Below are 287,549 nucleotides of genomic sequence, written 5' to 3' on the forward strand. Positions count from 1 at the left end.
CCGCCAAAGTAAGTAATAGGAGTCATCAGGCATGCCCATATGCAACCTGCATTGTACTGAGGGGAGAAGGTTTCCAAGACTGTGGGAAAGTGTGCAACAGACTTTAGATGCAGCCCCTTCCTCCTCTCCCATTTATTTTTAAATGTGCTCAGGTTTTTCCATTCCTCTTTTATAAGAAGCTTGAAACGAAAGAGGAAGCTCACAGCAGTGTGACCTCCCTGCTTCTGCCGTCCTTCTTCTCTGTAGAGAGGGTTCATCTGGAACTGCACATAAGAGCGCAAAGGCTGCCATTTTGCTTCATAGTCTTTGATGGAATCGGAGGAGGGGAGGGGGTCAGGGCTTTCAAATAAAACCATAATTGGGTGTAATGGAGCTTTCCACACAGCCAAGGCAAGAAAGTGTGCCTGCTGCTGCATTTCTCAATGCTGAAATGTTGTCACTTCACATCCAGATATTTCCTGTCATCTAACCTCAGCTTTATCTTCCCCATTTTCAGCTTCCTCTTGTAAAGAGGAGAGGCCCCTTCAAAACAAGCCCAAGCTTTCCTTGGCCGGACTCCACTGCTCCTCTCGAGTTGTGCGCCGGGTGTGATCTGAAGCAGGGGAAGTGTGCATGTCTGCCTAGCTTGTGAGTGCGCAGGGACAGGTATGATATCCTACCTCCACTTCTTCTCCTGGGCTCAGCTGTTTGCCCTTTTCATGTGATGTTCGTAAAGGTAAAAGGTCTAGAGCAGGTCTATAGTCTGCTATCTGTAGGTGAGAGAGTAAGAAGAGGCCAGGAGGAGGAATTGCTGTCTTTGGTCCCCTCTCATCTCTGGCTAAATGGGTCTCTGGAAAGATGAAAAGCCCAGCCGGCCCCAGGGCATTCACCTCTTTCAAACTGCACTGGATTCCAGATGAACAGCCACGGCTGTTTATGGGATAGGGGGTGTTCGCTCGCTCATTCTGGCCCCCGGTCAACAGGTTTCATAAGGGTTTGTGTCATTTCTGAAAGCTTGCAATCTTTGTTTGACCAGGACTCACCAAATAAACCTGCGAGTGCAGCAAGAGAAGTGTAGTTCTTTCAAACAACCTCTGTCTTCATTGAAAACTTAGGAGATCTGGAGACCCATCCAATGGGCAAGTAGTCCTACTGTGATTACTTGAGGTCTACTACGATTCTGCCCCCCTTTCTCCACCGAGACTCTGGAGTCTTTAACCCAAGAGACAGAAGCTCTGCAACGGACGCCTTTCCGCATCTCCATGGCATGCGGCTTTTGGTCTGTCCTGCAGAGGCTACAGGTACGGGAGCTTTGGCACAAAAAAGGCTGGTGGCCCCATCAGTGAAGAGCAGCTGCTGCATGTCCAAGTCTTTCTCTCAACTCTCCCCAAAGTAATCTTCCTCTCTTCTCTGCTTCTATTGTGCCCTTGCAGTTCTGGCCAGTGTCAGACTTAAAACTCCCCAGATGTATTTTAATTTGTATGTCATACGTTGTAACTGGTATTTTGAAGATTCTGGAAAGGCAGCATACAGATTCTGTAAATTAATCGGTCAATTATTAGTTGCTTCCCCACTACCCAACCTAAGGGATGGGGCAGCCCAGAAGGACGATCTATTAAAAATCTGTAGGCAACAGATTGTTACAGTCTGGAATCCATTCTGCTAATTGTCCCTTTTGGAATGCTTAAAAGTAAACATCCCATCTTAAAATGTTGCCCCTCTCTGAAATGCATTTCCTTTCTTGGAAACTGCTTAAATTTGAAATTTAGCAAAAATGTCACAGAAAATTCTGAATTTGGATTTTGAAATTCAACTTTAAGAACCAGAGTGAGAGAGAGAGAGAGAGAGAGAGAGAGAGAGAGGTGAGGATGAGAATTTGGTATTAAGTTGCCAAATTCAGTGCAGTATTTTTAAAAACTCTTGAGTTCAACAGAATCTATAGCTGTGTTAGACAAAAAATCATATATGGAGAATATAAAATACAGTTCTTGAAATACATTATTATAAGCAAGTGGTACATTGAGTACTATATTGCTGTGATTTATGAGTCCTTGTCATGTATTTGTGTGGTGCGTTCATTTGTATGCACATGTGAAACAGAGAGGTAAAATGCACTTTTTTTCAGATTTGTTTTTTAACCTCCTTTTAATAACAAATGGGTTTTGTAGAACCATAGCGCAGCATGGAGCACTCCAGCTTCATGCTTGTGCCACACAGTTAGTGTAAGCAGATGCAGAAGCCAGGATTCATAGGCCTTCAGTGGGAGCTGAACAAATAAGAGTCCTGCGCACAGTTTAAAGGGAAAAAGAACCCACAGTGTAGGCTTTTCAAGAATTCTCTTAATATGGTTAAGAAAAATTGTTTGCAGTTGCATCAGCTAATATCCTTGTTCACTTTTGCTGTCGCGGTAAACATCTGCATTGGATTTACAGCCATCAGTTTCAATGATCTGGGGATGGTGAAGAAGACAGCTTGTACTCAAGTCTTATCAGATTCCCCCTGGGTCAGTACTGCTGGATCCTGCAAAAATAGATGCTTCATAGCCCTTCATTAGCTTCATAAGAGAGAGAAATTAATGGATGCAGCTTTTCCCATCCTACACTCTGTGTCAGGATCTGTCAAGATTCCCTGTCCTACAAGTAGCGAGAGACAGTGAACAAAACGTGCAGTCAAGTCATGCAGATGCCTGACTTTGAATCCAGGTAAGTCTTTGCATTTCAGTGCAGGCCACTTGGCAGTATTTTAAACATGTATTACTTAAGGATGAAGCCTTACTCCTCCGTTCTCGGCACCTTTCTTAGAAGTAAATTCCACAGATTTCAGTAGAATGTAGTGAGGAGCAGAATGTTAGTGAGATGTTTTTAAATGTACCAATTTTCTCTTGGTTTGAGCCACATCAAATTTCAACCAAATGAGGAAAGGAAAAGGAAAGGGGGAGGCAAGATGAATAGGAATAGATGCAATTAATGTTTACTTCTTGCTCATAAAAATGCTTGCTGGGAATTGCTTGCAGCCTACATATCCCACCACAACTCCAGCACACAACAAGCGGCACAAGGGTGATGCATGCATCTCTGTATTCTCATATGCGCTGTTCCTGCAAGCTTTCACACTTTTTGGAAGACATAGGCCTGTGGGAATTGGCATCAATGCTTGTGGAGGCAAGCATGTACTCCACACCTCACAATACTTTCTCTGTGCTGCGAGGCCGTGCGGCTGCTACTGCAGAGGCATGGAAGGCTGAGGTGGTGAAACGGGTGGAGTGTCGAAACAGAGCCAGGAGAGCTGGGTTCTAAAGCCCAGCTCTGAAGCAAAGGGAGACATTGGGCTCATACTCTGCCTGACCTGCTCAGGGGGGACAGAGTTGTTGTTAGAACTGTACACTGCCCCCTGAGCTCCGGAGGGGGATGCTGCAGTTAATGGTACAGAATGTCCAAAGCATTTCTTAAAAACCAAAGCCAAATTTCTGTTCCCGAATGCAGGCTTGGAGGAAGACCATTTTTGACATATGAACATTTGAACCTGCCTTCCACAAAGTCAGACTGCTGCCCTCTCTCCAGCCTCTTCACCTGCTGTGCCCACAACAGCTCAAAGGTCTCAGACAGGAGTCCCAGTGCCTCCCTTTAAGGAGAGGAGCTGAGAGCTGAGCCTGGGATCTTCCGTTTGCCAAAGCGCATGGCTCTGTTTCATCCATTATATCATAATCACATGCCGTAGCTGCTCAGCACTCTTGTACATCCTGCACAGTAATCACCCTATCAGATGTGCCATCTGGGGCCAAAATAACCAGGGCTTTTTTTCAGTGGGAACGCGGTGGAACGGAGTTCCAGAACCTCTTGAAAATGGTCACATGGTGGCCCCGCCCCCTGATCTCCAGACAGAGGAGAGCGGCGCGGAGGGCAATCTCAACTCCCCTCTGTCTGGAGATCAGGGGGTGGGGCCACCAGCCATGTGACCATTTTCTCCAAGGGCAACCCACTGAGTTCCACCACCTCTTTTCCCAGAAAAAAAGCCCTGAAAATAACATTTCCCAAGATTCAAAACCAAATCAACTGACCTGCATTTCAAGTGTTTGGGAAATCATGTTTCCCTGCAACAGAAATTCTGTTTTAGGGAAGAGAGGAGAAATGAATATTGTGCAGCCGTGGAACAGCCACAGCTCAACCAAACGTTAAAAATCTTGCGCCTGTCCTAGCAGAGTTTCCTGCCAGGCTGCACTTCTGTTGGAAGAATGCACTGAGAAGTGGCCGGCTATACAACTTTGTCCCTGTAGGACATTGCGAGCTGTGCGGTATAAACAAAGTCCCCAGGCAGCTAACACTTACAGTTTGCTCTCTATAAAGAAACAAACAAAAAGCACCAAGAATAAAAAAAACACCCAAGAAGCTTATGCATTTTGCCATTGGAGTACTTTTTTTTACCCCAAGCCCAGGTAATGACCCTGACCTAGATAGCCTAGGTGAGCCTGATCTAGTCAGATCTTGGAAGCTAAGCAGGGTTGGCTTTGGTTAGTAATGGATGGGAGACCTCCGACAAAGACCAGGGTTGCAGAGGCAGGCAATGGCAAACCATGGGGGGGGGGGGTGTCACAATATATCAGCTATGACTTGAGGGCACTCTCCACCACCACCACTTAATGTATTAGGGTTAAAAATGCCCCATGAGTTTATTTTAAAAAGACTGATCTAGGGAGCAATTTTTAAGCATTCCGGAGAGATACAGCCCTTCATTATAACCTCATGACCAGGAGAATAATTGCCTCACCATAGAGAGGTATGTTACTGGGGTAGAAAAACATCCAAAAATACAACAACAAAAAAAGAAAAAAATTAGAAATTTTTAATTTGGCATGTTTCTAGGTATTTTCCTTTAAAATTTATGAAAGTTTATGTTAGTTTTCTAATGGATTAGGTTCAAAACATAGTGTTCATTTTTTCAGGGTGTTTTTTTTTTAAAAAATCAGCTTTGTAAAGGAACCTTACTAGTGTGAATTATTCAATATGCAAAAGGGGAGGGGGAATCTATGCAACAGAAACATTCTGCCTCCCGTCAAGATGTGTTTTTAAGGTCTGGATCTTTGGCTACTACAAAACACAATGATTTCTCCCCCTGCAAAGAATTTTTTTTGTGGGACATTTTTTCACCTCAAGATACATTAGGAATTTGGTTGAGGGTAGAAGTATACCCCTAATGCAACGTGTGATTTTATTTACAGGTTTGCTTTAAATATTCTTCTGCTCATTATGTCCAGGTGGCTTAAGTGCATTTCTATTTGGGACTGTAGCCCTTGTAAGTGCCCCCTAGCCCCTCCTAAAAAGCAACTCTCTGTTTACTCAGTCCAGTTGTGGGATAGTCTATCCTGGGTGCTGTCCCAGGGTTGTCATATGCTTGTGGTGGCTTCCAGCAGTGATACTTTCAAATGTAAGAATATTTGTAGGCTGCTTGTATCTTTAAAAGTACCCCAAGGCCCTCAACTAAAATCCATGCACCAATCGAATCTCCCCCCAGAAGCAGCAAGGAAGTTAGCCAAAGCAAGGGGGGGCGGGATGTGAGTCACAAGCCACCTGATGAGAAACAGAGAGTCAGCCATTGTCCTTGGCCACCCCACTCCTCTGTACCTACTTCTGGAGTTCTCCTTTCTTGCAGGTCAAGCTCAAAGTCAGCTTCCCAGGCCAAAGAAACAGGCTTCCCTGAACTAACTGCCTTCTGATTTGCAGTCTGTCCGCTGGCTTGCCGAAGGTGCCACCAGCCACGTGCCACAGATTCCTGCAGTGCTGCTCTCCGTGTATTTGACGAGCTGAGTTCGACACTCAATGTGGCAGTGTCAGTTTGTCAAATATACAAAGTGCGGCATTTGCCTTGCAACGCTGAGCAGCCGCCAAGAAATTGTCCACAAACTCAGGAAGCCGCTTTGCGTTTCACTCCAGCTGGTGGCAACAAAAGAAGACTGAAGTCAGCTTTGTGAGAAATGCTGCGTTCCTTCTTTTATCAGATGGCTAGCAGTTGACCGCGCACACACGCACTCACACACTTTAGCGCTTTTACAGTTGGTGTCATCCGTAGGGTTCTTTCTGCCGCCTCGTCATCCGCCAGAGCGACTCCAGTAAGGAAGGACAGATGCTTTCCACACAGGAACCGGATCGTGTGGTTTCCCTGGTGCTGCTGCAGCTACCAAGGCAGCATCGTGGCCGTGGGGGTTCCATCCGGCAAGTTTCCCACCAGTTTCTCTATCCTGATCCCGCAGCAGGAGTTATCCTCCCCCGCTTGCACCACCGGGGCCTTTTCACTTTTTTTAAATTCAGCAATTGAAGATCCTTATATTGATATAATGTTAAAAAATGTGTATACCAGGGCCGATTCCAGACGGCCCTCCCCATGCCGAAACGTCGCGCATCGTCGCGCGGAAAACGTGAAATATCGCGTTTTCTCGTGCGAGTTTTGCACGACGTCGCGTGACATTGCGCAAAACTCGCGCGAGAAAACACGATATTTCACGTTTTCCGCGCGACAACGCGCGACGTTTTGGCATGGGGAGGGCCGTCTGGAATCGGCCCAGGTAGACTTGTGCATTTATTTTGTTATTAACTGCAACAATTATGAAAATGGGGTGTTTCATAATTATAGTAAATAATATGAAAATAAAGCAAATTCCATATTTAAGCATCCTATAATGCAAAAAAAACCCCATGATTTTCTTTCATTTTGTTTTAGGGGCTTTCGTTTCTCTCTGACCTGGCCTGTCTCCTCTCACTGCATAAAACTGTGTTCCTTAAAGGGAGGGAGGGAGGGAGGGAGGGAGCCTCTGAGTTGTCTTGATTGATTGCAGACTGTAACCACTAAGATCACATGTATGTATGAGGTAGTCCAATCCTAAAGCACATGGAGTGCAACTTTGAATTAGATAAGAGAGACTGTTTTCAAGGGTTTTTTTGTGCCAAAGTACAGTACAGTTGTTTTATACTATGTTATTTTTTTTACTTCCTTAGCTTTCTTCTTGCATATAAGTTTCTGTTTTGTGTGTGCTGTATTTCTAATTCTTTCTGAAGCATTTTACTGTTTTTACTTGTGATTTGTTCCCCCGTTTCCCTGCTTTATTATTTGGCTTGCCTTCAGTTTTGCTTTCTCCAGCCGCTTTTGGCTCTTTGGAGGCCAATTTTTTATTTAATCCCCCTTCAGCCTTATTTGCTTTGTTAGTTGTTTATTAAGTGTTTCAGTGTGTGATTGGCTAGGTTGCTTGCACACACCTGAGTGTGTCCTACTGAATCCTTTTCATTTTTGATTGTGCCTCCACCCCCCACAGTTAATTTGGGATTCGTCTGATTTGAGTAGCTCAGTCTGTGTTGTAAATCTGGGTGTCCGACTCCCAAGTGTATATTTATTTTACTACACACAGTCCAGTAATAAAATTACATACATTTCGCACAGACATTACAGTATTTTACCTGACATCTGTGCACAAACAGCACATCATGACTGACAGGGGATCTTCTGGTTATGGTGGGAAGAAAGTGCAGCATGGAGGGGGCAGGTCTGGCAGAAGGAGAGGGAGAGGAAGGAGTGATGTTTAAAAAGCAGCCGCCGCCGCCAAAGCAGTAGTAGTCTACCTGGCCCTGGAAGCCCCCCCTGCAAGCTCAAGCTAAGTGGCTGCAGTGCCCATTCATCAAGATGCAACTTTCTCAAGCTACTTTATGTCTTACTATTTCCTATCAATACGCCCGTAAGCTTCAATGTTAAAAAAAGGCACATTTCATTGCCTTTGTCAATCTGATATTTGGCAATGTAGATGTCCCAGTGAAGTATTGCAATCCCACTGAATTTTGTCCAGTTCAAATAGAGAACCAGTGAGGGACAGATCCAAGAAAAGGAGGGGGTGGGTCTTCCATTGAAAGCAATGCAAAATAATAACAAAAGAAAATCATGAAAACGAAATAGCAATAACAAAAGAAAAAACAATGAAACAAAACTATATGAAACAACCTATCCCAACAAGACTTTGCTGCTGAGTTTCTGGCTGCTTTGTCAGATGCCCCCACGTGATTCCTGTTTGTTGCTTGCTGCCCACCCCCCTGCCTTTATGCGGCCGGGATCAGTGGCAGAGGAGGAGGGAATGCCTGCCAGCCCGCCCTCTCCTTTCTAGAGCCCATTGTATTTTTTTCCTCACAATGGGATTTCTTGCTAGTAAATAAATAAAAACAAAGGAGATCCACCAGACAACACCCTCCGCTTGCTTTTGCCTGGTGCAAAAGGCTGGTGAATATTCTGAAGGCCTTCCTTGTTTGGGGCTCTGCAACGTAAGCCCTGGATTTGCCAGGCTGAGGAGTAGCAGCTTGGGAAATTCCTGAAGATTTGGGGGCAGATCCTTGGGAGATGAGGTTTGAGGAGGGGAAGGTGCTCAACGCGGGTGATATCATAGAGTCCACCCTCCAAAACAGTCATTTTCTCCAGAACAGCCGATCTCTGTCATCTGGAGATCAGCTGTAATTCAGGGAGCTCTCCGGTCCCCTCAAAGGCTGACAGCTGTGCTCCACTCCCATCCCCTGGCCTCACCTGCCCAGCTGCATAGTTGTCCTGCTGTGATTTCACCTGGCAGCCAGGCTCTCTTTTTGTCTGGCTCTGTCTTTTGCTCCTGCTTCTCCAGTCTCCTGAAGCAAGGGAGTGTTAACTTAGCCTGGATACAGATCAAGATGGGTAGCTGTGTTAGTCTATCTGTAGCAGTAGAAAGGAGCAAGAGTCCAGTAGCACCTATAAGACTAACAAAACTGGTGGTAGGGTATGAGCTTTCATGAGCCACAGCTTCAGGGCCTTTTTTCAGCGGGAACGCAGTGGAATGGAGTTCCAGAACCTCTTGAAAATGGTCACATGGCTGGTGGCCCCACCCCCTGATCTCCAGACAGAGGGGAGTTTAGATTGCCCTCCGCACTGCAGCACAGAGGGCAATTTAAACTCCCCTCTGTCTGGAGATCAGGGGGTGGGGCCACTAGCCATGTGAACATTTTCTCCGAGGGCAACCCACTGAGTTCTATCACCTCTTTTCCCAGAAAAAAAGCCCTGATCATAAGAAAAGAAAGTATATGACGTTTTCTCAATTTATAAAGGTCACAGAATTCAAAGTCGCATGGTAAGTATATTAATTGCAATTCAGAACTTTCCTTTGTTTCACTCAATCCTCTGTCTTGTATACTTTGGCCCCAATCCAGATGTGTTTAGCAATGACAGCTATACCTACATACTGTTACCCACACCCACCCCTGTGTCAGGCCTGTTTTGTGGAGAGAATCCCGCACACATGAAAACCCTAAAACCCTAAAAAGTGTTCAGGCGCAAGAAGGGGACCTTTGAAGTCTGGTGAATACATGAGCCCAAATCTGGCACAATAAACCCTCAAGAGGAGAAGATGGAAAGGAGACAAGCACTTAACCAAGGAGTAACTTTATTGCCCTGTCCAAGAGACAGGACTAGGAATGGGAAATCAGGAAGACAACACCAGGCAGCGCTCTTGCAGAGCACCCCAGCAGTTTGCATAGGAAAATCCAATAAAAAACGTCTGTGGTTGAACAATCCTAATTTGCGTTGCTGTAACTAAGTGCCCAACTGAAAGCAATTATGGAAAAGACCAGCTACCAGTGAGGTTGGCTGGCCTGGAATTGGGAATGAGGACGCTGAAACCTGGGGGGCGGGTAAAGGGGAGGAAATAAAAACATCGTTTTCTGTCCAGTACACAAAAGGTCTGTCGAGTCAATGGTTCTGAAGATGGCCTGGGAACAGAACTAACAGTAGGGGGGGGGGAGGTGGATCCTGTGGTTTCAGCAATGGCAGAGGGCCTGGCCAGGTACAGCACCAGCTACAAGGTTCAGAAGGCTTGAGCTGCCCTTCTTGAGTCTCTCTACATGTTACTAAGCACCTAGGGAAGCTCAAGTGCAGAACTGTATGTGTCGTTCTCGATTCACGTGCAGGCTGTTCTTGCTCTGTGCACGTGAATGTCGCTTTCATGGAGCTCCCTTTATGCGTCTGCATCTGCAAGTGATTCCGGAGGGCAAAGAACCAATTCTGCTCTGTTTTTGCTGAGAGAACAAGTACTGTGGACTCCTTTGAATTGCCAATCTGCATTTCTCTAAGGTGTGAGAAAGTGTCAAGATTTGCATTTCAATGAATGGAAGTGGGGGAAACTGGGATACTTTTAGCAATTGAGGAGGAACTGGTATGAAACGCATGAATCTACTCATGGGGAACAAACTGAAGTGTGACTGTGCAAGAGAGTGCATGGAAAGTTAGAGCAGGGACACACGAAATGTGGTTCACTTGAGCATCCCTAGGTACTTAGCAATGCGTAGAGAGACTTCTTGTGTACCTGGGCTCCCTACCATTAGCCAAATTTAGTGCAGAAGTTAAGATCTGCAATGGCATTGGAGCAAAAGTGAACCCACCTAGCTTCCTATTGGTGGGTTTGAATACTTGTGAAGGTACTCTAGGGGTGAGTGCAAATCCAAATATGGTCATGCCAGGGAAGTCAACAGGGGACAGCATGTGGGAAGACTGACTGGCAGTGGCTTGATGGCCTTCCTTGGGCCTGCAATGGACTTACTGGCAAAGGCTGCACTGTGAAGGCGGCTCTGGGTCTTCAGCTAGCATGCGCCCTAAAATCCTTGGGACAATAGATGCAGGGGGCCTGGGAAGGGGGCAGCCTTATAGGTAACAGCAGCCCCAGTCAGATGCCTGCCGTAAGCACCAATCAGCTCTCCAGGAGGAACAAGGAAACCGAGGAGACTATCCATGCAGTCCTAAACAGAGCTGGCACTTCTAAGCCCATTGACTATACCTCCACTTGGCATCGCTCCCCCATCCCAAACGAATGATTGGCATCGTTGTGACTAGGGATGTGGATGCGCAGCTCTGGCTTAGTGGGTTGAGCTGGTGCATCATGCTCACGTTCCTCATCCGACTGTGGGCACATGTGCAGAAGCCTGCTTCTGTGCCTGTATGGTGTCGGGCTACATCTGGGCACTAGGTTCTCATCTTCCAGGTACTCATAGATAATCCATTGTTAAGGCAGACAGGGGCTGATTTGGCTTCATGTGCCTGGACAGATGCATGGAACCCGCTCTAATAGAGTTTGAGGGTGAGCCACAAGTAGGACAAGTGAATAGATGCCCCGGAGAGAAGGGCAGCAAAAGAGGCATTTCTCCTCTTGCTGAAAGCTCAAAGTGTCATCATTGGCTTGGCCTCCATGTGACCACACCATCCGTCACTTCATACTCAGACTCCATCTTGTGCACAAGGGTCTCGTACTCATTGTCCATCTTGGTGTTCATTGGCACATAGTCGGCGATCTTGGTGGGTTCCATGGTGTAGTCGTTATTGGCCCTCAGGAGGCCTTGCCCAGATTCACCCCCGCATGCTCCGGCAGCTGCAGGGCTGGTGTCTTCCCTTGCAACAGTCACACGATTATTGCTGAAAAAGAAAGCTGTTAGAATCATGCCCAAGGAGTCATGTTTTAATCTATGCAAGACTAAGGGAAGAAGGTTCACTAGGGCCATTTCCAGACGGCTTACCTGGCTCCGGAACATTGCGCCATCTTGCGGGGAAAACGCGAAATATCATGCGACGTCGCGCAAAACTCGTGCGAGAAAACGTGATATTTCGCATTTTCCCCGCAAGATGGCGCAACGTTCCGGAGCCAGGTAAGCCGCCTGGAAACGGCCCAGATGTTCATTTGTACCGCTGAAACGAAGAGTGGGATTGCCCTTTCTGTAACTGTGGTTCACTTGTACAGTTTGCACTGCATCTCGTGTCCTTCCTTCCTTAGCTGTAGACCTCCGGTCTACATGATGTCAGATCTCTGGCTCCAGTCCAAACTGTCACAAACGGAAGCAGGCTACGATGTAAGCGGTACGAATCTGGTTACTCTTGCCCTCTTCTGCTCCCTGAGCATGCTAGTGAATGCCCTTTTCCTGTCAAAAAACCGATGAGCTCCCAGTCTATGGAGCATGGCTGGTTCCAGGTTTTGGGGGCCCTCGGTAGGGAGTGCTCAGGGCCCCCTCATGCCCACTGCTAGGCTCCCCTTCTGAACCCATCTGCTCCTGCCTGCCTGCCTGCCTGCCTGAGCATCCTTCCTTTGCCCTCTCGCAAGCTCTCCCGCCACTTGCAGTCACAGCTGCCCACACTGCCTGCCTGCCCCTTCCCCAGTGGTGCTGGGCGGTGGGTGCAGCTAGAAGCACCACTGCTGTGGCCACCAGGAATGCCGATGCTTTGTGTACCACCCACATGCCCTTCTCCAGAAGAACTAGGCAGCATGTGCAGCTGGGAGCAGAGGGGACAAAGCACTCACAAGCAGGCAGAGGGAGGGTGTGAGTGCAGGCACCTGAGGAGATGTGTGTGGGCAGGGAATCAGCAGCAGTCGGCCCCACCTCAAGCGGCGGGCCCTGGCAGCTGCCCCACCCTGTTGGCATGCTGTCAAGACATCCCACTTACACCTTGGGGAAAAGGGTTTGCAGGTTTTTGCATAGTTGCAAATACCTGAAAACCTGGTTGATGATAAGGCAGTGGGATGAAAAGAAATACAGAGGAATTCACCTTTCCTGAACCCGTTTTTGGTTTGTCTCCCGCCACAAAGTCCACACACGTACCTCCCCACGGTCTGTTAGTTTTCTTAGCGCAAATGCAGCATTATAACAAGGCACCCACACATCATGTTTCACCCGCATATCTAAAACCAAATATTCTCATACCAAATACAGAGAGCATTTTTAAAGGAAAGACGGTGAAACCATGCAAACAAAGCAGATGAAAAGCAGCCAGATTAAGGTATGAGCAGTTAATGAAACAAAAGGCTGTTTGAACTTAGAAATGAAACCATCTAGAAGAGTAATCTCAAGTAAAATTTTCACACTTGAAGTCACCTGTTAATATTTATTTTGTTTTCCTAATTACGTTCCTTCCCCCACCCCCTGCTGTCCCACTCAAAGATGATATTGGACTGCAGTGTGAAGAAGCTAGGATGAAAAATAGGGTTTCGTTTTGGATTTGACACTTACCATTATTACTTTAAATTTAAGCCTTATGATTTAAATTCTTTTTTAAAAAATGTCCAGAAAATTAGACTTTGTAAAGTAATGTTTGGACATTTTTCAAAATTGGAAGAGTTAAACTTGTTTTATTTCATATGTGCAAAATCTCATCTCAGATGACCAATGTTGTCTGCGTCAGCCAAATATAACACATAATTTGTTTTAAAAGTCAGTTTCATTGAAATGGCTGACGAGAAGCCCTGAGCAGTTCAGAAGCTAGAAAAAACTTCAGCACCAGAGGTCTGTGCTTATTTGGAAAAGTCCTGGCAACGTGAGCTACTCTTTACTCCTGGCAACGTGAGCTACTCAACGTGAGCACTTTTACTGTCCTATCTAGAGGTGGGTGCGAAACGGGAAAATGGTGGTTCATTGAAGTTTGTGATTCGTTGCATTTCACGAACCACTAACCAGCATGAAATTTCTCAGTTTGTGAACCGATTCATTTGGTTCCTGGTTCGTCACTTATGGGGCAGCAGAAGGTCTGCAGAAAGTGCTGCGTGCATGCACCCCAGAGCTGGCGCGGTGACATCACGTCTGGAAATGACGTCGCTGCACTGGTTGGGAGTGCCTGTGGGGCGATCGGTGGACAAGGGGGCAAATCCCACTGATGAACCGAAAAACAAACTGAACCAACCACCCTAAAAGTCGTTGCGGTTCATCAAAAATGTGCCCTGATGAACCGCCAGTTCATGAACCCCAAACCGGCCCGGTTTGTGACAAACTTTGATTCGTATTTTGGTTTGTGCTCATCTCTAGTCCTAACTTTAGTCTGAGAAATATATTGTGGTGGGTTTAGAGTACCTGATGCGTCTGCCCAATAGGCATGGCTTCAAATGGCCAGCCTGGCAGGAGCCAGAGGCTATCACCAAGGGAACTGTCCTGTTTCTGAATTATTGCAGATATATCCTCTAAGGGCCCTAATTGTTAGGACCTGGCTGTGTCCAAGCACCCATCCAGGCTTGACGGAAGTAACCGCCCCTGTCCCCCCCCCCCCGCTGAAAGGAGGGGCAAGTATGTGTTTAGATTCTGGAAGAGAAAGAAAGAGAGGTGGACAGACATGGCAGTGGGTTGGCGGAAGCTCATGTGGGGGTGCAAAATCTCTCTCTCTGGAAACGAAGTAGAGAAGGAGATCTGCTGTCCTGTAGGAGCACCTCTGTGTGTTTGTGAGCAGAGCAATGATCGCAACACACCATGTAGCACCAGCACCAGTGCTAGCTCTAGGACTCCCATTGCCCCAGGGGGGGGGATCAGATTTTACTGCGTCACAAATCTGAGGGGGAGTCCAAAGTACCTCGGTACTTTAGTGCTTTGTTTGGTCTCTGCCGCTGATGCTCTCTCCGCTTTTTGTATTTTTAATCGCTCTTTGTTGCTTCCGGTACTGTCTGAGACCTTTAGCAGAAAGCAGAAGCCCAGCCTGGTTCCGCAGCCTTGTATTCTTTCTGGCACCAGCGGAAGGGAACTGGTGTCTGCATCTCACAGGATGAGTCTTCTGAGTTGGACTGTACTTTTGAAATGGCATGCAACAGGCGTAACATGGGTGGTTCACAGCGGGCTGCTGCTGCAAACGGGGTGCTATTCCGATCTGATCCCACCTGGGATCCGCAGGGCAAGGCCACAGACCCACAAGGGCATATCCAGGGCCCACTTGGCTTGGGCCCAGCCCCCAGCAATGCAGGAACAGGCAACAGGTGGGCCTGTGCTCATCGCCGTTGTCACTGGCCAGGCCTGGGCAGCACCTGTGGCTGAGGGCATTCTGTGGAATGCCTTCTCCGTTGACGGGGAACTGCCAGTCACATGCAGGTTGGGCTGGGTGAAGAGGAGGTTACTTCCTTAGGGTTAAGGGCAGCTGCCCACAGAACAGGAGCTCTGCTTGGCTTACTCCTGGTTGCCAGCCCCACAGGGAACTTCCTGGAAAGCTGAAGTGCCAACCCAGACCTGTGGAATTAGAGCTACTTCTTGGTGGTTTGATGTTATGTCTGCTAAAGAAGACAGCATTCTGTCTAAGAGTCTCTCTACACGAGACATCTTACATTGAGATGCTAAAGTGTAGGGAGATGCAATGTTAGCCGGGAAGCATAGTTTAAAAAGACAGAGCCGAAGACTCTGTCAATTTCACCTCTCTACACAGAGCCTGCAGAGATGGCTCCTCAGAGAGTTTGTTAATTTCATCTTTGCCTCCCCAAAGGGGAGCTGAATTGACAGAGCCTTTGGGGAGGCAAAGATGAAATTAACAAACCCTCTGAGGAGTGATCTCTGCAGGCTCTGTGTAGAGAGGTGAAATTGACAGAGCCTTTGGCTCTGTCTTTTTAAACTATGCTTCCCAGTTAACATTGCATCTCCCTACACCTGAGTGTCCCCATGTAAGATCTCTTGCGTAGAGAGACTCTATGTCATCATAAAGCTGTCTTTAAGTTGCCGTAGTGGTTTGGGGACGCTCAGGCGTCTCAATATATCTGCAGAAGTTCCACCTGTGGCTTTTGGGGTTCTGTTCTTTGTTTTTAGGCTGCATTTACTAGTTTGAAAAGTTCTGGCTCCTGTCCAGTGACCTTCATGCTCAGTAGAGGCCTCTGTGCAAGTTGATCTCCCGACTGAACAACGATTATTCACTTCTCCAGTTAAATACGGTGAGCAAAGGTGTTTCTTTGCTTCCTTCATGCCACACTGTCGGCTTTAGTAGGGCTTATCACCCAATATGGGAGCTGTAGAAAGGGTAGAGCTGATTTTGTGTGTTTTCTCTCTATTTTTTTCCTGTTTGATAATGTCTGCAAACAAGCAGACAATTATGGTTTAATCAGGGGAGCCTTTTAAAATGAGGAAAGATTCTGTATGGCAATCCTGTTTGAGGCTACGCCAAGCACTGAGGCAACCAAGGAGCCCCTTTACTCTTGGAGTTTGCCTGGAGCAGTGAGCAGTCTGGCAACGGTCCTTCAAAAGCTGGGCTCGCTTGCTCGCTTTCCCCACCCGCGACCTCCGGCTGTCAAACACGAGATGCACTGCAGAAATACTCCAGGTTTTTTCCACTCCGACTTTAGCATTCACATTGCCAAGATATTTTAGTCTGCTTTCACTTTGCGCCCCCAAAGCCCCCAAAGCTACTTACTAGGTCACTTCATAGGTGTGATCTGAAAAAGAAACAGCAGAACTTTATGGGGAAATCTTCCTCCCAGATTCATTTTAAAACAGTGAGAAGCATCCATTGAAAAATGTGAAAAGAAAACCTGGGACAGCGGAGAGCAAGCAGGGAGGGCCTTCGCCGTTCAGAATGCAGCAAACCCCCTACCCAGAAGCCGGCTGCGTAGCCCCGTTTCTGCCGTGTGCTCTCTTAAGCAACATGGCGGGACGGAGCTATCCAATCAAACCCAGTTTTGCAGGGTTTTGAATGGATGTCAAATATAAATATCCACAGTCCATTCATGTGCACACCCTGAACAGCGATGGTTCTGTCGTCCTTCAACTTTACTTTAATTGAATTGAATTCTGAAAAGACTTACGGCTTGTTAGAGATTTGCACACCTGGACATAAGCTTTTAAAAAATGAACAGAAAACATCCCATTTGTTGTTACAATTATTATAATGGATCTGAACTGAAAAATGGATCACACCCTGACATAAAGGGAGTGCTGCAGACCGAGGGGAGAGAATGTCAGGGACACCGAGGTAATTCCTTGGAGGAATCTTTGGAGGTTCTTAAAGAGAGGCTCGATGGCCACCTGACAGCAAGGCTGATTCTGCGAACCTGGGCAGATCACGTGAGGGAGGGCAGGAAGGGTCACACCAGTGCTCAGTTCTCGTGGCCCCTTCTTACGTGCCCAGGGTAATGCTGATTGCCACTTTGGGGCCAGGTAGCCATTACCCCCAGGCCAGTTTGGCCGGGGATCCTGGAGGTGTTGTGACTTTCCTGCATTGTGCAGGGGGCAGGGCAGGTGCCAGGGCTTCTAGTTCCTGAGGCAGCTTCAGGGCTGTTGTTCCCCCATGTGTGCACGCTTTGGGTGCGCGCGCACCCAGACTGCATGATGACATCACTGCGTGTGACATCACACACAGGGCATGCCACTGGGACGGCGCACATGCGTCCTCCCAGCCCTCTGGCTCAGTTGCTCCGTGCACTGCCCTGGCCGCCTGCTGTGCCCGGCCCGCAGCTGTGTATTGCCAGTGGCAGCAGCAGCAGCACAGGGCAACTGAGCGGGAGGGCTGGAAGGCTGCAAGCTCAGTTGCCCTGCGCTGCCACCGCCAGCATGCGCTCCTGGCCGGGCGCAGCAGTTGCGAGCCCAGCACGGCAGGTGGCTGGGGCAGCGTGCATGTGTCCTCCCAGCCCTCCGGCTCAGTTGCTCTGTGCGCTGCCCTGGCCGCCTGCTGCGCCTGGCCTGCAGCTGTGTGTTGGCGGAGGCGGCAGCAGCACGGGGCAATTGAGCTACATGGTGCACACCCCCGCCCCCATGCCCAGCGCCCCCTCCAGCACCTTAGCACTTGAGGCAGCTGCCAGCCCAGCCTCAACGGACGCGCTGGCCCTGGCAGGGGGTTGGGCTAGATGACCCTGGAGGTCTCTTCCAACCCTGTGAAGCTATGAGTCTAGGGTTTGGCACCCTTACCTGTGGCTGCTCAGTCTGAGATAGCTAGATGTGCTGCCTCTGCCACACAACCTGCTTTCTTGAGTTCCCAAGTCCCGTCCTGCAGCTGTTTGGCAAGTAAGAATTTTAATTGTCTATAAGACAACTTTCAAATATCTGTCTGAAAGTTGGCAGGGAGAAAATCAGGCTGATCTGTGCTTTGACCAAATGCACCAGGGACATTTTTCCTGGGCAACATTTCTGGATAACGGCATTACATTAATTTTTTTAAAGGAAAATTGACATTCTTTGCTGAGATGAACCTTTAAAAGAAGCTTTGTGGACAGCTTGTTTTCCTTCCACGATAGCTGTGGGTACGGGCACAAAACCTTCTGGACGGGGATTTTTTTCTGGGAAAAGAGGTGGTGAAACTCAGTGAGTTGCCAGTACAGGGAGCAACTCTTGGCAGGAGGTGGTGCCCCGGTACCACATGAGTGCATGCAAAGTGCGTGCATGCTCCCAAGACCAATGACGTCATTTTGGGTCAGCTGGAACAGGGGGAGTTTTTAAATCACCCTCAGCAAAAATGGTCCAGACAGAAGGGAGCAGTGCAGAGGGCAATCTCAACTCCCCTCTGTCTGGAGATCAGGGGGCGGGGCCACCAGCCATGTGACCATTTTCAAGAGGTTCCAGAACTCCGTTCCCCTGTGTTCCAGCTGAAAAAAAGCCCTGCTTCTGGAGTTCCAGAGAGAACATTCCTCTCTGAGCCTAAAAATCCAGGATAACTTTAAGGACATTTTGAAAATGTGAAAACCATTTCATCGCTGGCATCCTTGTCCTTCCACTTTAGCCAAGTCTTGTTCTGTCTACCTGCCAAGATGCGAGTGGTTTGGGAAGGACTCTGGCAGGCAAAAGCCTCAGCTGGTGCACTGCCTCAGGTAAGCTCATCTCCCTGTACCAGGTGCTCACAGGTAGAAGATGGCCTTGTTGTGGGGAGGGAGAGGGGGCTTTGGGTTCCTTTCAACTCTGCAGGCTGCTCTCATAGGGCTTGGAAGTATTCTCTGCATTTACCACTGTACGGACTGGACTCTTCTTTATATATACAGCACATGACTGCAGAAAGGTTTTATACTACGTGAAAGAAATCCACGTTGCACAGAAGTTGCCACCCAGGAGGGAAAAATACCTTGGAACCTTGCAGGAAAATTAAACTTCTGTATGGGGGAAAAAACTGCACATCATAGATTCCAGACCTGCTCTGTGGCATTCCAAGTTTAAGTCTTTGAATCCAAAGGCAAAATTCCAAAGGTGCTCAGCACTACGTACAGCCCAGCAGCCTTATCCAAAGGGTTCTGGGAACCTCCAGGTGTCTCTTGAGAACCACGGTACCCGGTCCAGCACCAGGAGGGGATCCCATCCGAAAAGCCCTTCTCTTTCTAGCAACCCCCAACTCACCAGCCTTGTGCTTCTTTCTGCAGAAGATGACAGTGAAGACTGCAAGAAGTACCATGGCGCAGAGCACAGCAATCAGGACAATGACGTAGAGTGGCAGGGCTGTCCTCCGAGGAGCTGCAGCAAAACGGCAAAGGGGCAGGACTGCCTCAGCACAAAAGGCTGCCTTCAGCTTAGCATGAGATGACTGAACCTCTGCCTCCGCCGCCCACTACTTTATGAAACTGGCGCTCTCTCAGGGTTGCCCTCAGGGCTTTTTTTCAGGGGGAACGCGGTGGAACGGAGTTCCGGAACCTCTTGAAAATGGTCACATGGCCGGTGGCCCCGCCCCCTGATCTCCAGGCAGAGGGGAGTTGAGCTGGCCCTCCGCGCCGCTCAGCAGCACAGAGGGCAATCTCAACTCCCCTCTGTCTGGAGATCAGGGGGCGGGGCCACCAGCCATGTGACCGTTTTCTGCAAGGGCAACCCACTGAGTTCCACCACCTTTTTCCCCAGAAAAAAGCCCTGGTTGCCCTTAATCTCAGTGTCCCATCCATAAAACGAAACTGTTAAAGAGCCGACTTCACAAAACGGAATAAATAATTTGGGCCTGAGTCCTGCCCATCTCAACCCTACTGCCTCTCTCTGCAGTAGGGTTGCCAGGCCTCCTTGCCCTCCTGGCAGGGGGAGGGGGGGGTCCCAGCACTTACCTTTCGTTTCTTTCCACCTGTACATGCTCCCGGCACAGCACAATGATGTCACTTCTGGGACTGACATCATCGTGCAGACCCTGGAAGTGCTCCCGGGCTTCACACCAGTCTGGTTTGGGCCCCCAAACAGGCCAAATCAGCCCTTGCCTGGAGCACTTCTGCGGCCTGTGGGATGACATCTCTCCTGGGAGTGACATTCTCGCGCTGTGCCATGAGTGCTCCTGAGGAGGCCTGTTCCTGGGCCAGGTGAGTGGTGGCGGGGGGAGGAGGCTGGGAGCAAGGGATTGCCGGCCCCCACTGGTGAACAGCAACCCTACGCTGCAGGAGCCCAGCATTTGCCCGCCAAGGTCAGCCAGAGGGATCTCTTAGCACATTCCGGTCTCTTTTAAAAGTTAGGAGGGATGCCCTGTAAGAGATTTCTTGGTGCAAAATCTGGAGCCATCCCAGTAAAAACCATTTAGAGGGGGCCATTGGGCATGGCTAGCCACAAGGTTTTGGTTTCCTGGCCAATACCCTTGGAATGTTCCTCTGTCTTTTTATAGGTTATGTTTGCAGTCTATTTTGTGAACTACCTGAAGCTTCATTAATGGAATTAGATCTTGAAATAACTAATATTGAGCACATCTGCACATTAAGGTTGAGAACTTAAGCACACTTTCTTGGAAGAAAGTCCATTAGCATCCACTCTCTTCATCCATTCTTAAGGAGGGTATTAAACATCCCACCAAAGTGATGAATGATAACACAGCTATGAAAAAGAGCAGCCGCGTGAGGGATTCAAGGCCCGCCCCCAGCCCCAGCGGAGCTGTTGCCCCTGGAGGCGTTCTGTGCATTCTTTGGGGCAGGGGAGGCAGCCAAAGGACTCCAAAAGCACGCAGAGCTCTAGAGCACCAGCGTGACTGTGGGGCGGCTCCACTTGCCCCTTCTCCATACCTGAATTGCCAGCCTGGTGCTCTGAAATCCTCCCATCCTCCCAAGGCGCTAGTGAAGTGGCAACCAGATCTGTAAATAAAGCCAAATGTCAAGAGCTGATAGAAAAGAACAAGCTGGCATCTGTGAGGCAACTGTGGAAGGAGAGCCCCGTCCAGCCATCTCCTAGGTAGGATCGTAGGTTCCTAGAGATAAATAAGGGCTCAAAGGAAGGACTTTACACACTACTGCGCATGTGTGTTTGCACAAACAAGGGTAGGGGGACTATACCACCAATCTGTAGCAACCTGCAAGGCATCTGTCTTGTTGGTAGGAGAGCCAGAAAACTGGTGGCTCTTGTGGGGGGGGGGTGTCTTCAGCCCTACGTTACCCAGAGGGGACGGGAGGCAGTTGCCCACCCTACCCCCTCCAGGAGGAGGCCTTTGGGGGCAGCTACGAAGTCACATGGCTCCGTGGCAGTTTTTGAAGATGTTTAAGTGATCCAATCCCCTCCCTTTAACTGTACTTGAAAATGGCAGCTTTGAGGGCAATGAGGAGAAGGCCCTGGGGGAGCTTTGCCAGCAAGGTTCAATCGGCTCCCTCCTCGCGTCACCTGAAGTGTTACCCATGCAAGCCTTTAAGAAAGAACCGACCTTAGCATGCTGCCATCTAGTGGGGGAAGGAAAAGATTTGCAGAGTCTCCAGGGAAAGGACAGGTGGGGGTCTGGTTGGCCCCCTCTTGAGTGGAGGGGAAGAGCAGAAGGCATGTGGGGAGGCAGCTGAAAGGGGTCTGCTGAGGGGCTGCCTTTTGACTTGGAAAGAGAGTGCAGAAGATACAATATGCACATATATAAAAGCATTCATATGAATGTTAAGCTGAAATCTGTGGATATACTATAACCTATCCCACTCTGACTGGGATGTGGCCATTTAGGGTCTCAGGCCAACATGTCTTTTCAGCATCTGCATCCTGAGAGACTTTCACTGGAGGAGGTGCCGGGGACTGAACCTGAGGCCTTCCTTGTGCAGAGCGTGGGCTCTGTGGAGAGCTGTTTGTCACGGGAATATTTGGCATCCGTTAGTCGTGACCTTGTGGAAGGAGCCGGAGTTTCTGAGTCTGAGCCCGCCGTGACCTTCTTTTTTTATATTATGACTAACTGTTCTGTGGTGTATCACTGGGAAATCGAGGCTAAAATGTGCAGCGGGAGAACTATGACGTGCTGGATAAAAAGCGCAAGAAGAAAGAGGACTTTGGAGATCTCTGTGGAGGGAGTCAGGAGGGAACTGGATCATGCTTGAAGTGCTTTCTGGGACCCAACTGATTATGGTGCAGAACACACTCTTTGGGCAGCATCTCTCCTTCTGGCTGGCTGTATCTATGCAGCATGATCAGGTAACTGAGACGTTGCTGGGGCAGGGCTCTTCGTTCTGACTGCTGCTCCCCCCCCCCTCTGCTCCTCCCCCTGAGGAGTTGGGATCACACATGTGGAGAAGCTGTTGGCGGGCATTCCCGCATTCCCACTAGGGATGCCAATCTCCAGGTGAAGCATGGTGCTCTCCTGGAATTAAAACTGATCTCCAGATGACAAAGATCAGTTCCTCTGGGGAAAAAATGGCTGCTTTGGAGGGTGGACTCTATGGCATTATACCACATGGAGGTCCTCCCCAAATCCTGCCCACCAAAATCCTGCCACTCCTAAATCTCCAGGAATTTCCCAACCTAGTATTGGCAACCCTATTCCCAAACCCTCACTGCTGGGCAAGGAGACTGAGGACCCCCATACACACTTCAAACCAGCAGCCATTCTGCTTGACCCCAGAAGGAGAAAGCCCCTCTCCCTTGAAACTGGGGCCTTATGACGTGTCTCCAAACGGCAGATGTACTTCAAGCACATTTGGCACTGAAGGCTCTAGGCTGAAAGGGGCATGATGTGCAGGCCTCATCCTGCCAAGAGGGGCAAGAAGCAGACGCCACAATGGTTAGGTACTTCTAGGCCACCCAGGGCACAGAAGGGTGTGCGGCCCAAGGAAGCCGGATCAGTAGAGAAGGTCCACTACTGGACTGATCCTGATCAAGGGCTGGGACCACTAAGAATTCAGTGCCTTGAGTCCAAGGTGATATGGCAGGACAGAAAGGTTTTAAAAATAAACAAACAGAGGCTCAAAATACACTTCTGTGGTAATTTCTAGCAGACACTCTATAGCTCCCATCTTTCTGAACTGCTGTGGCAACCCATATTAGACACTTCGCTCCAAGGCCTCAGTGGGTCCCACCTGCTTTCCCTGAAGGCCTCGAGCAACAGGGAGGCTACGTCTTTCCTCACCTTTCGTAGAGGTGGTCCTTGTGGGGCTGACAGGGTCGGCTTTGGTTCTTGCCCTGCCCTTCCACTTTGCTGTCATTGTTCCTGCAACAAGGTTGAGCAGGTGTCAGAAAAGAAGCTCCCTGGGAAGGGGGAGGGTTCAATCTAAAAAGCGAAGGAGGTGCACAGGTGAGGGTGGCTGAACACCCCCCCCCTCTGTCTATAAGCTCACCTCACATGCCTTCTACCGAATCAGAGCCTTGGTCCAGCTACTTAGACAGGCAGTGGCTCCCAAGGACCCCAGGCAGAGGTCTTTCACATCACCACCAGCTAATCCTTGCCCTGACCTGGATAGCCCAGGTGAGCCTGATCTCGTCAGCTCTCAGAAACTAAGCAGGGTCAGCCTTGGTTAGTAATTGGATGGGAGACCTCCAATAAAGACCATGCTTGCAGAGGCAGGCAATGGCCAACCACCTCTGTTAGCCTCTTGCCATGGAAACCCCACCAGGGGTCGCCATAAGTTAGCTGGGACTTGAGGGCACTCTCCACTACCTGTACTCATATATGTAAACTGGATAGCCTGGGTGAGCCTGATCTCGTCAGATCTCGGAAGCTAAGCAGGGTTGGCCTTGGTTAGTGATTGGATGGGAGACCTCCGGCGAAGACCAGGGTTGCAGAGGCAGGCAATGGCCAACTACCTCTGTTAGCCTCTTGCCATGGAAACCCCACCAAGAGTCACCATAAGTTAACTCTGGCTTGAGGGCACCACACACACACACACACACACACACACACACACACACACACACACACACACCACCTAATCCTTACAGCTGGAGATGCCTGGGATTGATTGAACTGGGCACCTTCTGCATGCCAAGCAGATTCTTGACCACTGAGCTAGACCCCTCCTTGTAAGACCAGACGCCCATCAACGTCCCTTGACCTGCTTGCCACTAACAGGAGGGGCTCAGAGAAAAGCACCTCATGGGAGGGGCTTTGGGGAGGTAAGAGGCAAGTAATCGGTGCCCCTCCCCACGACCCCGTCTCGCACTTTGTATTGGATCTAGTCCTGCTCGATATGTTCCTGTGGCAGCGCTGCATTCAAAGTCTGCCACTCACACTCCCACTTTGGCCCCTGATGTAGAAGTGCGGACTGCTGTGCTTCAGTTTTATAATCTCTTATCCAAAAGGCTCATTCAGTTTGGCCTGGAGCTTGGAGGGTGTCGCAATGAAAAAATTGCAGCCAAGGCAGGACAAGAGGCAGGGGCGGCACTGGTCTTCTACCCTTTTCTCCCAAACTTGACATGCTTCAGGTGCCCTGGAGGTGAGGAATACTTCTCCCTCCAAGTCTATGAGCCATGTTGCATCCTCTCTCACCCCAGCCCGTCTCTTATTTCTTTAGAGGAGGGAAATGGTTGAAAACATAGCAATGTTTCCCAGATATCTGCCCTGAACTGCCTTTTCCTTATTTCCAAAGCAGCTCCTGAAGTAGTGCACGGGTAACGAGGGTTCCACAAAGCAACTTATATTCTGCACTTTCCTCGCTTGCATTTCCAACCTTCCATTACGCATGGTCCCAATTCAACTCCACTTGTTCCTCGTTTGTGTGTTTGTTTGCATAAGCCGTAGCAATATATTTGTATGCTACAATAAATGAACATATGCTACAATAAAGTTGGTTAGTCTTAAAGGTGCTACTGGACTCTTTTTGATTTTGCTACTACAGACTAACACGGCTAACTCCTCTGCATCTATTTGTATGTTGTTACCCAAGGCAATAGTCCCTCTTTCCCACTTGGTATACATATCTAGTAAGAGATTTGTTTCCTTGGTTGTTGTGGATTTTCCAGGCTGTATCGCCGTGGTCTTGGCATTGTAGTTCCTGATGTTTCGCCAGCAGCTGTGGCTGGTATCTTCAGAGGTGTAGCACCAAAAGACAGAGTTTCCCAGGGTGTGGAATGCTAATGGAGGGAGGCTTCACTGTATCCTGAGGAGGTTCTTTTGCATATGGATTGGTGCTTGATATGCTAATCTTATCTGCAGGGCTATTGTAAGATGTAGAGTATTTTGTTAGCCTGGTGTTTTTCAGGACTGGAAACCATGCTCTATTCATTCTTAAAGTCTCTACTTTCCTGTTGAAGTTGTGCTTATGCTTGTGAATTTCAATGGCTTTTTCCCTGTGCAGTCTGACAAAGTAATTGGAAGTGTTGTCCAGTATTTTAGTGTCCTGGGATAAGATACTGTGTCCTGTTTGAGTTAGGCTATGTTCAGTCGCTGCTGCTTTTTCAGGTTGGCCCAAGTCTGCAGTGTGTTTCATGTTCTTTTATTCTTGTCTGGATGCTACACTGTGTGGTCCCTTTGTAAACTTGTCAACAGCTGCAGAGTATGCTCTATACTCCTTAGCATTCCATTAGCATTCCACACCCTGGGAAAGTCTTACAGGATGACGCAACCCAAACCCACCTTCCTGAGTAGATATAAATGACCTGCCAACATCTTTTCCACACTGTGACACCGAGAGATCTCTGTCTTTTGGTGCTACACCTCTGAAGATGCCAGTCACAGCTGCTGGCGAAACGTCAGGAACTACAATGCCAAGACCACGGCAATACAGCCTGGAAAATCTACAACAACTAACGTTCTCTGGCTGTGAAAGCCTTTGACAATATATCGATTTGTTTCCTTCTTTCCCATCGGGGAAAATTTGATTATATTGGCTGGGGATCTTTTTGAATACCAGAAAATATCTGGAGAGATGTGCTTATTGAAGACTGCAAAAGATCGTGGCCAATCACAAGACAATCTTCTTGCTCGTGTGGGAGGCAGTGCTTGTCCTCTTGCAAAACACACTTCAACGGTGTGTTTTTTTAGAAAGCAGGCAACAGAATTTTTTAACCAATTGTAGATGCACACAGAAGTAGGGCAGGGTCTCTCACAAGAAGTGGAGGTGCTCAATCATAAACCATGTAACATTAAATAAACTGGTACAAACATTGATAAAAAGGAAAATAGCCCCCAAACAAAATAAAGGCCTGGACCCTGGGAACTGGGATTGTCTCCAACATCTCCTCCTCCCACCCAGGGCTTTTTTTCAGCTGGAACGCAGTGGAACGGAGTTCCGGAACCTCTGGAAAATGGTCACATGGCTGGCTTGGCGGCGCGGAGGGCAATCTCAACTCCCCTCTATCTGGAGATCAGGGGGCGGGGCCACCAGCCATGTGACCATTTTCTCTGAGGGCAACCCACTGAGTTCCGCCACCTCTTTTCCCAGAAAAAAAGCCCTGCTCCCACCCAACACTTTCAGAGCCTGGGACAGTTTATTGGCAGGGTGGAGGGACAGAGAGGCCCCTCCCCAGCTTGGGAAGCTGTACTGGGGCGGGGAAAAGAGAGAAGCTTGTCATTTCTGCCTCTTGTGTCAGTGGAGCTCCACCTTCAGCACAGAAGGAAAGGAGGGGCTTTGCCCTGTTCCCACTACAGCTGCCTGACCTGGGCGCCTCTTCCTGCCAGTGAGTCACTGAAGTCTAGCTATAAATGTTCCTGGTTTCAGAAAGGCCTTGCGGGGTGTGTGTGTGTGTGTGTGTGTGCACGTGCATGCGTGTGTGGGACCTTTGTGTGGGTGCAATATGAGTTTCGACTCCATGCATACAAGGAATTTCAATGGTTGGCATGATATGGCATTGTATATCACAAGTGTGCAAATTTTCTTTAAAAATAAGTTTAAAAACTAAACAAGGGGCAGGACTGTTGAAATTGGCACAGACTTTGCATAAAGGGGAAAAATGGCGATGATGCATATTTGGGAAAAACAGAAGCACAAGCAAGATTTGAGAAACTGCAGGGGGGAAACTGGGACAGCCAGGATTATGAAACAAAGCTGTGCGGAAACTAAGAAATTGCAGTATTCAGCCAGCGATCCAAACCGCTCCACTAACTCCACCTGCCTCCTCCTTGTGACCTGAAGTTGCCTTCAGAAGCAGAGCTGCTTCCCCCCCCCCAGGAAAGGAGGGCCATCAGCTTTCTGCCCCCTGTCACCATATGCTGTCCAAGAGCTCTGTCTGTTCATCCGCAGCCAGGTTCTGGTTTATTGGTCTCACACCAGCACACTGGCACTGAATAAAGAGGTCGATTGTGGCGTGAGGGGTTGTGCCTCCACCGGCCTCTCGAGGAATCCTTAACTTCTTCCCCCCCCCTCCCCCTCAGCACATCACAGAATACAAGTCCACTGCCAGGTGCCAACCCCACTGGAGAGTCACAGTGCAGAAAAAGACAGGAGGTGACTGAGGTCATTGCCACGCCCAAGAAGACACCTGCTCCAGCAGGCTGAAGGCCAACAGCCAACCAAATTGCAACCCCCCCCCGGGAAGCCCCACCTCAGCTCCACCCCCTGCATCCCACTCATATCCCAACACACCCAAACACACAGCAGCGGCATCCTGTCCGCATCTCGCAGCCGTTCAGCATCCCGTTCGAAAGGACTCACCTGTTTCAGCAATGGTGGTGCCGACAGTCCCAAAGCTCGGTCTCAGAGTAGGGACTTCAGATGGATCTACAAGGAGAAAGCAGCAGGCATTATGCTTCGCCGCATCCTCCCTTAGTAACAGAACCTTTGGTAGCCAGCTGGAAAGGTCACATGATGCTAAGGTGAGGGGCACTCAGCAGCAGCAGCTTCCCCTCAAATGTTGAGAAAACCTGAATAGGAAGGGCATGCTAAAAATAATGCACAGCTGAGGAAATGCCTGGTTTCTTGTGCATATATAAAGCTGTGTCCTGAGCCAGACTATGGCTGATTCCGCACACGTTGGATAATGCACTTTAAATGCACTTTATCAATCATTTGAGGTGGATTTTTTTGTTCCGCACACAAAAAAATTCGTTCCCAATGATCTATAAAGAGGATTGGAAGTGCATTATCCAACCTGTGCAGAATCACTCAATGTATCTCAGTACTGTTTGAGCGGCAGCAGCTCTCCAGCATAACAAGTAGAGAAAGTTCTTCCCCAACAGCAGCTTGGACCAGGGGGGTTCTGCATATCAAGTATGAGCTCCACCACTGGACCAGGGCCCCTCCTCTTGCTAGAATAGTGGTCTTTATTCTGTGGCTCGCAGAGACCCACATTTGCAATTACCATCAACCCCGAAAGCCACAGTGACTTCCATCCTTCCCTTCCCTTTTATTTCCTTAGAAGCTCATTGATTAAATCTTGAGCAGCAGAAAATACTTATTCCTTATCTTTTTTGGCTGCAAGGGCTAAAAGGACTGAGACATATTTTGCAAGTGCTAAGGTAAATTTAGGATCCTTATCACGAAGCAAAAGAGCCAAGTTTTTTGGAGTATAGGGGGACAGTTTGTTAATTAAGGGCTTAATATAATAATCCCTTATATTTTCAAAGAACCTACATTCAAGCAGGGCATAAAAGGATGTATCAATCCTATTAAAGCCACAAGGGCAAATTCTGTTGGAATAGAGCCTATACAAAACTCTCCCCTGTTAAAACCATTGTGGGTATAATATTCAGTTTTGCACACAAGAAAGCTCTGCACTATCATGGGATGGTAAGATACCTAGAGGGGGTATTGATTTTGGGAAAGAAAGACCAAACGACGGGGATGAACAAACTCCATGGGCTCTCAAAATCCAGCTGCTAGGGTCAATTTCTAGGACACATTTTTACATCAAAGGAAATGCTTTGGATTTGCCCATCTCAAGAATATCATCAATCAACATTCCAGCTGTCATCAGTTTCTCATCCAGGGCTTTCATCCAAGTCGATTGGCAAGTATCCCGATTAAAAGTGTCTAACAAACCACCTTCACCGTCCTCCCATCCCTGGCGTGATGCCTGCGCTTCAGGGAGGCTGGCAGCTTATCCATTCTTTGGCAGGGGATGTTTCAGTTTGGAAGCCACTGGCCGAACACAAGCCCCACCGGGTGAGGGGCTGGCCCGCTTTCCTGAGGCATGGGGCTGGTACCCCACTGTGGAAAAGTGGCTCAGAAGAGCCACAGATGGCACGTCACATGTGATTCCCGAGCCACTATAACTGAGTTAGACGTCTGTTTATGGGCAAACTCTCCAAGGGAGTCCTGTTTGGCCCAGCAATGTGTACCATCAGGACCAAAAATCCGTAAGAGTCATTCATTGCACTTTAAATTCATTGTTTTCATTTCAAAATCTGATCCACTGTAGCTCTTCAGAATGACAAGTAGGCAAGTGGCTCTGCCTGCCTACCACTGAAATGTAGAGGGAGCGTGTGTGCAATTCTATGAATTTGCAGGAGAAAATAAATGGAGGGAAATGGCATAGATTAATAATGACTACTGGTTCACTGAACATCAAGTCCATCCATTTGGGATGAAGGAACACTGGAACTCTGAGATCAATGCGAGTGGAGTGGAGGAAAACTGCTTTGGATTGCACTGTTAATCTAGAAGCAAGACTATTGAAAATTGCTTTATTGAAAAGGGTGTTTCTTAAAACTCTTCCTCTGTCTGCCGCTCCATTATGTGATTTGAAGTCCTCACCTTTCACAGTTAGCTGGAAGGCACTGCTCTGCTGTGCGGCTGGACTGACTTGGTTCCGTACTTCACAGTAGTATGTCCCTGTATCGGATACCTGCAGACCGTCAAAGTGGAGCACGGCAGTCTCACCCACTCGCTCTGCATCTCCTTGTTGCCCTGCCTTGAACCATCGGTATGTGATGGGTGGAGAGCCATTGGCTTGGCAGGTCAGGCTGATGTTCTTCCCTCTGGGCAGGATGGGCGCCACGCCCCTGGCTGTGATGACCGGCTTGGTCACTGCAACTGGACAACAGAAGGAGAATGTGTATCAAGCAATCTGGCACTACGCTAGGGGTGGAGGACAAAAGGGCGCAGGAGGAAAGGGAGGGAGGGGGGTGAAAGGATCGGAGGGGGTGGGGGTAGTGAGAGCAGCAAGTTACGGATCCTCCTCCTCCTCCTCATTGCTTGTGGCAAAGCCACATAAAGATTGAGAACCTGCATCATGAGGGCTCGGTGCAAACTGAGCAAACGTTTGCCCTCCTTTATTTCCGTATTTATTCCCATGCCACACCCGACAGCCCATTTCTGGGTTACCTTTGACAACACTGAGAGTAATTATCCTCTCTTTTGTTCTCCTGCTCTTATTTCTTGCCACCCAGACAACTTCACAGGTGTACTGTCCACGATCGGCTATCTCCAGATCCTCAATTAGGAGGGAAACATCTCCTGGTCGGTCTTTTGGAACATAAATTCTGTTTTTGAAACGCGTCAAGAGCGTCTGATCCCCAGAGTTAGGATCCCGGCGAAAGATGGTTCTAATGCTATGATCCGGCAGAGAGATTTTCCATGACACCACTTCCTGCCTGAAGTCTGCAGAAGGTTCATACACACATGGCAAATTAACGGATGCTTTCCAGGTCCCTTCAGTTTCCTGCATGCCAGTGAGATCCAACAGGGCTGCAAGCAAATCAGTACAGCTATTAGCAGATGACATCTCTAGACAATTAATTCAGCAATCTCGAGATAATTGAACAGCATGCTGGGAAATTAACGCAGGTTCTCTCACACAGAGGTTACCGTCATGCTGTTAAGAATCTGGGCGGAAACAACCTAAAACAGAAACAACTTCAGGCAACCTAGAATGTCCTTCTTTGTTAATAGCCATTTAGTTCTTGCAAATAAAGAAAACCAGTCTTGCACATTTATGTGATACTTTAGGTCTTTTGCTACCAACTATTATTGGACACAAACCACAAAACCTGGCACCTCCTAGTTCTGAATATTGTAAGATGCATCAGGCCTACAGGAGCCTTGAAGCGATACGACCCTTCTATGAAACACACATATAGATAATGGAGGCATGCTTCGCTTGTAGGTGAGATTTCTCTTCGGCATTTGCCTGTGCCCATGTGCTGATTTATTAAGAAAAGTTTTAAGAAAATCAAATGGCACCTTTAAGACATTTATTTTACTTACAGTTATGTTTCACTCTGGCACTGCAAATTCCTCCTTCTATGAATTCAAGGCCAATGCCGAAAGTGAAAGGTAAACAAGACTCAGACTGTTGAAGGTTTCATTTAATAATATAGTAATAATAACGTTTGAATTATATACCACCCTTCAGGACAACTTAATGCCCACTCAGAGTGGTTTACAAAGTACATTATTATTATCCCCACAACAATCACCCTGTGAGGTGGGTGGGGCTGAGAGAACTCCAGAAAGCTGTGACTGAGCCAATGTCACCCAGCTGGCTTCAAGTGGAGGAGAGGGAATCAAACCCGTCTCTCCAGATTGGAGTCTTAACCACTACACGAAACTGGATCTCAAGATTTCAGGTACAGCTTGGCTTGGTCTACAAGATGGCCTCTTTATGAGGGAAGTTTGTGCCTTTAATTTTGCCCATTAGATTAGCCACATTTCAGCTCTGCAGTTGTCAGGGAAGAGAGTATGCCAGTGAAGGTGGAAGCGAAGGGTGTGTCAGTTGGTATTCCCAAACTGAATATATACCCGAAAAATACCTTACTGGTATGATAAAGTTTGACACCTTTTGCACACATGGAAATGCAAGGGTTTTGGGAGAACAGTAATAAGAGAATTTGACCCCAGAAATGTGACAGTCCTGAACTTTGGTTACAACTGCATTCTATAAGCCCCCTAAGACAGACAGACAGACAGACAGTCAGACACACAGGCACTTGCACACAAATTCTATAGATTTTTGTGAACTAACTATCCTACCATGCCAGAAAATCATGCAACTTGGTCAGCCCTTCCACACAAGAGGAAAAAGTTCAGTGTGCTTGCTCAACAAGATGGTGTTGCTACATTCTGAAAATCTGATTCTTCCTACTTCTGTGCAATATGTACAAAACTCTGAATGCTTATATTTTTTCATAAAGTAGCATTTTCTTAAATAAATCAAATGAAACTCCTTTGCTTATATGGTAAATTTCAGCAGCTGAAAAAGAAAAAGTGAATATGGCAGGCTCCTTTGGGTACCTGAAAGACCAATATATTTCTTGCGACCGAAGTATCCGCTCTGTCAAATGGATGAAGGGGTCATTTAAGTAGGTAGGTATGTATTTCACACGCAAGGAGTACAGAAGAAGAAATAAAGGCAAAAACAGAAGTTTTGTTTAGTTTAACCAAAGTCGCACACGAGTTCTGTTACAGCCAATACTACCACAATGCTCCTGGTAAGTGTGAGCACCGTTTCAGGAAAACAGGGTAGTACATAGATTTTCTATGCATGCACAACTTTAATATCCATGTACCTAACCTGCACACAGATAAAAATTGTGTATTACCCTAAACACACAAAATGGCAGCCATGCATAGTCAGAGTAGCATGCACCCATTGGTGGCCCCCAAATATGCATGGTTGTAACGTCTGAAAAGGACTATGGACAAGTGATATATGTGCTGAAGCATAGTCCCCATGGGTAGTTCCCCTTCTCCACCCCCTCAAGCTTTGGCCAAACACACAACAGTGAATGAGGGCATATTTTTGGCGCAGGGGAGAGAAAGGGGAATCTCAGGCAGCATTCCTTCTTCCTCTGCTGTGTTTTGCCTGTAGCACTGCCAGAAGGAGGCTTCCCATTTAACTTTTAAAAATTGACAACTGTGGTGCTTCTGTTAAAATTATATCTAACACATGATTTGCCAGAAGCCTATATTTTAAAACATTGCAATATTCCATGAATAGGCAGCCACGGACGGGTCTGTAATTTTGTAATCCTTCAAGTCCCCTTCCTAAAGTGAATGAAGACAGAAATATTTTCCCACTGAACCAAAGTCCCATAACTTGTTAAAGCTGTCAGCTTCAGAGAGAGCAGCTTCCTTTTGAAAACCAAGTCCAAGCAGAATCCTGGTTTTCTATTTGTTTAGTTGCCAAATGATGCCCCCCCTCCCCAAACATGTATTGTGTGTTCAAATTGTGCTGAGAATCAGCTTAACATTAAATCTGTTTTGCTCAAGTGAAGGGAGTCCCAAACTCTCGTGATGAGAGCAGCTAGAGAGAAGAGCTCATGAGTGAAGAACAATCCATACACTTTGCAACTGAGTGTTAAGAGGCCGCATCCAGATGCACTAAACAAAACTTAGCATTTCACACCAATATGTCTTTTCTTCAGAGAAACCCTCCACCAAAGGAAACCCCACCAGCCAAACAGCCCTGTTAAGATATTTAGAGCAACAAAAACACATTTAACCTTTCTGGTGTTAAAATATGTTTGAGGTATCATTCTATACTAACTTGTGGAGAGGGAATAGACGGCACTCACTTTTCCCACCACAGACCATGGATGCAAGCACTAGTGCCCGTAGCCAGACGGACCTCTCCATTCTCCAGGGAGCTTCAGCCAGGCCTCCTGTGCCCTTCTTCTTCCAGAGAGATCTTGCACTCCTCCAAGACCAGGAGTGAAGTGAGCCCAACTTCCTCCTCTTCTCTCCTCCAAGACCAGGAGTGAAGTGAGCCCAACTTCCTCCTCTTCTCTCCTCCAAGACCAGGAGTGAAGTGAGCCCAACTTCCTCCTCTTCTCTCCTCCAAGACCAGGAGTGAAGTGAGCCCAACTTCCTTTTCTTCTCTTGTTATATTATAAGGGGGTCATGCTGCATTGCTGCTGCTGCCTCTTCCTACACTTGCAAATGGATTAATAAAAGCACAAGATAAAATCTTGTCTTCCTAGAAATAAGCAGCAAGAAGGTGCACTGCAAGGAAGTCCTTGATAGATTCTAGCAATATTTATTCTTTAGTTTTCTTCTTGTCTTATCATAAAAACTTTTGATAGCACTGAATATTTTTCTAGCATGTGTTCTTCCTCTCCTGTTTCTTGCATTCCTTCCCCCTCCCCTCCTCCAATGTCATGCACCAGCTGAATAGTCTCAGGGACCAAAATTCCGACTCGCGATGAAGGGGTGAGAAATTTGCAAGAAGTTCAAGTGCTGGAAGCCATGTTGGTCCCACAGAAGCACAGAATTGGAAAGATGATAGATGCCGTTGAATTAGCCCATAGTTCATAAAGATGTTGCTGGTGAGCAACTGTGTGAAAAGAAAGCACAGCTGAGATGCTGGAAGAGCTAGGAGAAGAACGGGCGTGGGTGGGCTGCAACACCTTAGGGGCTCTGGATCCTTCTCTCACTCCAGATATCTCATGCGGGGTAGCGGATTGGCGGCTTTGCAAGAATGCCTCTATTTGCTCCCAGCAGTGTTCTATATGTACATGTATAAATCAAGCCAGATTAAAATGGCAAGTTTTCTTTTGTGAGTCCAACTCCTGAGGTCACATGGATGGATGGGATGGGATGGTGATGTGGGAGGGGCCCTGCCTCTGATTCTGCCCCTTATGGGCACACTGGGCAAAGTGAGAAAGGCAGCAATGTTGGGGCCATGGGCTCTTCACCTGCCTTTCTGATGGCTGTGCCTGCCCCTGCCCCTGCCCTGTCCAGAGCTTGCCTCCTCTGTGGCTGCTCTCGATTCACTCAGGAGTTATCCAAGATGATGCTTGAGTGCCATGGCCCTTTAAAAGTCTAGGAGATGCATGAGTCAGGCTATGGGTGACAGGATATGGTAGACAGGTCTCTGTACCATTGCAACAAGAAGTCCAAGCTCTTGGTTAAATGGTTTTATTCAGAAATCCAATCATTTCCATATATATGTCTATAGAATTACTCAGAAGCAAAAAAGCATCTAAGCAGTACACACTCAATTGACAGGAATAGAAACTTGAAGAAAGCACAGCTCTAAAAACACAATCATTTCCCCCCTCGCACTTAGACCACAGGTTTGCGGGGAAACGGTCTGGGAATTTCTTCCTGGGTTTATACATCAGCCTAGACAGGACAAAAGGCATAAGATTAAACTGTAACATTTCAGACAGTGCAAGATCTCTCCTGGGAGCTTCAAAGGAAGGAGATAAGACAGCTGTATTCTCAGGATGCTTGAAAAACTAAAGTGATGGTCATTTGCCAAATGACATTAAAGTACAGCATTAGCAATACATAGAACAATGACATGGATGTAGGGGTACAGACATGACAGCGTGAGTTGGAATCTGTGATCATCAAGAGGAGTCCTCCCTCCCTCGCTTTCTCTGTTTGCTGGCGGGGGGGGGGCAGAACCTGGTGAACTCCGACAGGAGCAGAGCTAAGAGCAGCCCCTCATGGCCCCTGCGGAGCCCCTATATTACTCGGCCAAGGCCCACCCTGTCTCCTACAGCTCCATAGAAACACGGAGTGGCCAGAGGACAAGTGAGCCCATAACCATAGTTCAGCTGGAATCATCTCCTTGTCTTGAGATCAGAAATGGTGATGTGCAACAGAGGAAACTGTCCCTGGTCCATAGCGTCATCCCATGGTATGAGAGACTCGGCTTTGATAAAGGGATAGGGACTGTATTACTAAGCACGGGCTGTGACCATCATTTAGAGCGTCATGACAAATTGCTTATGTTTTGTTTCAGCATTTCAGGTATCAGATTTCTGCTTGTTTTCAAATTTCTGCACTCCGTTCCCTGCTGCGTTGCCTATTGAATATCCCTGCTGTTAAACATATTGAATTACACTGTGTGATGTGCCTTGAGTCTCAGGGGAAAAAGGCAGACTATCAATAAAAACTCCTTTGGACCCTTGGATCTCTCCAGAATGGAGATGCTAGTCGGGGCTGCCTGGTAGTCACAGAAGCCCCTCCTCCAAACAGTCTCTGATATTTTTTAAAAATAAATTGTGCCACCTCATCATCACAGCAGTATGAAGGCACTTCTCGGTTCTTGAAGGTGGGTGGGTGGGGTCAAAAAATTGTCCCCAGGCAGCCGACTGCAGGTGGCCTTGGATAAGCCTCTCCTCTCAGCCCAAGGCCCCCAGTTCTATTGTGAGGATAATAACAGTGACTTTGTTCACTGCTCTGAGTGGGAACTAATCTGTCCAGAAGGGCAGTATATAAGAACACTGTTGTTGTTGTTGTTGTTGTTGTTGTTGTTGTTTATTCCTTCCAATTCCTTTTCTGAGCACCTTTATGCACAGAAAGGAAAGTGGTGCCAGCAGCATCTCAGTGTGTGCTATGAGGCATAAGCAGTGGGTGGAGAGGGAGGGGTCTCTCCTCCCTGCAAAACAGCAAAGGATCATGTTACGCAAATGAGAGTAAACTTAAAGGGACCTCAACAACAAAAGAGTAAGCGTAACGCACTATTTATTTCCCAACTGGGTAGAACAAGACAGTGGAGCTGGTCTCCTGCTTGGCTGCCGGCCTGCTGCTAACAGCTGCCTGCCGTTTCCTGCCATAGGAGTCGGTGAAAGGAGGAGCTGGCGCCTCCAACACTTGCCTGCTTCAGGGCCCTTTAACTCTGGCCCCTTGTCTGGGCGTGCTGCTAACTCAGTGACTTGATGGTTCAGAGAGAGGACTGTAATCTGTGTGACTTTGGTGCCGTTAAGTGCAATAGCAGCTGACCCAGAGCCTCCAATTGGACCCCGCTCCCCTCACCATTCAAAGGAACAGCCATGGAAACTATGAGAATGAAAGAAAACGAATTCATTTCAAGTCTGACCCAGCAGTGCCCCACCAGAACACTGCCCAATCACGATGAGCATTTGACAGCCACGGATAGGAAGAACAAAAACAGTCTTGCCTGCCCCCACAATAAAAGGAAAACTTAGATCTGTTTGGGCACACAGCAGGAAGGATTCAGTCAACCATTCCGCCAGCCTGCCTGCCTTTGGACCATGGAGATGACGCGCCCTGTTTTGCGGTGGAGCCCTGAGCATCAAAAGGATTTTGATTTGCCCCTCATTGTGAGGACAAAGAACAGGGAAACATGAAAACAACAGGGAACAGCAGAATGCAAAGGAAATAAATTATTGCCACTATAGAAAAAGAAAAGAGTGAACATGAAGCAGGATGGTTTTTTGCACTTATTGCAGCATTCTCCTACTTGGGAACTCCCCCTTGCTGCACCTGCCAACACTTGCTTTCTGTGGGTCCATTGTTGTCGTTGGTGTGGGTGTGGGTGTGAGTTATTGTGCTTGAGGGAAAACTCAGTGGATCAATGGTTTAGACTAGGAGGGGGACTTGATTCTTTTGGGGCTAAAGTGCAAAAACAGCTCTCCCAAAGCCTCATTCCCCCCCCCAAAAAAAGAACAACGTGCATTTGCACACATGCGCACACAATGGCTCGAAATGAAAACAACCCAAAGGATCAGTTCCAAGCCAGGACCAGCTGAACCAAACAAACAAGTAATGGAATGGGATGATTCCAGAACCTCCGGAACCCAAACGGAAACGTTCTCTGTGCACACCCCTACTGATAATCACTTTCTGGGTCACTGCAGGGTTCTGGGGATGATCTAGCCAGCCTTGACATTACAGAGTCATGACTGGTTGAAATAAAACAGGAGTCAATTAATCAGATCCAGAGAAGGGGCCCCATGAACACGACTGGATCTATCCCGCTGTTAGTTTTGTTAGCAAAGGAAGATACCAGATCATTCACTATGGCTATAGCAGAAAGAACTCCTCACTTCTGTTCCGTTGGGTATCTTGCCTTGCATGATGCTCTTTTCGTTAAAATCCTTATTCTGCAAAATCGAAGCAACTAGACTCATGTCTTGGATTAAGCATATTTGATTTAGGCTTCCTGTTCAGGGCTCTTCCTTTTGCTATATTTAGCTCTAGATCTACTGAATACTGACTTGTTTTCCAACTACTCTGGGATACATCAGACTCAACAATGGGGTTAGACGTGCATAACCCACACATTTCACCTTTGCATTAAACCTTTACGTTCCAAATAATTAAAGAGCAATCTTCTGAAGCAATATATTCTGAAGCCATCTCTCTCTCTCATTTATTCCTGAGTCCAGAAGACTGTTTAATGGATCAATCGCTTCAAATATTAATTCCAGATGGACTTCTGATGTACAGTTTTGAGTGAATTGATTAGTCAATGGGATACTGAGAGGGGAGTTTCTAAGGAGCCTCGTACCTCTCTCAGAGCTACTCAATTGCACCATGGAGGGTACAATATTAGATTGCTAAAGGTCTTTCTCAACATTAAGGAACCCCTCATTACCCACATCTGCACCAGTGGGCTTATGTAACCCACTCCTCTTTGGATGGTAACGTATCTATCCATCTGCCTCTTAAAACCCAGAAGAGTGGCCAGAGTTCCCTGTTTATCCACTAATTCAGTATTAATTTTATGTTTAATTACATTTCTCTCTAAAATAATTTTGTAGTCATTTACTGGTTAGTAAACACAGAGTACTCGTAAAATATATACATCAACAGGAGTTTTCTACTGAGGGCACGTAGAGCAGAACCACAAGTGACAAAAGGCACAGGTTGGACACTTGCCAGCTTCCCTCAAGTTTTGATGGGAAATGTGGGCAGCTTGGCGGAATGTTGGACAAGTGACAGTTGAAAAGTCCATTGGACAGCAGTCAGAGAGCGAAGCTGCGAGACCAGGATGTTTGTATTGGCTTTTGGCGAGGGTAGCCCTTTCTTTTCTGTCCACTGACATACTCTGCAGTGATAGCTTTGTAAAAAGGTAAGAACAATGGCCCCTAACCAGGGTTTTTTTTCTGGGAAAAGAGGTGGCGGAACTCTCAAGAGGAAGAAACACACGGGATTCTTTGAAATCATATTATTTTCAAGCACTATTGCCGAGTATTTTCAAGAGGTGCCGGAACTCCATTCCCCCGTGTTCCCCCTGAAAAAAAGCCCTGCCCCTAACCAAGCCTTCTCGGTGGTGGCCCCCACCTAATGGAAGGCCTGCCTGAGTAAGTCAGAAAGGCTCCCATACATCTATCATTTCACAGAATGTGTAAAAGTAGACTGTTCAAGAGGGCTTTTTATAGGGGGATTACGGATGTGATAAAACAGAATTCTGCAGGAGGCACTTGCTATTAAGGTGTTAGCGCACTAATTTTATATGCTTGCTACATTTTTAGGCATTCTTTTCCCTCCCTCTTTATGCTGCATCATTTATTGGATATGTTATACGGTTTTTCCCCATTGTTCTTTAATTGTTTTATATTTTTAAATTTATTTACATTATTTATAATCTGTCTTTCTCACTGAGACTCAAGGCAGATTTTACACGGTGTAAGTCAACATGATTGGCCTGGGACAGTCAATAAACCATTCATTCAATGAACAATACAACAGGCCTTTGAAATAAGCAACAATCCAATACAGAGCTGAGCAAAAGACAGAACGCAAGAGTATCGTCAGCAGCTCATGTCCCTTTCCCAGCGCATCTTCCTGAACTGTTTCCATACAGCACAGTCCAATAATCTGTGTAAAAATCCCTTCAGAATAATTCAGTTTTGCAGAGTTTGCAGAAAGCCAGGAGAGGGGGGGCTTTCCTGGCCTCTTCAGGTAGGCCGTTCCATGAGGTGGAGGCTGGCTACCACAGGGCCGAGCTACAAGTGACGAATGACGCTTGAACGGCAAGCGTATTTCTCCCTGTTCACTTGCCCTCCACGTGATCCACTGGCCGTTCAAGTGTCATTCGTCACTTGTAGCTTGGCCCACAGAGAAAGCACATGCGCGGGCAGCTGTTGATTTAGCCCAGATGCAGGGTGGTATCTGCAGGAGGCCCTGTTCAAATGATCAAAGCTGCCATGGTGGGGCAGAGGCACTCCCATAGATATGAGAGGCCAAGGGCGTGAAGGGCTTCATATGCGATAGCCAAAACCTTGAATTGAATCCAGTAACTAATAAGAAGCCAATGGAGTGATGGCACAATGGGAGTAATATTCATGCTCTTTGTAGCTCCTGATAATAATCTAGCTTGGTATTCTGCACCCTGACCTGGATAGCCCAGATCTCAGAAGCTGAGCAGGGTCGGCCTTGGTTAGTAATCAAATGGGAGACCTCCAAGGAAGACCAGGGTTGCAGACGCAGGCAATGGCAAACCACCTCTGTTAGTCTCTGCCATGAAAACCCCACCAGGGGTTGCCGTAAGTCAGCTATGACTTGAGGGCACTCTCCACCACCATGGTGTTCTGCACCTGCTGGAGTCATCAAGTTGACTTTGCGGGAAGACCTACGTAGAATGCATTACCAGTAGTCTACTCTCTAAGTCACAATGACCTGGATCCAGGTGGCCAGATGGGGTGTGTCAAGGTAGGCGGCCATCTTCCAGGCTAAACTGAATTTGAAGAAGGTGCTTTTTGCAGCTGCATTTACTTGCTTCTCTAGCAGTAATACTGGATCCAGTACAACCCTTAGGCTCTTAACCAAGTCTTCATGGGTCAACAGAACCCCACTAAAAGCAGGGAGCACCATGTCCTTCAATATCCCTGCCTTCCCAACCAGCATCACTTCTGTCTTGCCTGGGTTCAGTTTCAACTTGTTCTTTCTGATACATCGTTAATTGTATATGATACTGGACTTTATAATCCTGTAATTTGCCTTGGTAGAGAGCCCTGTGGTGCAGAGTGGTAAGCGGCAGTACTGCAGCCCAAGTTCTGCTCACGACCTGAGTTCAATCCCAGCGGAAGCCGGGTTCAGATAGACGGCCCAAGGTTGACTCAACCTTCCATCCTTCCAAGGTCGGTAAAAGGAGTACCCAGTTTCCTGGGGGTAAAGTGTAGATGACTGGGGAAGGCAATGGCAAACAACCCCGTAACAAAAGTCTGTCAAGAAAACGTTGTGATGTGACATCCCCCCCATGGGTCAGTAATGACTCGGTGCTTGCGCAGGGGACTACCTTTACCTACCTTAATTTGCCTTGAATCTCAGTGACAAATGCAGATGATAAACGAGGTATGTAAATAAATAAATTATCAAAATATTTGCTGCACTCCTATCCTGCCTTTCTCTCCCACGGAGACCCAAAGCAGCTTGCATCGTTCTGCTTTTCTCCATCTTAATCTCACAACAACCCTGTGAGGAAGGTCAGGTTGAGAGCATGTGACCAGCCCAGGATACCTCGGTGAGCTCCCGTGGCAGAGTAGAGATTCAAACCTGATTCTCCCAGATCTAGTCCAACACTCAAACCACTGGATCTCAAAAATGGTAATTAATAATTAGAAGTTGAAATAGCATTGCAAAAACCAGTCAAAATATTTACTTGTTCCTAAACTAGCTGTTGTATCAAGACATTGTCTAATTTTGCTTGTTTAGATCTCAGATCCTGGCCTAACATCTTTCTTTTTTCTTGAGGAATGATGAGGATGATGATGGGTTTGTCTGACTAACAAACCAATCTTAGGGTAAATGTAGGCTGATTCCGCACACGTTGGATAATGCACTTTCAATGCACTTTATCAATCGTTTGAGGTGGATTTTTTGTTCTGCACTCAAAAAAATCCATTCCATATGATCTATAAAGAGGATTGGAAGTGCATTATCCAACATGTGTGGAATCACCCATCTGCACTCTCCCACAGCAAGCTTCAGGATACAATTCCAGAAAACTTCAGGGAATAAGTTTATTGGGGTGGAGGGGAGGGGACAAACCAGTCCCCCACACCCGTACAAGAAAGAAGAAGCTGAAGGGACACATGCAATCAGCCTAGCTGTTATTTTTTTTCTTCATATGGGCATAGGGTTGTCAGGTGCCCGCCAATTTGCCCCCATGTCTGCTGGTGACTGCTGGGAGATGGCAAGGTGCTCGTCAATCACCCACCACCAGAAGGCAACCAAGGTAAGCATGCAGAGTGCAAGGTCCCAGCAGGGTGTGATGACATCACTTCCAAAGGTGACATTGTCATGCTGGTTGCTGGAGTGTTCCCGTGCTTTGCATGGGGGCAATTTTGGCCCCAAACAGGCCGATTTTCAAAGCATCAGCCCCATGCAAAGCACGGCAGCCCTCCTGCAGCCAGGGCAATGACGTCATTTCCAAAAGTGACGTTCTAGATTAGTTCTAGATTAGTTCAAGGCCTAGAAACTGCTGTGCAAAATGGGGTTGCCAACAAGGGGTTGGGAAATCCTGGGAAATCTGGGGTTAGCTTGGGGAGGAAAGGGGCCTCAGTGGGGTATAATGCCATAGAGTGCACCCTCCAAAGCAGCCGTTTCCTCCCAGGGGAACTGATCTCTGTCATCTGGAGTTCGGTTGTCATTCCAGGAGATCTCCAGACCCAACCTGGAGGGTGGCAACTCTAGTGCAAGACTTTTTGTTGTGCTCTACATTAAAGTTGTTTCAGGCCATTTCTCATTCTCCACTTTTAACACCGTCGCAGTATTTCAGGGCCCACAGAGTGAGGAAAGGCATGCAGTTGGCAGTGGACGTATCAGCCGCTTGCTGGTGGGTGCCTTTCCTGAGGTCTCTCAACACGCTGAAGGTAGCTCTACTGAATTATTTTTTTGCACAAAAGATGCTGACAAGAAAGATACAGGATGCACGAGTTTTTCCAGTGCTGACTCATGTCAGAGTCTCCTTGTCTAAATGTCAGATAGGCCCCAGCATATCTGCCATGTTTCGTGCTTTCTGTTTCATAGTGTTTGGCTTCAGTACCTCTGAGGGAGTGCAGAGAGTTGTGTGAACCGTTTCTCCTTCAGGCAAAGCGTTTCTCCTTCAGGCAGAGGGAACCAGAGTTGTGCTGTTTCTCTTTCAGGCAAAGTGTTTTGATTACTAGTTCCTGCCCGGTCCCTTCTTCCCAGGCAAAGCTCGGCTCAACTCCTGACTTTCTCCCCCCTGCAGGAGGGGACACTGACCTCCAACTGAACGGACTTCCCTGCCTTTAGCCATTCTGGTCAATGACCCTGTTGCCGCATCTTGAAACTGATCTCTTTCCTTAATAAAATCGTCTTTAACTCAAACACTGGAGTGAAGTGACTGGGAAAGTACCTGGCAAGACATGACACGAAGTCACGCCTGTAAAGGTTAAAGAAAGGGCTGTTCCTTGCTTTCCTCCAAAGTTGCAACAGGGTGGCTCTGGAAAGGGAAGTGGAGGCCCTTTTCGGCTCTGAAACTGCTCCTGAGAAAGCGTTGTATGCAGAAAGAGTTTTGAACGGCCTTTGACATAATTGGCAACACCGGAGACCATCAAGGACAGGAGCAACAAACTCAACCCCCCTCTTAAAAAGAGAGGCATTTTCAATCGTCGTATGTATCTTTAAAACATCAGCCTGTGCATTTTTAGTTAAATATCTCTAACTGAATCTGGAATTACTCATCCCCACATGTAGTTGTGGGTGCCGCCCCAAGTTTCAATATCGGCAGACTCGTGGTTGTTGCAGAGTGCGTCTATATTGCACTTTGGGATGACTTCTAATTGTTGTCCCCAGGCAGCCCCCTCTGAAAGGTAGGGTTGTCAGGTCCCCTTACCCTCTGGGTGGGAGGTGGGCGACCTGGCATTCACCTTTGAGATGTCCTTGCGCACGCCCCCGGGCTATGCGATGACATCACTTCACATGCCACCCCAGGAGTGCTCCTGCACTCTGCAGTGGGCCGAATCATGCCCGTTTCGGGTGAAATCCACCTGCTGAAGAACATGGGAACGCTGCCTGGGTGGCGCGATGGGCCTGAGTGCTCCTGTGCTCCACAGCAGGCCAATTTAGCCCGTTTGGGGCCCAAATTGGTCCCCTGCAGCATGCAGGAATGTGCCGTGCCACCTGAGAGTGCCCCGGGAGGCACATTCCCCCCCCCCCGCCAGTCAGGTAAGCAGGGGTAGGGGGTGGGAACGGGGGACTGGCAACCCAACTGACGTGTAAGGGACAGGGGAATGTCAAAGTGGCTCTCTGTGATTCTTCACCTTTCCCCCAGGCATTCCCTCCCACAAGATCCTCGCAAATTTCTGTGTGTAGGCACACACACAATAATAGCATTTTCTCTAGCAAATAATTATTCTTGTCTGTTTTGTTGTAGTTGTCTGGTTATTTTTGCACACTACTGCAAAGTGATAGAACAGTGCAGGAAGTTCTGTAAGCTGCGTATGCACATATTTGGCGCTATTTTAAAACATGCACCACAACCCGTGACCACAATTCCAGGAGGAAGCAGCAAGCATTGCTTGCAAACAAAGAGCAACATGGGAAACACCTCCCCCCCCCTTGCCCCACATGCAAGAAAAGCTTTACTCGCTGATTCCAAGAAAATATAGAGAGCGAACATTGATGCATGGCCCTCAGCCTAAGGGGGAGAACTTGCTCCTTTTCTCAGGCAGCCAGTTCACACAACCAGTGCTAAAGGAGGGGCAGATTCCCGCTGTCAGCTCTGACTAGCGCCAAGGTAGAAGAGAGCAGGTAAGTATTTTACTGGGTGGGTGAGAATGGGGGCAAAGATGCTCAGCTCCTTTAAAGGGCCACCTGCAGGAACAGCAAAACTGGTTCTCTTAGAGATTTGCATTCTTCAATTTTGCTAACAGGTCAAGAGGCTCAAAGGCAGCCCTAGCCGGCCGTGCATGAGCTTATTTAAGGCATTAAACACTTCGTCACCTCTTCCTATCTTTGGTCATACAAGTGCCACTTTAAGTTAATCAAGGGCAAGCTGCAGCACGGTGTGAAACTTTCAAGTCAAAACTCGAAACACCTCAACATTTGGCAGAGCATTCCCTCTGTGTAAGGAGGGGGCTGGCTGCTGCTTGCGAAAAGCAACCAACTCTTAAAGGCAGCACTCTCTTCGGAGAGGAAGGTTTGTGGGGACGGGGGGGGGACAACACAAGACTTCTGAACAACTTCTGCAGAAGTACTTGACGCAACTTGTTTTGGTTCATGGAAATGTGGAATAACCCGTAACAACCTCTCCCCGCCCTGCTTACTCAGCTTTTAAAAGCTGGGTATTTGACGTGCAACCCAGCGTTACATCCTTCTGAACACATTGAAGTCAAGGGTGTAACTCTGTTTAGGATTGCTTAAGACTACATGGTGGATCCACCGTTTCCCCATCTCTAAATTGCACCAGAAGTAATAATGTTGCACCCGTAACTTTATGTCTCATTTAGCAATGTCCTGTAGAAATCTATCCACTCCAGCATATGCCGGTTTTACAGCATTACTGCAAAGCATTATTTTGTGTTTTGCACCACTGAGCGTCCTAGAAACAAAGAGCCCCAGCCCCATCTGGAATAAACCAATGTCCATCTAGTCCTGGCATTCCGAAAACAATTGCTACCCCCAAATTCCTGCTCCTTCCATAGAGCTAGCTATTGAGGTTCATATGATTTCCTCATTCTATCCTACTATATAAAAGGCTGTGTTCCAGACAATACACTTCTTACCTTGGTGCACCTCCAGAGGGCACTGCCATGGAAGGAAGCCCAGAGGCAGCCTGTCCCTCTGAGAGTGTGCCCCAGTGGGAAGCCCAGGCCAAAATCAGGCATGCAGCAATGTGGCAATACCTGCCCCTTGCCCTCACCCAGCTGGGATCAGGAGCGGAGCAGGTAGCAATGCCCCCCCCCCGCAATCATCCAGCTGGGACCAGGAACAGAGCATGAGACAATGGCCGCTTCCCCCTTCACCCAGCTGGGATGAAGCACAGAGCAGGAGGCAATGCCCAGGCCCCCTTCACACGGCTGGTATCAGGCATGGGGCAAGTAGTTGGCAAGGCCTGCCCCCCGCCTTCACCCACCTGGGATCAGGAATGGAGCAGGGGGCAATGCCGGCTGGGATCAGGAATGGAGCAGGTGGCAATACCCACCTCCCTGCCATCACCCAGCTGGGATCAGGCATGGAGCAGGAGGCAATGCCCACACCTCTCTTCACCCAGCTGGGATCAGTAGTGAAGCAAGTGCCAATGCCTGCCTCACCTTCACTTGCCGGAATCAGGCATGGAGGAGGAGGCAACGCCCGCCTGCCCGCCCTCCCCTTCCTAGAGCCTGTTGTATTTTTTCCCACAACAGGCTTTGTTACTAGTCCTTAATGAATTTGCAAAACGCCTTTCCTCAAGGCTTCCAGATGATCAGGATCTCATTTTAAAAGGCGGCCGGGGTGTGTGTGTGGGCTGGTAACTTTTCTGATTCATGCATACCAGTGACTGCTTATGGTTCCAGTTCTCTCCATACAGCCTCTCTCTGCTGCTTCAACTTCTAATCAAAGCAGCTCTTTTTACTGCTGTCACATCATCCTGTGGCAGTGAATTCCACTGCCTGGTGCACAGTTTGTGGCCACTCAAAAAAAGGCAGCCCAACAGCCAGGCACGGTACTTGCCAGGAACACGTCCAGCGTCTGTTGTCGGTTTGGGGTTGCAAGAGCAACGCAGCTGCTCAACTGGATCCAGCCAGATGCCCTGAGAAATTCTCCAGTAGGGCATGAAGGCAACAGGCCTCTCTGCTGGTCTCCAGCATCTCACAGAGAATGCCCACCGAGCAATAATTACTATCAGAGGTCAGCAAGCCCATCCTGTCCACTGGTCTTCTCGATTTCTAAACTTAAACTGTCTAAACTGGTGGCTGCTGCCTGTCTTCTGGAAGTGGCTTCCTTGGGAATGTGTCAAGTGTGAAGAAGTGGCTGCCTCTTGTCTATTCTGAACCTACTGCTTATGAACATAATCTGGAAGATGAACAGAGAGAAAACAAGATGACAAGTAGCAACATAAAACAAGTATCTTTAAGCAAGTGATACAGCAAGATAAGCATTCAACTTTTTGTTAAGAGAGGGTAGTGCTTGCAAGTGGGATTGGTAGCTGCCTTCTTGGTAGAATCTTGCAAACCTGATTGTCCTGCAACAAGCAAGACCTCAAATCACATTGCAGGAAAAGCTCAGTACGAGCTGGGACTGGCCAGGAGGGCTCGCTACAATAAGAAAAACTTCTACAGATACGTGAGAGGCAAACGCAAGGAAAAAGAGGCAATTGGACAGCTGTTGGGAGTGGAAGGAGAAACTCTGATGGAGGACAGAGAAAAAGCAGACAGGCTTAATGACTTTTTTGCCTCTGTTTTCTCCATGAAGAACTCAGGCACATCTAGAGATAGAAAATGTGGCAGGACACCTGAGTGGCTAATTGACATTGACAGACAGGTTGTGGAGAGGCATCTGGCTGCACTGGATGAATACAAATCCCCTGGGCCAGATGGGGTGCACCCAAGAGTAGGGGTGTGCAATTCGGTATTCTGAGCAGGTTAAAAATACTGAATAAAGGCCGTTTCGTTTTTTTTCAGTATTATCGAATTTTTTTCTGAATACCGAAAAATTTCAGTAATACTGAAACAGAGATTGCCGAAATGATTCGGCCATTATTTTCAATGAGAATCTGCTTACAGATTGATCCCTTTAAAATCTGTTCTAATATTTTCCCAGCAACAGAAGTCAGACTGACCAGCCTGTAGTTTCCCGGGTCATCCTTCTTCCCTTTCTTAAAGACAGGTTAATGGCACTACTAAAGTCCCGCCCTCCCAACTGTAAGTTGAATTGCTTTAGCAGATCCACCTAATGCAGCATATCCGCATGCAGAGTGCTTCCATTTAAGACTCAGAAACTTGGAGCAGCCACCGTTGATGGGCCTGTTTCTCTGCACAAGAAGCTTTGCTGATCCTTGAAGGCAACCAGCTGGCGAACTCCACAGGCCTCGAAGGCACCAAAGCTCTGCCAGAACAGTCACCCACACAGGCACCCGCAGGCTGCTCCCGCCCAGCACCAACCCTGGTGCATCAGCATTTGCAACACTGTGCTGAGCACGAGAACCTTAGCAGACTGGAAGCCCGTGCTACTTGCTGAGAGCCAGGCAGACCTTACAAACACAACCGGTCCATGTTTCCTCTACAAAGGACTGGCCTCAGTGGTGAGAGGCTTCACCTATCTTCAGAAAATACAATTCCTCTCCAGACAACAGAGATCAGTTCTCTTGGAGGAAACGGCCGCTTCAGGAGGCAGGCGCTGCAGTATCACGTCCCATGGATCTCCCTCCCCACCCTGGACTCCTCTATACCCGGGCACCACCCCCAAATCGCAAGGAATGTCCCAAGTCACAGCTGGCAACCCTAATGCTGGCACAACATTGGGTCATAGGTCCATCCATGGCCAGGAATATGCCAGGCCTGCAGAAAGTCCAAGGCGCATGCACTGGCATTTCCAGTTGGACCAGGACTCCTAGCATTCAGAGAGGGGTCTCCAAAACCTGAGAGACCCACCCACGGGTTGCAGTAGCCAGTAGTAGGCAAGGTTGACCAGTCATACGACACTCAAAGAAGCTTCACATATACCCCCATAACAGAGGAAGCTCATGGAAGGTTGCCACGATATAGAAAGAGGTCAGTTCTAGTACCAAGAGCCGCTGCCACTTTCCATGACCTCAGCCCAGGGCCTCATCTTTCCAGGACAGCACAGGGCAGCCCACTGCTGCCGTCAACAATGGTGAAGGCTGCCCTCTGCACCCCCCCCCCCCGTGGCTGCTGTAACATCCTGTGCAGTGGGATCAGCGCCCTGACCTGCACCGGAGTGGAAGCCTCAGCACTGACCCCATCAGGGTTTGGGGGCCTTCATTTGAAGAGTGAAACTGAACCATTTGTTGGCCTGGCCATCCAAGAATCTCATGACTTGTGCAACTTCCTCTTGCGAAGCCATTCTGCCCGCATCCGCTGCGCTCTGGTGACAGGAAACTTGCACAAGGGGGACCCTTGCTGGAGATGCCCTTTCAAGCAGAAAGAGGGAAACGGAGCAGAAGGAGCTTCTGGGTCCAGCTCAAGCAAAGTCCTGCATTTTGTCTACACTGAGCAAGTGCCCATTCATTGGAAACCATGGTTTAAAAAAAGTATTTGAATTGGTGGCACTTTGGGGAAAAAGAAGCTCTTAAGCTGGTTCAGCAGAACGTTTTCAGCATCCTTTACAGCTGGCAGAGATTACAAAATCTGGAGCTAATGATGCACTACACAGAAGTAACCAAAGACGGCACCGGAGACTGTGAACTTTCTAAAGTTCCTGCTTTGGAGGAGGAACAGGTTGCTAATCTCTGCTACAAACTTTCACCTTTTCACCCAATACCAAAAAAAATCTGAAATGAAATCCACGCGAGTGCAGTTGGACAAGAAGCCTCAGAGGGGGGAAACGGAAATCTTTCCTTCCCCTGAACAGTCTCCTCAGTGCTCATCTATTTTGCAGCCTCTGGAAAAAAGCTGCCCCTCCCGCACTTCTTGGCATTTATTCTTCATCCTCATTCTGGGTGGTGGAAGCCCCCCCTCTACAAATCCAAGCCTGGCAGAGGCATGCCTGGTCCTGCCAGGAGCTCCAAGTGGCTCTGCCCATCCTGGCTGCTTGCTGGAAAAACATGGCAGGAGGAAAAGCAGCCACTGCCAACGCCCGTTGATAAAGCTCCAGTCCTTGTAAGTGAATTACGCTCAGTGGTAAAGGAATTCAGTGCAAATACACCAGACCTAAAAAAAAAAAGGCTATCTTGAAGGGGGGGGGCGGGGGAGACCAAACCAATAGGCACCCATGAATGGCCTTCTGAACAGCATCTGCCAGAGCTACCCAAAGCCTCAAAGCTTTGGCCCCAGCAGGCAGAGGAAAGGACTCTCTGGGCAGTCACAGGTAGGGGAGACTCAGCCAGGGAACGGCAGGCAGGTATCTTCACTGCGTGCGTGTGCATAGGACAATGTGCACAGAGGGTGAGCAGGATCAAACACAATAACCTGCCATAAAGTGAGCACTGATCAGCCACAGGCATAAACATGGAGGTGGGCAAGTGAAGCTGCCCCACCCAGCAGCTGAAGTGGCCAACAGGACTTCCCCTCTTGGTTCCCAAGGGCCTGGAAACACAGGGTGGCACTGGCAAGCCTTTAGGGAAGGTGTGTTGCTCCTTCCCATCTAGACATAAAGCGGGTGACAGGAGGCAGGGGCAAGAGGAGGGCAGTGGAGGATGCCTTCCCAATCACCTGACCTCATCTTGATACTGAACCAGCATTAAAAATGGGTTTATCCCCAACTGGGCATGTTGGAAAAGCAGGATTCCCCACTGCTGAGATAGAACATACATAGGCACAGCTGCAGTGAGAAGCACGGGGCAAGCATGTTCAATCAATGGGGGGGGGAATGCAACCCTGTCCCCCCTGCTAAAGGTGTAGCATCATGCATGTACTAGTCTTGTGCTGAAATATCGTTTTTCATCTCACCCTCTTGACCTGACCCACCATCCCAGAGCAGCTCCAGCATGAAAAGTGAACGAGAAGCTCTCTTTCTGCATACTTTTATGGATCTGAGTTAAAAATACATTATTTTCCATAGGAAACAGACATTGTTTACGCAGATAAGAAGATGCAAATATAGGAGTGCATAAAACAGGATTCAGCCCAATACAAAATCAGACTATTGTTGATAGCGGGAAAAGGAAGTTTTACAATGAAAAAAAAAACCCTAACCTAGGAACGCTACAGAAATACAAACTGGCAATACAAGGTGTACAAAAAAAAAAGGAGCTGGAAGCAGACTACTATTTTTTTAAAAAATGCAACGCGGCACAGGCTTGGTTGTGGAGCCTGCCTTCCTTGGAACTCTGCTTTGGTGAAGCCAACTCTTTTCATCCAAGTCGAGGACTAGGTTGCAGAAGGAGAGATGTGGCTCTCTTAGACAGGCTCAGGCACGTTCTGGGTATTGCTACAGCTGGGAAGCAGCTTCCAGAAGATCTTTGTCGGGTTCAAGAGGTTTTATTTCGGAGGCCTCTTCTATGAAGTTTGCAACTGGGCTGAGAAGCAAAAGTGGAAAAAGCTTGTATTCCCCGCTCACATCTTCAGGGAGAAGGGGCTGGTCTTGAGGCTCCAGGCCAGGGCTGTCATCAGCTTGGACAGCTGAATCTGGAAACTGCTGAACAGTCTCCTCACTACCAGAGGCAAGAGAAAGGGAAGGTCTGTCCTCCAGCGAAGCCAGGAGAACATCATCGGCATTCTCCATCTTGCACACAACCTCACTCGAAGGGACATCTTCCAATAATGAAAGCAACGGGTTCCCCCTGTATTGTATCAGCTGCATGTCTGTGGAGAAGAAAAAACCCTCCATTAAGAAGGAAAACACCAAGATCCCTGTGCAGTGGTGTTCACACAACTCTCAAGTTAAGGACGGGCTCATCTAGAAAGGCTACAGAACTTTCCCATCTATTCACACATTCTGCTTCCAGTCAACAGAAATCAAAACAGGTATCCACACACTCGTAGGAGGCCCTCTTCAAACCACAGCCAGGGGCATTAAGTAAGCCAGTTTTTAAAGGTGCTCCCTAAATTTCAGGGGGAATTGAACTGAGAAGTGGGTGATGATTTCTAGAAGAAAACAGGAACACTATTTCAAACTGGTTTGTTTGTGAAAAAGGCAGTAAGATTCTCCAGCTAATTCAATCCTACAGTTAAAATCAAGACACAAAACATCAGAACATTTTAAGGACATTTTCCTCCTTTAATAGTCAGCCAAACTAGCCAGATGGTGGCAGTGTTTCCCAAACATTTTTTCATGGAGGAATCTCTAAATTAATTTTTCAGATGTATGTGTATTAGCTGTCAGACTTGTGGCTAGATAACGTTCCTACTCCAGACTACCTCCTGCAATTAGACAACAGTCCATTGTTTCCAAAAGGTTTTTACTGAAGAATAGTTCATTATAGTCCACGAGCCTGAATACAAGACCCAGGATGGTACATATGCATTGTTACCAATGACAGGCAAAGCATGAGGTACAGAGTAACAGATCACAGCAGGCCCAACCTCCCCCCACAGTTCTCAAAACATCCCCTTTGAAGTCAGAAGAGCGAGAAGCTCCCAAGGCCGGTTCTTGGTGGAACGTCGGTAGCCAAAACAATCCTTTTCTGAGAGATAGCTGCCTGGGAACCTTGGCACCTGGAAGAGAGCACTTACACACTGAAAAGATTAAAATGGAGTCGGTTAAGCATAGGCATACAAGAAAGCAGTCTGGACCTGACATTCTGCCCCCTCTAAGACGCCCCCCCTCCAGGTTTCTGTGGGTAGCGGGAGTGGAACGCCTTAACTAATCTAGGGGCATGAACATGTACAGAGTTCACCCATTCATCAAACCCAGAGTCAAAGTCCTTCCACCTGATGAGATAAAATAACTGGTTCCTTTGTATTTTAGAGTCCAGTATTTGTTGAACTTCATAGTGGGTTTGATCATCGATCAGAGTGGGGATTGGAGGTGCACGGGTGTGCCATTGATTAGCAGGAGGGGCTTTTTTCAACAAACTTACATGGAAGGTATCATGTACATGACGAAGATTCTTTGGCAGATTTAAAGCAACAGTCACTTTGTTGATTACTTTGCGAACAGGAAACGGACCTAAAAATTTCAACGCTAGTTTGCGGCTGGTTTGGGTTGTTTTCAAATTCTTCGTGGAAAGGTAGACTAAATCACCCGGCTGTAATTCCCATTCTGCCGCGCGGTGGCGGTCAGCGTATTTTTTGTAATCCTGTTTGGCTTTGATGAGATGTTTCTTAATCTGCGTCCACTGTTGGGCTGCTTCCCCCCACCATTCGGTGACGTCGGTGGAGGCTGTAGTAGGGGGAGGAAGCGCCTCAAATGGGAAGGGCTTGAAGTGGAAGCCATAGACGATTTTGAAGGGAGTTTCTCCCGTAGAAGCGTGCACGCTGTTATTATACGAGAATTCTGCCAAGGGGAGCAAATCAAACCAATTATCTTGTTGGAAATTAATATAACAGCGCAGAAATTGTTCTAATATCTGGTTTGTTTTTTCTGACTGTCCGCCTGTTTCTGGGTGATGGCTTGAACTCAGACCTTGTTCAATACCCAGTAGTTGTAAAAGCTCCCGCCAGAAGTTGGCAACGAACTGTCCGCCGCGATCCGAGATCACCTTGGATGGAAAAGAATGTATTTTTACAATGTTTTTCATAAAGATGTCAGCTAGCTTTCTAGCCGAAGGAATTGTAGTACAGGGTATAAAATGGGCTTGCTTGGAGAATAAATCAACTACGACTAAGATACAATTGTGACCCTTGGAGGGGGGCAAGTCTGTGATAAAATCCATGGAGATTATTTCCCACGGTCGGCTTGGCGTTTCTAGGGGTTGCAGGAGTCCCGGAGGCTTTCCTTTTCGGGATTTGGCGCTGAGACAGATGGGGCAAGACGCCACATATTGTGAAATGTCCTTGCGCATGCCCGGCCACCAAAATTGGCGTTGTACCAAATGAAGTGTTTTTAAATACCCATAATGTCCCGCTGTGGGAGCATCGTGACAGCGTTGCAACACTTCTTTCCTTAAGCTTTTGGGTACATAGAAGCTATCTCCCCAGAGCCATTCCCCCTGATCGGATTGTTGCAGTTTGTTTTTGGGCACCTCTTCCCCCTCCTTTTCCACCTCAGCTTTTAATTTTTCTCTCCATCCCTGGTCGGGTTGAGGAAAGCGGGTGGTGCGGCTGCGTGTTGTCACCACGCCCCCTAATTGCGTAGGTGAGAAGACTGTGTCTATTGTCTCTTCCCTTTTGCTTTTGTGCTGGGGCATGCGCGATAGAGCGTCCGCCAAGAAGTTGGTTTTCCCAGGGAGGAAGTTTAATGTGAAATCAAATTTAGAGAAGAACTCCGCCCATCTTAGTTGTTTGGCGTTTAGCCTGCGAGGGCTGCGCAGGGCTTCTAAATTTTTATGATCCGTCCAGACTTCGAACGGATGGCGGGCTCCTTCTAACCAATGTCTCCAGGTAGCGAGAGCCGCTTTTACAGCAAAGGCTTCTTTCTCCCATACATTCCAATTCCTTTCCGATTCGGAAAATTTTCTGGAAAGAAAGGCGCAGGGTTTGAGCTTGTCATCCGCCCCCCGCTGTAGCAGTACACCCCCAATTGCCGTGTTGCTGGCATCGACCTGTACTATGAACGGGCGACTGTCGTCAGGGTGTTGTAGAATGGGTTCTGATACAAACTGCATTTTAAGGTGATCGAACGCCATTTGGCATTCCACCGTCCAAGCCAGTTTTGCACTTGGTTTTTTGGCTTGGTCCCCCTTATCTTTGGTTTTCAACAGTTCAGTTAGGGGGAGGGTGATTTGGGCGAAGTTTGCAATGAACTCTCTATAGAAGTTGGCAAAGCCCAAGAAGGATTGTAATTCTTTGCGAGTTGTGGGGGTTTGCCAATTTAGTACTGCTTGTATTTTACTTGGATCCATTTTCAAACCCTCCTTAGAAATACAATAGCCTAAGTAAGTGAGTTCCGTTTTGTGAAATTCACATTTGGAGAGTTTAATAGGTAACTGGTTATTCAGGAGGGTGGTTAAGACTCTCTTTACCAGTTCTACGTGGTCCTCTTCAGTTTCTGAATAAATTAACACATCATCCAGATACACCACCACACCTTTATAGAGGAATTCATGCAGAACCTCATTAATCATGGACATGAAAACTGAGGGGGCTCCGGCCAGGCCAAAAGGCATAACTAAGTATTCATATTGGCCGAGTGATGTGTTGAAGGCTGTTTTCCATTCATCCCCCTCTCGAATACGAACGTGAAAGTAAGCATCTTTCAAATCTAATTTCGTAAAGATCTTACCTTGAGCCACGACGTTGAGTAGATCTCTTATGAGTGGAATAGGGTAGGCATTGCTGGAAGAGACTGCATTAAGACCTCGAAAGTCCGTGCATAATCTCAAGCCCCCATCTTTCTTTTTTACAAAAAGTACTGGCGCTGCATGAGGACTGTTAGCTGGCCGAATAAATCCTCTTTGAAGGTTGAGGTCAATGAATTTGCGGAGCTCCTCTCTTTCGTTGGGACTCATCGGGTATAGGCGGCCTTTGGGCAGCGTAGCGCCAGGTAAAATTTCTACAGCACAGTCTGTCCTCCTGTGAGGAGGTAACGAGTTGGCTTCTTCTTCTGTGAAGGCTTGGGTGTACGCCCTGTATTGTTTGGGTATTAGGTTGATTTCTTCCTGGGAGAGGAGAGCCGGTTCGGTTGTGGTCAGATCTTTTCCCCAATTTTGATCCCACCGATGACTTTTGCAGGACTCATGGGTAAATGTGATGCTTCCCTCTGCCCAGTTGATGTAGGGGTTATGATCGCATAACCACCGGCTCCCCAGAATCAAGGGGTACTTAGCTGTGGCACTAATAACGAAAGATCTTTTTTCCCAATGTTGCCCCATGCCGGTGATGATTCGCATGGTTTCTGTAGTTACTGGATTCATGTTAGTGCCATCCATTTGCTCGAAAATGAGCGGTATGTCTAATTCTTTGACAGGGAGTACTAGTCCGTTTACCAAGGCTGGTGCAATAATGTCTCTAGAGCAGCCCGAATCAATGAGGGCTTGTACCCGGATGTGCATCTTTCGGTCAGAATTCACCAAAGTCACTGGTATGAAGAGTATGGACCCATACGGTCGGTTCGGAACCGGAACTGACTGAGGTTTGATCTGCCGTTTGGGTCCTTTCACGACAGATCCATTTCGTTTCCCGAGGAGGGACTTTCTGGATGCTCCCCTCCCGCCATTGCCGTTGGATCATATTCCATAACTTCTTCCAGTTCTAGCCCCCTCTCAGGGGGATTTCTTCTCAGCGCTCCCCTACCTCTCGCCGTTCTGGGGGCTGGGGTAGGGCGTGGTGGCGCCGGGTAGGCAGCGGGGGCTGGGCGTCTGAGCTGGAGCAGAGGTCTTTGCACAGGCCGATAAGGACATTGCGCTGCAAAATGACCACTTTGTCCACACTGCAAACACAATCCTTGTTGCCATCTAGCATCTCTCGCTCCACGGATAGCGTAGCCAGCCCCCCTGCTCCCTCGAGCAGGAGTGGAGGAGCGTCTTTGGCCCGGAGGTTGTTGGTGTTGCTCCACCAAACGAACTTCCATCAGACGGTTTTCTACTTCACAGGTCAATTGTATCCACCCCAATAACGTAGGAGGATTATCTTGCATTAAGGCTCTGTCCAGCAATCTAGGGTTTAAACCCTGTTTAAACATGATAATCTTGGTGGATTCCTCACACCTTGGGCATTTGGCAGCGAGTTGTCGGAATTTTGCGGCATAGTCTCTAGCCGACATGCTGCCTTGCCTAATAGCCTGCAATTCTGTTCGGGCTCTGGTTTCTTCCAGGGGATCCTCATATTGAGCTCTGATTGTGTCTACCAGCCCTTGGAGTGTATCTAACTCAGGGGCCCCCACGTTATACAGTCCTACATACCAGTCAGCTGCTTTGCCTTGAAGACGTGACCCCAGATGTTCGATTTGACTTGCTTCACTTCCGAAAAGATGCCCCCAGCGATTAAAAAATTGCACTACTTGTACCAGAAAAAATCCCAATTTGGAAGGGTCCCCATCGAACGTGGCATCCAACTTGACCCAACCCATTGGAAGGTCTTGCCGAGGGGCCGGCGCCGGCATTGGACAGACATCGAGTGGGCCGAGTTGTAATGGGGGTTGTCGTGGGGCTGGCGGTAGCTGTGGTAGAGGTTGCTGCGGGTGCGGTTGCGGCAGGTGTGGTAGAGGTTGCTGCGGGTGCGGCAGCTGTGGTTGCGGCGGCTGTGGTAGAGGTTGCTGCGGGTGCGGTTGCGGCTGGCGCGGTGGAGGCACTCCCGGACGCGGCTGGGGGAGTCCTCTCGGGATAGGTCGCGTTGGCCGAACAGGGGCTGGTTCCCCTCTAGGGAGCGGCTGATGAGGGGCCGGTCGTAATGGTAGCGGATGGGGAGAAATGGGTTGGAGAGGTACCGTGTCTCCTCGAGGCCCTGGCGTTGGTCCCGTCCCGGGTATGCTTGGCGGTTGGGTCGCTTGCGTTGTAGGTGGAGGGGCTACCGGCTGGTCCGCTTGTGTCGTAGTTGGAGGGAGAAGCGGGGCCGCCGGCTGTTCTTCCCCGCCGTTGGTAGGAGCGGTGGGGCAGGAATCTCCCGGCTGCGGTCCATCACCCCCTCCACTGGTCCCATCGTCCCCTGGTCTAACCGGTTGGTCAGGATGGGCATCATCTGGACACGGGTTATCTGGGCCGGGTCCTTCTCCGGTAATCGAGTCATCATCTCCCGTCTCTGGTGGCTGCTGCGGCCAGGGTTGAATAGGACCCCCCGGCCAAGGTAGAAGCGTTTGAAGGTTGGCCAAACTCTGACTAATGTCTGGTAATCCAGAGGGCCGATCACGACCGCTGTCCCCCGCAACTAGCACTGACAGCAGGTGGACGGCACTAGCCAAGCTTTCTTCCATATTTATGAGTCTGTTTTCCAAAAGCTGCACTCTATCCATAGTTTCTTCTCCCTCAGCAGCTCCAGTAGTCTGCGAGGTTTGCCTAGTTTCAGTCCGCGATCCCGTGGTGAGCATTTGCTGCCAAGGCAAGGGTGTCTCGTCTCCTCGCTCCTCTTGGGACCTCGCGGCTAAAACTCCTTTTGTCAGGCCGGTGATTGCCGAAATCCCTGAGTCAATGGCTATCGTTCTGCTCTGCAGTTGCACCCACTGGTGCTCACTTACTTCTTGTTGCCCCGACCACGGGGCGACTTCCGCATAATCCCAACTCAGGGTACCACGGCGGGACGTGTCCCACTCCGATTGTTCGGTCGACCTATTCCAATATAGCCAAGGTTGATCACCAGCCTGCTCGGGGATGGATTCCAGGCTACGCCGACTATCCAGCTGTAAATGCGTGAACATCGCGCTGGCCCTCCTATCCCTCGTTTCCCTTGGTCTCACACCCCACTGTGTCGGGGTAGGCAGCGACAGCAGCGGGAGAGCTGTGGCCCGAGGCTGCGTATCCGCCCTGCTTGGAGCAAGGGTATAGATTGTTGTAACCGAGGAGTTACTCTCCCTCGGTGCAGGTATTTGAGAGTCCGAGCCTTGAGAGCTGGGGGAGGCATACGGGTCAAACAAAGGATCCCTGACCGGGACATCTTTGGATTCCGTCTGATCCGGCTTAGGCATTGGAAATTGAGATTGGTAACAAAATGTCAGACTTGTGGCTAGATAACGTTCCTACTCCAGACTACCTCCTGCAATTAGACAACAGTCCATTGTTTCCAAAAGGTTTTTACTGAAGAATAGTTCATTATAGTCCACGAGCCTGAATACAAGACCCAGGATGGTACATATGCATTGTTACGAATGACAGGCAAAGCATGAGGTACAGAGTAACAGATCACAGCAGGCCCAACCTCCCCCCACAGTTCTCAAAACATCCCCTTTGAAGTCAGAAGAGCGAGAAGCTCCCAAGGCCGGTTCTTGGTGGAACGTCGGTAGCCAAAACAATCCTTTTCTGAGAGATAGCTGCCTGGGAACCTTGGCACCTGGAAGAGAGCACTTACACACTGAAAAGATTAAAATGGAGTCGGTTAAGCATAGGCATACAAGAAAGCAGTCTGGACCTGACATTAGCTTACATTGTAAGATAATTTTTTTTAAACATCAAAATATCAAACCAAAATAAAAGTTTACTTAAACATCACAAGTGTCACATACAAAGTCAATATAAGGTTTGCTTTCAGTAAACATAACCTTAATAACCACGATATACTGAGGAATATTTGGAATTTTTCATAGTATTTCAATTATTTATTTGTTTATCCCATGATTTCTTGCGGAACCCTTAATTATACCTTCAAAGCCCTACAGCTCCATGGTACCCTCTGTTGGGTAATACTAGACTAATGTGTGCTCATGGAGTAGTCACCCAGGATCTAGCACGCTGTAGGAAGGGATGCTGTCATGTATGCCAGCACACCTGCCAATATTGTGTTATGCATTCTGTGCTGATCATAACTGTTTGCTAAGGTTGTATTCTGTATAAACCATCTGAGTGTGTGTAAACTGCTAACGTACAATGCACTGAGCCAGTGGGGGCTGTCTGTTATCTGTTGCAAGTGTTTACTTTCACTTCTGGAGCAAGTGTCCTTGGACGCAAGCTGCGGACAGTGAGCAATGTATCTTTTCTCAGAGACTGCGATGATTTCATTCTGTACTCTGTCTAGCCTAAACTAATCAGTTCCCATGTAACTCTTTGGGGTTCCATGCCAGAATGTCAACGGACCCAAAGGGCGGGAAGTTTCCCTATAATTAGTGGTGTCCATTTTTAATAGTCACTTCTGCCAACTGCTACCTTTATGTAAACACCTTGAACTGTATGGATCTCTAACAAAGTTGCTTCAACTGGAACACCTGAGTGTTAACTGTGGAGAACTTGAGGAACCGAACTGCCAGGGACTGACAGATGCTCTCCTCCCCAATGGCTTCGCAGCCTCTGGAGCCCACGTTCATGCTTAGTTTTGTCCAATTATTCCAGCTACCCTTGAATCAGAATGCCAAAGCCATTTAGGTTCCCCGCCAGCTCACCATTCTTCCCTGACGTTTCCTGCTCGTCCGTCTCCACAGCGTCTGTATTTTCTGGCAGATGCTCCACCTGGACACAAGTTGGGAGAACTTCTTAGCAGGCTTGTAAGCATTTTTTGGAATGAAACACTGCTATAAAGCTCATTCTAGCCATTACCAAGGGCTTTCAAGTCCTCCACATTTAAGAACATGCTTATGCCTCTACCCCTGAAATCCATGGGACTTTCACTTTGGCTGGATTATGCCAACCAATTATATAAATCATAAAATATAGGACTTACCACCAATGACAAAGAATCTTGTTGCATTGATTTTTGTTATCCTTATTCTGCCTCTGGGCCTCCTACAGAGTTTGTTTCTCCAATAAAAAGGTCCTGCTGGGTCCATCCCCCTTGACTCCAATATTCCTTACCAGTTTGGCCACTGTACTGGCTTTCCTCCTTTCTGTTGCTGGCACCTCACGCTTCAAAGACCCGACACATTTGCAGCTGTTTCTAGGCAACCCTCCTTCTTTCCGATTTAGATAAAGACATTTCTAATAGAGTAGCCCTGGCAATCTGGGATCAAACTGTTCTTAATGGTTCCTGCAATTGTGTATAACAAAGGTGTGGATGTGTTTTAATGTACTTTTCTGTTTTTAAATTTACAGTTTTATCATTTATTGTTCATGTTTCACTTATGTGTTTTATTTGCTTCACAGTGATGGCCTTTGACTGCATGCAATAAAAACTATTCTGATTCTGCTGATTCTGAACTGTTTCTAGGTGTTCCAGATAATGGTTTCTATGCGTGGAGAGGGTGACATTACACTTTTACCTGACCCTTCATCTAGAGAGATCAGAATGGCATGCTTGTCTTCCTCCTTCATTTTACGCTCATAACCCTGCGAGGTAGGTTAGTCCATGAGATGGTAACTGGCCAATGCCACCCAAACGAGTGTCATGGTTGAGCAAGAATTTGAACCTGAATCTCCTTAGCTCAGCCCATTAGATCACCCTGGCTTGTGGGCAAGTCTGTTTCAGGTGACTGAACAGTCCTTCACAAGAGCTTCAAGCTTAATGCGTGGGATCTAATGCAACTCTGAGTCACAATCCACCAACAGGTACATTTCTACAGGTTGATTTTTTTTTTTACTCAGAGTTGTGAGGACTCTGTTCAAAGAGTCAGGACATGAGAGGCATACGGAGCAAAATCTATGCTTCTCCATCAATTAGTTGCACTGCGTTCTGAGCTGGGGGGGGGGCGGAATCTATCCCTCCCCCACCCAAGAGATCATTGGGCCTCTAGCATTCCCCAAACTGACTTCTCCCACAAGGGGGAAAAATAATTTTTCCTTACACATCAGTGGAAACCCCAAGCACAGTTTGTATTGCCCTTCTAATATTTAGAGAGTGTTCTCGTTGCCTCCTCTTAAAGTATTTCCAGGATGGCTTTTCCTTTGACTTGAAAACACAGAATGCAGAGGGAGTTGGTTTCTGTGCCTCTCACAGCAGCTCATCTTCTGCGCCTTCCCTGCCTTGCCCAAGTACCAAAGAACATCTTTACCTCCTTGTAATGATTCCAAGTAAATGGGTGCATGTATCTTTAAATGCTTGGTGTGAGATAGGTGAAGAGGGGGGATGAGTGAGCGATGTGATTGGCTGATGACTGAGAGGGTGGGCGGAGTGAATGCAGTTTAGACTGACAGGGCAGGGAGAAAAGGTTTCAGTCAGAGGAAAGCAGGCTGGCTGTGGGCTGCCTGAGTATACTGAAGTATTCATGAGAGAAATATAACCTGTGTGGGACCTGAACTGAGCCTGTTTGTGAAAGGACACTCAGTCAGGGAAAGAGAGGCTAGTTGTGTGCTGCCTGAGCAGGTTTCATATTTCTGTGAGGGAAATATTGAGTCAGAGAAAGAGGCTAACTGTGTGTGAAGCCTTAGAAGAGATCTATACGAATGAGTTTACAGGAAGTAACTTTAAGAACCGAGAACTACGTTTATGAAACCGATACGCTTCTTGACTAAATAGAAGTTTATTTTGTTTTGTTATATCCCAGTGTAGCTGTCATCGCTATATCCCATTCCTATCCTCAGGGCCACATAGAACCACGAAGGAGCCTGACGCTTAAACACGTTACCAAAGGGGAAACTTAAAGTATCTTGGAATATAATATTCCTGGTGGCAGCAATCTACCCAGAGGGTGTTAAGGGAAAGATTAAAGGTAAAATCTACCCAAGAGAAGTAAAGGGTCATAACCTCAAGACACAAAGGGCCAGAAAAAAGTTTCTTTTAAGGAAAATGGAAGATTTGTATTCACTTACCGTGAAGCTTCCTTTCTCGGTGGTCCTAGAGTGGGACAGTCAGAAAACGCTTGGGTAGCTCCTCCTCCTCCTCTTGCGCAGGGTCGGACAAACTTGCGATCCCAGGGGGAGGGGCTCCCAGGCTCTTCAGTTCCTTTCCAAGCCCCAGAATCCCCTTCTGTCTCAATCACTGTATACTCAACACATATAACTCAAAAAATTGGTAAGAACAACTGTAAAAAACAGTAACCATTCCAAAAAACTATGAAAGCAGAAGCTAACACTTCCCTATATCTCCCTGTCCCTTATTTATTTATCTATTGTACTTTACATAGGGAGGGAATGGACTGTCCCACTCTAGGACCACCGAGAAAGGAAGCTTCACGGTAAGTGAATACAAATCTTCCATTCTCCTGTGGTCCTTGGAGTGGGACAGTCAGAAAACGCTTGGGACATACCTCTAGCAGTGTACCCTTGGGTGGGTATTCTAGATCTTAACTAATCAGGACGTGCCATAGCACTCCCTTCCCAAAGGCTGCTTCAGCCGAAGCTATCTGTTCTACTTCATAATGTTTTGTGAACGTGTGAACAAAAACTTCCCCATCGGTGTTCTACCAGTTTCTTCTTACGACGGGAAGGATCTATATACTACTAAGCAGCTATTCCCCTCAGGAAATGAGTCGTGATTCCGGTTGGCGGAACTAGCTTAGTGTATATGTACCCTAAGCTGATGCATTCCCTAAATCATCTACTTATGGTAGCAGATGTCACCTATCCACCTACCAGAATATATCTTAAGAGAAATAAACATAATCTCCACCTTGTGGGTGTACTTGGTCCGTTCTATGTAGTAGCTCAATGCTCTTCCCACGTCTAACCTATGCCACTGTTCTGCCTTCTCCTGTCTCGGGTTAGTGCAGAAGGAAAAACAGAACTATGTCTTCCCCCCAATGGACAGAGGAGTTGACCTTTGGAATAAGGGTAAGATCTGTCCTTAACACAACTGTGACATGATGGAAGATACAGAATTCCTAATATATTAACAAGGCCCCAAATTTCTGACACCTGTCTCACTGAGGTTAACCCCACTAGTAAGACCATCTAAAGGGCCAACTCTCCAAGGGGGCCTGCAGCCCATGGCTCAAATAGTTCCTCAGTTAGAGCACTAAGAACTATATTTAGGTTACAAGTCAGAAATCTATGTATTTGCTGATGATTAATTAATACAGACCTTCTTAGAAACCCTTTAATGTGAGGCTGCCTGGTAAGGGACGTTCCTCTCTTTAACTCTCTAATAGCTAAAAATGCCACCACCTGTCTGTATAATGTGCAAGTACTAGGTCCCTTTGTCTAGCCCCTCTTGCAGGGACAGGAGGGCCTACCTAAGGATGATGTAAGAGGATCCTTTCCCCTTTTCTTCTTCTTCTTCTTTTTTTTTAATGTTAGCATCATGGCAAACACTCTGATGGAAAACGCAAATCCTAAGTTGGTTGTGCCTTTGCCTTGAGAAGACTTCTGGAGCTCGCCTGTTTAGGCCAGGCGTGAACAAGTCCACTTCTGGTCCACCCAACCTTTGGCATATCAGTGCAAACACCTGCTTGTTCCGCATCCACTCTGCTTTGACTCAGGAATTCTGCCATCGAGTTCTGCCATCCAGCCACATGAACCGCTTGTATAGACTTTAGATTTGTCTCCACCCATTGGAGAATTTCTTCCACCTCCTTGTCCAGAGTCTTTGACTTGCTGCCGCCTTGCTTGTTATATAAGCTTCAGCTGTCACGTTGTCGGTTTGTACCAAGATGGAGTTTCTGTTCAGACAACTTTGTACTTCCCTTGGAACATTCTTTATGGCTCTTAGTCCCAGTAGCCTTATGTTGCAACCCTTCTCTCAGGTGTATCATTCCCCTTGGGCTATTCTGCCCTTCCTATGGGCTCTCTATCTTATCAGACTTGTGTCTGCTGTCGTAGTTATTCTCTGGGAGTCTGAGCGGAAAATCTTTTGCAAATCTGGATGTCTTTGAAGAAAATCTCCGCAATGGTCTCATACGGAATTGTGACCACTGGAGTATATCTTGGAAGGATACCATCATCCATAGTACTTTGGCCAGCTGCCTCACCTCCCCCAGTCTGTTGTTTTGAATCAACTCTAGTAGAGTGTTGATCTTCTACTGTCTCACTAGGGACAAAAAAGACCTTGTCCATGACTGAATCCACTATCACTCCCAAGAGGACTATCTGTGTTGGGGTGAGGACATGCTTTTGGCGACTGTGTATGAAGCCATGCCCCTCTAGGCAACTTTTTGTCCTCTATACTGCCTCCTGAGCTGATCCCAGCAATGGGGCCTTTATCAGAAGTCATCCAGATAGGTCGCCAAAGCTATACCCTGGATTCTGAGGAAGGCTATCAGGGTCCTCAACACTTTGTGAACACCCTGAGCGAAGACTTCAAATCAAACTGATATTGTTCGCCAGTGTAAACAAAACACAGATATCATCTGTATGCTGGTCGTCAAGGGACGTGTAGGTAGGCCTCGGCCAGATCTATGGAGGCTAGAAAGGTCCCCTTGCTAAATGGCTCCCCCTCCTGGATAAACTATAATAAAGAGGCAGTCCCAGGGGAATCCACACAAACAGGCTGTAAAACAGCAAGGAACCTGTATGTTATAAACAATATCCAAATAACAATTTAATAAATATCAGTCAACAGTACTGCAATAACAGTACTGCAGCTTATCATTCTGCACCATAGGGTTTCTTTTATGGTCAAGTGTTTTGTTGTGATGGGTTCTTAAATACCTGGATAAAACACCATTTTGGTATTGTTTCCAGCACCCATGGACCAAAATCAACTATCTCCACTGAACAGCGAAGTTCTGTAGATGATTGCCAATCCTGGTTGACCTTTCTTCTGTCCTTTGGGTAGGGAAGTTGGCTTTAAAGCTAAAGGATCTGTGATCAGCTCTCATTTTGGATTGCCATCTACTTCTGAAAGGTCTTACGGTACTCTGTCTTGAATGCCACTTGTAGACCCGAAAGGAATGTTTTACCTTTTTTACTTCTGGTCCTTTCTCTTAGATGGTAGGACTTTTCTTTTCTCTGCCTGTTCAACTAGATATTTGACCAGGGCTTCACCAAACAATTTTGGAACCCTAAAAGGCACTGACGCCACCTTGTTTCTCAGCCATGTGTCTTACTGTGTCCCATGCTAAGGCAGGCTGGTGCAGTAGAGGGCACAGTTTTCTTGCTTGAGCACATGCACTTGAAGCTGCCTGATACAGAAAGGGACCTTTGATCTAGCAAGGTTATGTGTCTATTCTGGCTGGCAGCACTTCGTCAGCATCGTAGGCAGAAGTCTTGTGCATCAGCTGCTCCCTTCAACTGAAGGTGCTGGAGATTGAACCTGGGACCATCCGCCTGCCAAACAGCTGCTCTTCCACTGAGTCACAGCTGCTCTCCAGTCACGTTAAACCCCATGGGTCCGGGAGACATTCAAAATGCATCCAGCGTCGCATCTGCCACGAAGGTCGCTGCCTGAGCTATTTGCACTCCTCTGGAATTTCTCCACCCGCCACAATTAGGTCCAGAGCCCAGGTGTGGCTGCCCTGACAAATGGAGAGCCAATGGCAACAGACCTCAGCGACTTTGCTGATGCCCCAAAGCTCCTGTGTAATGCCTGCTCTATCTTTGTCAGAGGGATCCTTTGGCTTGCCTTCCACAGCCATAGGTAACAGCAATGGAGTGGCCAGGCTAGTTACTGGATCATCCACAGTGGGCAGTTTAAACTTTGCTGAATCTTCAGGTGTCAGAGTACAATTTTGTTAAACACCGATAATTTGAGCTTCGGCTTAGCAGGACTATCTTATTCTGTTGATTTTTCATGACAAGAGACCAACAGAGGTGGCCTGCCATTGACTGACTCAGCAGTCTTTGCTGGAGATCTCTCCATGAGAATGTCATGAAAGATGGCTGGGCGGAACACCCCAGTCTGCTGGGCCCCAACTATGGAAGTGCCCTATCCAGACCTTGGGGGTGTAGAGTTACTGTCTTGTCTTTGTAAGCAACTTGGAAAAATACTTCTCGTGAGAAAAAGGCCTAGATTACACTTGACCCACTTCAGCCTCTCCCTCATCAGACAGTTCATCTCCCTTTCCAAGATTTGAGAGAGCTAGAAGTTGTGACTGACCCAAGGTCACCCAGCTGACTTCAAGTGGAGGAGTGGGGAACCAACCCAGTTCTCCGGATTAGAGTCCTATGTTCTTAACCACTACACCCAACTAACTTGTACTGCAATGTTACTGAATGCTAATGGGATTCCTTTCTCCATCTTCTCTCTCTCTCTTTTCATTTAATTCTTGGCCTTGTTTGGGCGGCAACTATAGCAGGCCTTTAACTTAGAGCTGTCTGAGTAAACTTCTTCATTTTCAGAGTGCATCTGCCCCTTAGGGTCTCTCATTGCCTCATAAGCCTATTTTAATATCCGTTTGTAGCTCCGCTAAATATATTTGCTTTGGCTACTGGGCCGACAAATCAGGGTCACAACTTCCCAGGGTTTCCCCTTGAGAAGGGCCTGCAGGGCCTGGGAACTCCATACCACAAGGCAGAGACTCAGATACTTTCATTTCTAATGAGCCAGCCTTGGACGCCATTTTAACCATCAAAACCTTCCCGCCCAAAGTGAAAGCGAGTGAGGGCACGTATTAGTTTCAAATCGATGGTCCCCAGGGCTAGGTGTCTATCTGCCCTGTTCAGTGGGAGCATTTGTGGCATTTAGAAAAAAACGAGCAGTCAACAGCCGTCTCTAATGTCCCTTATCTCCCAGCATTTGATTGCCTCTCTGTGAGTTCCAACTCAACCCTCCTTCGCTGAGGCTCCCCCCCCCCCCCCGCTTCCTCGAAGTCAGACTGACTCTCTGCAGGGGTATCACTCTACTCACCGCTTCAGGCGCATACAATGAGGCCTCTGCCGCTTTGGAGCCCAGTAGGTTTTTCCCCTTTGCGGCTGCTGCGATGTGCGCGCGTGTGTGCGCCTCTCTTCTAGCCTCAGCAGTAGCCGGGTCCTAGCAGTCTAGGAGCGTCGGCTCTGCAGCTCGCCTCCGCGGCTTTCGTTCGCTGCTGGAAGGTGATTGGGGGAGGGGGAGGAGGAACACGTCCTTCCTTTTCCCCGGCGAGCCCGCGCCTCCATTTGACTTTCTTTGGCTATTCAGGATCGCTGCTCCATAGAGCAAAAGAGGTCCGTGACTCCTGCTGAGCAGGGCCGGAAAAAACTGAAGAGCCTGGGAGCCCCTCCCCCTGGGATCGCAAGTTTGTCCGACCCTGCGCAAGAGGAGGAGGAGGAGCTACCCAAGCGTTTTCTGACTGTCCCACTCCAAGGACCACAGGAGAAAAAGTGGTTGGAGCCCTTCTCACAAGCTGAAGGCAGCTATGGGTAGGAGTGAAATACACAAAAGGCTTTTAAGAACTGGGCCTTGGGAAGGGGGTTCCTCCCTCTGAAATGAGCAGCAGACGCCCTCCATAATGGTTCGTGAGAATCAAGGAGTTAAACAGATCTAAAATGGAAGGTTGCCGCAGAAGCACTGGCACAACTGAGGAAAAGGGCAGGTTCCCCCCCCCCCGCAGTATTCCTTCCCTGTGAGATCCCAGAGTGGGAAGGTCAGGAGGACTGAGTGCCAGTGGTGGCACAGGGGAGTTAGAGGACCACCTGCCCCACCCACAAGCTGGGCTTACTGGTTCACAAAACAGGGGCACTGGAGCCACAGCGAGCGCAGAACTCCGTAGTGCTGAGCCTGCCCTGCTGGCCTTGGCACAGGAGACCCAGGGTCCAATGTCTGCTTAGTCACAAAGCTCAGTGGGAAGCTTAACTTACCTCACATGGTTGGGACAAGGAGAAGAGAACTCAGTGTTACTCCTGAAACACGAGCCTGAGCTTTGTGGAGGAAGGAGAAATACCCAAACCCACCTCAACCACATTTGCCACAGCTGATGCCAAGAGAGCTGAGCCCGCCAAGAGTCGTGAGAGGCTGGATCTGGTCCTTGCAGAGCTCTACCCTCTCCTAGCTCCCAACCCTGTCTAAGCTTGCTATACAGCCTCAACCCACCAACATGCACGGGAAGCCATTTCCATTCAGGGGAAAGAAAGCTACCCTAGACAACCTGGTGCTACCAGCTGCAGCAGAAAAGGAGGGAAGGGGGGCAGAGTTCAGCCCCAAGGTGACCCAACACCCATAATTTTTTCAGACTTCCACCCCAGACTGACAGGCTCCTGGCAACCCTGCCCCACTTGTGCTGGTCCTCACAACCACATTTAAAAGATGTCTGCATCACTCACGCTGTCCAAATTGGGGGGAACGTCTGTCAAGTTCTCATCCAACACGGTAAGTTCAGAACCAAAGGGCTGAAAGAATAAGTCAAGAATGTGAGATACGACAATGAGCAGGCAAGAAACATTTTGACAAGCTGTTCAGTGGTCAGGAATTAACATTCAGTTGTCTAATTAATTGGGCAACACGTTAATTCAAATGAAACCGTATGAAAAAAAGTCATCCACAAAATAGTATTAATTGAGAAAAGCTTCTTTTATCTATTCCATGCACAAGAAAAGCAGGATCAGATTATCCTGGTGACATTTTGTGTCATCTGATAAGCTATGCACAAAGGGTGTAATGGCATGTTTATGGGCTTGCTTTGTTTCTGCAATTTTTAGTACGTGCGGTTTTAAAAGCAGTGTCAGAGAACAGTGATATTACCCCAAAACAACATTTTAATGAGGTTTTTTTTTAATACAGCTCTTTCCAGTTGCCCCTTTCTGTTTCTAGAAGCTCTATGTAGAAACTCTCCAGCATTGCCCTGAGATTCCACTGCCCCTGGAATTCATCTTTGCCTAGAGGCCGACAAGCACTGCCAGTGAACAGAACCGCCCACTGCCAGTGATGAGGGCGTCAGGAGGAGGCACCAAGCCAGGATCCCTTTAACCATGACGGGTGGGTTCAACTCCTACCAAGGGTATCCTCCCTCCAGATTTCTCTTTATTATTTCAATGTTAACTGCTTCAAAAATGTTCATGGAGGGAAAGCAGTGTAAATACAATTCATCAATCAAACCGGCTCTAAATACAGCCATGGGGACAAAAGGAAACACGTGGGCCACAGTGTTCCCATTATATTCCTGGTAAATTCCTCCAATTTTTGCATATTTCCTTCACTTTGTAAACATCCTCCTTCACAAAGGGAAGCTCCCCAGAGATGCTCATCCTGGCAGTCTCTTTGCACCACCCAGAAACATTCTGGTAAGGGAGACCAAAGTTCTTTGCCCAGGGAGATGCAAAATTCTCCACTCGCTCACTTTGCCAAAGCTGCCAAGTGACAAAATGCTAGTAGTCCAAAGCACTTTCCTATGCACATTTTCTCCCATGCAGCTTGCATATGGCTGCCACATGTGCAACAGAACATGTTCACCCAGGACGGGTGCAGAAACTCTGATCCAATGGACTGTTCCTATCCTCTGAGGCAGCGCAAGCTGAAGGCGAGAGAAAGCCTTTAACTAGCTTCGTCTTAGGATTCTTTTTGTTTCCTCCTTCCAGGTTTCCTTTCTACTGCCTCTAAGCTTTGCTTGGATTTCTGGAAACAATCGTTTCTCCTGTTTGCTTCTCCAAATAAAGTTTTTTCCTCTTCCTTGGAACCAGGGCCTGTTCCACTTAGCATGTTTGCACAACTTACAGACCTTCCATCTACGCAAGGATTCTGAGATGAAGAACAGATCGGTTGAGAAATCCCTCATCTGTTCTCTTCCCAAGGATCTGGAAACAGGGTACTGGCAGCTACCGGCAGCATCGTTCCCTGGCTTTTTCTTCTGGCTGCTTCTGTGCAAGAGCCAGCCAAGGAAGGAAGGAGTGGGGTGGGAGTCATCTTTCATTTCCCCTCAACCTTTCCTATTTTTCTAACATTTCATCAATTTGTTTCTGGACACTGCAAAGAGCTGATTCTTACCCTTAAAGGCCTGAACTGCCTGAGACGAGAGTGCCAGCACTTCAGAATTGCTGCTCTTACCACCCCCCAACCTCTCTGAGGGACAGGTTCTTCTCTGATGGCATTGCTTCATTTCCTGAATCGTGGTAATCAGGTTAAATGCTTTGCTACTGAGATCAGATTCATTTTGATCAGCTGGCAATTCTGTACTGGATTTCTGTAACTGTGTTACACTGCATTATTTAATATGCTATAGGCCACTTCAAATACATGCTGTTTTGTAGACAGAGCAGGAATAGTGTCAAAAACACCCTCTATAGCTACTTAGCCCTGATGCTCCAAAGTTGCAATCACCACTGCTTTGCCCACTACCCCCAGGAAACGTGACATACTTGTCTGGTAATGTTAATGGCTGCTGCTTACACATAAGGAAGCTTTGCAAATCCAAGAAACTATGCAGGCAGGCAGAGGTACTCACATCGGTGAGCATTTCCGAACTATAGTTAAGCTTCTTTCCAGACAACATTGCCTGAAGCTCCTCGAGGCTTGCGTCAATACAGTTCAAGAAGTCTTGCATCTCCTCCCTAGGGAAGAAAGTGGGAAATCTAAAAAGTCAGATGCATCTGACGAAGAGAGCTGTGGTTCTCAAAAGCTTATGCTACAATAAAGTTGTATCGGACAAACAGCTGTGGTGCTCAAAAGCTTATGCTACAATAAAGCTGCATCTGACAAAGAGAGCTGTGGTTCTCGAAAGCTTATGGTTAGTCTTAAAGGTGCTACTGGACTCTCTTCTAATCTAAAAAGCCTCTCTCTAAATGGGCATATTCTACTGCCCTGGTTTGTCCCTGGCTGCATGTCTTAGAAGCCAGCCATACCTCTCCAGCACAGAGCCACTCTGTGCCACCGCCTGGTTTTCATCCAAGATGGAAGCTATCACTGCAGCAGGGTCTTCGGTCGCAGGAGGCTCTGCAGAATGTAGCTCCACAGCATTGCTCTCTTCCCCTCCACCCTCCACTGGGCTGTCCGCAAGCTGAACTGGACAGATGACTTCTGGTGGTTCTAGCCCCAAGGTCTGTAGTGCTTCACAGGGAAGGATGCCTTCTCTAGCGGGCAGCTGGGCATCCCTGAAAAACACACACAATACATATAAAGGGTACAAGGCTGCGGATCTGTGCTTTAGAGGTTTTGGCAGTGTTATGAGACTTTTTCCTAGGAAACTTCTACGACTAATGCACAAAAGCAAAATGGATGTGCTAGAACTGACAGTCCACCTCATTCAATGTGAATAGCCAGATGGCCCTGGTACATTCATGAGCATGCCACCCAGCTCCCCTCGGTCTGCAGCAGTTATGGACTCTAGCAATATGCTGGGCAGACTGAGAAGCCAAAATGGCTCTGGAAAACAGCCCCAATGCTTCAACAGAGTGGAGAGAGAGAAGGAAAAGAGAAATGGTTCACCACAACTCCCACCCACGCACCTTTTGCAGGGCACTCGCTTGTGTAGATGGCAGCTTCCGCCACTCTCCCTAGTACCAGCAGCGGTTCCAGGGTTGAGGTGGCCAGCAGCCCCCCAGGTTATCAGCCCACTCAAGACTTTCCCTGGTAGTGTTAATGGCAAATCCACCCCTGGAGACATGCGATGCAAAAACTTGCATTCCTGGCTATCACAAAGTGAGAGGCTATCTAAGGTCCAACTCTCCATTAATTATTCTCATCCTTTAAAAAAAACGTGTGTGTGGGGGGGGGGGTTAATGGTCATTATCACAACTAATTAACTCACTGAAACAGTTTCAATGAAGCCAGGAGTCCCCAACCTTTTCAAGACCGAAAGCTTCTTTTGAATTCTGGCACAGGGAAGTGGGTGCAACAACAAAATGGTTGCCACAGGAAGTGGGGCCAACTACAAAATGTCAGGGAGGTTAGAGGTAACTCTAATAGTATCTCCTCATTTTCTTCAATATTTTCTTGCACACACACACACACACTAAGGGAGTGAAGATCCCTGTGCTGTAGTGACAGCTGCTGCTGAAGCAGCTTTTAAAAAATCTGCACAGTCAACCAGATTTTCAATGCCCTGCTGGACAAAAGCTCCGCCCATTTCCTAAAGACACTTGGCAGGCACCAGGAAAGGTGATGATGGGCAACACGGCAGCCACAACCACCCATCTGAGGACCCCTTGAATTAAGCCACAGCTCAGTGACAGAGCCCGTACTTTGCATCTGATGACCAAATATCTGCCTGAGCCCTTGAAAACCAGCCAAGGGGAAAAAGCTGGGATGGGCCACCACCTGATTCAGCAGAAGGCCATTCATCTCTCCTCATCCAGGCTCTCCTCCCCTCAGTTAGACCGTCCTAGTCCTTGTTCAGCCCAATTTTCAAAACTACCTTTTATTCCAGGCTTATTACAAACACTGATTCTCTCCCTTCACCCCAGCAAAGCACTGGAATGCCGCTTTCAGCTTTTGGTCTCTTGGGATGCAGCCAGTCGTACATCAAGCACAATACAGGACCAAGAGGGACATACTTCCGCTTGGGCATCCTCACCAATTCCCGCTGCTCACGTGTGCTAGAGCAAGAGGCTTCTCTGGGCAATCCTTCTGGTTGTCGTCGTCGTCGTCCTCCTCCCCCTCATGAACATCAGTGATGTCACGAATTACGAGTCCATCTTCGCAGCCTGGTTTGTGCTCAGAAATAGCTGCCTACAGGACACAAACACAGCAGAACAACATGCACATGCTGTTCTTGCAATGATTATTGTTCTCACAATTGGATTTCTATTACTGAGTTGGGGAAGGAATATCTCCTGGTTGCCTTAAGATGTATCAAAGAGGGTTTAACCTCAGTGGTCAAGAGATCGTGGTGCTCAGCCCCAAAGGAATCAGCAGCAAAGCCACCCAAGAAATAAAAGGACGTACCGTTTCACAATCCTCAACAGGAATGCGAAGATACTGACGGCCGTATTTCGAAGGTGAGGCACCTGAACCATCTGACAGAGATCTAAAGGGAGACAGACACAGATTCTTATTGCATGCTTAATGAGTTAATTCTGCGTGTTCAGAGAGATGGTTGGCATGGGATGATATTCAACAGACATTCCGAAGTTTTCCTACGTAAGACATTTCCTGTGCAGTAAGTTTGCAATACGTTTGTCTCTCTTAGTAATGTGGAAGGCATGCAGATAACAGAGGCCCAGATTAACTAGTCTAAGAGAGCAATCCTACTTAGATTTATTCAACATGGCTTACTCCCAGGAAAGTGATGTCAGTATTGCACTGTATATCTTGAGTCCAGCAGCACCTTAGAGACCAACAAGCTTTCCAGAGTGTAAGACTCAGAGCTCCCTTCTTCAGATATGAGTACAAAGGGAGCTCTCCCTGACTCTCCAAAGCTTGCACTCTGAAAATGTTTTTGATATCTAAGGTGCCAACGGATGAAAATCCTGCTGTTCTACTCCAGACCAACATGGCTACCCAGCTAAAACGGAAACCTTGCTGATCATTTAATCTGGGAAGGAAAAAAACCCCTCCAATTTCTTATTTCCATTTGCAGCATCCAAGATAAAGTGTAAGGCAATGATTCCTCACTCCTTTTAAGTTTGTCGTTTTTACAATAACAGTACAAACTATTTGTGTGGTAATTGAAATTAATCAAGTCCTGAAAGGACCAACCAGCCCCACGCCCCCAAACACATAAATATCCTAATGGAAAGTATTAATGACTAATATGAAAAGTTATTTTTCTAAAATGGGAGGTTGTAAATGAAGTTTTAGTGTGTTTGGTTTGTGATGCTGCCTTGATAAACTACAAACCATTTTCCTGGCTGCTGGTAACAGTAATAACAGTAGCAGGGTGGGGGCGATTTTTAACAATAGTTATGGTTTCCAAATCATCCAAATCAGATTTTTAGATTTACCTGTGAAAATGCTGTACATATTATATTTGATTAATATGCACACAAACTATACATGTGTTTCTGTGTATTACGCGGTTCACAGCAGGTTAAAGAAAAATACTAGACTGTTTTACCCCTGACAGCCAATTAAAAGTAGTAGACAAAAAGCAGATATATTACCTTTTAATTACTAGAAAAAGCTAAATATAACCTGTTTAATCTAACTTTAAGCAACCGCAAAGCTTTGTTAAGTGGTAACTAAGAGTGCCATTGTGCATGATGTCATTGTAAGATTCAGCAAGTCTATCATTATTTACAAAATCATCATGTGATGAAAAATATGAAGTTTCAGCTAAACTGAGAACCAATCATATAGTCACATGTAAGAGCACAAACATCTGAAGATAGCGATGATCACTGACTATAAAAAGATGTCACACAGATAGCTAACCAGGATTTTTGGTGAAGGAATTATCAGGAAGAGGAAGAATTCTGTATTTGGGGGCATATATAGGCTTCTAAGAAATGTCATAGATGGCTAGTTAAAATCTGGTTCCTTTAAATCACTCTTTTCAGTTTTGAGAAATGTGAAGAGATTTGATTTAAATTTAAAACTTGCTTGACTAAAACATTTAAAGCTTATCTCAATAAAGACAAACTCTGAAAGAAGTTCCTATCTGGATTGCGGAAAAACAGTTAAACATTAGAGCCCATTTAAAATGTTTTGTACTGAAAGGGATGTTTCTCTCACAGACCCTTTTTGAGTCTTTGGAAACTGCTCAGTTTAAAGAATAAGTCCTCTGCGCTGAGTGTTTCAAAACTCTTACTGGGCGCAGATCGATTAATTACAATCATACTCAGTCTGTTGGTTTTGAATTTTACTCTCTTTGGCTTTTTGGGATAGGACACCCCCCCGCCCCGAATACATTCCAGAAAGACTTTCAGCACACTCTTGAGGGATGGAGGGGGAGACCACACACCACTTGATAAAGAGCTCCAAAGAGGAATGGTGAGATAAAAATGCAACAGATGCAGAAACAAAAATTGTACAATAACATCTGAAATAACCCTTAGTGTTCACTTGTTCAAGAAATAAATGGAAAGAGATTCTTACATAGAAGGTAACTGCTTCAGAAAATGTGCAAAAGTCGCACATCAATCACAAGTGTGACATCTCTCACTGTGCGCTCTAGCAAAGCACGGCTAGCACCCCCGATCATGTACCTTCCAGGAACAAAGGGGGAAAACCTCGCAACCGTGCCATTACCACACAAGACCATCTGCACGTGACTGTTGCACCTTTCCCTGTCTGAAGCACCCCAAAAACCTCAGACACGAACAGGAATACTCCATGCCAGATGTTTCATGAACCTGGATGGAAGAATGCTAGAAAATGTGAGCCGCGGATTTTAGAAGAGCTTACTTAAGGTAGAAGGTTTATTGTATTCAGCCATAGGCCATTACAAGTCACAAACAACAAACAAAACAGAAACACAAGCTTGAATAAAATTGATGTGACATGGTCAAAAGCATTAAAATTTAAAACTAGATACATGGTCAAAGCATTAAAATTTAAAACTAGATACAACCATTAAACCATTTCCGGTTGTCAAATTCATATAGGACAATAAAAGTATACACATTTAAAACAGTAAAAACAATAAAATTCCCCATGTACAAAGTTAATGTTATCCCTTAAGCACAGCTGTCAGAGTGTCAGTTTGCTAGTCAGTTCTCAAGCAAAAGCTACGCCATGTTCTTGTGTTATAATCTGAGTTGTTTAGTTCTCTCCCTCCAGGCCCAGGTGTTGCCCAAGCCACATATATCCATGGGAGCGAAGAATTCTTATCACCCCGTTCTGGCCGACCTTGATGTCCTCGCCTTCCCAGGCCTTCTAGACAGGACTAAGGGGGGAGGCTGGGAATGGGTGTTTGAAGTGTTGTTACTTTCACTTTCTGTGTCATTCTCAACAAAGCTTTTGTTCAGCCAAGACTTGCCTAGTCCTTGGAATATGGATAACTGTATCCTGAGCATTGTCTTTCAATAAACCTTTTGGAATCAAGAAACTTTGTGCTTCTTGCAGAAGGGGGGAGACGAACTCTAGATAACTGGGATTCCATAGTCTGACATTTTGTTGAGAATCCCTTTTAACTTCCCCGACCCTGCAACTGGGAGAGATGGATACCGGATTACCTGTGACAGACCCATCTGATCCAGGAGCAGAGGGTGAGGGGTCGTTTACACAGCCTGATGGTGGGACCGACCAGGTGCAAGCGAGCAGGGAAGGCGCCAGGCCACGGACCAGCGTGGGACGAGGATTTACCCCTCAGATGTCCGTGCCTACACCCCGGCAGTGGGGCCCACAGCACCAGGATACCAGGGAAAGGCGTGCCGGCACTATGTTTTCCCGCTCTATAATGGACTTAGCTCCAGTGTCGGAGGACCTGGGAGCAACCGGAGGCTCGGTCTGGAAAACCGATAGGAGGTCCACTCTCTCCGCGAGAGAAGCCCGGGCCAGTACTCGACCATGGTATCATTGGGACGAGGCGGCGCAATGCCTGGTGGAAGTGAATCCGCCAGAAGAAACGGGCAGTCTCCCAGATTGGACTACGCCGCGCATGGAGCCCATGAGCTGGGACTATGCGGATGTCGGTTCGGTCGGAACTTGGGAGAGTGTGGTGGAGGTTCCTGAAAGGTAGGGATGTTTGGCCGCCCTACAGGGGCAAGCCCAAGTGCTACAGTATGGAGTTCTAGCAGTGACTGGAATTGCCAAAGGTTGGGTAGCTAGCGCGACTGAGATGTCGGACCCAGTCCCTTCGGGGGCAGCTCCGGCGTCTGGTCCCCAAGCCCAAGTTCAAGGAGCCCAAGCCACGGTGAAGGAGGTGGAGAGAGCCAGTCGCCAACAGAGAGCTTGGCAGGAGAAGTTGCTTCAGCAGCCCGGAGAGGACGAGACGGAGCCCGACCTCAACGTAGAGGAGGTGAACCGCTGCCAAGCCCTGGAAGCGCAAATGGAGGCGATGCGAGCGGATTTAGCGCAAGCCACCTATTTGATTGCGTTGCTGGTCCAGGGAGAGGACAATGTGGGGTGCGCCGGGGCCCAGGCCCCAGCAGGACTACATCAGTTGCTTGAGTTGGCGGCAGCCAGAGGCAACGCAAGACCGGCCACCCCGCCCACACAAGGCCCACCACTCCCGTTGCCACCGCCACCAGGAGTCGTACCCGCCAGAAATGGTGCGCAAGGGGGGGGGTAGCACCCCAAGGACCAGCATCCGGAGTCCCTCCAGCGGGGGCCCCCCCAGCACCTATCGTCAGAGCAACTGCCCCTGCAGGTCCAGGGCCTGCTATTCCTGCGGCAGCCGTGCCTCAACCTCAGAGGCCGCCGCCACCGCCACCAACTACCCAAATTAACATGGTGTGACTTAGGTTAAGTTCTCTTAGCATGACAGATCCCGACACATATCAGGAACCAATTAAAATGATGCAAAACTGGTGTTATCTATTACAGCAAGCACAGTAAACATTCTGGCTGCCATAGTATGAACTAGATGAAATTTCCAGATGATCCTGGGATGGTGTTACAGTAGTCTGGACGGAGGAGAAAGTGTTGCTGTTTGTTCAGAAATAACAACAACATTCCATTTATATACCGCCCTTCAGGATGACTTAACACCCAATCAGAGCAGTGTACAAAGTACGTTATTATTATCCCCACAACAAAACACCCTGTGAGCTGGGTGGGGCTGAGAGAGCTCCAGAGAGCCGTGACTGGCCCAAGGTCACCCAGCTGGCTTCAAGTGGAGGAGTGGGGAATCAAACCTGGTTCTCCAGATTTGAGTCCTGCGCTCTTAACCACTATACCAAACTGGCTCTTCTGAAAGAAAGAAATTTGGTCAGGGAAAGAAGCTGAAAAGGAAACTACTTTCCTGAGTTTGTTTTGGGAGACAAGCAGAAGAGGAGAGAATAATTACCGTTTCCGTTTAAGCCCCACAATGCAGTTTCGCCTCATCAAGTTCAATATAAACTCAAGGATCTAAAGAGGAAGAAGAGAAAACATTAGGAGCACCATTTCTGCCGCATTAGGAAAGAATCAGCCAGGAATTAGTATCAAGTTGTCCCAATAACATTCTGTCTTCCATGCTGGCAACGCCCTTCACCATGAAACTCTCCTCAGGACCATCTCTGGAAGTTCATGCGGCATCAATAGCTCTCAGGGACGATACTGAGGGTACAGTATTAAACCACAAACGCCTGCTCTTTTTGGACCCCTTTCAGAAAGCAACCAGAAGGAGATCCCCCATCTGGTCTGTCACGTGCGCCAAGCAGCCACGTTCGCCTCAGGAAAGCCTGACTAGAGACAAGAGAGGCCTGACAAAAGCATTCACTGCCAATCTCCTCAGCCCCCACCTGACCCCACTAGGCCAATAACCCCCCCCCCAAAAAAAACCATTTAGCTATTTTAGACTATTCAAAGTGCTTCTTCACATGCCTGGGTGGATCCAACCATCCGCCAGTCTAAGAAGTCTTCCTCCAATGTAACCGGCTCTTCCTCCAATGGAAGAGCCACTGAAGTTGGAAGAAGGATCCTGAGGCTGCTCAGTGGAGTGGGAGGATCACCTCACTGAGATGATGTAAACTTAAGCTCTGCAACAATCCTGTACGGGAGGGTGGGGTTATTACCCCCATGATGTGGAGAGAGGGCCAAGTCAGACTTGCCCAAGCCAGCCTAGTCAGTCCTCGGCACAGGCAGGATTCAAAGTGGGGACTTTCTTTCAACCTACCTTAAAAGGTGGTCATATGGAGCACCAAGACAATGTACAGGGAGAGATTTGAACATCAAGAGAAGCACCAGTATTATTTGCATCTGCCAGGGGACCTGATTCCATTACATTTTTAGGCTACTGTTCCTGCAAGGAGCTCGGGGCAGTGGGTGCAACTCTTTTCTCCACTTCATTCTCACAACAGCCCTGTGAAATAGATTTGACGGGTGGAACATGCCTAACCCAAGGCTATATTGCAAGTTTGACAGCCCAGTAGAGTCTGAACTGTCAGATACACCCCAGTATATCTGCCATGTTTGTCTTGTTGCAGATCTGTCATGTTTGCCGCTGAGAATATGCAAAGGGAACATGTTTGCTTGCTTGGCTGCTAGCTCCTTATCTTGCAGGTGTCTGGTTGCTTTTCCCCAGCCAGCTTGAGAACATGGCCTTGAAGTTCCAGGCAGGGCCGCATCACTCTCCCTAAAGGACTGGGATGAGCTCATCCTTTCCCTTCCCCCCTCCTCTCTGAGATCCTGGACCCTTCATGCCAAAACCCTAACGGACTTTTTCACCCAGAGGCGGGAACGTTCTCCTATAATTAACCTTGCTTTGCCACCCTGCATCACTTTTGCCAATGCTACTGTCTGAATATCTTGATACTGGCACATCTCATCAATAAAGTATCTTTAACTCATACACTGAAGTGATGCAGTGAAGCGCTTGGGAATTTACCTGGCAAGACCTGACATGAACCAATCTGAAGTTCTGCACCCTCCGCCATGCCCTGTCAGTATCCAAAGTTCTGTTCTCTCATCCTTGCCTTCCCTTTCAATAGCTCTGCCAAAGATTTGTCCACATTTCCTACAAGCAGCTCAGATTCTACTGGGGTTTTAAGGAGCTCTACTTCCTCTCCAATTACTGAGGATGCATAGCTCTTTCTACTATCATTTTGGCCAAGCTGCACAATACTAACGCAATGCTACAGTAATGTACAGCATGTGACTGACATGGAGATCCAACTGGGATTTGGGAAGGGTCAGACTGAAGCTGCAAGGCCAAAGGGGGAGAGGCTTGTTGAGGGTGGAGGCAGAGCTCAGCTTCACACTGCTATCCGTCACATTTAGCTAGGAACATTTGGGCAACTGTATTGGCATGGTCAGAAATCCGAGGAAAATCCTACTAAATAAAAGGCTAACCAAGTTCCAGACAACTCACTTTCTACCCTGGTGCGCCTCCAGAGGGCGCTGCTGTGATCAAGTGATCAAAAGAGTTCATTGTCTGTAGCCACAGGCCGTCACAATTCACCAAACACTGACTAATAAACAATTAAGTCCCTTATCACAGTTTATAAAAGTTACTAAAATTAATTAAAACAATACAGTACGCCAAACTATCCCAGGGATCACAAAGCAGCCTCATTCAGTACCACCTTAGATCTTATCTTTTTGGCTGCGAGTGCAAACTGAGAGACTCTATGGGACACATGATTATCAGTGTCAGATAACAAAAACACAATCTTCTTGATTTCAGAGTATGTGTTTGTCACTGGTAGGATTCTGGCCAAAAATTTAGCTCTGGGTACACTATATAATGGACAATAAAGTAGATAGTGAGAAAGGTTCTCCACTGTAGGTAATCCACAAATGCAGGTGTGATGTTCCATAGGGGTGTGAGAATAACGCCCTGCCAAAAGAGCTGTCTGCATCATCTGGAAGCGCAGAGCAGTGAAAGACACTCTGAGGTTGTAATGAGAAATACTGGCTAGGTAGGGAGATCTTGAATGGTCAAATTTGATTAGTTTATACCAAGGAGCTGCCTTAGATTTTGATATTGATAGCCGATCCATCACTGCATCTGACTTATAGACTGGGATTCATGCTCTCAGCAAGGTCTGGTACTGGTTCCGCTAGGACATTAACGTTGGCAGTAAAAGACAGTCTCAAGGGACAGTGATCGCTTAATGTTACATCTAAAACCTCAAATTTAAAAACCCGGTTAAATAGGTCAGGGTGCTGCTGTGGAGGAAAGCCCAGACGAGGCAGCTCGTCCCTCCAAGAGTGCGCCACAGTGGGAAGCCTAGGCTGGGATCAGGACGAGGCAAGAGGCATGCCTGCCCCCCACCTTCAGAAGGCAATGCCCGCCCCCGCCTTCACCCAGCTGAGATCAGGAGCGGAGCAGGTGGCAATGCTCACCCACCGTTCACCCAGCTGCGATCAGAAGTGATGCAGGTGGCAATGCCTGCCCCTCCCACCCAGCTGGGACCAGGAACGGAGCAGATGGCAATGCCCATCCGCCGCCTTCATCCAGCTGGGATCAGGTATGGAGCAGGTGGCAATGCCCGCTCCCCCTTCACACAGCTGGGATCAGAAGCAGAGCAGGAGGCAATACCCGCCCACCCTTCACCCAGCTGCAATCAGAAGTGGAGCAGGTGGCAATGCCCACCTACCCCCTTCACCCAGCTGGGATCAGGAGCGGAGCCAGTGGTAATACACACCCTGGCAATACACACCCTCCAACATCACCCAGCCGGGAGCAGGCATGGAGCAAGCACGGCAATGCCCACTCCCCTCTTCACTCAGCCAGGAGCAGGAGCAGAGCAGGTGTTAATGCCTGCTCCCCCTTCAACCCACCGGAATCTGGCGCAGAGCAGGTGGCAATGTCTGCTCCTGTCTTCACCTGGCCGGGATCAGTCACGGAGGAGAGGAGGCCATGCCTGGCCACACTTCACCTTACTGGAATCAAGCATGGAGCAGGTTGCAATGCCTGCCCCCTCTTCACCCAGCTGCGATCAGGCACAGAACAGAAGGCAATGCCCGCCCCCCCCTTCACCCAGCCAGAATCAGGAGCGGAGCAGGAGGCAATGTCTGCCTCCCTCCTCCACCCGGCTGGGATCAATCACAGCGGAGGAGGCAATGCCCATCTGCCAGCTCTCCCCTTTCTAGAGCCCACTGTATTTTTTCCCACAACGGGTTTTGTTGCTTGTCTAATATGAGGCTCAGCATCTAGTTCCCTTTGTCTTTTTTGAAAAAGCAAAGATGCAAACATCCCCTCACAATCAAAGAAATGTACAGAAGCGCTCATGAAGCCTTCTTCATTGAGGCAGAGGATGCATTTGTTCAGTACAGCTGCTGGTCTCCCAAGACCCTCTATTCAATTTGCCAAATGCCTACTCATCCATAATACTAATTTCCACAAGGGCAAACTTTTGCAAAAATTCATGTGAGGCGTAGGGTGAAGTACACCAAATCTACCCGACAGCTGGTTTGCATGCTTCCTCGCTACGGGATTCAGGGGTTGATTTGCCTGAAATATGGACAGTTCCAACATCTTGCAAGCTTCTGATGCAAGTACGTGACTCTTCACAGTGCTACTCAAGTGTTTCTCAATCATCTGTTTTTACTTTTCACAGCCCACTTCTGAGATCTAGCAGAGCCTGAGGAAGACCAAGGAGAGGAAAGTTCGCGGAGGGGCTCTGCTCCCCTCTGCCTCAGACACGCTCGGGAGGCAACAAGAGAACGGAAAAGCTGTGACTGGTACCTTGGAGAGGAGCTGCTGCTGCTGGCTGTGCTTCTGCCTGAGAGATGCCACTTCTTTCCACAGGGCTTGGTTTTCTCTGAATGAAATGGCATTAAAACAGAGAAAAGAATAAGTAAGTTTGCTTTTCACAACAGCCCCCAGAATCACGCCCTTCAGCACAGAACACTAGAATCATTTCATAATTTATGTTCTAACCAATACACCTATGGTGTTTATGGGTGTGCCTAACAACGTGAAGGCCACAAACATTCTTATATAGGTGCCCTCTTCAGGGAATCAGGACTGGACACAACGCCCTGTCAAGGGGACACAGCGGCAAGCTCAGGTGCACTGCAACACCAAGTGCCACGAAGATGGTCCTCCTGCGCTCAGACCCACCAGCACAAGCTACAGCCGGGGAGACCTGGCAAACCCTGCTTGCAGAAGAGGAAGCATCACTGGCCACATTTCTCAGGCATGACTAGGATATGGAAAGGGGACAAGAGTAGGATGCTGCAATCCACTGGCAGAACAGTGAGGGGTGGCCTAATAAGCAGGAGATATCCCGTTTAGGCGGAACATCCTTGCTTATTCTAGAAAGTATCAATGACCAGGATAGCATAAAGGAGAGGAGACAAATTCTGAAGTACGTATTGCAAAAACAAAGTTATGAATTTACATGATGGACTAGACAGCCGGAATTAAAATTCTTGTTTATATGTCTCTTTACACGTGGTGCTCTGCTGAGGAACTAAAAAGTAATGCAAGCGATGAGATGCCCCAGTGACTTCCTCAGACAAGAGTTACAGACGACTGAAACAGGGGTGTGGACAACCAAGCCCCGGGCACGTCACGCCCCAGTTCTTTGGGCATGGCTAAACTTAGCATGTCTGCAGTTCTCAGCGCCTTAATTTCCCCCCCCCCCTTACATTTAAAGAACATAAAGACATGTTACGCTGCCTTCTCTAATCAAGTATTTCCTTGCAAATCACTGTTCCTACTGGAACATAAAATTAATATGGGGTAATTTTAAGATGTTGTTTACTAAGTAAAAATAAACTGAACCATGCTCTATGGAAAATTTCCCAGTCAATTTCACATCACAGTCAATAACCCATTCCCAATAAGGAGGGATTTCCCCTGATTTGACATCCATTATATCAAAGCATGAATGTAGGACCGCGCTTCAGAAGTGTACAAAAGATGGGTCAGCCCCAAGAACACAATCTTGCGCTCTCTCTCCTGCCTCGTCAGTTTCTTCATTTCTTGCCTCTCAATTCTATTCTGTTTTTCTGTTCTCTAGCTTTCTCCAGGCAGATAAGAACTGGTCCACTTGGGGGTTTTTGGAGGGGAGGTGGAACTGTTGAATATTCAACAATTCTAAAATTGTATTATTCAGGCTTAGCACTGGGTGGTGATGATTCAAGAATATTACATATACAACTGTTATATTATGTCTTATGTTAACAACTACACAGATGTTGTCAGTGATGACCACTTTGTGGCTCCATTGCGGTCACTATCTTTCTACAGTACTGTGACTGCTGTAACTTCGAGGCACAATCAACAGATATGAGAGCTGTCCGCACCTTTTCATACTGGCCAGCTTGAGGTCCATGTTGCTCTGCTGCTCTCTCATTTCCTGGACTTCCGACAGCACTTTGTGCAAGTCCTCCTGGCAGACCTTGAGATCCTCCGGCCTCACTGCAGACACCTGTGACAGCAGCAAGGCGCAGGCAGTTTCTATCACAGGTTCATTTTAAAGACACACCATTCTTAGAAGGATCACATACAATCAGAGGACTGATTCTTCTAGGCAGGACCTTGAAGACCAGCCAAGGAACGAAAGTGCGTAACTGCACTGCTATGCACCATAGTAGAAATGCCAGAAATTATGTCAGCTTGGAGGCCACTTAGCATTTACAGTTTCAGAAGGCTGCAAAAGGTGGCAACCAAACAATATTGGTACGCCAAACCAGAGATGCTCATACTTCAATATATTAACTAAATGCTACAAAGGCAACAAAGCAAACAGACGCCCTCAGGTGGGCGGGCCATGTTGGTCTGTAGTAGAAGATTCAAGCCAGTAGCACCTTAAAGACTAATGAGATTTTCCAGGATACAAACTTTCGGGAGTCAAACTTGACTCTTGAATCTTATATACCCTGGAAAATCTCATTGGTCTTTAAGGTGCTACAGAGCCCTCCACCCCCCCCCAAAAAACCTTCTACATAACATCCCAGCACAGCTGCCTAGTCCACTTCCATTTCACTCACTGTATAATCTATGTACTACTATTGCTTTCAGGAGGAAATGGACCAGGAACTGTGTGGGGGCTCTGTTCAATACTCAAGCTCAAAGAAAGAGTGAGCCTCCCTCAGGGATGTGGGGCTTTCCCCATGTGACAGGCTCAGCCCATGCAGATGGATCATTTAAATGTTCTTCATATGCATGAGAATGGCACTCACAACAGTTGCGCACCTGTGGCCAAGAGAAGAACTAAAAGGCAGCTACAAGAGGCCATTTCAATATGTTCTGAAAGGAGAGGGTCACGACGAGTGATAAGTGAATGAGATTCCCACTTAGGACTGAGAGCTGCAGAGAGCCAAGAGTTGCCTGGGAACCAGAAAGTCCCTGACTCAAGTCTCTGCCAAGCCTGGGGACTTGCTAGACAGCCCTTGGGAGATAAGGAGGCTGACAAGGAGACACTTATGATTCAACAGGACAGAAAATCAGAGGTGACTGCTGAAGACCTACTCCAGGACTTGCCCCAGAGGGGCCCCAGAGCTGCCAACTGCCAGCTCCCTGGCTCTTTCCTCTCCAGCAGCAGCAGTGACAAAGCACAGGCCTGCTGATTGCCAACACGTCTTCAAGACTTCATGTACTGCTCATGTACTGGGGGCAGAGTCTTCAAGACTTCATGTACTGCTCAACAAAATGGTCACACTGCTGCCTGGTATACAAAACTGATCAGAAGTCAGGCAAGTGACCAGGGTCTACTGCTACCAGAGGGGCTGGGGCTGGAGGCTTCAACAGGAGATAATTGTGTCATGCTGCTCATTACGTCCACTGACATAGGTACATCTGAAGAGACTACTTGGTCTAGAATGTGCTGCAGCCTGAGGAACTGAGCCTTGGAGGAAGACTCTGGCTCAGAGTCCCTTTTCATCCTTTCTCCCCCCACCACCTCAGGCCATGAAGGATTCCAGACCAGCTTGCACCATAGTGCAGCCATTACTGGTGGGGAAATACAGGCCTCTGAACAGAGAAACATTCCCTTTGCTCTAGAACTACGGAGCTTATCCAACCTCTGTCTGCCATCCACCCCCTAGAATTTTGAAACAAAGGCCACTGAAGATAATCCCCACTAGACACGGGCACGAATTGAAATACGAATCAGGCTGATTCGTGTATTGCGAAAATGCATTTCGTGGGGCCACGTTTGTCACAAAATCCATGGCTTTTGAGGCCAATTCGTTCAATTCGTGATGTCAGACAGGCTGGCGCCAATCCATTGATTCCCTAGAGAACATAGACCCAGAATGTCTGCAGACCTTTTGTTGCCATGGAAACCCCAAATCTTAGCCCATATAACCTTGATAGGCAGCTCTCCCTGCCCACCTGAGAACTCCCATTCTGTTCTATAAGAGCAACAAGCAGGGGGGAGATGGGCCTTCTGAAGTCATGGGAACACCAATCTCATCCCTCCAAATCCTGTTAGGCAGGTCTGTCTGCCAACCAGAGAGCTCCTGTTCTGCTCTGTTTCTCTTATATAAGGCACAGCTCTGTGCCTCCTGCTTTCAGTTCCAGTAGAGAGGGAGAGGGAGGAGCTGTTGCAGCGATTTGGAGTGAGAGAGAATGGATTTGGGAGCTCTGGGTTGAATTTACTGCTGCTTCAAAAGAGACTGAAAAGCCTCTTTCTTATTTTCTGCTGTTGTCCTTGCTGGGAAGGTTGTTGGGTGAGGGTGCCTTTTTTCCTCCACCTCACCCCACCTCAGCCTCAGGGCATTACCTGGCTCTGGGGCATAGCTTGACAGGGGCCACCCCCCAAGCCTGTGGCACCCAGGGGGACAGAAGGAATGTGGTCTCCCGGTCAACATATTGCAACCTTCACCAGACTTGGAGGGTGGCTAGAGGAGAGCCTGCTGAAGTCTTCCTGCGAGTTTGGCATCTCTGGGTAGGAAGGGGGCTGTTGTAGGGCCCCAGGATCTGATGAATCACGAACCTAACAAATTGTCGAAGGCTTTCACGGCCAGAGAATGATGGTTGTTGCGGATTTTCCGGGCTGTATAGCCGTGGTCTTGGCATTGTAGTTCCTGACGTTTCGCCAGCAGCTGTGGCTGGCATCCTCCTGAGTAGATATAAATGACCTGCCAACATCTTTTCCACACTGTGACACTGAGAGATCTCTGTCTTTTGGCGCTACACCTCTGAAGATGCCAGCCACAGCTGCTGGCGAAACGTCAGGAACTACAATGCCAAGACCACAGCTGTACAGCCCTGAAAATCCACAACAACCACTTCCAGAAAGTGATCACCAACCACTTATATTCCTTATTTGTATTTTTGAAACCTTGTGGGGCTGTGGGATATTGAAATTACACGTGATATTTGTCTGGATATTTGCCAGGAATAACGTTCACATGCAAGCATCAAACATACGTAGGCTTCTATAGTGCGGGCAAATTCTAAAATCTCTCCCCGCCCCCAGTCTAACGATCCTCTAAGCTCAGTGGGAAAGCATCTAACCGGGAAAACAGCAGAACTGATGTATGGGATTTTCATAGTCTTGGTGTCTTTGCAGGCACCTCTTCCTAAAATAAAGAGAGAGAGAGAACAGCAGCAACAAACACCTCCCTTGCATAGTTTCACATTGCGGGTCCGACAAACAAGACGAGTAACATTTGTAGTCCAGTCAAAGAACAGCCAGTTTGGTTTAGTGGTTAAGAACACAGGACTCTAATCTGGAGAACTGGGTTTGCTTCCCTACATCTCCATTTGAAGCCAGCTGGGTGACCTTGGGTCAGTCACAGTGTCTAGGAGCTCTCTCAGCCCCACCCACCTCACAGGGGGATTGTTGTGGGGATAATAACATATTGTCGAAGGCTTTCACAGCTGGAGAACGATGGTTGTTGTGGATTTTCTAGGCTGTATAGCTGTGGTCTTGGCATTGTAGTTCCTGACGTTTCGCCAGCAGCTGTGGCTGGCATCCTCCTGAGTAGATATAAATGACCTGCCAACATCTTTTCCACACTGTGACACTGAGAGATCTCTGTCTTTTGGTGCTATACCTCTGAAGATGCCAGCCACAACTGCTGGCGAAACGTCAGGAACTACAATGCCAAGACCATGGCTATACAGCCCAGAAAATCCGCAACAACCATCTAACAAATTGTTTCGCGAAACGGGACAATTTCGTGAATGTTAGTGGAACGCGATGAACCACGAAACTCAGGGTTCTTTTTTCCCCATTTTGTGCCCATCTCTAATCCCCACTCCTGGAGAAGCAAAGACAATATAGGGCAGCAGCTCATAGAGCTATTTACAGTGTGCAAAATGAATTAGATTTCTTGCCACAACACTGTACTGCCAGGCGGGGATTAATGACCTCACATCTCTTGTGCTGTGCCTAATTTCCATGGTCTTATGCCAATTTCTTTCTTTTTTTAAACAGCAGTAACAGCATTAGAAACAAGATCAAGAGCCAGACAAGATGTGTTCATCAAAATGCCTCACTGGCTGCCCAAGATGCACACTGACAACGCAGGCGACAGATCCAGTCACAGCAATCCTACCCCTGGAGGAAGCAGGATGCTGCCTCTGCTAGCGATGTCACCAAAGGCTGGATCCTTCAACATTTCCTAGGATCCTACAGAAGGATAGGAGAGGTCAGGTGACTGACTGCCACGAGAAACTTTATAAGGACATGATGTGATCCCCCGATCCATTCACAGCAGCTTTTAAGAGTATCAGGAGAGGCTTCAACTGTCAGCCTCCAGAATGGCCATGTGGGGTAACAAACACACTCACCAGGTCACTTCATTGCACCAGTGAAGATTTGCCAGGAATACCTTTTTTCCCTCAGGACTGAGGGTTTCTCTTCCATTAATCGTGAGAAATAATGTTCTACAAGCAGTGAGTGTATAAGCAGCGTGAAAGCAATGAGGATGGGATTGGGTAGGTGAGGGAAGAGAGATGGGACTTATGGCTGTCCAAATTGCACACTCTGGTTTCTCCCTTTGTTTAAACCCTAACCACCCACAATCAGTAAGAAGGGAGGGAGACAATATTGGTTTAACCAACTGGTAGTGTGTAAGCTTTGTGTTCCCTGAAGGGCTCTCATTTCAGACCCTACTAGGATAAGGTACTTAACTGTGAGGTAAGGATACATCTTTTCACAGCTATTTTGACTGGACAGAAAATACCCCAATGAAGATGAACAACAAATGTTGATTTACAAAGAAAAGAGGGATGTAACAAAATAAAGGTTTTGTGTGCCTTGACTACCAAACACAAATGCTATGGGGAGAATGGGTTCCTTTGTCTCCAGGCAGGTTCCTCAGCATACAAGGTTCAACTGGAACCTTTTTCCCTCAGCTGAGAGGCTTACCACTCAGGTTTCAGGCCACTCCTTTAACTCATGGAGCTTTTGGACCTGTAAAGGGAAAGCCAGATTGGACAGGCACTTCACAGGGTGCTTGTCTGTTTCCCTAAATCCCTTCCCTGACCCCTAATGCTAGCCCAAGGCCAAAAGCCAAAAGCAAAGGCCTGGCGGAGCTCCACTCTCCTCTCAGCTGCCAAACCCCTGCCTGAGGAGGAAAGTCTCTCTCCCCCTTCCTCAGCTGAGGCTGGCTCAGCCCCTCCCACCCAGCGGAGTTCCAGGGATCGGATTGGCTGGCAGCCTCTGGGGTTTGCAGAAGGCTTAAATCACCAAGATTGGTTCAGAGCCCTGGAGGGTGGGTGGGACTTTGGGTGTGATTGCCACAGCAGCAACTTCAGAAGTGCACATTAGATTGTCCCAAGAAGAGACAAAACAGCCATATTAACAATGAGAGGACAACAGCTGAATAGTAACTTGGCCTCACCCTAAACTTGTGCTCCCTTCTTCAATTCCTCTAAAACTCAAATATGCAAGGATTGCTAGAGTGCAGGTTTTTAAAGGCTTTTGCATTCTAAACTTCTACCAATTATAAAACAGACAACAAAATAACTGGTAGTTTACTTATATGACAGCAAAGTAGGAGGGAAGTTAGATCCCCCACTCACAGTCTGCTCTGCTGACTGTATTAACTCAAAGAAAGAGCAATTAGACGAGAATACACACACAATGGAAACACTACCACTTTTAAAGGAGTCCTCCTTTCAGTAATAGAGAATCCAGAATATGTGAAAAGTCAGTTTATAAATTCAAGCCACACCCTCTCCATTTCTGAACTAATGTTTAAAAGTTCACAAGTATTCTGAAGGGAATATTCAACGGCAGCAAACTGTTAGAAGTCAGTTTAATGGTGGTGGAGGAATTTCCAGAAACTTGTGCATAAACCACAAAAACAGCTTTGCTAAGGACCTTTGATGAACCAACTGCTATCTTAGGATCCAGGTTCAAAGTAAAAATGCATACGCGGCAAATATTCCTGCCAAATTAACTGCTTGGAGAAGAGACCAAAAAATCCCAAGATGAAAATTAGATTTGATAGTATGTACATGTCCAAGAACAGGAAGGGGCACAGAGACGAAGCAGACAGGGTTCAAATCTCACCGTATCTACAGAAAAACTGAATCCACTTTAGCCCGCCAAAGCTAAACACCTTTATGTGGAAAATCCACCAACTTCTGCTTTGACCTCATCTTCCTATAAATTACTTGGAACTCTTTTGAATAATAAATAATAATAATAAAGTGTTTCTCCTATAGTGTTTAAATACAAATACAAAGTTCCCCCCGCCCCAAAAAAATCAGTCGAAAGTTACTCTGAATTGTGTGCAAAAAATATTCTAGAGGGACAAAGTAGTCAGAGAGAGATCAAGGTTTTACTCTCAAGTAGCCTCCAGATGAAAAGTGGGGGAGAGGTACAGCCCCCCACAGCACCTCCCAGCCGCCTTCCCCACTCCCAAGCAGGAACCAGTTACCTGCACCTGGCAGAGAACAGACAGCAACCACCTCCGCTACAGTCCCATTTAATGCTAGGTATGTTCACAGGGGCACAAAGTGCAGAGGGGAGTGCTACCTTGCGTTTGATGTTTGCCAGCAAGCTGAACTTCTCTTGCTTGAAAAACGGGTGCTGGAATTCAATGGCCAAGTTCTTCACTGATGTCATCATGCCATTTTCCAGTGCAATCACCTTTCTGAAGCCATCTGGGAAGGCATTTGGAAACTTAGTATTCTTCTGTGAAATTACAACACGTTGAATTTTTAATCTTTCCTTATGTTTAAGACTACTTTATTGGCACACTAGATCCTGGGCAGGAGTTTTTAAGTGCACGTCTCAATCCACTTTGCCTCTATTTCTGATGCAATAGGTATCATCTTAAGATCTTGCTCCCACAATTCAGTTAGATTCTAAGGAGCACCCCTTTTCAAATTTACCTTTTAATTTTGAGAACCATTATCTAGATGTTTAACAGCAATTTGACAGTTTGCCTAGTTTTTTTAACATATAATAAAATTTTATTGAGTGCATACACAATACAAGTAAAAATAAGCGTATTACAATTAGAAAAATCCCTAGATAGGAATCATAGCTAAACATGAAGGAGCTTGAAATAACAATTAGCAAATTACAAGAAGTAAACATATAAATAACAAAACAGAAGCTAAACTTGTGCAATAACTTATAAAGTTATTAGAGACTGAAAGAGCTTTGAATTAGGTTGGAGATTATACTTATCTATACAGTCGAAAAAAGGGAACCATTTCTCTAAGAAGTTTGTTTTGTTTGGGAGATGTTCAGATTGATATGTTTTATCACGTATTTTCTCTAAGATAAAATGGTCCCAGGTTTTGACAAACCAGATTTCTGAGGTTGGGATTTTTTAAAATTTCCTAAATAAAGCAATTACGCTTTTAGCAGCGGTGAGTAAACTTATTATTAGGATTCTTCTAATTTTAGGGATACTGAAATTTTCCCACAAAGCCAACAAAATTAATTCTGGAGAAAGGGGAATTACATAACCTGTTATCTCTTTAATTATGGCTAAGATATCCTTCCAAAATTTGTCAAGTGGCATTTCCACCAACAGTGGGCAAAGGTGCCCACCTCTCTGCAGCCTTTCCAACACAGTGGGGGCTGTTTCAATGAGATATATGATAACTTTAGAGGAGTCATATACCACCTGTTTACTAATTTAATAGTTTGTAATTTAGTGACTAGTATGTTTGAATTGAGAGCGCTAGATGTCCAAATCTTTTCCCAATGTTCTTCAGAGAGGTCCTTGTTACAGTCTTGTGACCATTTGTTTTGATAGTTTGCAGTTTTCTTTTTGGATAAGGGCATTATGATACTGTAAATTGCAGAGATTAATCCTTTACATTTAAAGGTTGAGGTATCTAAGAGCTGTTCAAAGTCAGATTTCGGGGAGTTTATTGGTTTTTTTAGATTTATATTGACTGCCATGCTTTGAAGTTGGAAATAAACGTACCAGTGAATTGTCTGTTGGGCCTTAATTTCCAAATCTGCTTTTTCTAAGAGGCCTTTGTGGGAAGCAATGTCTATTAGTTTAGTAATTTTAGATTTTCTCCAAAATGATCTAAATTCATTATTATTGCTGGGTAGGAACCACTGTTGAGAGATAAAGGGAGTAAATCTTGAGATGCCAGGAACTAATTTGCTTCTTACTATGTCCCATTCTGTTAGTATCGCATTTAAAAAAATATTATGTTTAATTGTCTGGGGACGAATATTAGGTTTATTCCAGACTAGTTCAGACAGTGTTTTCTGGTTTAAGTGGGGTTGCAAGACTGCCATCCAATTTGATTGATCTGTGTATTTTAGGAATTGCAAAATGTTAACTAATCTTATTGCTGTACGGTAAGTGGAAAAGGTGTGGATAATTGAAGCCCCGTTTATGTGTTTTAATCGTAGTATTTCAAAAGCGATTCTTGGTTTAGAGTTGTGCCATAAAAATTCATTTAGTAGACTTTGCCATTGTCTTAATTGATTATGAGTAATTTTGACTGGGATGGCTCTAAAGATAAATATGAATTTCAGTAGTAAGAAAGATTTGATCAGATGAAATCTATCGTACCAAGAAAGATTTAATTTGTGCCAGTTATTAATATCAGTCTTGATTTGTGTTATATTTTTATGTGGTTTAGCTTGAAAAGGTTATTGAGGTCAGAAGGGATCGTTATGCCTAGGTAGGATATCTGTTTTGGGGACCACTGAAATTTGAATAGTTTGTTGATTTATTTCTCTAGGTTATTATTAATATTAATTGGGAGAATGTAGGATTTGGATTGAATAACTCCTAAGCCTGAGACTAGATCAAATTCCTTTAGTAAATCTTGCAAATGGTATAAAGAGGAAAGCGAGTCCATCAGATATAATAACATATTGTCTGCAAAAAGACTGATCTTAAATGAGAATGTGCTGAGATTAATTCCCTTAATATCATTATTTTCTCTGATTGATACGGCAAAGGGTTCAAGGGCAATTGCAAAAAGGATAAGAGAGAGGGAAAGATGTCCATTTATTTTAATGTTTGCCTGAAGGTTCAGAATATATAGCTCTAATTGCATTCAAAAAGTTGTTGACAAAGCCAATGAATTGCAGTGCTGTGTATAAGTAGTTACTTTCTAAAGTGTCAAAGGCATTTTTTAAATCCAGAGAGAGAAAAACTGATTCTATCTTTTGTGTTTTACAATGTGCAATTAGGTTTAGGGTTTTGTAGATATTTTCCATTACGTCTCGTCCAGGTATAAAGCCAGTTTGATCTATATGAATATAGTTGGTGATAAAAGAGTTTATACGTTTTGCTAGGATTGACGTGAACACTTTGTAGTCCTGATTAAGAAGAGATGCTAGGATTGACATGAATACTTTGTAGTCCTAATTAAGAAGAGAGAGACGGCAGTACAAAGTAGTATTCAGAGGATCACCACCCTGTTTTGGGATTACAATTATATTAGCCATTTTACAAGAAGGGGGCATTTAACCTGTTTTTAAAAGCGAGTTACAGACATCTGTTAATGGATTGGCGAGTATATGTACATATTTTTTGTAAAATATGTACATATTTTTTGTAAAACTCAGATGGATAACCAACAGGACCTGCTGTTTTATTGTTTTTTGAGCATTTTATGGCATCAGTAGTTTCTTATAAGGTTAACAGGTTGTCTAGTAGTTTATAGTGATTTTCTTCTAGTTTTTTAATATTCTTAAGCGATTGAAGAAACTGGGAGTATTCTATTTTGGTCTGGGTCTTTTGAAGAGTAGAGATGGCTGTAAAAGTCTTTAAAGACGTCTAATATTTCAATTGGATTGGAGTGGAGGGTTTTCTTTTGGTCTTTGATAAGATTAACAGTGGTAGCTGATCTTTTTCAATTTACTTTATGCAAAAGCAGACTGAGGTTTTGAGAAGAATTAAACCAATATTTTTGCTTAACATACAGAAGATTTTTTTGGATGTTGTTGACTTCCAGTGATTGCAATAAGTTGCACTGAGTCTGTAATTTGCCATATATCTTATTGCTGCCAGTTTTTTTATGAAGATTTTCTAAGAGTCTAATATTATTTATTAATTCCTGTCACTGGACTTTCTTCTGTTCATTTAACTGTGAAGTCAGGGCGATTATGTGACCTCTAGTGACAACTTTAACAGTATCCCATAGCATATTAGGATTAGTATCAGAGGATATATTTTCAGATATTGCCGTTTCCAGAATTTTTTCTAGCTGTATGGAAGTGGAAGGTTGTGACAGAAGGGTTTTAGGTAGGCACCACTGATTTCTTACTGGTGGTATTACATTGTGTGAAAACTGGATATTAATGCTTTGCCTAGTGAGAAAAGGGGTCTCCCAACGCAATTACAGATAATTAGCCGATAACACAGTTTTCAAGACAGGAAATTATCTTCCCTTCTAGTTCAAAAATATGCAACCTTAACAGAGTACCAAGAGAAAATAGTTGGTGATGGAAATTTATGTCAAACATTGCCCGACCCCCGCCCAGCTCACACAGAGCATTTCTATTTAATACATCAAACATTTACTGATCTCCTCTGGACTTTTTCCTAGTATAACATTCCTAGTGGTATCTTGCATGTGGTGCAAGACTGTCAAAAGCAATGAGGTTTTTCCAGTACAGACTTCAACAGCTATTTGCAGATGAATTAGGAGATTATTCGATTTAACAGAGCCACACAGACAAGAGCAAAGTACAGGAACCAACGATCCTCCCAAGGTAAAATGCTTGCTCACACATGCTCTTTGCTCCATGTAGGTCACAAGTCTATGTGTTTTAAGAAGTGGGAAAGGAACGGCTTTGGCCAGACAGTAGCAGCAAACACAGAGTCCATTGTTGCCATTCACAACAACTTGCAGAGTCTCCTCAATTTATTCCTTGATCAAAAGTCTTCATACCAAGATGAACAATGCACAGAGAACCTCCTTTCCTATGCCTCTTGCATGTATACTCTTTAGTCTAGACACCCATTAATTATCTAGGTAGGAAGCCTATTTATATTGAATGTTGGACTGCCTCGCTTAGAGTGTTGTGATGCAAAAGTCAAGACAGAACCTGCTCTCATCTTAAATCTCAGTAGCAGGATTCCAATGAAGTACTCAGCACAATTTAAGATTAATTGTCATTATCAGAAACAGTAAAATCAAAAATGTGCTTGGCCAAAATCAGACTCTGATAGTCAGTGGTTCATTTGCTGTCAGATTTGTTGCTGGAAACATTTGGGAATATTGAAAAAGCTACAATAAAGCAGTATCTACACAAAACTTTCTAGTGAGAAAGAAAACTTTTTTTACAACAATTACAACCTCTAGAGGTACTCAGTGAACATTTTCATCAGGATATTATTAGATATTTTGCATTACTGTTATTGTGTCTAATATAGTGAAATTCTACTTAAAAATTGAAGTATATTGTATATGTATGTAATGTATGAAGTATGTTGTATCCATATAATAGTACAGTTATTATTATTATTGCATTTTGTTTATGCCTTGACTGCCTTTAAAAAAAAAGTAACAGTAAAGAATATACATGCAATTCCTTTGCATCTGTGCACTGCAGGGAGAGATCAGTAACAGTGGTAAAGCTATAAACGAAAGAAGCAAAGTTCCCACAGAACTCCAGAAAGAGTTTTAAAGCCACAGTCTTAGGAGTTAAAGTTTTGTTAAGTTTATGCCAACTCTCCCCGTGCCATCAATATAATCAGACTGCAACCATTAATAGCTGCTTGCATTGGAAGAAGCATTTGGGAAGGTGTCTTGGCTTTTAGGATGGGCTTTCCCTCAAAGCAGAAGCAACAGTTTGCCAGAAGCACCATCTTGCAACCTGGATACAATCTGGGCATAGAACTCACTATTTGTTGCTAGCAATAAGCTTTCTGTAGCCCACGGATATCTTTTCCACCTTCTATGGGAAAGAAAATGGTAGTACTACACAGAGTCACAGATACTTACAGATGTTGAGCTGACGAATGAAGCTGGACAAGTTGTTGTGTTTGAAGTACTTGGGAAGTAGCTCTTTAGCAAACCTCTGCTCATCCAGAATGCTAAACGTCTGTCCATTCTAGAAAAACGGAGAAAAGGGGAATGAGAGAAATATCACAATAAGGAATTCAAGGTAAGGAATCCTGAGCCACCTGCACAATATCCACACTTCAAGACACATTTTAATTCACCAAATTGTGAACAATTTAACAACAACAACAACAACAACTGCTCTTATATATCGCTCTTCTAGACAGATTAATGCCTCACCCAGAGCGGTGAAGTGATTTGTTTCTTCGAGGAACAGCATAAGCTAGAAGTCAGCATGCAAGAAACCTGAGGTTCAATTTTCCTCTTGTCCAGGAAGCTCATAAAGGTAATTGTGGTGGGCAAGCTCCCATGCTCTTTTGCCTTATGTACCTTAAAGGACCACTGAGAATAAACAAGCACTTCAACACGAACAGAGCTGATTAAAAATAATCACAAAACCAGAGGCAGAGCATCAGAGCAATTCCGCAACAAAGGAATATTGGATAATAAGCTGAGCTCAAAAAAGATTTGGTCAACTGGACAAATATTGCCAATTATGGGCATGTTTTTTATAAATCCAGTCAATTATAAAAACATAGTTAACTGTTACTGTAAAACAAGGCAATTAACTTTTTTTAAAGATTGTAATAATTATCATAACTTTTAGTAACACTGGGCAAGGTCTCTATAAATGTGAACAATCCATGTAACTTTTTTCAGCATTTATCCTGGATCATTGGGAATAGCCCACAATTGAAGGGGGAAAAAACTTCTAAAAAGGAGAGCAGAAATAAAGCCCAAAAACCCAGGAGGTTACAGCTGGTGGACTGCAGGGGAACCCCCACTAGGGATATTCCCCACTTGCTGCAGCAGAAGCAGCCCAGCCCCCACTCCTGCTAAGAAACGACGCCATCATTAAATCATTTATTTATTTATTTTCGATTTATATTCTGCCCTCCCCACAACAGCAGGCTCAGGGCAGATTGCAAACACATACAAATTAAAATGCATAAAACCATTAATATAAGTTAACCATAAAAACATCCAGAATTATACAATTTAAAATACATATAAACATGAACATAGCAGCACAAAAATCCAACTGACTCAGCCGTAATCTCCAGAGCATCTTAGCAATAAAGGAGATTACTAAATGGGGGTATTGGTAGTGGGGAGGGCCTATTTCATCATCAGCTGGCAAGGGGGGCTCCACCTAGCACCGCCCATTTATTGTTAAAATATTTTAAAGTATTTAAGTTAGAATCATGTTTTGGCTGGATCAAGAGCTAGAATGGAATGGAAACTAACAATCACACTTTAGTTTCTGATTTTAGTACCAATCAGGCTCAGCCGCCGCCTGATTCTTTCCTCTGTTAATTACCGGGAGGTTTATTGACTGTTTAACTGCATTGGTGACGTTGGATTCCGCCCCTGGGGAGGTGCGTGTGCGTGAAACAACTGGCAACTGTGGCCCATGTCGTGGGGCGGGGGAGTACACACTCCCATATTTCTCCTCACAGCGCATACGCATGCTGCGGAAAAGAGACTTTTCACTTACTGTGACTTTCCAAAGCTATTTTGACAGATGAACTCACTTGACATTACTCCATGGAATTATCTTCACTGTTTGGACTCTTTTCAGTTTTCAGGAGCGGCACACCTGCACCTTTACGTTTCATTGTTTCATTGCTTTCTAGCCTACTAGCTTGAGCTTATTGCATGACTACTGTGCTTAATATTGCAATTGCATATTTACTGACTTTCATTACATTTCACTTTGTTGTATGATTCTTGGACCTCCAATCGCAGAGTGTTCTGCCTTGTTGTTTCTTTAGTACAAATTTGGCAGTGTGATCATAAGGAGCAAAACAGAGGCACCAAATTCTCACATTTAAAATAATCAAGAGTGACCAAAGGAAGCAACATTGGAATGTAAAGTTCTTGAAATCCTGCTGGGGCGAGCTTTTTGAATAATAATACTGAAGCAACCAGCTGACTACTGAGGAACACAGTCCCATGTCCAGTCCAAGCCTTGGAGCAAAAGCAAAACAATCCTGTGGCCAGAACCCACTTGCCAGCTGGCCTTCTCGAACCATGGAAGGCCCCCTAACTAACGCACAGCAGGGCACGAAGCACCGGGGGGGGGGGAGTCCCTGCAAACACAATGACTGGGTGATAGTCCAGAGGAGTTACGATCTCAAGGCCGCTCACGGGGAATGTGAACCAATGTTGGGCCAGGGGAAATACAAAGAGGCAGCCCTGGAGATCCAGTGGCACCTCTGCAGGAGAACTGCTACACCGGTGCACAGGGCTCATAAAGACACTCAAAACACCAGGAACAACACGGGGACGAAATCATGATTTTCAGAGGAGAGGCCACTCTAGACATGCTATCTAGAAACCGAACCAACTACACAGTATGCGGATTCCAACAGCAACCCGTGCTATTGAAACCACTTGAGGATATACCTTTATAACAGGCTAGCGACATGTCAACAGCCACTGCCTCCGTTGTCTAGAGCAAGAATGGCTTCTTGACAAAGAACATTGTCTAAATCCAAACACAACTGGGTCTTCCTCTTTATTCCGTGCCACCTCCCCGCAAACGAGTAACAAGAATTCAGGTGGACTAATGTGTATTTTTGTGGGTACAAACTTATGTCTTGGCACAATGTTTCTAACTACTGGAAGGGACTTGACTCAGAGCTGTTTGCAAGGCACCCACAGAGCAGATGGGGGCAGAAAGTTATCCAGCAACTAAGCCCTGGACATTTGCACTGCTGCATTTGCCTGAGCGTCTGGCCTTGCACCTGTTCGGACAATACCTGTGTGGCCTGCCCTGATGCCAGTAGCTGCTCCACTGACAGGCAAACATCACAAAATTTACCTACTGTAAGAGACAAGTACATGAGAACCACTGGACAGAAAGGGCAATCACGAAACTAAATCTGTCAGGCATGAAATAAAGGTCTTTTTAAAAGGCACAGCTCCAGGAAGGGCAGTCCCTTTAAGATGGAAAGAAATAATAAGCTGCTATGACGGCAATGCTTTCAGGATATTTTTAAGTACAGGATCCTTTTAGAATCTAAGGAGTTATAATGATGGGAAAAACAGCAACACAACAGCCGGACTCCTGCAACAAGGACATATTTTTCAACAGTGGAACCCCAAATTAAGCACAGAAAGAACCAAATATCATGCCAGAAAGTTGAATACAGACGTGTAACACAGAAGAGAGGAATAACCGAATAGTCAGGTTATGGTGGTTTCAGACAAAGAACTGAAGGATGAAAAAGCCTTACCAGAGAACTAAAAATAGCAGCCCAGCAGCTATTTTTAAAAAGTTCTCTCACTAAGAATGTTTCAGCTGGAAAGCAGCTATACAGTCTGCTTGTTTGGCTTTCACGGCCGGTGCTTTGGAAGCCTTACCTGGAGAATGCTTATTAGTTAAACACGCACAGAGAGCAGAATGACCTTTCGGCAACTACATAGGAAAGTTTCATGGAAAGTGTATGTTTGTAGGCTGCTCATGACTAAGGCAGGCATGCATGGACAGGCAATTCTTTTGAAGAGGCCAGCAAGTAAGTAACTTTTGTGAACTTACCAACGGTGAACTGAAAGGCCAAGGAAGTTGCCCCAAATCACAGCTATTTATTCAATTTCTTTCAGGTTTCTTTTCAAAAGATTCCTGTATTTTTTAGCTGTGACATATAAATCTCTTCTTAAATTGGTCACTGTCCCAGATAACAGGTCGGGGGGGGGGCAGTTGTTGGGGCTGAGAGAGACAACACCATGCCCCCTCCTTCTCAGCCCCCCACAGGATCAAGCCCAGTATCCACCAGGCCCAGTGGGTTGACTGAGGCACCTTATAAAGGGCTGCACCTGAGCCCGCTGATCGATGACAGCAGGGGTAGAAAGCTCCATCCGTGGTGCCAGGAAGGGGAATAACGGGGCAGAAATTGCTCAGGAGGCACTACTGGTCCCTCGCAGGCTAGGCCACATCCCCGTAAGGCTTCTGGGAAGAAGGTGGCCAGGCCTGGCTAGGGCCTTCAGAAGGCTTGAGGGACGAGGTGAAGGAAGTCAGATCAGCTCTGGCGCCCAGCTCAGAAGAGAGTAGAGCTAGGGGAGAGGAGGTGGGTTAGGGTGGTACCCAACCCTCGACTTTCTCTGTCTGAGGTCCGGGGAAGGCACTTCAGCCAAATAAGGCCCTGTTGCATGACAGCTGGGCCCAGGTTTCCTACAGCAGCATGGCTCTGAGTTTCACCAAAGACTCCAGGGATAACCAAGGAAACCACACAGCAACACACCCATTTTCAGTATAGAATCAATTGGAAGAAGTTTCATTCAGGGAACATAAAGCACTTTGGGAAGAATTACAGATTTGGCCATTCTATCATTACTGCAGATTGATGTAACACACCCTTATACCTTGGAAACCAAGCCTCAGAGTACAACAATAAATGAAGAGCACTGTGTGAATGCAGTCCTGGGTCTACTACAATAATTGTATTTTATCACACAATACTACAGCTCTAGATAAAACCTACTAGATACTATCTAGATGTAGGTCTAGATACTACAGCTTCTAGCATAACCAAGGAAACTACATAGCAACACACCCATTTTCAGTACCGAATCAACTGGAAGAAGTTTTATTCAGGGAACACAAAGCACTTTGGGAAGAATTACAGCAGATTTTGTCAAGCCCTGCTCAACCTCACCCTCCTGTTGGCCACAGCATACAGCACCTGGCATTCTTGTGCCTGCAGATACTGAGGACAAACGCGAAGTGGCCATGTAAGGATATTTGAGGGGATTCTGACTGCTGCCCTACAGGTAGCAAGCCAGGCACACAGTACAGCTGATCACAGACAGCAGAGATGCCCCTGCAAAAGCCAAAAACACCAAACTCAAAATGAAGCTTGAAGAATCTTAACAGACCTGTGTATGTAAGAGCATACCTAATTCTATCTAAGGCTTGTATATTTATTCACGTTATTTATAATCCACCTTTCTCACTGCAACTCAAGGCAGATTATATCTCATTGTCACCTACGCTGTTACCTCTGGGCTTTAACAATCCATAGGAAAGAATGGATTCCAAAGAAACAAAGAGCCCCTGGAATCAAGGCAAGGCAAATCAGCCAGCTTGATAGACTCTTGCCTGTCTCTGTTGTGTCTCCCACCTTGTGGAATGGCCCATTTGAAGAGGTCAGGAAGGCTCCCACACTTCTGTTTTACAGTGTGCAGAATGACAAAATTTGTTTAGGAAGCATTTCTATAAAGGTAACAGGGCCATACTACAACAGAATTGTTCAGCCAGACATTTATCAAGTGAAAGGATTGTGAGCTTTACTACTGTGTACAAGATGTATTATCTATGGGTTGTATGCATTACCCTACTGTCACTGAATTATTTTCTACTGATGTAATCCCATTTTCCTGCATTCTGTATCATGTCTATTCTCTATACTTGTTTCAGATTTCTGTAATCTTGATCCTAGGATACTCTTGTTAGATGTCTCATCCTATTGATCACATTAATTTACAGCATGCAAACAGTCTTGAGTTTCAACTAGAATGGTGGACTACAACCATAGTAAATAAAATGTATGAAAAGATGGGCCACTTGGCAATGGAGTTTAGTATTACACAATAATGCACAGGTCCTTACAGGAAAGGAAATCTAAGCATCATTCAGGAATCCATTCCCAGCAAGGAAAAATCTGTGTTGGCTAATAAAAAGCTATTTTCTGAGCTCTTAACATTTTATTGGCGGGAGTTAACCAAAGAAGTATCGTGCAAGTAGCTAAGCTCCTGTTTGCCACAATGAAATGTGCTCCAACTCTAACCCTTGAACTGAATGAGGTATACTTTCGGTATTTAATTAAATAACATTGCTTTTTCTGCTTCTGCATGGCTTGTGGCCTGTGATAAAGACTGAATGGGGTCTCTTAGCACTTAGGAATTCAGCCCAGCAGAAAGCTTGTTCACACACATCAACTCTGCAAGAGGCTTCTCGCCCTCTCAAACCAGAACGTCATTACTATGAATACACGGATGATCCCCACAGAGACACTGAAAGGTACAGAATGGCCAACTGAGGCAGAAAGACAAGCTTGTAGCGTCCCCAGGATGGAGCAGCCTGAACACAAATCTGTGCTTAGGACTGGCTTTAGCTTTCCTGTTAGAAAAACAGAAAGCAAAACCAAGACCAAAACTCCTTCCTGTTTTAACAACACCACGGATTAAAAATGAGATGGGATTACACGTAGAGGAGAGTATTTCCAGCAAAACTTAGGCTGGAAGGGTCAAGCCACAAAATACCTCCTATTATACTTCACTTAGGGAAACAGCAGCAGCAGAACTGTTTCTTCATTAGGCCCAAGTGAAAAAGTCAAAAACCAATGAGAGATAGCTATCACATTTCTTAGAATTCATCTGCAGGAAGGATAAGCAAAAAATGGCATGAGGAGATCAGGAAAGAAGACATTGCTGGTACAGGCACAATGCACAACTGTCAGGCTCTGCCACGGGCGCCGACTGGTGAGACGCCGGCCTGCCTGACCTCCCCCTTGAAGGACCTTCAGGGAATATGTGGGATCCCGCTCTGTGGAAGGAGGGGGGGGGTATACCTCACCCTCACACCCTCTCAGTCCACTCGCAGGTCCCCTCAACCTGACCTTGTCCTGGCAGCCTTCCATGACAGCTGCCCCCATCCAGCTGTCGGCCTTACTCCTCCTCCTCCTCCTCCTCCTCCTCCTCCCCCCTCCCTCCCCCCTCCCCGCTCACTCATTCTCTCTTTCCACCACACTCCTACACAACAACCCACCTCACCCTGTGGGTGGCCTTCCCTTATATCCCCTCCTTCCTGGCTCCACCTCTCAGCCATGGCCCCAGCACCTTAGCCACAGCCTTGGCTGTTGCAGGCAGACACACCTGTGGATGCTTTGCTGACTGCCTTGGCTGCTTCTGCTAAGGGCCTCAGGCAGCTCCACCTGTGGCTGCTTTGCTTTCAGCCCCACCTGGTTCTGGCTGATTCCTTGTAGCCTGCCTGCAGGCTAGGGTGTGGCCCTGTGCTGCCCTTCCTCTACTGCAGGTAAGGTTGCTGACTGTCTTGCTGGCTGTCTCTGTTTCCTGGGTTTTCTCCCTCTAGTCTGATCCCTTCCCAGTTGTCCTCACTCTCCCTGCCTGGGCTCCCAGCCTCCCAGCAGAGGGTGCGGCTGGCTGGTTTCCACCTGCCCCTTCTAGCCCTCTGAGGCTTGGGTGCTTCTTTACCTCCCTCAGATGCTGACAAGTTTGGGACCTGGTCTGTTGGGGCAGCAAAGTAGCTGTCTCCTGGCTGTGCCCCACCCGTTGTTCTTGGCAAGCTCAGGGGCTGAGCCTCAGACCCTGGACAACAACACAACAGTCTTAAAATGGTGATTCAGAGTGCCTTTGTGCTGACTAAGCAAGCTAGTTTGTGCCAAGAGCAAAAGCAATGATTGACAACCTAAGGCCTGTTCACATGTTTCAGGGAATGCATGCACATCTGTTTAAGAACACTTATTCACTTTAAAAATGAAACCATGGATCAGCCCCTGGAGAAATATGAGGTTTAAATCACATATCCAGCTGTAAACATATTGGAATGTACCATGAGAATCAGCCAGCACGTGTATAAAGAAAAATCAAGGGTACACTACATACAAGGAGCCCCATGCGTTCACTGTAACATGCAAACAAGACTAGAGATGCTAACAGTTAGTTCAAGAAGAGAACTGCTACTGGTTTTGAAAAACCTAGTTTTATAAAATAGTACAGTACATCCAGAAAAATCATTTTTGCAGTTTATGACCACTACTGGCATTTTAAGCAGCAAAATTGATGCAGCCAACAGAAAACAGACAAATGGTGAATCACGACTGACGCTTCTGGCCAGCTTTGCCAAACGTGTTAAAAGTTGCCTGCCAAAGTGACTCACTATTCAAGCATTCCATTATGGTAGAGAAATTAAAACTGAGCACCAATAGTGACAGACATACTGGAATACACCGCTGGAAGTCATGGTACTGCGCACAAATGCCTGAGTTAGACTGTCTCAGTTGCGACAGTAACAAGGTCAAAAAGTGAACGGCTCCCACCCCTCAATTCCCATTATTTTCAATGGTTGAGCAATGGCCATGTGTCTAGTTAGAGGAATGCAAATATGCTGCCAAGGAGTCTCCACAGTGCAGTGTGAAATCTACTGCGATAAAGCATATTTTACATTACTATACCCCACAGAAGTAGCAGCTGGCTCCCTTGTTAGCAGAAAGCATACTTGTATGCATAATCCAATGCAAATGTACCTGCTTTCTTTCCCCAGGTGTTATGACTGTGGAATACATGCACAGACAAGCCTGTACATATGCTATATGCAAGCCATATTCTTTTGCACCACACACTGAGCAGTTCAATATACTAATGCGCACACATTTATGTATCCCTCAACAGAAATGCACACTTATCAGTTTGCACCCCATGTTAGAGTGCCCTAAGAAAACAATTAGGATGCTGACAGAACTCAGTTAAATGGGGCTCCTATCCATCCAAAGTGCTCATGTGCAGAGAAGGCCGGCTGCTGCATCTCTGCATGACCCCCAGCCCTGGCATTGCGTTCTTCCAATCAGCCTCCATGGTAGGGGGGAAGAGAGGAAGACAGTTCTGCTGTCTCTCTGCAGGAGATAATCACTTCCAAATGCAGAGATGCAGCAGCTTTCTGCTCTCTGAGGAGGATGAACGTTGCCCCACTGCATGCATCACCGCTCTGGCTTTGCTTCCTTCCCATCAGCTTCCTCCTCTGAGCAAGCAACCCTACTCTTAACTGTAAGGGTTCCCATCATACCCAACACAATCACTACTCTAGCAAGGCTGCTCGCTCTGCCCCTGCGTGACTCAACACCCGGGGCTCGCTTCTCACCAACAAGCCCCCACAGGGAGGGGGGGCAGGAAAGGACTGCGCTTGCTGTTTTCTATGTGAGCTTGTCAAGATCCCTTCGGATGCAACAGAACCACCTGCCTTCGTAAGAGGCTTCCTATCACATCCCGGCATGAGTCCCTGTCCTGAGATGCCCTCCTTCCACCGGGGGGGGGGGGATGATTGCACAGCAAAGCTTTGCCTGTCACGTGCCCCAGGGCAGCCCCTTCTCTCGACCGCAAAAGCGAAGCTAGGAAAACAGAGGGGAGCGTGGCTGCCACTGCGCATGCGCCGGCGGAGCCCCTCACCCGGCTCCAGCAGATCACAGCGTCGCTCCCAGGATCCTCCACGAGCGCCCACAGCTTGGCCAGGAACCCGGGCACGGGCGCGCCACCGCCACAGCCCGCCACGGCCACCGCGGCCTCCGCCTTCTTCATCCCGTACGGCGGCCCGAACTCGACGCGACGCGGCGGAAGGCGCTATCGCCCCGCCCACTTTCGCGTCGCCCGGCCAACATGACGTAAGGCCAGGGGGCAGGACTAGGAGCCCTCGGGCAGCCAATGGGCGGAAGCACATCAGCCCCGCCCGCCAAGAAAGGGTGGGGGCTCGTCGTGCGCCTTCGTGCGGACGTCACTGCCGCACATCCCCTAAGAGAAGCGCGGCAGAATTTCTCTGTCCCGCGAAAGTCTGGAGCGTGGCGCGGAACTTCCTGGCGGCTGCGCGGCTGTTGCGGGCTTGGAGGCTGAAGAAGGCGGGGTTTGGGGAGGGCTGTAAAGCCACAGAGGCCAAAGCGGCCGTTTTCTCTAGGCGAAGCGAGCGCGAGAACCTGGAGAGCAATTGCAGGCCCTGGAGAACTCCAGGCCCCAACTGGGGGTTGGCAACTCTGCTGGCTTTAAGGGGAGGGGGGGTTGCAGTCCCGGCTTGCGGTTCCGTGGGGCTCCTGTTGCAGAGTTTCTGCTCCGCTCCAGAGGACTGGGGACGTGGGGAGACGGTGTTGTGCAGGAACAGCCTTTCTGGAGAGGGAGTGGAGGTGGAGTCTGAACTGCTGGAATTACTCGTGAAATCTTGGTGCAATATTGCATCGACGATATAAGCGCGTTATATTGTTCGTTTCGCCGTCGCTGAAGTGTCGGATCCGGTCTATTGGATTATTATACTGTTTTTAGCCCTCTGTTCTCTGTGTAACTCAGTGGCATTGCATTGTTTATTGTATGTGTTTAATGTTCTTCGGTGCAACGTTTTATACTTTTGCAACCCAACTTGAACCTCTGTGAGAAGGAAGGAGGATAAAGGAAGAGCGTTCTTGACCTGGGTAGCCTGACCTCATCAGATCTTGGAAGCTAAGCAGGGAGATCTTCAAGCAAGACCAGGGTCGCTACGTAGAGGCAGGCAATGGCAAACCACTTCAGTTTGTCTCTTGCCTTGAAAGCCCCAGCAGGAGTCACTGTAAGTCAGCTATGGCTTGAGGGCACTTCCCATCACACAGATCAAGTGAATACAGGCACACACAGGCTGTGTTGTAATGAGGTGCAGCCATCATGAAAGGCTCAACTGGATCCATCCTGTTCCCTTCAAAGCCCACCTCTGTCTTCTGGGCATGGATCTGAAGCCAGAGGCAAGGTACAAATGCAAGACTGAAGCAGAAACCCTGCTTCGTCTGTTGACTCGTGTTTCCCCATTTTTAATTATGGGAGGACTATTTTACACAGGCAATGCAATCCTAAAACCACTTTCCTGGAAGTAAACGCCATTGCATAGACCTGGTCAGGAGTCTAAGTAGACTTGCTTAGGATTGTTCCCATAAACTTGTACATCTGTTTTGGTTTTTGGATATTGGTTGAAAAAGGAAATTTTGTGGGATTAAATAATAGCTGCACGTTCAACGTGTCTTTTTGAGTACTGCAGTGGAGACTTAGAAGATCAATGAGAATCCTGTGTCTGAACCGAACCATTTCACAACAAAAATGTTCTTCTGCACATAAAAAGCAGGGTACAAAATTTGTAGACTGAAACCTTCCTTGGTATTAGCTGAACGCGCCCTGAAAGTTGTGTCAGGATTAGTTTTGTCTGGTATTACCCAACAAGTGGCTCCAGAGGTCTTGATAGCTCGCTGGCTGCTGCAGAGTAGCTCCTGCATCCCCTAGGAGACCCAAAAAGACCATCATCAACATTCTGCTCTTAGCTGCTTCTTTTTAAAAAGGGTTTTTTTAAAAAAAAATTTGTAGGATTGTTCTCTGTACTATGGTGGTTGTGGGTTTTCCGGGCTGTATTGCCGTGGTCTTGGCATTGTAGTTCCTGACGTTTCGCCAGCAGCTGTGGCTGGCATCTTCAGAGGTGTATCACCAAAAGACAGAGATCTCTCAGTGTCTGAAGATGCCAGCCACAGCTGCTGGCGAAACGTCAGGAACTACAATGCCAAGACCACGGCAATACAGCCCGGAAAACCCACAACAACCATCGTTCTCCGGCCGTGAAAGCCTTCAACAATACATCGTTCTCTGTACTGTTTAGCTGATGGCTTCATTTCTGGTGCTCTTTCTAGTCTTAGGTTCTTTTTCTAGGACAGAAGAAAACTTAGAAGCGTGCAAGGAGAGGAAGTAGCTTGAGATTTTTTTATTACTCAGAAATTGATCTCATTAAAGGTTAGTGACTCCAGGATCAGTCAGTCTCAATGTATAAGCATACAGACTCATTTTATCTACATAGATTTGATGCTGCCTATGCTGGTCTCTAAACAGGCTGAGAAAATGTGTGTCTTGTTAGACTATATTGTTGTCATAGCAGCCAAAAAAAGAAGACCAAGCTGATTACCAAAAGTGAAATTACTCTCAGGATTTTAAGTGCTCTCTTACCCCGGTAGTGAGAATTCTATGGGTGTAATTAATCTTGATTTCACAAAGCATTTGACAAAGTTCCCCCTGATATTTTGGTTACAAACTGTTTCAATGGACTTCTTGGGGTGTTCATGAGCACCTTCCTGCACATGACATGGGACTGGAAACACTCCCACTTGCTCTGCCATCCAGATATGAGCGCTTGGAGAAACCGGAGTTCAAGTTCATTTCTTCCCCACAGACCAGGATTCTGAACTGAAATTCAGCCATGGTTTATCATCCCAGGGCCAAGCTACACATGACGAATGACACTTGAACGGCAAGTGTATTTCTCCCTGTTCACTTGCCCTCCACTCAATCCACTTGCCGTTCAAGTGTCATTCGTCATGTGCAGCTTGGCCCTCAGTTTGAGGAGAGCAGCAAGCCCAGTTTGCTGATTCACCCAGATCCAAGCATGGCCATTTGACTGAAGGCTTCTATCAGTTCTAGGGATGGCAGTCCATGGCAGATAGATCCCTAAGCCTCTCACAGCAAGCACTCCAGGGTCTTGGATGAAAAGGTTTTATTATAGAGCTCCGTTAAGTGCACAGGTACATCCAAAGATGAGTAAGTTGGCAGGAATGAGAGTACAAGCATATGCACTTTGATATAAGGATCAGGATTCCCCCTCCCCTGATCCCTGATTTTCACAAGGTGTGAAAATCCCAATTCTCATGAAAATCACAATAGCTTTGTCTGGGCAGAGAAAGCTGGAAGATTACAAGGAATTCAACTCCCTCTGTCTCTTACTAAGAGCTACAGTACAAGGTCAACAAGCAGGCTTCAGAGATAACAGGCTCAGCAATAGCACTTTCGTTTTCAGGCAAGTCAAATATGACATGAATATAATGGTTACAGTATATGAGCATAATATGAGACCATACAGGTATACAGTGTGATCAAACCAATGCACAGAACACAATATATGAATGGCATGGATGAATGGTATGCAGACATGACAGCTTCAGTTGCCCTTCACATGTGTGAGGAGGAGCACGTGAGCATGACAAGAAGCCATCTTCATGCCCATTTTGGACTTGCAGAGGTCTGCTGTGATGCCAGCCTCAGACGTGATGAGCTGAACCAAGTTTACATGCAGCAGAGAGGGGAGGGTTGCAGCCAGTTCTGCCTGGGCAGCCTGGTTGTGAAGAGAAAAGGGTCCCGTTAATCCGGGAGGCACAAAACTCCAAAGTAAACATTTGGTTCAAAGTCCTCAGGTCATCACTCAACAAGCACTTTACATACTTGTCTTGTGAAAGCCACACTTGAAATTGTTCGATAACACACAAGCTTCTTTGGAGTTCCCGAACAAAATAGCTTGTGCAAAAAGGCCCCATCAACCCTTCCTGAAATTCCCAGTCTATAACAACTTTTATCCATCTATCAAATTCACAACCCACCTCTCTCTCTCCAGACCCCACTCAACGTGTAACATTTTGGGACTCAGCATCTCTCCAGCAGCTTAACAGGTCCCCCAAACCCTTGAGCCCTTCATACCTTGGGTCGCATCCCTCCACTTAGGAGCTGCTGATCTCTGGCATTCTCGCCACCAATAACTGAGACACACTTTACACTCCACCATTCCTCCAAGGAGCTCTGAGTGCCAAACATGGCTCTCCTTTCCTCATTTCATCCTCACCAGGGTGGATTTGATTTAAATCAAACTGATTTAAATCACGATTTAAATCACTAGTCAGTAAGGCTTGATTTAAATTATAGTTTTCTACATAAAGACTAATTCTTGCTGGTATAACTTTAATATGCAAGTAGATGCCTGCCTTACTGATAGGTAAAGGAACTTCATTAAAGTATTCCCAAACTGGGTCTCTTTTATGGCCTGCTGCCATTATAGGTTTTTTCCTCCAAGGAAAGAATGTGATAAACCTCAGGTCATACACACAAAAGATCCAAAGACTTGTGCAGTATTGTGCTCAAAAAGTTTCACTTTCATTTTGTACTGCTTGCCCCTCCCTCCTCACACTTAGTTTCTTCTTGTGCAGATCTATTCCACTCCAGACAATCAGAAAATTATTGTTTCTATTCACTGAACTTCTTGAAACTTAGCACTGGAGGGGTTGATTCTGTCTTCATAGGTTTGTAGAACAATAGGATTAAGGTCTTTTTCTCAACTCTGTTCATGTTACAACATTTTTGCTGTGAAGAAGAGGCATGTGATCTCTGCTGAGCTGACACAAATTCAGTTTTGAGAACTGCAAAACCAAGCATCTGTGATAATATCTTGTAGGCAGAGAAACTGCCCAATAATCTTACAAAAACCTCTGGAAGAGCATGACATTGTGAATGGATTAATGGAATTTATTTACCAAAAAAATTAAACATATACAGCCTTATTCTACATAATTAAAAACTAATATTTATTTCATGATGGAATAACCTTTGGATGGTAATATATTTTCCTCAAAAAGCATTTTATTTAAAAAAATCCAATTTAAATCAAAAAAATCCGATTTAAATAAAAAAAATCCAATTTAAATCAAAAAATGATTTTTTTTTGATTTTTTTAAAAAAATCATTGATTTTTATCCACCCTGATCCTCACAACCCTGTGAGGTAGGTTAGGCTGAGAGTGTGCATCTGGCCCAAAATCAGCCACCAAGCTTCCCTGGCAGAGCAGGGAATATGAGCCTAGCCCAATGCTCCACCCATTACACAACACTTCCATGGGATCCTAATGGTTTGCACTTTGTTCTTACTAATATTGTTTCTGGTTATCTTCCCTACCTGAAAGTAATACATGGGCATGAGCACAACACACCCTGTGTGTCCCTTGCCACTGAAACCCGTGATGATAAGCTAATGAAGGGTGATGGGTCTCTGTGCTGGGTGTGATGGTTCCACAACAACAGCCAATCATGCGCTCCCAAGGCATTGCCTGTCCCAGACAGACCAGCTCCCCAGCCCAGGCATCTCCCTCTTTTATGGTCTAGACTTTGCCCCCACTTGGCTTCTGTTGATCCAGAGTATTTCATTGGTGCTTCAGGCACTGGAAGAAAATGCTGGGGGAATATTTTTCAAGCCCTTCGCAATAGTCACCAGATTTCCTCTTCGGCAAAGTAAGAGAGAGGCTTGTTCATTGAATTAATTGAATGTTTCCTGGGCTGGGTTAGCCTGTGGGGGCAGGAATGCTGACCTGTGCAAGTCCCACTGCGGCTTCCTTCTCAGTAAATGTGCAAAGGATCGGGTTATCGATGAGGGGAAGGCCATTGATCAGTGGTACCTCAATGGAGGGAAGGAAGGGAAGGACTTGAGGTATCAGGGTGGGATGTCAGGCTGTTGGAGAGAATGTTTGCAGCTCAAAATATTGTAGCACATGGGAGGGACATGGGTGGATTGTGAAGTTTGTCAGCAGTTCTCCTTGATCAGAAGAGTTGATTCTGCAAGTGGGTGGCCTTTGCCTTTGCTAATATGAGAGTTTTGCACTCTGTGCCACTGAAAACAAAGAAAGCCAAGAACGACGGCATGCCTCTTCTTGTCTCACAATCTGTGGTAAAGGTTGAATCTCAGGTGGCAATGTATACGTTGTCCTATTCTGATGCTAGGCAGGCTAAGTTTGCTCTGTTGGATAGATCAGGAATGCTGTTTATTCCGTAGCAGGCATCCTGTCCACTATTAAGACTGCAGTCCTCTGCACATGATCTTGGGAGTAAACCCCACTCAGCACAATGGAACCTGCTTCTGAGATAAAGGACCCCGGAGCAGGACTGTGAAAGTGTATTATGTGTCAAAGACATATGATTGATATCTGTGTTTGATTTGTTTTTTATTCTTTTACTTCATTTATGCCTTGCCTTTCTCCCGCACGGGGACCCATTCTCCTCTGCTCCTTTTTATCCTCCCAATAACCCCATGAGATGAATTGGGCTGAGAGTGTATGATTGGCCCAAGGTTGCCTAGTGGACTTCCAAGGCAGAGTAAGGGGCAGAGCCTGGGTCTCCCAGTTTCTAGTCCAACACTCTAACCACTGCACCACACTGGATCCAATGGTCAGGCTGTATATTTAAGAGTGGCATACAGTGCCAAACGTTTCATCAACAGGAAACGGTGCACGAGATGTTAGTGAACTAACTCCATCTCAGATTCTTTTTCACTCTTTGGGTAGGACTATGTCAAGCTGTTGAGATAATGCTTGACAGAACTCTATTTCATCACAGCTTGTGGACAAAGGAAGTTAAGCACAAGAAGCAGTGTGGGGTGGGGGTGAGAATGTTGGATTAAGATCTGGGAGGCCTGGTGTTAAATCCACATCCTGAGATGAAGCTGCCTGGGTGCCCATGGACCAGTCATGCTGTCTCAGTTTACCCTACCTCACAGGGTTGTGGTGAAGATAACATTCGAAGGGTAGCATGACAGAGCCCCGAGCTCCTTGGAGGAAGGGCAAGGTGAACATTCCATAGGTAGTTAGATGGCCGGGCATTGGAGAGGCAACAGATAATTTTTCAAAAGAAAGAATGACATCTAGATAATGATAGATAGACTTCTGATGAAGCCCTGACTAAAGGATCAAGAATAGAAGCAGGTGACTGAGACTGAAACCTTACAGCATTTGATACTTCTGAGCACATAGAGCATCCTTCCTGGGCCAGGGGATTTAGCGCATCAATGCTGTTGCACTGTGGGGTTAACTCCGGCTCAGGGCTGGCCACTGACAGTCCTGAATAACCTGCTTGCCATTCCTGGTCCCATTTGCTGTTCCAATATTTCTCTGAAGGCTTCTGCACCAGGGAGTGAAGGAAAACCTGCCTCTGTCAGTCCTGACTGGCAACCACAGGTGAGCAGTTGCAGTTAAATGTCTTGCCACAGAGGGAAGGCCAAAGGCCAATTTCTGGTCCCCAGGAGCCACTGGAACCTGGTCAGCTACTTGCCTGTTGTTAATAACAACAACAACATTCATTTATATACTGCCCTTCAGGACAACTTAACACCCTCTCAGAGCAGTTTACAAAGTATGTTGTTATTATCCCCACAACAATCACCCTGTGAGGTGGCTGTTGTACAAGGAAACACCTCTCTTGTTTGGAAGGAAAAGTTATACCTGTCTGAGCTTTAAAAGGGGCCTGAGAAAGATAGTCAAAACGCAGTGTGGTTTTTTTAATAACATGCTTCTCATTTGGGAAGGGTGGAGGAGTTCACGTTAACACTTTTAATCACCCCTTTTGGGCTTCGGCTTTGTCGTTCTCTCCCTTGGCGTCACCATATAGATGCATGAGGAATGAGTGGGCTACCAGGGTGGTGGAGTGGTCTTGGGATCTGGGAAGAGAACCGTTTCCAGTTCCTCACATGTTCCAAATAAGGAGAGGAAACCAGCGCACGGACTTCCTGCTCCGGTCACTGCTGATCTTGGCACCCTGTCAACAAAGCGAGAGAGCACTGGGCCGTTGGCCTGATTTTTTTTCTTTTTCCTCCATAGCAGGTCCAGTTTAGTCCTTCCCTCAAATCAAATGAGCTTCTTCCCTGGGACATTATTCTGAGTCCAAAGTTTTTGGTGCTGCCCTATTGGTTCTTCCAGTTCTTAGGACTCGAGCTAAGATTTTTGTTTCCTCTCTTTCTGAAGATCTCCAAAAGACCTTCTAAAAGCTGAGATGGGGCTCTGTCAGCATGCCGTAGTCCACATCCATTTCCTCTTGCTTGTTCTGGCTGAAGGTACCACCAGAGTCTACTATCTGGGAATACGTGAGGTGGAATGGGATTACGCTCCATTACGAAGGAATGAAATCACGGGACAAAGCATTACAGACGACCTGTAGGTTCTTCTCTTCAAAAAGGGGAAGAGGCTGCTTAGAAACTAGATCTGTTTTATCTTTACTGAATTAATGTTTAACTTCTTTTATCTCAGAAATGTCCATGCTGTGACAGCATAACATTCATAATGCCCTAAGAGAACTATTACATGGGGAATGCGCAAACTGTGATAATTTACTTCTGTAACATATTATTTTTCTAATTTGTGGTATTTTGGGGTCCAAAACACACTTTGCATACATTATCCCACAGCCAAACTAGACTTGCTGTTTTTCAAAAAGTTGGCTCTGGAATTCCCAGAATCCAATTCTGTTTCCCCCTCAGCCCCCCAGCAGCTGAGGAAATGGCTGTTAAAAAACAAAGCAGAGCCTTTGGGGCTTGAAATGCTACTGGGGATCGGCAGGAAGCCCCCCTCCCCAGCCATTTCCCCATGTAGAAAAGGAGGTGAGGAAAGTTATTTCCCAGTTTTTTCTGTGCCACATGGATTATTCTGTGCATCTGAAGCAGCAATAATGGGGGAAAGAGCTCTCCCTTCCCATGCCATTTTGATATGGGAAAATGACTGAGGGGAGGCAGGAGCAACCCCCCCCCCCAGCAGCATTCCAAGCCCAAATGGGCTCTCCTTTCCTTTTCCAACAGACCTTCCCCCACAGTGTGTCTGGGAGGGAGAAGAGCTGGGCCTCAGAAGCCTGGCCCAGCTTTGCATATCTAGTTTGGCCCTGTTGGCCAGTGCTGGTGGAGGGTTTACAGGCTGAGATGGAGTTTGCGGTGAGGCAGGATTTGAACTTGGGCATTCTGGATTCACAGCTCAGTTGGGCTTAGGGTTGCCAACTCTGGCTTGGAACATTCCTGAAGATTTGGGGGTGGTGTTGGGGGAGGGTGGACTTTGAGGAGAGGAGGCAGCTTGGCCGGGATGTGGTGGAGCCATAGAACCCACCGCTCAAAGCTGCCATTTTCTCTAGGGGACGTGGTCTCTGTAGTCTGGAGGTCTATTGTCATTCCAGGAGAACGCCAGGTCCCATCTGGAAGTTGGCAACCTCAGACCCTTTGCTGCTGTGTGTTCGCTCCTTGCACATTATGGATTTTCTAATTATTTAAGCACACTGCAGCCTCACCCTGAAGAGACTCCAAAGGCAGCATCCAATATATATCACTCAGTGTCTATGGCTGATAGTCAGCCATAGTAGAGCTTTTGCTGCTGGAAAGATGAGTGACATACCCTTGCACGCAAGAACATCACAATCTGGAGAAGCTTGACAATGTGACTTCCTCTGGACTTACAAACAGACATACGTTGCCTAGTAATACAACATTTGATTTATATACCGCCTTTCAAGACAACTTAATGCCCACTCAGAGCAGTTTACGAAGGACGGTTGTAATGACTGGACGGAGGAGAGCAGGAGTCCCTCATACAGTGGGCTTTGGACAGAGAGAATGGCAAAGAAATCTTGCTGCATAACAGTTAGTCCTGTGTTCCAATCTCACCTCATCTCTGCCCTTAACTTAGGCCACCCACTCTCTCCCAGCTTGAGCCTCCCATCTGCAAGGTGGGAATAATGATACAGACCTACCTTACCAGGTTGTTGTAAGGATTACATCAAGGTTATATATGGAAACTGCTCTGCAAATTTGGAGCATGGTTATTATTATTTTTAAGAACCAGTTGTCACGCAGGAGCAAGGAAATCAGCTCTTTTTGAACTGGCTCCTGCTGCAAGAATGGCAAAAGGCAGAGGGGAGCTCTCCCATTTTTTTGTTTGAGAAAATTGAGAGAGAAAAACCTGGTGCAGTAGTTTTATTCAAATATGCTGCCTCTGCATTTTGCCGACTCTGCTTCTGGGGGTCTGTAGAATAATATTAGGCGCCTTCCCCGGCAGCAGTTTCTCTGAAGACTCCCAAGCACTTAAAGCAAGACGCGGGTGGCTGTGTTTGTCTGCAGTAGCAGGAAGGAGAGAGAGTCCAGTAGCACCTAAAAGACTAACAAAATCTGTGGTAGGGGATGAGCTTTTGTGAGCCACAGCTCACTTCTTCAGATACAGCTAGCTTCAGATACATTCTAGCTGTATCTGAAGATGTGAGCTGTGGCTCACAAAAGCTCATCCCCTACCACAAATTTTGTTAGTCTTATAGGTGCTACTGGACAATTGCTCTTTTCTACAAGCACTTAAAAATTAAGGCACAATTCTTTGGTGTTAAGTGACCCTGAATGTGCCATTCTTGCTGCCAGGCTTAACAAATATTATGCAGACCCCCTGAAGAAGCATCAGCAAAACACATAGGGACAGTATATTTGAATAAAACTGCTTTTTCCACTGCACCACTATTTTTTTTGCTCTGTACTTGGTGTGGCCACTCACACAGGTACATGATCAGCTCCTGCCATTAGATTTGCACACTGGTTCATCTCACCTCTCGCTCCCCGTCCAATAGTAATTAAAGCCATTTCACTATTCTCTTGAACTTCAGACTTCTATTGGTTGTTTCGACTTTGATTGTTAGAAGGTCTCATAATGGCAGGGGGAGACATGAAGCCCTGCTGCCAAGTATAGAGGTTAGATAATTGAGCCGTGATTCAGCACTTCACTGGTTCAAATCTCACTACTGCCATAACACACCAGGGGGGCCTTAGGTAAGTCCCTCCTCTCAGCCCCAGCAGTATTGTGGGGATAATAATACTGACTTGGTTCGCTGCTCTGGGTGGGCTCTGTCCAGAAGAGTAGTATACAAACAAATTGTTATTAAAACACTATTGTTGGCAATGATATTTTCACTAGGGGTGTGTACCCTCCAAAAAATCTTGGTAATCCCTATCTGGATTTCATGGATTTAAAAAAAATCTAGGATCCCTGAAATTTGGGTAAGGTTCTCTGATCCAGGTTAGAGAATCCTGTATTTAACTGACCATTATTCCCTATGAGGAAATATCTAGGGGGGGATTTTTAAAGCAATCTCCTCCAAATTTGCAAGGAATCTACTCCCAACAGTCTGCTGAAGATCTCCCAAATTTCAGGTGTCAGGGCTTGCCGCCGCTGGGCATGGCACTGGGCAGTCTGCTCCTGATGTCATAGGGGGGCCAGGGATTCTGCAGGACCCTGCTCTGTGGAAGGAGGGGCGGTATACCTCACCCAGACTCCCTCTCAGTCCACTCGCTGGCCTGCTCAACCTGGCCTGCTTACCCTCTGCATCCTCTTTCACTTCTTCCTCCCAGAGCTCTCCTCCAAACCTCCACACTTGCACCACTCTCACTCCACATCATCACTCCTTACTCACACCCACCACCCCAGGGCTCTTCCCAGCCAGCTTTTATAGGGCTTCCTTCTACTGCCCCACCCCTCTTCCAGCCTGGTCTTGGGCTGCACCAAGCAGTTGCAGCTGGGGTAGCTGATCTGGCCCCACTGACCAGCACCAGCTGTGCCTTGTTCCCTGGCTGCCCAGCCTCCCTGCCTTGGCTGATTGCTGAAGGCCTGTCCAGCTGCAGTCCCCTGGCTAGCAGCCCGGCCTCCCTGGCTGAGCTGATGGCTGAAGGTGGGTCCAGCTGTGGCTCCTTGGCTGGTTGCCCAGGGCTTCCTGCAGAGTGCCTCCAATAGCCCCACCTGGAGTGGCTTGGCTTTTGGCAACTCCTGGGCCAGGCTACTATTTTCTAGCTGGGGCGTGTTGGGTTGTTGGGGCTGCTGCTGCTTCTCCTCCTCAGGTAAGGTCTTTGGGTGGGTGACTGCTGGGCTCCCAATCCCTCTGCCCTTGCCCCCTTCCGCCTTGCTTAGTCCCCTTTCCTTCCCTAGGGGAGTGGGACTCGCTGGCCTCTCTCTGTCTCCCCCTGCCTCCTGAGGCCCTGGGCTTTTGCCCCTTGCCCCTGGCACCGGCAGGTTCTGGCTCCATTTGCCCGTGGGAGGGGTTGACCTGCTGTCCCCCGGCTGCCCCCTCTGCCTGCCAGTCAGACCGGTTGACCTGCTGTCAGCTGGCTGACCAGTTGACCTGCTGTCAGCTGGCTGACCAGTTGACCTGCTGTCTGCTGGCTGCCCCCTCTGTTTGCCCGTCAGCCCGGCTGACCTGCTGTTCCCTCCAACCAAGTCTGGGGGCTGGGACCCAGACCCCGGACATCAGGCTCCAGTTCTATGGGCCCCTGAACAAGATGCCCTGAGCCACTGTTCATTGTTTCCTATGAAGGAAGCATTTCCAAGGCTCCCCCTCCATGGCTCCCCCACCCAACTTGCTTGGGTTTCTTTGGTGCAACATTAGTTCCTTGCAAGTTTACTGTCAAACCAGAGAATCCCAATGCCAAGCCAAAGATTTCCATTTGGGAATCTCTTTACTGAAGCACGGCGAGGGGTGGTTTGCTAAGCAACCGAGTTTAGAAGGCGGCCACCAGCAGTTGCTTAAAGGAGCTCTTTTGGAGCTCGGGAGAGGCGGAGCAGTATGGGATGGGAATCTGTCCTACAGTAGCACAGAGCTTGGCTCTGCTGTCCTACAGTAGCACAGAGCTTGGCTCTATTCCCTTCGCTGCCCTCTCATTGCCACTGTGGTGGCCCACAGCTGCCACCTATGGCCAGATAACCCAGCTCAGTGAGTCCGGGTGCCCAGATCTGATCTGGGGTACAGGCATGCACCCAGCTTTATCGGAATATATTGGTCACTTAACACCAAAGAATTATGCCTTAACTTTTAAGAGCTTGGGACTTTGCACTCTTATTGGGTAAACAGCACTGAACTATTTATTTTATTTTATTTATGTCATTTATAGTCTGCCTTTTTCACTGAGACTCAAGGCAGATTGCACAGTATGATATTAGTGCAATCAGTATCAAGTACATTTCCATACAGTGTCAAAGACATTTCCATAAACAATGCCATAAGGTAAATAGATACAAGTTTAAAAGACATAGTAATAGCAAGAATCCAATACAAAGTAGAAAAAATACTGAAGCAGAACATAATCAATTCTAGGACTAACATTAGACAACATGGAGCACTGGTGGTACATAGGAGTACATATTTAAAGCAACAGATAGTATGTAAGGCAATATAGTGATGGAGTCTACGTTCCCTAACTCATTAGCGAAGCAACTGAGACTCCATCCCTACAATACAGCCTTCCCATTTGAGTAAAAAGCCTTTTTGAATAATTTGGTTTTGCATCGTTTACGAAAAGCCAGGAGAGTGGGGGCTCTCCTGATCTCCTCAGGCGGGCCGTTCCACAGAATAGGGGGCCACCACAGAGGAAGCCCGCAGAGAAAACCACAGAGACTGTCTTCCGTAAAAGTAGCCTGAACTCAGCTCACTCCTGCTGTGAAGTCTCCCTGGATTGGCGGGGGGGGGGGGGGGCATCTCATACTATTATTATCTATCTCTTTCTCCCTCTCAGTGTCTTTTTTGTTTTGTTTGGCATTCCCTCATTAACTCTCATTAGCTCTCCTTGCTGTTTGTATGTTGTGCTTTATTTGTTTAAATAATTTATATATACTGGTATTTTACACACTGTTTTCAATGTTCTGGAATGTTTTTAAGGTTTGAAATGTTCTAATGTTCACGGCCTTGGTAACCCTGTACTGGGAGGAAAGTCGGCATAGAAATGTTTAAAATAATATATAAATAAATAAATATTGTGGACTAATTTTGGACCAATTTAGGGTTGCCACCTGTTCTGGAGAAAAATGTCCTGTCACTTTAAGAGAGGCTTAATGTGTTGTTATTAACCAGATAATGGTAAGCTGGAATCCCCCCTCGGCCATGGAAGCTCACTGGGTGACCTTGGGCCAGTCACACCCTCTCAGCCTGACCTACCTCACAGGGTGGTTGTGAAGATAAAATTGAGGAGAGGACAATGTAAGCTACTTTGGGTCCCCATTAGGGAGGAAGGCGGGGTATAAATGAAGCAAATGAATAAATAAATTTACCACCATGTCATGAAAAGTTTCAACAGTCCATTTGCACACTGTAAACCCCTACGAAAGAGGCTTTCCCTCCAGACCTGTTGGCAGCCCTAGACCCAGGGCTTTTTTTCTGGGAAAAGAGGTGGCGGAACTCAGTGGGTTGCCCTCGGAGAAAATGGTCACGTGGCTGGTGGCCCCGCCCCCTGATCTCCAGACAGAGGGGAGTTTAGATGGCCCTCCACGCCGCTCATGTGACCATTTTCAAGAGGTTCCGGAACTCCGTTCCCCCGCGTTCCTGCTGAAAAAAAGCCCTGCCTAGACCAATGACTTCCCTTTGCTTGTTCTTTTCCCTCAGTTGCCAATACAATTTAGAATTAACACACAGTGTGTTTTTTGCACTTAAGACCACTTAAAATAAATTATGATTAATTTGTTTTACTGACCTTTTGGTCAACTTCTGAATGTAGCATTGAGTAATGAACACAATGAACAAAACAGCAGAAACACAAATCAATTTATCCAAACTGCAAAATAGTTCCTTTTGTCATGCTTTAATTCCCAGAACAGACAGATAATGACCAGCCCCTGAATAAAATGGAGTTTTCCGCACATTCCCCCCCTCAAATCGATTTGACCACACCCCATTACTGCTTTGGTTTATCCTCTGATGTCCTCGTGATTATTATTTTTTTGCCTTTAGTTTTCTCTGTGGGTTTTTTGGCTTCCCCCCTTTTTCCCAGTTCTTTTGAGACCACTTTCCTGTGCTGCAGCAGGGCCCCCCACATATGACTGAGTCTGTGCCTGTAGACCAGGAGGTCTGCCCCATTCCATCTGTCATCTGCATGAATAAACACCACGTTACTTAGAATGCATATTTGATGTCAAAATGGCTCCTTACTCCCTTCTTGGATGTGCACACAAATAGTAGAGGATAGGATCAGGGTCAGGCCATTTCAGTATCCAAGTAGTAATATTGTCCATCGCAATGTGTATATATGTGGGCAGAAATCCTGGTATTTTACCTTTTTCACCTCTTTTTTTCCAGGGCAGCCTCTAATTTCCTCCAGCCTGCCAAGAACAGAATTGGCAGCATTTACAAGAAGTCTGTCTATAAGCAATATGTCGATTCCACGTACACCACGGAAGTACCCAAGCCCACCTGGCTGGGATTCCTCGGGCCCATCATCCAGGCTGAAGTGGGTGACACAATCAGGGTACACCTGAAAAATTTTGCCACTCGGCCATTCACTGTCCACCCACACGGTGTCTTCTATGAGAAGGACTCGGAAGGTACGTGAACTTGCCCCTCTGCCTCATGAAAAGACTGCGTACATAGGGGTAGGGTAAAGGGATTAGAGCAAAAGTGCTTTGGAATCAGATTGTGTGTTTCTCTCCTTAACTAAAGAGGTGTGCCTCTTATTGTCTGAAAGTTCCTTTTAGTCTCTGGCCCCTCTGACTATGTAATTGAAACCAGTCCTGTGCTGATCGTGAATGATAGCATCTTTGTCTGAGAGCCTTTGTTCTTATTAAGCCAAGCACATTCTGTAGTTTACAATCTTTCTCACCAAAAGATGAAATGGATGTTTAATAACTTAAAAAGAGGCCTTTTCTTAGCTTTTCATCTAATACATGTCCCACAGTAGCCCGCTCATCTGATAGATTTAGCAAAGCTTCTGTGTGAAGATCAGCATTCCCGTTCTCTTCAAGCCTGGCTGAGAAAAGCTCTCCAAAGAAAGTAATCTGACTGTGTATTGTCGAAGGCTTTCACGGCCGGAGAACGGTGGTTGTTGTGGATTTTCCAGGCTGTATAGCCGTGGTCTTGGCATTGTAGTTCCTGACGTTTCGCCAGCAGCTGTGGCTGGCATCTTCAGAGGTGCAGCACCAAAAGACAGAGATCTCTCAGTGTCACAGTGTGGAAAAGATGTAGGTCATTTGTATCTACTCAGGAGGGGTGGGGTTGAGCTGAGTCATCCTGTAAGAGTTTCCCAGGGTGTGGAATGCTAATGGCGGGAGGCTTCACTGTATCCTGAGGAGGTTCTTTTGCATATGGATTGGTGCTTGATATGCTAATCTTCTCTGCAGGGCTGTTGTCGGGTATAGAGGATTTTGTTAGCCTGGTGTTTTTCAGGACTGGAAACCATGCTCTATTCATTCTTAAGGTCTCTTCTTTCCTGTTGAAATTGTGCTTATGCTTATGAATTTCAATGGCTTCCCTGTGCAATCTGACGAAGTAGTTGGATGTGTTGTCCAGTATTTTAGTGAAAGTGATGTCAGTGTGCCAGCATAATGCCGTCAAACCCCGCCCCCATTTCCTACCTGCTGGCATTTCAGGTGTTGGTAGGCCACAACCAGATTTGTTGGGACACCTGCTGCCATAGTAGGAAACCTGAGAACCCTAGCACAGGTGTTAGACTGGCCACAAACAGACAACCAAAACTCTTCCATACACATTGTTTAAGAATTATTTTTAGTTAAAGCCTTTGCAATATGCATTTTCCATGTACTTTCAGCAAAATAGTCACTGAGCTGGCTTCTAGTTCTCTGCCATTAAAACAATAAAGCTTTCCAGCCATGTGGATGGAGATTGTGCAGGCTGGGCTGGGCGGGATGGCAACGCAATGCTCACCCGTGTCAGAGGCAGGGCCAGGTGGGAGGGGTCTGGCCTCAGCTCCTTACCACTCACAGAGTGAGAGTTTGTCTGGACAGCCACGTCTGATGCAGTTTACGGAATGAAGCCACGCATGAAATTGCACGCCATGCTGCTTCTGCGTCCCATGCTTCTTCCAAAGCCTCTTGGAAGTTGCTCTATTATTTCTCCACAATTACCTTGTTAGGCTAAGAGAAAATGACTTGCCAAAAGCCACTCAATAGCCTTTTGTGGCTGAACAAGAGACTTGAATCCCAGTTTGTCCAATCAAAGGCCGCATGAGGTATGAAAATACACGCCTACTACAGAAACTGCAGCAAGTGGGGTGGAAATGGGTGAGGACAGGATCCACATGCCCTTGTTTTCACTCTGCTCACTGTTGTTGCTGCTTCTCATTTTTTCTCCATTGTGCCTGTACAAAAATGCAGACAGACTAGTGATTTCAGAAAAAAAAAAACCTTTCCCCTACTTTTCCGTTTCCTAACTGCAGCAACACCTGGTAACAAAGGGAGAGGAAAGCTCTTTAAAGGCAAAAAGGGCGGCAAGCAGCCGTTTGGGGCCCATTTCAACCCAGAGAGAAGTGCACGCGCTCCTGAGCCTGGGTGGTGACGTCACTTCCCAGACTGTGCAGAATTCTTTTCTGTCTTGTGCAGCGTCCTATGGCTAAACTGCTAATTCGACCTCACTAACGAAACGATTGCTCAGCAGAAGCCCTCTGGGAATCACGAGGGATGCTAAAATATAAAAGTGCATCATAAAAAGTATGGCTTACATACTTGCAATGATGGGTACAATACCAAAGTATGAAAGAGTTGTGCTATAGTATGAAATGGGAACCGACAGACACATATCAGATGTCTTGTACTAGCCATCCCAGAACGGCCACTTCGATTGCCTACTTACTGCAGGGTCCCAGTATCCAGATACGTCCTCACAGGATCTCAAGAAGGATGATGCCATCCTGCCGGGAGGGAACCACACCTACACTTGGACTGTTCCTGAGGATCATGGCCCAACTACTGATGATCCAGCCTGTCTGACCTGGATCTACCATTCTCACATTGATGCACCAAAAGATATTGCCACTGGCTTGATTGGGCCGTTACTTATATGTAAAGAAGGTAAGATTGCCACAGATTTTGTAGCCTACCTTGAAATTATCTTTCAGGTAGCATATTCAGCAGTGAAGCTTTCCTTCTGCACAGGGCTTTTTTTCTGGGAAAAATGGCGGTGGAACTCAGTGGGTTGCCCTCGGAGAAAATGGTCACATGGCTGGTGGCCCCTCCCCCTGATCTCCAGACAGAGGGGAGTCTGGAGCGTCTGGAGCGGTGCGGAGGGCAATCTCAACTCCCCTCAGTCTGGAGATCAGGGGGCGGGGCCACCGGCCATGTGACCATTTTCAAGCGGTTCAGGAACTCCGTTGCACCACGTTCCAGCTGAAAAAAAGCCCTGCTTCTACATTTCCTAGTTCTCGTTTATTTTGCCCGATTCTAGTTCTAGTTGGCCATTCAGTGTGTAATTCCATTGGATCCCTTCACTGGGACTGCATTTACCTTTTGGTAGCCTTCACAATGAATTCCACATGACTTGCTTCTAAGTAAACTTGCACAACTAGTCCATGTTCACTCCAGCGAGTATAAAACAGTTTTATCCACACTTTTTAAAAAAAGACAGAAGGCAGGAAGGAGGCCTGTCAGTGATGAGTCTGAAAGGCTCCAGAACATGGTACACGGTCGCATTAGACCATTGATCTACCTGACTCAGTACTGTCTACTTGGACTGTCAGATGTGCCACAGGATCAGGGTAGAGAAAACTCTTCTCCTACATGCTACTTGAGATCTTTTAAGTGGAGAGAGCCAAGAATGAATCTGGGACTTTTGCATGAAAACTGTGCCCGATGCTGTCACCAGTAGAGCCATGCTGTGTGAGGCGTTGTCCACATTGTGTCTTTGATCTCACAGCAGGACTCAGGCTCTTCTCCAAAGGATCCCACCATATGAATTCTATTTTGCAGACTTCCTTCTGAATATGAAGCTAGCTAGAGGAGCTGGTAAGTGTGAAGCCCAAAGGCAGTCGCACAGGCTTCTAAGGACAAGAAGAACAGCTTTTTCTGCTGGTCATTCCCCAACTCCTGATTGTGAAGTAAAAAAAAAATTTTGAAGACACAGCTCCTCATAACATTGGAAAGTTTAGAGCCAGGTACAAGATGTGAGTTCTCTAGGTGAAGCTCTGGTAGTTTTGCTAGATTCAGGTCTGTTACTCACACAGAACACTGCCCACCTGGAGTCCTCCGTAACACCCTGAGTCCCATCTGAGTTGCAGGTAATCTCCCATTACTGTACATGTGGCACCTCATTTGGATTGTGGCCACGATGCATGTGGAGAAGGAGGCCTTTTTTGGCACGGGTGGTTTTTGCCACTTTTGGCCCAGTACCTCTTCGGGTTTTCTTTCAAATTCCAGATATTTAATGTTGCATTTCAAGGGGCCAAAAGTGGCAAAAATCACCTGTGCCTACTTTCCTGCTCTGTTTTCCAGGCCTGTGACAGTCCCAGGAATACACAGGTACACTGATGGGTTTCCTCAGCGTGCACACCCCAGGCCTATTTCAGGTCAGGAAAATGGTGTGGGGCAGAAGGCTGGAGCCTCTTCTCCGTGCACACTGCTGGGCTATGCAGGAAGAGCCAGTGCTCTAGTGGTGCTCTGTCAGCGAGGAAGACAGTGCTGGCTTGGGATGGGGCCCTGGTGCAGGCTCCTCCCACACGGCCACATCTTCCAAGGGAGGAGCATACACTGCAGCAGTGGCCACACCATAATGATCACGTCTGAATGAGGCAAAGAGAAATTGACATTGGTCCCCAGAGCGGAGATGCTGCTTCTCTCTCTAAAGGGTCAATCAGCTAGCCTCTCAGCAGATGATCAGAAGCTGGTGGTCTCATTTGGCGCTGTGGCTCCGTGGCAGAGCAACTGCTTGGCATGCAGAAGGTCCCAGGTTCAATCACTGGTATCCCCAGTTAAAAGGACCGGGTTGCAGATGATGTGAAAGAGACCCTTGATGGACCAATGTCCTGGTTTCGTGTCAGGCAGCTGCGTTTGTTCATGCGTTCACAGCTATGAGAAGATGTTGTACATTCATGCCAGTATCCGTTCAGCAGATTCCTGCCTCTGTTCACTCATGTCCTTTCCTGGTGCAGGAACTCTGAAAAGCATTTCTCAAAGGCGCCATGATGTGGATCTCGATTTCTTTCTGATGTTCAGTGTGATTGATGAGAACAAAAGCTGGCACCTGAGAGAAAACATTGTGTCCTTCTGCAGAGATCCAGAATCCGTTGATGAGGAAGACGAGGAATTCAGGGAGAGCAACCAGATGCATGGTGAATGCCCCTTGTCTTTCCTGTACTTGATATTCCAAGTAGAACTTCACGAGTTTGCCATGGAGCCAATTTGGGGTCTCCTTTTTTAATGCAAACCGTTCCCCAGAGCTGCGGTTTGTCCGTGTGGAGCCTGAGTTGGTTCTGTAGTGAACTTCTGAGGGTAGTAACATTTAGAGTGCCGTCATCCCTGAGTCGAATAAGAGAAACTCAATTTTTTTTCCTTTTTTGATAGCTGATTCATCTCCTTCTATTTAACCAATACATTTGCCTAATATTACCTAAACCTCAAATCTCATTGTTGGTTAACTTACACTTCAGGAACTCAAATTTCTTTACACAAAAGCTACTATTCATTGAAAGAAAAAGAGATGATATTTAATTATTTCCTTTTTGATTCCCTGTTACAAGTATTCATCAGAGCTGCAATGGCCTGAAAACAGATTTGTGTCCCCATTTCCTGCACAGAGAAAGAGGAGGAGTCCAAGCGACCAGTCCCCGCCTCCCCGGAGGAGCCACACGAGGGCTGTACCAGTGTCCTTCTGGAAAGTGTGAATTGGTTCCTAGCAGGGCTTTTTTCTGGGAAAACAGGTGGCGGAACTCAGTGGGTTGCCCTCGGAGAAAATGGTCACATGGCCGGTGGCCCCGCCCCCTGATCTCCAGACAGAGGGGAGTTGAGATTGCCCTCTGCGCCGCGGCATGGAGGGCAATCTCAACTCCCCTCTGTCTGGAGATCAGGGGGCGGGGCCACCGGCCATGTGACCATTTTCAGAAGGTTCTGGAACTCCATTCCACTGTGTTCCAGCTGAAAAAAAGCCCTGGTTCCTAGTTTACTTCAGAGCTGAAGTCAGGCTATAAAATCACTGACAGTGAACAGAAGGTTAAAAACATCTAATGGTTAACATCCGGAGTTATGAGTGCATCCGAGAATGTGAGTGCATCCGAGAATAGGCTGAATATCTCACTGGCAGTAATATCTACGTTCTTTATGCACTTCACTTCCTTTTCTCGCTGAAACTTAAGGTAGATATCAAAGCCACCCCCACCCCAGGTCTCCCAGCTTCTGCATTCAAAGGTTTATGCTGAGATCCAGAACATGACGATGAGGGGAAAGGATCTCTGCCATACTCTATGTTGGATGGAATGAAAGAGACACTGGACTTGGGCCCTCATCTGGACACTGCTAGGTTCCCTCTAGCTATTTGTTTATTTCTGTCACATCCATTCCCACAGGCTCAGGGCAGGTAGAAACAGTTAAAAATAAAACAGACACCTAATTATAAAATCAACCCCCCATTAATATTGATATCGAAGCTTGTTTGACTGACATCTTGATCTTTGTTTCTGTAGCTATTAACGGCTATGTGTTTGGTAACCTACCCATGATGACGATGTGCGCTGGGGACCATGTATCCTGGCATCTCTTTGGGATGGGCAATGAGATTGATGTCCACACTGCCTTCTTCCATGGACAGACCCTGACCATCCGAGGCCACAGGACCGATGTGGCCAGCCTCTTCCCAGCCACGTTTGTCACAGCTGAAATGATCCCTCATAACATTGGGAAATGGCTGCTGAGCTGCCAGGTCCACGACCATCTGCTAGGTAAAGACTCAGGGCACGTGGGGATCTTGGCAGCCGCCTAAACAAAAGACTTCACCTGCTCCTTTTGCATAAAATATGCACAACGCTTTTACAACATCTGGGGCAGAGTTGAAAGAAAGTTTGGCTTTGATTCAAATTTTGAAAAAAAATTCCAACATTTGACTTTCCACTATTTTCAAATTTAACTTTTGGAATTCAATATTTTTTAAAATGCCATATCTTGTGTAATATTTGCCTAGATAGTTTCCTTGCATAAATGCCAATTTCCTATTCTGGGGTGGAAGCCAAGCCTTCCCTTCCCTTCCCTTCCTTTCCCTTCTTGTTCCTGTTCCATTCCTTCCGAGTTTTCTCCTTTTGCCCCTTCAAATTTTCTCTTCTGGCTGAGCATCTCTTCCCCAAACTGCCCCCTGTGGTTCTTCCCTCTTTGCCTGTCTCCACATCATCTCACCCACATGGTACCCAAAAGAATTCCTCCGCTGTTTGCCTGTCTCCACCTATTAACGATTTCCCACAACCTTCCTGTCCGGTAGACCTGACCACACATTTTATAGTAGTCTCATTAAGACATGCCTGGCTGGGCCAGCATTTCTTGACTAACTTTTAGGCAATTTTAAAAAGGAAAATTTCCTTTGCCTTTTAATTCAATTAGGACTGATTTTATTACATTATGCTTTCCGTTTCAAATTATGTTTTTGTCCTTCGTTTTGAACTTCTAACTTTCCAAGTTCAACATTTAACAACTCAGTATTACCATGATACACTTCTCTTCTGGTTCTTCTTTTCTTGAATTTTCAATCTTCCATTTTTTTATCAATAGACTCACCCTTACAAATAATGTTAACTAGTCTCCTGTCTAACTGTTCATGACGTACTTGAAAAGTCGGCTCTTTCTCTAATTGTTCGATTACTTCTTTCCTCTGATTGTTTTAATTTTGTAATCCAAAAGGTCTTAAATAAGTAGTGATATGGACTTCACCTTATGTTCTTCCTCTCTCATGTATTTCAAAACTGCAGTTACTGTTTTACCATCTTTTAGGGGCCAATTTTGTTTTTAGAAAAGTTATCTTACCTTTATTGATACAACTTATTAGCAATAGACAGATCAAACACTATTAGAATCATTATTTCACCTTGAAATTAATAAGTCACACAAATATCTTAACAAGATCTCACAGTTCCGCCGACATCCAGCAGATGGCCTGATCTCTCCGGCAAACTGTTACGCTGACAGCCAAACTGGACGTTGGGAGTGGTTGTGTTTTGGGCAAGTTCTGCCTGGGTTTCCCTGTCCAAGTTGCGTTCCATGCCGTCACACAGCAGCTGCAGGGAATGTCATTTCAAAAATCAGAGGTCGCCTGTTTTCCTCTTAGAAAGGGGGGGGGAGATCCTGCCTCCCCACACATCATTTTGAGAAGATGAAACAGGCCCCATCCAGCAGCTATTCACTTAGTGTTGGAGCACCAACAGTATGCAAACGTGATGTCTAGTAGTGCCCTTAGTCCTCCACGTAGCTTGAACTGACCTGTTTGAAAATGCCTTTCAAGGTATGTTTCAAGATACACAAGCAAATATGTTTATTGGTTAAGCTGTCTTTGCTCCCCAAAGTGACAAGATAAGTGTACAATCAGGCATTCCATAGTTGTCCTGTCCAACCATCTTCAGAAATATACTCCCCATCTTTGTATTCTTCCTCCTCCATTGGCTACTTAAGCTTGCTTAAGGTCAGTAGAATAACTCTGCCCCAGCCCTCACCCTCCTCTCTTTCAAACAATGGCAGCGGTTATTGCCAGCTGACCATAAAAGCACATTAACTTGCAGACAGAATAGCTGCTGCCTACAGACTGACACTCTGGGGCTTCTTCAACCAACAGAGACTATTAAAAGTCTGTTCCATTCCAGGAATACATCCTTCTATCAATAAGGTTCCCAGGTGCCCTCCAGTGGTGGGCATACTCCCTGCAAGTTTGCACCCTTGCTCGCCAATCTGCCAGCAGTCAGCAGGAGGTGGCAAGACCCCAGAGGTCACTCACCACCAGCAGACTCCCCAGGAACACACAGAGTGCACACGCTCCCAGGGTGTGTGATGACATCACTCCCAGAAGTGACGTTGCCACACTGGCTGTGGGAGCGCTCCCGTGCTTCATTTGGTGCTGACTTGGCCCCGCACGGAGCACAGGAGCGCTCCCGTGGCTGACGCAACAACATCACTTCTGGGAGTGACGCCATTGCGCGGCCTCCAGAGCATGTGCACATGAAAAGAGAACACACCACTGGCATGAGGGAAGTGCCAGATCCCCCTCCTCCAACCAGGAGGGTATAGGGATCTGGCAACTCTACCTATCAACCACGCGTAGCTACCACTCTTCTCGATAATGATTAGACCGGGGGTCCCTGATATGGTGCCAGGGGGCAACATGGTACACCAAGTGTTTTTTGAAAGTGGATGAGGCTCCTGTAGAGTTGCCAGGTCCCTCTATCCTCTCAGCAGGAGGATAGGGGCCTAGAACTTACCTTCTCATGTGTGTCAGTGTATGCATGCTCTGGCAGCGGCATGATGACATCACTTCCGGAAGTGCCAAGTGTGTGGTGATGTCACTTCTGTAAGTGACGTCATTGCATTGGCCGCGGGAGCGCTCCCGTGCTCCGATTTGACCAGTTTGGGGCTAAATCAGAGCGCAGGGATGCTCCCACGTCCAGCGCGAGGCACGCTCCGGGAGTTTGCTCCCTCCCGCCGATTGCTCAGCGATTGGTGGATAAGGTGGCAAATCCCTGGGAGTTTGCCCACCACCAGGGAAGTGGGCAGGGGCCCCACCTTTGCCTGCCCCAGTGGGATGTCTGTGCCTCTTAACTCTGGCCCTGGCGAACGGATCTTCCTCCTCTATGCAAAGGGTAGAGGAGGAAGATCAATTTGCAGGGCCAGAGTTAAGAGGAACAGAGTCCATTTCTCTTGAATATCTGTCCTTTTAGATCGAGAGCCTCAGGGCCCGGACCAGCTCTTTATTTATTTATTTGTTTGTTTGTTTGTTTGTTTATTTATTTATTTATTTATTTTTAAAAGAATTTTTATTGGGTAGGTTAATACACACGTATATCTAATACATACATCAGTTCCCTATAACACACTACAACTTTTATACCGTATATTAATTAATTAAAACATATATTCCCCACCCTCCCTTCCCCTTTCTCTCTTGACCTCCAACAGCACTAAAACCTTTTTAATTCTCTTCATATTTTATCTATTTCTAATATTTCTAATATTCCCGTTTCTTAAAGGTAAAGTTCCTACCTAAACTTTAATTCCACTATCATATAGACATCAGTAATTATCCATAGACCATAACTGTCCCTTCACATCCCACTTATTTTCCAGATATTCTTTAAATTTCTCCCAGTCTTTTAAAAATTCATTTTGGTCTTTCAATTTTCTAGTCAACTTGTCCATCTCCACCATGTACAACAGTTTTTGTATCCAATCTTGCTTCCAATACTGTGCATATAATAGTCTCGCTGCCACCGTCATATAATATAATAATGTCCTGTCCATTACATTAATTTTTTCCATGCTAAGTCCTGTTCGGACCAGCTCTTTATTGATTGATTGATTGATTGATTGATTGATTGATTGATTGATTGATTGATTGATTGATTGATTGATTGATTGATTGATTGATTGATTGATATTCCACTCTCCCCACATCAGCAGGCTCAGGGCGGATTACAACCAACAGACACATTAAAATACATTAAATAATTATTATAGGTTAAAAGCATAAAAGGCCATAAAATTTCCAAAATTACGCAGTTAAAATACATATACATACATGTACATAGCAGGCTGATGTACAAACTTAACTTCAGAAAAGATCTAGGCCTGTTTGCCTTTTATGTGCTCTGTCTATACAGGGTTACCTTCGAAGACAGACTAAAATTGCAGCAGGTGCCAACCACTGCAGCTCGGCTCCAGAGACAGCAATTTAAGTTGGCACCAGTTGAACGGGCTTTTTCTTGCTGACCTCCATCAAGCTCATTTCAAAGTCTGGGGGCTTCCCTTTCACCCTCTAAATGGCTCAGGTCTTGCACTTGCAGGCCATCTTCTGTGTTATGTTCCTCCCTATTCACCAAGCCCTTTGGGGGGGAGGCCTTTCTCCTATTTCCATTTTTCACCCAGTTAAAGTAAGCTGCATTGCAGAGCAGGAAGGCTGCCTAGATCCAGCTCTGGGGCCTCTCACACCACCCGGAGCCCACCCAGAAATGAGATGAACGTAAATCACATGACTTGTCTTGCTCCCAGGTTTCCCAGAATGGCCAGTGTGCAGGGTTGCCAGCTCTGGGCTGGGAAATTCCTAGAGATTTAGGGGAGGTACCTGGGGAGAGTGGAGTTTGGGGAAGAGAGGAAGCTCAGCAGAAATGTGATGCAACCACTTTCTCCAGGGGAACTGATCTCCAAAGCCTGGAGGTCAATTTTAATTCCAGATCTCCAGGCCCTACCTGGAAGTTGGCCTGCACTAGGATTCAGGGAAGCCCTCTGCGGCAGATCCTACAGGATTATGACCAGTCAGCATAGCAGCCATGGGTAGCATTGGCACAATGGTCTGACTCGGTAAAAGGCAGCTGGCCCTGTTGCTTATTTCAGCCCTGCTCTCTTTTGTGGCTGATGGCAAGGGTGCTTCCTCCTCTGCAAACTCCAGCCTTCTTCATCATGTCTTGAAGCCGGAACAGCCGACACAGAAAACGCCCCTTTCCAGGTCTCCATCCATTCTGACAATGCTGAGCTTGGTGGGTCTCCCTCTTTAACCAGCTCACAGGCAGGACCGTGCATCATGCGAGTCTCCTCTGTGCTTTCTATAGCAGGGATGGAGGCTTTCTATGAGGTCAGAAACTGTTCCTACCAAGACACAGAGCCGGAACTGAAAGGGAAGCTACGGAAATATTACATCGCTGCAAAGGAAGTTCAGTGGAATTATGGACCCACGGGGTTTGACCAGAGCACGGGGCAAAACCTGCAGGAGCCACACAGGTAAGGGGGGGCGGTATTGGTGAGGGGGGGGGTTCGGAAGTTCCTGCCCTTTGCTTGGAACAGCTTTGCCATGTTGTTGAAGAGGGCCCAGAATGAAGGCTGTGCATTTTTCATCGGAATAGTTGAAGCTGAACCTCAGAAGCCATCCAAGTTTGGCCTTGACCATTCACAGCCCCAAACCAATGTCGTCTTTGGTTTAAGGCAGTTTATTCCCAGAGAACCTTCGTGGTGCAGTTGATTGCACCAATAGTTTGCATATTGGAATCCTACACAAGAAATGAAAAGTAGTTTGAAAAAAAGACTGATCATAATGCACCCCCCCACACACACACACATAAACATGCTCCCTCCTGGACCCCACTGCTGAATTATAATTCCCCAGGTTCCATATTTGGGAGCTATATTGTTTGAGAGGCTTGAAAGTGGTTTAAATCTGGAACGCAGGAGTGGCCCCCGTGTGGAAACAGGGCGAACTCAGCCATCTCAGGCCCCCCGGTGGGGGCGGGGGATCCCCCACTCCCACCCCCACAACCACTCCCTTGACTGGCAGGGGGGAAAGGTGTGGGAATGGGTCTCCTGGGCACGCTCCCAGGGCAGCGCAACAACGTCACTTCCCAGGAGTAACATCATCGCCTCATTCCAAGAGTACACTGACGCTTTGCAGCAGGGTGATTTAGACCCCAAACAGGCTGAATTTGGACCATTTGGGGCCCAACTTGGCCCACTGCAAAGCTCAAGACCACTCTCGGAGCGGTGCAGTGATGTCACTTTCAGGAAGTGACATCATCTCACAGGTGCCAGGAGCAAAGAGAAGATGAGTGCCAGGCCGTCCCTCCCTCTGGGAGGGTAAGGGGACCTGGCAACCCTAGACAGACTGGCTGTTTAACTGACTGAGAAACATCCCGGGGGGCTGCTGTCATGGAGGGAAGGATGCCCAGGAACAAGGTGAACCAAGACCCAGCCGTGCTGATGGCACTATAAGGACTGCCTGGTCAGCAGCAGTGAAGGAGGAGCTTAAGGGCAAGCCGACACCCATCGTCGTCATCACTGCTAGCCAAGTCTGAGCCAATCAAGCAGGGGCTATCAGGGTGGCCAACCTCCAGGTGATTCCTGGAGACTTCCAGACTACAAAAGTAAGTTCCCTTGGAGAAAATGGCAACTTTGGTGGCTGGACTGCACGGCATCACATCCCTGCTGAGCTCCCTCCCCAGGCTGGAAGCCCAAAGGCCTGCTCATCTCAACTCGCTCCTGCCCCCCCCCTAGTGTTCCAGATGTGCCCCTAGAAGAAGGAGGCTCCTTCAGGGCTTCGGAGAAGCGGCCAGACCGCTGTGGACCTGCATCTGCTGAGCTGGCCTGTTGCATCCCATGTGCTGGCAGCCGAGAGGGGAGGGCAGAGCAAGAACTGAGATCACGAGCTTGCTGGCAAAGACGTCACAGAACAGCCATGTCATTCCTTTCTATTGAACCTGTAAGGATCTGCCAAGTAGCTTTCCAAAGGACTCCACTGGGTTAATAGAGCTTTATTGGAAAGTTCTAGTATCATGATCCTATGAGGGTCATTGTCAGGAATGAAGCACCACCAAATATCATGAACATATATCATTCACGGGCTAGCATTTCTCCCCCCCCCCCTTCCCAGAGGCTAAATACTACAGCTGGGAACTATCTGTACAGAGGAGGACACGGGGTTCGAGGTTCTTTCCCAGCGGCTAGGAACAAGCATAGTCTAAGAGAGATAATTCCAGCAAGAATTCTGTTGGAAATTAGCAGAGTTAATGCAAAGATTGTGCACTGGAATTAATGAGAACAGAGACACGCTCCAGTGTAGCTCTGTAAGAATACTTTACTAAAGGAGAAAAAATAGGGTTATATTGGAGAAAAATAATAAATTGCTAAACTGACTACATCTTGCTAGAAAGTGAGTGAGTGAGACTAAGAAAGGAACTGAAACAAAGAGCAATAAAACTTCAGTTTATAGCATCACTTAATTCCTCCCACCCCCCAAATAAACAGGTTGCCCAATAGAATTCTGCTTCATTATGCTTAGAGACTCCCCTTTCTATGGTGGGAATCCAAATTCGAGGCCTAAGTGATTACATGCAAATAAGTTTACTAACTTAGTAACACAAATAGTTTAACTCTTTCATGACTGAAATGAAAACACTTGCTAAAATCCCAACAAATTTACATCCTGGGAGAGTTGAGAACCATAGCTGCAACAGATAAACGTATCATCACAGCCTCCAGCCTCAACCCCCCCCCCCCCCTTCCAGGTAAGGGAATGGCAGATGCGGAACGTAAGAGGCATCGTTACTCACAGTGTGCATCTTCTTACTATTGACTGATAAGTGGGGTTTGCAGGTTTCTGTTGCATTTCAAAAAGTAGTAAAGCCTATTTGAACAGACATGACAGTGGGATCCAAAAAAGTACATGTACACCACAGGCAACGCTGGACCCATTCTATCATTTTCAGCTCTTGTAGAAGCCCCCACATATCCCCAACCAGCCTGTGCCCAAGTCAGGTACAAGGGGACTGGAGCTGTGCTCCTTAATAGCAAACCCCTCGCCAGACACAGGGTGGCAGTTATGAGCTGCAGATTGGCTCCATCGCTCACCACGGCCCAACAGCTCTTCCACAACATCGAGCTTTCTTCCTTTCTTGTAACATGAGAATCCAGGCGGGGTTGGTGTCAGGACTTTCTTCATTAAATGCATAACTGATGCCTGGAATTTACAATATAAGGTGAATTCTGCAAGATGCAGCATGAGCTTTTAGGCAGCATTGAAAATAGATTAGGCAGAGAACAGGTCTATCAGTGGCATCCAGCCACTGGCTATGACAGCTCAATGGAACATTCATGTGCAGAAACAGTCTACTTCTGAATGCCAGGTGTGGGGGACAAATATTAGGATGGGTACGACTTGACATGGGCCTTGTTCTGACCCAGCAAGGCAGTTATTTGAGGCATGCATGAAGGCATGCCTGAATGCTTGAATGAGTTACTAAGTCCAGAATGAGAGCTGAACTGCACTTTTGAGGTTGCCAGTGCCATCCTAAACAGACTGACACCACTGAGCTTATAAGGATGTAACTCTGCTTAAGTTTGCGATGTTTATTCTTAATACTCTCCTATAACAACCCCCAGGGCTTTTTTTGAGGGGGGAACACTCCAGAACGCTGTTCCAGCTGCTCTAGAATCTGCCCACATGATTCCTTCCTCCTTCAGCCCTGCGGGCTCTGCAGAGGAGGTTTAGCTACTTTGAGTTCATTCTGCTTTCTTGAGCGAGAGAGAGAGAAAGAGAGAGAGTGCGCGCAAGCAGATGCTGCTCGGGCCTGGCACTGGCTCTGCAGAGGAGGTTTAGCTGCATTGAGTTCCTTCCGCTTTTTTTCCATTCCTCTGTGAGTGAGTGCGCGAGTGAGTGCGCGTGAGTGCAAGCAGAGCTGCTACTTTGAGTTCATTCTGTTTTATTTTCATTGGGGGAGTGGGTGGGTGGGGCTGTGTGGGTATGTGTGCTGCTTGAGTTCATTCTGCTTTCTTTTCATGGAGGTGTGGGGGCTGTGTGTGTGTGCTGCTTTGAGTTCATTCTGCTTTCTTTTCATGGGGGTGGGTGGGCCTGTGCATGTGTGTGTGTGTGCGCATTGCTTTCATTCTTTTGTTGACTGAAGTTGACATTGTTATGGTTCCCCCAGCTTTTGAATGCAGATTGGTTCTGTGTTAGTTAAATATATCAGTTATGGTTATTTGTATTAGTTAAAATATCAGTTATGGTTATTTCAGTTTTATCCTAGGGATGGATAGCTGTGTCCAAGTCACAGAAGGCTTTCATCAATATATTCATCAGCATATAGGTGTTCTTATGTCTTAATGGCTGTAACTCAAATGGTTCTCCCCACCCTCAGCTGATTAACATCACTGAAATTGCAGTGGACATAAGGGTGTTAAGGAAGTTTTTATGAATATTGTTTGTCTAAGACATTGGAATATTTATGAGCATTTCACAATGTCACAATGGCTTAGCCACTGGTAAGGTACAGTTGGCAGGCAACAAAAAAGCCATTTTAAACCAAGTATAACTCTAATGCAGCTAAAGTTGAGTATCTAATTTTGAATTGCTCAAGTAAAGCAAAACCCTCCCTGAAAATTTGAAAATTCAATATTCATTAGATTAGGAATTTCAGACTCTGTGGAATTTTGAGAAAGAATTTTGAATTTTTTTTCTATGCTGGTAGAGGGAATCTGTTAGAATTTAGATTTGTGAAATGGGTTTTGAATTTTTAGAGGCCCCCTCCTTCTTGCATATTTTAAAATATGATTCCAAAGAAATAAAATGTTTGGGGAAAGGAATGGAAGATTTCACTTTTTGTAGAGGGTACAGAAAGGAAAAAAACCTTTTCTCATAATAGTGTAATTTTCCAAGCTTACTAACATTTATCTCATCATGATGCATTGTGCTGGGTTCCGGGAAGCGGCGTCTCTTCCAGAAGTGACATCATCGCACATTTTTGGGAGCGTATGTGTGCTTTGCGCATGCACATGTGATAATAGAGAGTTCCACCACCTCTTTTCCCAGAAAAAAAAGCACTGACAACCCCCTAAGCAGACACTGAGGACAGTAGGGAGTGACCAGGTTAAAATCTTCCCTCCTGAAACTCCTTTTCTTTTTTTCCCCTTGGGCTGCTTCCATACATTCCCAGTAGCAATAAAATGTCCACCCAACAGTATTGCCCACACTTTCCTTGCCTCTGCTCCCTGTAGTCACTATCCCCCCCCCCACAAAGGGCTTTTAAAAATGTCAGCTCTAGAAACGGCATTCCATGGCAGATAGACCCCCAAACCCCTCATAGCAAGCACTCCAGTGCATTGGTTGAAAGGTCTTTATTTAGAGACCCATTAAATTCATGGGTACATCCCCTGATGGGGAAGTTGGCAGGAATGATTATACAGGCAAAGGCACTATTGATATAGGGAGTACTATTCCCCCCTCCCTTGGGGCAGTTTGCATTTAGGCGCGCATGAGAACACAATAGCTTAGTCTGGATAGAAACGGCAGAAAATTCCAAAGCAATCGAAGTCTTTCTCTCTCCCCTGAGAAACAGTTACATTGCTGGTTCCAGCTGCAAGGTCAGTGCACCATACTCTCAGAGATAACAGGCTGGTTACTTGTTCTGTGAAAACTTTTGTTTTCAGGCAGGCAAGAATGGCATGACTACATGAGGCTACATTACAAAGCACAACTATATGCTCATGGCATGAGATTGATACATTAGAACAGAGAGATCAGTACAGTTCTACAGTGAATACAAATGGCATGGGTGTGTGCACTCATGACAAAAAATGGGGAATTGCTATTTTGCTATTGTATTATAATGGTCTAGTGCTGCAATCTATTAGTTCCAAGCTTTCATTTTAAAATAAAAATGCTCAAGTTCTTTTTGTTATGGAATTGTAACAGGGAAATGTGCAACCTGTACATTTCACCTTATATCTTCATAGGGTTGCCAGCCTCCAGGTAGTGGCTGGAGATCTCCCAGAATTACAACTGGTCTCCAGGCCACAGAGATAAGTTCACCTGGAGAAAATGGCTACTTTGGGGGGTGGACTCTATGGAATTGTGCCATGCCAAGGTCCTTTCCCTCCCTCAAACCCACTTTCTCCAGGGCCAAATCCACACTTCCTTTTTGTTTCCGCGCCTTTTTCGCAAGCGGTGCGCTGTTCATGCAGATACTCACACGCTTTCCCATTCCGCGTGTTCCCCGCTATCACCGCGCCACAATTGCACCTTCCTTCCAAACCACGTGATAGTGGTGGAAATCCATTTTCTCCCCGCCTTTTTTTTTTTTTTTTGCACAGTGCTGAAAGGTCGGTATACCGGTAAACCAACTGTAGTGAGCAGCGGTTTGCGCAGGAAAAGAAACAGTCACCGGAGCATGCGCATGTCACACGGAGACTGTTTCTCTACTGTGTCCTGCCATTTTTAAGAGCTCAAGGAGCCAAGCTGAGCAATCCTGTATTTCCCACAACGATCGTCTCCAGTAAGCAGCAGGTGTGGAAAACAAATATATTCCTGAAAGCTTAGGATGCAGGTGGGAGATTCTACCATGTGCGAAAGACAGAATGCATCATCTCGTGGTGTTGTGTGGCTGTGCTGCAAAGCATGCCAATCACAATCTCAGCCATCATCACAAATATGACACTCTGAGCATCCATGTTGTTAACTACTAAAAGCAGAAAACCACTCTGAGCAGCAGAGTTTCTGGACAATGCCTTTAATGTGACAGTCTAATTTGCCCTCCATACCAACCAGCCAAACAAGCAAAAGATGAGCCAATCAAAGATGAGGGGGAGGGTACATTGCCATTTCTTAAAAGTCAGAATATCGGTATACTGGAAAACTGACCTTTAAAAAAAAAAAGTGACGTGTGCCGTCAGTTCTGATGGCGGAGGATGGAACCGCCCACTGTAACACTGTGGCATGTGGAGAAATGATTGCACCATGAAGACGCACTGGAAGGGTGAATGTGATGATGCACAGCATGGTAGCGGAATGAACCCGATTGCCACGACTGCGCAAGATAAGTGGATGGTGAGTGAGTGTGGATTTGGCCCAGGTTTCACCCCCCAGATCTCCAGGAATTTCCCAACTTGGAGCTGGCAACCTTATATCTTCACTAATAAAAAGCTAGATTTTTTTCAAAAAATGAACGATAGGAACCAGTACATTGTTCCAATAGATCATTATAGTGCATTAGCGACCTAATAATTCCTATTCTAGTATGGGGAGAGAGAGCAATGAATGAATAAATTAATTCTTGCTTGGTATCAAATAGAGGAATATTTTCCTTTGGAAAAGAACCAGAAATGCAGAATAAGCAACACAATTACACACTGCCCAGGTGAGGGACAGAGGGTGATCACGGGACGCAACACCTTAAGCATAAGAACGTCAGCGGGGCCCTGCTGGGTCAGCCCACCAGATCAGTCCATCTAATCCAGTGCCCTGCCTCCAGAAGGCCCGCATGTGGGGCACAGAGGCCAAGGCCGCCTCAGCAGCAGGTATTCGGGACAGTCTGCTGGCTCTCTGGATGTCTCCTGATGGAACCTGCCCACCAGGAAGTTGTCTGATACCCTTTCAACCCCAGCTACGCCAGCAGCTGTCACTCTGTCTGGTGGGAGTGAATTTTGTTAATTCTTTTGTGAGTACAGAAAAACTTTATTGTGTTCATTCTGAATCTTCTGCCCATTGACTTCATTGGGTGCGTGCAAGTCCTGGTATTTATTGATTGCTTTCACCCACTTTGGATAATGCACTTTCAGTGCACTTTAGCAGTCATTTGCAACTGGATTTTCCTGTGTGAAGCAGGAAAATCCACTTGCAAATGATCGTTAAAGTGCACAGAAAGTACATTATTGAAAGTGGGTGAAAGCAGCCGATATGGAAGGGAAAACATCTCCCTGTCTGCTTTCTCCATCCCATGCATCCTTTTACATCGCCTGCCAGGCCCACTTCATCATCTTTTCTCACAACTGGAAAGCCATAAAACACCTTAGCTGTACCTTATAGGGAAGGTGCTCCAATCCTCTGATCGTGTTTGCTTCCGTTTTCTGCATCTTTTCCCGCGTCCACTCTGGTCATCTTTGGAGGCCCTGCTTTGGGTGCCCCTGCCGCCTGAGGTTAGATGGGTGGCAACCCAAGAAAGAGCCTTCTCAGTCGAGGCACCAAAACTTTGGAACTCCCTCTCTGGGGGTTCGTCTGTCTCTCTCTCTATTATTGTCTTCTGCCAGTGGGTGGAGACTTTTTGGTTCTGTTTGGCACACCCCCAGTAACTGTTATAGGCCTCCTCCCTGGTTTTTGGTATTATGCCTGTTTATATGTTTTTATTGAAATCTTGTATGTATACTTTATTTTAAATGTTTTAACATTTGATGTTTGCTGCCTTGGGGACTCGATTAGGGTGGAAAGGCAGCACAGAAACATCCTACTATATAAAAGGCAAGCCGTATTGGCGACAACTCACTTTTTATCCTCATGCAGGCACATTGCTGATGACTCTGGTCTCAATGCTGCTGCGAAGCGCCTGCTTGCTGCTGGGAGGGGGCCTGCCAAATCAATGGCCTAAGCACTCCTCCCCACACCTCCCCTCAGCGCCCTCTCACTCTGGCCTCCAGGCTGCTGCGAAGCGCCTGCTTGCCGTCGAGTCAGTTTGCTAGAGCCCGTTGTATTTTTTCACACAGCAGATGTTTGTTTGTTTTTTAGAAAATTTTTATTAGGTGAGAATATTAATATACAACTTTCAAATAGCATCTCATTATCTTTTCTCCCACCCTTTCCCTTCCCCCTTTCCAAGACTTCCAACAGCTTTCCAACCCTATAGCCTAATCTATTCCCAATCTGTCCCCTTTTTCTATAACTCCTTATCTCATGTTTACTTACTCTTTTATTCAACTAAGCCCTATCTATTAACTTCAAAAATATTGTTATAAACTTAAAATCTATTATCTATTACTTTATATTAGCTCCACATATATTTAAATTTAAACTAACTGTCGGATAAAATATCTACTTTAGTAATTCTAACAATATCTGTTAATTCTAAGTCCACACATTTGGGCTAACAGTTAGCTAATACTTCACTTCATATGGTAAAGACTCTATCTCTTCTAATAACAAATCCCTTCTAATAATTTTCAAATTGCCATAATTCCCCCTTTACGTTCCACTTCTTTTCTAAATATGTTTTCAATCTTCCCCAGTCCGTAAAAAATTCCGCTGGATTCTGATCTCTCAGCTTCCTTGTCATTTTATCCATTTCCGCCATGTACAGCAATTTATGCATCCAATCTTCAATAGTTGGTATTTCTTGCACCTTCCATTTTTGCGCATATAAAAGTCTTGCTGCCGTCGTCATATAAAATAGTAATGTTCGGTATTGAGTAGGAACATCTTCCATGCTTAAGTTCAATAGCAATAGTTCTGGGTTCTCCTTTATTTGAATCTGCAATATCTCATTTATTACTTCTATAATATCTCCCCAGAACTGTCTGGCTATTTCACATGTCCACCACATATGATACAATGATCCTTCATGCTTTTTACATTTCCAGCATTTATCTGACATGTTAGCAATTCCAAGCGCAATTTTCTTTGGCGTTAAATACCATCTATAGATCATTTTATAAACATTCTCTTTAATACTGGTACAAGTTGAAATCTTCAGTGTCGTTTTCCATAAATATTCCCATGATTCCATTGTTATTTCTTTATGACAATTGATTGCCCACTTCACCATCTGTACTTTGACCATCTCATCCTCTGTATGCCACTTCAAAAGTATTTTATAAATCTTAGATATCTTCTTTTTGCTTTCTTGTAGTATAGTCTCTTCCAACTCTGAGTTTTCCCATTTCCTTCTTTTGAACAATCCGAATTATAAAGGTCTCTGATCTGTCTATATTGGAACCATCCGTAACAAGAAGATAACTCTTCCTCCGATTTAATTCTTATCATTTTCTGTTCCATAATCAATATCTCTTTATATGGTAAACATTGTTCTTCATTGTAGATAGCTCTCGGATCAATCACTTCAAACGGTACCACCCAAGAGAGGATGCCTTCACCCAGATATTTTTTATATTTTTTCCAGATCGTGAAGAGGCTCCTTCTGATATAGTGCTGCAAAAACATAGAATCAGCTTTTATTTTATCCTGCCACATGTAGGCATGCCATCCGAACAGCTTCTTATAACCTTCCAATGTTAAGAGCTTACAATCTTTCAGTGACATCCACTCTTTTAACCAAACTAAACATATTGCCTCGTGGTATAGTCTAATATTGGCAACTGCAGTCCACCTCTTTCTTTGGCGTCACACAAAACTTTCATTTTTACTCGTGGTTTCTTGCCTGCCCACACAAAGTCAGAGATCTTCCTCTGCCATTTTTCAAATTGTTTAGTATCTCTAATAATTGGAATTGTTTGTAATAGAAACATGATCTATGGTAACACATTCATTTTAACTGCCACTATTCTTCCCAGCCATGATAGATTTAGTTCAATATTCTTCGCAGTTAACTCAATTCCAAGATATTTAACTTTATGTGTTACTTCACAATCGGTAATTTCCATTAATTCTTGCTACTTTTGTTTAGTCATATTCTTACATAGTATCTTTGATTTCTTCTTATTAACATAAAATCCAGCCAGATCTCTGAACTCTTTTATCTTATCAAGCAACTTTGGCATATTTTGTATTGGATCTTCCACTATGACCATCACATCATCTGCAAAAGCTCTAACCTTGTAGATAAATTCTTTAATCCATATGCCTCTTATAGCCTCATCTTCTCTTATTTGAATCAATAACAATTCCAAAATCAAGATGAACAACAATGGAGATAATGGGCACCCCTGTCTTGTACCTTTTCTTATTTCCAATTTTTTTGTTAGCTCATCATTTACTACAATTGCCGCACATTGGTCTCTATATATTGCTTTTACTGCTTGAATAAAATCTTTTCCCATTTGCAACCTTTCCATTGTGGCAAACATAAAATTCCAGTTCAAATTGTCAAACGCTTTTTCTGCATCCACAGAGAAGAAACCAACTTCCCTTTCACAATGTTTGTCACAGTATTCTATAGCATTTACTACAGTTCTCAAATTGTCTCTGATTTGCCTGTTTGGAAGGAACCCTGCTTGCTCTTCTGCAATAATCTCAACTAACCAGTCCTTTAATATCTCCGCCAAAATTTTTGCAAAAATTTTGTAATCATTATTTAACAACGAAATAGGTTGATAATTCTTTTTTTTTTTAGAAAATTTTTATTGGTGAGTATACTTTTCAAATTCAATACATACATTCCCTCAATATCTAATTAACCCCCCACCCTCCCCCCTCTCTATCAACTTCCAACAGCTTTCCAACCCTTACCCCCTCTTATTACTTGATAATTCCCTTAGTCTAAGCACATTCTATCATATATATCAAAAAATAGGTTGATAATTCTTGACGTTACTCAAATCTTGATTTTCTTTTGGAATCAATTATATGTTGGCCTCATTCCAAGACTCTGGTATCTTTTGTCCTTTTAAAATTCCATTCATTACCTCTTTCAGAAAAGGCACCAGTTCGTTTTCCAATAATTTGTAGAATCTAGCCGTAATTCCATCTGGACCTTTTCACACAGCAGATGTTGTTGCTAGTTTTAAATAAATAAAAAAGCCCTCTGTGAGATGAGGAAGTCAGAATGGAGAATACCCATTTACATGTGCAAATCATTGTAAGAAGCATCTGAAAAGACATCTACGGTCTCCTAGAGGGTAAAGTAAGGGGGAAGAAACCCGCTCTCTTCCCTGTCCAGCAGCTCTGCAAAGCGCTCTGAGTTCCAGCTTCTACTCAGTCCTTAACTACTTTTCTGCCTGTCTGGAACTTTTTTCTTGCAATGACTTCCATTTTATACGTTCTTGGTATGACCAGGGCTTCTGAGGTTGCTGCTTTGAACCCAGATTCAAATCTCCACTCAGCCATGGAAGCTTGCTGGGTCACCTAAGGACAGAATCTCTCTCAGCCAAACCTACCTCACAGGGTTGTTGTGAGGGTAAAATAGAGGCAAGGATAACTCTGCATGCAGCTCTTAGATCCTGGGAAGAAGGGCAGGATAAAGATGTGACAGACAAATCTCATAGCATCATGTTGTGAGGGTGTCTGAGCCCCTCATCCTCTGCTTGCTTCAGTGGTCTGAATTGTCCTACAGAGGCAGAGAGGAAGTTGCCTCTGTGTGAGAGGGCAGAAGTGGCTTCACTGGCTCCGCAGGTAGCCTTTACCTACATTTCCACACCTCCCTTCACCGAGAATCACCAGGTAGCTCCAGCTGTCCTGCTTCCTTACTCCCTCAACTCTGAAAGCTCTAGCAGGGCCAGGGCTTTTTTTCAGCAGGTACGCAGTGGAATGGAGTTCTGGAACCTTTTGAAAATGGTCACATGGCCGGTGGCCCCGCCCCCTGATCTCCAGACAGAGGGGAGTTGAGATTGCCCTCCGCGCCGGCGGGGCCACCGGCCATGTGACCATTTTCTCCGAGGGCAACCCACTAAGTTCCACCACCTCTTTTCCCAGAAAAAAAGCCCTGATCAGGGCTGATTTGGATCCTGATCAGTTGCCATGTCAGAATAAAATAAAACACAAGTTCAGCAGCACCTTGGAAACTAGCGACATATATTCAGCATGATATTCAGGTGCTATGAAGAAATCATACGTCACGTTTTTATAGGGGAAATTACCAAGGAACAGGGCGAGGGGTGGGGGGGGGCGAGACTTGGAGTTACTCCTGTCACAAATCTTTCAGGTAAAATTCTCAGTGCAAAAGTTGCAGATTAAATGAAAATACTGATAAGTATCAACATTTTAGCTTCTAATTTTAGATTCTAAATCTTGATGCACTCGGTCAACTTGCTGTAGTTTTGCCTCTTTCGATAGTTTTGAGAATACTGAAAATTTAAGAAATGTAATTTTAAGAGTCAAAGATTGTATTGGTTTGCCAACAGTTCAGAATGAAACGTGCTTTTGATATTGACATAGCTAGATGGGCATCAGCAAAATAAACAATTTTTGTTAGCTAGCTGAAAAATTCAGCTGTTGCAAAAAATCACAAGGCCTTTTTTTTTTTTGATCTGTATTTAGCTTTTCAGAGCTGTTCTTTAAGAAGAGTTCCACTCGGATTGGAGGAACCTACTGGAAGGCCAAATTCGTGGAATACACAGATGGGACTTTTCGGGTGGAGAAAGAACGGCCAAAAGAAGAGAAGTACCTTGGCATACTTGGTAACATGGCAAAACAATATTTCCAAAAGCAGCATTATTAGTAGGGATGGAAAAGGTTTGAGGGTGCTTGGGAAATCATAGACAAAACTGTGACAGTTCATTTGGATTTCCATGTGCATATATTTATTATCAACCAGATATGTTTGTTTTTTGAAGAATGAGCCTGGAAGCTTTTATTCAGGATGGTATGACCATACCACATGGTATCAGCTAGAATCTTGCCTTACAGACCTTAACCCAAAAGTGGGATCGTGCTGTCCCTGAGAAGTGGGGAATAGTGATAACATTTTGTTCTTATGGTAAAGAGTCCAGTAGCACCTTTAAGACTAGCCAACTTTATTGTACCATAAACTTTCGAGAACCACAGCTCAAAAGCTTATGCTACAATAAACTTAGTCTTAAAGATGCTACTGGACTCTTTACCATTTTGCAACTGCAGACTAATACGGCTGACTCCTCTGGATTTCGCTCTTGGTCTTCTATATTCCTCCATATTCCATATATTTCCCAACCTTATATTTTATTGTTTATTGCTTTTCCGGCCGAAGCCATAAGCCATACAAACACCAACAAAATATGAACTGTACACTTGAACAGACCCAATTCACACAGACATAACTCGTCATTATCACTTTAAACTATCTAAGCTCATGAAGATTTTGTTTCTTTATCACCGTGGCTAAAAAGGAAGCCACTATAGCAGAGGTTTGATTGTCAGGAAAGTTATCAGACAGTAGCACTGAGATTGCCCAAGGAAGGAAGGGAAGCTTTTCTTTTAACATAATAGGAATAATAAATCTCTCTCTTTCCTTACTCCACTTAGGGCAAAAAACTATTATATGATCCAAGGTCTCTAACTTTCCTTGTCCACAGTCACAAACTCGTTCAGAATAAGGGAGTCCAGAGAAACGACCAGAAAGCACTTTAGAGGGGAAGGAGTTAAGTCTAGCCAATGTGAAGGCTCTGCGTTGAGCTGGAATCTTTAAAGAATAGCAATAAGATGGAATAGCCTCTGGGGGTGGAAGTCCCAGGGATAAGCCCGAACATGTACGCCTGGCTCTCTGGAGAGTACTGCTGTAATCGAGATCCTTTAGTTTTAATTTTATAACTCTTAGGGCCTCATTTGACTGTAAAGATGTTATATCAATATCCAGAATTTTTAGTTTCTGGTTAATTAAATTAGTTCGGCTACTCTTATAGGTATCCTGCGGGATCAAGTGTGCAAAACCTACTTTCCCTGAATTGTCCTTGTAAATTTCCTTGTTCAAGAACAACTTAAAGGCTGTAATCCATGCTCTCTTCTCAATTGAGGGTTGGGCGAATTCGACTCTAAGTGCAGTACCTGCTACGCATCTCGGGACTGCCGCTATTTCCCTCAAAAATGTGTGTAGAGGGGTGTCAAGGTTGTCGGATACATCTTCAATCCACACTCCACACCCATAAAGTATCTGTGGGATAACCTTAGCATTAAAAATCCTAATGGCTGCTGGGTTTCCCAACCTTAAGAAGGTCAATTGCCCTGGAGAGCAGCACCCCCAGCAAACTAAAGTCACAACTCGCTGACGCTGACTGCATGAAGTTCCACTTTATAGGATTTCAAGAGAAGAGACGAGCGGAGGTAGTCTGCTGTTGCCTTCCTCGGTATAATAGCCCCCGTCTTCCTTGGTGGTCTCCCATCCAAGTACTGACTCTGTTTAGCTTCCGATGAGATCTGGCTAGTCTAAGCTACTGTTCTTTTGCAAATTGTAGGATCTTCTCTGATGGTGTCAAGACCATTTACAGCTCAGTTGTGTTGACTGAGAAACTTAAATTAGCATCTAGGGTGAAAGGAGCAAAGCTATATTTTCTTAATTTACTGATTTTCTTAAATACTGATTTTCTTAATTTACTAATTTTCTTAAATACTGGTAAGTATCAACATTTTAGCTTCTAATTTTAGATTCTAAATCTTGATGCACTCGGTCAACTTGCTGTAGTTTTGCCTCTTTCGATAGTTTTGAAAATACTGAAAATTTATTTTAAGAGTCAAAGATTGTATTGGTTTGCCAACAGTTCAGAATGAAACATGCTTTTGATATTGACATAGCTAGATGGGCATCAGCAAAATAAACAATTTTTGTTAGCTAGCTGAAATGTGGCTAATCTAATAGGCAAAATTAAAGGCACAAACTTCCCTCATAAAGAAGCCGTCTTTCAGACCAAGCCAAGGTGTACCTGAAATCTTGAGAGCCAGTTTGGTGTAGTGGTTAAGAGTGCGGGACTCTAATCTGGAGAGCCGGGTTTGATTCCTCACTCCTCCACTTGATGCCAGCTGAGGAACCTTGGGTCAGTCACAGCTCTTTCAGAGCTCTCTCAGCCCCACCCACCTCACAGGGTGTTTATTGTGGGGATAATAATGACACACTTTGTAAACTGCTCTGAAGGGCGGTATATAAATCGAATGTTATCATGGCTTTTTTTCAGCAGGAACGCGGTGGAATGGAGTTCCGGAACAGCTTGAAAATGGCCACATGGCCGGTGGCCCCGCCCCCTGATCTCCAGACAGAGGGGAGTTGAGATGGCCCTACACGCCGCTCAGTGGCACGGAGGGCCATCTAAACTCCCCTCTGTCTGGAGATCAGGGGGCAGAGCCACTGGCCATGTGACCATTTTCTCCGAGGGCAACCCACTGAGTTCCACCACCTTTTTCCCAGAAAAAAAGCCCTGAATGTTATTATTATATATTTTTCTCCCTGGGGTCTTTGCTGCTGTTCTGTTTCTTTACTGCCAAAGGGAAATGCTTCCCTGGAAGTTGGTGGCTCAGTGCATCCCCCAGGATTTTTTATTTCTATTTTTTCCCAGTGCCAGATTAGTAAAATACAGCTTTTGTTTAGATAAGGTTTTAGGGAGCAAGGAAGCTTATCTCTCCCCCACTCTCTCATTTTTTTAACGTTAATGACCAAACTTTAATTCCAGTCCTTCTGAACCAAAGCAAAAAATAGAGATTTGGAAAGGAGCTAAGTAGCCCGAATCTCAGATGCCTTTTGTCCGTAACGTTTTATTTCTGAGTCATCTGGGGAACACTGAGCAGCCGTGGGTTGGACAGTTTTCCTTAATAATTTCGGACACCAAGCCATATCATGCACCCCCTTCCCCTTTTCTCTCTCCAGGACCTGTCATCAAAGCAGAAGTGGGTGATACCATCCAGGTCACCTTTGCGAACAAAGCCTCCTGGCCTTTCAGCATCCAGCCGCACGGCGTCTTTTATAGAAAGGAGTGGGAGGGGACGCTCTACCATGACGGTTGGTGTTTTTTAGTCATGACAGTCCCCGTCACATCAAAATGATTTTCCCTGTCAAAGCAGATCTGTGCAAGAGAAATACTTGGGATGGAAAACGAGGAATTATTTCCAGCTACTAGAGAAAGGGTTTGAAATAAGAGGTCAAGTATCACAATACCTTCATACGTCAGCTGTAAACTAATATTGTATTGGAAATACCATGTACAAAGAATAACAACAACAACATTTAATTTATATACTGCCCTTCAGGACAACTAAATGGCCACTCAGACCAGTTAACAAAGTGTGTTATTATTATCCTCACAACAATAACCCTGTGAGGTGGGTGGGGTGAGAGAGCTCTAGCAGAGCTGTGACTGACCCAAGGTCACCCAGCTGGCTTCAAGTGGAGGAGTGGGGAATCAAACCCAATTCTCTTAACCACTGCACGAAACTTCAGAGAAGGGGAATGATTGAGGTTAAAGGCTGTGTATGTGTTACTTTAAACATCTAAGGGGAGACATGATAGAGTCTTATGCCTTAACATTCAGGGACACCCAGTGAAAGTGATAGACTGTATGTTCAAGACAGAAAAAAAGGGAAATAAATATTCACACAATGCCTACTTAGCTTCTGGAATTCACAGCCACAAGATATATGTAATTAGCATGGTGGTGGTGGAAAGTGCTGTCCAGTCATAGCTAACTTACGGCAACCCCTGCTGGAGTTTTCAAGGCAAGAGACTGACAGAGGTGGTTTGCCATTGACTGCTTCTGTATAACAACCCTCGTCTTCTCTGGAAGCCCCCCTTCCAGTTACTAGCCAAGGCTGACTCAACCTCCAAGTCTTAACAAGATATGGCTTGCCTGGGCTACCTGTAAAAACTTATTGGGGAGAAACGCATTGGTTCTTAAAAGCTTATACTACAATAAAGATGGTTAGTCTTAAAGTTCTCTTTACTATTTAAAGGTCTCTTTACTTAAAGGTCTCTTTACTCTTTACTGGACTCTTTACTGTTTTGCAACCACAGACTAACATGGCTAACTCTTCTGGATTATTGAGGAGAGGTTTGCCAGTGGTATTAGTCATGACAGTTAGAAGAGAAGTTCAGATAAGACTATTTCTAAGCCCCAGGGGCTAGCCACAGGCGGGAGGGGAGGGCTGATGTCTTCTTGCCCGGTTGATGGGCTTCCCTGTGCCACCTGGAAACAGGATGCTGGGCTGGGTGGCCTCAGCAAGGCTCTTCTTAGGTTCTTCTCTAGACAAAGATTCTTTAGACAGGTTGTCCAAGTTCTCCTAACATTTTCTACCTTGGAAGTAGTGACTAATCAACTGCAGCCTTCTTTCTAGAGACATCAACTCATAGAAGGATTGAGGAAACGAGCGAGTGGCTGACGCCACTTTCAGAATACCTTGAGGGCAGATGTAGAGTGGAACACGGCGTGTAGCCCCAAGACTCCAGAGTATAATGTGTGAATAAGGTGCCAGTTTGTTCCAGTGCATTTTGGGAAGTGCCGTGATGGGTGTGTCATCTTTATCCCACCTTTCTCTAAGGAGCTGAGGGCAGTCTCTTCTCCTCATAACAACCCTTTGAGGTTTGTTAGGCTGGGAAACAGCTCTTGGCCCAAGGTCATCCCGTATTTCCAAGGCAGGCCTCCCCAGTCCAATACTCTAGCCACTGTCTCTCTCGGATATGATGCTGCCGTATGAGGCAAGCTGAGCAGGTCGTCATACCCTGATCTGAACCAGATCAGGGGCAGTTTGGTAGCACCGTGTAATGCTCTGAGTTCTCTGAGAAGAGCTTGCAACAGTCGGTGTTTAAATCCAATATACAACCAGCACCATCTGTGTTTGCCTTTCAAAGGCTTCTCCCGGAACGGAGCTCCTGTGAAGCCTCTTGGGAACTTCACGTACCGCTGGACAGTCCCGCAGCATGTTGGGCCCACAGCTGCAGACCCTCCTTGCCTGACGTGGATGTACTCCTCTGCAGTGGACCCCACCAGAGACACCAATTCTGGCTTAGTGGGACCCTTGCTGATCTGTCGGCCTGGAACCCTCAGTGAACAAAACAAGCAGGTACGGTCTGTCAGCCGGCTAAGCCCAGGGCACCGTCTCAGCCGAAGCAGCAGGACTAGGGCCACTGGCAGAGGCAAGGCCTCCGGAAGGGCCAGCATTTGGCTGCCCCTCTGAACCACGGCCCAGTGCCGCTGGCTCCTCATGTACCAAAATGCTCATCCTCATGAGCTGCCGCTTGCAGAGGGTCAGGCAGGGGACTTGCCACGTGCTGCTGCTGCATCATGAGCTTTGCCTTCGAAGTGCATGGCTGCTGCTGTTGATAAATGCATCATGCAAGTTCTATGTCTGACACGCGCGTCTAAAGCTGCAGGGCTGAGAGATCGCTTTCTGCCTGAGCCTCGGTGCCCCAAGATGGCATTTGTGCCTTTACCTGGGGTTGGAAGAAGATCAGACACATTCATGGAGTAGGAGAGATCTGTTGACAACTATTGGCCAAACAGAGCAATTCAGCTATTCACTCAATGGAGCCTCCAGGTTCAGAGGCAGAGTACCTCTCTGAATTCCACTTGCTGGAGAGCCCAGAAGGGCTATCACCTTCATTCCCTGGCTTCCTGGGAAGAATCAGAGCGGACACTGTGAGAACAAGGCTATAGCCAGGCCTCTTCGTTAGATGGAGCAATTACGATTTCCCCGTCTCCCAGCCCAAGTGTCTGCCTGTATTTTAGTATGAAATACAATCCGAGTAAGAACACTTACCTTTAAGTTCAGAAGCCTTACTTGCTTATGGCCAGTTAGGCACCTTCTTTGGATGGTGAAGAACTCCTTGAGTGACGATCCCACACCTGCTTGCAACATCTGCTGCGCAGAGTCTTGTGAGAGTGGTGTGTGTGTGTGTGTGTGTTTCATGATCACCTAGCATAATATAAGGGCATCGTGCTCTTGAAAAGAATAGTGCCTGGGCCACGCTAAGTGGGGCAGGTGAGGGGAGCTTAGAACTGTGATACTTTGCAAGGGCACTCTCCACCCCTGCTCTTTTCCCAGAACTTGCCTCATTGTCAATGGAAGCTGTTAAAACATAACTATCAGTCAGTCTGAAGGCACAGACAGCAGCTGTGGTTTTAAAAAGAGGAAATCTTGGTCTGATCAGTGGTCTAAATGGGGCAATGCACCCCCTGACCCCACCCTGCTTATAATTCTGCATGGCCAATCAAATGCTGGATTAGATGTTCTCTTGTTCTCATGACTGTTTCTCCCTTGAAGAGCCAGGCAACCTGCTTGTGTCTGCACAGCCACAATTTGATTCTCTCCGCCTCCTTCTCTCAACCCCACTGAGTGCTAAAATGCCAGCAGTGTGAATTATAACTCTCAGAGTATTAGCACATGGGAATGTTTCAGAAATGAACTAATTCCACCTGTTCTTAATTTTTTAGAAAGACGTGGACAGAGAGTTTTATCTTTTGTTTGGAGTATTTGATGAAAACCTTAGCTGGTATCTGGATGCAAATCTGAAATATTTCTTGAGGAAAGAAGAGGCCTTTGAAGATCAAGGCTTCATGGAGTCCAACAGGATGCATGGTATGTCCACTCCTGCTCTAGGAGAAAAAGGCACTCTCCAAGAAAGTGGATTATTAAGTATTACAGAGCATGAAAAGAGAGGTTCTTGTCATGCAGATGTCAACAGGTTTTGACCGAATATCTTCCTGCCATCTTAGAATCCTTGTTTTGGAAGGAGTTACTATCATCACACCAGTTTTTGACATGGCTTCATTCTGGAGTGAAAGCATGGCAGTGTAGGGACTAGCACCTTCAAACCTCAAACAGCACAGAGCTCCCTCGCCCCAATCATTGGACATGCATAGAATTATAGAATCATAAGGTTGGAAGGGACATCTAGAGTCATCTAGTCCAACCCCCTGCACAATGCAGAACCTTGACATGCACTAAACACCAGGTGGGTTGGAGGAAACCCAGTGCAATGACTTTCAAAAGTTTGCTCTCAGTCTTTATGAGTATGAATATGTCCACCCCCATTTACTCTGAGGGTGTGGCCGACAGGCACATTGTGCAATACTTGTGCTCAAGCACTCCAGTTCGAGGCCTGAGGGGAGAAGCCTAGGGGCCTAATCCATGCCTCTTTATCTTCTGTGGAAGAAAAGCAGGATGACGGTGGAACAAATACATAAAAAGATTTGGTGCACCCTAACCCTAACCTGTTTCCTACTAGCCATGGAGGAGACGGACCATCTGTCATTCTGGTTATATTAATTTGATGCGTGTTTTTTTCCCTCATGGAAGCCATTAATGGATTCATGTTCAGTAACTTGCCTGGCCTGGACATTTGTAAAGGAGAAAGGGTTTCCTGGCACCTTTTGGGCCTGGGCACTGAAGCGGATGTCCACGGAGCCGTCTTCCAAGGCAATACTGTCTTGATGGATGGAATGAGGCGAGACGCAGCCAGCCTGTTTCCTCACACGTTTGCCACAGCCCTCATGCAGCCGGACAACGAAGGTAAGGGACAGATCCTTTCATGGAGCCATCCACCCTGCTCTCTGCGGACTTCCATAACAGAGCTGCTTGCTGTGTTTGTTTTAGGGTGAGGCATTCATTACTTTTGCCTCATGAAGGCATTCGTTACTTTTGTGGAGCAGCAGGGATCGGCTTGGAAGTGCCTTCAGTATAAATCTCATTTCTTCTCTCTGGGGCCAAGTTATGTCTTCTGTTTTTAAGTGTTATTGGTCTTTAAGATGCTGTTGGACTTGATTTTTTTTTTTTAAAAATGATTCATTGAGTTTGCAGCCAAAGCTAGCTACGAATGGCAGCAATTGGCTGGTGCCTATAATATCGCCAAGATATCTTGCTCTTTTCCACCCCCAGAGCAGTTTCGAAATTGTTCTTTAAAGAGGAAGAGAGAAGGAGGAAGATCTTAATGTATATGTGGAAGAAAAGGCAGGAAGCCTGCTCGAAAAATCACAGGCGGGCTAAGAATGACCCCATATTTGGTTTGACAAAATGCACATTCGCAACTGGGAAAGGCCAGTGTGCGTAGTGGTTAGAACATCGGACTGGGATCCGGGAGACGTAGATTTGAATCCCTGCTCTGCCATGGACGCTCACGGGGCCAGTCACACTATTAGCCCAACCTGGCTGTTATCAGGGTAGTTGTGAGGTTTAAAAGGTGGCACGGAGAATGATGTAAGCCACTTGGGGTCCCTATTGAGAATAAATTAAATAAGTAAAAATGAATTCATCATGAAAATTGCGAAGTCAGCAAGCAGCTGAGCTCCCACAGCAGGCAGAGAGACTACAGAGACTTCTCTTTAGGCATTCAGTCTCTCTTACATCTGGCAAAAGGATCTCTCTGACCTTCATCTGTGGTACTTTTCTTTATGCTGCCCTTTAGGGACTTTTGAGGTATACTGTCAGACTAGCAACCATTACCAGTCTGGGATGAGGGAACGTTACTCAGTTCAGCAGTGTGGGAAGAAGGAACCTTTTCTCCACAGGCGATTTGAGAGAGTGAGGACAGTCTACATCATAGCCGAGGAGGTGGATTGGGACTACGCCCCAGACCGCAGCTGGGAGCTGGAGAGGCACAATGGCTCTGGTGAGGAAAGGTAAAATGGTCACTTCAGAAATGAATGAGATCTCATTGCCTCATTTCTACAAATTGTCCTGCGAAAAGTGTCTTTTTGCCTCCTGCATTGTAAGACCCATTTATGAAATGGTGGGACTATCCTGGCTTCACCCCTCTGGGCCAGAGGGGGTCCATTTATCCACCTTTGTGGGTGGTGGATAGTTGGGTAAATCCTTCCTGGTTGCAACATGCCCCCCCCAATCTACATGGAGCAGAGATGCTACAGATGGGGAAACAGCTGCTTCCTGGGAGACTGTGAGAAAATCCAGCGGGACCCTTAAGGCAGGAGTTGGGGGGCAAAGAGATTTCAATGGGGACAGGCAAAGGCCCACTCATTGATGCATACAGTCAAGGTTAAATTGCAAAATAAGCAATAGACTCTGTTGGAGTGAATTTTTATACTTCATAATGTGATAGCAATAGGGAAAGGGCCACAGTTAGCGACTGAACCTGTTCTTTGCATGCAGAAGTCACGGAGTTCAGTCCCCGGCCTTGCAAGTCTCAGATGGTGAGGTAGAAAGAGGCAGCCAGAAACCTCTGCCAGTCAGAGCCCTGCTTCTTTCCCACAATCCCTGTAGTCTTTCACCTATGACTGCTCAAGTCCCTAGAGATGACATCCATACACACAGTGATCTCTTTTGCACCGAGATGTGTATTGTTTTATTAATATCAACAGAGCATCAGTAACACAACAAGGAACTTTGAAATTCACAGCTATGGCAACATATTTCTCAGCCATGGGAACGGACTCCTTGGTTCCAAGTACAAGAAAGCTGTTTACAGGGAATACACTGATGGGACCTTCAAGACCCCAAAGAACAGGACCAATGGTGAAGAACACTTAGGCATCTTAGGTAAGAATATACAGATGCTGGCTGCTTTCATGCAGTCTAGATTCACTCTCTCCTAACACACGAGCCTACGATGTTAGAATTAGGAGGTGGCAAAGTGGACTGTACCACTTCCTGTTGCGGGTTGGAGATGCCATTTTAACCATTTCTCATATAACAAAATGTCTGAAAGTACACATCATTTAGAAAATTCAAGTCCAACCATTTGTTCTTGCTTTTTTAGATGAATAAATCATTAAAATGTAAACCCCCCTCCCTATTATCTGAAATGATATAGTCCATTCTACCACCTCCCAACTCTCCTACTTTATTTCTACCTCATTTTGTTGCTTGCGGCCTGCATTATCTTCAGAATTGTTTCCTTAGATTCTAAGGGTGCCTAGAATAACCAGCAGTGAAGTCCAAATAGCAAGGGTCCTCCTCAGTCTTGGAAACTCCAGAAGAGGGGCTGTTTTAGTCTGTTACAGCTAAAACCAGGGCTTTTTTTCAGCAGGAACGCAGTAGAACGGAGTTCTGGAACCTCTTGAAAATGGTCACATGGCCGGTGGCCCCGCCCCCTGATCTCCAGACAGAGGGGAGTTGAGATTGCCCTCCATGCCGGCGGGGCCACCGGCCATGTGACCATTTTCTCCGAGGGCAACCCTCTGAGTTCCACCACCTCTTTTCCCAGAAAAAAAGCCCTGGCTAAAACAATAGTGTCTTCTTAAGACTCACAAATTTGCTGTCACAGACGCTTTCATGAGCCAGAACACACTTCATCAGATGCATGAGATGTTCTCCTCACTTGGTGGAAATATGTGGGCAGGGGTACAAGGAGAGGAAAGGCAGAAACGAGTTAGGGGAGGCTAGAAGATGCAATAATTCAAGAGAAAGGTGGTTTCCGTTCTTTTGCAATGTTCAAATGAAAACAAGATCCACTCAAAAGAGTAAATGATCTGGTCAGGAAAATGATGGACCTCACTCAAGTGCTGAGTAACTGGCAAAGTAACATGAAGAACATACATGAAACTCTGAAGGAGTTGATAAGCCGAAGTCATCTCCTCTGTGCCTTATCCAATTAGACACAAAGGGCTGGAGTTGAGGGAGTGCTCTTTAACTTTTATTGGCTCAAGGCAGTCCTTTGCAAACTGGTGAGCCTCGGCTTTTCTCCTTCCATGATTTTGACCATGGGTTTTGGTCAGGCAAAACAGGCTATAAAACAAGGGATATTGGACACTGAATGCCAGCTCGATTTAGGGAGGGGCCCTACTTTTTTGTCCCCTACGAGCACCAGATACATAGTCAAGCTGGCTGCCTATCTGTCCCGCTTGGAGGTGCATCGTGGCAGGAGGGCCTTTACACGTGTGCTGCTTTAGATGGGCGCTTTAACAGAATTCCCTGTGAGAAAAGGCTTTGCCCCTGCAGTGAAGGAGAAACTGAGACTGTAGATCACGTCCTTCTGCGTTGTCCCTTCTATCTGGATGCTCGCATCAAGCTCATTACTCCTTCGACCAATAGCATACCTGGAAGAACGAGCTTGGAATATGCTAGGCTACTTCTAGAAGACGGAAATCCGACAACTACAGCCTCAGTCACAAAATTTTGTGCAAAAGCCTATAAAATCCGTCAAGTGCTCTCATTATCGGAGTTTATGTAAATACCGCCCTTTTATATTACTGTTTTAATTATTTTAGTTTTGTGCTATTTTTACTAATAATTTTAACTCTGTAGTATTTCTTTTATGCTGGTCTTTGACCATATAATAAATAATTTGAATTTGAAAAAAATAATCCTTTTATTGCAATAAGAGGAGAGAGAACAGAATGCCAGAAAAGATTATTCCCTCTGGCTCCTCCCTTGAGCAGCAGAGTTTTTATAGCACTTACAGCATCAGAACATCAGTACAATTAATTATAACATAATTGATTCACAGTTATGTTGCAGTTAGAAATTTTAGTGCGCATGTCACCTTTTAAAGTGCAAAGTCAGCTCTTTTTACATTGTGCATGTGTGACTCTACAGAATAAGCCATTGTCTGTTACCTTTTAAGCATTCCTTTCTGCCTGTATGTATCTGGCTAGCTTGTACCATTATCTCTGAGACAGAGCTCTGAATTCTGGCTTTCAACACCTAATGTAACTAACAGAGCAACCAAGCAATTAATTGCTTATAGCAAACACATAACCAAGAAATCACTGCTTGTGATTTCACTGTTTGTGATACAGCTTTATGAGCTGTATATTGCTTTAGCAAATATATAGCTTGCTTAGCTGAGCCAAGATACTGCTTTCCTGGGGTATCAGAGGTAATTACTTTTTGTACTAATGACACCTCTCCCCGTCCCTCTTAAGGCCAAGCCTGATAGTGTTAAACCTGCACATGAAGTCAGATTCAGCTGGTTCCTATGGAAGGCTCCCTTGGAAATTTTATTTTCCTGAAATAGGACAACTTTTGCTACTAAATGCCAAGGGAGGTTGAAATTCCAATGAATGTTTCATGCCTGGTAGTGTCCATTTAATTCCCTTAAGGTGGATTTATGTAGTTATCCAGAGATTGGTCTCAGTGGTCACAAACAGACAGCGCCTTCCAGGTTTCCTTTAGAAGCCAAATCAAAAAGAGTCCAGTAGCACCTTTAAGACTAACCAATTTTATTGTAGCATAAGCTTTCGAGAATCAAGTTCTCTTCGTCAGATGCATGATCCGAACTGCCTACATTTCAGTTCGGATCATGCATCTGACGAAGAGAACTTGATTCTCGAAAGCTTATGCTACAATAAAATTGGTTAGTCTTAAAGGTGCTACTGGACTCTTTTTGATTTTGCGACTACAGACTAACACGGCTAACTCCTCTGGATCTGTGACCATGGAAAGCACCGCATTCAGCCGAATGGAGAGGAAATCCATCAACCTTTAGAAGCCGGCACACATCATTCCAAGCGCTATCAGCTCTCGCTTCAGAAGTGCGGATTGTTACACAATATTGCTACACATTGTTTGTTGTGGGCTGAGTTTGTCAACTCCTGCCCTTCCCCTCCTGATTCTTTCTGCCTTGAGTGGGAGAACTCACACTGTAATACCACACTACAACAGCAGAGGCATCCCAGGAAAAATCTGAGCAACATTGTGCACACAGGCCTGCTCTCTTTGCAATGCTTGGGCCATTCCCCAGATTTTCAAAATGGTACCATTTCTATTGTGAGTCATTTGAATGGAGCAAACGAAAAGCAAGGCAGCAGGCAATGCGTGGGTCGCAGCAACGGATCTCTCTGGATGGAAAATAGCCAGGGATCAGAAAACCCTCTGAGCCACCCAGGGCTTTTTTTCTGGGAAAAGAGGTGGTGGAACTCAGTGAGTTGCCCTCGGAGAAAATGGTCACATGGCTGGTGGCCCCGCCCCCTGATCTCCAGACAGAGGGGAGTTGAGATGAACTCCCCTCTGTCTAGAGATCAGGGGGCGGGGCCACCGGCCATGTGACCATTTTCAAGAGGTTCCGGAACTCTGTTCCACCGCATTCCAGCTGAAAAAAAGCCCTGGAGCCTGTCCAGGGTCTGAGGCACAGCCCCCGGCCTCGCTGGGAGGAAACAGTGAGAGACAGCCGGGAGGCAGCGGCCCTGCTGCCCTAGCCAGCCATCAGAGCCAGAACCTGCCTATGCCAGGAAAAAGGGGCAAAGATCCAAGGCCCCAGGGGGCTGAAAGGGGCAGGGCAAGGTCAGCTAGCCCCACCATCCAGGGAGAAGGCAGGGGGCTGGGCAAAGTAGAGGGAGAAGGCAAGGGCAGGGAAAATAGTGACCCAGCAGCTGCCCAAGCAGAGCCCTTACCTGATGAGGAGAAGCAGTCCCAACAGCTCAGAACCACGCCCCAGCCTATACACCAGCTAGAAGGCAATAGCCAGGCCCAGGGAGTGCCAGAAGCCAAGCAACCTCAGGTGGAGCTGCCACAGGCATTCTGGGGGAGGAGCTGGGCAGGCAGCCAAGGGGCCTCAGCTGGACCTGCCTTCAGCAATCAGCAGAGTCAGGGAGGCTTGGCAGCCAGGCAACACGACATAGCTGGTGCCAGTCAGTGGAGCCAGATCAGCTACCCCAGCTGCAACTACTTGGGGCAGCCCAGATCCAGGCTGGGGGAAGGGTGGGGCGGGGAAAGGAAACCCTATAAAGGATGGCTGGGAAGAGCTCTGGGGTGGTGGGTTTGAGTAGGAGTGATGGAGCAGAGTGAAGGCAAGGAGGAGAGTGGATGAAGGAGGAGGAGATGGCAGAGACCAAGGGAAGTGAGTGGCACAGGTTGAGCAGGCCAGCGAGTGGAGTGAGAGGGAGTCTGGGTGATGTATACTGCCCCTCCATCCACAGGGTCCCGCAGAATCCCTGGCCCCCCTTTGACGTCAGGAGCAGACCGCCCAGCGCCCCGCCCAGCAGTGGCTGCGGCAAGCCCTGACAGAGCCACCCATGACGAGGAAGACCAAGACTCCTTATGTTTGTTGGTGGATGTTCAATGGGAGTTTTGTGCCTCACAGACTGAAAGGTGCTAGTTTCCCCTCACACAACTGCAGCACATGAACAGAAGTGGCTTTGGGCTTCCTCAGGCTAGCCATGCAAGTAACATGATTTTGCAGGCCCGGTAGAACCAAAAAAGCCTCTGATTGAGCATCTGGCGCACAGACCTCATCAACAAACCCAAGGACTTTGTAGCCACTGCCTCTGCCTGCCGTACAAGAACCTCCCACTGTGTACTGTGGCACCCGGTCACAAGGAAACGCCCAGAGGACTGTGCAACCCATAATGGGCTGCTTGGAGTCACAGGGCCAGTCCCCAGCATCTCCACTTACAAGGGCTGGCTAGGAAGTGATGTGCAACTCATCTGCCCTAAGCTTTGGAGAGCAGCCTCCCATGACAGCCCTGGATTGTCCGTTCTCTAAGGCAGCTTTATATGTCCATGGGCCCATTTTCCCAGAAATCTCCCATTGCGTCAATGAGGCTTACTCCCAAGCAAGTGTGCGGCTTATAGCCCACTCCTATGCATATTTACTTGGAAATAAACTCATAGGATTATATGGGGTCTTCTCCCAAGTAAATATTCCAGCCTCAGTCTCTTCAGAAAGAAAAATGTGACCAGATGCCAATCAGTAACACAGGAATCCACAACTGGATTTGGGTTGTGGGAATTGTCCTGCCAACAGATACCTTGTTCTCCCTACAGCTGATCCGGTAACGCTATGAGTAAACATTGAATGACTTCCTACTCCCCGCCCCCCGGTACATGGTATGTTGCTGGCATGTTTGGGTCCATTCCTGGACACTCTGTGGTCTGACGCTGTTGCCTTTATGCCCTAAAGTATCACCTTCCTGTCTCCAGGGCCTTTCATTTGGGCAGAAGTGGGTGATATCCTCAACATTGTGTTCAAGAACAATGCTACACGGCCTTATTCCATCCATGCCCATGGAATAGTGGAGAAGAGCGAGAGGGAGCTAGAAGCAGCAGCTCCTGGTGAGTCCCCTTCCGCTGTCTTTTCTCTGAGCTTCATCTTCTGTTTAGATGCCAATAAATGGCCAGCATCCACAGCTGAGCTCCTGCTGCTTCACATTTATCTCCAGTTATTTTCTTTCTGAGACTTCTGTCATGACAAGAGTTCTGTCCTCTATCCATGCTCATAACAAATTTCAGGGCCATCCTACTATATGAAAGGCTGACTGTGTTCCAGACAACTCATTTCCTGTATATATAGCACTTTCAGCACATTGCACTTTTCCAAAAAAATTGAAAATTGTATATAAAAAATAATATAATACATTTATGTGCAGTGAAATTTCAGTATTCCCTCCGGCAGAATCAGAAGTGGAGCAGGTGGCAATGCCAACACCCCCCCCACCACCCAGCTGGGATGAAGAGTGGAACAGGTGGCAATGCCCTACCCCTGCCATCACCCAGCTGGGATCAGGAGTAGAGCAAGTGGCAATGCCCCCCCCTCGTGACCCAGCTGGGATCATGAGCAGAGCAGGTGGCAATGCCCACTAGGGGTGTGCAGAGACAGAAAGATTCAGTTTTCCTGCTTCAGAATTTCCAAAGCGGGAAAAAGAAGGAAATAAGCAATTTCCAAAGCAGCAAGCCGCTTCAGGAACTGCTTATTGCCCTGCTTCAGTATGCTCTGTGAAGATTCAGAGCACAACGAAACTTCCCGTCCCACTGCTTATTTCACCCAATGGGAGTAGAGCGGCAGGGAAAGGGCCCTTTAAACTTCAGCTGTTTGGTGCGAGGGATTCTCCTCCACTGGTCACCTGGAGCCAGCCGTGGGGTTTGAAATTGCCCTGAAGCTTCCCTTAGCAACCCAAATCATTTCGGGAAGCTTTGACTGGGCATTTCCGAATCAGGGCCAGCATGCTGGGCCCAATTTGGAAATCTCTAATAGTTACAAATCAAGTCTGATTCAGGTATTTATGCTGAATCAGAAAACCGGCTCACACACCCCTAATGCCCACACACCACCATCACCCAACTGGAATCAGGCACAGAGCAGGAGGCAATGCCTATTCCCCTGCCTTCACTCAGCTGCGATCAGGCATGGAGCAGGAGGCAATGCCTGCCCCCCTTCATGTGGCTGGGATCAGGAACGGAGCAGGTGGCAATGCCCCCCCCTTCACCCTGATGGAATCAGGCATGGAGCAGGAGGCAATGCCTGCCACCTTCACCCAGCTGAGATCAGGAGCAGAGCAGGTGGCAATGTCTGCCCCCCACCTTCACCGAGCCAGGATCAATCACAGAGGAGGAGGAAATGCCTGCCCGCCCTCCCCTTGTTAGAGCCCATTGTATTTTCTCCCACAATGGGCTGTGTTACTAGTGAAAATATACTTCTGTTCTGGCTCAGACCAATATCCAGTCTAATTGAAGCAGTACTTGGTACTGCTATGAGACTGAAACTCAGTTATCCAAAACTGCCTTTGATTCCTGTACTTGGAAACCTTTTGTGAATTCTGGAACCACATCCATATGCGGGCACATCTATATGCTGCATACGCCAGGTGGCTACTACAGGCCGTTCCAGCTAGCAACCGTGTGCTTTTGAAAAGCTGGCAAATGGTTTGAAAAACCCTGATGGTGTTTTGCCATCTTCTGGGCATGGAGCAAGGGTCACTGGAAGTGTGGGGAGGGGAGGTAGTTGTGAATTTCCTGCATGGTGCAAGGGGTTGGACTAGATGACCCTAGAGGTTTCTCCCAACCCTGTGATTCTATGATTTTATGATTAATCCAAACCAGCCATATGTGTGGAGCTTTCTGTGTGCATCAACAGGCTCCTGGGAGTCTGTACACAAAACCAGCCTGTAGGAGCTGCCCTTGACATCCAGGCTAATTTCGGGAGGTTGGAAAGGAACACCAAGGGGCCCATTTTGTAAGGTGGCAGCATTTTGCTGTGTGTAAGCTGGATGTGCCAAGGGGCAGCTACTACATGCCGTTCCAGCTAGCAACCGTGTGCTTTTGAAAAGCTGGCAAATGGTTTGAAAAAGAACATCCGCTATGTCTGTGAGTCACATCTGTTCTCAGAAATCTAATCAAAATTCCAAAGCTTTCTCCTGACATATTTTAGTATCATCTTTAACAATCAAACCAGACCAGATGTTGATCTCGCAAGGCTATTCCCCCCCCAAACCCCTGCCTGGTAAAACAGTAAAGGTACAAAAGGTATTACATGAAAATCTTTAATATTGGTTTAATAAAGAGATTTTGGGCTAAATGCCCACATTGTGCAGCATCTTTTCCTTTTTTATGAATTAATGAAATTTTTGACTCCTACAAAGTATCAAATAATCAGGATGGAATTAGACAATTATCAAATTTGTGTTTGTTAAATTAAAAAAACTATCTGATAAACTTTGAGGTAAAATTCAATAATATGAAGGGAAACTATAAACTGAGGGATTTGCTCACTTTTAATGAGAATGAATTAATAGCATTCTCTTGAATAATGATGGGAACATCTGAGGCAGTTTTTTGTTCTTTGGCTGTCTTGAGAATGTCTAAAATAGAGCTTAAAATAAATCAGTCCCTTCTAAATTAAGATTCTCTGAAGAGTAAAACCTGTAAAATTCAGTAGCTGCTTCATTGTCACCACAAGTAAGTTTTTGGCCATTATAGGAGAGAATGATTCTCTCCTTTGTTCGTCTGCCAATTTGCAAGACAAGAGCCCTTCGGCCTCATTCTTTTTTCAAAATATCCTTGTCTTGTAACCAGCAAAGCCCAGCTTGCCTCAGGAGGAAGCTGCCTGTCAAGCAGTGTTCTGTAGACAGCCAATTCCTCCAGCCATTCGTCTTCAAGTGTTTCTTTCTGTCATGCTCCTAACCCTTCCTGATGTTCTGAAGCAAGCGTCACTTAGAGCAGAACCACAAGTGACAAATGACACAGGTTGGACACTTGTCAGCTTCCCTCAAGTTTTGATGGGAAATGTAGGCAGCTTGGCGGAATGTTGGACAAGTGACAGTTGAAAAGTCCATTGGGCAGCAGTCAGAGAGCGAAGCTGTGAGACCAGGATGCCTACATTTCCCATCAAAACTTGAGGGAAGCTGACAAGGGTCCAACCTGTGCCTTTTGTCACTTATGGTTCTGCTCTTAGATCCTGATCTTAACATTCTAATACGAAGAAAGCTTAATCAAGGACTGCCTTAAATAGGCTTTCACTGTACCCCGTACAACGGAGCAAGAAGCTGCCACTGAATTATTATCTGGAAAAATCAGAAATTGTTTAATCTCTTCAATGATTTCTTGCTATTTCAGTAACAAATTAGTCTTCACCAAAGACAAAGATGAGTCAGAGACTGAGCTTTCTCTCTCTCTAAAGAGACACAAGCAATATCAGAAAGGGCTTTTAATGCCTCTGTAGCAAGTAGATAACTTGCAACCAAAGTACTGGGGAGCAACCCCCCCCCCATTAATTCTAGAGTAAGAGGATGCAAAGACAATAATAAGTTTAATAGTTTTCAAATGGTTTAAAGAATCTCCATGTATCTGTCAAATAGAACCGTTTCTGTCAAAAAAGTGATAAAGAATGCAACCTTTTATTAGTAACAGAAGATTTGTAACTGAATATCAGCAACACGTCAATTTCTACCTAGAACTAATTCTCCAGAAGCAAAATGCAAAAAATAAAGCTTCAGAAAATTCTGATGTTTGTCTATTAAGTACCTAAATATTACGTACAGCAATAGTCTCAGAAGTCAGGTTCCCTAAATCTTCCTTCCAAATATTTCATTTTTTCCTGTACAAATTGGGTGGAAAACTTGGTGTAAATACTCCAGTAATGATCTGATGCTGCATGTACCATGCAGGTCAGATGCTCTGTTTTTACCTCTCTTGGATTCAGTACAAATGAAAAATGCTCTTAATTATGTGACTGAGGCCATTTACATTAAAATCAAGAAATTTAGTGTTGTCCTTTTCTAATATACCTAAACTAGTGAAAAAAGAAAAGACAAAGCAAAAAAATGCTTTACTACTTTGGGCCTTTTTGTTTGTTAAATGCCCCTGACAAAGATTTCATATTTGAATGAATTAAGATCTGTAGTCGATCATTAAAAAGAGAAGAAGGGTACACCCTCTGAGCCACTCCACTCTGTGAAGGTAGGGTGAAAACATGACAGAGGTTTCCCTTTTAGTAGGTGAGGGCTTGCTGTTTATGACTGGTCGTGGAAACAGTAATTAAGAAGAAGACAGGCAGACAGAACTCAGGTGAGATACTTAACACTAGAAATAATCAATCCTTCCTTCCTTCCTTCCTTCCTTCCTTCCTTCCTTCCTTCCTTCCTTCCTTCCTTCCTTCCTTCCTTCCTTCCTTCCTTCCTTCCTTCCTTCCTTCCTTCCTTCCTTCCTTCCTTCCTTAGGTGAAATTGCAACATATCGCTGGGATGTTCCTGAAAGATCAGGTCCGGGACCAAACAATTCTGCTTGTGTTTCTTGGGTGTATTATTCCAAAGTGGACCCAGTAAAGGTTTGGTTTTTCCACTATTTGTGTGTGTGTGTATGGGGGGGCGTAATTTACCAGGAGTAGAACTTCCCTTCAAGATGTTCAGAGTACTCTTGTGTTCATACTAGTAGCTATTCTGGAAACAGAAGACCTTCCCTCCTCACAATAAAGAAAGGGAGGGAAAGAATCCTTATGCCCTAAGTACAGTATGTCTTTGTTCATGTGAAGGCAGGCTGTTAGCAAGACCTATGTTTGGCACATCTATTGGGTTGATAATAACAACAACAACAACATTTGATTTATATCCTGCCCTTCAGGACAACTTAATGCCCACTCAGAGCAGTTTACAAAGTATGCTACTACTATCCCCACAACAAAACACCCTGTGAGGTGGGTGGGGTTGAGAGAGCTCCAGAGAGCCGTGACTGGCCCAAGGTCACCCAGCTGGCGTCAAGTGGAGGAGTGAGGAATCAAACCTGGTTCTCCAGATTAGAGTCCTGCACTCTTAACCACTACACCAAACTGGTGATGCTGTTTCTGATTTTAAAACTCATGTTTATGGTAGTATTGCTGAGAGATCATTCTTCCTGTTACGAATATAGAGGCTGCTGTACTGTGTAACCATTGGGGTGTGCTATTCGGGTTTCTAATTCAGGATAAATACCCAAATTGGACCTGATTTATAAAGATTCAGGATTTCCGAATCTGGCCCAGCATGCGGGCTCCAATTCGGAAATGCCGAATCAAAGCTGCCAGAACCTATTTGGATCACTTCGGGAAGCTTCAGGGCTTTCAAATCCCAGCTGGCTCCAGCAGACCTGCAGAGGAAGATCCCCCACACCAGTCAGCTGGAGTTTAAAGGGTCCTTTCCCTACCACTTCAAATTGGCAGGGAAAGGGCCCTTTCGGCACTTCAGATGGCCCACAGGGGGAGATCCCCCTTGCCAGCCAACTGAAGCATGGGAAGTCCTATCCTGCTTATTTCACCAGATGGGAGGGGGAGGAAGGAATTCCCCCTCTCATTGGGTGAAATAAGCGGTGGAGCGGGAAGTTTCAGTATGCTCCAAATCTTCATGGAGCATACTGAAGCAGGGCAATAAGCACTTTCCGAAGCAGTTTGGCCATCTTTCGGTGGTGCAAAGGCTGTACATATAGTTGTTGCATAAATTATAGTTGTGTTGCATACTTTTTTGGAAAATGTTATATGATTTGAGGTTTTAAAGTTGTACTCACCTGCTACATCTTAAGGCAACAAAAGCTGAGCTGCAGTGTAATGTAATGAATTAGAACTGCTAGCTGCTTAGACAAGAACTCTAATCTGTAAGGCCCATGATGCAGTGTGACTGTGAGTGAACTATGCATGCAGAAAGCATCTTAAGCCAGTAACTGCACATGCGAAATTGCAAATATACTCATATTTTTCAGCCCTGATGTTTTGACCAGAGAATCCCCATTTTGATTCCATTTCTTTTTCAAGTTACTTTCAGCTGTGAATGTTTCTTTTCATGCAATTTCTCTTTCCTCACATTGAATCATCTCTACATCTTTTTCACTCTTGTGCATCAATAAATCAGCAATATAAATTTATTATATTCATAAATACAATATAAATAGTGTTTACAACATGCATACATGAATCTATAAATCAACACCAAAAGCAGAGAACTAATAGTGTAGATAAAAATAACAACTCATGAAAATGAGCAAACTACAGAGAGCCCAGAAAAGAGTTTTTCCTTCTTCCGCCATTTCATCCCTGCTCTTTTTCTTCAGGATCTATTTAGTGGCCTCGTTGGGCCCCTGAAGGTTTGCCGTAAAGGGATGCTGGATGTTGACGGGAGAGTTAAAGGCGTCAGCAGAGAGTTTGCTCTCCTCTTCTTGGTTTTTGATGAGAATCAATCCTGGTACCTGGAAGAGAATGTGAAGAATTATGCTGGCCGGGCAGACGGGCCCCATTTCCGCCAAGAGGAGAAGGAATTTCTGGAAAGCAACAAAATGCACGGTATTGGGTCCCCCTTTTCTGTGAGGCATCAGATCCACGTATTGCTGCCATGGTGCTTTGCAACAAACTGTCCCTAGGCAAGGCTGGATGAAAAAACAGAGCATTTGCTCTTCCTCCATTTGCTCGTTCCTCCCGATAGGGGAGGAAAAGGCTCCTATTTATTTCTTTAAGCTTCTTACTGCAGGGATTCCAGGAGGAGCAGAAAGACGTAAAGACAGAAACCTGAAACTTCTTACAAATAAAGGCATTGCTAAAAATAATCCTTGCTTACCCTATCCACTACATATAGGACTGTGTGACCTCAAGAATTTGGAGTGGAATTCAGCATCCGTAAAAGGTGAAAGCAGCCATAATTTGCTCACTGCGCATTCTGCAGCCTTGGAATGAGCCTGACTTCTTTCCAGTCTTGTCACTACAACGACAGACAGACCTGCAGATCAAATGTTCACACAGACATTAGCGTTGCTCCTTCCTCTTCCCCTGCTCTTCAGGCCAACTTTTTTCATGTTTAAAGGTGCCAATGTAGATTTATCCTTACTGATTTTAAAAAGGTGAAAACTAAATGAAAAAATGAAAACATTTGGTATTGGTAATGGCAGAGTTGCACAATATGCAGTGGAAGTGTGTGTCTGTGTGATCTTGTGCTATACTAAGTGCATGCGTGCGTGGAGAGAGAAACACGCCCAGAGCCTTGGTTAAGCCTTAGAAAAGAAATAAGAGTTCATTTATTGTTGGAATGCTGTAAGGCTAGGAAAGGCATGTCCTGCATCCAAGGTGGCAAGATGGAAAAGAGAGAAGAGGGTGTGACGTTACAAAGAGAGGAAGTCCCTGAGAATACAATCTGCACTTCAAAGGACAGCAGCAGAGTAGTAGGAAGCAAGGATGAACAGGTCCGTGACCTTTCTGCCTCTCTGTCTCTGTGATTGTCCCCCTCTGAGACCTGAGAAAGGGACAGCGTTTGGTCCTCCTCTTCTATCGCTTGCAGGGGGGCGGGGGTCTTGGGGACCTCGAATGTTCCCGCAGACTTGTAGACTTTCCCCCATGCCTGGGAATATTGACATTTTGAAAACAGCCGTGCATAAGTTCGGGCATTGGCCTGCAGCCCAAAGTGGAATTAAACAGGACAAGAAAGAAGGGTCTGTCGCTCAAAATGGCAGCCCTCCGCTGAGGTTCTCTCTGCCCCTTTATCAAGACTAGTGCAATTCACCCTGAGTCCTGGTTTCCACCCCTGATGGTAGCAGCCACTGTTATGGGGGTGGGGGGAGGGGACAGGGCAACACACAAGGTAATAATGATGTCAGGACATGGAGCAAGTTTATGGGGTGCGATGCAAGGGAAGAGGGGCTCAGCCTGGGGACGCTGTTACTGGTGACATGCAGTTCGTTTCAACTTCAGTCCAGGCACCTTCTGAGTGCCACCAGCCAGTTTCTGGGGGTGGGGTGGGGGGTCTGGCTTTTGCCTCCATGAGAACTGCACACCCAGAGTCAGCTAGGAGGAGTCAGGGCAGATCTCACCCCTCCCCCATGTCGGAATGCAAGCATCTGCCATACCCATCCGGGGGGGTGGGGAGGGCGGGATGGAGGTTCCCATGAACGGACTGTTTTCGCTCACCTGCTCCTAGTGCTGGGCAAGGAGTCTCTGTGGCCTTGGAGGCTTCAAGGCCCTGTGCACATAGTTCCCAGCGGGAAGGGGGGAGGAATACTAGCCTGGGATTTATATGTCTGTGCTGTTGTAATGCCTTATTCTGGACAAAGGCCATCGTAGGATGACCATCGTAAGATTATGAAACCAGACTCGTTCCATAAAGCTTTACAAATCCTGTGGAGACTTTTGGAAACGTGTCTTGGCATGGTCCTTATACCCCAGCAGCTTCCTTACCTCACTCGGGATGTTCTCCCACAGATGAACAGAAATGGCATTTGAGTGTCCACATCTGCCTCGGAAGAGGCCTCTTTTCCAGCAATTTGCCATTCACGTTCGCAGTGGGCATGCTGCCGCCTCAGATATCTTGCCCGTATTGCTCACTTGCCAGCAAAGCTTGGCTCTAATTGTTGCTGAATAGGAAATGAAACCAACCAGGTGGCAATTTGTATGTGATTCATTCCTGAGAGTAATTTGTGAGGGATTCAGAGAATGTTGGAATTGGCCTCTCGGCTGCAGCTGGGCTTTCATTTCTGAATCAAACCATTGAGCTGAAACAAGCAAACCGGCTGATGAGCTTCGGCCCCCACTGGAAGGCATGCTCAGCCCTCCTGCAGACAAGAGTCCGTGGAACAGAGTGCTCATAGCTCCCACCTCCAGCCTGCCACAGGCAGGCTGGAGGTGACTCATGCAACCAAACCAAGCTGCAGGGAACCACAAGCAAACAAATCCCGTCTGTCCCGCAGCAAAATCCCATTTTTCTCAGTAGGAGAAAATCATCACACCCCAAACATGACACTCATCACAGAAGAGTGACGTTTCTATCCGTGTGCCACCCCAGCAGACTTCCCCAGCTACAGTCCTTGATGCTGCAAGGGAAGTCTGTGTGGGAGAAGAAAAATATTTCATGCATGAACTTCACAGTGCTTCAAAGCTATAATCAGAGGTGCTTTTCGCTTGTTAATATTGTACAAATTAGCAATTTAGAATATTCCTAGCCCAATGATATTCCTGGGGTCTAGGACCACAGAAGAAAGCCTGGACTTGGAAGCTAGATGGCTGCAGTGTGTTCTATGTGAGGCCACCCTTGAAGACTACCCAGAAGCTTTAGTTGGTTCAAGCATGCAGAAGGGAGCGCATTAGTATATATCCAACCACGCAGTTCTTTCAATGAAATGGCATTTTCATTCATGGAAGAGAGGGTGTTGTCAGTCCCCCACTCCCACTACAAACCCGTACCTTTCTCCCTGGGCTGTTCCTGCAGATCCATCAGAAACAACAGTTCAGAGAGCTCAGGGTATGACCCTGAGGATGTTTCCAAACTGCAGTGGGTTTTTTCCTGTTCTTTTTTAAACTGGAAATTGCTGTTGCAGTGTGGTGCAGTGGTGTTATAATGATCTCTTGCCTTTGGAAGCCTGTGGGCACATTTAGAATTCTGAGAGGGGTGGTGGGTGCTACCTAGGGTTGCCTAGGTAGCACGACCCGGGAGGCACGTTTCCCCCTCCCCCGCTGGCCAGGTAAGCGGGGGTGGGGGTGGAGGGTGGGAGTGGGAGATCCTCCACCCTGTGCGGGGGACTGGCATCCCTATGCTACCCCAAAATGGCTGCTGCAGGAGGAGAAGCCCAACACAATGCCTCCCTCGACCATGCTGATCATATGTCCTTGCAGTGGAAGCACGGTCCAGCCTCTGGGAGGACAGCGAGCCTGGAGGCGGTGGTGGGCTGCTACTCGTTATCTCCCCTCGTGAAGCAGCCCAACTCCCTGGACTCTCAAGACTAGAATTAAGTTCCCTCTCTGCTTCGCAAAAAAAAAGTGTGTGGTATCAGTTGATCAGGCCCGAAGAGGGAATGGAGCCACAGGCTGCCTAAGAAAACCTGGGTGCTGCTTTCCAGTCCTCCTTATCCTCTAGAGGCTGTGATTGATTTTGCAGACATGGGAAATCTTTTCATTTGAATTAGGGTAGCCAGTTACAAGCCCTGCCTTACAATGGCTGCACCCACTTTCTGCAAAGCTCAGCCAGCAACAGTGGGCACCGTGGCGCCCACGGGCAAGGTGTTGATCTCTCGTCACAATCTACTAATGTCTTTGAATTCCCAGCCTCTTTTGCTGAATGGTGGCTGTGGTGTTGCCCACACGGATGTTCTACACACAGTCACTGCAGTTTCCCCTTTTGAGCTGGAGAAAATGAGATTTTTATTTTCCTCAGCTCCAAGGAGAAAAAACCGGGAGCCGGATCAGTCCTGCCTGAAGATTGCCACTTGCTGTGTGGACCTGCTGCTGCTGCTCGCGCTGGGGAAGGTCCCAGCGTGGAAGCAATCTGGTGTCTCTCGGCTGGTCAGAGGCTCTGGTAACTGGGTGCATTGGAATCTTCACCCTCACGTCTGCCTTTTGCTCCAGGTGTTGGGCATTGAGCTGTTTGGCCACCTTCTTTATGCTGTCTACAGGCAGAAACTAACAGGTCAAGCTTTCCCCATCACTGGATTTGAATTATGTCTTCTCTGCAGTTGCTGCTGGTTCGCTCTGCCACGGAAACCCAGGAATTCTGCCCCTCACCTGCACTCTGGAAATGTCTGTACCATTCCAGAGACAAGCTGTTTTTCTTCCCTTCCTTCCACAGCTATCAATGGCAAGCTCTATGCGAACCTGCCTGGGCTGACGATGTACCAGGGAGACCAGGTGAATTGGTACCTGCTGGGAATGGGCCAGGAGGTGGACGTACACACCGTTCACTTTCATGCGGAGACCTTCATTTACCAAGTAAGACTCCCTAGTGCTTATCAAGCATCTGTGTAACTCTCTTCAATGTTGCCCTTGCGCGGATGGCAGAGCTTTTCATCTTAATTAATGAGCTGAAGAGCTTTGATGAGCCTTCTGGCCAGGCTGAAGGACTCCCATGCCCTACAGGTCTTTCTTTCATTGAAAAGAAGCCTTTGAATGGGGTCCAAAGACCCGCTGTGCCCCATAAGCAGGGTGCCAGTTTGTGCAGTAGGGCTGACCACGTTGGAGGTCAGCAACCACAGCAGAGTGGTGGAAATGCCTTTGACAGGTTAGAATTGTTATATTATGCTTTGTTACAAGACCACAGAGCAGTTTATGGATGACCCTGAGTGAAAGAGACAGATTACCTGCCCTCTAGGAGGTTGCAGTGCACAGTTTGAGACTGGGAATGATGACAGGGGGATGGGAAGGGAAGGGAGAGTGTTACACAAAAATGCCCTTCTGCCCTTTCCCAGATTCTTCAGAGCAAAAGGAGGAGAGAGACAAGTGCTTCTTTCAATGATTGTATTGAATATTGCAATGTGGGTACCCAGCTTTCCAAGGACCCACGAGTACCAAAGAACATAAAGCTTACAAGCAGTTTTAAAGACATTTTTCTAGTACAAAAGGAAGGAACCACCTGCTGAACAATTTGCAATTGGTTCTTTACATACGTCATGTCTACAGTTCTTTCAATTGGCTACTTCTCAGTTCTCTAACTAGTCTCGCGATCAATGTAACCTTTTCATTTCCCTTATTTGGTCACTACCTATTGCTGACTTTGCATTTCTCACTTCTTGCTGACTTCCAAACCTTAGAATCAAAAGTTATGGATACAGTGAATGTGCTCTTCTTGTATCTTTTTCTTCCTTCTCATGAGACAATAGCCTAAAGAGCATGGCCTTATCTTAAGTTTCCTAAGCAACTGAGAAAAGAGAAACATTTTTGGCCTGTCATGCTGTTCTGAAGCAATTTTCAGCAAAGATGGAACAGTGAAAGAGAATTCTAAGAATATGTATATGAAAGTATGAAATTCTATGAAACCCTTATAAGAAGAAGAATATTAAATCTTAACTCTACAAGAGGGAGGGAAGGAAGCAGGGCTTTTTTTCAGCTGGAACGCAGTGGAAAGGAGTTCCAGAACCTCTTGAAAATGGTTACATGGCCAGTGGCCCCGCCCCCTGATCTCCAGACAGAGGGGAGTTGAGATTGCCCTCGGTTGGCCTTGGGGCCATGCATGGAAGAGAGAGGGGATTTAAGACTTCAGCCTCCACTTGGCTTTGCTGTTTGAAACCAGCTCTGCTGCTTAGCATGCTAAAGGAGAAAACATGTGTCCTTTGAAAACATTTTATGAGGAGACCAAGAGGTATGATTGTTGTCTCAACTGTGTGAGCCCTTTGGCAGTTCACACTGAGCCAGACAATGCTCAGTTGCCTTGTGGTTCTAAAAAGGTGCTGTAAATTTTTCTGCATTCTTCCGTGTAGAAAATGTTGGGGTCTTAAATAAGCCATTTTCTGCATGGCTGGATGGTTTTCTCTGTGGCTGGTGACACTGTGGAGAAGTTATTCCCTTGAGCTGTTATTTTAGATTTCAGAATACCAAACTTAGCTATGTGCTTTGAAAGATTTAAATGGCATCTTGGGGAGATTTCTTGCTCTGTCTGAATTCCACGCCCCCCCCCCCAAAGAACTACTCATGCGTCCCTCCTCCATGACAATGGCTGGATCCTGTGTTGATACTGTTGAACTGCTGGTTTCATTGGTTTTTGCTTTGATTTGGTTTTGTATTTTTGATACTATTGTAAACATAAGAATGTATTGATTAGATTGATGTCTATACTGCTGTTAGAATTGTTGCCATTTATTGTAAACTTTCTCAAGAACTTTGGTTGAGAGGCGGCATAAAACGCATTAAACTAACTGGGAGAAATGAAAAAAAATATGCTGCAAACTATGGACCAAATTTCAAAGGCTGTCTGGTTTGAATCAAATATCCCCATTTGGATTTCCTCTTTTCTCTTGAGAAAAATGAACTTCTGAGCCTTTTATGTTTTTCTTTTTCTGGGCACTGAGTTCCCCCCCTGGAGACGGATGCTTTTCTGAGCGTTAGTTGTGCCACGTAGCATATAAATGACATGCAAATGATCCATTAATGACAAAACTGAGGCAAACCAGAACCGGTGGTAAGGATAATATGCAAACTCTTCGTGAACCTAAAAGGGCCATATCGGCTTGTCCCTCAGTAGCGGAAATGTCTTTGCTGCATAGCAACAGAACGTGTCAGTAAGTAACCAGGGATGAGGCAACACAATAACCGCAGTCCGGTATGCCGCACGGCTGTCCACAGCTATTCTGAATGTTTCGTTTGCATTCTGAAGCACAGCTGCATGTTCCTGTCTGCGACTCAAGGCCTGACGGAGGAACATGGTCCTCCTAACCCTCCTGTCCTGGGTGTGACTCGGCTTGCTCTCTGCTGGGGTGCCGGTTTCCCTATAAGAGAAACTGTGCACCTCAAACTCTAAGCTGCAGAACTGTTATGTTCATCGGGATGTCTTGAGCTTTACGTGCACTGAAATTATGCTTTCTAGATCATGTGGAAGTGCCCCAGCAAGGCATCATTACATAGTGCAATTATTATCACTCAAACATTGGTCAGAACAATCACCACTAGTGTGTATCCTGGTGCCTGCCCACTTGCTTCTTGGGATATAATCCCCAAATGTGCCCAGAAGCTAAACAAAGTTGGGGGCCTCTGAGGGAGAACTTAACATAAAGGCCACAAAGGAATGATTCAGGCAGTTCAAAGATTGTCTTAGTTCCATTTTATCCTTGGCAAGTGTTACGGGATTTTCTAATTATGGTTTTAATGTGAATTTTATTGTAAATTTACTATTGATGTCACCTGCCCTTAGCCCATTCACAGGGAAGGTGGATTATAATGGTAATCAATCAATCAATCAATCAATCAGAAAACCCAGTTCCACACCAGCAAAATAGCCAAGGTTGCGTATGGGCTGTGATGGGCTTGCTTCTCTTTCCTAAAAGTACGTTTCCGGTCCCCGTGGCTGTTGAGAGTGTGGGACCAAAGCCTTGAAGGGTTGCAAAAGATTTGCAATAGCCAGCAGGCATATGGGTGTGCCCAGGGGAGGGTACCCTGGAATTATAAATGTACTGACTTATTTGTGTATGGAATTGGAAATGCTGCGAGCTTGTCAGTAGGAGGGCTAGTCAGTAGGAGGGCCAATCTTCATGAGACAATAGTAGCGCTCAGGGCATTTTTTCTGGGGAAAGAGGTGGTGGAACTCAGTGGGTTGCCCTCAGAGAAAATGGTCACATGGCTGGTGGCCCCGCCCCCTGATCTCCAGACAGAGGGGAGTTGAGATTGCCCTCCGCGCCACTCAGCGATCTCAACTCCCCTCTGTCTGGAGATCAGGGGGCGGGGCCACCAGCCATGTGACCATTTTCAAGAGGTCCCGGAACTCCGTTCCACCTCATTCCTGCTGAAAAAAAAAGCCCTGGTAGCACTCCCAGGTTAGGTCTGTTCTGAACTCAGCACAGCAAAGTTTTGCGATAGACTGTGGAGCGGGAATTGGCACCGTAGCGGGGGGCTTAGTCTGGCTTTCAGAGCAGCACTGATGTCAAGGCTGCAGTCTGAGTTCAGCTGGGTCCCCAGTCCTAGGCAGCCCTGACACACTCAGTAACGGATCAGCCCAGAGCCTAAATATCCTGAAGAGAAGGAGGCCACACCTGCTCCTGAGTTTCATCCAACCAGTGCTTGACTGAGCCCTGATCTGCAAAGAACGATGACGTACCCGGGCAGTGATCTGGCTCGGTGGCAGGAGCGCAGGCTGCTAGGCTGGCACTTCATCAAAGATCCTGCCCATGGGCTGGCAGTCTCTGTTGCTCTCCTTTAGTGGGTGATAACCTGGGCAGTGGCGATCCAGGGTCTGGCAAGATGTCAGCAGCATCTGGAGCTGAGGCTTTGGAGCAGGACCTTCAACCTGGAAGGGCTCTGGGTTTGGGTAGCGTTTGGTAGTGCTAGGTGTCCCTTCAGCCTCCCTTCTTCCCCCAGGGTAGTCTTTAGCTCATCCTGGCCATCCTCAGACAAGGAATCTCAGCAGGGATTCTGTGCACTGTTCTAGAGTAGGGACTAGACCTTAAGCTCACTCTTGTTCTGCTGTAATGGTGCTTCTTCTAATCAGCTTCGGCAAATCTTGCAATACTGTGCCAGTAAATCTCTCCCCACCAAGGCTTGTCCCTGAGCAGGTGGGGGCTTCCTGCCCTGCAAAAATCTTTGCTCTCCCCCGTGATGTGCAGAAGCTGCATAAATGATTGCCATGGAAGAGAAATGTTGCTAAAGTAGCATAATTAATCATTTATTGATTGGCCTTTCCTGATGCAGATTTGAAGCATGAGATGCAAGTAGTTCATTCCCCGCTTTACAAAGCTGTTGAAGACCTGACACTCCCGCTTCTCATTCACTTTGTGACAGAGGGGCAAAAGCTACAGAGCCGATGTTGTGGACCTCTTTCCTGGGACCTTTGAAATGGTGGAAATGTTGGTTGGCAATCCCGGTACGTGGCTGCTGCATTGCCATGTGGCGGATCACATCCACGCCGGCATGGAGACCCTTTTCACAGTCTTACCCAGGCCAGGTAAGGTGGCAGCTACTGCCCTGCAAGGGCTCAATCCACCCAGCAGAAGCTGTGCAGCTCACAGCCACCCACTAACTCTGCAGAGCAAGCACCATGCTCAGCTGCTGGCACCATGCATGGCTCCGCAATGCATGTCCTCAGTGACCACAAAAAGCCCCCCCCCCCCCAAGATGAGCAAAGCAAGGAAGCCATTGGTAGAGGAGGAAGAGCGCTTGAGCTTGAGAAGCTTGAGAAGGAACCCCAGGGTGAAGTGAAACTCAGCCAGGGAAACTGCCAAGGAGCTGATGGATCTGCCCTGCTGTAAGGAGTCGGCAGGAGCTCCAGCACCTGGAGAGAGGTAGCTGACCTTGAGTTGGCACCTGGTGAAGTGGAGAGGGAAGGCTCTGCCCCATCACGTGCTACAACCTTCTGCTCATTCCAGCAGAGTGCCCTGTGAAAGTATCTGCCTCTGGTCTAGGTCTAATATACACAGCCAAGGGTCCAGAACACATCCCCATCTGAATCAAAAGATGTATCCTGCCAATCCAGGGCAAATCAGGAAAGCAAAGTAATGTCGCCACAAATGTACCACAAATGTGCACCTGTGTCTAAGTCAGCCCATTCATGGAGAAGCCAGCCTCTAAACCTAAAACACCTGTCCTAAGGGGGAGGAAGGGTCTGTCTAACGTCTGTCTTTTGGGTTATCCAATAACATGCTACTAGTTCTATACATTTATTTCCTTGCTAGATCCAGTGCTCATGGATGCAGATTCCGATGAAGGTAAGACTTTCGTTTCCTTACAGGTTCATATACTTCTCAAGTGTCCTAGACTTTGAAGGATGTTTCTGGTTCGAATCTTAGGAAGTGCTTTTCCCTATTAGAAAAATGACATTTGTTGGGAAATCGGGGGTTGGGATAATTTCTTGTGCAGTATTGTTTTCTGTTCTTTCAGAATAATGAACGATGTACTTTTAAAATAATCTTTTTACAGCCCCTTTATACTATTATAACGCAAGATGTTAACAATTATAGTGCAGTTATAGGAATTGTCTGGATTAATAGGATTTGATGCTGAAAAAGTACTTTGCAGAATCCAGAGCATCTCCTAAATTAGGGGTCTGCTAAGCTCATCTTGTTGCAACTTCTGCCTTAAGTGAAATGGATCACACATTGAACATGAGTCAGCAGTGTGATGCTGTAGTCGAAAAGGCAAATGTGATTTTAGGTTGTATCAACGGAAGTACAATGTCCAGATCATGTAAGGTGATGGTATCACTTTACTCTGCTCTGGTTAGATGTCACTTGGAGTACTGTGTTCAGTTTTGGGTTAAGAAGGATATAGACAAGCTGGAACGTGTCCAAAGGAGGGCAACAAAGATGGTGAGGGGTCTGGAGACCAACTCGTATGAGGAAAGGTTGAAAGAGCTGGAGAGGAGGTGACTGGGAGGTGATATGATAGCCCTTTTCAAGTATTTGAAGAGCTGTCATGTAGAGGATGGAGCAGAGTTGTTTTCTGTTGGACTAGAAACAGTGGGTTAAAATTAAATCGAGAGAGCTTTTGGCTAAACATTAGGAAGAACTTCCTGACAGTTAGAGCAGTTCTTCAGTGGAACAGGCTTCCTCGGGAGGTGGTGGGGTCTCCTTCCTGGGAGGTATTTAAGAAAAGGCCAGATGGCCAACTGATGGCTATGATGATTCTCTGACTTAATATGAATTTTCACAGATCAAGAGAGGGAGTGCCTGAAGGGATGAGCCAGTGCTAGACTCTCATGGTCCTTTCTTACATGCCCAGGGTAATGCTGATGGCCACTTTGGGGTCAGGACGGAGCTTTCCTCCAGGCCTGATTGCCCGGGGATCCCAGAGGTTGTTTGCCTTCCTTTGGGCATAGAGTCACTGGGGGTGAGGGGTGGGATAGCTGTGAATTTCCTGCATGGTGCAGGGGGCCGGACTAGACAGTCCTTGGGATCCCTTCCAGCTCTCTGGTTCTGTGCTTCTAAACTGTTCTCGTGTACCCACATACTGTTTATGAAACCTCCCATTTTCTGAAGTCCATGAAGCTCAAAGTAAAAGAGCAGAATTGGAAACTAAGGATCTTTTTAAAAAAGCCACCAAATCTCAGTTAGAGAAAAAAGTAGTGTACAGATATTTCAAAGATATGTTATTTAATGAGATTCAATGAGAAATTAAGTAATTAATGCCTTTAAAGGGTGCTTCAGATTGGAGCCCCATCTCTTTATTTTTGGTGTGTCAGTAATTACTGTCTGAGTTAAATTACGGCTTTATTTTTTTTTAATTTCAGAAATATACCCCAAACTACAATTTTAACCAAGTTCTATAAGATACATTTTATAATCTGAAAACAGTAAAGCTGGGTTTGATAACAAACCAAGTATTCCATACACTTCTAGCCCCACTTCCAATGTCTGTTTTTATAGGTGGAAAGTACGGGGGCAGGGGGGAGGAGAGGGGTTCCTCCCAATATTTCTGGGAATTTTATGCCTCTGCATGCCTCAAGCATGTGTGCATTTTGTAGATGAGCATATGCACACCTTGGGCAGCAACCACTCTGTCCCATGTTACAAAAACACAACCCACGTTATCACAGCAGGATTTGAGTCCAGGGCCCCCTTAGAGACGAACAAGATTTTCGGGGTCTGAGCTTTCAAGAGTCAAGCTCCCTTCTTCAGATACAGAATGCTTGCAGTTCTATTGCAGACCAACATGGCTGCCTCCCTAAAACAACCCACATTATAAAAATTATCCTGCCAACCAGAAAAAGGCCTCCAGATACCTCAAACTGCCCTGTCATTTCCTGGGATGGCACACTTGTTGGGAAATGGATTTGACCTTGGAAGTTCCTTATACCGTAAACACATGAAGTTGCCTTGTACTGAATCAGACCCTTGGCCCATCAAGGTCAGTATCGTCTACTCAGACTGGCAGTGGCTCTCCAGGGTCCCAGGCTGAGGTCTTTCATGTCACCTCCTACCTGGTCCTTTTCACTGGAGATGCCGGGGACTGAACTGGGACCTTCTGCATGCCAAGGAGATGCTCGACCACTGAGCCACGACTGTACCATAGAACAGATGTCTTAAATGCTAATCCCTGTGTAGGTCCTATAAACTTACAACCATCTTTTCTGTCCTGGAATGTCTGTGCTAAAAACATACAACCCTGCACCCAGTCACAAAACACAATGAGTGCTTAAATTTATAAAACCGATCAGTCCCAGCAGGGTGACCACCAATTTACACAACTAGCTACATTCCATTTTTTTCAGGTGGGAGTGCGTTTATGTCCTCCTGAGTTTGTTCCTCTTCCGAAGGCAGGAGGGAGGAACAGTGTACTTGAAATTTCACCTGCCTCCATCAAAGACCTCCTGCACATGGAGAGGCAGTGTGCCTCTGAGAAGAGCTCTATCCTAATCTTCTCCTAATAGGCTAGATTTTGAACCTGTGGGCAGTTTTTGAATGGGATTTTTAACATGGATGTAATGCCAATAAAGGTTGCTGAATTGAATTGAGTGGGATTTGGCAATGAAGCATGCTTCCTGCCTGACAGGCTAAAAAGTCGGACCTACCAGGATTGTAGCCCCGCCTGCTGCTTTGTCAGGATGTTCCGATTGGCCTTTTGTTTCCAGACTTCTTTCTCAGCTGTGACTCTCCCCCCCCCGCCCCCACTTTTGTTCCTAGAAATTCCTCCTGACTCCAAGGACGACGCCCATCAGATCCTCGTGTTTGGCACAAAAGTGGCAGCGGAGAAAGTGGCGGCCACCCTGCTCCTTCTTACCATCACGGGGATCGTGCTACTCCTCGTTGCCTGTGCCCTTCTTGGGGTGATAGTTTACCTCCAGAGGCAGAGGCGGCTGAGGCGCAACAGGCGGTCCATACTGGATGAAGGATTCAAGCTCATGTCAACAAAACAGCAAAGCATATAGAGGGGGACTTGGGGGGGGTGTCTTTAAAGCAATATACGCAGAACATCATAAAATGACTTTTGAGACAAAAAAATGGGGGAGTGAATTTTCAAAACCACGGAATACATTGTCCTCTTAGAGAAACACAGTGAGAAAGGGATCCCCAACAAGCACCCGAAGCTGTTCTCCCTCTTTCTCCTTCCTGAAGATCTTCCGTTGCAGGCAAGACAGAGGTAGAGCTGGGCTCCTTGTCGCAGCGGGCAGAGAAGGGAGCGGCAGGGAGCTCCAGTTGTGACATCCACACTTGTAACCCTTCTGGCAGGGAATCAGTTGTCACCCAAGGTTCAATCCAGCATCCTGTCTGATTCAGAGGCATAGGTCTGCCGCAACCCCACAGTAGTGTAACATTCAAAAAGGCAAGTTCAAATCCCTGTTCAATCGCAGCGGGTTACTGGGCCCCCTCTCCACCCAACCTTCTGCACAAGGTTGTCGCAAGGCTAGAATGAGCTGTGACTACACTGTGTCCGGCCTGGCCTGGCTTCTCTGGGATATCTGAATGAATGAAAGCTGCTTTGAAAGGCCACACATGAGAATCTCTGTTTCATCTTGGCCTATTGACATCAGGGACATGAAGTTCAGTGACCGGCACCTTGTCAATAAGCTCTCATTTTCTGCATGCAGGAGAAACAGTTTTTGTAAGTCACCACTGACTTGCAGGTTTTTTACTCATTGTGATCAAAAGACCAAACAATATGCAAGATTGCTATGCAGAGCAGAAAGGAATGCAAGATCCAGTCTAATGAGTAAACGATGCTAAAATTAAGTTTGTGATGACTCCCAAAAATCTGTTATTAAATATTTTACCAAGTAATATTACAAAAATGCATAGTGATTAGTGAATTGTTTAAGTACATGGTGACGGTGGCAAGAATAATATTTGCAGCAAAATGGAAAGTAGAATTGTGTCCAGATCTGAAGGAATGGAAGACTGACAGCTCAGTCCTAATGCCCGAGGCAGCGTCATCACTCGTGTGTCGATGTAAATGGGGCACTGCTCCATGGCTCCCTATGGACTTCTGCAGGAAAGTCCCACTGGGATGTGTGAGAAGATGTCCCGACGGGGAGTTGGGAGCGGCGGCAGCTACGGTCAATGTCAGGGGAGCAAGCAAACAGACAGCAGTTTCTTGCTTTTCAACACATATTTTATTAGAATGGAAAAGGTGCAGAGGTTCTCTGGAAGTATTTCCTGCTAATGTGGCCGACCCGCAGGCTGCCTTGGTAAACTGCTCCCTGGGCAGGACCTGTCAGTGCTCCCTCACTCCTTACCGAGCTGGAACTTCAGAGTCAGATAACCTGCAAGGAGACGTGGGTGGTTATTTTTAGTTAGTCAGACATTCTGGACTTTGCCCTTCTTCCCTTGAGCGAGTGCAAAGTTCTCCCAGTTTTCCTGCTAAGTCCCCCCAGTGGACTCAGGACCCTCCACCGTGAGTACCCACTCTCCCGCCTCGCGCATAAAGTCCCCATGGCAGAAATCTGATGGGCAGAGCCTCCAGCCGTGTGCTCACCTACCTGAGGTCATGAACAGCACAGCCAGAGGTTTTGTAGGATGCATGGGCAGGTGATTGGGTGTTGGGAGGGGGGCTCGCCCACCCCAGAAGCACACGTGGATTGGCCCCCATGGTAGTTTCCATCCTATGCTTCTTTGGACCACGGGGGCAGGGCTGAGCGCCGGGAGAGAGGCCCGAGTTTTCCCATTCAATGGGCGCCTATGGGCTACGCCTCCTTTTTTGTGGCATAACTTTCCACCACTGCAGGAGGCGTTCCCGGGCCTGGAGTGGTTTTGGAAGCAGACTAATTTGTTGCCCTTCCGCCCTCCCCCCCCCCCCAAGCACTGGTGCAGGACCTTGCCCCGCATTTACACCTCTGCCCAGTCACCAAGCTTGCCTGCCGGTGGCAAACCATTGTCATGTCTGCACCCATCCATGTCATTTGTGTTTCTCTGCTCCATTACATTGATCTCATGCATTGCTCATATGATTGTGCTTTGTACTGTAGTCACATAATCAAGTACCAATGTTAACCTGCTTGAAAACGAGAGCGCCTTCCTCCCAGAACAAGCAACTGTTATCTCTGAAAGTACGCTCAGTGACCTTGCAGCTGTAGTGTAATTCTTCACAGGGGAAAGAGGGAGTTCTGATTCCGTGTAATCTTCTGCCTTTCTCTGTCCAGACTAAGGTATTATGTTCTCATGGAACTTTTTAGGATTTTTGCACCTAAATGCTAACTGCTGAAAGGCATGGGGGAAATAGTGCTCCTTATATCAATAGTCATTTATTATTACAGCAAAAGCTGACTGACTGACTTATATCAATAGTGCATATGCGTGTATACTCATTCCTACCAACCTGTCTCATCTATGGATGTACCCATGAACTTAGTGGATCTCTGAATAACAACCTTTTCAACCAATGCACTGGAGTGCTTGCTGTGAGGGGTTTGGGGATCTATCTGCCATGGACTACCATCCTTAGAACTGACACCAATCTGCCGTAGTGCGCCTCGGGCAGGCACCAGCGGAGGGGGAGTTATGTCCACGTAAGTGCCATTTACGCCCGCTCAAGCCTTCGTTCTCTCCCTATGCACTTTCCACCCTGCTGCTTAGGATTGCACTGTTAGCTATATAAATATGCGACAACAGCAAAACTAACATCTTATCTACACAATAAGCTGATCTCAGAAATGACTTTTTTTGAAGTGGAAATGAAACAAATGCCTAACTGCCAAAGACGGTAGCTTGCGACTCTTTGTTAACAGGGAGATGTGAATTCTCTTTCCTCTTATCTTACAGGAAGAGAAAGTAAACTGGAGTTTGTGAAAAACACCCAGATAACAGGAGTATTCTTTCTCATCTAACCAGACCCCTGGATTCAAATTCCCACTAAGCCATAAAGCACATTGGGTGACTATGAGCCCATCATTCTCTCAGCCTCGCCTATCCTAAAATGGAGAGGGAAACACACTTTATGCCCCCTAAGCTCCCTGGAGGAACTATACAGTAAATGTGATCAATAGACTCACTCCAAAATGGACGCAAATTGGCAAAGCAAAATACATTGTGTACATAAGCATCTAATGAGGGGAAATTACTTTATGTACAAGCTAACTTCTCCCAATCTTGCCAAGTTTGATAGCTTTGTGTATTAATTCTAATAGAAGGAGTCTGCCTCTGACACTTCTGTTCTAGAAGCCTGCGAGTCTGTTGAAACGTTCCCCCAACTGGCTTTTGTATTTCCATGTTAATGTCTAATTTTTATCTATTTGTTTTGCCTAGAGACTGTCCAGTTTGGCCAGTGTAAATGGCATAAGGGCATTGCTCGTGGCTGGGATGGCTCATTAGATTTGAGTTAACGATAAGGACAGTAGCCCACCCACAAATAGACCTGTAAATAAAGTACAAAGTACATGGCCGTAGGGTACAAATACCACACTGTTAACAACAATTTAATAATCCATATAAATAACTTGTTGTGAAATAACAAACAATAATATACATGTATTTCAAACCATGAAAATACAAAGGTTCTTCTCCTCAAGAATAACATATCAAATATGGAAATTCCACATATTTCTTCAAAGGGGAGAGAACCCTGAGGCCAGTTCACAAACGGGTTGCCAGCTCCATTCCCATTTTGAGTCAATCTTCATCAGAGCTTCTCTTATCTACAAATAAAATGTACTTCCAAAAACAAACCAATAACTATGAAGCTTATGATATATAATAACAAAGAATAGCAAAAAAATAGCTTTACAGTTCCAAATGCATCAATAAATTTTCAAATATAAAATAAGCAATAGTAAAATGCTCCCACATTGAGGGCAATTATATACATTCAAGGTCACATAATAAAACGCTTTAGTAGTAAGAAGATATAGCTGCAAGCCTCTTATATAGTCAATGGATCAGAAATCTCTTAAAGTGGGTCATTTTGCAACAGCATCAAATGCAAGAACTCAAATCATATTTCTCATTTAAGCCTTTTGGAATTAAAGATTGCAAAGTATATATCCAGTATGACTCACATTGTTGAAAATATCTAGTAACATCCAATTGATTATAAGGATGTTTAATTAATTTCTCTATGACTAAAAATTTCAAGCCAAATGGTCTATGATCCTTAGCCTTAAAATGTATAACCAAAGGGGTAACCAACTCTCCCTTCTTCATAGTAGAACGGTGTTCTGCTATACATACACGTATTGGACGGGTAGTCATGCCAACATGCAGTAATTAGCATGGACAGATCAAAATATAAATCACATCAGCAGAACCACAATCTGAGAAATGCGCAACCGTCATTTGGATGTATAAAGGACTGCACTACCCATGATGGCCTACAGCTTACGCATCCTCTGCCCTGATAATGTCCTACTGTCCTTGGTGGGGTTTTATCCCCTGGCGAATCAGTGTGGACCAACAGGCCTTTGATGGACCTAGTTCTCCTATATCCTATTTTTGGAAATGACTCACATCCAGCAACCTGTACCAATGTTGATATATAATATTTCTAATTCTAATTGACGAAGACGAAAACTCCATAGGAAAAAAATCTATAACTTTCTGGTCTAAGAATGCAAAGTTAATAAATCCTGTCGTGCTCTGGAGTCTGCTCTCTTCCATGCATCCTCAATTATGGTTCATAGGTTATTGGTAAGACTAGTTAATTTAGAGCATAATTTATCTCCATCTATTAAATAATCATTGTACTTGGATGAATTACATTTAATTCAAAGGAACTGGCCATATGGTAAATGGCCAGGAACAGGGTTGTGTGTGTTCCCAGGTGCTGCTGTGGCTGCTGAGGCAGAGTCTCTCTACACATTACTAAATACCAGTGCTTTTTTCCTGGGGGTACGCGTACCCCTAAACAATTTGTGAATCTAAAGGGAAAAGTAAAAATTTTACAAAGTTGGAATTCCTGCTAAACCAACTCCAAACGTATTATTATGGATATTTATGTGATTTGTTAAGTTTTATGTAGCGTATGTTGGCAACAAAGATGTTTAGTTATATTTAAACTTTAAAGGAGTGCTGTTCGTCTTACAAAAAATGGAACGTCTTTGAGCATCGAACACGCCACCGAGATCGCTGGCATAATCGGTGATCATTAGGGTGCAGACAAATACAAACAAGTCTTCTCTAAGCCACTTGGAGCTCTGGTAGTTGGAATCTAGCACAGTGATTGGTCAGTCTTGTTGCTACCCCCGATGGCGGCAACCAATTTGTGTATTTGTGTACGTTTTACACAAAGAGTGCAAAGAGTTTGTCTATACCGAAACTCTTTGGTTGTGCGCACATGTCACTATAGAGGGGCTTGGTTGGCAATATTGATACCCACACCGACAGTCTTCTGACGTCATTTCCTTTCACGGTGTTTCCTGAGTCTCAGATGGAAGTGAGTGTTTCATACCAATCTGGAAGTTATTGTGAGCTGTGTAATATGAGGTAATGCATGTTCTTGGTAATGTTGTCCATTGACTGCATTTATTTTTTCCAATTTGAACTATAAAATGGTGATTTTCTTGAGTCAAACTGAGAGTACCCCTAAACATTTTTTTAGAAAAAAAAAGCACTGCTAAATACCTGCGGTCGCTCAAGTGAACCTCATTTCATGCATCCCCCCTCCAACTTTGATCACACAAAGTTTGCTCTGCATCACATGTTTAATATTAGTTCCTCCTCAACTGCTAAATGTATCCCAGTTTCCCCCACCTCCCACATCCATTCATTGAAATGAAGATCTTGACACTTTCTCACACCTTAAAGAAATGCAAATTGGCAATTTAAAGGCGCCTACAGTACTTGTTCTTGTAGCAAAAACAGAGTGGAATTGGTTTTTTGCCTTTCAGGATCACTTGCAGAAAGGGAGCTCCCGTGAAATCGGCATTCACCTGCATTGAGCAAGGACAGCCTGCACATGAATTGAGGACTAGACATACAATCCTGCACTTTAGCGTCTCTAGATACTTAGTAACATGTAGAGAGACTCACAGTGCGGCAACCATGGAGCTTCCACATAGACTGCCTGCAGTTTCCCAGTCCCAGTCCCCCCACAGCTGCCATCCCCCTGCCATTGAGGCTTTTTAAGGTTTTTTTTTAAATTGGCAACTGTATATTTTTAAATCAATATGCTTTTATAAGAATATGTGCAACAGATTCCAGCTTTCATTTTTTTTAAAAAAAAGTAATTCTATAGCATCCCGTTCTGCTGTGGATATAATGCTTCCCCCTGCAATGGAAGGGGTTAGAGAGTTAATATTTCAAAATGAAAGCAGGAATTCAGGAGAACCTGTTACTCATATTGTTATAATGTTATCTTGATAAAGCACTATTCAATGGGTGACTTTTTAAAACAAAATGCCTCTTGGTGGCAGGGGAGGAAATCCAACCCTCCCCCCCCCCCCACACACACAGCAGCCATCCAGGCTTGAATATGATCTTTCCCAAAGCTTCATGGGAAAGCAGGTTTGAGAAACATCAGAGAAAAGCCAGAATGACCCCTGTTCCCCATCGGCATTGAATCCAAGGCAATTCTTCTGTGGAAATGGCCTTGTTTTGATAGCATGTTTGGGTTGGGTCGGCTGAAGCAAGGGTATCTGGCAGAAATTGTGTATATATGCTTATAGCTAGTGTTTGGGAATGGAGCACCTGTTGAATTTCTGCCTATGCACCCATCCCACAAACCAAAGATATAGCTAAAAGTCCATGGTGAATGGTGGGCTCTTGGATCCTCATTGCTAAGTGAATTTGAAAATGTGTTTTCCACTTACAGGATGTGGAATTTCAGCTGTGGCTTAGTTTACCATTTCCATGTTAATTGGAACAAGGATTAATTTGTAACTCTGCTCTTAAAACGCAGGGTTTTTTATCCTAGAATTGTATATTGTTTCTGCACACTTCTGGCTTTCTTGGATTGCCAAACATCTGCCTTGGCTTGTTCTGCAACTGATAATTTTAATTGCCTATTAAAACAGGGGCCTTTCCTTTTAGTTCTCCTGAAATTTGGCAGGGGAGAACTCTTGAATGAGGAGTACAATCCTAATTGAGTGGAAAACAAAACAAAATTTACAGCTGGAAATGTATTTCCATTGAAACCAATTGAGCTGAATAAAGAACGTGGTTTAGAGTAAGAACTGTAATAAAGAAAATGAATAACTTTCAAAACTGGAAAGATTCTCAAACAAAAAAATGTGCGCATTTCAGTATGTCACATATTTGTATGTTTTTTAATGTGAACACTCCTGTTGGGAAAGTGGGTTTCTAGTGTGCAGACATTCCCTATTAATTGTCAGCAGGTGTTTAATGTGCAGTTGCGTACCCAGATTTTCCATATTCCTACGTGGGTCCAAAAAGGGAAAATGTCATCTGCAAAGTGTCCTTAATGCTGGCCAGGACCCCAGGGGCTGTAGCTTTTTGAGGGTCAGAGTGGATGTCTTTGCATCCATCCCATTCATCACAAGGAGGGAGTTGCTATTAAATCTCCAGTATAGCTTTGCTTGGTGTGCTTTTGACAGAAGGGACTGACCAGCTTGTAAAGTGCTTCTATGATTTGCATCATTTGAACTGTGGTAGCATTTTTCAAGTCAAGGATCTTCAGCTGTGAGCTGAACTGGAAAATTATCACCTACGCTGATTGTGGCTCCACGGATGAGAAGCACACTCATTGTGGCAACCAGGAGAGCGGGCAATAGAGCTCCATTGTCCCTTCAAATGCAGCTATGACAGTATCCTGGGCACTGTATCTCCCTTGATTCTGGGGGCCCCAATGCTGCTGAGTCTTTTTGTTTGGGGACAGTTTGCAGCCTTTGAACAGCACATGACATACAAAAGGGAATCAGTCTGTCAGTTCCTGCCAGGTAGATCCCTCAGCCCCTCTCCAGTGAACACACATTGGTTCCAATAGAAAAGGCTTTATTCAGGATTTTACAGTTCAGGTCTGAATTCCATCACGGAGCTTGGTAGAAGTGACAATTCAAAACAAAAGGCCAATGTTATACTTGAGTTTTCCCACGTTCCAGCAACGGTTACATTTTGGCACGCAGGGCTACACTGGTTCTGTGAGAACCCATTATAGTTATGGCTAAAGAGTGAGTACACCATACGGAATTCCCAGCATCTGGGCAGAGTAACAAAGGCAGGCGCCTGGAGTCTCCAAGGTCGTCTCTAGCTCGGAGAGGCATAGTTCTGTGAGATAACGTGGGGGGGCCATCCTGTCTGGAGGAAGAGCAGTTATAGTATGGGAAGAACATGGCTAAGGAGAGAATACAGCGTTAGCATTTAGCATTAGACATGCAATACACTGTGGCCTCAGGGCCATAACAATCATGGCAGGGCTGTACACAGTCATGACGACCCAGTCGCTGGTCCTCATCACTGCTGCTTTATGCAAGGCAAAACTGTATCTGTTACATGTTCGCTTGTCTAGCAATTTTCCAAGGCACAGGAGCCAAGAAAGAACAAGAGTCTGCCAAGAAGCCATAGGAACAGCCAGCGTCTTCCAGGCCATTCCAGCCACAGGTTCAGCTTCTGATTTGTCCAGCACTGGATGAGCAATGGCCATGCCTCGAAGTGCTGGGTGGATGACCAAGGAAGTGTGGAGCCCCAAGGGAGAGTGGTGATAGTCACGTCAGTAGCAGCTGCAAGAGACAGGAGGTGAGATCAGAAAGGGTTCTACGCCTGAGCATTTCCCCATCCCGCTTGCTTGAGCCAAGATCCAGGATCCACACTCTTCCGCTGAGCACTCACTCATCTGGCGGCCCTGATTGTCAGGCCTTATCACAACACAGAGAGTAACACGGTAACAACTTTCAATAACAAAGAAAATCCTGTGTCAACTTACTAATGAAAATTGATGTATCAATCAAGGTACAAATGTAAGGTATTTAATTCACAATTCACAAAAACTTAATCCACAGGGCCAGCTGGCCTCCGCAACACAGGTGTACCTTGAGGGAATCTCTCCAGTACAGGAGATCTGTTGACCCCCCCCCCCCACATTGCAGGGGAGAGAGGAGATTGTGTGGCCACTCGTATTTGTGTGCTTTGCATATCCTGGGATGCTTGAGGGGGAGAGATGAAGGAATCTGAGGAGCGGAGTCAGACTGGCTGGTCCTTGTAGCTCCTTTTGTGGTTGTGCCGTTGAGGTGCTCGAACATTTTGTCTGGAGTCTGGAAGCAGAATGCCTGCAGGGCCTTAAAAGCAGCAGCAACTTCTGTCTCTTATTCCTATAATGGCTGTGAGCTTTGGTTGCTTGCTATGTGTTCCTTTACCAAATTCACATTGCCAGATTTTCCACGTGTAACCACAGGTCTCCATACACAAGGGGCAGCAGAGTGGTAGAGCCTCACGGCTTCTTGGGGTTCATGTAATGCTGTGCTGTGCTTGATTTGCTTCTCAGAGCCAAACTACAAGTGACGCCTGACACAGGTTGGACACTTGTCAGCTTCCCTCAAGTTTTGATGGGAAATGTAGGCATCCTGGTCTTGCAGCTTGGCTCTCTGACTGCTGTCCAATGGACTTTTCAACTGTCACTTGTCCAACATTCCGCCAAGCTGCCTACATTTCCCATCAAAACTTGAGAGAAGCTGACAAGTGTCTAACTAGTGTTAGGTGTCACTTGTAGCTTGGCTCTCAGTTGGTCACAACCTTGTTCTCTGATGTGGCTGGGAGGGGGAAGGGGAGGAGCAATCATCCAGGGTTCTCCATTGACTCCAATGGGGAAGCTGTCTCACAGAGATAAAGAATATTCTGAATGAGTTGTTGTTATGCTATCCTTTCTGTTGGTGTAATCTTACCACGGTGCAGGGGGTAGGAATTACGACTGCGTGAGCACAGGATTCCCCTTAAGCATGGCGCACACCACATCTGGACCTCTGTCTACTTTTACCCATTGCACCAGTAGCTTCTCACCAATATATGCTGGCAGAAATAACACTAGCATAGTTACACTAGCATTTTGTCAGTCTCTGGTGTAACAATTTACTCTGCTGGCTCAGCAGGGTTTAGTAGTGACCTCATCCCACTCAGAAGCCACAACTTGCAAGTAGGATGCCATTGCTGATGCAAGAACCAAGAGACCAGAGATTAAATCCCCAAGTCAGCCACAGATACAGTTGCTATCTTTGGGCTGGTCACCATCAGTCCACTAAATGCAAAATACAAATCTGTTTCAAAGAGTGATTGTGAAAGAGTAGCCAGGTAGGAACTGCTGCGCTTTGCACAGACAGCGTTCCATAGAGATAATATTTGCTTGCTGAGTGCCATATCGTACACTTAAATGTTCCCTGGCATACATCTACACCATTTTCTCATTCATGCATCACTCAAACCAATATTAGAATAAAGCCTTTTAGCATTTGATTAGATTTTCTCCAGTAATGAAGCAACTACCTGGAGAGAAACCTGATGAAATCATAACTATGGAACCAGATTCTGCAGTGCGCACAAGGAAAACAATCTGTATGTGACTCCTAACTCCATTACTAGCCAGAGAAACAACTGGGACGTTTTGTTGCTACATAATTAACAATTGCAAGGGGGAAAGAAGGTGAAAGTAAAAAAAAAACAATACAGAAAGAAACACAGAAATGTCAGCCTCAACAATAATTATTTACTAAAACCCCCTGACTGTTCGGAAGGATGTGAGAACACAAAGTCTGAACCATTTGATAAAAATAGTACAAAATGGAAATTACTCTTTGTAGGGCGCACATATACTGCATGGCCAGGAATTCAGTTTTTCCGGATTCTCTTTTTGCCTCAGTTTGCAATTCATTATTCAGCAGGTATCCTATAAATCCTATAGCTAAGCCAAAGGAGGTTGCAGTGTGTGCTCCTTATATATGATAGGGCTACTTTGGATTCATGATCCGCATCAACTTGTGTGCATCAGAAAATAATCTCCAGTCACAGCAAGACAAATACTCAGCCCAGCAATTTCTTGCAGGAGCTGCTAACAAGAGGAGTGGAGGCACCAAATTACTCTCTCTGGATAAGGTCTGGGGAGACAGATTTTTTTCATCTGCATGTCCTGACTTTCTTCTCTACCTTTGTCTCCTTTTCCAATTCTGCCTTTAAGCTTACCAAAGTCTATTATTAGACAATGTATAATAGACAAAGTCTATTGTACATTGGACAAACCAGCCAACCTCTGCGCAAAAGAATAAATGGACACAAATCTGACATTAAAAATGGCAACATCCAGAAACCAGTGGGAGAACACTTCAATCTACCAGGACATTCCAACAAGAACTTAAAGGTCACTGTAGTTCAACAGAAACCTTTCAAAAACAAAATCCAGTGGGAAGCTGCCGAATTAGAATTCATACATAAATTTGACTCAGTCAAGCTGGGATTGAATAGAGACTATGAATGGTTATCTCATTATCAGAAGTAACTGACTTCCTTAACAGAAGCAAACTGATCTCCATATCAGAAGCTACTGTTTGCATCTACTCCTCCCTCCCCTCTCCACCTATATATCTGACCAGTTTCTTCTTGCCCTCCACGCATCTGACGAAGAGAACGGTGATTCTCGAAAGCTTATGCTACAATAAAGTTGGTTAGTCTTAAAGGTGCTACTGGACTCTTTTTGAAAGTCTATTATGTTGCAGAAGACGGGGTTTGCAGCTCCAGAGATTTGCAGGGTAAGATTTGCATAACTTGGGAGCAGTTTGTGCAGTATTCCATGCACATGCAGCTTACAAAATGGGGGAAATAACTGGGTCTGTTTTGATTTGGGAAAACGGCACAGGAGGGAGGCAGGACTGGAGCCCTTTCTCCTGCCACACTGCTGTCTTGAGCTGAATTGGGCCCCTGCAGGTTTGAAAAATGACATTCCTCACAATTGCTGTCAGGCTGTGGGGAAAGTAAGGTCTGGATTTCCAAGACCAAATTCATTTAAAAAAAAAAACCCACTATGTACACATGAAACTGCCTTATACCAAATGAGCCCCTTGGGCCATCGAAGTCAGTACCGTACTGTCTACTCAGACTGGCAACCACTCTCTGGGGTCTCAGTCGGAAGTCTTGCACTTACTGCCAGATCCTGGGAATGCCAAAGATTGAACCTGGGACCTTATGCCTGCCAAGCAAGCAGATGAACCTCGGCTCTGTATTCTGCCCTTCAGTTCATGTTCATGAAATTTATGCTGGTAAATCCTGCCGTTTTTGCACAGGAGACCACAAAAGACTCCAGCTGTTTGGAAAAGGGGACAAGGAGGACAAGATTTCAGGGTCCTCGGTTTGAAGTGAGGCCTCCAGAACAGCACACAGTACTCCAGGTGCAGCCTGACCAAGGCAGTACAGAGAGGGACTATGACCTCCTGCGAAATCGATGCAATGGAACTTTTGATACAACCCAAGTATCAGGACGCGGCTGGGCCCGCCCCTCCTTACTCACCCGCAGCGGAGGAAGAGGCCGGTGCAGGGCAGACCCAGGGCACCAAGACCCGTGACAGCCAGTCAAGGAGAGGGGCAAAAGCCCCTGCCGTGTGGCCACCGCAGACGCCAACCGCCCGCACTGGAGAGAACAGGTGGGCGCCAGCAGGAAGGGCAGAGGCACCCCCGGATGAGGCACTTCAACCCGGCAGTGGGGCACATGGCAGGCGCAGTGGACACTCAGCACCGCAGCGTGCGTGGCACCAGTGGGCAGGGCCAGCCAGCCCCTCGGTTCGCCCAGGAGGAGGAGCGCCGGGCGAAACAGGGTGGGAGTGCGAGCCGCACACTGCACCCAGGGGAGGAGAGGGATGCCCGTCAGCAGCAGAGGCAGGGGAAGGACGAGGGGAGGAACCAGGAAGGGGGAATAAAAGGGCAGAACACCGAGAGCACGAGGTGGGTGCAGGTGTGCGTGCGTGGGTGGATAGAAAGGGGAGGGGAGAACCGGGATCTTTGGAAGGAAGAGGGAAAGTGCTAAGGGCAAGTTAGGGAAGGAGTGAATATGGGCCCAGGGTGAAGGAAGAGGGAGAGTGAAAAGGGAAAGATAGGGAAGGAACTGATACAAGCCCAGGCGAGAGGAAGAGGGCAAGTGATAAGGGAACGATAGGGAAGGAACTGATACAAGCCCAGGCGAGAGGAAGAGGGCGAGTGAAAAAGGAAAGATAGGGAAGGAACTGATACAAGCCCAGGCGAGAGGAAGAGGGCGAGTGAAAAGGGAAAGATAGGGAAGGAACTGATACAAGCCCAGGCGAGAAGAAGAGGGCGAGTGAAAAGGGAAAGATAGGGAAGGAACTGATACAAGCCCAGGCGAGAGGAAGAGGGCGAGTGAAAAGGGAAAGATAGGGAAGGAACTGATACAAGCCCAGGCGAGAGGAAGAGGGAGAGTGAAAAGGGAAAGATAGGGAAGGAACTGATACAAGCCCAGGCGAGAGGAAGAGGGCGAGTGAAAAGGGAAAGATAGGGAAGGAACTGATATAAGCCCAGGCGAGAAGAAGAGGGCGAGTGATAAGGGAAAGATAGGGAAGGAACTGATACAAGCCCAGGTGAGAGGAAGAGGGTGAGTGAAAAGGGGAGGGAAGAACGGGCTACACGGGCGGTGAGAGGTTCAGGGAGGCAGGGAGGGGCCGCATGGCGCAGAGGCGGGGCATTGGTGGTAGACAGGTGAGTAGCGAGAGAGCGAGGGAAGCAGGTGCAGTAGACCCCCCTCCTCTTTAGGACAGCAGGGTAGGGCCGCAGGGGCACAAAAGGGGGAGCCACTTAACCCATTCCGCGCCTTAAGGAGGCAGCCCTAAGCCCAGGCCCCGCGGCACCAGACGGCCGGGAGGGACCACGCTGGCGACAGCGCCCCCTGCAGGCCCCGGCTGCCCCAGAGGAGATTCCCACACCAAGACTGAGTTTGCCTTTTTTGCCACCGCATCACACTGACTGCTCATATTTAGTTTACAGTCCACTTTTACTCCAAGATCTCTTTCGCACACACTACTACCCAGAAGTGTATCCCCCATCCTGTATTTGTGCTTCATATTTTTCTGGCCCAAATGTAATACTGTGCACTTACCTAGGTTGAATTGCATCCTGTTCACAACCACCCACTTCTCCAGAGTATTCAGGTCTTGTTGAATTTTAACTCTATCTTCTTCTGTGTTTACCACTCCTCCCAATTTGGTATCATCAGCGAATTTAATGAGTAGCCCATTTACCCCTTCATCCAGATCTTTAATAAAAATATTGAAAAGTACCGGGCCCAAAACTGAGCCCTGTGGCACCCCACTGGACACCTCCTTCCAATCTGATGAAACACCATTGACCACCACTCTTTGGGTGAGGTCCTCTAACTAGTTCCCTATCCACCGAACTGTCCTATAGTCCAGTCCGCAGTCTTCCAGTTTACCCATTAGAATGTCATGGAGAACCTTATCAAAAGCTTTGCTGAAATCCAGGTAAATCATGTTGACAGAGTTCCCATGATCCAGTAAGCTGGTCACTCGATCAAAGAAGGAAACCAGGTTGGTCTGGCAAGATCTGTTGGGGACAAAACCATGTTAACTTCCCTGGATCACTAAGCAGTCCTTCAGATGCTTACAGATTGATCCCTTTAAAATCTGCTCTAATATCATCCCAGCAACAGAAGTCAGACTGATTGGCCTGTAGTTTCCCGTGTCATCCTTCTTCCCTTTCTTAAAGATTGGGATAGCATTTGCTCTTCTCCAATCTTGTGGCACATTCCCCAGTCCTCCAGGAGGCCTTGAAGATGATGGACAGAGGCTCTGCAAGTTCTCTAGAAAGTTCTTTGAGCACTCTTGGGTACACACCATCTGGCCCAGGGAATTTGTATTCATCCAGTGCAGCCAGGTGCCTCTCCACTATTGGGAATATATATTTGGTTTGGTTTAGTGTAGTAACATAGCAGAGTAACATAGCAGAGTTATTTAGGCAGAAGTGTTTAAACCCCTAAAACATGCATTAGTTAATCTTCAGACAAAATCATAGAAAGTTACAACTTTTATTGTAGCAGGTTTCTTCCATAGCAATATCTTGTAGTAAAAGAGGAAAGATCCTAATCTAAAGAGTTACATTTCTATTCTAAGACCATGGCCTGAAAAGAAGGCAGTGAGGCTGGAAGTATGGGTCTGTGGACAAAAGAAGGGCTCCATGTGGATCATCGAGGATTTATATCCTTCTCCTTGGAAAGCCGCAAGGGAAGAGAGATTTCCCAAAAGGCACAGAGGCAAGGAGGAGGAGTCAGGAGGTGTTTCCACCTTGGACAAGAGAGTTGCAGCTTCCTAGAGTTATACAGACATATAGGAAACACATGCAGCACCCCGCAATGTCCAAAGGCATGCTGAGTCTCCTATTCCAACATCCAACCTCTCTGTCAATGTCAACTAGCCACCCAGGTGTCCTGTCATGTCTTCTAACATCTCTAGATGGGCTCGAGTTCTTCAGGGAGAAAACAGAGGCAAAAAAGTCATCAAGCCTGTCTGCTTTTTCTGTCCTCCAGCAGAGCTTCTCCTTCTACTCCAACAGCAGTCCAATTGCCTCTTTTGCTTTGCGTTTGCTTCTCACATATCTGTAGAAGTTTTTCTTATGGTAGCGAGCCCCCCTGGCCAGACCCAGCTCGTACTGAGCTTTGGCTTCTCTGATGGCTGATCTGCAGTACCTAGTAACCCTCATATATTCTTCTTTAGAGGTCTGTCCTTCTCTCCATTTCCTGAACATTTCCTTTTTCTCCCTTAGCTTATTCTGGAGCTCTCTGTTCATCCACACCAGTTTCTTGGAGCCCTTACCATGTTTCCATCTTGCTGGGATAGTGAGGGCTTGAGCTTGCAAAAGCTCATGTTTGAGAAGAGCCCACCCTTCACTTGCTCCTTTCCCTTCCAGCACACTCCCCCACGGAATGACTCTCATCAAGCCTCTGAGTTCATCGAAGCTGACCCTATGAAAATCTAACCTACGAGTCTGGCTACCAGCTTCCTTGACACCCCACAGCAACTGGAATTTGAGGAAGACATGGTCACTTCCCCCTAAGGTTTCTACTACCTTCACCCCATCTACCAATGGGCAAACAACTCCACAGTCTCTGAGCCCGAACCTGCCTATTGGCTTTGCCAGCTTATCGTTTCCTACCCCAGAATTTTCGGATATTGTGTGTTATTGCCAAATAATAAATGCGATCAATTGAATGGATGATTTCTAAGCTTGTTCAAAAATGAATAGGGTAAATGTCAGTCCTTGGCAAGTAAATCGCCAAGTTCTCCACATCAATCAAACAGGTGCTTTGGTTGAAGTAACTTTTATTAGAGATATATCAGGTTCAAGGTGCTCAGACAGTAGAAATTGGCAGAAGTGACGCGTTAAGGAAAAGCATGGTTAGATATAGTGTAATGTCCCACCCCCAGGTTAGAAGTCTGTTGAAATTCTGGTGCGAATGCCGGAAACAAAAAAAATAATAGTTTAGACTGCATCTACAGAGTAAGCATGAAATCTTCCCTCTTCCCAGGAGAAGCCTCGTTTGTGTTAGGTGCAGCCAGTCTCAAGGCTGATCATTTCAAAAGAGAAAGTATTTTGCCTCTTCGGGAGAGTGTTTATGTTCAAAGTAGAGATAACAGAGTAGAGATTCCAAATAACAGGCAAGGAGAGGTAATCAGAACTCTTCATAGTGTCAGAGGATTAATAAGTTGCATATAACATACACATGGCATGTACTGCAGGTAGGCATACATGATGGTAAGATCATTCTAAGTCTACAGCCAAAAAAATGCATTATATCACCCTGCCTGAGAACAAACTGGCTTCCCAATCAGGTCTCTGACAAGCAAGTCACGGGTCTCAACTTACTTCAGGGACTTTCTTGGCATGCAGGAAAAGATGCAGAGAAATGCCCCTAACGTCCCATTTTAAGATTTGGGGCTCAGAATCCAGCCCCTGGATTTAAAAGGGGGCAGGAAGGGGGACGTTGATTGTTCCCAAGTATTACCCATCCTGTCAATGGCTCTGATGAGTATGTCATCAAAACTTTATAAATGGAAATGGCTCTCCCAGCCAATGACAATGAAAGGGCTGGCTCACACCTTAGCTGGCATCTGATACTTAGAAGGTGACAAAGACTTGGAGTGCAGGAGCGTAGATTGTGTCTTCCTGTGAACATCAGGAAGGGAAGGTATGACCCAAAGGGGGGTAATCAGACAGAGGTGAAAATCTCCCTTGGCGCAGAGGGAGAGGGCCCATTTTGATTGATTCCAGTTAAGGGATAGCTTGCAAGAAGGGACTGTCATTGCAAGCTCCATTCTGGAGGAATGAGCAGCGCGGAGGGCCATCTAAACTCCCCTCTGTCTGGAGATCAGGGGGCGGGGCCACCGGCCATGTGACCATTTTCCCCAAGGGCAACCCACTGAGTTCCACCACCTCTTTTCCCAGAAAAAAAGCCCTGACCCTAAGTCTCAGGCAGTTTCCCGTGATGCCTACCTCATCACTGGCCTCCTGGCTGAGTCTTCTTGTTCTCCTACATCTTCTTTTGCCTGGGGCCAGCTGCTGTTCTGGTTAGTGGTGTGCGTAACGAGAATCACGAGCTGTAGAAATCACAAAAATAACTCTTTCCGGGTTTTACTTGTGACTCTCTGGAGTGGAAACACTAGTCCTGGCTGCTTGGTTATCACGAAACCCCTCCCTTATTAAATTTGTGGGAGTTTTCCCCCTGAGTTCCAGCAGGAGCTCGGTTTTCACTTTGTACTGAATTTCTCCTTTCCAATCAGATAGTTTCAAGGGAGGAGCAAAGATCATTCTCAGCCCAGCCCCAGCCCCCCCAGCCCCAGCCCCCCAGCCCCAAACTTACCTTGATGACTCCTGCGACCCGCAGCCTCCTTCCCCTCCTTCTGCGAGGGGCGGCAAGGCCGTTTTTGGCCTCCTCCACCCCTGCACAGGCCCACAGAGGGACAGAGGAGGCCGAAAATGGCCTTCTCGCCCCTCAAATGGCCACCTCGGCCATTTGAGGCTGTTTTTGGCCTCCTCCACTGCCCTGTGGGCCCACAGAGGGATGGAGGAGGCCGAAAACAGCCTTGCCACCCCTCAAATGGCTGCCACTGTGGCCATTTGAGGGGCAAGAAGGCCATTTTCAGCCTCTTCCGCTGCCCTGAAGTCCCGCAGAGGGACGGAGGAGGCCAAAACGGCTTTCCTGCCCCTCACGGGAGGAGAGGGAGGACGCCGCATGCCGCAGGGGAAGGTAAGTCTGGGGCTGGGGCTTGGGGGGGGTGGGGGATGGGATTTGCTATGGGCAGGTCCCTTTAAACTATCAGCTGGCAGGAGGCAAGGGGGGATCCCCTCTGCTGCCTGCCAGCTGATAGTTTAAAGGGACCTGCCACTTGCAAGGCAGGAAGAGGCCCTTTAAACTGTTAAATGCTCCTTTCCCTGCTGCTGCTAAGTGGCCAAAAAGGGGCATTTAAACACCACGAACCACAAACCACAAACTGGTTTGTAACTGGCCTCAGTTCTGTGCCAGTTCGTGGTTCCTGATTCATGAAAATCCCCAAAACATGAACCTCATGGTTTGGGTTTTTTTAAAATTCATGCCCATGTCTAGTCGAGAGCTCTTTCCGGCAATCCTGAATTGGAAAGGATTTTAAAAATGGACTCTCTTGGCAGTGCCAAAGTGAGAGTTCAGGAGCTCTTTTGGAAGGCTCCAAGTGGCAGAAGCCATTCTGAAACAAGAGAACAAGGGGTTTTCTGGAATTCAGCCTGAGCAAAACTCCATTCCAGACATTTTTTTTAAAAAAAGCATTATGCCCAAGGAAACGTGTGTTCTGCTGCTTTCCATGCGTTTGCTAGTTGTGAAGTATTTTCTTCCTTTTACTTTATGCAAAGTACACTTTCCTTTATTATATTTACTATTTTGCTACTACAAACTAACACGGCTAACTCCTTTGGATATATGAAATGTTAACTCTTATTTTTACAATATATTTTGATTTTTACTTTTTATTACAACTCTCTGCTTGGACTTTTAATGCTCCATTGCATTATGCCATGCCCTACAACTGTTGTAAGGATGCACATTTGATTTATGTATGCAATATCTAATCCAGCAAGTGGCATGTCTGTGGATTTCCTCAGGTGGCTCAGGTTGGGCTGGATGATCTTAAGCCACCTTCTGAACAAAATGCAGGCAATTATTTTTTTCAGGCTCATTTCATATCATCAAATCTTCAGATACACATAAACCCTTTCCCTCAAAAGTGCTCCCATTTCATCCACTTGCCCCACTTCTCAGCTAACACCACATCACCAGCGAATTGCTTGGCTCAGCCATTATTTCTCTGTAATGATTATAGACACTTTTTAGTGTGACAAGGGGATTGTTGTCAGGTTGCTCCCTTAGTCTTTATGGCAACTACGAGCTGCCTACCAGTTGGGGGTTGATTGCTATCATGATAATTAATTATCTTCTTCAATCAAAATTGTGTTTTGCTGTAACTGATGTCTAAATAACTATGGCTGATTCTAATTAACTGCATTCAGACACAAGGCCTAGTAGAATCAACTCATCCACTCCATCCTCCCCTAATGTGGCCACATTAGAAATGGCCACAAGACAACCCAAACCCTTTTGCTTTCATACTCCAAAGTTTATCTGTGCATGCTCAGAGGAATTGTTTCTTCAGGTCCAAAAAAAGGCAGGAAGAGAAATAATATTCAGTTCAGTTCAGTTCAGTTAACCTTGATTGTCATTAGTTGGCAAAATATTCACAAGAAAATAATATTGTGATAGCATGATAAAAAAAAGGTTGCAGTGAAATATCCCTTCCTCCCTTCCCTCTCCTGTTCCTTTTTAACAACTCCATTCTCATGACATAACTGCTATCACATCCAAAAGCCCCTTGGTACATGCTCTGAGGTATTTAGTCCCGGTGCATATGCATTTCTGATGACAAACACAAAAACACTGGTAGACAAATCCAAGTATGCATTTTTGAAAGTCATTGCAACAAAATAAGGCTATCCTAAGGTAGGTAATTCTGACATGTTTTGGTTTTCATTGTCCTAACCAACAGAAAATGATACCAGTGGATGAATTGTGAAGTGAACATTTTTGTTTCAGGCCTGGAAATATCTGTGAATGTTGCTGTCCGTGGGAGACACAAGACACACAGCAGGCTCCCACTGCCTTTTCTTAGCTGTTGCTCATTCATACAACACAAGTATTGCCCCCTACTGAATATTATAAAAAACATGTTTATACAGACCTTCAGACAAGCTCTTGGAAATATAATGAGGTTTGGTGATGGCTCAGCTGGTGAATATTTTTGCAGGGTATAAATTCAGTTCAGTAAATTAAATTTTGCCTAATAAGAACATGACATTTATATTTGACTGTTGAGAAGGCCAGGCACATCTTCTATGGATACACAAAATTTGGTTAAAATAGTTGGCAGTCAATTTGACTCAAAGCTCCAGGCTGGGAAGCTGGAACTGAGGTCTGGCCTGCTGCTCCTCGAGAGCCCCCAGCACCCCCCCGGCTCCCATCACTAGCCCATTGGTATTTATTTATTGAAAACATTTACATGCCTCCTTTCCACCCAAATAGGCTCCTCAAAGGTCTTTGGCATCCCTCACCTCCAGCTTCAAGAAAGAGAACTGTAAAGTGCAAAAGTATAAACTCCATGGGAAGCTTGTGTCCTGTCTGCAGTCCCCACTGCAGTGACACAGTAGAAGAGGGTCATGCAAAAGTGCAGAGGGCAAAAATAGTTCTATTCTGGCTTCTGCCTCTGTGTGTTTCACCTACTCTTCTTCAGGGCGATCAGTATAGCAGCACAGAGTAATAATATCCAGTAGTTCCCACAGGTTTGCGGTGAAACTACTGGATCCTCCTATGCAGCCTATATGTGGCTGCAACTACTCCTCCACTCAACAGTTGTTTGTGGCCTCCAGCTACTGAACAGATTTTCAGGGGCATCAGCCTGCTAGCCAATGCGAAGGACTGCTGGGCCAGTGCTCCTGTCCATTGTTAAGGAACTTAAGGGCTGGATGAAGAGCTCCTCGTGGCTGAATGTGGCCCTCAGGCCTTCCCGTTAAGCATTCTCTTCCACTCTGCCTCTGCTTCTCTGTCACGGACTTCTTCTGACGGTGCTCAGCAATGAAGCAGGAGCTGTCAGGCTTCCCAAAGACCCAGCTGTAGTGTTCTGAGAAGCCTGGCCCTCGTGAGCTCCACAGCCAAAAGGCTTTTCATAACACTTACTTGGCTTTGTGGGACATTCTTTATGAGTGTTATTATGGTACCCTAGAGCTCACCAAGTACTGAGTGTCTAACTTTAGATAGGTATCACAAAACGGATATCCGTTTTCAGATTGCATTCTGGTAGGGTTGTCAGTTCTGGGATGGAAGTGCTTGGATATTTGGGGATAGTGCCTGAGGAGGGCAGGGTTGGGGAGGGGGCTCAGCAGAGGACAATGCCCTAGAGTCCCCCCTCCGAAGCAGCCATTTTCTCCAGGGGAATTAATCTCTGTCATTTGTAATTTGGGGGGATCTTCAGGCCCCACCTGGAAGCTGAGAAGCCACACGGCACTTTGTGTTCCTCCTGCATCTTGCCTTGCTCACTCTCCCCCCCCCCCTCTTCCCAGAACATTTCAGATACCTGCCAAGGCCAGCTGAGGCTCGGCCTTCTCCTGTTTTTCAAAATGAATCAACAGCCACATTGTCTGCCTGTTCCCAAGGCCTGCCTGTCTCACAGAGAACATTCCACAGTGAGTCAAGGAGGACTGCTGGCGGTCAGATCTTAAATGGCAGCCTTTGTGTGTTGGGGAAAACATCCAAGGATGCTATGATGACTCTCTTTACCAAACGAACCACTTTTGTTAGAGAAGCTCAGAATACTTTATAACTGGTGAACAAAGAAGCTCTGAGTCCGGCGGCAAAGAGGACCAAGTAACAGAGAGAAGCTGCAGGCTGAGCCGCTCCTAGGTGAGGCAAGGCCAGAAACAGGCTCCAAGACTGAGGACTCAAATTAGCTGTGTGCAAAAAGAGAGGACGTGACGTGAAGGGCTGATGGGCAGGTGATGATGGCGGGGGGCCAAAAGGGAAACTGGTGCCCCTGCCCCTGAAGCGCCATCAAGCCGAGAGTGGCATTGTTAAACTTTTTCTAAACGATGTAGAAATTAGTTACTGGGTAGCTTGGATTTTAAGATTGACTTAAAGAAACAGAATTTTTTTTTAAATGTTCTATTCCTTGGCTTAATCATCAACCTAAACGGCAATCAAGAAATCAGAAGGAGACGGAAGGGCAGCCATAAAAGAACTAGGAAAAATCCTTAAGAATAAAGGAAATATCACCGGGGACCAAGAGAATTCAAACCATGGTATCCCCCATTACTCTGTCCGAATGTGAAAGTTGGATGATGAAGAAAACTGACTGGAAGCAAATGGATTACTTCAAAATGGTGTTTTAAGGACACCAAAAAAGAAAGACAAGTAAGTGGGTTCTAGATCAAACCAAGCTTGAATTGTACCTAGAAACTGAAATGGCTGAATTGAGGCTATCGTACTTTGGTCACATCATAAGAAGACAAGACTTGTTGGAAAAGACAATAATGCTAGGAAAAGTTGAAGGCCATAGGAAAAGAGGAAGGCCCAACACGAGATGGACTGACTCAGTAAAGGAAGCCACGGCCTCCAGTTTGCAAGGCTATCAATGATAGGATATTTTGGAAGCTGTTAATTCATAGGGTTGCCATAAATCAGAAGCAACCTGATGACTCAGAAGTGAACACACAGCTTTGTTTACCAGGAGCCATTTCCAATACTTAATGAAGCCACCTCCAGGAAAGACACAAACTCGGGTTGCCAGGTCCACCAGGGCTCATTGCAGGGGATGGTGGAGGGGAGGGGGTCCACAGGGGGACATATGAAGGGAGCAGGTCAATTTGGTAAATTTAGCGTTTGGGCCAATTTTTATCAAATCAGCCCTGGCGCAATCCTGCACTTCTGCATCATGCCAGGAATGACATCATTTCCAGTACAACATGGAATGATGGAAGACATCATTGCCAGTGTGATACAGAAGTGTTCCAGAGCACATGAAAGCACTCTCTGGGGGTGATTTGGCCCACCCCTGCTGGCCAGGTGGGAGGTGGCGGGGAGGGGGGAGTGAGTTTGCCTTACCTGCATTCCTAGTGGCTGGAGTACAGAACTGCACAAAAAGAGAAATAAACTGAAATGCATTTGCTGAATGCAGGAGCGTTCCAGTTTCAGGGGCTCTAGCGCTGACTAAGGTCCCAGGAATTTGTCTCCCCCCCCCCTTGCCAGCCCTGCTTTCACATCACTCCCTACCTGATCCTTAACTGGCAATGCTGGGGATTGAACCCGGGACCTTCTGAATGCCAAGCAGATACTTGACCACTGAATTAGAGTCTTCTCTTTTGCCTGTTCTCTGCAGCTTCCTTTCATTGCATTCCTCCCCCTGCCCCCCAGCTGATCCTGGCTTGTTATCAGGCGTCCCTGCCCAGTGCCGCCCCACGCCACCCCTGCTAGATCTGCAAGTGGCCAAAAAGGAGGTGGTAACCACAAGAGTGGGTGGCATACAAGTATACAATATTTATATCTATTTTGATAATGTGAATTAACACAATATTTATCTGCATCAATATGAAAAAGTACAAGTGCAAAGAATACAAATGCATAAATCGGTTAGACAGTCAAACCATACAAAATATAAACAATCAGAAAGTACAAAATATCCAGTACATAAAGTACAAATGTATAATCCGGTAAGACGGTCAAACCATAATGTGAATCAGTCAACAAATAAAATGTCCATAGACACCGAGGGTGCAGACTCTCGGGTCAGGTATCCGGACTCCCGCCCAATGTGGGGCGACGAAAGTTTCTTCAAAATAATTAGTAAATGTAGCAACGTCCACTCAGGACGACGAAACTTTTTCTTCAAAGTAGATTTTAAATGCGGCAACACCTGACGCGCAGCACCGGTATGAACCGCCGTTTCGTCCAAAACCTCTTCAGGAGTGTATTTATCTCATCTGCAAATTACAAACCATAAGCAAATGCACCATCCGGCTATTCTCATAATAAAACAAAATAAAGGCATTACACTTACCCAATACAAAGCGATTCAAAAGAAATGCACTACAGTTAAGAAATCACAACCCCAGCTCAAAGGCCAGTCAACCAATCAAATCGGCTTATTTCAGCAGCGTTCTTACAAAGGGGAGTGGTTTAAATATTATTCTACCACCTTTTATTTAAAGAGCCAAAGACCACAGACAAAATCATGGGTGGCACAATTAATTTCTAAGAAAATAAATGAATCATCTGCTCCTCCAATAAAGGGAATTTATAGGAAGCAAGACAGATCTAGATCAGTATTCAACCCCTTAGGTTTCAAAGTATCAAGCTTAAAGATCCATTGTGCTTCCTTACAGAGAAGAGTAGTTTTGACGGAATGTTGGGGGACATTATTAGCCTGAAACAGAACTGTAAACTGAAAATCATCAGGCTTGTGTCCATTTGCCAAAAAATGTTCCACCATGGGAGCCTCCACAGTCTTATTACGTATGCGGGACATGTGTTCTAATATCCTAGTCTTCTTTTTTTTTTTTTAATAATTTTTTTTTTTTCATAACTACAGAACACTACACAGCACTACACAAGACTATCACAAGGAAAGGGGAGAGGGAAGGGACAAAGGGGGGTGGAAAAAGAAAAAAAGAAAAAAAGGGGGGGGAATGAACTACAAACACTAAACACTACACTTCAATGTTTCCCTTCATACTGTCATAATACAAAAATAGCTCCATAGGATAATGATGGAGTGGTTAATCATACAGAGAATAAACATTTCAAATTCTGATTAAACTTTCCTCCCCCTTCTAGGTCCCGGACGCAGTTCTCTCTGTGCAACCGCTGTTGCGGTGCTCTCCTCCTCCTCCCCCCCCTCCGGCTCCTCCTTTTCTTCGTTCTCGGTGCAGCAGAGTTCTGGGTTTTTATTCTCAAAATCCTTTAGTTGATCTTCTGATAATATCTTATAGGCCTGATCTTTATATCTGAACCATATTCCTTCCGGGAATAACCATTTGTACTTTATTCCATGGTCCCTCAGAAGAGCTGCAAACTTTTTATATTTAAAACGCCGTTTCCGGACTAGAAATGGAACGTCCTTCAAAATCTTGACTTTCAAACCCATAAAGTCCAAATCCGCATTGTATGAGTTATATAGGATGGTGTCCCGAATCTTTTTAGATGAAAAGTCAATAATGATCTCACGAGGCAACTGTCGCTTTGTTGCATATTTTGAAGAAGCCCGACGGACCTCCAAAATGGCGCTTTTAACCTCTTCTTTAGTCGTCCTCGCGGGTATCGCCAATAGTTCCGAGACCACCTCCCACAGATCCTCTTTTTCCTCCTCTTTCACGTTTTGGAGACGCAAAATTGTCTGCTTTCGTTCCATCTGTAGCCCGATCAGCTGGTTCTCAACCAGCTTCAGCTCCTTTTTTGTAGCCTTCACAAGTGACGCACTTTCCAGAGCAGACTTCTCTGCCCCCCCCCGCTGCTGCCTTAATGGTTTTCACTTCGCTTTCAATTAAGCCCACCCTTTGATCAGTTTCGTTCAGCTTGTCAACAAAGGGTTTTATGGCTTCCACCACCGCCCTGCGCACCAACTCTTCGAGCGACTCCCCCTTCAAGGTAGCCGAGATTGACTTACCGAGAGCGGGACTTTGCTTCTTTGCTGCCATTTGGGGGGGGGGGAGGGGGCGCCAACAAAATTCTGGAACTCAACGAAGGGGAAGAACGAGTCTTCTTCAGATCAACCTCTCCTTCACAAACGCTTGTAGAACAGAAGGGATTCGCTTGTTTACGGGCTTCCGCCTGTTTCTTTTATTTGCCGTTTCTCGTTGCCCGGCGGCACTCGAGGCGCCGCGCACGTCTGCCGGCCTCCATAGGGACAAATGGGCAATTCCCCCCCCCGCATTGATTTCGGGGAGTTCTTCCCGCCGCGTCCCGGACCCTGGCTCCCTCCCTGGGAGTCCTGGGGGCTAATCCTTGCGGATCAGCCGCCCGGTCAGGGTGCCCGGTCGTTTCCTCCCGGACCAGCCGAGAGGAGCGTCCGGCATGGCTGAGAAAACGAAACCGAATCCCTAATATCCTAGTCTTCAATGCCCTCGTGGTGCTGCCCACATAAAATTTAGAACACTTGCATCTAATTAAGTACACAACTCCCGACAACTGACAGGTAGTAAATTGTTTTAAATGAATGGTCTGTCCACCTGGGGGGACCACAATCTCCTTGCCAGTCCATGCAAGCGGACATAAGCGGCAGTGACCGCATTTGAAATGTCCACAGGGGGAAACACTCCCCTGAGATCATCAACAAAAATCTGAATGAGTGATCAAATCTTTAATATTGCAGGTGCAACGAAAAGCTATCCTAGGAGATTCAGTACATCCAGGAATCTCCCTAAGAAGTGGCCAATATTTAAAGACCACTTGTCGAATTTTATGTGAGATGTTGGTAAAATCCAAGGACCAATGAATCTGGTTGCAAGATTTTTTCTCCTGGCTGGTCCGGAGAAGCCTGTCCCTAGGGACATTATCCGATCTCCTTCTTGCTCTATTCAAAATTTCTATCGGATACCCCCTTCTCTGCAAGGCACTAAGTAAGTTCTCTGATTCTTTATGGTAATCAGCGGCGTCCGATGAGTTCTGTTTTAAATGGAGAAGCTGGCCAAATGGGATGTTAGCTTTAAGAGAGTGTGGATGGAAGGAATCAAACACTAAACGCTAAATAGGAATTGCGATCCGTTGATTTTTTAAAAGGTTTGATCCCCAAGGTGTTATCTGGTCTACGATAAACTGTCAAATCAAGGAAGTCTATAGAGTCTCTATGGCTGACCATTGTAAAGTGAATGTTGTTATCCAGTGAATTAAACCAATCACCAAACTGAATGGAAATAACTGAATTAGGAGCTAAGTTTCTCTACAGTGGCATGGCTATACACCATGACAAGTGATATTCTGTACTGGTTTTGCTGCACTGTTGCCCTGCTCCTATCTGTATTTTAATCTCATTTTGTATGGAGTCTCTGTATTTAAAAATTTTATATATGCCAATAAAGGCTTGCTTGACTGACTTGACTATCGGAAATTATGTCATCCCGCCACTCCCCCCCCCCCATGCTTCCAGCCGAGCTGGCTGCCCACTCTTGGGTGGTGCGGTGGTGCCACAGGAGGCTGCCTGTGCCCAGCCCAGGCTGGCTAATTTCTCCTGAGCAGTGCCATGCCTATATAGGATGCTGCCTGGGAGCTCAGCGTGGTAAGCCACTTTCCTGACCCAGCGGCCGTGCTACGCACCCACAGGAGGCTGGGCAGTTGGGTCAGACAACTGACGGGGTGGAGAGGGGCTGGGCCTGGGCCTGCTTTGTGCTTGCATGCCGCCCAGCTGATCATCAGCCTCCCCTCTCCCTGCCTGCCAGGTAAGTGTGTGTGTGGGGGGGGGGGGTTGCCCCGGGGAGTGGGGGTTTGCCCTGGGGTGTATGGCATGGGGGGTTTGTTCCCCCTCACTTCAGTATGCTCCAAATCTTTACGGAGCATACTGAAACCAGCTAAATACCAGAATCCCAAAGCAGCTTGCCGCTTCACAATTCTAATAATTCTGGATTTTTTGGCGGTGCGTACCCCTACTGGTAACCCTAGCAGTGCCGTGGTGCCGCAGGAGGCCACCCAGGCTCTCTAGTTGGCAGGCCACTTTCTCAACCCAGCAGCAGAACCACACAGCCACAGGAGGCTGGGCGGCCAGGCTGAGCAACCAGCCGGGTAGAAGGGTCCTGGCCAGGTGTCTGGTATCTGGGGGAATGGTTTCCCAGACGGTTCCCCAAAATAGTGGACTGTCCAAGCCAAAACTGAACACCTGCCAACCCTATTCTCCAGTGCATCCCTTAGTGGCCTGGGGGCTTTGCTTGCCCTGCTCATGTGGCCAACAAGCTCCTGTGGGCCTCGCTGAGCTGGCTGGGTGACTGCAGGAGAAGGGGGAATCAGCTGGGTGGCTGTGGCTGTTGCCCCGGTTTCACCATTCTGGAAACTGCTTTAATGAAATGATACAGAAAATGCTGGATGTATTTCCAGCTTGCTTGTTGTTTTGCACACCCGTAATTCTGACTAGTAAAGCAGTACCCTGCTCTACATCCACAGATCACATTGGATCGGGATATTTGGGTTTGTTGAATTAATGTTTGGAGAATTCTGCCTAGGAATTGGTTTCTTCAGCTGGTTGGATTTGAGCTAAAGAACTATTTGATAGTATTTCAGGCAACATTTCTTCCAAACGTGTTCATCCCTTCCTTCTCCACTTCCTAGCAACCACTTTCAGAACAGACATTCAACACATTTAATTGTTTGGGGATGTCCAACACTCCACGGAGCAAATTGCACCCAAATTTCCTGTGAACTTGTGAGCAGCTGTGGGTATCAGCCAGCGTCTCTTACAGAGTGCCACTGAAAAGCACACAAAATAATTTACACAAAGTAATTTGCTCAAGATATTAAAAAAAGCGCTATAAAAAAAAGCAGGGCAGAGTCTGGGTAGAAAGGCCTACTTTGGAAGTTGTTTTGCTTACATCCTCAAGACAGCCAAAGATTCCTTGGGTGAGAGTTGGTCTTGGTCGTTCATTCAGACATTACAAAGATGAGGGTGTCCAATGGATTCTCCTCTCCAGGGCTTTTTTTCTGTGAAAAGAGGTGGTGGAATTCTGTGGGTTGCCCTCAGAGAAAATAGTCACATGGCTGGAGGCCCCGCCCCCTGATCTCCAGACAGAGGGGAGTTTAGATGGCCCTCCACACCGCTCTCCTCTGTCTGGAGATCAGGGGGCGGGGCCACCAGCCATGTGACCATTTTCAAAAGGTTCCGGAACTCCGTTCCCCCACATTCCCCCTGAAAAAAAGCCCTGTTCCTCTCCTCTCTTAGTATGATCTAGTATTAGGGTTGCCAATTCCAGCTTGGGAAATTCCAGGAGATTTGGGGGTTCTGCCTCGGGCAGGCAGAGTTTGGGGACAATATCGAGATTTGTTAGGTTGAGTGATTTAAGGTGGGAATTCGAAATTTAACATGTGAATTTTGATGGAAGGAACTGACCTCCCAGGAAGAAGAGTTGGAGGAACTGACCTTTGGTCTGGATGTGGCATAACACCCAGCCTTGATATTGTCGAGTTTTTCTCATTGCTAAGAAAAATCCACTCTGAAGACCAGTAAGAGAATAGTAGCCAATGGCAGTCCCATCCCTCTCATTCCCAAACCATTACCTGACCTTCAGTGTCTTCACAGCTGACCATCAACTAGTTTCTCAGCTGTAATTCCAGAGTTCAGTTATAATTCGCAGGGGAGTCCCAGCCCCACCTGGAGGGTGCAATGCTCTGAGTCTGGCTTCTGTTCCTGAGTAGGGAAATTTTGAGTTCAGTTGTTCGGGAGTATATATTCCTCAGCAGGCAAAAACCATGAGATTGAGCTGCTAGTTGTTGTTGTTTTTTTTTTTTTTTTATCTAATAAAGCTGACATTCTCAGGTTACTGAGTTCGGTCTGATGCCATCTTCTGTTTTTACACAGTACTATTCTGAATTATCAAACAGCTACAGCAATCATGAACCTTCTTGATGCATCAGGCCTATTGTACCAAGTAAGAATGATGTTTTGATTGGTCATAATGGCATTATGCAACTTTTGTTTCTGGACTCGGAGACAGAGAGAGAGAGAGAGAGAGAGAGAGAGAGAGAGAGAGAGAGAGAGAGAGAGAGAGGGACACTCAGTGCTTGGTAGAGAGCAGGGAGTTCTGGCCCTACCGCTTTGAAAATCATTTTTGCTTAGCTCAAAACCGAGGCATGAGTGGGCTTGTTTTTCTAGTTCATGAATCAAGCAACAGACGTTCACAGACACTGGAAACAGTGTGATGAGAACTGATATTCCTTTTGTCATCTGGCATGCTAGGAAGATACATTATGTGAATGTTAGCATGTTTACTTGTGGACGGTTTTTTTAAAATGGGCAATTCACCTGAGGGGTTGGTTTTGAGGATAAAACGAGACATGAACAAATCCTCCCACAGTTTTTAAAATGCTAATAGAAGCCTTGGGAAGACTCAAATTGGGGCCAAGCAGGAGAGACAGGAAGGAGTTTAGCTTTTCTCTCTAAGCCATTTCAGGTGGGCAGCCATGTTAGTCTGCAGTGCGTGAGCAAAATTCCAGTCCAGTAGCACCTTAAAGACCAACTAGATTTCCAGGGTAGAAGTTTTCCAGGGAGCTCTGACTCTCGAAAGCTCACCCCCTGGAAATCTAGTTGGTTTTTAAAGTGGTACTGAGCCTGAATCTCACTCCAAGCAGTCATAGATCCAGAGGAGTTAGCCATGTTCGTCTGTAGTCACAAAATAGTAAAGAGTCCAATGGCACCTTTAAGGCTAACTAACTTTATTGTAGCATAAGCTTTCGAGAGCCACAGCTCTCGTCGTCAGTATATTTCCCATCTATTTTCTTTTGAAGGAAATATCGGGGGGAGGTAGTTTCACTAGCAAAACTGCTTGGGGGAAGAGTTAAGCCTCCCAGTTCAAATCAAATCCCTGTGTAGTTTCTACTCGGTTTTTTTAAATGCTGGGAGACAAGTTCAGATACCCCAACAGCTAGTCTAGTTTGACCAGGACCAGGAGCCAGGAGACAAATGCTCTGTGAGTGTGCAGAAGAAATGCTGCAGGAGAAATAGGAAGTGATGCGGTGGCAGCTCTCCAGCAGATTGTGTGTCCACAATGTTCCCTCGTCCCAGCTGTCCCTCGGCTTGCTCCCCAACCCGAGTATGTCCCTCATCACCAGGTGCAGCTTGTGCGCCATGCACACTAGGCCCCGGAGGGATGCCTCTTTCAGGGCTGCCAACATGTTGCTTCCCGCATCCGTCACCATGAAGCCACAGACAAACCTTTCTGCCCTGGCCATCCACTCCCTCAGTGCCGCCTTTACAGTGGTGCCGATGTTCTTCCCAGTATGGACCTTGTCCATACCCCGGGCCTGGAGAAGAAATGCCCTGTAGCCCGGTGTCAAGCAGGGCACCTTTTCCCAGGTGCCAGTTCTTGGCCTGGGGTGGTAGAGGTCCTCTGGTTGCCACCAGTGGGCGGTGATTGCAAGGTAGCCATGATGGCAGCCACTCCAGAGGTCGGTCATGAAGTGTACTGTACAGCCTTTGGCGGCCAACAGCTCCCTGAGCACCATGTCTCACACAGACTGGTAGAGGGCAGGCAGGACTTGACACCCAACAGTGTGTCCTGACAGCATGGAGAACCATGGGGCAAACTGCTGAAGCAGCCTTTGGAAGCCCACACCCTCCACAACGGATAGGGGAATCCTTACAGGGCAATCATCTCTGCCACGACACGAATGCCCGCCTCCTGAGCCCTTGACCTCACCCTTTTCAACGGCACTATCCCCGTCGGAACAACCTCCACAAGGGTGGCCTGCCTGACCATTCCACTCCCACCAGTGGCATCCTCGGGGCAAGGCTTCTTACTTGGAGTGGATTCCGGTGACCCTCCCACTGATCCTAGCTCAGAGGAGTTGGTGGCCCTCTGTCTCCCCACGCTGGATGTTTCATTGGCCGAGGATGGAGACCACAGGCTCGGGTGGCGCGTCTTCAGGTGCCTAGTCAGGACCATCAATGATAGGTGCTTCGGGTCATTGCGCCTGCACACCAGGCCATCACAGACATAGCACCACACCACATGGGGGTCATTCGGAAGGACCTGAAAGTGTCTCCAGAGATTTTGAACCGTGGCCCACTAACCATTCCAGGGGAGGGAGGACAAAGGGTTCCTGGCTGCATCGTGGATCTGGCAACAGAAGATGGAGTGAGGGGTGGACTGCAGGTAGGGACAGCACCGGGAGTTTGGGATGGGGATGGTATGGATGTTTCATCGAACCCCAACCATTCCTCCATGGATCCCTCACCCTCCTCCTCCTCAAAGAGTTTTAAGAGTTCCTTTTCCCCCGGCAGAAAGAGCTCTTCGGCCTCCTCCACAGCCCCCACAGGTGATTTTGGCAGAGCGGGAGTCTCCGCTGCCCCAGAGCCCTGCCCAGTACTGCTTCCCATGGGGCAACTGGGACAATCTTTGCACTTCCCTCCACGCTCACCCTTGGCCCCCAGCCGAAGCCTCATTGTGCCAGTAAACAAGAATTAAGGAGGAGAGAAAAGGAGAGAACAGTGTGAGCCCTCAGCCGAGGTGCCCATTGAGCTTGGCCCCAGGGCCTGGCAGCAGCCCTGGAACCAGAGGGAAGGGGTAGAGCCCTAGCCCAGCACTCCCAGAAACCTGACCAAATCAGGCACTGATAATAATCAGGGTGAGCCCTCAGCTGAGGTGCCGACTGAGCTTGGCCCCAGGGCCTGGCAGCGGGGGATAGATTCCTGTCCCACCCACCACACAGAGAAAAAAATCCCAGCTCCAATGCACTCTCCTTGTCTCTCTCCCAAAAGGCTAACAACAGCTCTGTCCCACTCCACTGCCTGCTGAAACTGAAAGCCAGAACTGGCAGCACATTGCCTTTTTATAACCAGGGGTCTCATAGAGAAAACAGGAGGCCTGTGGTTAGCAGTCAGAACTGCCTAACAGGGTTTGCAGGGATGAGATTGGAGTGCCCATGGCTACAGAACACCCCTGCCCCCCTCCCTTCCCCCTAGTCTCTGGTCCCATGTAACCAATTGTAACCAATTTGGAGCTCCACACTTGGAAGGAAGACCTGCCCATCAATCTAAATTGGGCTTAGATTGGGGTTTCCAGGGCGACAGAAGGAGCGCAGACAGAGTTCAGGTAGTCCCTGCCTCCGTTGCCAAGGGAATTGATTGAAGGTGTCTGACTGTCTGGCTTCACGAACAGTGGACAAATGCAACGAACCAGGCTTGTGACGACCACTTGTTCGTTTAGAAGGGGGCCTCACGAACGGCTTGTTTGCAAACAGACGAATGAGCTGTTCGTGGGATTTTTGCGTTCATAATGCTGTTCGTGCCCATGTCTATTCCTGATCCCTGGCTTCTGCTGAGTCGGGGCTAGGGCTGGCTACCCGGAGCTCCCCTTCTCCTGAGGAGTCATGGCTGTCTACACAAGGCTCCTCTCCTCCCAAGGAGTCCCCACTCTTACTGAGCCCAGACTGGGCCATGACAGCAGGACTTTCCTTTGGGGTTCTTTCCTGCCAACTGGCTTCTGTAGGAATTTCTGAATTATGCTCACCTTACACTTTATAGAGAAACATAACATTAAGGATCTCCGAAGGAGAAGCAATTTTCTTTACACTTTGGTGTATAGGGACCTGCATGGCTTATACATGTATGCTAGACAGCATTTTAAAACCCTATAAACCCCAACAATGTTTGTTTGCCTTAAATAAGTTTGGGTTTGAGTTTCTGGAGAAAGGACTGAGAAGACCAGGGCCGATTCCAGACGGGCACAAATAAAGCGAGTGCTTTCGCTTTTCCAGCGACCTCACTTGTAAAAACCCGTAATGTCCCGTCCCTGCTTACCTCCGGTTCATGGCGCTGTGTTGCGCTCCAGAAGCGGACGGTGTGAACGCCGTATTGCGGGTTTGCACACTTCTGGACGCTTCGTCGCCGTGGAGAGGCCCTCCCCTTTCCCTCCTTTCTTTGCCGGCCAGCCGGCAACAATATTCCCTTAATTTTTTTAAAAAAAAACGGGCGCCATTTGCGCAGTTGCACGTTTGCGCGCATCGAACTGCGCAAATGCGCACAAATGCACAAATGCACAAAAGTTGACGCTGCATATTCGTATACCTGCATATTTGCGCATTTGCGCATTTGCGCAAAACACGTAAAAAAATTTTTTAAAAAAACCTGAAATGCGAACCAATGAAGGCCCCCAACGTCAACTGTGATGGGGAGGAAACAACCAATCCCGGGTACCTCAGTTGGCTGTGCGAACATCCGGAAGCGGGATGGCACGGCACGCTGCGAGACAAAACGGATGGAGACGAAAGTGAACGTGTGGCTGGTAAGCGATTATTTCCGCAGAAAAACCGCAATTTCTGGCCATCTGGAATCGGCCCAGGATGTGCTGAAGGGCATGGAAAGAAAATCCAGTAAGGTGGAAGATTCATCTTTTGTGGGAGGAATGGAGTGGGGGGGCTGGTGTGAAAAGAGGAATGGATTTTGGTTCCAGAGAATTTGATTGAGAAACACCCTCCTTGGGTTGCCTACTCCAAATTGGGAAATTCCTGGAGACTTGGAAATGAAGCCTAGTGAAGAGGGGGTTTGGGGAGGGACCTCAGCAGAGTACAATGCCATAAAGTCTACCCTCCAAAGCTGCCATTTTCCCCAGGGAACTGATTTCCGCTGTCTGGGGGTCAGTTGTAATTCTTGGAGATCTCCAGCCGCCATTCGGAGGCTGGCAACCCAGGGCAGAGTAGGGTTGCCAGGTCCAGGCAAGGAAATTCCTGGAGATTTTGGGGGTGGAGCCTGTAGAGGACCGGGTTTGGGGAGGGGAGGGGCCTCAGAGGGGTATAATGCCATAGTGTTCAGCCTTCAAAGCAGCTCTTTTCTCCAGGGGAAATGATCTCTGTTGCCCGGAAACCAGCTGTAATTTCGGGAGTCCTCCAGCTACCACCTGGAGGCTGGCAACCCTTGTCTGGGCAAGGGGTGATTGTAGTGTCTCTGAAGTTTGGCACAGGAAGTAAATGAAGCTTCACTCCCAGGCCCTGGAGTGCCCTTCCTCCAGCGAAAAGGAAGGGGAAGGGATAGGATTTGGTTCTGTTGGTGTGACCGTCTTTCCATTGCACCCTCCCATTCTCAGCTCTCCTCCTCTCGCCCCAGACCAGCCCATTGCACAGTGCAGCTTCATTTCTGTCATTAGCATAAGACAAAGAGGCAGGAAATATAACCAAGCAGACTGCAGACCAATCACAGCACATCAAGAACCTCCCAGGAAAAAGGCAGCATTTATCCAATAGCAGCTGCTGTGGAGGGTGGGGGTGGGTGGAAGGGAGGTCCCGGCCAAGCCTTTTTTGCCACCTGCTCCCCCTCCCCCCTGGAAGCTTTTATTGGGGGTCAGGTAGTATTGCCAGCCCTGCTTGGATAGCTGGTAGGATCACTTCCTTGGCAGGTGTGTGTGGCTGCTCTCCCTGAACTTTCCTCTTTGGGCTGGAGCTGGGTGGGCACAAAGGCCAAATCCATCATTGCCAATCCACAGTAGCTGCTAGTTCAAGACTTCCTGCAGGCCTGAAGCACCTGAGCAATCCTGGTTTCCAAATGAGTGGGGCCTGGAAATCTCTTGGAATGACAATTGATTCCCAGATGACAGAGATTAGTTTCACAAGAGGAAATGGCAGCTTTAGCAGTACGGCATCAGATCTCCACCGAGCTCTTTCCCTTCCTCAAACTCTTCCCTCCCCAGAGGGCAGATCCAAATCTCCAGGAATTTCCCAACCCAGGGCTGGAGACCTTAGGCACATCTGCGGCGATGGAAGGCACCATTATATTAACTAGAATCAGACACTAGGCCAGGGTGAGAGCACCTAGCCTTCTGGCTGAATATAAGGTTCATAAGCAAAGAGGCCTAGAGAGCCTGCAGGAAGCATGATCGGGGGGGGGGGCAGGGGGACGTTAGCCTTCCCCAGTCATGGGAGGCTGGCTAAGGCTGGAAGTCTCCTTCTCCATGCTAGAAAACTCATGCAGTCTTGTGCTGGACTAGTACTGGGAGTCCCGGGTACAAATCCCCATTCTGCCATGAAGGATGCCAATCCAATCTCCAGAAAGCCTAAGTCTGGCCATGATTTTCTTTATCATTCAAGTCAAACGCAAAAACTGAGCCTGTGACGTTAAACCGGCACTGTGCTTCACTGGCTAAAGGAAGCAGTGGGAAGCTGCTTTCTGTTTGAAGTTATTCTTTGTGGATTTGTTAAGCTCAGCTACTTTCCAAATGAATCTTTTATCAAATAAATACTTAAGTCTTGTTTCTATTTGAAAATATAATCACTGGTTCTGCTTCCCCTTAACTGCATCTCAGGCTCTCCAGGGCTTTACTGCTTCTGACCTCTTGTTTTCTGTGATTCAATTAGCCCCACATGCTTTAAATTAGTTTCTGTGCAAGCTGAGGTACCACCGACAGGGCACCCGTAGCAGCCCATGTCCGTCCTGGGCATGGGGCCAATCATGCTGCCTGGTTAATGCATGACTGATGGTTTATAACAGGGTATTCTGAGAACTGGCTGAACCCCTCTCTTGGACCATCTGACGGTATCAGCTTCTGCCCAGAACGTTTATTACCTGGGGGGGGGGGGGTCAAAAACACCACTTGGTTAAAAAACCAATCCCAGTTATTCAAGAAGTATCCGATTCCATGAGCCAAACAAAGATCCCAGCAAAGTTGTTTGGATGCTATTTGGCCACATTCAGGAACCTGTAACCCCAGCAGGGGTCGCCACTAGAAGTCAGCTATTATTTGACGGCACTTTCCACCACCACCAAATGCTATCTTGGCTGTTCTAGATCAGTATTTTTTAATTGTTGCACTGTAAGGACCTCACTGTAAGGTACCTTTATACCTTAATTGTTCTGTGTGATCTTTGGTCTTTCAAGTGCAGATTCCTTATTATCATTCCCAGGGCTTTTTTTCTGGGAAAAGAGGTGGTGGACCTCAGTGGGTTGCCCTTGGAGAAAATGGTCACATGGCTGGTGGCCCCGCCCCCTGATCTCCAGACAGAGGGGAGTCTGGAGCGTCTGGAGCGGCGCGGAGGGCAATCTCAACTCCCCTCTGTCTGGAGATCAGGGGGCGGGGCCACCAGCCATGTGACCATTTTCAGGAGGTTCCGGAACTCCGTTCCACCACGTTCCAGCTGGAAAAAAAGCCCGAATCACCCTGGTTGTTATTTCTCTCGTTAGCTGGCCCATGTTTATCCAACCCTTCTTCTAAGGAGCTCAGTGCAGCGTGCACGGTTCTCCCCTCCTCCATTCTATCCTCGCAACAACCGTGTGAGGTTGGTTAGGCCAAGCGAAAATGACTGGCCCCAGGTGCCCCGCTAAGTTGCATGGCAAGCAGGGGTTTAAACCTTGATCTCCCGGGTCCCAATCCAACACTAACCATTACACCACAATGGCTCAAGCTTACTGCTAGGAGCTCCTAGCCTTATCTGTCAATTTTCCCTTGGGGTGGGGGGGGGAGTGCCAAGATGTAAGCAAGTCCTAAATGGCCCCTGTCATTCCACTGGGGTGGCAACACAGTGCCTCCAGCTTCTAAATCAAGGCTGACCTTGCTTCTGAACGCTGCTGGCTGAGAGCTTGTTCCTGGAATTCATCCAGACTCCAAATCTATGGAAAAGCCACCTCTCCTTTTCCCCTTCCTTATGCTTGAAGCAAAACTCAGCACGTGGGCATGTAAATTGACCCAGCTTGTGGACCCAGCTAAATAAAAAGGTAAACTACTTTCAACTACCACTCAGTTTTCTTACCAAAATCGGGCTTCACATACCATCATTACAGCTTTAAATGGGACAAGACAGGCATTTAAAGGGAGTTGATAACAGTGCAGGGCACCTACTAAAGAAAACCAGGCTAAGGCTGGAAGGGCTGGATACCCAGAGGCAGGAGGGGTCCCAGGTATCCGCTGGTGGCGAGCAAACTCCATCGGTGGGTGGTGGCAAGCCTCCGGAGGTCGCCCGCCACTGGCAGGCACTCCAGGAACACGCACAGCACACGCGCTCCCAGGGGATGCAACAACATCACTTCCGGAAGTGACATCATCACGCAGGCGCTGAAGCATGCATGCCCAGAGATAAATGTTATGTCTTTGTACACTTGCATTTATTTCCCCTTTGGCATTGTTTATGAAACTGTCCTTAATACTGAATATACTATTCTCACGCAGTGTGATCGGCCTGCAGTCTCATTGACAAAGGCGGACCATAAATTACACAAATAAAAATAAATAATAAATAAGGCAAAGCATGCTGCCAGCACGGGATAAGTGCCAGCTCCTCCCTCCTCCCACTGAGATGGTCTAGAAACCTGGCAACCCTAGGGGGGAGGGGGGGATGTGGCACTCACTGGGATGATGATTATGGGCGCTTCTGCCACAGGCACAATGAGGTCACTTACGGAGGTGGCATTATTGAGCCTCTGGGGGCCCCAACTGGTTTCTGCGAAGCGCAGGAGCACTTCTGCGGCCAGCTTGATGATGTCTGTTCAGAAAGTGACATCCAGGAGAACATCCATTGTGCCTTTGCCCAGGTTGCCTGTCGGTGATGGGTGATTGCCGGGCAGTTTGCCATCTCTCACCAACTGCCAGTGAGCAAACTGTCAGCTTGGAAATTACCTGCCACTAGCGGGCAACTGGGACCCCTCTGCATGGCCCCAATCTGAATCATGGCTGCACATTAGCATTGCCAGGTCCCTGTATCCTCCTGCTGGGAGGGCTGGGGACCCAGCACTTACCTCGTGCTGGCAGCATGTTGATATTTGCATGATGACATCACTTCCGGAAGTGACATCGCCATGCCAGCTGTGAGAGCACTTCCACACTCCACATGGGGCCGATTTGGTCCGTTTGGGGCCCAAATTAGCCCCAAATGAAGCGCAGGGATGCTCCCACGACCAGCATGAAGTTACTTCCAGAAGTGATGTTGCAGCGCCAGTTGGGAGCATGCGTGGCGCATATTCCTGAGGTGCCCGCTGCTGGCGGGCAACCTCCAGGAGCTTGCCCCCCTCCCACCAATTGCTGGGCAATCAGCCGACAAGGGGGCAAATCCCCAGGAGTTTGCCTACCACTGGTCCCTATACCCTCCCAGCAGGAGGGGGTTACCAGAGCTTGCAAAGCGTTTATGCTCTCCTGGCACCAACATGATGACGTCACTTTCAGATGTAACGTCATCATGCTGGCTCCGGGAGCACTCCTGTGCTTGTCATGGGGCGATTCTTTGCAAATCGGCCCCAAACCAAGTGCATGAGCATTCCCGCAGCTGGCGCAATGATGTCACTTCCGGAAGTGACATCATTACGTCTGCTAAGTGTTCGCACACTGCGAGTGTTCCTGGGGGCTGCTGGGGGCAGGTGATCTCTGGGCAGCCCAAAACCTTGTGCCAGTCTCCAGTGACTGGCCGGCAAGCAAGTAAACTGCCAAGAGATTGCCAGCCACCGGCAGGCACCAGGGATCCCTAATGGCTACTGTTGTGTATGGCCTCTTTAAGAGGCTATCCCAGTAGGCCTCAGTGCAAGCAGGAGGGTAGGAGGGACACAGTTTCATATCCCTGCTAGACACCTGCAAGAGTGCAGGGCCTACCAGGAACTCTTCCGAACCAGGCCAGGAGAACCCTGGGCTAGTGGACAAGAAACCGCCTTTAGTTCAGTATTCTTATACATCTTTTCTTCCAAGCCAAGTTACCTGACCTACAGTTAATAAAGGGACCTTCAAGTTTACCGAAACGGTGAGTTTTGTTGTTTGCTCCACTATTCAGTGGCCACCTCTCCCTTTTTCAGTTTTGGATTATTTATTATGCAGCCTGGCCATGTGCAGGGGGAGGGGCTTTTTCCCAACGTCCAAACGATCACCTGCAAGTCTTGCTTCCACATGGGAACAATTCTTCATAGTACGTACATTCATTGCTGCATTGGAGGGTCCACCCAGGACCTTCCACTGCACTTTCTCTGGTCATCACCTTGTGGCCCCCATCCTACCCCATCCCCTCAGCAACAGAGGGCTTTTCCCTGGCTTTAAAAAAACCACCAGGTGATATTTATTTTAAAAAATGCCCTCCAGTGGTCCAAATGGGAATGGCAGACCCAACAGGGATGACCGCTGTAAAATGGCGCCAAAGTGGGTGGTAGCCTCGGAAATCCACTCTTCCCCCTCCCCACAGTGTGCAAACCCACTTTGGCTGCAGTCTTTCTGTCAGATTGTAGCAAAGTGGGGGGGAACCCAGAAAGTCCACAAACGAACATAACTGACGTTAGAACTAGAAGCTCCAAAAGTGACAGCTCCAATTTGAAGTCAAGGTGGAACAAACCTCCACGTGGAAGCAGGGGGAAACAGATTGGCCCCTGAGAAGATAACTGTTGGCTATTCCAGTCCTGCTTCAGGACCCCCCCCCCCTTCCCCATGACTGCCCCTCTGAGCAGTAACAAAAAACTTGTAACAAAAAACTATTGTCCAAAAGGAATGTCTGTTATCAACAAACAATAAAATATCACCGAATATGGGGGTGGCAAAGTCCTTTGACGTCTGCTGCAGTCATCTTTCACCAGTCCGTCTTTCAGAAAGTAATTGCTTTGTCTTCAGTGGGAACATGGAGATCGGGAGGGAGAGCGCATGTCTGTTCAGAGATTGACACATCATACCCAGCAACTATTGCACTCTGGGGCCAAAGACTGGTGGAGGCAGCCCGAAATCAGAGGGAAGTCAGAAGACAAAGGTGGGGTGGGGGGGAGATGGGGCAGCCCAGTCACAGTCTGAGGACCAACGGTTGGCAGGACCTTTGGAAAGAGCTTGAGCTGATGCAGTCAACCATTGTGGCACACAGCTGCACCTGAGGTGCAGTAAGACACCTTGCCTGTTAGCTACATAAGGACAAGCCACTGAGGTGGCCTTATGAGGGAAGAGGGCTGTGGTGGGGATTGCCATACTAGCAGCAGCGGAGGACGTGCTTGGCAAAGACAACCCCAGCAGCCATGGCACCTTGCCCTCTTGGTTCCTGACGCCAATGATTCTAACCAGATGAATTCACATTGTAAGAACATCTGTGTAAAAAGGCCATCTGGTTAGGCACTTCTCCCCAAAGGGAAAGAGTTGAGGGTCTGCCCAAACCCTGGCCAAGGCTTGAGGGAGCGGAGGGGCTAAGTGTATACAATGCGTCCCCCTCTCTCCTTGACATAAAACTTTCAAGGCAGTGACTATCTCACACTGAGGAGGGGGAGAAATCCTGCTCCTTAAAGCCATTGGTGCTTTCCCAAGAGGTCCATATTGGCACAGCTGGGAGAACAGCCCTAAAGGAATGGAATCGCCTACTTTTTACCTGCAGCATAGGATAATATTGTTCCTAGTGGAACTCCTGAACTCCACTGAGCAAGGGCAAGGGAACCACGTGACAGACAGCTAGTTAGGTAGGTAGCCAGATAAAGAAGAGACAGCTGCAAACATCAGGACGTACACAAAAGTCAAGGAAACCCTACCGTTCCCCTGAAATGTTTACCTTGCTTTTGAAGCAACTGTTTGCTTGTCTCAATAATGAACAATGTCCCCCCCGCACTAACCCTAAAGGAAAAGGCAACCCTTCTAAACAACCAATAAAAGGAGAAGAGTGACTTGACATCCACAGATAATGGAAAATGAATACAAAATGTATTCAAAAGTATATACAAAGATATACCAGAATAGAAATAAAGTCAATGACTACTTGCAAGAAAACATTAAATTAAAAAAATACATCAGGCCTGTAAAACATTGTGCAAAAACATCCACAATTCAGCAAGCTGGAGCTCTAATGAACAGCAGATATGATGGCTGTGACCTTGGCATTGCAGAGAAAAGAGAGAGAGAAACTGGTTAATTTCAGCTTTGTATTTCAGTGGTGGATTTATGCAGGAAAGAAAGAAGCAAACTCTACATATCTGAAGAAAAGAATAACATTTATATTTTCTAAAGAAGATAATTTGAAATGTATTGCTAGTGCCTGTCATATATGTTATTCATTAGCGCTCCAGCTTTTTAAATTGTGGCATGCATGACCCCCACCCCAAAACTATTCTGGTGTATGTTTGTATATATTATCCAATAGATTTTGCAGTCATTTTTCAATAATCAACAGACACGCAGGGGAAAGTGGGTGAAAAATGTTTAAAAACTGAGATAATTAGCCTTCTCTGTCTCAGCTGTGCCTGTTGCTGACTATTGTGTAAATGTATTTGGCAAGAGGCTAAGAGCGAAAATGGTTCTAGCCATTTGGTAATTGATGGGCCACCATCTCCCTGTTATCAACCAAGATTTGACCTAGCTAATAGCTCAGTTGGCCCCATTACACAAACCAGCACTTTAAAACCAACACAGTTGTGTGCTTTTGTTCCCTTTCATGCGTTTCTATTTTCATCCATTAATCACAGCTGAGCCCACAGGAACAGAGTTTCTTGATACCTTGCTTGATTTTGCTTTTCAATTAATGCTTCTCTGTGCTAGTTGGAAGCTCTGTTTTTGTGACTAAAAAGTCTTTGACCCTGCCTGAACAAACTGATTTTGTGTTTCTCTCTTTCTTGAAGACAACAAAAAACTAAGTGCTATAAAGGTCGTTCATATGTGAAACAGCAAAGACTGCCAAGATATAATCAAAAGAGAGCTCAGATGTGCAGTTACGGTCACCAATAACTTCATTGTGTCATTATTGTGGTGTATGTGTGCTTCTCTGCAATAATTCTTCCTTGGGGTGCACATATGATGTACATTCTTTTCAGTAATGTCAAATCTGTGGGGGCTGAAAATGTGTGCAAAGGGCCATTTAGAGTAGGCAGAGGGGCACTGTTTTCCCCATGTGTGCTTATTCCTTGATAGCTCTCTGGCCATTCATGGCTTGTCCATTCTGACTGACCACTGCTCCCTGGATTGGGCTCAGGAGACATATAGTCCATCCCACTTCTATGAGGCTGAGCATGACAATTACCATGTTCCCCTTTCCTGGCATTCAGAAGTACACTGCCTGTGGGCATGAAGGCTCTATTTAGCTATCAAAGCTAATAAACAATAGCCATTGATAAACCTACTAATTCTCCATGAATTTTCCTAATCATTTTTAAAGGCACTAAACTAGCTGTCACCATAGCTTGCTAGTACTAGGTATGAATAATACTGTTGGTAAGAGGCATCTATATTGTAATGTGCTTGTGGCAGCAATAGTTCTGATTGGCTAAGCTGGTGTGTGTGGGATGCTCAGATGCAAAAAGGAATAACCAAGTTTACAGTCTAGCTTCTTTGCGGGAAAGAGAAAACATCAGTTTGGCTGGGGTTAATACCTCACACAAAAGTGAGACCAGGGAAGAGCAACTGCCAGTTAAGGGGCAGGAATCCCAGAGGTAAAGAGGATGGAAGAGGGCAAGAGTAAGCCAGGTAGTGAAAAAGAAGAGTCTGAGAGCAAAGCATAGAAGAAAAGGAGCTGAGGCAGATAAGGAGACTAATCAGAGGATGTTCTGAAATGCTTTCCCACACTCTCCTGGAGTATCGCTGCATCTCCCCCCCCCCCCGCCTGCACAGCCCGGAGCTGCATAGCCCAGTGTCACTCCACCGGGCAGGGGCCGGGCGAGGGGGGCTGGAGATGCAGCAATGCTCCAGGCGCCCTGTCTGCTGACCTCTTTGCCTAGTCCCGCCTGAAGCCCCACTAGGAACTAGCAGTGGCCAGGTGTCCTGTCTGCTGTGCAGGGAAGGGGGGGAAGAGAGCAGCCCTGAAACCCCCACACACACCCAGTGGAGGGGAAGGGGGGCACCCACAGTCACGCCTGCACTTCCCTCCCTGCCACTCTGTAAACCTTAAACTTAAAGCTGCAAGGACCTACACTTCCTACACTTCCCATCAAACCTTGAGCTAAGCAGACATGTGTAGAACTCTAGTAACTCGTCACGTTTAGTTCGGCTTTCAGGTGCCACTGGACTCAAATCCTGCTGTTCTACTGCAGACCGACATAGCTAACTACTTGAAAATATCTCACATGCACGATTTATGAGTTGGAAGGATTTAACACTGTCCCTTTCCTCAGGTTTCAGAGGGGGACAATCCAAAGGGAAAGACAGAGACGTCAGGGCACTCTGTTTACTGCTTTGACTGTCCTTTGATATGTAGATTGCCCAAATATGGAATCCTTTAATTAGATTTCTGGGGCCTACATAACAATTTATTTATCATTATGAATAATCAACCCCTGAAGCTTGAACTTATAAGAGGTGTCTATTCCTCAAGCAAATGAAGGGTATCTGGAAGGAAACACTCTAAAATATTTGGCAGATAGATAGAAACAAGTATACTGTAGCCATTTGATGTCCCATGTCATGCAGTTGTCCCTCACCACTGTTGCACCAATCGCTTTATTTATTATTTGTTTATTTAATCGCATTTCTAGACCGCCCTCCCCGTCAGACGGGCTCAGGGCGGTTTAACAACAGCTTAAAACAATGAAAACATTATAAAAACATTAAAACATCCTATCAAACAATTAAGGTTGGTGGGTATAAAATATTAAAATACAGCATTTATCAAAAACCCTGCTCCCACCATGATAGAAACAAAATTCCACATTTTCTGAAAATGTTTGCAGGCATTCTGTTATTATAATGCTAAAAGATCGCAAATGGATACTCTGTGGTAGGGTCGACAGGAGATGGCATGTCACACTTTTGGGTGGACTTTGGGATTGAAGGAGACCACATAAAACATACAAGACTGAGGGAGAGTTAAGTTCTTACTGTCATAGCAACAAGAAATACACACATGCCTTATGATTTTCCAAAGTGAATTTAGGCACTTTTCAATTTAACAGGCTGATTCTCACAGCAAGGTAGGCTGAGAAAGAGACAGGATATATGCACTATGCCAAAGGTCACCCAGAGAAGTTCATGCCTTCCAGAACTGGGCAGGGCATTCCCACATCCAAACTCAACTCCTGAACCACTACACTGCCAGAGTCTAGGTTTACCGTCCCCCTGGTTGGTGTGGAGGATCTCTCGCTGCCAACTGGACTTCCCACGGCCACTCAGCTGGCCAACGGGGTGGTGGTGGTGGGACTGGAAGGGAATGCCATCATCATCTGAACATGCTGGTATCATTCCCTGTGTGCCCAGATGTGACATCAGTATGTTGCCAGGGGATGCTCCAGCATTATGGGAAGCTGTGGTTGAACCACAGAGTTATCCCCAACTACTAGAGCATCCACAGCGTTCACCGGGGATGCATTGATGCCACTTCTGGGTTTATGGGGAGCAACATCAGCACGTCAGCAGTGAGCCCCTCTGTTACCTGGTAAGTGCACCCCAGCCCCTAGTTCCAGGGGGCACCTGGCAATTATGCCAGACCCAGTCCCTCCCGTGCTGCTGACCTCCAACCAACCTGATCGTTTTCAAACAGAACACGATTCCCAGAAGCTTCTTCAGATGGTGTTCTGAGACAGTCTTGGAGGCTTCCGTGGAAGCTAGAGTCCGGAATATTTTGCAAGGCCCAGTGGCTCCTCTGCAGATACTTAACAGTGCGTTGTAAGTTGTCAGTATGGAATGAATTTGGAAAACTATCACTCTAACAAACAGGGAAAGAAGATTTTTTAAAATAATGGAAAGTCAGCTTTGGCTCAACTTGCTTGAGAAAATTTCAACTGAATTCTTAGGTGCATTGATCACCCCCTGCAGCTCGTGAGCAGCGGGCATCTCAGCCAAACGTTCAGAGAGCCTAAGGGGAAGCAGGCAGGGAGGCCTCCTGTAAGCCCGTGGCCACCCCTTCCAAAGCGCAACCTGCCTGTCTCCTTCACTCCATTGATGCCAGCCCCACAGAGCTCCTGCTGTCCAAAAGCCTGAGCCTGTTTCCACTGAGAAATCAAGCAGGGGCTCCCTCCTTTGTCCCTGTCACGCGCTCCCCAGGCCCACCTTTCCACTCAAAAGCCAACTTCTGATTTTCCCCGATGGCCTCCCAGTAGCTCCTGACAGGAGTGACTCCCTGACAAGAATCTCCCTTGTGTGTTCCCTGCTTGGGCTCAGTCCAGGAATCTTGTGTCAATGTCCAGAGATTCCCACTTTTCCCCCCTCATGAAAAAATCCACTCCAGGTTTTGCCCCATCTCTTCCTTCCAGCCCCTTCCCTGCACTGCCCCTGGATAGGGTCCACCTCACAGGGCAATTGAGGCGGAGGCTGAAAGGGCCCTGTAGGCCTCCTGCTTTCATAATAAAGCAACTTTCCTGTGATTCCCTTGAGGACTCCCCCGGCACCCAGGCTAGCTTGGGAGACAATTGAATCCTGCCAATTACACAGCCCGGACTTTCTTCAGCAGATGATGCAAAGATCGCAATCATCTCTGGGGGCCAAAATAGATGGGAGGGCACAGTCCCCCCCCCCAATTTGCTTTTTAATAAATCCAAAATGGCTGATTGGCTGTCTGAGAGGAGAAATGGCGGGTGGGGCCAGGTTGCTTAACCAGATACCAGATACCCTCCAGTCATGGTCCAGCTCAAAAGCATCCCCAAGCAGCCTGTGCCTTCTGGAGCAAAAGCTGGAAAGAAGTGTGGCTTCTTTCAGGTGGACACACAGCAAAACAGCCCCTCTCCCAGCCTTCTGCTCTCAATCGCAGGGTCCAAGTTTGCTTCTCAGTGTGTGTGGGGGGTGGGGGGAGACCATCAGGGAGAGGCACAGAATTCCTTGCCACTGATAGTTGGTCTGCAATTAATCCCTTTGTAATGTTCCGCTGATGTTATCTATTTATATCTGGTGGTTGTTCGGGCAACCTGCAACAGGCAGGGAAGAGTAACACTGAGACTATGACAGGGACTGTTTCTGCCTCTGAAAGGGGAGAACATTTGTAGACTTCAGGGCAGAAGAACCGATGCAATTCCTTTTCAGGGAATAGATCCAGAGGAGTTAGCCGTGTTAGTCTGTAGTTGCAAAATAGTGAAAAAATTCCAGTAGCACTTTTAAGACTAACCAACTTTATTGTAGCATAAGCTTTCAAGAACCACAGCTCTCTTCATCAGATGCATGGAGGGTATGAATAAACTGGCCAGTTTATTCATACGCTCCATGCATCTGACGAAGAGAGTTGTGGCTCTCGAAAGCTTATGCTAAAATCAAAAGTGTTTTTTTCCCTGTTGTTTTATGCAGGTTCTCAATCCCAAGCAATGTTTAGGGTGCGTTATCAGCTCCCTGGGGATTATTTTGGTGGCGCCAAATAATTATTTTGGTGGTTCTCCCCGCTCCTCCACTTGAAGCCAGCTGGGCGACCTTGGGCTAGTCACAGCTCTCTGGAGCTCTCTCAGACCCACCCACCTCACAGGGTGATTGTTGTTGTGGGGATAATAATGACATGCTTTGTAAACTGCTCTGAGTGGGCATTAAGTTGTCCTGAAGGGCAGTATATAAATCAAATGTTGTTGTTGCTATTTCACCCACTGGGCCAACTGTATGGGACATTTCCTCTCCAGCTCTTTTTGTTTTGGGGCTCAAAAAACCCCAAAGCTCTACTGGGTTGGAAGGAGGGTGTTCATTTTTAAATGAGAGAGCCTGAAGCTTCAGATCAGATCCCCACACACAGGAATTTCAGATCAAAATGCAGAACACGGCTGTTTTCTTTATGTCAACAGAAAAACCCTTTGCTTCCTCCAAGAACTGATTCCCAAGTGTTCACTGTATGCTACCAGTATAGCCCGGCAGCCCGCCAGGTTCCTGCTTGGCTACTGGATTCTCAGTAGCCCCCTTTTTCTTAACTCAAAGCTTGTGGCCTCCTTCTTCCCAAACAGGACATCTGCTGGCAGCCTCGTCTTGGAAGAGGGTCTTCTCCACTTTGCCCCCTGCGCAGAGAGCTTCTTCAGTGGTCCGAGAGGACATGGGCAAGTGGCTAAGCCCGGTGCTCAGAACCAGCAACCACGGGTAGTCCTGTGAGCTGTGGGTCAGGGAGCACTTCCTTTGTCTTTGCAATACTCTCTTTGCTCCCCTCAAAGCTCCTGAGATGCTTCACCCAAACACGAGCCTCCAAATGGACCTCAACATTTCCAGTAATATCTGCCTCCTCCCAACCAGGAGTGCTTTTATGTCCTTTGTAGCAAAGGCAGCTGTATGACTGCGGGGGGGGGGGGCTTATAGTGAGCTCATCTTTCCAGGCTCTTTACTGCTGTGTCCCATATAAGTGGGTAAGATTTTCTTGTGCTTCTGCCACAAAGGTGGGATGTACTTGCAATGAGGCCTACCTTGCAACGTTATCATTCAGTTTTAAAGAACCTATCAATTTTTGCTTCCTATTGGCTGCTAACGTTTCCATGTTCACAATTATATTACTTCTTGTTGCTTTTTGTTGTTTTGAGGCTGTTCTATGAGTGATTGTTTTTTCGGGAATATTTTATTTTATAAAGCTATGCAGGGATTTTTTTCTGGGAAAAGAGGTGGCGGAACTCAGTGGGTTGCCCTCGGAGAAAATGGTCCCGTGGCTGGTGGCCCCGCCCCCTGATCTCCTGACAGAGGGGAGTTTAGATGGCCCTCTGCGCCGCTGAGAGGCGGGGAGGGCAATCTCAACTCCCCCCTGACTGGAGATCAGGGGGCGGGGCCACCAGCCACGGGACCATTTTCAAGAGGTTCCGGAACTCTGTTCCCCCACGTTCCTGCTGAAAAAAAGCCCTGGAGCTATGTATCATTTCAAGTATATCTGTACAGAGAGGCATACGGTGAATGTTAAGCATGATTATGACTGCGCTCTTCCTGGAGAATAAGCCTCACTTGACTCAATAGGAATTCCTTGGGAGTAAATCCTATTGCTTAGGCTCAAACTGCACACACACTGGGAATGCCATTTCCTTGGATTCCCCCATGAGGGACGGAGCTGCTTGCAGGACTGTGAAGTAACGGAGTGCTGCTGAGCACAGGATTTTCAGCCTCTGCTTCTAGCTGAAGTCAGTCCCTTCAAGGGATTACAGCCCAGCTGAGGTTTTCCGCCTTACAAGGATGCCCGTGGATGAAATCCTGGGCTCTACTGCAGAGTATCTGGGCTCACTGAGGGGCCTTAGCCAAGCCCCCCCCCTCTCTGGGCTTCAGTTCCCTGTCCATAGCATGAGGACCCAGCCCTCCCAAGGTTTTTGCCGGGGAGAAAACAAACATTTTCCAAAGAGAAAATGGTATCGAAAGTGAATGAACCCCCCCCCCACCAGCCCCAGATCCCTCTCAAGCCAATGCCTCTTCCCCTTAACTCCAGGCTCTTCCTCCCTTTATTCAAGCAAACAAACCATCTTCAGACTCCGGAGTCAGAGCAGCATTGCCTCCGTGTGGATGCTGCCAGAAGAAAGGGAGGCTGTTGAAGGGGACCCATCAATCAAAGTGGGGGGAGAAGCGACAGGAGCAAACATCCCTTTGGTTGGCTTGCATCCCTCTCTTATTCTCTCGGAGGCTGCAGCAGGCACTGGAGGCAAAGCTCCTTTCTCAAGCTGCCAGCACAACATCCAGCAAGCGGCACCTGAGGCAGAGTTCGAAGGTAGCTCTCCAAGACGAGCGAAGGGAGAGATGCTCAAAAGCAGGGGCTGCTCCTGGAACCGTCCTCCCTGGATGCCTTTGAGTAGCTGGGGACAAGGCATCCTCAGCTAAGAGAACTGGAGTGGGAAATCCAACGTGAACGAGGTCGGTGTGCTTTGAAAGATCTGTGGGAGGAAGGAAAGCAGGCAGAAGGGAAGGCGGACTGACAGCGGAGCAGAGAGTGGGTGGACAGGAGAACTTCTGAGCAGGGAGACCACCCAAAGAAGAGAGGACAATGATGACTGGTGGCTCAGATGGGGAAAGGCATGGTCGGGAGAGTGCAAGGCACTGAATGCAAAGGACAGGGCTCAGCCGTCACCCCGGGGGAGACTCAGAGACTTCCGTCCTACCCTGTGTGGAAGGCGGAAAGGATTTCTTCCTCAGCACTCGGCCGTCTCCAGGTGCTGTTCCAGAAGCCATGATGAGGCGCCTGTGGGTGCCCTCGCAATACACTGCCAGACCTTTCCGCTGGGCAGAGGGCCACAACGGGACTGACTTCTTGTCCACCCTCTTTGCCTTCCATAATCGGTCATCCTTTTTCCACGAGGATCTGGATGTGGATGTCATGGGGGACTTTGAGAGTGGCACCCGCTACGAAGGGGAGTCCCAGAGCCAGCTGGTGAAGGCCCTGCTCATCGTCGCCTACTCAGTCATCATCTGCATCTCACTCTTTGGCAACATGGTGGTGTGCCACGTGGTGACCAAGAACAAGAGGATGCACTCGGCCACCAGCCTCTTCATCGTCAACTTAGCCGTGGCCGATATTATGATCACCATCCTCAATGCCCCCTTCACACTGGTAAGCAATTGTGATGTGCCTTCAATGGAGAGCACAGCCGCAGACCCACCCAAGGCCAGGCCAGGACAGCTTTCTGAAGCATCAGAAGCTCTGCATGTCTGGGCTGGTCTTTGGCACCCTGGGGAATGAGGCGTGGAAGGATGGGGAAAGACCAGTGCGTGTCTTCCTTTCTTTAACAAATAAGCAACAACTTTAAACTTAAGCCCTGTCATGCCCCAAATCTATCAGTATACCAGAGCCCAGCTGGTTACGCCATAATAGAAGGTAGAGCTCCCCTGACCATGTACAGAGTGCCTTCCTCTGCATCATCATTGAGGGCCAGCTTACTCGTTGTATTGGCTTTGCAGAAGCAAGAAGAAAATGCTTCCAAGCTGTGGTTCCACCCCTGAAGCTCTCTCTGTGTGGATGCCCTGCCCTGTGTGGTGAATCGCCACCCTAGGATGGTGCAGAGCTGGCACAGAGAGGCTCTACGCACTGCTGAGCACTTAGCAGCACAGAGGATGTTGACCCAGGGAATGACACAGAAGGGCAGATCAGATGGTGAGTTGGACCCAGACTAAATTTTCTGCTAATGGGGGGAGTGGGTAGTTTTCACCAATTCCCTCTTCATGCTGGAGACCCCCTATTTATTTATTTGTTTGTTTATTTATTTGACTTCGATACGGCTTCTCCACCTTATTTAGTGCTCAAGGCAGTTTACAACATAACCAATACTTAAAAATAGACTAAGATACAATCAATAATACAATATTAAAATAGCATAGTACAAACTTTATAACCAATCATACAGTATAATACATCCGTACCTATAGTACACACTGACACTTTCAAGAGGGTGATGTTATATGCTAGATTTCTGCTGTTTCCATTGTTCCCTGTTGTATCTCATTTTTTATCCTTGCGGATTTCTTGACTCGCAGAAGCAGCATGCAAAGTGCCTGGGCTGCCACCTTTTCTACTCAGTCATGACGGAAAGTCACTTTGCATAGAGCAATTCTGTTCCTTATTAGTGTTCAAGAACTAAGACCTGGCACTGACAGCGGCTTCGGGAACTTTTCGATAGAGCTTGGGGTATGGCTCTTATAGACCCAGGTAGTTGGCATGTTCCAGATTAGTACTTCATGTTGGAAGCCATCTGCCAACTATGCTTGCCGGGAGGAAGGGGCACCATTTCTGGCAGGCTTGGCTGGTGCAGAGTGACATTTCACAGTTCGGACAATGTTACTATTTGGGGAGGGGGATGCAAAGTGACAAAGTATGGGGTGGTGTGACATCTGAATGTGAAAATGCACTTTCACGGGGTGAAGGAGATTGATATTTTGCCATAAACATTTCCATCAGTTTTTGAGCAGGGCTTTCACCCCCAGGCCCTGAGCATCCCTTCACTGGCAGTTTTCAAGAAGAGGCTGGATGAATACTTGTCAGAGATGCTTTAGGCTCATCCTGAAATGGGCAGGGTGTTGGACGAGAAGGGCTGAATGGCCCCTTCCAACTCTGTGATTCTGTAAATCTCCGTCATGCTTCCCCCACCTGTCTCTTTTCTAAACTGAAAAGCCTGAAGCTCCTTGGTCTTGAATCCCACTTCTGCTGCTGCCAAGCTACACACCACGTTTTCTGATGAGCTGGGCCCAGCCCAACTTGCCTTCTCTGCAGCCACACTGCAGCTGTAAGGAAAGGCATTTTTAAATCAGGGGCCTGATTTGGCTCAGGGCTGTGGTGCAGGAGGAGAAGGGGCTCCTGCCTCCTCCTCCTGCCTTTTTCATCAGCTGAAAGGGCACTGGGATGGAGGAGGTAGCAGGCAGAGTGGTTAAAAGTGGCAGAACTCTAATCTGGAGAACTGGGTTTGATTCCCACTCCTCCACTTGAAGCCAGCTTGGGTCAGTCACAGCTCTCTCAGAGCTCTCTCAGCCCCACCCACCTCCCAGGGTGATTGTTTGAGAGGATAATAACAACATACTTTGTAAACCACTCTGAGTGGGCATTAAGTTGTCCTGAAGGGCAGTATATAAATCAAATGTTGTTGTCGTTATTCCATTCTGCCCCTTCCCTCCCCCCGCCTGAGCTCCAAAAGAGCCCCTTCAAGCAACTGCTGATGGCTGCCTTTTAAACTCCGTGTCTCCACAAGCTCTCCCCCCCCCCCCACTTCAGAGATTCTCAGTGGGATTCTCTGGTTTGACACTGGGATTATCTACTCGTGAAAGAGTAAGTAATTCAGCAGTGGAATCAGCTGCCTAGGGATGTGGTAGGTTCCCCCTCACTGGCAGTCTTCAGGGCTCGGCTGGATGAATACTTGTCAGGGATCTTTAGGCTGGCTGCTGCTCTGGGCAGGGGGTTGGACTACATGGTCTGTAAGGTCCTTGGGAGTAATGTCAAACCAGAGAATCCCAAACAAGCAAGAATCCCAAGCAGGGAGTGGAGAGGATAGCCAGAGAATTTAAAAGCCGCTCTCCATGGGAAACCATGGAGAATGGCTGGGGTCAGCTTGTTAAGAGGCCCATAGAACTGGACCCTGGAGTCCTATACTCCAGAAATTTGGGAGGGGGGTCTTTAAGGGACAGTCAGAAGTAGAATCCCTCCAAATTCTGTGGACTTGGCTTTTAAATCCCCCCCCCCAATCTCCTGGACATTATTCCCTGGTAGGGAATAATAGCAGGTTAAATCCAGGATTCTCTAATAGAACCGAGAATCTGATCCAGATTTCAAGAATCCTGAATTCTTTAAAAAATGAAACCCGAATCCGGATCATCTGCTTATTTTTTTGGCACACGTCCCTGAGCACCACTGATCCTCTTGGAGCTTTTCACAATCCACTTTGACTTTCACCTTTCTGAATCATTTGGTGCCCCCTTGATCCCAGGTCATTTCTGAACAAATAAAACAGTGCCCCCCCCCCCCGGCTTCAGACAGCGGTTAGAGGCTGTGTGGTCTTGGGTTCTTCCTGGTAAATGGAAAAGAAGCAGGAACCAGAGTCCCGGTCTCCTCTGGCTTCGTTTTAAAGAGAGAGCACATGCCCCCGAAGTCTAATGGCGTGTCCCACCAAGAAAAAGGATCCGCATGGTGGAGGGAGAGGGAGAGAGAGAGAGAGAACTTTCTCCTAATCTGACGCGACTGGGGAAGGGGAGGCAGGAAGCATCCGACTGGAGGTGGGATTTTGGAGCCAGCGGTGATGCTTGGAGCAGCCCCATTAACCACGTGTGATGGGTGCTGCCAGCAGATGCATTAGGGGGGGATTTGCATTAATTTACTCATGAACAACAACTACAAAGCCACAATGCCACTGGCGGGAAGCACTTCCATCAGTGGAGCAGGACTTTCCTGCCCTTCCCCTCCCACTGCAGACCACGTGGCTTCCAGGGGACAGGAGATCTTCAGGAATGGCATGAGGAGATTCATTGACAGTCTGCATTGAAGGGGGGAATAATAATAACAACAACAACATTTGATTTATATACCGCCCTTCAGGACAACTTAATGCCAACTCAGAGAGGTGTACAAAGTATGTTATTAGTATCCCCACAACAACAATCACCCTGTGAGGTGGGTGGGGCTGAGAGAGCTCTAAGAGAGCTGTGACTAGCCCAAGGTCACCCAGCTGGCTTCAAGTGGAGGAGTGGGGAATCAAACCCAGCTCTCCAGATTAGAGTCCTACGCTCTTAACCACTGCACCAAACTGGATCTCCAGAATAACCCCCTTCCGATGGAGGCACATGATATTAGGATCCAATCCAATGGAAAAGCCTGCTTGTTATTGCCATTGTTCTAATGAAAAGAGACAACTAATGGCTGTGGTATTTTTGGTATCCCAGCTGTCTGGTTTAGAGAGTTCAGAGCGAGTTCAGGCTCAGAAAGAGAGAGTTGGGATATAATGTCAAGAGAGACGTGCGCCTAAAGCTGTTTTTCCTGATCAGTCTTTCTTTCCACAGTCAGTTGCTTTGATTACGTGTAAGCACACTGGCTCTTGCTTGCTTAAACTATTCTGTTCTCTGGAACTCAAATTTGTTATTTAAGAAGACTAATGATTTCCTGCACCCCAATTCTCCTCTTTGTGGTTAGGCAGGTGCGGAAGGATTGCGGGGGAGCTCTGATGCTTGCTCTTCCTTGTATGCCAGGAAACAGGGCGAGGCAGGAGAGGGCAAAGGCCACGGTCTTTCCTGCCTGGCAGGGCTACGCAGCTGGGTGGGCACACAGACAAATGTTACAGTTTTGTGCTGCAGATGGGGCGGGGGGGACACAACCAAACAATTTTCTTACCTCTCCCCTTCTGGATGCAGAGAAGGGAGGGGACAAAGGCCAATATTATGCTTCCCCACCCTGGATGCCTGGAAGACATCCCCACATAAAAACAAAGAAGGTATAGCCTGGTAGTGTTTTCCACTGGACCCAAATAGGAAACCTAAAATGAACAAATGCAGTAATGAATGACACAAAACCAAAACTTTCGAAAATTTATTTATTTATGTTGTTTACAGTCTGCCTTTCTCGCTGAGACTCAAAACAGATTACGCCGTGTGAGTTAGTAGTCAGTTTCACAGGAATTTCATGGAACAGTGCAATAGGGTCTATAAATACAAATTTGCAAGATATCAAACCAGCAGAAATTCAATACAGAGTTTAAGAAATGCTGAAACGGAGCATAAGTGATCCTAAAACGGACATATCAAAGAACACAGAACTATCCTGCTGGATCATACTTAATGCCCAAGATAGTACATAGTAGCACATATGAGTAATGCCTGTGGCCTCTCTCTCTTTACTGATGAATCCCTTTGAAACCACTTACAGTACAGCCCTCCTGCTGGAGTAAAAAGCTGTCTTGAATAATTCATTTGCATCATGTGCAGAAAGCCGGGAGCTTTCCTGACCTCTCCAGGCCGGCTGTTCTGTAGGGTGGGCGCCACCAAAGAGAATGCAAGTGGATGGACAGCTGTTGATTTTTCCCATTTGCAGGGGGGCACTTGCAGAAGGCCCAGTTCAGATGAGCAAAGCGGCCGTGGCAGAACGTAGGGAGAGAGACAGATCCATAGATATGCCAGGGCAAGCCATGAAGAGCATTGTAGGCCACAGTCAATACCTTGAATTAATCTTTAACTTGCTTTTCTAGCAACAGTGCTGGATCCAGTATAACCCCTAGGCTCTTTAATGAGTCTGAAAAAATCTGACAAACTCCATAACAAGTGGGGAGTACAATGTCCTTTAGATCTCTGCTTTCCCAATGAGCATCACTTCCATCTTGTCTGGGTTCAATTTCAATTTGTTCACTTCCAGCCATTTGACCACAGCAGTCACACAGTGACCCAAGATTTCTACTGCATCTTGTAGTAATTTGGATAGTGAGATATAGAGTTGGGTGTCATCTGCATTATTGATGGCATCCAATTCCACCTCTATGGGTGAGTTCTTTTAAAGGTAGAATGATACAGGAGATAGGATTGCGCCCTGCGGAACCCACAAGATAATTCCACTCTGGAGATAGCTAATCTCCAACAGTGACCCTTTGCGTCTGTTTCATGAGAGATTATTTAAACCAGTCCAAAGCACATCCTTTGTTACCCACTCCACAAGACGGCATGATGTACTTTATCAAAGGCTGCAGATAGATTCAGGAGGAGCAATGGAGATCATCCACTAAAGCTAGAGCCATCTCCTGGCTTGGCCTGAATCCAGAAAGAAAAGGGTCTAGAACACTAAAGTTATCCAAGAAGTACTGGAGCTGGTCAGCTACTGCTTTCTCAATCATTTTGTCTAGAAAGATTAGAGACTGGGAGATAATAACTGGCTGTGTCATTTTTGTCAGGGGATGGCTTTTTAAGTAGAGGGCTGATAACCACCCGTTTGAGTGGCCAGAGGAAGTTGCTCTAGTGATTGGTTTACAATAGACATCAATGGCTCATTTATGTGGCCCTTACTTGATTTTAACAGCCATGGTGGGCAAGGATCCAGAGTACAAACAAAATGAAATTAAAATGGGAAAAAATTACACAATTCTAGTTTAGCTCTGGCAACCAGCAGTTCATGCAGTTCCAAACGAACAGAAGGAAAGGGACATTTTGTTAACCCCATTTAATGTTCTCATCTGATTCTCAACCAGGGCCGATTCCAGATGACTAACCTTAAATCGCTCCATGCCGCCCTCTTCCGGATCGCGACGGGGAAAATGCGAAATATCGCGTTTCCTCGCGCGAGTTTTGCGCGTCGTCGCGCAAAACTCGCGCGAGGAAACGCGATATTTCGCATTTTCCCCGTCGCGATCCGGAAGAGGGCGGCATGGAGCGATTTACGGTTAGTCATCTGGAATCGGCCCAGGTGAGCATATATGCACATGGATACGGAATCCATCATTTTAATTCCTGGTGGGCATGATCTCACAGTCCGCCTGATATTCACTCCTAGGTGCGATTTGTCAGCAGTACCTGGATTTTTGGAAAACTGATGTGCCACATCAGCCGGTTTGTCCAATACTGTTCTGTCCACGTGTCAGTGCTGACCCTGGCGGCAATTGCTCTGGACCGCCATCAGGTAAGTGTCAGAGGTACTCTGCAGTGAAATCAGTTATGCACAAATGTAGCTCAAATTCTGTGCCAAGACGGTGCAGATTTTGTAATTAAAAACATAATTAGAAACATGTATGCATGCTGAGCAGTTTACATGTATTGGCAACATGCAGGGCTTTTTTCTGTGGCACAGAGTGGGTTGCCAGCACCCAGGGCAACTCCTGGGACTGCATGATGATGTCATTTCTGGGAAGTGATGTCACTGTGCAGGGCGTGGCCTTCTCCTAGGAGCGCTCCTGCGATTTGGGCCCGCTCACCTCCCCGCCCCTTTGGCACAGCCGCCTGCGCCAATGCTGCCAGCTCAGCTTGCTCCTTGGCCAGCAGCCGCTGCAGGAGGACCAGCCTTGGGACCCAGTGAACCGTCCACCCTGTCTACGCGGCAGGCGGCATGGGCGGCCTCCTGCAGATACAGCACAGGCTCTCCTCGGCACAGCGGCCCCTAAAAATGTTGCTCCCGGGGCAACCACCCCTCTGGGCCCCCCCCCATGCTACGCCACTGGCCCAAGTAAGCCCATGAGCTCAGGTTGCCTGGGCGCAGGGCTGGGGCCAAGGAGCGCCGGGAAGGGGAAGCGCCAGCGCCTGGTCTGCATTCCACCGTGCTCCTGCCGGAAAAAAGCCCTGGCAACATTTCTTCTAACGGGATTCAGGCTCTCAGGTAATGTATTTCTTTCAAATGCTGACACCTGCTTTTCTCAGTACAATTGGAAGCACTTTCAGCACATTATGTCATAATTATAGATCCAATGAAAGACACATTAAAAAAACAACACCCTGTTTAACAGGGACAGAGCCAAGATCTGACTGCAGCACAAAATTAAATGCCGGCAGCCACAACCAGGGATTCCCCGCAAAAGCTGGGAGAGGCAAGGAGGCCTGTAAGATCAGTAACCGGCAAATTTTTCTGAGCCGGCTTTGCCACAAGATGACTCTGCCCCACCGTTCTGAGAGAGAAGCCTGAAGGCGTTTTCACTGTGGTAAAAGGAAACTTCATCTCAGCTCTCTGCACAAAAATGTACAGCTCTGCAAAATTAATGTTGAATCTGTACTCTGTGAATGCTCATAGGCTACCCTGAAACTGCCTTTACAGGTGGTGGTGGAGAGTGCCCTCAAGTCATAGCTAATTTATGGCAACCCCTGGTGGGGTTTTCATGGCAAGAGACTAACAGAGAGCCAAGCTACAAGTGACGCCTGCCACAGGTTGGACACTTGTCAGTTTTCCTCGAGTTTTGATGGGAAATGTAGGCATCCTGGTTTTACAGCTTGGCTCTCCATTACAGCTGCAAGACCAGGATGCCTACATTTCCCATCAAAACTTGAGGGAAGCCGACTAGTGTCCAACCTGTGTCAGGTGTCACTTGTAGCTTGGCTCAGAGGTGGTTGGCCATTGCCTGCCTCTGCAATCCTGGTCTTCGTTGGAGGCCTCCCATCCAATTACTAACCAAGGTCAACCCTGCTTAGTTTCTGAGATCTGGCAAGATCAGCCTCACCCGGGCTATTCAAGTCAGGGCACCTTTACAGGTCGTGCAGTCAAAAGGCTACGGAAAAGTTTTCCCCTTTCTGAGTTTCAGTCAGACAAGGCAACAAGGTGACCATTCTGATCTTAACAGACAGGCTGGGTGGTGCAGACACAACACAGAGAGAGCAGAGCTTTCTACTCTCTACTTGGTACTTTCCCCACTAAAAACGGGAGTTTTCTGTGGCTGAGAGTTGCCCAGGGAGACATTTTCTTGGAGACTCTCAGAGGTTCACAGGATGAGATGACAGCATGTGGCCTAAAAGAAGATGCCATCAAAACATCACGGAAAGGTAAAAAGACCTGAACAGAGCCCAAACGAGGAACCTTTTTATTCACCATCTTAATTGGAGTATGTTTAAATCTGGGGAGAGATTTCATTTTCCTTTGCTCAGAAGTTATCTGAAGAAGTGAGCTGTGACTCACAAAAGCTCCTACCCTACCACAAATTTTATAGTCTTATAGGTGCTACTGGACACTTGCTCTTTTCCACTGCTCCTGATGCTCGCCTATATATGTTTTTTTGTAACCAGGGACTGCTAAACTAAAGAGAAAATTCTCTCTTTCGGAAATGGGTGTTCTGAGGTTGGCCTCCGCACTCGTTTATAAAAGCCTCACTTGGCTCATCCTTCCCAAGATAGGGAGGGAGGGCAAAGAGTCACCTGCTTAGTTCTGATTATCTGTCAAGAGTGAGATTTCCAGGGTTTCTCTGCTTCCAGACTGGATATGGTATATGAGAGTACATTTTAGGGGTGTGCAACCCAAAAATATTTGGGATTCCCACTTCAGATTTACCCAAACATTCAGAAATACCCAAAACCCGAAGCGGCAAGCCACTTTGGTTTTGGGTATTGAATCAGTTCGGAATGCTCCGTAAAGATTCGGAGCATTCCAAACTGATTCAGGGGGCTGCGCTTTCACTAGGGTTGCCAGGCCCCCTCAGTCTCCCAGCGGGAGATTGGAGCCTGGCTCTTACCTGGGGGGGGGGGGGGGTGCGCACACGCTTTGCGTGATGATGTCACTTCACATCAAGCAGCCCCTGGACTGCGCCGTTGGGGGCTGCTGCAAAGTGCAGGAACGCTCCTATACTTCGCAGCAGCCCAAAACGGGCCCAAACTGGGCCCGTTTTGGTGCGGATTGGGCCCATTTTAAGTTCCTTCAGAGCTCAGGAGCGTTCCTGCGCTCCACAGGGGCCCACAACGGGCCTGATCCGCGCTAAAACAGGGCCGATCTGCGCCCTTTTTGGTGCAGATTGAGCCCGTTTTGACATGGATCGGGTCCATTGTGGGTCCCTGCGGAGCGCAGGAATGCTCCCATGCTCCACAGAGGCCCCGATCCAGGCCAAAACAGGCCTGATCCTGGTGGCTGCTGTGTGCGGGGGCGCACATTACCGCAGGGGGGCACGCATGGAAGGTGCGGCCCCCCGCTGGCCAGGTGAAAGGGGCGGGGGTGGGAGGGTGGGGGCGGGGGATCCACCGGGGGTTTGGCAGCCCTAGCTTTCACCCAGCACCCCTCACCCCCCACACACTTAGCCCCCTGTCCCCTCCAACCCACTTACCTGGCTGGGCAAGGTAGGCCGGAGCTGCCTCCACTGTCACTGCCACCACCTCTGGGCCTGAAGGGCTGTGAGGAGGGCTGGAGCCGCCACCACCACTGCTCCGCCGCCTCCTCTGGGCCTGCAGTGGCTCACGCAGATCAGCGGGGAAGGCCAGATCTGGTGGCGCGTGGCACTGCAGGGCAGCGGGGAAGGCCTTTTCGGCCTCCTCCACTGCCACATGGGCTCGCAGGGCAGCAAAGAAGGCTGGAGCCGTGGCAGCCATTTGAGGGGCAGGAAGGGCCTTTTCTGGCTCCTCCACCACTGCGCGACTCCACAGGGCAGCCAGGAAGGCCTGATCCATTGGTGTGTGGCTCCGCAGGGTGGCGGGGAAGGCCGGAGCCGCCACTACTGTGCCGCCCCACTGCCTCCATGGTTGCAGTGGCCTGCTGGGCAGACGGCCGCCTTGCAAGCGTCAGGGCCAAGGTAAGTGGGGCTGGGGGGTGGGGTGGGATGTTTAAAGGGCCCTGACACTTGCAAGTGGCAGGAAAGGGGCTCTTTAAACTTTAGCTGTCAGGTGGGGGAATCCCCCCTTGCCAGCTGAAGTTTAAAGGGACCTGCTGCTTGAAAGAGGCAGGGAAAGAGCCCTTTAAACTTGGGCCCTGAAGCTTTCCGAAGCAACCCGAATGCTTCAGTGAAGCTTTGATTCAGGATTTCCAAATCTTTACAGATCGGGTCCGATTCGGGTATTTTACTCAAATCGGAAATCCAAAGCGCACACCCCTAGTCAATTTCAGTTTGGAGAAAAATCTCTGCAGCGGGTCTGCATGGAGGTCCACATACAGAGATGTCTCTACTGAACTGATGGTGGCAGTGAAGAATAATATTCAAGGCAACTGGTGGGGAATGAAGAGTTGAACTTTTCACTGTCTATCAGCTTGAGGCCTGGTCCAGCCGAGTAAATGGCACGTACCCTACAGTAACAATAGGTGATTCTTGGGTTGTTTCACCACATTCACAAATCAGACGAAACAGTTTTACACATTTCCTGTACCTGAAATTTCCAGTGTAAAACTTATCTAGGGTAGAATGGGCCGCCAGATTTGGCTACATGATGCTGTGCGTGTGAGTGCCCTTGTCTGTCCGTCTGCGTCTGGCTGGGTTCCCACCTGCCTGTCTCCTGCCATATTGGTACCAGTCTCTGTTGGGTGTTCTGTAGGGCTGCTGCGCTCCAGCATCTGATTGGGCTAAAACCCTTCCTCTTGCCTCAATGGAGAGGAGCAGAGAGGACATGATTCCCCCTCCTCTCCCTTCAGTCTACTCCCTCCTGAGCTGGGAGCCGGAGCTGGTCTGTCTTCTGGCCCCTCCCTCAGGCGTGTGAAAAGCCCTAGCCAGGCCTGGGCATGCCCAGGGACCGCCTCCACTCAGAATCCCTATGGGGGTATTGCAAAGCCCGTGGGGGACCAAGAGAGCCTTCTTACTATAGAATCATAGACTCATAGTGTTGGAAGGGACCTCTAGGGTCATCTAACCCAACCCCCTGTACACTGCAGGAAATTCACAATGACTTCCCCTCTCCAGTCTCTCCCCCGCCGCTCCCCTCCTGCGCTCTCAGAATAGAGATCCCAGACAGCTGATTGTCAGGAGGCTGGCAGTCCAAGAGGCAGCCGCCGCTGATCAGCTCCCTGGCATGTAGATGTTTTCAGGGTGTTCTGAGGCGCCACTGGGCCTGGGGGATTCTGTGGTGCCAAGAAGGTGGGGTGGTATTGTCCTTGCCTCCCTCCAACAGTTCTTAGCAGAAATACTTCTGGGTTCTGAGCGGCAAGTTCAGCCACAACCAGAATGAGTCACTGATCTCGGTGAGCCATCATTTCAAGCATATATATATATGGGGGGGGGGGGGGTGGAGTTCTGAGAGGGCTCCCTTTGGAAGGAATCTTTGCGCGCCAAGGGCAAATGCTGTATTAACTCTGTGACTTCCTTAGGTCATCATGCATCCCCTGAAGCCCCGCATGTCTATCGTGAAAGGAGGCGTTTGCATCGTCCTCATCTGGGTGATGGCCAGCTGTTTTTCTCTGCCCCACGCCATCTACCAGAAGCTGATCTGGTATCCCAATGGGTAAGAGGAATGATCAACAACATCACTAAAAGTGACACCACTTGCATTCATTTTTGGTGAAGCATTATAAAGGATGCAACAGGAGAAGGACACGTCTAGAGGAATTGTATTTAGACTTTCAACTCTTACTATGTTATTTTAATTGACTGCTGCTCCAGATTCCTGTTTCCTGGGCTGTGTTCTCCAAAATGACTTCTCTCCATACAGCCACTAATGGCAAAACTTGGTTTCTACTGGACTCAAAGCCTGATGTATGTGATGCGTGTGTGTTATGTGCCATCGAGTCACTTCCGATCTATGGCAACCCTATGAATTAACAACCTCCAAAACATCTCATCATTAACACCCTTGCTCAGATCTTGTAAACTGGAGGATGTGGCTTCTTTTATTGAGTCCAGCCACGTCATTTGGGGTGTTCTTCCTTTCCAACTTCCTTCAATTTTTCCTAGCGTTATGGTCTTTTCCAGCGAGTCATGACTTCTCACAATGGGACCAGAGTATGATAGACTCAGAGTCTCTCTACACAAAACATCTGACACTTGAAGAACACGTGTTGGGAGATGCAATGTTAGTTGGGAAGGATAGTTCCAAAAGACATTGCTGGTGGCAGGGCAAAGGCTTTGCTTTACCCTGGAGCTGAGTGAAGGGCCTGTGAAAGCCAGAAGGGAAACTTCAGCCCATGATAACCTCTCCAGGTCCAAGCCTAACTCCAAGTCCATTTCCATTCCTTACGGCCCTCTGGTTGCAATTCCACACAGTTTTAGACTGGAGAAGTGAAATTGGGGTGGTGAAGATGAAATTAACAAACCCTCTGAGGAGCAATCTCCACCAGCTGTGTCTTTTTAAACTACGCTTCCCAGCTAACATTGCATCTCCCTACACTTGATGAACACGTGCCGAGGCGTCTCATGTAGAGAGACTCTCAGCCGAGTCACTTTAGCTTCTAGGGAGAATGCAGGCTTGATTTGATCTAGAACCCACTTATCTGAAAACCAGTTTGGTGTAGTGGTTAAAAGCACGGGATTCTAATCTGGAGAGCCGGGTTTGAGTCTCCCCTCCTCCACTTGAAGCCAGCTGGGTGACCTTGGGCTAGTCACAGCTCTCTGGAGCTCTCTCAGCCCCCCCCCCATCACAGGGTGTTTGTTGTTGTGGGGATAATAATAGCATACTTTGTAAACTACTCTGAGTGGGTGTTAAGTCGTCCTGAAGGGCGGTATATAAATCAAATGTTGTTGTTATTTGCCTTTTTGATGTCCATGTGAGTGACCTATGCTCACCAAAATTTTAAAACACTCAGTGCTACTTTTCAAACATCCAGAGGAGTTAGCCATGTTAGTCTGTAGCTGCAAAATAGTAGAGTCCAGTAGCACCTTTAAGACTATCCAATTTTATTTCAGCATAAGCTTTCGAGAACCACAGCTCTCTTCGTCAGATGCATGGAGAGTATGAAGAAACCGGCCAGAGATATATAGGTGGTGAGGGAAGGGGGCAGAGGGGGCAGGGAGTGAGGGCCATGTAAATGTTAATCTGAATGAGGAGGGGGGATCATGTCCTCTCAGCTCCTCTCCATTGCGGCAAGAGCAGATGTTTTAGCCCAGGCATTCTGTTCAGATTCAGCAATGGAGGGAAGGGGTCACACCCAGCCTGGATTGCGCACTTCACCTCTTTCATGACTTTTGCAACTGATTTACTCTTACATGGCCCTCACTCCCTGCACCCTCTCCCCCCTCCCCTCACCACCTATATATTTCTGGCCAGTTTTTTCATACCCACCATGCATCTGATGAAGAGCGTGATGGTTCTTGAAAGCTTATGCCTCAATAAAGTTGGTTAGTCTTAAAGGTGCTCCTGGACTCTTTTCTACATTTCAAACAGATCAACCTTCTTCCCGTCAGCTTTCTTCACTGTCCAGATCTCACATCCATACATAATAATAGAGATTACCACGGTGTGGATTATCTTGTTCCTGGTCCCCAACAATACAAGGATCTTTTCTAGTTCCTTCACGGCTGCTCTTCCAAGTCTCAATCTTCTTCTGATTTCTTCATTGCAGTCTCCTTTTTGGTTGATAATTGAGCCAAGGAATAGATAATCTTTAACAATTTCAATTTCTTCATTGTCAACTTTAAAACCTTAAATTTTTTAAAAAACCTCAGTCATTACTTTTGTCTTCTTGGTGTTCAGCTGTAATCCTGCTTTGACACTTTCTCCCTTAATCTTCACTGGTAATTGCTTTATGTCTTCACTATCTCTGTGCTACAGGGTATACCTAGAAATGACGGCTTCCCTGAGTTCAAACCCATGTCTCCTAACACCATTTTAAATTGATTTATAGTTTTTTAACACAGAGCTGCAAGGTGGTTCCCCTTCCGAGCAGGTGCGCAGTGGGGCAGGCCTAGGCATGCGGGCTGGCTGGCCGGCCGGCCAGGGGCGTGGCCTTGCCCCGTAGGTAGCCCCGGGGTGCTGGGTGTAGAGGAGGAGTGGAATTGTCCCTCCTGTGCTCACCTCCTTTTTAGGCCATTCACTCCTGAGGTGTGTTGAAGCTCCCCTCCCCCACCCCGTTTTCTCATGGGGTCCTCGGAATCCTCCATCTACCCCGGGGTTTTTTAAATTTTGATGAGCATGGGTAACACTCCACAGAAATAACACAGTATCTTTTAAAAAAATTTAAAACTTCCATCTATTTGCAGACACCTCCAATAAACTCTCTCCTCACCCTAAAAGGCAGGCTGAGCTTTGGGTGATTCTCTTCTGCATTTTTTTAAAATCCACAAGCATGAATAATGCCGCATGGAAGTAACACAAGCTTTACAACTTTTTTTAAAAAACCCTCCCCTTCCCTCTAAGCAGGTGATTCTCTTCTGTTTTGCTCCTTATTGCTTGGGATTGGCCCCTTGCAGTCATCAATAAATGAAGAGTAACTGGCTACCACTACACTGAAGTCCTGCATTATGCTGTTTCCTCTTCAGATCCACAAAACTGCTCTTGCTCTGCCCAGGAAACGCTTAAAATAAAGCAGGTTTTCTGTGGAAAGATCCAGAGGAGTTAGCCATGTTAGTCTGTAGTAGCAAAATCAAAAAGAGTCCAGTAGCACCTTTAAGACTAACCAACTTTATTGTAGCATAAGCTTTCGAGAACCACAGTTCTCTTCGTCAGATGCATGGAGGGCAAGAAGAAACTGGTCAGATATAGAGGAGGAGAGGGGGGGCGGAGTAGATGCAAACAGCTGCTTCTGATATGGAGATCAGTTTGCTTCTGTTAAGGAAATCAGTTACTTCTGATAATGAGACAACCATTCATAGTCCCTATTCAGTCCCAGCCTAACTGAGTCAAATTTACATATGAATTCCAATTCAGCAGCTTCCCGTTGGATTTTGTTTTTGAAAGGTTTCTGTTGAAGTACAGCGACCTTTTTGATGGAATGTCCTGGTAGATTGAAGTGTTCTCCCACTGGTTTCTGGACGTTGCCATTTCTAATGTCAGATTTGTGTCCATTTATTCTTTTGCGTAGAGGTTGGCTGGTTTGTCCAATGTACAGAGCAGAAGGACATTGTTGGCACATGAGGGCATATATCAGATTGGAGGATGAGCAGCTGTAAGAGCCAGAGACAGTGTAGTTGATGCCATTGGGTCCTGTAATTGTATTCCCTGGGTAGATATAGGGGCAGAGCTGGCATCTGGGTCTGTTGCAGGGCCTGGTACCTGTGCTGGTGACTCTGCTGGCCGATTCATGATTGTAAGTGAGAAGTCATTTAAGGTTGGGGGGCTGTCTGTAGGCAAGGAGAGGTCTTCCACCCAGGGCTTCTGAGAGAGAGGTATCATTTTCCAGGATGGGTTGTAGCTCACTGTTGATACGTTGGATGGGTTTGAGCTGGGAACTATAGGTGACAACCAGTTGTGTTCTGTTGTTAGTTCCTTTAGGCTTGTCCTGGAGCAGGCTGTTTCTGGGTACTAATCTGGCCCTGTTGATTTGTTTCCTCACTTCATTTGGTGCGTACTGTAGCCCCAAAAATGCTTGTTGTAAATCTCTTAAGTGGGAGTCCCGATCAAGAGCATTGGAGCAGATACGGTTGTAACGTAAGGCTTGGCTGTAGACAATAGACCGAGTGGTATGTTTAGGGTGGTAGCTGGAGGTATATAGATATGAGTATCGGTCTGTGGGTTTCTGGTATAAGGTGGTATTTATCTGTCCATTATGTAGTTGTACAGTGGTGTCCAGGAAGTGTACCTGTTGTGTAGAGTGGTCCAGGCTCAGGTTGATAGTAGGGTGAAAGTTGTTGAAGTCCTGATGAAATATCTCAAGGGCTTCCTTCCCATGGGTCCATGGGTCATCTCCTCCTCTATAACTGACCAGTTTCTTCTTGCCCTCCATGCATCTGATGAAGAGAACTGTGATTCTCGAAAGCTTATGCTACAATAAAGGTGCTACTGGACTCTTTTTGATTGTGTGGAAAGAGTGGGTTGTTAACGGTCTGTGCACAAACAGAGGACAATGTCATATGGAAACTTGAAGAAAAAAACCCACCAGTGGGGTGGCTGAAAAGTGGGTAAAATCCATAGTGTGAAAGCAGCCCAGGTCTGTTGTTCTCTTATGTTGTGACAGGCCTGGGGCTGCTGTTGGAAAGCCATAAAAATTAAAGCCAATGGGAAGTGCAAAACTGGTTGAGAATTTGGTATTTAAGCAGTCAGTTCCAGAAAAGATGGGTCAGAAATGGAGGTCAGGAAAGTCACAAATCACTGGATTTCTGGGCACTCTGGAGTGGCTTTTCGGTTATCCGGATGTGGTTTGCCTATTTAAAAGTGGGAGGAGAATTCTTACCAGAAGAAGCACCTGGGGATATAATGTTTGGCTTTAGAGGGAAGATTAGCATTACAAGCGACCTAAGCATGTAGCCTGAGTCCCAGAAGTATGAATTTTAACAGCCTCTCTAGAGGTCACCTCACTGGGCCCCAGCTGGGGGGCCGCCTGGAGTCCACAAGTGGGTCACTCCAGAACAGAAGGTGAGCTACAGCAGTGGCATCGCCCTCTTCTTTTTTCAAAGAGAAAGGCAGAGAAAGGGCAACCAGGACTCCCTGAAACTTTAATACTATTTCTTTACATTATTTATTGCCTGCCTTTCTTGTTGAGATTTGAGGCAAAAAAGACTCAAGGTTAAAAAATAAAGGCGATTTCAGCAGGTATCGTTTCTCTCATCCCTGCATGACAAGCCACTTCGACTCAAATCTCATCTGTCACGCAACTCTTCAAGGTACCGGAGCCCCGTACGCCCCCCCCCCAGTCACCCTGGAGACAAAAACAAGAGGATGAGCGTATATAAGTAAAAACTAAATGTCAGTCTTATTTGCATTTTGCACAAAAGGCTAGATCCCAAGAGGGCTGAAGGTGCCTCACCCACCTCCTTATTTTTAGAGGCCTGCATGTTTTTTCACTTTGGAAATTGTTGCTCTCCTCTCTTCCAGAAACCGAACCATACGAATGGCTTGCCTGCCCAGCTTCCCACCTCCAACTGACCTTTTCTGGAAGTACCTGGATTTGACTACCTTTGTCCTTCTGTACGTTCTCCCTTTGTTGGTAATCTCCGTCACTTACACAATGGTGGCTAAGAAGCTCTGGATGCGGAATGCCATTGGCGATGTGACTATGGAGCAGTACTACACCCACCAGAGGAAGAAGAAAATGACCCTGAAGATGCTTATGGTGGTGGTGGTGGTCTTTGCCGTCTGCTGGTTCCCCCTAAACTGCTATCTGGTTCTCATGTCTAGCAAGGCCATTCACAGCAACAATGCCCTTTACTTCGCTTTCCATTGGTTTGCCATGAGCAGCACCTGCTACAATCCCTTCATTTACTGTTGGCTGAATGAGAGCTTCCGCTCAGAGCTCAGGTCCCTGCTGGGTGTCTGCTGGAGGAAGGATGTCTCCAGGAATCACGCCCTACAGTTCATATCACCCCCCTTCAGGCATGCCTGGGATGAGAATTGCCTCTGCAAACAAGACATCACCTCTCAGCACACGAGGGAGGAATCCCACAGGCACTCGGCCAGGACAGACATCTCCATAGTTCAGCCAATTGTGACAGGAAGCTAACTCCCTGGACGAGCCACCTGCCGGGGCCTTGAACTGAGTAGCCCCAGTCTTGCCTGAGTGCAAGCACATTTGGGAAACCAAGACACAGAGCCTTTGGACCCCAGGATCCCCCAATGCTTAGAATACACCACCAAAACCACAGCATTCGATTTGTATACCACCCTGCAGGACAACTTAACACCCACACAGAACAATTTACAAAATGTGTCATTATTACAATGCACCACTTGGACATTATAGAGAACCATTTTTAAAATATAAGTTCCAAATAAACATTCTAGACCATTCAGTATAGGACCAAAGTCTCAAGTGCTTTGAATATATTGAATAGTATGAAATTTGATTTGGAAACTGTATTTTAAGAGATGACTTTATCTCTATAAAGTCCAAGCACATAAACTGCAGCAGGCATTAGCAGTGTGGACTCCATTCAAGCCAAAAACAGAACCTGGGTGAGGGTTGGACAAGACGGGCAGTCTGCTGGTCTGGTGGTCACTGACTGCCCTTGACTGGCAGCCGGGAGGGAGGGAGAGGAGATATTCCCGGCTCTAAAGGGTCCTCTCCTCCCATGCCTACCTGTTTTCATCCCCACCACACTGAAAGTTAGAAACTTGCTTTCCTTACAAGTTAAACGCTGAGGACTCCTCCCTTGCCCTGAAGATAATACACTTCTGCATTGTAAAGGGCAGGGCTTTTTTTCAGCAGGAACACGGGAGAACGGAGTTCCAGAACCTCTTGAAAATGGTCACATGGCTGGTGGCCCCGCCCCCTGATCTCCAGACAGAGGGGAGTTGAGATTGCCATGCAGTGCGGAGGGCAATCTAAACTCCCCTCTGTCTGGAGATCAGGGGGCGGGGCCACCAGCCATGTGACCATTTTCACCAAGGGCAACCCTCTGAGTTCCACCACCTCTTTTCCCAGAAAAAAAGCCCTTGTAAAGGGTAAAGCCCCTCTTTAATGACAGTGAGGACAGTAGCTCCTGTGGAACTGCCCGCTATTTTAGTAGACCAAAGAAGCTGACCAAATTGATGTGTAGGTCAAAAGGGATCCATTTGCACCCTTGGACCCCACAAGAGCCATTTTCACAAAGGAGTAATTGTGCGGGTCAGCCATGCAGTGGATTTGTGGAAGGAATCAGGTGCCTTTCGCCTTCGCTCACGTGGTTCCATCTGCATTCATTCAGGGACCCATGCTTGGCACCGTGCCCCTCTGCCGGGCCACGGCACTCCTGGGTTGAGGAATGCAGCGCGTTCCGCTTCTCCTGGCTGAAAGTCAGGCATTTTTCTCCCTTGGAAAACGCATTGGGTGATCTTACACTGTGACTCATTATGTTTGCCAGCTGACATTCTTTCCTATACAAGATTAAAGTCGTATCCGATAAAGAGTATTTTTATTTCTTCATTGCACTCAGCATGCCTTGGGAAGGCTGGTACTTGCTGTTCATTGCCTATCATTGGTAAATTAATAGATTTTGTACAGGAAGCCAGGCAGCTTTGACAGCTGCTGTGCAAAACAAGTTCTGTTATATCATTTGAAGAAGATCTAAGTAGTTTTAAAAACCTACATGAGAAGATGTCTCCACCTTAACATTGCAAACAACCAAAATAAACCAACACCAACTTACTAATACAACTTCAAAAAAAATGAAACTCTTGTATGAAAAATTTACAAAAATTTACTCGCACGAAAATGAATATCAAGTATAAATATGTATTCCACAAAGCCCTAAGAGAACAAATATGTAAGGGCACAAAGACAACAAGGGGAGGAAAAAATTCTCAGTAACCAAACCCCTGTGTTAGATGCAACGACATAATCATATCAAAAAGGGCTCAAAAGCCTCTACATAAAGTAATACAAAGTGATACAAATATCAATATGTCTGGGGTACATACATGTTGCTTAAACCAATCTTTCAGCAAGAAATAAATAGAATCACCTTAACATTCACTGCTCAAATTTATGGGCTGGATCCCGCCAGCTTCTCCCACTCAACTGCTTCCCCCCAACCCCCCACCCCCCCGCTGCCACCCCACATGGCCTGTGTCCAGGCAGGTCTCGTGATTGCCAGCATAGTTTATTTTAGTGGTCAAAGAGGACACCCTCCTCCCTTTTCCACCAGCAGAAAAGATGGTTGGGTCTGCCACTCCCACCCTCCGTGTCTTATTTCCCTCCTCTGAGTCTTTGCTGCTCCCCTTTTCCTGTTCTATCAGGTATGCAGTTCAAGGTACTGGCTATTACCTACAAAGCTCTTCGTAATCCGGGACCCTCGTCTCTTCAAGGCCACCTCTCTCCATATGCTCCCGAGTGGAGGCCTGTTCTTTGGATCAGTACCTGCTTCTGCTGCCATCTTGTAGCCAGACATAAAATTTTACCTGCCCTGGCTATAGTTTTGTCTGTCATGGTGCTGGTAGAATGGAACGGCCTTCCAGAGGATATCAGGAAGGGCCTCACATCAGTAGTGTTTCAGTGCCACTGGAAGGCAGAACTAGTTAAAACAGCCTTTTGCAGTCCACACCCATTGAGCAACTAAACTGGCTGATTGCTGCTTAGATGTCTTCGACCTGCCTTTCTTTGGGCTTACCCATCTCTCCTGGGCCAGTCTCCCTCTCTTAGCTTAATGTATGTCTTAAAGTTGTTCTGAGGATAACATGAGGGGAAATGGAATAGACAAATATTATAGCCTGGGGAAGGGAGGGCAGGAGGTGGCCTGGTCTTGAGGAAAGCTGTCTTCTCAAAATGTCACTTGTATGCAAAACTCTAGTGATAGTGTAGAGAATCTCCGTAGAGATCCACAAAAGGAAATACATTTGGAGGTATATGAAAACCTCAAAAGAGCTCTGGCCAAGACTTTATAATGGTTTGATAAACAGAAGTTAGTTTAGATGGCTAAAGAAATTCTATACATTCCCATAAAGCACCACAAACAAGGATCAAAGATGGGTGTTGGGAGTTCTTGGGGCCTCACAGAAAGTTAGATGGGTATACAACATGAGTGAAATCAAACTGAAGCCAAGGTTTTTTGGAAATAGCCAAAGGTTTTCTAAATAATGGCTGGCCTTGCATAAATGGGGCCTTATCAACAAATATTACAAGAGGGCGAGGTCAGTGGGAATTCAAAAGTACTCTTAAGAGAATAGTAAGATAGCAGATCTTTTCAGCAAAAAATAACTGCATGACGTTCTATAAGGCAGTAATTTCCTGAATACCTGATAACTCAGGTACACATTTCTCTGAGTTAACCCTGGCTCTTTAGTACCCCAAATATTTTAAATTTAGAATGCAATAAATCTGTTTTCATAGGAGCCCGCACCATATGTTAGGGTCAGTGCTTCTGACAGGAAGGAGGCAAGGCCAGAACAATGACTCATGCAGAGATCCAATGGTTAGTCTCCTCTGAAGGCAAGTAACTGTTACATCAGGAGTGACTGTGATAATCTGACCACAGGGTTGCCACACACGCATCCAGAGGGAGTGGATGATCCCCTACTCCCGGCTCCCATTTCCCACCTCTCTGAACTGTGGCTGGAGAAAAAAAATGTAATGGCCATCAGGCCGACAGTGAGACGCCATACCTTTCTACAAATTACTGGAAACTTTATGGAAGAGCCAAAGAGTTTCCAGCCATTCCTAGACAGAAATGACATTGTTTCTGGAGAAAACCATAGAGTTTCCAGTGATCCCTAGAGAAGTGATGTCATTGCTTCTGGAGAAAACCATAGAGTTTCCAGTGATCCCTAGAGAAGTGATGTCACATAATTGCTAATGGCCATCCCTAGGCTTGAAGTACACACCTGCCTAGGGTGGGGGAAGTCCTGCCCCCACCTACCCCCCCTCACGCCCACTCATCTGTCCAGTGGAGGGGAAATAGTGGGGAGAGACACATGACCCGCACTCCCCAATCGCGCTCCCCATGCACCAAGGACTGGTCCAGCAACAGCAACTGTGGGCTTCAGAGTGATCACTGATGAACCCATCAGTTCCAACTGAACTTGTGATCAGAAGCCAAAACTTTAAACTTTGACACTTTAAAGCTACTCATCCCGCTGGTGGTTTGCTGGCCCCGCCCCGCCCCGCCCCAAATTGGACTTGCACCAGCTCAATGTCCTGCCGAGACAGTTGGCCTTCATTGGTAGGCTATGAGAATCCAGAGCAGCGCTTTTCCTCTCTAATGCTCCCTTCTGGCACAATGGGAAGGCCAGGCACACGCCTTGAAGGGACACGTTTCTATAGCCAACCATTTGGGAAGTTTGAAATATGTCCGTTTATTATTACAGACCAAAGCGGTTGTCTTTAGGAAAAGGCCTTATAAACTGAAGTGAGAGTTGGTGTTGTGTAGTGGAGGACTCAGATCTGCCCGGCCTGAGTCTGAATCTCCACTCTGCCATGGAAGCTCACTGGGTGACCTCTGGCCAGTCACACATTCTCAGCCTAACCTACTTCAAAGGGTTGTTGTGAGGATAAAATGGAGAACAGTAAGCTGCATTGGGTCCCCACTGGGGGAGAAGGTGGGGTATGAATAAAGTAAATAAATTTAAAAAATAGCCCATTATGAAATTTTATAGCATGAAAGGAGGTTTCTTGATCAGTCCAGCTCTAAAACTATCCCAGAGCAAGGGTTCCCCACAGCTTCTACATGATGCAGAAGTTGAGGGCTGGAATCATCACCAGGTCACAAAACTGGAAACCACCCAAAACCTCTCCTTAAAGACCATTTCAGTCTTGCCTAGAGGCACCCCAGCAGCCCCGACCCCGGCAGAACGTGGCCTGCCCCCAGTCAGGGCCCTGGTACACGTCGCCATGCTTAGATCTTGGAGAAAGCAGAGCAATGATACCACCAGTCTACTCTGCAGGCAACGCCTTGTGATAATGTAGAAAGCTGCTGCCTGCGTAGTTTGCTTCAACAACAGTCTCTACTGCTGCTCCATACGTGGGTGTTCCCCAGGATGGTTCTAATATTTGGGACTGGCTGTTCCAGGGTGATGCTGCCACAAGACAGACCCTCTCCAGCTCACTGGTTTACAGGGGTCACGCCAGAGCCTCCTCTCTGCTCATTACTCTTCTTCACAATATCAGAGCTGCCTTGGCCTCTATTTGATTCCAGACCATGCCGACAGCTCTGCTTGCTGGTTGCTGTTCCTAGAAACTGATGGCTTTGCACTTATGTGTCTGCAGAGCTCCAGTTCTGGTGAATCTGTCTCATTATATTCTGTCTTGTTGCCTCTGTACCAAGCCTAGAACCAAATTTCTCACAGCATTCTTGAAGGGTTCAAACTTTGCCTCAGAAACAGAGAGGCTGATATTCCTTCTCTCAGATACTGACATTTATGCATTTGTTTGTTTCATTATTTAATTACATTATTTATAGTCTGCCTTTCTCCCTAAGACTCAAGGTGAATTACACAATGTAAGTCAATACAATCAACAGCAGAGACATTCAATGAACAATACAATAGGGTGTAAGCAAATGCAAAATTTGCAGAAATTTGAAAACAAACAGAAATCCAATATAGAGCTGAAACAATGCTGACACAAAGCGTAAGTAAACATTTCATATTAAACAGTGTAGAAACTCCCCAGCAAGAACAAACCTGTAGCAATAGACAGCATACAGTAGTATAATCTATAGCCCCTATCTCTTTACCAATGTATTTCTTTGAAAACTTACCTTACAGTACAGCTCTGCTACCAATGTAAAAAAGCCGTCCTGAATAATTCAGTTTTGCACAGTTTGTAGAAAGCCAGGAGAGTGGGAGCTTTCCTATCCTCATCAGGCAAGCCATTCCATAAGGTGGAGGCCACAACCAAAAATATGTATGTACAGGCAGTTGTCGATTTTGAGCATTTGCAAGGTGGCTGGTGTCCAACAGAAACCCTTTGAGTCTATTCCACGAGGAATGATTTTTAAAAGTCCAAGGAATGTCCCCTGATACTTACTGCTTCCAAACACCTAAACAGGATGGTATGATCTACTGTATCAAAGGCTGCAGATAGATCCAGGAGGCTGTCTACATTCAGGCAGAAGTCATCAACTAAAGCCACCAGGGCCATCTCTGTCCCATACCCTGGTCTGAAACTAGACTGAAAAGGATCCAAAGCACCAACCAGAGTTATCCAAGAAGATCTGGAGCTGGTCGGATACTGTTCTCTCAATCACTTGGCCTAGAAAGGGCAATTAGAGACTGGGTGATAATGGTCCTTTTTGTCTAGGGATGTCTTTCTAAATAGTGGGCAAATAATTGCCTCTTTGAGTGGCCAGGAGAAGGTACCTTGAGTTAGTATTTTATTTGTATTTTATGTTTCTGATGTTAAGACTGCTTTTCCCTTGAAACGAGGACTGAAGTCATTTACATTAAAATCCATAATAAATCTTTTACAGTAAAACACTTTTTAAAGTATCAACAAAATTGAGGGAGGTCCCATAAAGATATAACCAATAAAAACAGTGACAGAGATGACCCAACCAGGTGGCAAATGTATGATAGACATCAAGGGCTCATTTATGTCGACTTGCTCATTTCATATAGACAGTTGATGTTTGCCTTGGCAACCAAGAGTCTCTCTACACAAGAGATCTTACATGGGGACGCACAAGTGACTTCCTTTCTGTGTGGTCTTATATTCGAGTGTACTCGATCTCCCTAGCAATGCGTGTGTATCCACAACGGGAGAACAAGTGTCAGATATTTCATTTGTGCATCCCCGTGTAAGATGTCTTGTATAGAGAGACTCTAAGAAAATATGGGCTAAAGTTGTATCTAAAAGGTGAAAAGTTTTTTTTTCCCTTTTAAATAAGCACATTCAGGTCTGGTTATTTTAAAAATGTCATCTATGACTTATATTTTCTACTCTATGTGATTGATTTGGACATATACAATGAATGCTACCTGAAGTTTATTATTATGGTTGCCAACTTTTCAACTGGACACTGTAGCTGTGTTTTTAGCAGCTTGATTGGCAAACTTTAGCAATTGATAATACTCGTTTCTTAAGAATGTAATAGGTACCCTGCTGGATCGGACCAATGGCCCAGCACCCTGATTCACACACGGACCAACAAACAGGACTCCGGGGCAAAGCTGTCCCCGAAAGTTGCCTCCCAGAGTCACGATCCAAGCCATGTCCTATCTGTGGGAAGCTCTTACCAACCAATCACCACTCTGCAGTGAACCCACCAATCAGGAGAGAGGGTGAGAATGAATGGTGGAAGCAGACAGTTAAAACTGCCAGTAGGGCTGGGTAAAAAGAAAGAGTAAGGTGGAGTTAGGAGATCAGGGCCTATCTCAAAATTCTCCGTGCTGAAGAAGGCATTAGAAGGGGTCTTCTTTGGAGAAGGGAAAATCCTAAGTGCCAAGCTCTTAGTGAGATGCTTCAGCTAAAAGCCAGGTTGGAAGGCAACGGTTACTGAATTGTTAAATGAAATATTTTATCTTCTCAACTCGTGTTCTACAGCTCTGAGACCAGTAGTGGGGAACCACTAAGCTTTTTACCAACACCCCCCACCCGAGTGAATCAAAATTTAAAAATCTCCTTCAAGAATAAGTTATGTCTTAACTTATGTTTAACCCATTAAGCACAATATACCAGGAACCCCTCAGATGTGTTGACTGTTAAAGGGGCACAGAAATTATCTCATCTTTTTGGCCTTTATCCCACTCCCATCTTCAGAGAAGATACATAACCTCTAGTGTTGGCATTCAGAGGTTTGTTGCTCCATTCAGGCGTTATTGCTATTAACTGACTTTTCCTCCATGAAACCCTTTTAAAGGCATCCATCCTACACGGGCAGTAAATTCCACAATTCAAAGAAGTTTGGTGGCAGAGGGGGGGAAAGTCCTCTTGACACCCTGAAAAGTTTCACCTGCTGCTCTAGGTACATCAAAGGGCAGTTAAAGCACAAGAGCAGGCAAGGCTGTTTTTCTGGTAAGTTGGCAACTCATATTACTGTCACTACATGAATTAATCAAAGAAACTAAAATCATGATTCTCAGGGGTGATTTGCTAAGCAGTTTCTCTACTGCTAACTATGTAGACCAATGTGCAAATCAAACCACCCCTGTGCTTTATTTGATTAACTTCATTTTAAAAAACAATCTACTTTGTGACAGGAAAAGTTCAACATTTATAGATGTCTTGCGGAGCTGAATTTTATCTTCATTGTCTGCCTCCACTCCCACTGAGTTACTGTCACATTACCAGGATGATCTTTAAACACCTGCTTCTTTGGAGCACAACAAAAACAAGAATTAGTCTCAGTGATGAGGGAAGAGATGCTGTGAAGACTACAAAGGCTTCCTGGGTTTGGTATGTATTTTAAGTATTTAATTTCAAATCGAATCAAATACCTTTATTGGCATAACAGGACACCTGGGTTTGGTCATGTGCCCTGGCATGCATTTGCTTCAGTTCATTTCACAGAGACATGTTGACATCCTGCACACACAGAGCTCCTGCGTATTCAGTGATGGTCCCAATCCTATGGAAGCCTCTTTTGTAGTGTTACAAGAACTGCTATTTTAAGGGGAAATTAGCAAGCAGTTTGGCTTAAGTTAGTATGGGTCTTTACCAATGTATACCAGAGTCTGTACTTCTGGATTGCTCACGCAATAAAGAGGCAGTAACTAATCAATACAAAACATGTTTACTAGGATAAGCCTACAATAACACAAACATACAAGAGACATACAAGGGCTAAGAAATACAGGTTGGAAAAATAGAGCCGTTTGCATTAGCAGGGAACCCACTTGAGATTGAAGAAGCGGGACGATGCATGACCTGATCACGGCGAGAAGCAGAGAAGCAGCAGCGAAATGGGGCGATATCTAATGCCTGCACTAGACACGCAGAGTGACGGTTGGGGGTCGGGAGGGGAATGGCGCTCACCTCATGGCAGGCAGAGCCTGCTTAAGTACCCCAAAATGTACCCTGAGGCGGGGGCCTTCCAGGTGGTTCTCAGGAGGGGAAACAAAAGCTTGATGGTTCTACAACTACAGCTAATGGGCTGCTTTAGAGTCTAAATGTATGATTGTGACACCTCAGGAAGATGGGACAAAGGAGGGGAGTGCCGGGCAGGTTGATCGGATCTGCCAGGAAGCTGGAGTTGTCTTGATGGCATCTGCTCTGGAATGCGGTGGTTGTATTGACGTGTGTCCATTAGGTGTTCTGGACAGCCGGCACGTAGCTTCCATTCCGGGGTGGCTTCCACCCATATGCATAGCAGGGTGAGGCTGGGCTCCGTGGACGTGACAGGAGCCGCGTCTTATGATGGCAGCCTCAGAGCAAACTGTCTATGGTGGTTCTTTGCTGCCTGGGAACATGGCTCCTTCCCTGGCACGTCTCCTGGGCTGGCTAGCAGGCTGCCTAGTGGCGAGGACAGACTCAGTGACCGTCCTGCAAGGGGCTCCCCGTGGGAACTGACCAGGGGGTGCCTGGCCAGGGTCGTGGAGGGTCTCTCCGGCTGCCACTGTGCTGCTAGGGGCATGGCTCTGGGCCCAGGTGGGGTATGTGTCCAAGGAGGCAGGAAACAGGCATTGGTGAACACAGTCCATACTGGCAGAGAGGCAGGAAGCAGGCATGGGCAATCCTGCCCCTTAACAGAGTCTTTGGCAGAGCCTCAAAAACAGCAAGGCCGGAAACTGACACAGTTCAGAGTGGGCTCCATAACGGGGGGTGGGGGGGTCCACTGGCAACAGTAGGTAAGAGGCACAGAGCTTTCACCCAAAGAAAACTTTGTTTTTAGGATTTTATTTTAGATGGAATTTTGGCAAAAGTAACAACTCTTCCCAACAAAGTAAAGCAAGGCCCAGGAAGCGATGAAAGGAATGTCACCCTCAGAGCCCTTTGTTTAAGGACTTATATCTTCTACAGGTGCTTCTGCTTCCTCATATAGGCACAAAACACATGTGTGTGTCCCCCCCCCTTGCCACTGGAGCATGGAAACAAGCAGGAAGAACATCTGGCCAGCCTTCCCTCCTCTGCCTCTTACAGTAATATTCGCCCCTAGGGTAGAGAGGTGTCCGGTTTTCACCTGGACAGTCCAGAATTTTCCTGGACTGTCTGGGAGAAATGTAATAAAAAACTAGTCACCTGGCAGGCCTCTCTCCTCCCCCCTTTGCTTCCAGCAGCACAGCTAGCCAATTGGCTGCTGCTGGAGAAAGCACGGGCACTCAGGTTCATGCTTCACCTCCGTGACACCATGAGGCGAGCAACAGAATGGCTTGGTTGAGGAGCCTACCCTGCAGAGGAGGAGTGGGCGGTCGCAGACTGACTGCATATGGTAGTTCCTGGCACTCCAAGCAGGCCACTGAGCTGGCCAACAGGCCATCGCCATGCAGAGGCTACCTTCCTCCATGTGAACAAGCACCTCAGCTTCCTGTTCCTTCCCTCTAGTTGAGGTGATGCTACCACCACCCATTAAGGGGCTGCTAGAGCATCGGGCGTAGAATGGCCACTGGCAAAGAACGAAAGCCACAGCCAAGCATCGGCTCCTCGTTGCTTGGAAGGTCGGGATGGCGGAGCCCTACTGGGCTCACAACCTTGGCTTCCTCTGGGTTCTCCTGTCGGGCTCAGTCCTGTCAGGAAGTGCTCAAAGTGAGCCTGGTGGTGACTGGCTAAGCTGCCAGAGGAGGGAGTCAAGTCTCCCCCCCCACCCCCCACCACCGCCTAGCTCAATGGAGCCTGTGCCAAGGCAGAAGCCAGCTGCATACAGCCAGTCCTGGCCCACATCCCTCCCTCCGGAGTGGGGTGCCTCCCTGCCCTCTCGGCAGAAACCCTGCCTCCTCATCAGGGGTGGGGAACAGCTCTGGAGTGTCTCCAACTGCCACTAGCCCACTTGGGTCTGAAGCCTTTGCTTCCACCCACAGCAAGGCGGCGAGCGGAGGGTCTGGCAGAGCACTTGCCGGCCCAAGACTGGTGGTGGGCTCCGACTCCGAGGCCACGCCAGGGAAGATGGGGTCAGGGCCAATGGAGGGACACCAGGAGTGCAGCAGCCAGGAGAGCTCTCCAGTTGGGCCGGGCCACTTCCAAGGGAGGGGGATGCATCCTTCCCAGATTGAGCATCACCAGTGGAAGGAGAGGGTTGACTTTTCCTGGGTGGGGGTCTGCCCAATGAGACTTGCTTCCCTGCCTAGCTGCCTTCTTTCCTGCCTTACTCAGAGGTGCACATTGCACCACAGGCCTCAGAGCAGGATAGTCCAGAGGGGAGTAGAAGGCACTTCAGAGGAGGTAAGCCAGGAAGGGCCGTGGCTGTAGGTCTTGTGCAAGGCCAGCCAAGGGCTTGGACTCCTGAAGCAGCATAAGGGGGGCAGGGTAGTAGATTATGTCACTTCCGGAAGTGATGTCATGTGCTGAATGCAGGCAGGGAAACAGACACAGACCTAACTTGAGTACGAAGTGTACCACAGCCGTCCAGGGAACAAGGAAGAAAACGTAGTACAGAACACTGAGTCCAAAGGTCAGAGCCGAGAGAGCAGGTATAGCAGAGAGCTGGGTCACAGTGGAGCCAGGCAGGTCTTTGCACAGGTGCTTTTGCAACTTGGGAAAGGGCGTCCTGGCTTAAAAGCAATCACCTCCAGGGCAGTGCTGCATCCTGCTAGGACTCAAGGTCACTACGCCGCAGTTTGAGTGCCTGAAGCCTCGCACTTCATCTCCTGTCCTGTATACCGAGACGCTGTTGCACCCTACGCAGCCTCTCAGGTTCAGGGGAGCTGGGTGGGGATGTTGCCCTGGTCTCAGCTGCTGGTGCAGGTAAGGGAACAGCTTCTGTCTCTGATTCTGCCCTGGATTTCTCAGCCTGCTCTGGCTCGGGTTCCTGCTGTTCCACTCCCTGCTGGTCCTCCACGTGCCTGACTCCTGAGGAGCTTGGAATGCTCCGTCCCCTGCCCTCCTCCACGAAGTCTTCATCCTCAGAGGAATCAGAGCCCAGGACATGTCATCATGCTGGCCCCCGGAGCACGTGTGTGCTTAGCACACTCACAAAATAAAACTCTACTCTTCCAGGAAGTGACATGCCTGGTCACAGGGAGCACTTTGGTGCTTTGTGGGGGTTAATTCTGGCCTATGAAGTATGGGAGCATGTCTGTGGCCAGCACAATGATGTCACTTCAGGAAGCGACATCGTAGCACCCCACCAGGCGCGTGCCTTGTGCGCACTTTCCCAAGTTGCCTGCCAGTGGCAGGCAAACTCCTGGAGACTTGCGACAGGTTTGCTACACGGCAAACCTGCAGAAGATCAGCTGAGTTCCTGCAGCTCTTTTTCTACGAAATGACCCCTGGTTTTATTCCTGACAAAAATGACACCAAGCGTCTGCATTTCACCATTAAAAACAACAACACCTTCCGTCTGAAGCTGCTTGAGTAGTTATCCCCCCCCGACCCCCCAGAGGACAGAGAATTGTATCGCATGGCTTTGATGCTTGTTCTTTCAAGAGGTTCTCTTCAGGACTCATGTCCACTTCTGTTTCCTCTGGGGTGGTTTTTGTAACATAGACATATGACATGAGCAGCTCTCTTCCAGCTTTTTCATACATTTACAGAGCTGATGAGAGCCACTGTTCCTTCCCAGCAAAGAGAGCTGATGAGAGCCACTGTTCCTTCCCAGCAAAGAAAGCTGATGAGAGCCACTGTTCCTTCCTTCTGTTCCCCGCCCCCCCAAAAAATCACATCACCTACAGCCATCCAAGCATCACACAAAAGCACTCGCTGTTATGAAGAAAATGTGAAAAATCACTTACCTCTGTGTTTACAGTGGGAGAACCAGTTTCAAAACCGAGTGGAGGCTGAAGGGTTAAAACCCTCCTCCCTCCAATGCAAGGCAAGGTCCAGGGGTCAGCGCAAGCCTCTAAGTTGCACTTTAGGAGATGTTGCCTTGGTCACTTCTGCTTGAGCCCTGAGAGGTGGCTTCAGGCTGAGGTGGGTAAGGAAAAGGAGGCGTGTGCAAGTGCTGTAACTAAACTATGAGCTCCTTGGGCTACCAGCTCCTTGGCGTGCGCTCTTGGCTGGCAGCCGCACCCAGTGCCCCCTCTTTGTTGGTGCTGGGGGCAGGTGACCCCCCTGCCCCCCCATAGATCCAACCCTGGCTGGCGGCTCTTGCCTGCCAAATGCCAGGAGAGGCTTTGTACAGGATGTTACTGCTCTCCTCTAGGGGTACCGGTGGGGGCGGGGGATCCCCTGCCCTCACCCCACACACCCCACCCCCACTTACCTGGCCAGTGGGGGGGCATGCACCCTCCGTGCATGCTCCCCTGCAGAGCTGCGTGCTCCCATGGATAGGGCCCATTTTGAGCTGCTGCGGAGCACGGGAGCGCTCCTGCGCGCCGCAGCGTCCCAAAACCGGCCCAATCCGTGCCAAATCGGCTCTGGATCAGGCCCATTTTGGTACAGATTGGGCCCGTTTTGGGATGCTGCAGCACGCAGGAGCGCTCCCGTGCTCCACAGTGGCTCAAAATGGGCCCAATCCAGGCCAAAATGGGTGCGTTTTGGGCCTCTGTGGAGTGCAGGAGCGTTCCAGCGCTCCACAACAGCCCCCAATGCAAGCCCCTTTGGAGCGTGGGCGCACTGGGGGAGGTGTGCGCAGCGTAATGATGTCACTTCCCGGAAGTGACATCATCATGCTTTGCGGGAGAGCGCTCGCGCCCCCCATCAAGAGAGAGGTAAGAGCCAGGCCCCAATCCTCCGCTGGGAGCTTGAGGAGGCCTGGCAACCTACTCTCCTCCCAGAACTTGTCCCTTTCATTACAGAAGCAGCTCCTGTTGCTTCTAGCAAGCATGGCTGCACATGCAGGCTGACATGCAGCAACTGCTACTTGGAAGGGGCTCAAGAGGAGGAGCAATGGGGTGAGAACAGGATGCACCAGTGAGCAGACAGGCAGTGACGGTGCTGGGGGAAGCTGCTGTTGCTCCCAAACCACTGGGATTTTGCTATCCTCCCACCCTTTTATAGTGGCCCTGTGCACTGGCGCTTTGGGAACGCTATTTTATGGTGTTTAGTTTCATTTCCAATTTTGTTATTTAAAAGAGTGAGCTTAGAGTCCTTAAGTTGTGTTTGCGGGCCCAGCTTGATACTGTCCGAGTCTTCAAGCAAAATAACACACTGACTCTTATGTTGGAAAAATTAGGCCACAACTTTATTGATTACAGCGTAACAAAGAGCCCTGGCGGCGTAGGGCACGGATCCCAACATCGGCTGACCCGCCTGTCTACCGATGCCTCTCTACCCTGTCAGCCCGTCTGCTGAGAAGGGGACACCACAGAGTGACGGATAAGGAAGCCACACTGGGCGGTAGCCTCTGTGTGGTCCCCCGTCACCTGAACGCAGGCTTGTTCTATCAGCCCCCCGAGCTGGGCCTACCACTGCCAAGCCTGGTCCAAGACCCCTTATGGGGATCCCTTCTATGGGAAAACAGTGCACACAGGCCCTTTTTCCCTCCCAAGGGATCGGTGCCCAACGCCCAAACCGCCCACTTAAAGTTGTGACCACATATCAACAATTTTCATAGATACTATAAAGCATATTTGAACGCCAACCCAATAACACAGTAAAACCGGCGTCGACCCCTTACCTAACTACAACCGTAACCAAAGTCCAACTCAATACAGCGGAGGGTGGGTGGGGATCGCTGCTCCGGTGAGACTGCGTCACTGGGAGGCCGGCCCCTAGCTTAATAGAAAGCTAAAGGACCTGAGTGAAAACTACTTCACTCAGGTCGAGCAACGGCTCCTGCCCTGGCTGCTCCCAGCCGGCTGCTGTGATTGGCCAGCTGGGACTTTCAATCGCGTCTTCTCCTGAGCTGCCGGCGCGTTCCCTTGGGGCTGGTAACCACGCCGCTCCTGCTTGATCCCCTCCATTCGCGCGGGCCCGCAAACGCCGGCCCAGCTGAGTTCAGGGCCGGGGCTTCCCAGCATTTGGTAAGCAAGACAACAGGTTTGCTCTGAATTAAAAGGGCAGACAGTTTCATTCATACTATCAAAAATATACACATCTCCGTATCTCAAACAAGCTCTGAGATCAAATGGGAGGCAGACTCCTTGTACTGTTCCAGAAGCAAGCTGAATATATTAATGAATATGTACTAGACTAGAATGTACGTCTATCATTTTAAGAGAAGTGCATCCTGGGAGTTGTAGTGCCTTACCCCACAGATTTCAGTTCCTGGGGCATTCAGAGCCTGCCAAAAACTTGTTAGGGCCATTTCCTCCTTTGTTCAGTCACACCTCAGCAGGGAGAGGAGCAAGTCATCTCTTGTTTTTCACCACATTCATTGGGTCTACAAAGCTCCACCAAGTGCCTTTATGCATGAAAGATGCACTCTCTCCTTTCGTTATTAGTAAGAACTATGAGTAGAGATAACCTTGAATGTATGAAGAAGTTGAATAAAAACCATTTAAGTTTGTAACCCGTGCGTGCGCATTGACACTTCATGACAAAGGGCTGGGATTCCCTCCTCGCGTCAGAATACTCCTCACAAGTGAGCGACTGTCCAGTCAGAATCGATTCCCCATCAGGGCGGGGCTGAGGGACGGGACTCCTTTTGGTGGATTGGCGCTGCTTCTGGGATTCTCCACAACCATCATCATCATCATCAGAGTCTGTATTGGCAGAGCTCAGCTCTGTGTGAAGCAAAGAGATGGAGTACCCCCCCACACACAATGTCTTCATTTTTCAAAGCAAGCTTTATTCCTGCTTGCAATATACAATATATGTTGGCACACAGTTTGGGAATCACTTACGTGGGGCAGCAGGATTTGAGTCCAGTGACACTTTAGAAACCAACAAGAGTTTCAGGGTATTTTTAGGGCATCTGAAGAAGAGAGCTCTGACTCTCCAAAGCACATACCTTGAAAAGCTTGTTGATCTCTAAAGTGCCACAGGACTCCCATCCTCCTACTTCAGACCAACATGGCTACCCACTTAAAACTATTTACTTAGGGCCCTTTCACATTTCCATTTAAACCTCTTTTTTCCTCCTGCTGCCCCAGCCTGCTTTCACACATGTTGGAGAGTGCACTTTCGATGCACTTTAGCAATCATTTACAAGAGAAAATCCAGCGGCAAAGTATTGATAAAGGGCATCGAAAGGGCATTATCCAATGGGTACAAAAGCAGCCCACATAAAGCGGTGGAAACTGAGGTTTATAAACAGCATTTGCATCCATTTATGAGTTGCATGCAAATCAATGTTACCATTTCAAACTGTCATTTTTTTGGTCACTGCACGTTTTTTAAAAATGGTTCCATCTTTTGCAATATACTGATATAACGATATAGCAGAAAAATGGATCTGTTTTTAAAAATGGGAAATTGCAGAAGAAGGGGATGCACAAGAACTGGGAAGGGAAATCAAAAGGTGGCACTTTCAGAAGCGCTGAAGAGGATTTCAAGCATTATTTTGCAGTTATTCAGAAGCACTCAGAGTAGACATTTAAGAACAGGAGAAAGGAGTTTTCAGGGAAAAAAGCAGCTGAACCCTGCATTGCCAGCAGAACACAAGTGTTTGTATCTGAAATGGTTTTTTAAAAAAACTGTTAGCAACTGTCAGCCAAAAGAGTTTGCATAGGCAATGTGAAAGTCCACTCAGTCTTTGCATTTTTTCACATTTGCTCTCACAATAGCCCAGGGTGACTTTTCCCATTTTGGAAAGGCTGGGGTCAGATCTCTTTGAACTGCCTAGAACCAGATTTCTTTGTTCCTGTGGGACAATGCTGCTTATCATTTGACAAGTCATGTGGATACATGGGCCGTTTCCACACGGCTCCCCGCTGCTCATAACAACCCGGAAGATCGCGCAAATCTCGCGCGAGAAAATGCAATCTTCCGCATTTTTTGCACGATCTTCCGGGTTGTTACGAGCAGCGGGGAGCCGTGTGGAAACGGCCATGATGAGAAATCGTCCTTTCATTGGGTAACCAAATTTGATTTTAAAAGTTGGTGCTTCTCATGGACAGCAATCTAGAGTGGCATGTGGTTCTTGCATTTGCTGTACACAATTATCTGCTTTGGTGGAATTCTGCAAGCATTCAGACTACAGTATCATATTTACTCTTATGTTCAAACATTAGGAATCAATTGGCAATATTTTCTCTGTGCCTGTGGTCTTCTGCCTGGGCATCTTTCAGCTGTGTGAAACAGTTCTTCCCTCCTTTTGCTGCCAAATTTGATTACAAGAGATGATGAATTTTTAAAGGACTTTTGCAAGTGAACATTTTACCGAATGATCCAGGGACTTAATTCCTAAGGCTTGTACCAAAGAAATAGCCACATATTTGTAGTCACTGAGTTCCAACGCTTAATGAATAATGCAAGCAGCATTACAGAAAGATGAGCCAACTGAAGTCCAAACCAAAACGCTTTCCTCTTTTTCATGTGAACACAGCATGTCTCTGTGCAGTTGAACAAGCTAACTTCGTCTCTATTGTTACTGTTAAATTACATCAATCACCTTTTCAAAAAGCTCTCACTAAGTATATGGAGATTCTATGGGCAGTTTAAGTTAATAACCAAGGAGGTAGGAATGACAAAGGATACGTACAGCAGAAAAGGCATGTACTATGAAGAAAACAAGTGGAAACATTTAGTTTGCCAATTAAAATACTTAACATATTGAGGAACATTCCAGCAAAGAAATGGCCCTGGAGAAATTGCCAAAGAGCAACTAAAATAATGAAGAACGTCTTTATGGAGAAAAGCTCAAGCATTTTGGATTTTTTTTTTTTTAGATTTAAATAAAGAGAAGTAAGGGTGCTTGGCAGACATGGAATGGTAAATCTTAGGAAAGCCATGAGGGGCACCTTTGTTACACTTCCTCAGTATAAAATTATGGATATGTTCATCCAAGAACTGAAAATTCTCCTGTGTCTTTAGTGTTTGCAGTCTCGAGCATCCATGACGTCACATCCAGTTTTTACTGGATCAATTGACATCCGCACACCACTGCAATGACAGCACAAGCTCCATTTCCCTCCCATTTCCTCAAAGGTGTGCAAAGGAGTGGGATGTAGGATTGCCAGTCTCCTGCTGGGTGTAGGGGAATCCCTGCCCCCCCTCCACCCCGCACCCCCACTTACCTGGCTGGGAAGGTGAAAGGCAGGAGAATGTGCCTCCCAGGGCACGCTCCTGGGTGGCATGGCGTGCTCCCACACTCTGTAGCGGGCCATTTGGGGCCTAAATGGGCCCACTGTGAAGCACAGAAGTACTCCAGGGCTCATTGTGCCACCTCGGCAGCATTCCCACAGTCTGCAATGGGCCAAATTCGGCCCCAAATGGGCCATCTTTGGCCCGCTGTGAAGCATGGGAGCACTCCCAGGGCAGCATGAGGCCTGCATGATGACCTCACTTCTTGGAAGTGGTGTCATTATGTAGCTTGGGAGCACATCAGTGCAAAGACACCAAAAAAGGTGAGTGCCGGGTCTCCCACCTCTCACCCGAAAGGTAACGGGACCTGGCAACCCTAGTGGGATGCCTGGAAGTTTCCTGCCGTAGCAAGAGACCTGGCATCCCAGATTTCATACAGTCTAATCACAAAGCAGGCCAAAAGCAACCCAGCTCCTCATCCCCACCCCCAGTCTGCTAGCAAAGATTCCACTGGGTTGAGCATTTTTTATCTAAGAAGCTGCAAACCAGAGGATGGACGACATGTGGGAGGGCGTGGGGGAGATTCTTCCTTGTTGCACCAGGAATGACATCATTCCAGGTATGGCAAGAAAAGGAAGGCCCATGAGGTAAGTTCCCCCCTACCGCACCACCTGGGTTAGGCTTCAGGTAGGCTTACCAGTTGCCCACCAGTGGAAGACAATCTCTCAGGGGTTTGTCTGGTTGCCCACCAATCGCTGATAATTGGCAGGAGGTGGCAAATGGCCCCTGAATTGCCAGCCACCAGCAGGCAACCCGGGAAAGTGCACACTGGGCATGCTCCCAGTAGGGTGCGATGATGTCACTTCCTGAAGTGATGTCATTGCACTGGCTACGAGGGTGCTCCTGCACTTTGTTGAGGCAAATTTTATCTCCAAATGGGCCAGAATTAGCCCCACGCAAAGAGCAGGAGCATGCCTGCGGCTAGCATAATGATGTCATTTTCCAGAAGTGAGGTCATCATGCCTCTCTGGGAGCATGTGCGTGCAAGGAAACAACAAGAGGTAAGTTCCAGGTCCCTCAGGGACCTGGAAACCCTAGCTTCAGGGGACCTGGCAACTGCAGTCCCATAATAAGAGTGAAATATAGGCATAGACTCTGTGAACAATTCACTAAACTTTTCAGCTCACAGAGTGGTGAGAGAAATGACCAAAATGTCTTTGTGGATTCATGGAAGGAAGCTGAACTGGGAATCACCAGCTGAGAACTAAAATCTACAGTAGCAGCAGCTATTTTGAAATCACAAGTAGCAAGAGTTGCAGAGTGTTCAGTAACAGGATTTGTTTTATGGTTGCTAACTGGAGTGGAGAGTGCCCTCAAGTCATAAGCTGACTAATGGCAACCCCTGGTGGGGTTATCATAGCAAGAGACTATCAGAGGTGGTTTGCCATTGCCTGCCTCTACAACCCTGGTGTTCATTGGAAGTCTCCCATCCAAGTACTAACCAAGGCCAACCCTGCTTAGCTTCTGAGATCTGACAAGATCAGGCTCACCAGGGCTAGCCAGGTCAAGGTATGGTTGCTAACTACAAGTTGGGAAATTCTTGGAGATTTGTGGGTAGAGCCTGGGGAAGATGGAATCTGAGGAGGGGAGGCAGCTCAGTGGGATATAAAGCCATAGAATCCACCTTCCAAAGCAGCCATTCTCTCCAGCAGAACTGATCTCTGTAGACTGTAATTCCAGGAAACCCCACCTGAAGAGTGTTTGCTTGCTTGTTTGTTTCCCACCTGGAGGTTAACAATCCTAGTCTGACAAGCTCCATTGAGAAAGACTGTAGTCAAAACACCATTGCTGGCCATGCAGATAGGAAGATAAACATTTGTGAAGGTCTACCCAGATTGATACCATTTATCAGCCAGCCTCCATAGTTGATATTGCCCTCCTCAACACCAGAAGGCCTTTTTCAGGCTTTAAAAAATAGTAATTGCGAGATCCCTGTAGCATTATAATGATCTATTGCCACAACCTACTAGTTCCCTGAATGCCCAGCACCCATTTAAAAGTAGGCATATGGCCTTTTTCATTGTGAAGTTATATGGAGTGCTTCTTGTGTCCTTCAGAATTTTATTCTTATTCATTGAACAAATGCTCCCTTCTATCTGCATACTTGCTTAAAAGTTACAAGAAAATTGTCTTGCCAGCATTATGCAATTTTCTTCCTTCCTTCTAATGCTCACTCAGTTATTGTGCAGAAGCATTACTGGAACATTCCCCACCCCCCACCCCCAAATGTATGTAGTTAATACAGCTAGTCGCAATTTATTCAAATGCTTTTGTGATCTACCATCACTTGATGGTTTGGAGTGAGAATATTTAAATTGGAAGGACAATTGGAATATGCAGTCTGGCAGTTTCTTTGGTAAAATGAAACCTATTATCTTTTCTACCCAATTTGTGTCTGCATTTATACGGACAATCGCAACCAAAATTATACAGAGTAGGACTGCTTGCATCATTTTCCACTGATGGAAGGGCTAAAGCAATCGAGACAGAAAGGCTAAGGCCACAGAGATTTTTTAGATAAGGAAAGAAAAACAACGGGGGGGGGGTCATGATAGAGGTCCATAAAATTATGGACAAGATGGAGAAAGTGGAAGGAGAGAATTTTCTCTTTGTTTCAAAGTTCTAGATCCTGGGCTTACCCAAATATATTCAGGGCAGATAAAACTGCTTTTCCATGTTAAGTATAACTGAAGAAAAAATTATGGAGAAGGTATTGCTTTCATGCCTTCTTTGTAAAGTTCCTGAAGTATCTTACTGGCCGCTGCTGCAAATAAGAATCTGGGTTAGGTGGACCTTTGGCTTGATCCTGCAAAGCTCTTCTGCTCATCATTTATTTAGGAGAGAGTCAGCAGCACGCTCCAACTCACTGCAAGTAGCAACTGTCAAACAATGGAATTCATATTAGAACATTATGGGTTTAATTCTGAAAGTGGCCCCTCTCTGCTGACCTCTTCAGTGCCAGCACTCTCAGGCAGCTACAGGAAGTGTAAGCAGTGCTCCAGAAGCACTTTATATCTATTGAGGTGAGAACAGTGCCATGGATGACCTGGATGGCTGCACTTCATCACATGCAGTAACCAGAACACTAATTGCACCAGCCTGCTGTATGATATTTGGCATATGGTGAACTCCTGGTGTAAAGGATCTGTAAAAGAATAACTATTACGAAGCACCCCAAGGGATATTCTTGCAGAATTTGCTGATCTAAGGTCCTGTAAAAGAATTATCTCAGAGGCTAGAATCAAAGGTTCAATTTTACTTAAAGGCACTCCAATACAAGCCTTTAAAGACTTACCAAGTGAAATCTTGAATTAAAGGAACTGAGATCAACAATAGAAACACTTCAACAAGCACAAATCCAGTACAGATGGTCCAATTATGTAAATCTATCAGTGATTCATCAAGGAAAGCATTTTATTGCTACTGATTCTGAGTCTGGTCACACCTTAGTACAAAATATCAACTTGGAATCTCCAATGGATCTGGACAAACTTACCCAGAAGAGGAAGATGCTACAAGCACTGTCTCATTGTAAGGGAAGCAAGATCCCAGTTCGCTTTTCATGAAGCAAATCTAACGGACAGTTTATCCTTTAAGGGAAGCGCAGTAGAATCTTCATATGTCAATTAGGCATCCAGGGGTCTTGGTAAGGGAAGAGAGCGTGATCGCCAAGATTTGCGTACTGTTTTAGGTATTATTGTTTTGGCCTGTGGCCATTAACTGTAGTAGTAAGTACTACTACAGCTATAGTGAGGGATTAGAATTACCTAACAGTTTTTCTTCATATTGAAATAAATAAGAGGCATTAGTGGGTGATTGGTTAGTTTGTAATAATAGTTGTTTTGTATTCATATATCATCTTAAGTTTAATAAGGGTAGGGAAGGGACTAATCAATAAATAACAAACAAAAAGACAAAAAAATAAAGGGGGAGTGGTTGGGTGAGATAAGGGTATTTAAGTGGGAGGTGAGGGTAGGGGTGGAGGGAGAAAAGTGAGGAAGTGCTACAAATCATTGAGATTGTTTTATAATAGTTGATCCTGTGTTGTAGATTATTAGAAGTTATTGTTATTTCTTAATAGTTAAATCGTTTACAACTTGTTTGTTGTTAATGAGTGAAAAGGACATATATATAATCAAGTTAAGATATAATCTATTGTGAATCTTTATTTTTTAGAAAAATAATAAAAATTATTAATAATAAAAATAAAACAAAAATATAAAATAATTATTTATATACAATAGATCATTAGAAGGTAATTCTTGTAGTTTATTGTTGTTATTTCTCACTATTTTAGGAATAAGATATTGTTGATCATCATTTTTTAACTGTACTAAAGGTTCAACTTAGCAAAAAAGAGTGAATACAGGACGCTTGTTCTTTTTATTATTGTACTTTATTATAGTTTTAAGAATAATACAATCAAAGCTTACTTTTGTTTCATATAATGTAAGAGGTCTTAACAATGTGGTCAAGAGAAGACGTATATTAGATAATTTGGCACACAACAAGGCAGACACAGCAACCTTACAAGAAACTCATCTACACACACGCAAGAGAGGATCCTGTGCTCAAAGCGAAATGGATCCAAACCCAACATCATGCCGCTGGTTCATCTAAATCGCGAGGGGTCTCGATTTTGATTTCCAAATCAGTCAGATATCATCAGAAAGCAATCTGCAAAGATCCTAATGGTAGATTTTTATTTATAAAGGCTACAATAGAAAATCAACAGTTCACAATAGCATCAATTTATGCCCCTAATTTAAACCAAATAAATAGCATAAAAGAAATACTGAATAAACTTCAAGATTTCAGGAGGGAGAAGTGTTAATTGGGTGTGACCTCAATTATATTAACTATTATTTGGATAAATCACATCATAGGCATAACTATACTTCGCTTACACTGCAAAATACAAAATTGGCATCATTGAAAAAGCATATCTTAATAGACATACGGCGACTTATGCATGGCAATGAAAGACTATACATATTATTCAGCAAGACATAACACACATACCAGGATAGATTATACTTTAGTAGCAGAAGAATTAAGAAACACCATTATTAGCTCGAAAATTGGAAACATCACGTGGTCCGATCACGCATGGACAACTTGCACAGTTTCACTAAATATGAATTCAAGACCTGAAAGACATTGGACATTTAATAAAGCATTACTTTACAATGAAAATATCTCCAAACAAATAAGACAAGCCATAGAAAATTATCTAAAAGACAATAACTCACCTGATATATTACCTCATATAAAATGGGACGCTTTCAAAGCTGTCTTAAGAGGCCAAATTATTTCCATTGCAGCCTATGAAAAGAAAAAGAAAAAGACATACAAACAAGTTGTATTGGATAATATCAAAGAACCAGAATGACAACATAAAGAAAAGGGCAGTAAGAAAATATACAGAAACTATTAAATGAACGTAAGATATTGAATACAATGGAACCAAATCACGTTAAATTTTTTTTTTACTTTATCTTAAACAAAAACACGCCTTTATCTCACCCAAGCAATTAAAATTGTTAGCTTGGCATGATAAAGAAAAAAGAGCCTCCAGAGTGATAAATGCAATTCAAGATTCTAAAGGTAAGATTTGTAACAACCCACAAGATATTACAAAAGTTTTTGGAGAATACTATGAAAACTTATATACCTCTCAAGAACCATCTTTAGAGTCAATTCAGGTTTTTTTTATAAAGAATAAATTAATAAAAGAACTTGAAGAATATAAACAATTACTAAATAGCTCAATCACCACTAAAGAAATTCAAGATGCCATTCACAAGCTAAAAAATAATTAAACAGCAGGCCCTGACGGCTTTCCGTCAGAATTTTATTAAAAATTTGCACCGTCAATTATACAAATGTTAACTGAAGTATGTAATAACTTATCAGAAATCGGTCAGCTTCCTCAGACGTGGAGTGAAGCCACTATTACAGTAATCCGTAAAGCAAATAAAAACCCTCTTACCCTTTCTTCATCCCATCCCATCTCACTTTTAAACCAGGACTATAAGTTGTTCACCTCTATTATCACAAGTCGCATAGATGTCTTTATCAACCATTACGTACACAAGGATCAATCTGGATTCATACCATAATAATAATAACATTCGATTTATATACCGCCCTTCAGGACAACTTAATGCCCACTCAGAGCGGTTTACAAAGTGTTATTATTACCCCACAACAATCACCCTGTGAGGTGGGTGGGGCTAAGAGAGCTCAAGAGAACTGTGACTCGCCCAAGGTCACCCAGCTGGCTTTGTGGAGGAGTAGGGAATCAAACCCAGCTCTCCAGATTAGAGTCCCGTGCTCTTAACCACTACACCAGGTAGAGACATTGCAGATAATATTAAAAAAACTCTTAATATTTTGGCTATTTGCAAACAAAAGAATATACAATCATTATTGCTTTCTTTAGATGTTGAAAAAGCTTTTGATTTGGTTGAAACAATTTATCTTCACTCTATTATGAAATTTATGAATTTTGGGAGCAAGATCAAACAGACACTAGGTACAATTTACTCTCAGGCAAAGGCAAGAGTGAAAAATAATATTCTATCTTCAAAAGAAATACGTTTAACAAGAGGCACCAGACAAGGTTGTCCCTTATCTCCTTTGTTATTTGCTCTAGCAATAGAGCCTTTGGCGGAAATTATTCACAACAATAATTTATGGAATAAAATCAGAAATCCAAACACATAAAATTAGTCTTTTTGCAATTTGATATGCTTTTGTCTATCGCCAATCCAGAAAAAACCTTGTCTGAATTACAGAAAATTCTTGAAGCTTTTGCACAAATCTCAGGTCTTAAAATTAATACTGCAAAATGAGTAATAATGCCTGTTAATGTATCAAAATCACAGATAAATAAGTTATAATCAACATACGAATATAAATGGGTTGAAAAATATTTACCATATCTTGGTGTTAATATCCCATCGAATTTGAACTGTCTTATAAAATTGAATCATCTGTTAAAAATTAAAGACATAAAAAAAGACTTATTTGACTGGAACAAACAATCATTCTCCTGGTTTGACAGATACCATTTAATTAAGGCCTTTATATTTCCAAAATTAATCTTTCTGTTTCGCACATTGTTAATAACAATTCCTCACAGCTTAGTGAAACAATGGCAATCTATTTTCAACAATTTTCTTTGGAACTATAAGAAACCTAGAATAGCTTTTACCATATTATGACTAGGCATGTGCGGTTCAGGAATCCTATTTGGAAAAAATGCCCAAATTGGACCTGATCCATAAAGATTCGGGATTTCCAAATCAAAGCTTTCTGAAGAATTCGTAATGCTTCAGAAAGCTTCGGGGCTGAGTTTAAAGGGCCCCGTCTCTGCTTTAAACATCACCCTAGCCCCAGCCCCTCAGCCCCACCCCACTTACCTTTACAGCCAGTGTCGGCGGCAGCAGTGGCTCCGGCCCTCCCCGATGCCTGCGGGGCTGAGGAGCAGTAGAGGAGGCAGAGAAAGCCCTTCCCGCCCCTCAAATGGCCACCGCGGTGCCACAGCCATTTGAGGGGCAGGAAGGGCCGGAGGAGGCAGCTCTGGCCTTCCCCACCACCCTGCAGGTTCAGGAGGCGGTGCAGTGGCAGAGGAGCCAACTGGCTCCAGGCCGTAGCAGCCTCATGCTGCCATGGCTGCAGCTGCTGCCACCATCACTGCTGTGGTGCCGTGGCGCCGGCCCGCCACCCAGCTGATCCCCCTCCCCCTCCAGCCAGGTAAGTGGGAGGGGGTGGAGGGGTTGCACCAGGGGGGGTGGGGGAGTTGCTCCCCCTCACTTCAGTATGCTCCATATATTTACGGAGCATACTGAAATGAATTGTCTGAATTTTTCTCCCACTTCGGGTAAACCCGAATCTTTTCAGGATGCGCACCCCTATTTACGACAACACAGCCAAAATGGGAGATTTAATTACACAGATTTTTTGCATACTTAGAAGCCTCTCAGTTAACAAAAATAGTTCAAATTTTAGGTAACAAAGAAGACTCTGCTTGGACAAACTTTTTTAGTTCCTCATATAAACCATTAACATTACAGGAAACAATATGGTGTACTCGTAAAAATCGCCCTTCATTTAAAACTGAAAATATCCTATTAGAAAACCTTTTAGCTACCTGGGATAAATATAGATCGAAACTGGTACCTATATCAAGATTTTCTACTATATATATATATATGCAATCATGATCCCCTATGAAGGCCCAAAAATTATTTTATAAGCAAAAGTCAACTTTTGACAGTATAAGACTTGAAGATATTGCTACACAAAAAGGACTTTTATAGAAAAAAGATTTGGAACTTCGTGTACAATGTCCAATCCCGTGGTTCTCTTACTTGCAACTACAACATATGGTAAATCAAATAAAACTGAAAGCTATCATGCAAGCTCAGAAAACCAATTTTGAGGAAATCCTAAACTATGAAAATAAAAGATTCTATATCAAAAATATATAAAATCATTATTAACCTAACTAAACCTCCTAAATATGGTTATCAGAATAAATGGCAGCAGGATTGTAACATATCTATTAATCCAAATCAATGGAAACAGATATGGTCTTCCAAAAACCTAAGCTCTCAGTTAGTTAATACAAAACTTCAAACTTTTAAGATCTTGAATCACTGGTACCTAACTCGCAGAAAAATATCTAAAATATGTCCATCTAATTCACCCTACTGCTGGAAAAAATGTGGTGTATATGGTTCATATGCACACAGCTGGTGGCAGTGCCCAAAGATTATGAGATTTTGGAAAGAAGTTCTCCACCAAATAGAAGAAATCTCAGGCTATAAAATACAATTTAACCCGCAAATGGTCTTCTTAGATCTCTGGCAGGATTCCACTATCCCTTTAATAAGACGTGAATTAATAAATAGCCTTTTAGTGGTGGCCAAAACACCGCTTGCAGCGAGATGGAATCAGCAAACAACTATAGATCATTGGTTTATAAAAGTGTGGGATCAATTTATACTAGAGAAAATAACATTTAATTTGCAAAAAGATACTTCACATCTACTTACCTCATTCTTTCATGAGAAATGGTGGCCTTTTTTTGAATTTATAGCTCTCTCCTCCAAACATTTTATACCAAATGATATTTGATAGTTAACTTTTCTTGTTTTGATAAGCAATGCTTAATAATGATTTAACTGTATTCTAATCTTGTTTTGAGAATTTATTGTTATTGTTACTGTTTATTCTAGTTGTTTCTTACTTGTTATGATTGTAGGACATTTTCCTAATAAAAGTGTATTTTTTTAAAAAAAGAATAACTGTTTAAATTTATGGCAATAAAGCAAGATGTAGCAAGGCGGACCCTGTTGAACCTTGCATAGTTTGGGAGGCTAGCCACCTTGAAAATGATATTGCCAAAACTGTTTCTCTTTGAAAATGTACCAGTAGTGTTTTCTAAAGGAACACTTCAAGAATGGCAAAAGGAATGTACAAAATATATATGGGCACATAAAAACACACACATAGGTCTCCCATCTAAGTTAACTAGGAGGCTCCGATTTGTACAAAATGCTGCAGCTTGGCTGTTATTAGGAGCAAGCAGGAGCATGAACACTCCCATTCTGCAGTCACTTCATTGGCTACTTATCAGTTACCATGCTCAATTCATGGTTTTGATTATTACATACAAAGCTCTTCACAGCCTTGGCCCAGCATACCTATGGGCCTCCCTCCCTATGTCCCTCCATGGCAGCTTCGCTCATCTGAACAGGGTCTCTTGCAGGTGCCACTCTGCACATGGGTGAAATCAACAGCAGCCCATACACGGGCTTTCTCTGTGGTGGCCCCTACCCTGTGGAACCCTGAGGATGTCAGGACTCGACGCCCCACTCTCCTGGCTTTCCGCAAATGATGCAAAACTGAATTATTCAAAAGGGCTTTTTACTCAGTTAGGAGGGAAGAATTGTCTCAGATGCTCCACTAACGAGTTAGGGACCGTAGACTTCACCATTGTGTTGCTTTACATCCTATCTGTTGCTTTAAGTATGTGTTCCTATGTGCTACCTGTGCTTCAAGTATGATCCTACTGTTATAGTTATATATTATCTAATATCAGTCCTAGAATTGCTTATGCTCTGTTTCAACATTTCTTCAACTCTGTATCGGGTTCTTGCTAATGCTATGCTTTGTAAATGTGTATTTATTTACCCTAGGGCATTGTTTATGGAAATGTCCTCAATATTGATTGTACTAATCTCACACTACGTAATCCACCTTGAGTCTCAGTGAGAAAAGCAGACTATAAATGACATAAATAACATAAAAATAAAAAGATATTTTGCAAAGGAAAAACAATTGAGGAGGATCAGCATGTCCTAATATAATACAGTGTTTTCAAGCTGTAATAGTGTCCGGGGTTGGGGAACCCCCCCTCCCCCAAACTTACCTCATGAACCCAGAGGGAGAAGGCTGGAGAGGATGGCGGCGGGCCCCAAGCAGCAGTCCCGACAGCAACTCAAGCCGGAGCAAGAGGGCCCATGGCTGCAACAGGCACCAGGACGGGACCCGCAGCAGCGCCAGAGGCGGAGGACGTGCTCCTGGCTGCTGAGCAGGAGGCAATGGGGCCCAGGAGGAGCACCGCAGCTGTGGTTTGTCCTGCAGCATCAGGAGGCGAGCTGAAGGCAGCCACGGCAGGTGATGGCACCGATGCAGCAGCTCGACCCGCAAAGGCTGAGAGCCAGCTGGCCTCAAAGGAGTACCGGGAGCCATGGCAGCGGGCTCACACGGGCCAAGCATGGTGCGGCCTGGCCAGCCCCACCCTGCAGAGACACCGGGTGGACTTGGATGAGAAGGAGCCCGAAGGGAGGAGAAATTCAAGGGAGATACCTGAGTGGTCCACTGGAGAAGCCATCAACGAGGGCTGGAATGAGAAAGGGTGGAACCAGGAGGAGGGGGCAGGGACTACTGAGGAAGGCTCCATAAAAGCAGGCGATCAGGGTAGGTCGATGAGGAGTAGCTGTGAGGAGACAGTGGCTAGAGCATGAGCTGGAGCCAGGGCCGTGAAGCCCTGCTCATCCAGCAGGAGGAAGAGAGGGCTGAGGGTGCAGTAAACCCCTCTCCCCCCATTTCTGAGACTCGCCCTGACACGCCCAGAAGGGGGTCAGGGGCCAACCTGGAGAGGGTCCCACTCCCTGGTTCTGAAACAAATATTAAGGATTATTAATAAGCAGATAGTTGCTGATAAGAAAGCACTGTGGTTTATTATTGAGAAAGAAGTAAGGAAGTAAGATCTCATTGGTTTACATCCCATGGTACTCAGCTAATATAGATTCTTTTAAAAGCATATTTTTATATGAAAATCCTCAAGCATTATGGAGGTCAGAAGAAGGGGGCGTGGCTTCGATGGCTCACTGAGCAGAAGCCATTATCTGCTGCTCCCAGGTCTCTCACTCTTAAAATAGTTTTAACTTACTATTTTGAAACAAATTAGTCTTGGAAAACACCACCTAAGGCTTCTAAGGCTAAGCAGAAACAAAAGACTGTTGGGGAAGTTTCTTCGTTATAGGATTTTTTCACTTTGGAGAAGCAGCCAGCAGCTCCACAGCCCCGTCGAGCCATGGAGACATAAATACTGCGGGCTCTCTCCTAATGTCAACATTTCTACTAGAAGTCTTGAAGAAACAGCAACAAGAATTAAAACAAGATATGTTGGATATGTGTATCCACCCAGAGCCTCTCATCCTCCATCCCTGCCAGTTCACCAGACTGCACAGGACTCCTAGGAGCCTCTAAGAGCTCTGGTCATTAGTTTGAAGCACCCTTGCTTCCGGGTTCTTTTTTGAGTGTTTGTACCTCCTTAGCAAGTAACACTGGACAGGTCCAAGCTGGGAAATTCCTGGAGACTTGGGAGGTGGAGCCTGGAGAAGATGGGGTTTGTGGAGGGAAGAGGCCTCAGAATGGTATAATGCCATACAGTCCACCCTCCAAAGCAGCCATTTTCTCCAGGTGAACTGATCTCTGTCACCTGGAGATCAGTTGTAATTCCGGGAGATCTTCAGCCACCACCTGGAGGCTGGCAACCCTAGGACACAGGCTGGTAAAAAAAATATAAGGAATTTATTATAGAAAGAACACAGGAACGTATGCTAGGCAGAAACCGCTCATGAAAGCATTTAGGCAAGGCAAAAACAAATAACAGCTTGCTAATCTATGTTCTTATCTAGCTAAAATACTACTTTGCCAACTATCTGTCTAAATATTCTCTGAGTTGGTTCCAAGGCCGGTTGTTCCTACCAAAGTCCATCCATGCCAGCTCATTCTAGGCCTCCTGGAGCTGGTATGGAGCTAGAAGCTCTCCTCTTCTACAGCTGGTTGCTGGCAGTGATTGCAAGATAGCATAGCTGGTCATGTAGCAGGGTTTCGTGTTCCCAAGAATTGAGACCAAACAGAATCTTCAGGAAGGAATGATGTTTATTGCCGGCAGAGCCCAGTGTGGCTATCACCACAAAGAACTGAGCTCCAGTATAAGGAAGCAACCTCTCTGATATAGCACAGCTTACAGTTACGTCACAGAAGGTGGTCATTCACTAGCTAACGGTTATAATTTGTTTATCATTATCTAGCTCCATCATCAAGATCATTGCCCCAGACATGACCTTTTCTGAGTGTGGCATAAATTCAAACAAATTCTCCTAAATCATCAGTCTTATCTTTCAAGCAGTCTATTCTGAGATACACAATGCTGTAACTTCCTCTTTTCCCGAGCTGCAAGCTTCCTGTTTCAACAGTATCTAGCTGAGTCAACCTCACAGCTATATTTTAATTTGAAGAAGGATTTTATTTAATCTTTCTAAATGTTAGTTAATCAGAACAGTATTATAACACTTATTAGTTAATAATCAATTTCCTCGGTCCTAAAACAACTTCCTTGGTCTACATAAATTCAATTAGCTAAGAATAACAGACAGTGTTAAATTTAAGCAAGAGACAAGCTGTTTGAAGCAAGCTGAAAGTGATTAGAGAGACCATTGTTCATAACTATTGGCTATGTGTTAAATTTACCAATTTCCTCGGCTACATTTCCCCCCTTTTCGGCCTTGATAGCGAAGCAGAAGAGGCCGAACAATAACAGTATATCTTCCCTCTAGGGTCAATACGCCCCCTCCTCCTCATCAGGTCCTGAGGACTCTAAGCTGCGCATTTTAAGTAAGCACACCCTTTCTGGGGACAGTGTCAGTAATTGGGCCGCAGGTGGGGCTCCCTTACTGGGCAGAGGCGACACTGGAGTTGCTAACATTGTCAATTTTTGAAACAGTAGACTGTATTAAGCAAATAATGCATGAAATATAATAAGGAAGAAATATAATTTCAGTTAGAGCACACCCCCACTAAGAGCAAAGCCTTTTCTACCAGCTTTCCCTTAAGATAACACACACCAGCAAGATACTTATGATGACATTGATCAGAAATTAAGTCTGGATATAATGTTAGGATGCCTCTCTTGTGGTGGCATCTCCTGGAGTGGGAGAGCAGGAGGAGTAGACAGGAAACAACGAGGACAAGATGTATTATTATAATGCTGACAGCCACAGTCAGGACAAACTATTTCTTGGATACCTGTCCTAAACTTATAGAAGCAATAGAAAAGGAAAACAAAACACAGGAAAAGTGCACAACCAGTAAAAGTATAGGAGAAAACACGAAAAAAACATTAACTGTTACTGTAGTCCACCGATGATTGTAGCCGAGGAAATTGGTAAATTTAACACATAGCCAATAGTTATGAACAATGGTCTCTCTAATCACTTTCAGCTTGCTTCAAACAGCTTGTCTCTTGCTTAAATTTAACACTGTCTGTTATTCTTAGCTAATTGAATTTATGTAGACCAAGGAAGTTGTTTTAGGACCGAGGAAATTGATTATTAACTAATAAGTGTTATAATACTGTTCTGATTAACTAACATTTAGAAGGATTAGGTAAATCTTTCTTCAGTATAAAATACAGCTGACAAGCTGACTCAGCTAGATACTGTTGAAACAGGAAGCTTGTAGCTTGAAAAAGAGGAAGTTACAGCATTGTGTATCTTAGAATAGACTGCTTAGAAGCGTAAGACTGATTATTTATGAGAATATGTCTGAATTTATGCCGCACTAAGGAAAGGTCATGTCTGGAGCAATGGTCTTGATGATAAGGATTTTGTTATCTAAAATAACCTGCACTCAAAGTGAAAGCAGAAGCAACGTAGACATGTTTATCTAAAATGTCAGTTGAAGTGCCTCGCTGTTAAATGAGAAAACAGATGTATTTTATATGAAATGAGCTCAGCTTACCCGGATACCAACACCATGTGATGTGTCTATATGCTGAATGTATAAAATGAGGAACTGTGAATGAATCGAGAGCTCAGTTCTTTGTGGTGATAGCCACACTGGGCTCTGCCGGCAATAAACTTCATTCCTTCCTGAAGATTCTGTTTGGTCTCAATTCTTGGGAACGAGATAGCCTGCTACATTTTGGGGGCTCGTCCGGGATTGAGGGGACCATTGGGGTGCCCCCTTGACCCCCAGTCCGTGGCCGCTGGTTCCAGACTGGTAGTGGACCTGTGGGCGCCCCCTGAGTTTTTCAGGAGCAGGCCCTGCCTTCCTCGGGTGTCAGCGGTGCGCCACTGGGGCGTCAACGACCCGGTGACGGAATCAGGAACGAGTGATCCAGGAAAGTCCCGGGACAAGTAAGTATGGAGTAACTGGGGTTACCGTTTCCTTTTGAAACGAAGAGGGGCTTGATCACCCCCTAGCACGGCCCAAGTAGGGGAGTCGGTGGGACTCTTCCGAACCCGCTGTTGCTGTAGGTACTGGGTTGGAAACTTGTCGTGTGAATGACATGAATGGAACGCCATAAGGCGATCGGTGTATTGAATCTCTGAGACGCAGTTCCTGGCTGGGCGACTTCGTCAGGTCGTCAAAGACGAGAAGCGTTTGCGTAGGGACCCCTGAGAAACAGACCCCCTACTGTTTCTTGCTGTTATTTGTTCTCCCTAGTCTGTCTTGTCTTGTCTGGGCTCTGTGTTGATAATGGGAGGTTCATGCTCATCCCCAGAAAATACCCCCCTGGCATTGATGTTGAAACATTTCCAGGAGGTGTGTGGAGGATGGGTTCAGTCAGGGGAGAATCCAACCCCTGAGCTGTTGGAAATTTTCTGTACCTTAGAGTGGCCTACATTTGATTTAGGCAGGCCAAAGGAAGGGACTTTTGATGAAACAACTGCCCTAGATGTTTATCACTTTACTCTTAAGTATCATGATGATCAGATTATATATGCACAGTCATGGTTTGATACTTGTTTGAATCCCCCTCCCTGGGTTAAGAACTGGCCGGGGTACCGGGCTAGGAAGAAGGAGGTGCAGCTTATGGCCCTAGGGAAAGGAAGGAGGATGAATCCACAGTCAAGAAGGCGACCACCAAAGGGAGGCATTTATCCTGTGGTGCCAGTAAAGCGAGATACTGCCTGCCCCACTGCCCCTCTAGAAGCTAGACTCCAGCCAAAGGCTAAACCTGTTAAACAAACCCAAGAAGAAGAGGTGCCCCCACCACCATATGCTCCCTCACTGCCTAGAGGAGGAGAGAGAGTGGAAGGGCCTGTAGAAGAGCAAGTAGGGGGATCTGTGGGTAGACCAAGAAACCCCTCCAATGCTATCCCTGCCAAAACCAGATCTCAGACACGGAAAGAAGATGCAGAGGCAGAAGATGAGTATAAAGATATCCCAGAGCTAGAAAAAGAAGGGGAAGAGAGCAATGTCTATCCCTTGAAGGAAACTAAAGCCTGTCCCCTAAGAGAGACAATGGACCCTCGCTCTGGGACCTTGCACTTAATATATATACCATTTACAACTACTGATCTGTACAATTGGAAGACTCAAACACCTCCATTCTCAGATCAGCCAGAACCGGTGACTACTTTGTTTCAGTCCATAATTAATAGCCATAAACCAACTTGGCAGGACTGTAACCAGCTCCTGATCACGTTCTTCAATACAGAGGAACGCAAACGTATTATACAAGGCGCTAGGAAATACCTAGCAAAGCTAGTGAAAGAAGGGGAGGATGCAGAAACAAAAGGTGAAAAAGGCATTTCCTATGGCAAATCCGAACCGGGATGCCAATGAAGAGGGAGGCATGGCTAAACTAACCAGGTACCAGCAAGCCCTGATGCAAGGGATAAAGGCTGCAGGAAAAAGAAAAATACAAGAGTGTCAACAAGGACCAAATGAGCCTCCTGGTGCTTTTCTAGAAAGGGTCTACCAGACCTACCGTCAATACACTCCCTATGTCCCAGAAGCAGAAGAAAATAGAAGAATGGTTTTGAACACTTTTGTCACCCAAGCAGCAGGGGACATTAGAAGGAAAATACAGAAGCAAGAAGGGTTCCTGGGAATGAATATAGAGCAGCTGCTTGAAATTGCCCATAAAGTTTTTTCTAATTGTGAACAGGAAGCACAAAGAGAGACTGATAGGAAAATGAAAAAGAAGGCAGAATTGCTGGCTGTAGCACTGGCCCAGCAGCCCCAACAGGGACAGTACCCCCCTGGAAGGGGACGTATGGGGGGTACCCTGAGAGAGAGAAGAGGAGGCAGACAGCCCCTAGATTTTGAAACATGTGCGTGGTGTTTTAAAAGAGGGCACTGGAAAGATGAGTGCAAAGAGAGGCTACAGAGTATCAGGGGATGTGGAAGAGGACGAGATGATAGAAGAAGGAAGAGATGGGACCCCCAGAGCCGAGGGGAAGTCCGAAATGGAATGTATAAAAGATGAGGACCAGCCATGGAAGCAGCATTAAGAGAGAACAAATATGGGTGGCAAATAAACTCTGAATGGGACAAAGAATGGGAGGCATAGGCCAGACTGAGCACCTACAATCTTGGCCCCCAGGAGCCCATGGTTGAAATTTGCATGGGGAGCCAAAATATTTCTTTCTTAACGGACACTGGAGCTGAACATTCAGTAGTAACTCAGCCAGTAGTCCCAGTGACAGATAAAACAATCATTGTAAGGGGATTTGTTATGAGGCTACCCAGAAGTTGCTAAAGGTGCTATACAAAGCTGGCTACAAAGTGTCACAGAAGAAAGCACAGCTCTGTCAGCCCCAAGTAAAATATTTGGGATTTGATATATCAGAAGGAATCAGGTCCCTGGGCCATGAATGCAAGGAAGCAGTCTGCTCCATTCCAGAGCCCTCCTCCAGGAGGCGAGTGTGTGAATTTCTGAAGTCTGCAGGGTATTGCCAAATTTGGATTCCCAACTTTGCAGAAACAGCAAAGCCCCTTTATGAAGCTACAAAGGGGGGAGAACGGGATCCTTTTTCTGTGGGGAAAAGAGCAGAAGCAAGCATTCCAGACTCTTAAAGGACAGTTGCTGGAAGCCCCTGCCCTGGGTCTGCCAGACCTTATGAAGCCTTTTTGCTTGTCTGTGCATAAGAGGAATGGCACAGCAGCTGGAGTATTAACCCAGCTTCTGGGAAATTGGGAGAGGCCAGTAGCATACCTGTCTAAGCAGTTGGATGCTGTAGCAAAAGGCTGGTCAGCTTGTCTCCGTGCAGTAGGAGCCACAGCAGAGCTAGTCAAAGATTCGCAGAAGCTGACTTTGGGACCGAAGGTCTGTGTTAAAGTCCCACATTCTGTGCTCGCCCTGATGGACTACAGGGAAGAGATTTGTTCACAAATGTATGCATGACCACGTATCAGAGATTGCTGAAAACCCACAAGTGGAGCTAACTGTAATTAGTGCTCTCAACTCAGCATCCTTACTGCCAGTAGATGAGGAGAGCCCAACCCTTGATTGTCTCCGAACCACTGATGAAGTTTACTCTAGCCGAAAGGACCTGACTAATGTCCCATGCCAAACCCAGATATTGATTATTTTACTGATGGCAGCAGCTTTGTCGAAAATGGGGTTAGAAACGCAAGGTATGCAGTAGTAACTTGGACAAAGAATATAGAAGCTAAACCCTTGCCACCCAATACCTCTGCTCAGAAAACTGAACTTATTGCGTTAACCAGAGCCCTTCAGCTAGCAGAGGGATTGAAAGTTAATATTTGGACTGACTCTAAATGTGCATTTCTGACCCTGCATGCCCATGGAGCTTTGTATAAAGAAAAGGGCCTCATTACTGCTTCAGGGAGAGGAATTAAAAATGGACCTGAGATTTTGCAACTGCTCCAAGCCGTAAATGCCCCACTGAAAGTAGCTGTTATGCACTGCCGTGCCCACTAGAAGCCACTGAGCCCAGTGGTAAAAGGGAACCGTCGGGCAGATGAAGCAGCTAAGGCGGCTGCCAGGGAAGAGCATTTACAGTCGTTGAGCCTTCAGTGCCCTCTTTTCCAAGTCCAGATGTCTGATTGGACTCCAAAGTATTCCCATGAGGAGGAGGACTAAGCTAGTCCTCAGAATACCCGGAGATGTGATGGCTGGCTTCCGTTTCCAGATAGAAGACTCTTTAGGCCAGAATCAATTGCTCATGCAGTAGTAAAAGCTGCCCGTGAAGCCACTCATTGGCTTCGGAACAAGAAAGCACATCTACTCTGTTCTTTGACCTTTCTTCTACGCTGCAGGGACACAAGAACCATTCCATCTTTTCTCACAACTAAAAGAATCTTCAAAACCACACAGGCGAACCGCATTTATGACCGTCTAGAACAGGCCCTCTTACGTGAGAGAATCCACACTACCCGCAGAGAACTTGCTGCCACAGACAAGGAGCTATTTTGCTTGCATATCAACACCAGCCATAAAATGAGAAGTCAGGATTGGGACAAGGTTGATAATCTCACCTACAGGAAGATGGAACAAGTGTTTACCAACCACACATCCAGAAGAATGAACAGAGCATGGGCTCCAGTTCTGAAAAACACCAGGCCAACAAAACACTCCACACCCGACAATAGCCCTGCAGAGAAGATTAGCACATCAAGCACCAATCCATATGCAAAAGAACCTCCTCAGGTTACAGTGAAGCCTCCCGCCATTAGCATTCCACACCCTGGGAAACTCTTACAGAATGACTCAGCTCAACCCCACCCCTCCTGAGTAGATACAAATGACCTACATCTTTTCCACACTGTGACACTGAGAGATCTCTGTCTTTTGGTGCTACACCTCTGAAGATGCCAGCCACAGCTGCTGGCGAAACGTCAGGAACTACAATGCCAAGACCACGGCAATACAGCCCGGAAAACCCCCAACAACCATCGTTCTCCGGCCGTGAAAGCCTTCGACAATACGCCAAAGAGGTAGTTCGGTGTCTCTTAAAGGAAATTGTAGGACGGTGGGGTCTGCCAGCAGTTATTTGAAATTGTCCCCATTTGAGTTAATGTTTGGTAGGCCACCTCCTATTTTACAAGGTGTTACAGGAAACCCTTGTCAGTTGGGAAATCTGTGACTCAGGGAACAAGTTGTGTCCCTGGGCAAGACTTTGCAGAAAATTCAAAAGTATGTAGGAAAAACAATAGCCTTTGCCAGTGTTTAATCCAGTCCATAAGTTTCAGCCAAAAGATGAGATTTGGGTAAAGGACTGGCAAGTAATTCTAATGGGACCTAAATAGAAGGGCCCATACACTGTCCTGTTAGCAACTCCCACTGCTGTAAAGGTAAAAGGCATTGCAGCTTGAGTTCATTGGACTAATATTAAACCTGCTGCCACGCCTTGAGTTTCAGAGATCTGTCCAGACGATGCCCTCCGTCTCTGACTGAAGAAGCTACCCTCTGGATCTCAGCCTACCGGAAAAGGCTGAGATTCACAGGCAACAGTTCCGGGGCCTGGTACCTGAGCACTCCAGAAGGCCGTTCAGGTTCTGAAGAAGCTCTGGTCTAGCCACTCCTGGGCTGGCTAGTCTACCCACAGCTGAAGCTTTGATCATTGGTGGACTACAGTAACAGTTAATGTTTTTTTCGTGTTTTCTCCTATACTTTTACTGGTTGTGCACTTTTCCTGTGTTTTGTTTTCCTTTTCTATTGCTTCTATAAGTTTAGGACAGGTATCCAAGAAATAGTTTGTCCTGACTGTGGCTGTCAGCATTATAATAATACACCTTGTCCTCGTTGTTTCCTGTCTACTCCTCCTGCTCTCCCACTCCAGGAGATGCCACCACAAGAGAGGCATCCTAACATTATATCCAGACTTAATTTCTGATCAATGTCATCATAAGTATCTTGCTGGTGTGTGTTATCTTAAGGGAAAGCTGGTAGAAAAGGCTTTGCTCTTAGTGGGGGTGTGCTCTAACTGAAATTATATTTCTTCCTTATTATATTTCATGCATTATTTGCTTAATACAGTCTACTGTTTCAAAAATTGACAATGTTAGCAACTCCAGTGTCGCCTCTGCCCAGTAAGGGAGCCCCACCTGCGGCCCAATTACTGACACTGTCCCCAGAAAGGGTGCGCTTACTTAAAATGCGCAGCTTAGAGTCCTCAGGACCTGATGAGGAGGAGGGGGCGTATTGACCCTAGAGGGAAGATATACTGTTATTGTTCGGCCTCTTCTGCTTCGCTATCAAGGCCGAAAAGGGGGGAAATGTAGCCGAGGAAATTGGTAAATTTAACACATAGCCAATAGTTATGAACAATGGTCTCTCTAATCACTTTCAGCTTGCTTCAAACAGCTTGTCTCTTGCTTAAATTTAACACTGTCTGTTATTCTTAGCTAATTGAATTTATGTAGACCAAGGAAGTTGTTTTAGGACCGAGGAAATTGATTATTAACTAATAAGTGTTATAATACTGTTCTGATTAACTAACATTTAGAAGGATTAGGTAAATCTTTCTTCAGTATAAAATACAGCTGACAAGCTGACTCAGCTAGATACTGTTGAAACAGGAAGCTTGTAGCTTGAAAAAGAGGAAGTTACAGCATTGTGTATCTTAGAATAGACTGCTTAGAAGCGTAAGACTGATTATTTATGAGAATATGTCTGAATTTATGCCGCACTAAGGAAAGGTCATGTCTGGAGCAATGGTCTTGATGATAAGGATTTTGTTATCTAAAATAACCTGCACTCAAAGTGAAAGCAGAAGCAACGTAGACATGTTTATCTAAAATGTCAGTTGAAGTGCCTCGCTGTTAAATGAGAAAACAGATGTATTTTATATGAAATGAGCTCAGCTTACCCGGATACCAACACCATGTGATGTGTCTATATGCTGAATGTATAAAATGAGGAACTGTGAATGAATCGAGAGCTCAGTTCTTTGTGGTGATAGCCACACTGGGCTCTGCCGGCAATAAACTTCATTCCTTCCTGAAGATTCTGTTTGGTCTCAATTCTTGGGAACGAGATAGCCTGCTACATGATCAAAGCTTCAGCTGTGGGTAGACTAGCCAGCCCAGGAGTGGCTAGACCAGAGCTTCTTCAGAACCTGAACAGCCTTCTGGAGTGCTCAGGTACCAGGCCCCGGAACTGTTGCCTGTGAATCTCAGCCTTTTCCGGTAGGCTGAGATCCAGAGGGTAGCTTCTTCAGTCAGAGACGGAGGGCATCGTCTGGACAGATCTCTGAAACTCAAGGCGTGGCAGCAGGTTTAATATTAGTCCAATGAACTCAAGCTGCAATGCCTTTTACCTTTACAGCAGTGGGAGTTGCTAACAGGACAGTGTATGGGCCCTTCTATTTAGGTCCCATTAGAATTACTTGCCAGTCCTTTACCCAAATCTCATCTTTTGGCTGAAACTTATGGACTGGATTAAACACTGGCAAAGGCTATTGTTTTTCTACATACTTTTGAATTTTCTGCAAAGTTTTACCCAGGGCTATAACTTGTTCCCTGAGTCTCAGATCTCCCAACTGACAAGGGTTTCCTGTAACACCTTGTAAAATAGGAGGTGGCCTACCAAACATTAACTCAAATGGGGACATTTTCAAATAACTGCTGGCAGACCCCACCGTCCTACAATTTCCTTTAAGAGACACCGAACTACCTCTTTGGCCTTTTCAGTTTTACAAGGAAATGCTTTTACTCACCCAGAATATGAGTCAACAAACACTGACAAGTATCGGAATACTTGGTACCGTGGCAATTCAGTAAAATCTACAACTAGTGACTGAAATGGCAGAGACCCCGGGGGTTGGAACTCAGGAGGTGGACCTGGTCCTTGTCGGGGGTTGTTTCTGGCACACACGACACAACTTCTGGAAACAGCTGCACACAGTCCATGTAGTTTATATACAAATCCTTGTTTAGTAACTCTGCTAGTGCTGACTTTCCATAATGAGTGGCTTCATGGGCAGCTTTTACTACTGCATGAGCAATTGATTCTGGCTTAAAGAGTCTTCTATCTGGAAACGGAAGCCAGCCATCACATCTCTGGGTATTCTGAGGACTAGTCTAGTCTTCCTCCTCATGGGAATACTCTGGAGTCCAATTAGACATCTGGACTTGGAAAAGGACATTGAAAATGGGATGGCTGCAAAAATTCTTCTCTGGCCGCTGCAATGCATGACAGTTACTTTTTAAAGGCTTGGAGCAATTGCAAAATCTCAGGTCCACTTTTAATTCGTTTTCGTGAAGCAGTGATGAGACCTTTCTCTTTATATAAAGCTCCATGAGCATGCAGAGTAAGAAATACATATTTAGAATCTGTCCAAATGTTAACCTTTTAATCCTCCTGCTAATTGAAGAGCTCTGGTTAAAGCAGCAAGTTCAGCTTTCTGAGCAGAGGTATTGGGTGGCAAGTGTTTAGCTTCTATATTCTTTGTCCAAGTTACTACTGCATACCCTGCCTTTTTTAACCCCATTTTCGACAAAGCTGCTGCCATCAGTAAAATAATCAATATCTGGGTTTGGCATGGGACATCAGTCAGGTCCTTTCGGCTAGAGTAAACTTCATCAATGGTTCGGAGACAATCAAGGGTTGGGCTCTCCTCATCTACTGGTAGTAAGAATGCTGAGT

At 46.6% G+C, this 287,549-nt stretch overlaps 4 protein-coding genes and 1 long non-coding RNA gene across 12 annotated transcripts in view; 2 read left to right on the forward strand and 3 right to left on the reverse strand.

Moving 5' to 3' along the window:
* Nucleotides 1-9,004: 9,004 nt before the first annotated feature.
* VSIG4 (V-set and immunoglobulin domain containing 4) lies at nt 9,005-33,468 on the reverse strand. 4 transcript variants are annotated; one of them, XM_054997084.1, is made up of 10 exons: nt 33,226-33,376; nt 30,035-30,397; nt 29,465-29,743; nt 27,425-27,490; nt 22,966-23,046; nt 20,666-20,734; nt 19,047-19,160; nt 17,634-17,718; nt 16,144-16,165; nt 11,351-11,427 (listed from the first exon to the last, which is right to left on the reverse strand). In XM_054997084.1, the coding sequence occupies exons 1-9, from the start codon at nt 33,284-33,286 to the stop codon at nt 16,153-16,155; spliced, it is 1,131 nt and encodes a 376-aa protein (XP_054853059.1). In that variant the 5' UTR covers nt 33,287-33,376; the 3' UTR covers nt 11,351-11,427; nt 16,144-16,152. The 4 variants fall into 4 exon arrangements, with proteins under 4 accessions (XP_054853058.1, XP_054853060.1, XP_054853057.1 ...); XM_054997083.1 differs by lacking the exon at nt 17,634-17,718 and having other exon boundaries at nt 9,005-11,427; nt 33,198-33,284; XM_054997085.1 differs by lacking the exon at nt 17,634-17,718 and having other exon boundaries at nt 9,006-11,427; nt 33,226-33,468.
* A 16,516-nt stretch (nt 33,469-49,984) lies between these two features.
* Nucleotides 49,985-104,571, reverse strand: LOC129341094 (heat shock factor protein 3-like). Of its 3 annotated transcripts, none has more exons than XM_054996036.1 (13): nt 104,384-104,571; nt 95,078-95,186; nt 89,670-89,797; nt 83,032-83,156; nt 81,464-81,539; nt 77,138-77,199; nt 72,193-72,274; nt 71,822-71,976; nt 70,152-70,400; nt 69,755-69,860; nt 67,641-67,706; nt 59,039-59,105; nt 49,985-50,781 (listed from the first exon to the last, which is right to left on the reverse strand). In XM_054996036.1, exons 1-13 carry the CDS (start codon nt 104,510-104,512, stop codon nt 50,408-50,410), a joined length of 1,728 nt encoding a protein of 575 aa, XP_054852011.1. In that variant the 5' UTR covers nt 104,513-104,571; the 3' UTR covers nt 49,985-50,407. The 3 variants fall into 3 exon arrangements, with proteins under 3 accessions (XP_054852011.1, XP_054852010.1, XP_054852012.1); XM_054996035.1 differs by having other exon boundaries at nt 69,755-69,881; XM_054996037.1 differs by having other exon boundaries at nt 69,755-69,881; nt 89,670-89,828; nt 104,384-104,473.
* A 5,391-nt stretch (nt 104,572-109,962) lies between these two features.
* On the forward strand, nt 109,963-181,186 carry HEPH (hephaestin). Of its 3 annotated transcripts, none has more exons than XM_054996267.1 (21): nt 109,963-110,022; nt 112,521-112,709; nt 119,623-119,867; nt 122,133-122,345; nt 124,418-124,597; nt 125,945-126,199; nt 131,051-131,219; nt 143,896-144,035; nt 147,185-147,316; nt 149,159-149,370; nt 150,741-150,885; nt 151,606-151,818; nt 152,711-152,924; nt 153,659-153,798; nt 159,121-159,252; nt 163,632-163,738; nt 165,487-165,715; nt 169,974-170,113; nt 174,605-174,767; nt 175,495-175,527; nt 178,441-181,186. In XM_054996267.1, exons 2-21 carry the CDS (start codon nt 112,549-112,551, stop codon nt 178,683-178,685), a joined length of 3,468 nt encoding a protein of 1,155 aa, XP_054852242.1. In that variant the 5' UTR covers nt 109,963-110,022; nt 112,521-112,548; the 3' UTR covers nt 178,686-181,186. The 3 variants fall into 3 exon arrangements, with proteins under 3 accessions (XP_054852242.1, XP_054852243.1, XP_054852244.1); XM_054996268.1 differs by having other exon boundaries at nt 131,054-131,219; XM_054996269.1 differs by lacking the exons at nt 124,418-124,597; nt 125,945-126,199.
* Nucleotides 181,187-228,307: 47,121 nt separating this feature from the next.
* Nucleotides 228,308-246,490, forward strand: LOC129341651 (G-protein coupled receptor 83-like). Its single transcript, XM_054996941.1, has 4 exons — nt 228,308-228,688; nt 235,079-235,204; nt 240,272-240,405; nt 245,866-246,490. The coding sequence occupies exons 1-4, from the start codon at nt 228,308-228,310 to the stop codon at nt 246,488-246,490; spliced, it is 1,266 nt and encodes a 421-aa protein (XP_054852916.1).
* A 22,589-nt stretch (nt 246,491-269,079) lies between these two features.
* The window catches only part of LOC129341493 (uncharacterized), a 22,819-nt gene continuing 4,349 nt past the window's right edge, over nt 269,080-287,549 (reverse strand). The window contains exons 2-4 of the long non-coding RNA XR_008598126.1: nt 276,467-276,707; nt 271,559-271,614; nt 269,080-269,941 (exon numbers count right to left, since the gene is read on the reverse strand). This is a non-coding gene — a long non-coding RNA (uncharacterized LOC129341493). The remainder of the gene's footprint in view (nt 269,942-271,558; nt 271,615-276,466; nt 276,708-287,549) is intronic.

This window comes from Eublepharis macularius, chromosome 13, assembly GCF_028583425.1.
Source record: "Eublepharis macularius isolate TG4126 chromosome 13, MPM_Emac_v1.0, whole genome shotgun sequence".
Taxonomy (NCBI): Eukaryota; Metazoa; Chordata; class Lepidosauria; order Squamata; family Eublepharidae; genus Eublepharis; species Eublepharis macularius.

Bases quoted from the DNA above. Each gene is read 5' to 3' on its own strand.
- VSIG4 (XM_054997085.1), bottom strand. From the start codon at position 33,286: ATGGAGAGGTCCGTCTGGCTACGGGCACTAGTGCTTGCATCCATGGTC. The intron at 20,735-22,965 runs GTGAGGAAAGAC...CTTTATTTACAG, and splicing joins AAGGACCACCTCTACGAAAG to ATCTGGTTGCCACTTCACTA. The intron at 11,428-16,143 runs GTAAGTAGCTTT...TTTCTTTTTCAG, and splicing joins CACACCTATGAAGTGACCTA to CAATAATCGTGTGACTGTTG.
- LOC129341094 (XM_054996035.1), bottom strand. From the start codon at position 104,512: ATGAAGAAGGCGGAGGCCGCGGTGGCCGTGGCGGGCTGTGGCGGTGGC. The intron at 81,540-83,031 runs GTGCGGACAGCT...CATTTCATTCAG, and splicing joins AAGCTGGCCAGTATGAAAAG to AGAAAACCAAGCCCTGTGGA. The intron at 69,882-70,151 runs GTATGGCTGGCT...CTGACTTTTTAG, and splicing joins AGTGGCTCTGTGCTGGAGAG to ATTTCCCACTTTCTTCCCTA.
- HEPH (XM_054996267.1), top strand. From the start codon at position 112,549: ATGGGGCTCTGTCAGCATGCCGTAGTCCACATCCATTTCCTCTTGCTT. The intron at 124,598-125,944 runs GTGAATGCCCCT...TTGTTTCTGTAG, and splicing joins GGAGAGCAACCAGATGCATG to CTATTAACGGCTATGTGTTT. The intron at 147,317-149,158 runs GTTGGTGTTTTT...TGCCTTTCAAAG, and splicing joins GGGGACGCTCTACCATGACG to GCTTCTCCCGGAACGGAGCT.
- LOC129341651 (XM_054996941.1), top strand. From the start codon at position 228,308: ATGATGAGGCGCCTGTGGGTGCCCTCGCAATACACTGCCAGACCTTTC. The intron at 235,205-240,271 runs GTAAGTGTCAGA...TGACTTCCTTAG, and splicing joins TTGCTCTGGACCGCCATCAG to GTCATCATGCATCCCCTGAA. The intron at 240,406-245,865 runs GTAAGAGGAATG...CCTCTCTTCCAG, and splicing joins CTGATCTGGTATCCCAATGG to AAACCGAACCATACGAATGG.